The 221430-nt window shown below is 44.2% G+C and overlaps 4 protein-coding genes across 9 annotated transcripts; 1 reads left to right on the forward strand and 3 right to left on the reverse strand.

Annotated features, from left to right (window-relative positions):
• Nucleotides 1–756: 756 nt before the first annotated feature.
• LOC120914081 (caM kinase-like vesicle-associated protein) lies at nt 757–124526 on the reverse strand. 2 transcript variants are annotated; one of them, XM_040324541.1, is made up of 11 exons: nt 124331–124526; nt 61021–61120; nt 60786–60917; nt 22604–22678; nt 20114–20252; nt 16369–16489; nt 14791–14866; nt 9359–9495; nt 6139–6217; nt 2674–2761; nt 757–1635 (listed from the first exon to the last, which is right to left on the reverse strand). In XM_040324541.1, exons 2-11 carry the CDS (start codon nt 61113–61115, stop codon nt 1384–1386), a joined length of 1194 nt encoding a protein of 397 aa, XP_040180475.1. In that variant the 5' UTR covers nt 61116–61120; nt 124331–124526; the 3' UTR covers nt 757–1383. The 2 variants fall into 2 exon arrangements, with proteins under 2 accessions (XP_040180475.1, XP_040180476.1); XM_040324542.1 differs by lacking the exon at nt 124331–124526 and having other exon boundaries at nt 61025–61111.
• A 23387-nt stretch (nt 124527–147913) lies between these two features.
• On the reverse strand, nt 147914–178558 carry LOC120914082 (NADH dehydrogenase [ubiquinone] 1 beta subcomplex subunit 11, mitochondrial-like). Its single transcript, XM_040324543.1, has 3 exons — nt 178308–178558; nt 156979–157109; nt 147914–148097 (listed from the first exon to the last, which is right to left on the reverse strand). Exons 1-3 carry the CDS (start codon nt 178509–178511, stop codon nt 147962–147964), a joined length of 471 nt encoding a protein of 156 aa, XP_040180477.1. The 5' UTR covers nt 178512–178558; the 3' UTR covers nt 147914–147961.
• A 4662-nt stretch (nt 178559–183220) lies between these two features.
• On the reverse strand, nt 183221–191481 carry PQBP1 (polyglutamine binding protein 1). Of its 4 annotated transcripts, none has more exons than XM_040324546.1 (7): nt 191382–191481; nt 189451–189531; nt 189246–189357; nt 186693–186793; nt 185991–186125; nt 185852–185909; nt 183221–183486 (listed from the first exon to the last, which is right to left on the reverse strand). In XM_040324546.1, exons 2-7 carry the CDS (start codon nt 189515–189517, stop codon nt 183330–183332), a joined length of 630 nt encoding a protein of 209 aa, XP_040180480.1. In that variant the 5' UTR covers nt 189518–189531; nt 191382–191481; the 3' UTR covers nt 183221–183329. The 4 variants fall into 4 exon arrangements, with proteins under 4 accessions (XP_040180480.1, XP_040180482.1, XP_040180478.1 ...); XM_040324548.1 differs by having other exon boundaries at nt 189451–189534; nt 191382–191478; XM_040324544.1 differs by having other exon boundaries at nt 191339–191441.
• Nucleotides 191482–191509: 28 nt separating this feature from the next.
• On the forward strand, nt 191510–210569 carry TIMM17B (translocase of inner mitochondrial membrane 17B). 2 transcript variants are annotated; one of them, XM_040324549.1, is made up of 6 exons: nt 191510–191617; nt 195120–195219; nt 195323–195386; nt 199634–199762; nt 205142–205252; nt 210393–210569. In XM_040324549.1, the coding sequence occupies exons 1-6, from the start codon at nt 191592–191594 to the stop codon at nt 210431–210433; spliced, it is 471 nt and encodes a 156-aa protein (XP_040180483.1). In that variant the 5' UTR covers nt 191510–191591; the 3' UTR covers nt 210434–210569. The 2 variants fall into 2 exon arrangements, with proteins under 2 accessions (XP_040180483.1, XP_040180484.1); XM_040324550.1 differs by lacking the exon at nt 191510–191617 and adding an exon at nt 193974–194015.
• The last annotated feature ends 10861 nt before the right edge of the window (nt 210570–221430 follow it).

Genomic DNA, 221430 nt, shown 5'->3' on the forward strand with positions numbered 1-221430 from the left:
GCTGTTCCTGAAGTCCGCACCTCTTTTGCAGCCACCCATCAGGGCTGTCCCTGGAGCCCACAGCCGCCCACTCAGCCTCTTTGCAGCCCCCAATTCAGTTGACAACATGGCTGGGGGGGCAGAGACTCTAGGTCTGCTGACTAGTGAGGGATGTGGTGTGAGACATAGTGAGTAACACTACCTGTGATTATAGTTCCCATTAAAAGTCCCCACTACAGCTCTCAGATCAGCAAATGACCTTGATCAAGAGCACCTATGTTGGCTGATCAGAACTCTCCCACCAGCACTGCCACTCATCCAAACTCTCCCACCCCCAAGGAGTAGGGGAAATAATAAAAATAGAGAATAGATGGAAAGGAAAGGAAAAGAGGGGGAACAACAAATAAAAAGGGAGAGAAAGATTAAGAGAAAGAGCAAGAAAGACGGCTAGATTGAGGGATGGGGGAAAAAAAAAGAAGAAATTAGGATAGAGAGATAAAAGGGAAAGAAAGGAGAACAAAGAGTGGTACATACTAAAGTGTACCATAAGGGGTTTTAATACTTCACAAATGTAAGGGTTAGGGGCGAAATTTTTTACTGTTAGGGGTCCCCACAACTTGGGAAATTTTATCAAAGTGTCACGCACTAGTGCGGTTGAGAACCACTGGTGTATTGTTTGCTTGGAGTTCAGTTTTAAACATATCATGAAGTAATGTAAGCGATTATGAGTAACTTCTACTCCCTTTTCTTCTTATACAGTAAGAAGGAACAAATGTCTGTAGATTGTTAGTTCTCCTTTATTAGTTTTAAATCTCCTTACTGCCAGGGGTACCGGCCTCTGTGGTACAGTAAGGACATACACTCCCAACTAAAACGTGTAAACATGCAGATGACATGCAAAAGGCTACACACCTGGAAACAGTTTGGAAGATGATGCAACCTAGCTTGAAGAACAGGTCTACCAGAGACCTTAAACCTGCTTGCTAGCTTCTGATAAATGTTAAATTATATGTAGATCACCCTCTTTCATTAAGGAATGTCACTGTTTTTTTTTTATGTCAGAGGATCGGTATTTTAATCTATTTATTAAAAAAAAAAAAACTTTTTAGGAAAATGTACACTATAAATAATTTGTCCAGGGACAGTTTTCATGCTCTGAGAATAAGGTTTATCCTATCAAGTCCCATAATCCCTCCTCCTGCATCTAGGCCTTAAATATTGATAGTGACCTTAGGCCTTTCTTTCCCCCCTTTCAACACGTTTATCTGGTAGGTTAGGTCTCCCCCACAATGGGATCACTATTCAGGCCAGTGTTTGTGACCAGATTTATTTGGTCCTGTTTTGCAAGCAGATCATTTGTCCTTCTGTGTGGTCGTTCTTTTGGTTGGAGGAAGAAGCAAGACATTATGGCCCACTCTGTTCTGGTTTCTCAGACGAGTGGTCCTCACTCTCAGAGGTTTGCTGGATTCTGCTCGGATTGCAGTCAGGCTTAGGAATACTGTGTTGGGAAGGGGATTGTTTTGGAGACGAAGGGCAGGCTTCCACAGTGACCTCATGTGACACACTCATGGAAGATCTCGGCGTGACAGGGAGACGCCCAGCAGTGCCTTCTGGAGCTCTCAGTCGTTGCATGAATGTGGTGACCCGTATGGCTTTCTGTGGTGGGAAAAGAAGGAAAATCCCATTAAAAAAACACCCTACATGTACCCAAGACAGGAGCAAGGAAAACCAGAGATTATCCACAGCTATGCCTCGTACACACGACCGGTTTTCCCGTTGGGAAAACTGCCATGAGAGCTTTTGGCCGGGAAAACCGGACGTGTTTATGCTCCATCGCAGGAACTGCTGGAAAAAAAAAGAAAACCAACTTTCTTTTTTCCCCTGTCGGGAAAACCGGTCGTGTGTATGCTTTTCCAAGGGGAAAAAAACGCGCATGCTAAGAATCAAGTTATGAGACGGGAAAACTAGCGCTCATAATGGAGATATCACATTTGTCACGCTGCAAATTATTGCATCATTTAATGCCGTGCATGAAAAGCGCGAATCGTCTCTCACCAAACTTTTACTAACACGAGGATCAGCAAAAGCAGCGCAAAGGGTGGCGCCGTTTGCATGGAACTTCCCTATTCTAGTCCCGTCATACATGTTGTACCTCACCGCGTTTTGGACGGGCGGTATTTGGCCTGAACGTGTGTATGCAAGGCAGGCTTCAGAGGAATCCCGACGGGAAAAACATTGTTTTTTTTTCTGCCGAGAAAAACGGTCGTGTGTACGAGGCATAAACCAGTGAGATTCCTTGCTTCGTTTAAATGATGAAACCTGACCTTGATGTAGTGTATTTGCACCACTTTTTTTTTATAATTCCACAATTCCACCTTCCAGTGTATGCATAGGCGTGCGCACAGGGTGTGCCAGGTGTGCAAAGGGACACCCTAATCACAATGTGCAGCACAAATTCTCCCTACTGCCCTAGCTCCTCCCCTTCCCCCATCACAGCACTTCCAGCCTCTCTCCCACCGGCTCTCCCACCAGAGGTTTTAGAATGAGTGGGGGAAGGGGATGGTAAATATGTCATTTACTGGTCCCTTCCCCTTCTGAATGAAGATCGTGAGTGATCGGTATTGTGTGTTTGAGCTTTGGGGTGCACACCCTAATGCAATAGGCTGCACACACCTATGAGTGTATGTTACTTACCCTCCATTTGGCTTTAGCAAAGTTCTTCTCGATCTGAGCACAAACACCTTCTTTCAGATTCCTTTCAGAAGCATCATTTCCTGAAACCCTTCAAGGGAAAAGATATAGGCAATTGTAGGAAAAGAAGCTCTGAAAATTTACAACAACCAAATAATTCTAGAATTATTATTTTACAAAGAAAATCTCTTTCACAAGTCATTTTTTTTAGGTGTTAAAAAAACATTATTATTATTGATGGAGCCACTAGCTTTCATTCTTACGTCGGTTAAGGTTTTGGTGTTCTTGTAGAAGGGAAAAAAAATCACGGCTGCAAGCCTCAGCCACTTATCTTTTCTAAATCCACCTTTATATCACTAAACTCCAACATTATTGCATACGACTGCTGCAAAGAAGAAGCTGAATGACAGACAGTTGACTCTATAAGCTCAATTCACTAAGACAGGGATGCCCAACCTTTTAAAAGAGCAAGGGCCACTTAAGCGACTTGGTAACCGGTCGCGAGCCACAATGAGTTGAGCAGGCGGATGACAGGTTCGCATCCACTCTATTTTTTGTGCCCTCCAATCCGATTCACCCAATTGGAAGGGGACGGATTCCCTTCTGTTTTTTTAGCGGATCGGATTGAAGATGGGCACAAGTCCATTTACATCTGCTGCTCCATAAGGGTGAATGAAGGATCTGATTGGGTCGAACTTACGTGTGAATGGAGCCTAGGGCTGCTTTCATATGAATGTGATGCAGTTTACCCACGCCATAAGTACAGTACAGTGCACCTGTGACTTTTCTGAGGGTTAGCTGCACTTTGCCATAGACTTCTATTAAATCCTGCAGGTGTGGTGCACTTTCTGAAAGCTCACCAACCTGCAGGTAATAACAGAAGTCTGTGACTCAGGGCAGGTAACCCGCAGGTGTACCTGAGGATCACTTTGAAGGCAGCCCAGTAACCACTGCAGAACAGATATGCCCATATACCGTATATACTCGAGTATAAGCCCAGATTTTCAGCACATTTTTTTGTGCTGAAAATGCCCCCCTCGGCTTATACTCGAGTCACCTTTTTGCGCCTGATCTCCCAGATTTTGGGTGACTTAGGTACCGGCCGGTCATAGGTCCTCTGGACCCGGAACACATGGCACACATGTAGCCCCATTTCTCCTATACAAGTGTGCAAAGTTTGTTGTCTGGGGGACCTACAGCTGGGGAGCACCGATTTTTCAACGCCAGGCACCCCATAAACTCCAATGTTAAACGTCAGTCTAGTCATGGGCGCAGTGAGGCATGGATGAAGTGAGGCATGCACATGGACACAGTGAGGCATAGTGAGGCATGCAGATGGACACCCTAGGCTTATACTCGAGTCAATAGGTTTTCCCAGTTTTTTTGTGGTAAAATCAGGTGCCTCAGCTTATATTCAGGTCGGCTTATACTCGAGTATATACAGTATTTACTGTGATTTTAGTAATAAACTTACCTGAACGTAAGACTGTTATTAAAGGTATCACCAGCTATTGCTGTCCCAGGCAGAGCGCATTTGGTATCACTCCACCTGTGACAGGAGGCAGCGATATACAGTAAGCATCAGTTTATGCGGCCCTGCTCCGCAGCCGCATGTGTCCGCCGGCTTCATTCAAAACACTGATGCTCTGGGATGGTAACCTGTGCTTGCCAACCCGCCATCCCAGAACAGGAGGTTGCGGGCCACATCAGAGGGCTCCGCGGGCCACTGGTTGGGCACCCCTGCACTAAGATGTAACATGCACGTTATCTGCCATAATGATTGTTATTTTCATCTGTCATTTCTAAAAACAGAGTCATTATAGCTTAGTGCATTGAGCTTTACAACACCTAACCCTCTTAAAACATACCCTTGCTGTGTTTCCATAATAGTAGTCAAGCAATAAGTAGGTTCACATGAAGAAGACGAAGTGTTAAATGGAATATTTTATGAATTTTACCATATTCTGTCTTAAAATTATGCAGGCCAAGTTTTTTTTTTTAAAACACTGCTATACACCCACCATTTTTTTTAATGTACGTTTATTTTGGTCTGACCCTTCAGCTTAAGATTTAGGGGTCAAAGGTCATCTGACATCTAAACGTTGCTGCACAGTGAATGGCCTGGCACTCGTTTTGGCAACTTCAATGCATAACTGTGTCAAATAACAGGGACTTATAGTTATAAGAATGGTAAACAACTTGTTGATTGAAAGAGTTATGACAACTCAGAATCTGAAACATTAGGGTCAGGTAGTAAATAGGACAGCAACTATAAAGCCAGCCATAGAAGGTTCGAATCTCGGCCAGTTCAGCAGGAACCAAGATGCGAACCATGTATGGGCAGGCTGATTGTACACAAGTGGATTAATCGATCCACCAACTTGGATGCAGCCAGCCTGTCGGATTGTACATGTGATTATTGTCAGCGGTTGTAATATCCACTTGCAATAGTCACTGTTTTCTCATGGCGGGGACAGCTCCCCCCCGCTGGGAGAACACAATGGCTCTGCGAGAGGGATTCCTCTATCAACACTGACCCATGGTTGCAGGAAAGAAAACCTATGGCTGGCTTAAGACTTCAGCTGACCTCTGAGAATCAGACTCAAAGTAAGTTAAACTAAATTAGGAGGCAAATATATTTAATGCGTAAAGCCAGCAATAGATGGAGCAACAATCGCTTGATTCCCCCATCAACAGTCAGTGAAGCTGTCCCTGCCAGGAGAACACAGTAATTATTGCTAGCGGCTAGCAATAATTGCATGTAAAATCTGACAGGCTGGTTGTACCCAAGTTGTTCGATTGATCAACTTGGGCACAATCAGCCTGTCCAAACATGATTTGCTGAACTGGCTGAGATTTGAAACATCTATGGCAGGCTTTAGCCTTCACGGTTAGCATTTAAGACTAAATACAGGCCCAGTCATGATAGGTTTAAGTGCCCTTTAAAATGTATCAGTCAGAAATCAATACCTTTTTGAAAAACCTATGATGGAAGGTGCTAATTCCTGATTCAGCCACTTGCAGTGAAGATAAAAAGATGGTGGTTCACAGCTCCAGAACTACCGTAATATGTTTCCCAAGATCTAAGGAATGTCTTCTTCCATCAGAGGCATCTGAGAGATGATTTGTGAGGCCCCATACACACGACCGAGGAACTCGACGTGCCAAACACATCGAGTTCCTCGGCGAGTTCAGTGTGGAAGCCGCCGAGGAGCTCGGCGGGCCGACTTTCCTCATTGAACAACGAGGAAATAGAGAACATGTTCTCTTTTCGGCCCGACGAGTTCCTCGACGGGTTCCTCGCTGAAAAGTGTACACACGACCGAGTTTCTTGGCAGAATCCAGCTCCGACCGAGTTTCTGGCTGAATTCTGCCGAGAAACTCTGTCGTGTGTACGAGGCCTGAGAGATGATTTGTGAGAGATTCCCTTTAAAAGATACGAGGCAGAACTGAATTCTGAGAACTTACCATGTATGTCCCAATGCTTCCTGGGCTGTGATTCTCTGCTCCTGGTCCATTTCCATCAAACGGGAAACAAGATCTTTCGCTAGAAGAAAAAACACAATTGTCATGTGAAGAATTAGATGTGGAATCCATTACAGGGAAATTCGTTCTGTTTTTTTCTTCTTTTTTTGGAAATTAAACTTCAACGTGATGTTAGATGTTTTTACATGTTTACTAATCGGGCCATGAACTCATGATTATAGTTCATACAGATTGGGTTCAAATTACAGATTAAATTGTTATTATAGCTCAACCTCACTGATCGTTTGGCCTCCCGGAGGCTGAGCCTGGGTTCACACTGGTCCTACATTGGGAGCTCATGACACATGACGTGTGAAAATCAATGTTTCCCTATGAGAGCCGTCTTAACTGGTCCGACTTTGAAAATGCTCCTGTACAACTTTGGTCCGACTTTGATCCTACTTCAGCCCATTGAATATCACTGAAGTCGGATCAAAGTAGGATCCTTGTCCTAACCATCCGACTTGTGACATCCGACATGGTGATTACAGCAGCAGTAAAAAATAATTTATCTCGCACTGGGATTGTTTTCATTGGTCAAAGGACAAGTCAGACTATCACAAAGTCAGATCAAAGTAGTATCCTATTCATGAAAGTCGGATGGATGTAGGACCAATGTCACAGAGCAAAGTAGGATGAAAGTCGTACTACTGTCGTGTAGTATAGTGTGAACCCAGCCTCAAGCCTCATACACACGATACGATTGTTGGCAGGGGATTGTCTGATGACAGACTGTTCTAAATTCTTACCGTTCGTACGCTCCTTTTGACAATTGTTGTCCAATTTTCGGCCAACAAATGTTGGATGACAGACTAGTAAATTTTCGGCGGACAAAGACTGCACGTCAGATTTTCTGATGGTCAGTACACAAATCCGTCACACAAAAGTTGAAAGTACAAGCATACATGCTCGGAATCAATGCTCACTAAACAAGAGATTAGCAGAGGGGGCCCAAGAGCTGAAATTCCTCGTAGTACGTCACTACGTTCGTGTTTGTGGTACGACAACGTTGGTAATCAAGGGCACACGCCCTTATGACAAAGATCAGATGCTCGGTTGGCAAACAATCGTACCGTGTGTACAAGGCTTTACTATAGGTTAGAATGCAATCCGCATTCTTGCTGCACAATCACTGCGCTATATTATTAAACACATTAGGAAGTACAGTACGAAGAGCAAATAATGTTGTAGGCCCAACTGGCTATTCTGCAATTTGCAAATTAAAGTGGAGGTTCACCCTAAAAACGAATTTTAACATTAGACTAAGCATACTAAGGACATTTACTTTTGGCAGGTTTTTTTTTTTTCTCCGTACATACCTTTATATTCTGATTTGGTCCAGGGCTTCCGCATTTTGATGACTCCGGGACTGGGCGTTCCTATCCCTGCCTCAGGGTTCCGATGACTGCGGGACTGGGCGTTCCTATGCTTCGGTTCGATGATTGACGACTTGTGAAACAGGTCCCCTGTCGCACAACGAGCGTCACCAAATTTCCGGAAATAGCCGAGCTGCGAGTCGGCATTATACGGCTGCTGCACAGTCAGCCCTACACGGCGGGCGCAGGCGCCGTATAGTGCCGACTCGCAGCTCGGCTATTTCCGGAAATCTGGTGACGCGCGTTGTGCGTCAGGGGACCTGTTTCACAAGCCGTCAATCATCGAACCGAAGGATAGGAACGCCCAGTCCCGCAGTCATCGGAACCCGGAAGCCCTGGACAAAATCAGAATATAAAGGTATGTACGGAGAAAAAAAAAAAAAAAGACCTGCCGAAAGTAAATGCCCTTACTATGCTTAGTATGGTAAATGTAATGTTAAAACAAATTTTTTTGGGTGAACCCCCGCTTTAAGTCATTATACAGTGATTGATTCTCTTTGCTTTGCAAATGTCGGCCAAGTTAACACTGGTACTGATATGCCAGGACTTTCTGGTAATTCTAGACATGTCCTGGCCAACAAGACATCATTCACAGCTTCATGCTCAGACCCATATTTATGTTTTTTCAAATAATGATGGTTTGCATATTCGCACACTTGTATCAATGAGTCATATCCAAATAAATTTAGCTATAGTCATTATTATATGTCAGGAAATAAAAAATAAAAATATGAAGGCTTTTTTTTAATCTGTCCCCAAATAATTTCCCTAGAACCAGGACCATAGCCTTGAATTGAGCTTGTCATTAACTAAAGAGATGGCAAGTTCTATAAGCAGTATAGTATCTGGCATTTTAGAGGATCCCGTGTGGCAAGTTCACAGTGTCCAATAATAAGCAGACTTGCCAAGACTGTAGCGCTATATCTAGTGACAGGCTCACTCCAAACCTAACCATATTCAAAACCTTTGTATCATCTCTATCACTAACCTTTAGGCCCCTTTCACACTGGGGCGGGAGGCGCGGTGGCGGTATAGCGCTGCTAAAAATAGCTGCACTATACAGTCAGAATTGCCGCGGGATTTGGCCGCTAGCGGTGCGGTATTAATCCCCGCTAGCGGCCGATAAAGGGTTAATACCACCCGCAATGCGCCTCTACGGTATTACTGCAGTTTCCCATTGTTTTAAATGGGAAGGAGCGGTATACCGCCCCAAAGATGCTGCTGACAGGAGATTTTTTTCTCTCCTGCTAGCGCATCGCCTCAGTGTGAAAGCCCTCGGGCTCCATCGGACATTTGCTGTCGGAATTTCTGACAACAAATGTTTGAGTGCAGGTTCTCGATTTTTCCGACAACAAAAGTTCTTGTCGGAAAATCCGACCGTGTGTACACAATTCAACGCACAAAAATTTGACGCATGCTCGGAATCAATTCGACGCATGCTCGGAAACATTGAACTTCATTTTTCTCGGCTCATCATCATGTTGTACGTCACCGCGTTCTAGACGTTCGGAATTTTCGACAACATTTGTGTGACCGTGTGTATGCAAGACAAGTTTGAGCCAACATTCCATCGAAAGAAAATCCATGGTTTTGATGTCGGAATGTCCGATCGTGTGTACGCGGCATTACTTTCTCTGCAGCAGGAGCCATACTGAATGTCTCTGGAATTTTTCACTGATTAGGACAGCCCAATCACTGGGATACAGGGGGAGACAGGGAAGAGACAGGGAGCAATATAGAGTTAATGATTTTGCAATGCCATTTGTAGTAGCATACAGATAACATACCTGATGCTGAAATTACATCCCAGTAGGGAGAATCAAACTCGTATTCAGCAGCCAGAATTTTACGGAAAATTTTCCTGTTATGGCTTTCGCTGTCCTCTTCCTCATTCTCATCGTAGAATGGAGGGTTCCCAGAAAGGCTACAAGGACAAGATTAAAAGGTATGCTATTATTAAAATATTCAAAACCAATAGAAAGATACACTATATTGTCAAAAGTATTGGGACACCTGCCTTTACACGCATATGAACTTTAATTGAATCCCAGTCTTAGTCCGTAGGAATTAATATTGAGTGGACCCACCCTTTGCAACTATACAGCTTCAACTCTTCTGGGAAGGCTGTCCACAAGTTTTAGGAGTATGTCTATCGGAACGTTTGACCATTCTTCCAGAAACACACTTGTGAGGTCAGGCACTGATGTGGATGAGAAGGCCTGGCTCACAGTCTCTGCACTAATTCATCCCAAAGGTGTTCTATCGGGTTGAGGTCAGGATTCTGTGCCGGCCAGTCAAGTTCCTCCACCCCAAACTCGCTCATCCATGTCTTTATGGACCTTGCTTTGTGCACTGGTGTGCAGTCATGTTGGAACAGGAAGGGGGCCATCCCCAAACTGTTCCTACAAAGTTGGGAGCATGAAATTGTCCAAAATAAATGCTGACCCCTTAAGAGTTCCCTAAGTGGAAATAAGGGGCCAAGCCCAACCCCTGAAAAACAACCATAGAAATGGGTAGTGGCGCTGCTAAATAGTATGAGATTTAATACTTTAATCAATCAATAAGTCCTTGAAGTGGATACTCTTCAGTATATGTGGAGGGGGAGAGATGAAGTGGGGATACCTGTATAGATTACTTTGGGATGAATTAGAGCAGAGACTGTGAGCCAGGCTTTCTCGTCCAGCATTAGTGCCTGACCTCACAAATGCGCTTCTGGAAGAATGGTCAAACATTCCCATAGACACACTCCTATACCTTGTGGACAGTCTTCCCAGAAGAGTTGAAGCTGTTATAGATGCAAAGGGTGGGCCAACTCAATATTTAACCCTACGAACTAAGACTGGGATGCCATTAAAGTTCATGTGCGTGTAAAGGCAGACATCCCAATCGTTTGGCAATATAGTGTGTGTGTGTATATATATATATATATATATATATATATATATATATATATATATATATATATATATGAAATGTGTGAAATTCGTCATTTCACACATTGCCTTTAACACATATATACAGTATAATTGCCCCTTTTCTCTGATGACAGCTATTCGTTAATTAGATGATATTAAAACTGTCACTTAGGTTTCAAATGTAACAGGTGAAGTGAACAAAGTCTCAGCAGCCCAAGTAGCTCCTTCACATCTTTGAGTGCCAGAAACTGAGATTTTTATACAGTAATTTGTAATAGAAGGCTACATATACAGTTGTGCTCATAAGTTTACATACCCTGGCAGAATTTATGATTTCTTGGCCATTTTCAGAGAATATGAATGATAACAAAAAAAAATTATTTCACTCATGGTTAGTGTTTGACTGAAGCCATTTATTATAAATCAACTGTGTTACTCTTTTTAAATCATAATGGCAACAGAAACTACCCAAATGACCCTGATGATTTTGGCCTGATAACATGCACACAAGTTGACACAAAGGGGTTTGAATGGCTATTTAGGCTGGGTTCACACTACTACACTACTTTCATCCTACTTTGCTCTGCTACATTGGTCCTACATTTATCCTACATTGGTCCTACATCCATCCTACTTTCATGAACAGGATACTACTTTGGTCCGACTTCAATGATATTCAATGGGCCTGAAGTAGGATCAATGTAGGACCAAAAGTAGTACAGGGAGCATTTTTAAAGTCGGACCGACTTGTGTAGGACGCTACAAGACGCTCTCATAGGGAAACATTGAACACAGAGCAAAGTAAGATGAAAGTAGTGTAGTAGTGTGAACCCAGCCTGAAGGTAACCATCCTCACCTGTGATCTGTTTGCTTGTAATTAGTGTGTGTGTGTGTGTGTGTGTGTGTGTAAAAGGTCAATGAGTTTCTGGACAGACCCTTGCATCTTCAAAGGATCTGTGGGAAAAGGTAGTTGAACTGGAAAGGGATATAAAAAGATATCCAAGGAATTGAGAATGCCAATCAGCAGAGTTCAAACTCTAATCAAAAAGTGGAAGATGAGGGGTTCTGTTAAAAACCAAACCACGGTCAGGTAGACCAACTAAATGTTCATCCACAACTGCCTAGAAAATTGTTCGGGATGCAAAGAAAAACCCACAAATAACTTCAGGTGAAATACAGAACTCTTTGAAAACATGTGGATGTTTCAAGATGCGCAATAAGGAGGCACTTGAAGAAAGATGGGCTGCATGGTCGAATCACCAGAAGAAAGCCATTGCTATGCAAATGTCACAAAGTATGCCACTTACAATACGCCAAACAGCACAGAGACAAGCCTCAAACCTTCTGGCACAAAGTCATTTGGAGTGATGAGACCAAAATTTTGCTTTTTGGCCACAGGTGAGGAGTCAACAAGGCCTATGATGAAAGGTACGGAGGTGGATCGCTGATGTTTTGGGGATGTGTGGGCTACAAAGGCACAGGCAATTTGGGTTAAAATGGTTGGTAAGATGAATGCAGTGTGATGAATGTTATCAAACAATACTGGAGGAACATTTGCATTCATCAACCAGGAAGCTGCGCATGGGACGTACTTGGACATTCCAATATGATAATGATCCAAATGATCCAAAACAAGGCCAAGTCTACCTTTCATTGGCTACAGCAGAATAAAGTGAAGGTTCTGGAGTGCCCATCTCAGTCTCCTGACCTCAATATCATTGCGCCACTCTGGGGAGATCTCAAACGTGCCGTTCATGCAAGACAGCCCAAGAATTTACAGGAACGGGAGGCTTTTTGCCAAGAGGAATGGGCAGCTTTACCATCTGACAAGCTAAATACCACAAAAGACTTCAAGCTGTCATTGATGTTAAAGAGGGCAATACATGGTATTAAGAACTGGGGTATGTAAACTTTTGATCAGGGTCATTTGGGTAGTTTCTCTTGCCATTATGATTTAAAAAGAGTAAACACAGTTGATTGATAATAAATGGCCTCAGCCAAACACTAACCATGAGTGAAAGAAAAGTTTTTGTGAAATCATTATTATTCTCTGAAAAATGGCCAAGAAATCATAAATTCTGCCATGTTATGTAAACTTATGAGCACAACTGTATATAACATGACAGCCCCCATGAAATGCAAAGGAGGGAAACATTTAGGAGAACTTCACTTTCGCAAAAAAATAAATAAAAAAATAAAAAACATACAGTACCATATAAAATTGCTAGGCAGGCCACATTTTTTTATGTTCCTAAAAATTACCTTTCTTTTCATTCAGTCGCTGTAATTTTCTAAACATGTTAAAAAACTTTAGTGCAATGTGGAACCCCCTCCCCCAGAAAGTAGGTTATATGATTTCCAATGGCATAGTTCACACCAGTACAGTCAGTTCCAGGGCGTTCTAGTTCCAGAAAAAGAAGCAGAACATGTTGCATTTTTCCTGCACTGGACTGTACTGCAACACGGTAAAACGCACTGGAATGCATCAAAAACACATCAAAAAAGCACCAGACCCCAGTATAATGGAAAAAAAATGTATAAAAGAAGAAAAAAAAAGCATCTGGAATACATCCGGAAATGCATAAAAAAAAAATCACCAAAAACATGTTTAAACGCATTTAAAAATGTGCATGCAAAAACGCATCCGGAATAGATCTGGAGTGCGTTTTTGTTGTGTGAACCAGCCCTAAGGGTTAACTACTTCTAAATGGATGAAGCTTTCCTCATTAAAACACTTAAAGCGGTAGAAAACCTGCACAATAAAAAAAAAAAAAGGGAAAACCCCTGCAAGGCAAAGGCATTATGAGCTAGTATTTCATTAATTATCGGAGTCCGGTCCACGCCGAGGAAGCTGACATCTTGCCCTCGGCATGTTTTCCGGGTTCGCGGCTCCGACGCTGTGAGTGGCTGGAGCTGCGATGACGTCACATGCACACAGGAGTTTTCTTCCCGGCAACGTACGGCAGCGTCTGCTGGACCTTCAGCCAGGCATTCAGAGCGCATGCGCCACTAATGTCAGCGGCTGCATGCAAAGGGAATATCTCTTAAACCGTGGAGGTTTAAGAGATATTAATTTTACCTACAGGTAAGCCTTACAGGCTTACTACCTGTAGGTAAAAGTGACAAATTTGGGTATACAACCACTTTAACCACTTAAGCCCCGGACCATTATGCAGCTAAAAGAACCAGGCCCCTTTTTGCGATTCGGCACTGCGTCGCTTTAACTGACAATTGCGCGGTCGTGCGACGTGGCTCCCAAGCAAAATTAACATCCTTTTTTTCCCACAAATAGAACTTTCTTTTGGTGGTATTTGATCTCCTCTGCGTTTTTTTTTTTTTTTTTGTGCTATAAACAAGAATAGAGCGTCAATTTTGAAAAAAATTCAATATTTTTTACTTTTTCCTATAATAAATATTCCCAAAAAATATATATAAAAAATTTCTTCCTCAGTTTAGGCCGATATGTATTCTTCTACATATTTTTGGTAAAAAAATCGAAATAAGCGTTTGAATGCTTTGCGCAAAAGTTATAGCGTCTACAAGATAGGGGATAGTTTTCTAGCATTTTTATTAATATTTTTTTTTTACTAGTAATGGCGGCGATCAGCGATTTTTATCGTGACTGCGACATTATGGGGGACACATTGGACACTTTTGACACTATTTTGGGGCCATTGTAATTTTTACAGCGACCAGTGCTATAAAAATGCACTGATTACTGTGAAAATTACACTGGCAGGTGGCGCTGTAGGGGTTAAGTGTTCCCTAGGGAGTGATTCTTACTGTCAGGGGACGTGACTTGCTGTGACAGGTCATTGATCGTTGTTCCCGATGACAGGGAACACGATCAGTGACAGTGTCACTAGGCAGAACGGGGAGATGTTGTGTTTACACTAACATCCCCCCGTTCTATCTCTCCGTGAGACGATCGCAGGTATGCCTGCGGTGATCGAGTCCGCGGGACCCGCGGTCGGGCTCACAGAGATTGCGGCGGGCGCCTCCACAACAATCGCTTCTTAAAGGGGTGGTATATATGCGTCCTTCTGCCTGCCCGTGCCATTCTGCAGACGTATATTTGCGTGCGCCGGGCGGTAAGTGGTTAAAATGTCTTGTCTATGTTGTAGCATCAATTGTACCCTTCACTGGAAACACCTAAACTCAATATATTTTACCATATAGATAGTGTATCCGTAGTATGTTTAACAGATAATGAAGGTTTAAAGTAGAAGGAACATTTATATTTAAAGGAGAAAGTGGGTATCAGTAAAGAAAACAGAACTGGTGTTAGTAACTCTTCTACTTACAGAATGAACATAACAACGCCGACTGCCCAGCAATCCACAGGTCGACCATATCTGTGTCGTGATACCACCTCTGGAGCTGGTGACATAAAGATGTAGACAATTCTGGCATTAGTGGAAAAATAAATTGATGTATAAAGCTAGCAAGCAACCTTGCTAGAAGGCTTTTCTGAGGGTTACTGCACTTTACCAATATACCTGCCTTGGTAAGAACATAAAAACAATGTAGAAAGAAGGGAGCAGATGTTCCCAATCATTTCTTAAGTGGATTTTTTTTTTATAAAACTGCACATGGCTGTTTTGATGATCATTCCCTACCACAAGTAAGTGATATTTGTTGATTTTCACCATATATCTGCGCTTCCATTCTTCAATGGGAAATTCAAGCTTTAATATTGTAATTCTTATTTATGATATGGCTAGTTACATATATCAGTCATATCAGTACCAGTCATATATATTCATATATCACTTTTTTCTAATACTAAGTTTTCTGTTTAAAAAAATGATCCTCCACCAGGCTTAATTCTGCTCTGACAGCTCTCCCCCTATTACCTGCACATTATATGGAAATATGTATTAAAAAGATAGTAGAATTGGCGCCAACCTAACAAATTCTTAAGTGGAGCGCCAGACGACGAAACCGGTCAAGCAAACAGACGGATGTCACAACACACTTCCGAAAATTGTCTTTTTATATCGCTTGTTTGATTCTGCCTAAATGTGAGTACCGTTTTATTAATAAAAACAAAAGTTTTTAAGATGGTATCACACTATTGGGATTCCCTCTCTCTTACATATGAGCTAACATTGGAAACATCAGCAGGGTTGTATGAATTTCTCACTTCCTGTTCCTCCTCAGTAAGGTGTTCTGGCTGACTAACCCCCAGCCAGAACAGCTAGGATGATCGGGGCAAGTTTACGGATGAGGAACAGGAAGTGAGAAATTCAGACAAAGAAAAAAAAAACATTTAGAAGTTAAATCGATTGAGAAGGTAAGTGAACCAACAATGCACTAGCCTAAAGGAACCTATTTAGAAAATAAAAAACAAACTTTTACAACCCCTTTAAATTAGAAATACCCCTTTGAAAATTGTAGAAGCATAATACTCAGCACCTCTCCCTGCACTGACTAAAACATACTCTAGTGTAATAATTACTTCAAAAGATATTTGTTTAACAGGCTTCACCTATTCACTAAGTCTGGAATATGCCCATCCCCTATCACATGCCAGAGTCTCTTTTAGCTACATAGGCTTTGATATTTGACAGATAATGACAGAGGAGAGGGCAGTACTTAGTGCCAGGAGGTGGCAGGCCTAATCTTGGTAATAGTCAGGTATACTGCCAAGGTCAACTAGTCAAGGACTTTCCAAGGCAAAAAAATGAAATGTACCCGCAGACAAATTCAGGTGCTTGAAAGCATTTCTAGCATCAATGGCAGTTAATACACTTTGGTGGACATGGCAGATTCTCTTTAAGCTAACAAGACATTCAATATGAATTCTATAGTCACTAGAGACCGTCTCATGAGTCGATTTTTATCTTACATTTAAGATATATGTTTTTCCAGATACTTACCAAGATATTCTGGAGTCCCACATGGCTCTGTAATTTCTCCACTCTCAAAACAGGACAAGTAGAAATCCCGCAGGACCACTTTGGAGTGATTATTTTGATTGTAATACATGAGGTTTTCCAGCTGGGGGAGTGAGAAGCACACAAACGCAGTACATTAGATCATCTGCAGGCTCCGCATAGATCTCTCTCTGTTCTCTAAGAATATCTCTGTATGACCGATATTCTACACCTCTACAGCCAGTGCTCCTCCTGCTGCGTGGATATGAAAAATCTGAGGCCTAAACTGGCAACCTAGATTTTATCAAAGAGGGTTGTATGTCTGGGAATTATATTTGTGTTCACTTGTGTTTTGCAGAGTCCCTGTCTTGTTCTAACAACATACAAATTAGTCAATTAATGTATCATTCAAAAATTTGTTTTCCAGTGTAGCCCTTGAAGTTCTATTTTTTAATACATTTAGGTAAAAATTCACTTTCTCATGTTTTTTTAAGGCTATTAGAAGATTAGGTGACAGGGTTATGCCACGTACACACGATCCGAAAATCGGACGACAGATCGTAAGACTTTTTTCATTTTCTAGTCGCAAGCAGAAACGGAATAGGTTACTAAAGTCACAAATTCTTGTACAGCAGAAAAAAAAATGCGATGTCATGTGCTGTAATGTATTTGTGTTGTATTTTCAGACAACAGTACAGACTAAATGAAAATCGTACTATCTGGTATCGTACGAGAAAGATTTTGTGCATGTCCGATAAAATTATATCGGATGAACTGCCATGATTGGCTCACGGAAGCCGATTATCGTACGATTCTTCCTCAGACGTCATTTTTCATACGATATTCGGATCGTGTGTACGGCCATAAATGTAAGAATCTATGAACATAAAGATGACAAATCGTATGGCTCAGAAGAGATTCCTCCTTTTTTTCCCCATCATCCATTGAGGGACAAAGGAATTCAGAAAGTCAGTTTATAGTGCTACCTACAGGAGGTTGGGACATTGGCAAACAGAAAAGTTGCAAGCCAGTCCCTATTTTTTGCTACTGTCCTAGGAAGTTAGAGATTTTTTTTTCAGTCAATTTTGATATTCTTCGATCTTCATGATATGTTTTCCTTAGTGACTTGTGACCAACTGATATTTTTTCCTCTGTGACTTCAATCAAGATTTGCATTTTGTTTCTTGAAGCTAGTGTCCACATAACAACTATTCAAATCAGCACATCCTCAGCAATAGCTTTGGAGGTTGTACCCAGATTCCAATGCACTAGATAATCCTGTAATGTGACCTTCGGACACAGGGCTATGCATTGTGGTACCTTCCAGACCTGAGTGTGCTGGGTGTGTTTGCACTTTCCAAGTCCAGAGTCAAGGCACAACCTCAGGTGTAACCCAGTATGTGAAGGCTCAATATGAGAGTAAGGCAGAAGCATTGGGTGCTACTTAACCTTGGCATTGCTGGATCGATGCTTCAGGGATCACTTGATTTACTTCATCAGCTGGAGTCAAAGCCTTCCATGTCCACTTTGGCCCTTTTATGTTCGTGCCCAATTACTAGAATAGTATCCTCACAGAGGCTCTAGGCATGCTCTTGTGCCAACTCTGGCAGTGTCTATCCCTGACCCTTCTGGGTCCCTAAGACAACCTGTGCCCACTGGCCCTTCAAAGCCTTTCTGTGAGGCCCAATATCAGCAGACCTCATCTGCATACCACTTCCCAGGTGTCTAGGTGTAACTTTGGGACAAAAAGTCCCTGTGGAGCTTCAATCCCTTAAAGTGTATGGAGGCATTAGAACACCTGTCGGTGCTGTCTGTGTGCCCATTGTGGAGATTTAGCCTCTCTAATTGCCCTGTTTACTGTCAACATTGAAATTGAAAGTAAAAGAAAATCCCAAATTTTGGGCTGTCCCCAGAAAAGTAATAGAGGGGAAATCTTCCATTGGGGCAACTAGTTCTGGTGACCTGGGGGGCCCTAAGGTATTCCCGTAATTTGCAGAGATTTCACCTCACTTCCTGTTTTGTCTATGAGACAGGAAATTAAGGTAAACCTCCCCAATGAAACACAGATGACAAACATAAAACTGACAGGGTTATAATCCTCCCTTACTCTATCTGTTTATAGTTCAACTTTAAGTATTTGTCACAAATAAAAATCATGCCTTACCACCTTAGGGCTTGTAGGGTGGTTGGAAGATGTCTATCTGGTATGATTTATTTCTGCTCATATGGACCTTAACAGCCTTTTCCTCTGGGAACCTGAACTTCTGGGTACAATGTTAAGGCCTCTGAAAGAGTATGGGGAAATTCACCCCCCCCCCCACAATGAAAGGAACTTTCTCATGGGTGCCTTGAGGTTTTGCTGGCCTCCTTTTTTTTGTTTTTGGACTTATGTTTGGTTGTCCAAACTTCCCTCTACAGGTCTTTTTTTTTACTGGAACTTGGCCCATTGAAATTTTTTGTTTGCCACATCATTGTTGGTCTAGTTTCCTCACGATTGGGTAGTGTGGTTTTTGCCACCTATTTTTGGTTGATTGTTGCTTGGTCTTCCAGTCTCTTGCTGATTTCCCCTCGCTGGTGACTGTCCTGGTCTGGAGCACCAGGATGATGGTCGGTGTCTTCCCTTTATTAGTGACAGGTCACCAGCCTTGCAAGAGTTTCATCTAGCCTTGATTTCTGGTTCCCAAAACTGTTGGGGTCTGTCAGTGACTGTTGCCGCCCCTCAGATGGACTGGCTTTTGGACTTACTGTAAAATATTTTTCTTTGAGTCCTTTGGACACAGTTATACTGGGACTGGTTTACAACTTTCCTGTTTTCCAGTGTCTCAACCTCCTGTAGGCAGCAGTATAATCTGAATGTTTTTAAATGTCTTTGTCCCTCAGTCGACATTAAGATTTTATCTTATTTTAGCTACCATCCTTCTCCCTTTACATTAGGCTTTGTATTTTCTGCACTAGGCTGCCAGTAATATTCTCATCATGCTGTGATGCCAATTATATAATGAACCTTTACATATAATGATTACCTGTAAAATGTAAATAGTGTTGCATTATATGCCTTGGCTAGGGTTATCAGCTGTCACACATCACATGGGAAATGTAACTCTACATCTGAATTTAATACCTACTGTATTAGTTATGAGTGGACTTGCCATTAAAAGCCCTACTCCACCCAAAACTGATATGCAGTAATTGTTAGAGCATTTCTCCCCCCCCCCCCCCTGGCCTATTCCACAGGGTGCCTGGAATACATACTTATTTTTATCCTTCCTCTTTCACAGGGTGTCTTGCATACCCTTCTTCCCCCTGCCACTTCCATGGGGTACCTGGCATTATCTCAAATTTTCACCCACTCTCTTCCACCTGATTTACCATTTTTCTCCTAAAGGGTTCCTGGAATACCTTCTTTCTTTCTCCTTTCTTCTTCCACTGGGTGCCTGGAATACCATCCTTCTTCCCCAACTCCCTCCCCCCGTTTCTTTCAGATGGAGCCTGAGATTCTATCAACCTTTCTCGCTCTGTCTTCCATAGGGTGCCTGGATGCCATCTTTTTTCCCTCCATCCCTCTTCTACAAAGTTCTTGGGATACACTCCTTTTTTACCCTGCCTCTTATACAGGTATAAACATGCACACTCAGTCAATCACATTTGGCTGCCATCATATGTCTACGAGTCCCTTTAGCCAATGTATCTGTCACTGCTCCCTGTTAATGTCACCACTCTCTCTCTCTCTCATGTCCTGTCATCTTACCTTTAAGTTCCTATGAATAATGTGGAGATTGTGCAGATAAGCCACAGCCTCAAGGACCTGGCGGATCACATTACTGGCATCTTTCTCAGAGTAATATCCTTGCTCCAGGATCCAGTCAAAGACATCACCTCCTGTGGCTCTACAAGATAAAATGTGATACCAGAAGTCACCAAGGCACCAAGTCTGTCTGTTTAGATCACAACTCAGGCACTGAGCAATGCTTCCAGTCACAACACTCGTGGAGGGCTTGACATTTAGACAGAATGGCATATGGAAAAAGTCTCCCTAAATACCTAGAGGAAACCCACACAGATACAAGCCTTTGGCAGATACAGTCCACAGTAGGAAATGAACCCAGTACCTCTGTGTTACAAGACAACAGCAATAGCTGCTGTAAAACATCCTACAATTTTTAGTAGTTTGCCTGTGCATGAGCTAAAAGTTAAAATGTTTGCTCGCACCATACCCAATATTCTCAGCTTTGTGAAAAGAGGGATATCTGTTTGCACAAAGCATGTAGGTAATGGACACACTCCCAGTTACATGACCTGTAAAGAATTAATACAAAAACCATGATTGGTTCAACCAACAAGAGCTTCTTTTAACCGCTACTTTTATATTGGCTTTTAAAAATAATGAATGCACACATTTAGATGTTTTAGTGCAGTATAATACTCTTCTCTGCTAAACATTGTTATAGGTGCCTATACATTAGACCAATGGTCATCAACCCTGTCCTCAGGGCCCACTAACAGGCCAGGTTTTATGTTTTACCTTGGGGAGATGCAGTCTAGAATACTGCAATCAATGAGCAGCAAATGATATCACCTGTCATGTATTTCAGTTATCTTGCAAACCTGGCCTGTTAATGGGCCCTGAGGACAGGGTTGATGACCACTGCATTAGACAACTGAGGTGGAAAAAGATACAAAGGGATTTGGCTCCAAAACCGGGACAAGTCCCTCCAAATATGGCACAGTTGCAGCCTATGCATACTTGTTAAAATGGAAATGTCTTGACTGTCCATTTGCTTCTTGATCCTAAAAATGTATTGTATATGATTAAAAAATACGATTTATGTTTTGATTTTCATAGATTTGATCCAAATATTAACCTCTTGCCAACCAACCACCATCATTATACTGCGACAGGTTGGCTCCCCTGCACGAATCGCTGTAGGTGTACGTCGGCCACCTTAAAACTGATAAGGGAAGTGCGCCCACAGTGCAACACCCAAGCCGATCATGTGGCCAGCGGCCGCTCAGAGAGCCAGGACGGGTATCTGTCAATGTAAACAGACAGGTCCCCGTTCTGACAGGGGAGTAGAAAGAGATCTGCTGTTCCTAGTGATCAGGAACAGCAATCTCTCTCTACTCCCTATCAGTCCACTCAGGGCCGATCCACCCTATAGGCTCACTAGGCAAGTCGCTTAGGGCCCCGCAAAGCTGCAGGGGGCCCTCCAAATTACTAGAGGCCCCGTCTGGTGAGAAGTCATTTTCGGCCCCTCACCCCGCTTCTCAACTCGCTGGCTGCATGGGAGAAGAGGTTTCTCACTTTAATGTAAGATGTCAGTTCTGATAGCAGAACACCCCCTTGGAGCTGTGATAGCTGCAAAAGGTGGCTCTACAAAGTATTGACTTTAGGGGGGGTGAATAGTTATGCAAATGGGCTTTTTCTGTTATTTTGTCCTATTTGTTGCTTGCTTCACAATAAAATAAAAAAAACATCTTAAAAGTTGTGGGTGTTCTATAAATTAAATAATGCAAATCCTCAAACAATCCATGTTAATTCTAGGTTATGAGGCGACAAAACACGAAAAATGCCAAGGGGGGTGAATACTTTTGCAAGGCACTGTATAACCAAAATAGCTTTGGCCATACTTCTTTAAAGCTAACCCATACATGTAGCAACTTTAAGGAAATTTGGATTGACCAGGATTCCAACATACATTTGAAAGTGTTTTCGTAAAAACAAGCAATTTACCACTCACATATTCAATCAATCATTCTGTCAAATGTAATCGAAATTTGCCATAGGGTTCGATCAAGTTAATTTCAATCCCATCCCTTTCCGGTTGATCAAAACCACTAATTAGCTGAAGATTTTTAATTTCAACTCAATCGAAAGTGGTTGAAATTGTGGGAAAATTGCCAGCTGTAGGGTGAGTTTAACAAAAGAGTCTTCTTTACACACAAGCAGGTGAACAAAATACATTTTTGATTGCAGCTTTCTATAATCAATAACTAAGATCGACTCAGTTTTTTTGCAGTGATTGCAAGGTTTTACCAATTGTCCACGATTAATTATGCAGAAGAAAGAACCGCGTTCAGTTTTTAGATAATGACTGTGGAAATCTGCACTCAATCACAGAATATTTTTAGTTGCATAACTGCAAATCTCCCGTGGAGTTTGACCCTAATCTCTATTCTCCTGTTCTTTGTCTACGCACAGCAGCACAGGTCCGGTATATTCTTAGCAACACAAACTTACAGTTCTTGAATAATATAGAATTCCTTCTTGGTTTCAAATGTATCGATTAGCTGCAAGATATTGGGATGATTGACCCTGGAGAAGAAAAGAGAGACATAAAACAAATACAGTGTGAAAGGCTTAGTAAACAAAGGGTTACAAGGAAGCAGAACAGAAAATGCACTTTACAGGGAAATTGAAGGAAACCTGTATGTATAGAAATACAGATTGCACCATGCCTGACCTCATTCAGAAAAAAAATGAGTTGCCCGGCTGCCTTTGGCTTTATTATTTTGAAGTACTTGCCCAAAACAATCATGCAGATCTTGAAATAGTCAAAACTCCTTATCTTCATTTTTTCTGAGCTAGTAACATAGAAAGCACTGAAGCCTTGGGACCTGCATAACAGGCTGCCTCTCTATTTCCTTCGGGGCAGATTTATTTTAAAGTGCTTCTAACAGCAGAAGTTTTTTTTGAGTGCAGCTCCCCCTCACACTTACCTGAGCCCCATTTCTATCCAGGGATGTGCATGAGAGCAGCAGCTCTCCCGGGTCTCTCTCACCTCATTGGCTCACACAGCAATAACAGCCAGTGAGCCAATGAGAGTTGGGGGGAGAGGCCGAGTCATGCTCTGTGTGTAAGTAGACAATGTCTATTCACAGGAGCATGGCTCAGGAGCGAGCCTGCTTGTGTGGCCCCATAGCAAGAGGCGGGGGGGAGGAACCAGGTGGGGGACCCAAAAAGAAAAGGAGGATCAAGGCTGCTCTGTTCAAAATCATTGTACAGAGCAGGTAAATATAATATGTTTTTTTTTAAAACAAAACCAAATAAAACAACCTTTAGAATCACTTTAAAGTGGAGGTCCACACAAATTTATATATTTTTTTAAAGCCAGCAGCTACAAATATACAATGACTTTTAAAAAAAATGAACACCTACCTGTCCAGCATGCCCGTGATGTCGGCAGCCAAGCAATCGCTCGTCTCTCAGCTGCCCCGCCGTCATCCTCGGTGAGGGAATCGGGAAGTGAAGCGTTGCGGCTTCACTGCCTGGTTCCCTAGTGCGCATGCGTAAGCAGCGCGGCCCATCCTCACTGGTCCCCACTCTCTCCTGGGAACATTGGGGGGGGGCAGGTTCTCTATTTTTCTCGGGCAGTTTTCCTGTCGGGAAAACTGCTAGGAAGCATACACACGGCCGGGATTCCCGGTCAAATGCTCTCCTGGAAGTTTTCCTGCCGGGATAACCGGTCGTGTGTACGAGGCTAAAGTGTCATTCTTTTAGCAATTTTACCGAGCATAAAAATTGGCAGATCTACTGCCCTACTTGGAAGATATTGCTGTGGGCACTGCCATCTTTGTTCTTACTATGAAGTGTTGTGCTACAGTTGGGCCATCAGTTGGAGCTAGTCCCTTCCAACATGTGCTGCATGGACCATCCTGCAAGGATGTAGAACTTGACAGCTTGTGGGAACCTACAGAAGCGCTGTGCTATAGGCAGCTGTAGGGGCTGAGCCCATAGGGGTATGGTGACCCGCATGGAAGGTCACAATTTGCATGTGAAATGAGGTGTGGCTTTGGGGATATAGCAGATGCAGGAAGTTGCTAACAGCGTACTTGGCAAACAAGGGGCATACAGTTACCTCTTCTATCCACATACATTCTTTCTAAGTTGACTGCAGAAGGCCCTGTGCTGTGCCTCTGGTGTTATACCAAAATAGACATCTCTGCTTTTCTGGCTAGTTCAAGATTGTCAGACAAGGATCATCTGGGGAAATCATAGCTAAAGTGATTCTGAGGATGTCTTTATTCTGTAGCTACTCTCCACCCCACCGCACCGCTTGATATCTTGACCACCTTATAGGCAGAAGAAATAAAGAAGAAAAGGGAAAACTTGTTCCTGCTTTCTGTTTTACACAAATGTGGTTTTGCTTCAGGTTCACCCAAAAACTTAATTTTTAACATTAGATTGAGGCTCGTTTTGTCAAGGGGAATCGGGTGTTTTTTTTTTAAATCGAAGCAGTACTTACCGTTTTAGAGATAGATCTTCTCCGCCGCTTCCGGGTATGGGCTGTGGGACTGGGTGTTCCTATTTGATTGACAATCTTTCGACAGGCTTCTGACGGTCGCATACATCGCGTCACGATTTTCCGAAAGTAGACGAACGTCGGTGCGCAGGCGCCGTATAGAGCCGCTACCGACGTTCTGCTTCTTTCGGCTACTCGTGACGCGATGTATGCGACCGTCGGAAGCCTGTCAATCAAATAGGAACGCCCAGTCCCGAAGACCATACCCGGAAGCGGCGGAGAAGATCGCTCTATAAAACGGTAAGTACTGCTTCGATTTAAAAAAAACACCCGACTTCCCTTGACAAAACGAGCCTCAATCTAATGTTAAAGCTAAACTCCAGGCAGAAGAAACCATTCAATGATGTGCATTCATGTAAAATATTTCGATTTTTATATACAAATAGCATAAGTAACTTCCTTTGTCTATATATTATGCTCACGCCCTCCTTTGTACTATAGGCCAGGAGACGAGGGAACAGCATGCATGAAGAACCAATCGGATTCTGCTGTATGCACACGTGATGACCGAACCGTGCTCACAGAAGAGAGAAGAATGAGCAGACTTGGCGACTGGAGTGTTCAGGTCTTCTTTCAAGGTCCAGTCAGCAGGCTGAGGGCTAGAGGTGATACCACTGTATTCCTTAAAGGGGTAGTAAAGGTTCGTTTTTTATTTTCTAAATAGGTTCCTTTAAGCTAGTGCATTGTTGGTTCACTTAACTTTTCCTTCAATTTCCCTTCTAAATGTATTTTTTCTTTGTCTGAATTTCTCACTTCCTGTTTCTCCTCAGTAAGCTTTCCACCATCATACGAGCGGTGGAAAGTCATTTAGAACAGCTTACTGAACAGCTTACTGGGGAGAAACAGGAAGTGAGAAATCCAGACAAAGAAAAAAAAGAAAAATAGAAATTTAGAAGGGAAATCGAAGGAAAAGTTTAGGAACCTATTTAGAAAATAAAAAACAAACCTTTACAACCCCTTTAACTCTAGACAAACTCTACACTCTGGGGTCTCACCCTGTTGGATGGCAGAGGTGTATCAATCACAAAAGTGCTGGAACTGAAATATAAATCTTTTGGCAGACAAGATAGTTCACATATGTGTATTCAGGGCTGTCTTAATAGCATCATGGGCCCCTGGGCAAAGTAATGCTCTGGGGCCCCTACAATGGAGGTAAACAGACATCAAGTAGGTAGGAGGCAGACAAGCAGAGCTTCCCCTTTTGGGTGTAGCTCCGCATTAACTACATTAACAATCATTCTGTACAGCAAAGAAACAGTGGGAAAATACTACATACGTAAAGTAACACAGCTGTCCTGTGCATATAATATATCTGCTAGATTTATGCCTCCCCAGCACTATGTCCCGCCTTTACACCCTAGATATCCCCTCCAGCACTCGGACCCCTCTACACCCTAGATATCCCCCCAGTACTCTGACTCCTCTACACCCCAGATATCCCCTCCAGCACTCTGACCACTCTACACCCCAAATATCCCCCCAGCACTGTGACTCCTCTACACACCTGATGTCCCCCCCCAGCACTCTGACCCCTCTACACCCTAGATATCCCCCCCCAGCAATGTAAACATATACCATAAGATACCCCTTGTATTGTGACCCCACTACATCCCTGATACCCCATACACTGTGGCCTCTCTACATCCCTTCCTTCGAGTCCCGAACATTCATGCTGCATGGGGCGGGGTCAGAGCATCACTAGCGCTCCAGCCCTGCTCCTCCCTGCTGGCTATGAAATATTAGGCTTCATTCTACACAGCATGGCGCACCGCCGCCAGCCTGCCTCCCCTGTGTATCTATTACTCTCAGTGCCATCATGGGGCCCCCAATTTCGGGGCAGCGTGGGCTCAAGGACCAGCTGCTTTGGGGAAGTTGCAGGGGCCCCCCATTCAGCTGGGGCCCCTGGGCATTGCCCAGGTGTGCCCTCTCATTAAGACAGCCCTGTGTGTATTTGATCTGTGTATTAGCTGTTTCCCTGGCGTTCAGTAATTTTTTATTTTTTGAAAAGTTGTATTTATTGATTTTGTCATAACAAATACAAACAAGGCCCAATGGGCCGTACACACAAATCAACTATGTACAATTCTTCAGCATTGGCTCCTGCCCCCTCCCACCAGTCCTCACACAGTGATCGGAACAATATGATTAGAAAGGCCACCAACTCTCAGTAATAATCAATATTTTGAACAGACACGTCAAGCAGTTATAGACATATCACACATATAATAACTCCTGTTACAGGTGCACTCTATTAGGTGCCACTTAGTCCGCCACCGTAAGTTCACTGTTCATCCAACTGCCCCATACCTTATCAAATTTCTGTGGTATACCCCTGCTAATGTATGTAGCTTTGTAATAGAGGTGCAGCCCTATTAACCACACCCTTCCACACTGATACAGAAGGAGGATTAGGCTTTTTCCATGATAACACTATCATTTTTCTGGCGTAATAGATGAGAATCGTCAGCAGAGTACGAGTCACTCTCCTTAGGGCTAGATTATCTACCAAACCCTAAAGGCACACCTCTATCATGGGCTGTATGTGAATGGTGGTTACTTCAGCTATGCAGTCTGTAACTCCCTTCCAGAATACTTGAATTGCCGAGCAATTCCAAAAGATATACCTGAAATCGGCCATGGGGGAACTGCACCACCAGCAACCAGGCGACTGGGTAGGGAACATCTTAGCCAGCCTAGCTGGAGTAAGATATACGCAATGTAAAAATTTTAATTGAATAAGATGGTCCCTGGCAGAGACAAATCTAGAAAAATTTATGTCCCAAACATCATCCCAGTCATCCCCGTCCATCTGGGGGAACACCTCACCCCACGCCGCCCTACACTTCGTGAGGAGATCTCCTCCCTCTCCGAACAACTGCTTATAAATGGTAGACAGGGCCTTGTCCAAAGTGTCCTCTCTCAGCAAAGACTCCAGATCACTACTTTTCAGAGTAATACCACCATCCCAAATTGGGCATTGTACGCATGCCTTAGCTGAAGATAACAAAATAAGTGAGTGTTGGGCAAATTAAACTTTGTTTTCAGGGCATCAAACTGTAGGAGTTTCCCACCACACACTATTTCTTTCATAGTCTGAATACCAAACTTAGTCAAGATGATCGGATCAGGTAACTCACTGAAGTGCGCTAACTTGGGATTCTTCCAAAGTGGTGTGTGGGGAGAAATCTCAGAGGCACCTCCCGTCCTGGCTACTGCTACTCATGCCCTACAGGCCGCCCGCATGGATATTGTAAGCCTATATGGAGCCTTGATACCGCAATGCAGGAGATGCGTCAAGGCTTCATAAGAGCCAACAACAGCCGCCTCCAGCGTATTAACAGTGTCATCATCAGGTAGAGTGAACCACCTGTGGATGAATACCAGCTGACCGCCAAAAAATACCGGTGGAAGTCAGGGACTGCCAATCCCCCGTTTCCACGGCAGTTGTAACACCAGGAGTTTTATTCTGGGGTGTCGCCCCTGCAATAGGAAAGTCGTAATGAGCCGATCAATTATTTTAAATATACGTCTCGGTATCCAGACAGGGGAGTTCCGAAATATATATAAAAATAGAGGTAAAAATGTAATCTTCACTAAATTCACCCTACCTATGAGTGTCAAAGGCAGGTTTTGCCATGCCTGTAACCTGGATTTTAGCTTAACCAAAAGTGGATCGACATTCAAGGCGATAAAATCTGATACAGAATTAGAAATGCGTAGCCCCAGATATTTGAGCACCTCTACCCTCTGTAAGGGACATCCCGGGGAAATCACACGACTGAGGGATGGCGTCGTGAGTGGGAGAATCTGGGATTTGCCCCATTTGACTTTCAGGCCCGAAAAACGTGCAAAGAAATTCAAGGTATCTAAAGGCACTGACTGGGAGCTCTCAGAGTCTCGCATAAAAAGAACCATATCGTCCGCATAAAGCGCTGTTTTTTCAATCAAGCCACCCACCGTAATCCCATGTACCGCTTCAGAGGCTCTCAAGGCCGCAGCAAGGGTTCAATCATGATGGAGAAAAGACCCAGGGACAAAGGGCAGCCCTGACGAGTGCCTCTGCACACTGGAAAAAATTTGGACAACAGATTGTTCAGCTTATTGGCCGCTGTGGGGGAATGATATAGAATGTTGATCCACTTCCAGAAATGAGGACCAAAACCGAAGACCTCCAGTACCACCCTCATGTAATTCCAGTCCACGGAATCAAAGGCCTTCTCTAGATCTAAAAAGACCAGTATCCCACCGCTAGAACTGTCCGGGCCCAACTGAGTGTGAGTAAAGACTGCGCAGATTAATATCCGTGGCCTTTTTGGGCATAAAACCCATCTGGTCAGGAGAAATAACATGTTGCAGGACTGACATAAGCCTAGTAGCTAACAGTTTGGTTAGTATTTCGAATACCATATTTAATAAAGAGATGGGCCTATATGAAGAGCATTGCTTTGGGTCCTTATCCGGCTTGGCCAACAGTACAATATGAGGGGGCGTGGCCTGACGCACGGCACGGATGGCAGCATAGAGAGTGAGCTCCGCTCTTCCGCAGCCTTGCAGCCATACACTGACCCTGCTCGGATCCAGATCATGGGCAAAACTAACCTGCCGCATCCCGGTACACCCGCCACTCGTTCTTCCTTGGTCCCGCGATCGCTAAGCATTCTGGACCTGTTTAGGTCCCATCCAGCTGCTCGCAGCACAGGCCTCTCCAAGATGGCGCTGGATGACCACGAGGATAGTGAAGACTCGCAAGCTGCGCTGGAGAATATGGTGAGGCACTGCTCCCCCTTGACCATCCGCTGACTTATGCTGACATGTCAATCTTTGTGGATGACATCAAGCATACCTTCTCCTCTGCTATCACGGAGCTGAAAGCTGATATGCTGGCTCTGAATGAGAGGGCTCACACTGCCGAACGCTTGGGACAAAAAAGAGATAAGGCAATTTCCAGATTGGAGTCAGTTTCCACTGCCCACACTGCACAATTAATAGCTGTGAACCGTCACCTGGAAGATTTGGATAATAGGGGCAGGAGGCACAACATTAGGGTGAGGGGGGTGCCTGAATCAGTTACGCCTGAGCAAATTGTCCCATCGTTGTCCTCCATTTTTAACAACTTATTGGAGAAACTGGCAGATACATTGATTGATTTTGACAGAGCCCATCGGGCACTTCGTCCGCGTCCGAGCAAACCAGCGCCACCTAGGGACATATGCTGCATCCCAAATTACAAGCTTAAGGAGGACATCCTGGCACATGCCCGTTAAAATGAATCGATTTCCTTTAATGAGCAAAAGATTTCTCTATTTCAGGACCTTTCGCCTATCACTTTGGGTAATCGTAGGGCCCTGCGTCCTCTACTTGAAACACTCAGGGAGCATAACCTCACCTACAGATGGAAGTTTCCATTTGCTCTTTCAGTCAACGTGGAGGGGGTCTCTCACACCCTTAAGACCCCCCGGATGAATTGCCATCGTTCTGTGCAGCTCTCGACCTACCGTTGGTGGACCTACCGGATTGGTAAAGGGAATTCATGTTCCCCTTGGACCCCCCTAGCCCATCTGCTTTGCAACAATCAACTCCGACCAAGCAAGTGCCTAAGAAGAGGAAATACCAAAAGCATCAGGGTGCGGGCGGACACCGAAAGATCTTCCCAGGCGACTAGGAGCACAAGGGCGAAAGAATACACCTAGGATGTCCTTGTTTCGAAGACTCTTCATCTTTGCCAACGGTGAGGCCGCAAGTTAATGTTTTGGCCGCTCCCCGTTTTATTTATGTCTCTGTTGAATTTCTCACTGGATGTGGGGTTTCCTTTGTTTGGTTGCTACTCTGGCGGGCACCTGAACGTTGCTCTTTTTTTTTTTTTAACTGCCTCCTTCATTTCCTAGTCTGCCTTTGCCTGGGCCCCAGACTCTGTCAGGCTCTCTGTTTCGGAGAAGAGGGTATCCCTTTTAAGAGAACTGAAAAAGGCTCAACCTGCCTTTGTTTTTATTCAGGAGACTCACTTCCAATCTTGTTCGGTACCCAGATTGTTTGATAGACATTTCCCAGAGGTGTACCACGCGCCAAACCCCAATCATAAGTCCAAGGGCGTGTCTATTTTGTTGCATAAACATGCAAATTTTAAAGTGTCTCAGCACTATGTGGACCCACTGGGACGTTTTCTGTTCGTCAAGGGGATGTGTCATAACAGACAGGTTACCTTGGCGAATGCTTATTTCCCTAATTCAGGCCACCTTGCATTTTGTCGTCACCTAGTGGACGAATTAAAGGGTTTTGCTACTGGCTGTATCATTTTAGGTGGGGATTTTAACATCCCGCTGTTACCCTTACAGGATACCTCCAATGGCAAGTCCAGTATCTCATACTCTATTTTACAGAAAATTAAGTCCCTGCTGAATTCCCTGGCTTTGGTGGATGCTTGGGGTTTGGTGCACCCGACGGGCAGAGATTTTACGTACTATTCTTCTTTGCATAAGAAGCATTCTCGTATTGACTATGTGTTCATTTCGCAGCGTGACTTACCTTTGCTCCAGGCAGCCAACATAGGCATACAATCCTTTTCGGATCATTGCCCGGTATCGATTTCCCTGTCACAATTTGATAAGCCCCCTAGATCATGCAGCTGCCGGTTGAATCCTACCTTACTGAGCGCGAGCTACAGGCCGATTTCTTTGTTGAATTTGGATTTAAAAATATTGGCAAAACTATTGGCCTCTAGACTGACATCTTTCCTTCCAAAACTTATAGGACCAGAACAGGTGGGATTCATGCCGGGAAGGGAAGCTCGGGGACAACGTTATAAAAGCACTTAACTTGGTTCACTACACACATACCCGGGGAATCGAGGGCCTTCTCCTGTCAACCGACGTGGAAAAGGCCTTTGATCGTGTTGCTTGGGACTATTTGTTTGCTACTTACAAACACATAGGGTTAGGACCGCACATGATGGCGTGGATATCGGCCCTATATCACAACCCACGGGCACAGCTTAAAATAAATGGCACTCTTTCGGAAGCAGTGGTTATCAATAATGGCACAAGGCAGAGTTGTCCTCTTTCTCCGTTAATGCAAATCCAGATGTACTAGGTTTTCAGGTAGGCCAGCGCGACTTTAAAATTGCAGCATACGCGGACGACCTTTTATTTTTTTTAACACGGCCACATATCTCAATCCCGAATCTTACCAAAGCCTTCAAACTCTTTGGTTATATTTCCAATATGAAAATCAATTACTCTAAGTCAGAAGCCCTTAATCTTACATTGTCACCTGACTCTCTAGATGCACGCTCTTCCTGCTCGTTCAAGTGGGTAACCTCATCCATCACTTACCTAGGAATGTTTATAATATCAACTTCCTCCCCTTGTTAAACAGCATTCAAGCAGATCTCAAAGGTTGGACTTCTAGACCCTTCTCCTGGTTTGGCAGAACTGCCATATTGAAGATGGTAATATTGCCTAGAATTTTATATCACTTTCATACTTTACCTATACCACTTCCATGTCATTTTTTCAAACGACTCCAGGCCATTTTACGCATCTTCATTTGGAAGGGGCAAAAACCTTGCATAAAGCTTGACACGCTCACGAAACCTAAGGAGGAGGGGGGTATAGGCCTGCCTGATTTTAAACTTTACTATTGTGGGATACATTTAGCCAGAATCCTGGACTGGAACTGCCACAGGGAGCGGAAGGATTGGGTCACCTTGGAGGAAGCCTCCTCCACATTACACCTGAGATTCCTACCATGGATTCCTTGGAGGAAATTGCTGCAGAGTTTCAGCAGCATCCTCTGGTGGGGACCACGCTTAAAGTGTTTCATGCAATGACGAATCACCATAGAGTGTCCTCATCCCCTGGCCCGCTTACTCCTATCACTCGCAATCCGGACTTACTGCCCGGGATGGACCTGCATTTTTCCGCACCGACTGACCAATCGCTGCCCTCTTTTAATAAACACATTGTGTAGACGCTAACACTCTAAAACCCTTTGATTCTTTAAGACGAGACCTGAGCTCTCAGAGCCCCCTCTCATTCTGGACTTACCGCCAGCTGCATAACTATACATAGGTTCTCCAGACTAAAAGACAGCTTCTTAGGCCGACAATTCCTTTTGAACAAATTTGCCTGGCTGGAGCTCCGGTTTCTAGATCTACTTCTCTTATGTACTCCTGGCTCCAAGGAGACAGGGGTGGGACAGCCTCCGGAGCACGAGCACAATGGGAAAAGGCAATCAAAATAAGTTTTACCGATGAGCAATGGAAACGTGCTTCTATTTTTGCACATAAGTGCTTTATCGGCACGAGACTGCAGGAAATGTCTTATAAGCTTCTAACACACTGGTACGCCACTCCGCATAAAATTAAAAAATGGTACCCGTTGTTCTCGAACTCCTGTTGGAGATGTGAGCAAGCCCAGGGCACCATTGTTCACATTTGGTGGGATTGTCCCCTTCTGAGACCCTTCTGGGACAAGGTGTGCAAATTGATCAAAGCCATTATGGATACCACAATCCCTCTCACGCCTGCATGTTGCTTACTGCATATTGCGGATTGCTCCATGCAGCGTTACAAAAAAATCATTGACTAGACATCTGCTGAACGCAGCGAAAGTCCTGATCCCCAGGCACTGGAAATCGAAGGACATTCCCTCCATCCCTGAATGGTTTCGCTCCATAGGGAACATTCACCAAATGGAGGAAACGGTTGCCATTGCCAGGGAATCGTCTGAAAAATTTAATCAGGTATGGTCACCCTGGGTGGTGTTCCGGTACTCTGATCAGTATTTACAACTGGATATGGGATGAAGCTGCTGTTCTGGCTTTGATCTCTTTTTCATACACCCCGGTATATTGAGACCTCAGATAGCTTGTCCTCTACAGTGGTCCTTTTTCTGTGTGTTCTTGCCTGTACCAGAGAGATCTCTTCTTCTCGCTTTTTCAGAAGAAGTAGTCATTTGACCCTCCCCCTGAAGTTTATTCTTACTCTTACTCCTTTCCCGTTTTTCCCTCCCCCTTCCCCCCTCCTCCTCCCTTTTTTTTTTGTCCTAACTAGTATTGGGTAATATTTCAGGTTGGGCTGTTCCCCTTTCCTTTCTTTTGTTATTTGACATAAAAATTGTTTGTTTTCAGAGTATGTATTGATACGTTCTGATTATGTGTTATTGTGCGGTACTCATGTACCCCTGCTGTATTTTGTACTGATTTTTCTTCTTTAATAAAAACTTTTATTGTAAAAAAAAACAAAAACAGTACAATATGAGCCTCATAAAAGGAGAGAGGGAGGCCTCCCCTCCGAAAACAGTCTGCGTATAATCGCAGTAATCTAGGGGCGTTCAGTATTTAAAGACAAAACGTAGTACAACCCCAATTCCAAAAAAGTTGGGACATTGTATAAAATCTACATAAAAAACAGAATGCAATGATTTGCAAATCGCATTACCTCCATATTTTATTCACAATAGAAATATCACATGTTTAATGCATGAGAGCATACACTGCTTTAAAACCTGTATATATCTTTCAGCATTGATGTGGCCTTTCCAGGTGTGCAAGCTGCCCATTCCATACGCTCTAATGCACCCCCATACCATCAGAGATGCAGACTTTTCAACTGGGTGCTGATGCCAAACCAGAAGGTCCCTCTCCTCTTTAATCCTAAGGTTGAGGCACTCATGGTTGCCAAAAAGGTTGTCAAATTTTGATTCTTCTGACCACAGAACAGTTTTCCACTTTGCAACAGACCAATTTAAATAAGCTTTGGTCCAGAGAAGATGGCAGAGTTTATGGATCTTATTCATATATGGCTTCTTCTTTGCATGATAGAGCTTTACCTCACACACAGTGATTTTTTTCTTTAGGATTCCTGAGCATATGCAGTAAAGTCCATCAAAGAACCATCCCTGTTTTTAATGCAGTGCCGTCTGAGGGCCCGAAAATCACGAGCATCTAATATTGCATCTTGGCCTTGTCCCTTGTGCACAGAGATTTCTCCAGATCCTTGGAATCTTTTGATGATATAATGTACTATAGATGATGATATACAGTATTTAATGTCTTTAAAAATTTTAGTTGAGGAACGTTATTCTGAAATAGTTTGACAGTTTTTAGATGCAGCTTTTAGTTTGTATTGGTAATTTTTCAACATTAACACAAAAGTGTAATACATTATGGAAAGCCCACTTTGGTCCAACGTATTAATGAACTGGGTGCATACAAGAAAAAGAGACAAAGTCAAACAGCCCAATAACTCTCGGACCTATGGATGGCTTCCCACTCATTGGTCAGAAGTCAGATAGTTAAGTCACTGAAGATGTAAAAATGTAAAATCCAAACAGTAGACAATGAACCTGAGTATCATTTGCATTGTCCCCAACAGGGGGAACTGTTGAATAATAAAAATAATTAAATGTAAAAAAATAATAAGCACACAGCAAACTATGTTTAACTTTGAACGTATTATTAACTGCTGCCTGTTCCCTTACTTGGATTCTTGTGAGCCCTTCCACTTTATATTTAGTGTCTAGGTCCGGACAAACAATGGGTTAAAAATGTATTCATCTCGTAGGGTGAATAAAAAATGAGTGGAGGAAATAAAGAAAACAGAGGGGAAGGGGAGAAGGATTGGGTAAGATAAGAGAAAACACTTAGAGAAAGATGGGAAAAGACAGGAAGAAAGTGGTATGCCGCGTACACACCATCACTTTATGTGATGAAAAAAAATGACGTTTTTAAAAACGTCACTTTAATTGACTGTGTGTGGGGGAAAACGTCGTTTTATGTCTTGTAAAAAACGACCAAAAAAAATTGAAGCATGCTTCAATTTTATGTGTCGTTTTTCAAAAGTGCACTTTTTACTTCACAGAAATTGACCGTGTGTAGCAAAAAACGTCGTTTTGTAAGACGTTTTTTCATCCACGCATGCCCAGAAGCTACTTCAATGGTAAAACGTGGTGGAACGTAACCTCACTTTGCAAGAACATTGTGAGAAAAACGATGGTGTGTAGGCAACTTCGTCTTTGAAAATTGAAGTTTCAAAAACGTCATTTTTTACTTCACAGAAAGTGTCGTTTTTTTTCATCACATAAAGTGATGGTGTGTACGGGGCAGTAGTGTCTAGGTACCGGGCTATGGCCCTCCTATGTAGGGTACTGTCCATCCAGATCAGGTGGATTCTTACAGGTATTTTATACATGGATTCCATGTTTTTTCAAAGTGGGCTAGCTTGTCCCGGTAGATAGCCACCGTGCGTTCATTGATCATGATCCATGTCAATTTTGCCTTCAGAAGATGAAAAGGGGATTATAGGTGACCTCCAGGATCTCACTATGAATATCCTAGCTGCTGTGAAAATGAATGCAATTAGGCATCTCACATGTCCCAAGATCGCCTCCACCGACTTCCCCAGAAGACCCTGCTGTGGAGAAGTTGTTAGATTCACTTGGGTGAGGGAATAGATAAAATTGTATGTGCGGATCCAAAACTGCCTTACTTTGCTACACGTCCAACAGGTATGGAGGACAGTACCCTCCTGGCCACAACTATGAAAACACCTGGAGGAGGTCCCCTGGACAGCAGATGCCAATCTGACTGGAACTAGATACCATTGCAAGAAAACATTGTAGTTCGCCTCTATCAAGGAGGTATTAATGCCGTCGCATTCTCTTGCGTCGTCTCTAGTCGGCTTTTTCCGGCGTATAGTTAAAGCTGCTATTTTGCGGCGTATAGATAGACTTGCCATGTTAAAGTATGACCGTCGTTCCCTCGTCGAAATTAATTTTTTTTTTTTTTTGCATAAGTCGTCCGTGAATAGGGATGGACGTAAGTCACGTCTAAGTTAAAAAAATGACGTTGTTGCGACGTCATTTCGCGCAAAGCACGGCGGGAAATTTCGAAACGGAGCATGCGCAGTTCAATCGGCACGGGGACACGCTTCATTTAAATGAATCACACCCCCTACCCGCCGATTTGAATTCCGTCGCCAGAATTACACTACGCCGCCGTAACTTACGGCGCAAAATCTTCCTGGATTTGACTTAAAGCCAGGTAAGATACGGCAGTGTAGCGTATCTCTGATACGCTGCGCCTATCCAATTATATGTGGATCTGGCCCAATATGCTCAGTCTGTCTTTAGCTGACATCCACATTAGGTGACTTATTGGAGTTGAGGGAAGGTGAGAAGATTCCAACTGTATCCATATTGGGTTGGCCCGCTTGGAATGAAAGCGTATCAATTGCGCCAATTTTGCTGCATAATAGTATTTGGTTAACTTCGGGACCCCCAGGCCTCCCTTCAATTTGGGGGTAAATAGTGTGTTCACTATTGGTCTCTTGTCCCCCAAATAAATTTCAGGACCTTCTGCTGGAAGAACACAGATCAGAGATATTAATCGTTATCAGTAGGGTACGGAAGAGGTATAAGATTTTAAGTAGAATATTCATTTTTCCTGAGCTCAGCCTGCGGAACCATGATGGGGGACAAGATGTCCACCTGGAGAGGTCTTCTTGTAGTTTCTTATATAGAGGAGGATAGTTTTTGTGATATAAAGATTCAATGGAGGGGGTCAGATTAGACGCAGCTTTTCAAAGATTGATTAACCTCTGCCTCTCTTAACTTCTAAGACATTCTGACTCTCTAAGATGCTCTTTTTTATACCCAATCATGTTAGTGAGGTTTTGCCATTTTAAGTGGTTGTAAAGGCTGGAGGTTTTTTACCTTCATGCATTCTTGAAATATTTGCTTTATTTCAAGAATGTTTTCGCATACAATACAAAATACATAGAAAAAATAAAATTCTAACAAAACATCCTATTTTGCACCCCCCCCCCCCTTAAGATCCGGTATTTTCGCCATTAAAACTTATTTTGGTCATTTCCATTGCTATCATAGCTGCTGCGTAGTTCTCTGTTTGCTTAAATTCATACCATTTCATCCAAATTAATCAATGTCTTTCCTCTGTTCCCTGGTCTCTTCTGCAAAGGTACTCCATCTCAGATATTTAATCTACCCTCTGTATCCATTCTTTTATAGATGGCTTCTCCACTTGAAGCCAGTTTTTTGGAATCAGGGCCTTTGCAGCATTGAGCAGGGGAGGGACCAAAGTTTCTTGATATTGTTTCTTAGTTTTATTGTTCCCATGAAATAACACATTCCAGGGATTTTGAGGGATCTTTTCCCCGGTTATCACTTCAATGTACCCTAAAATACTATACCAGCACTCTTTTATTTTTGGGTATTCCCACCAGATATGTATTGTTGTTCCTGTTTGTTTGCAGTCCCTCCAACACTGGGGAGATCTACTTGGCTGAATTTTATTAATTCTTTCCGGGGTCAGGTGCCATCTTACCAAACACTTATAATTGGCTTCGATAGTAGCAATATCTGTTGCATAGATATAAACTGCTTCTATCATTTGCCTTTCCTCTAACTTTGTTGTTAAATCTTGTTCCCATTTCCTTATATAAGGTAACACCCCACTTCCTTCTAAACAGGGCTTTTTTTCAGGGGGAACTTGGGGGAACTCAGTTCCACCACCTTTGGCTCAGACCCTTTGGTGCCTGCTCACCACAATCACTTGTAAACACAGAAGTCTGGTTTCTGCGTTTACAAGTGACAGCTATGCACTCTGTATGTAATGCAATCCTGGTATTTAATGCCCCATTAAGACCCTTCTACTGTTTGTGAAATCTAAACGGGGTCGTGGTTGAGTTCCTGCACCTATTTTCTGAGAAAAAAATCTCTGCTTCTAAATCTGTTAATATTTCATACATTTGAGAAATTCCATGTTTCATAGGCATTTTAACATTGCAAAGTTTTTCAATTGGATTCAGGGTGTTCTCATCTCTAATTGGTTGAGGGATTGTGCTCACTAAGGCCCAGATTCTTGTACACTGGGCGTATCTCTGCGGCGGCGTAACGTATCCGATTTACGTTACGCCGCCGCAAGTTTTTCAGTCAAGTGCTTTATTCACGAAGCACTTGCCTGTAAAGTTGCGGCGGCTTAGCGTAAATCACCCGGCGGAATTCAAATTCGACGGGTAGGGGGCGTGTATCATTTAAATGAAGCGCGTCCCTGCGCCGAACGAACTGCGCATGCGCCATCCATAAAATATCCCAGTGTGCATTGCTCCAAATGACGTTGCTAGGACGTCATTGGTTTCGACGTGAACGTAAATGACGTCCAGCCCCATTCGCGGACGACTTACGCAAACGACGTAACTTTTTAAAATTTCAACGCGGGAACGACGGCCATACTTAACCACTTGACCACTGGGCACGTAAACCCCCTTAATAACCAGACCAATTTTCAGCTTTCGGTGCTCTCACAATTTGAATGACAATTACTCAGTCATACAACACTGTACCCAAATGAAATTTTCGTCCTTTTTTTCACACAAATAGAGCTTTCTTTTGGTGGTATTTAATCACCGTTGGGTTTTTTATTTTTTGCGCTATAAGAGAAAAAAGACTGAAAATTCTGTAAAAAAAAATAATTTTTCTTTGTTTCTGTTATAAAATTTGGCAAATTTAGTATTTTTTCTTCATTCTTTTGCATAAATGTGAAAGATGAAGTTACGCCGAGTAAATAGATACCCAACATGTCACCCTTCAAAATTGCACACGCTCGTGGAATGGCGCCAAACTTCGCTACTAAAAAATCCCCATAGACGACGTTGCAGGGTATTGTGGAGTATTGTGGGGTATTGCGGAGTATTGTGGGGTATTGCAGGGTATTGCGGGATATTGCAGAGTATTGTGGGGTATTGCAGGGTATTGTGGGGTATTGCGGAGTATTGCGGAGTATTGCGGGGTATTGTGGGGTATTGCGGAGTATTGCGGGGTATTGTGGGGCATTGCGGAGTATTGCGGGTTATTGCGGAGTATTGTGGGGTATTGTGGGGTATTGTGGGGCATTGCAGAGTATTGCGGGGCATTGCGGAGTATTGCGGGGCATTGCGGAGTATTGCGGGGTATTGCAGAGTATGGGGGCATTGCAGAGTATTTTGGGGTATTGCAGAGTGTGGGGGCATTGCAGAGTGTGGGGGCATTGCAGAGTGTGGGGGCATTGCAGAGTATGAGGGCATTGCAGAGTATGGGGGCATTGCAGAGTATGGGGGCATTGCAGAGTATGGGGGCATTGCAGAGTATGGGGGCATTGCAGAGTATAACTTGTATTGCAGAGTATTGCACAGGGAGGGATGGATGGCTGGATCTGTGACTGCATGTGTCACAGATCCAGCCCGCAGCAGCAGCAGGAGACTCCCGTGTGCGCGCCCCATAGGGCGCGCTGGAGCGCGATTCTGGGAGGACGTACATTGACGCCCTCCCAGAGTTAAGCAACCGCCTTGTAGACATATTTCGTCTATAGGGCGGTTGTTAAGTGGTTAACATTGGCTGCGCCTCATATAGCAGGGGCAACTTTACGCCGGGAAAAGCCTAACGTAAACGTCGTAACTTTACTGCGTCGGCTGCGCGCACGTTCGGGAATTTGCATATGTAGCTAATTTGCATACTCGACTCGGAATTCGACGGAAGCGCCACCTAGCGGTCAAAAAAAAATGCAGTTTAGATCCGACGGCGTAAGAGACTTACGCCTGTCGGATCTAATGGATATCTATGCGTAACTGATTCTAAGAATCAGTCGCATAGATACGACGGCTCAGATTAGGACTTACGACGGCGTACATGGCACTGCGCCGTCGTAAGTCCTATGAGAATCTGGGCCTAAGTGCTTAAGTTGTAGGTACTCCCACTTGCTTGCCAGCTGCCACCCGTGCATTGTTAATAATTCTAATCTTGTCCTAATTTGCCCTTATCATTATATCTTTCAATTGTGCCTTTCCCATATATCTTCCCATCCGTGTCAGATTACCTGGGATAAAAAAGTTTGTTCCTGACAGTGGAATTAGTGGGGAGTTGTACTCCCACTTTTCCTGTCGGTATAATCTATCCCATACTTTAAAAATGTTTTAGTTAACTCGTGCATGTCAGAATTAAGTGTCCTAATTTTAGGTGGTATCCAAATATTTCCCCCTAAAGCTCTGTACACACGATCGGTCCATCCGATGAAAATGGTTCCAGTAATTTCTTACGAAACGGACGTAGGGCGGAGCGGCGCGTTGTCGTCACCTAACTAGCTCCAAACGTTTCCCCAGTGGACAGGTGCCTGAGAGTTTGTGTACCGGCCAGCACATCAGATTCAAGGCGATTTTTAATTGCATGATTGTAAGTGCGATTTTACTTTTTGATAAATTATTTTTACCCATTTAATACACTATGTGGAGCTGTTATTGTTTTTTTACATGATAGGCATTGATAACGGTGAAATTGCTTGTGAATGAAACCCATTAGGACCACATATGTCTGAACTGCGAGATTGGGAGTGACTACCTGCTACATGCTGTTCATGATCCCCTGTCATAAGTGATCGTGGAAATCTGGTAAGGAGCCAATCCATAGTCTGGTGGAGGATTCATCACGTTTTTTTGGACACGTTTTTTTAATTCTTAATTTTATTTATATCTATTTAAAACCAATACGATTTTTTTATATGTTTCTTGACCGAAATGTAATTTGGTTTATTTCTTTCTTATTTATCACCATTTTTCATTATTACTGAGGTGTGTTGGGTTTTTTATTCTGCCAGATATATTTCAAAATGATTGTTTTCATAGTTTTAAAAAAACATTGGGGTATCTCTATCGGGAGCATTTGGAATTTATATGGCCGTTTTGGTAGAATCACCATTTTTAATAGATTTATTCTTCCCATCCACGATATAGGTCTCCTCGATAGGTTTTTTATATCTTCTTTCACTTCATTCAATAATGAAACATAATTGGCAAAATATATTTTTCCTATAGTAGGAGTTAATTCAATTCCCAGATATGTTAGTGCTTCTGGTTCCCAGGAGAACAGGAATTCCTGTTGTAAAGCTATTTCCTCTTTCCTTTCTATTCCTAAGTTTAATATTGTTGTTTTTGTGGGGTTTATCTTAAAGTTCGTAAGCTCACCATAATCCTTCAATTCTTTAATTACATTTGGTAGTGGTATCCTTGGCTTAGTTATGTATAGAAGTATGTCGTCCGCAAAAGCAACAACCTTATGTTCTTCTTCTCCAATTCTAACTCCTCCTATATCCGTGTTTTTCCAATTTTTTTCCAACAATGGTTCCAATGCAATCACATATAGGAGTGGTGAAAGCGGACATCCTTGTCTTGTTCCATTAACCACTTCCCTACCGCGTCATTGTGAAATGACGGCGGCAGGAACCCCTCCTCGATCCAGGAGGACGTCATGTGACGTCCTGGGCTTTGCGGGTGGATATCTGAATGATGCCTGCAGCTAGAGGCATCATTCAGATATCCTTCTCTTGTGCCGGCGATTCTGCACAACGTAAGAATGATCATAGCGGCGATTCCGCCGCTAGATCGTTCTTACAGGCGGCGGGAGGGGACATCCCCCCCCTCCCGCCGCCACCCGGTGCTTCTCCGGGCTCTCCCGTGCCATCGGGGGCCCGGAGAACGAATCGTCCGGCGCTGGCAGGAAGCATAGAGATGACTGGTGACCAGATGGTCACCAGTCATCTCTATGACCGTCGGAGGACCCGGGCGCGATGTGATGACGTCACGCCCGGGTCCCCGTAAGTAAACAAAGCCGCATGCTTTCCTGCCTGGAGGAGAGATGTGGGGTCTTATTGACCCTGCATCTCTCCATAAAGAGGACCTGTCACACACATTCCTATTACAAGGGATGTTTACATTCCTTGTAATAGGAATAAAAGTTATAATAAAAAAAATTAAATAAAAAAAAAAAGTGTAAAAAAAGAAATAAATATGTAAAAAAATTAATAAATAAAAAATATATTTTTTAACGCCCCTGTCCCCGAAGTTTGGCACAATTCCATGAGTGTGCGCAATTTTAAAGCGTGACATGTTAGGTATCTATTTACTCGGTGTAACATCATATTTCATATTTTACAAAAAAATTGGGCTAACTTTACTGTTTTGTTATTTTTTTAATTCATGAAACAATTTTTTTCCAAAAAAAAGGCGTTTGAAAAATTATTGCGCAAATAGCGTGCAAGATAAAACGTTTCAATGACCATCGTTTTATTCCCTAGGGTGTCTGCTAAAAAAACATATATAATGTTTGGGGGTTCTGCGTAATTTTCTAGCAAAAAAATTATGATTTGTACATGTAGGAAAGAAGTGCCAGAATAGGCCTGGTATGGATGGGTGTATAACTGCCCTGTATGGAAGTGGTTAAACATTTCAAAAGCGGACGACATACTTCCATTCACTTTGACCCTTGCCATGGGATGTTTGTATAAATTGTCAATCCATCTCATGAATCTTGGGCCCAACCCTATACTTCGTAACGTATCCATCATAAACCCCCAGTCTACTCTGTCGAATGCTTTCTCAGCATCGATCGACATGAGCAAGACTGGGGTTTTTTTCTTTTGATCCCTACGCATTAGTAGCATTGTTCTTATACTATTATCCCTACCCTCCCTACCTGGGACGAATCCTACCTGATCTACATTGATTAATTCAGGCATCAAATTTTTTAGTCTTGCCGCCAGTATTTTTGCGTACAGTTTTACATCAGCGTTTAATAACGCAATAGGCCGATAACTGGAACAGATGGATTTATCTTTCCCTACTTTTGGTATAATTGTAATATCTGCTAAGAGTGATTCTTTTCTAATTTCCTTGTTTTCTCCTGTTTTATTGAAATAGGTGCATAATACTGGTACTAATTGCTCCTGAAATCTTTTATAGTATTTTATCGTGAAGCCATCCGTTCCTGGACTACTCCCCCCCCCCCCCCCCCCGGTATATTTTTTATGGCATTGTTTATTTCTTCATGTGTTATTTGCCTCTCTAGGGACTCTATATTATCTACTGAATATAATGGGCTTTCCGGGCTTATTTCCCCACCTATATCTCTCTTTAGCCACATTTTTAAATACTTGTCTAGTTTCTGCCTCCATTGATTCCCTTAGTTGATTTCTCTTTATCACCAACCTCTGATGTATTCCCCTATCTAAGTGTGTTATATGTAACTGCTCCAAATCGTGTAGTTCACTTATTATCCGTTTCCGTGATATTTCCCTTTCTTTTTTTTCCCTGCTCCTATTGATATTCATTTTCATCAATGATACATCTGGAGTATCATTGATGTTAAAAAATTGTTCTATTTCCACTGTTATTTTTTTACCCACTTCTTCATCTTCTAAGAGTTCTTCGTTAAGCTTCCATGTCCCTTTCCTTTTTTCCTTATGTTGGAATCTAATTTTCACTGTTACAGGGGCATGGTCCGAGATTGTTGTTGTTTCTATTACAGTTTCTCCCACATACTCCAGGATTGCATGGTCAACCAGAATATAGTCCAGTCTCGTGTATGTGTCGTGCACCGACAAGTGGAATGTATAATCCCTTTTACTTGGATGGGCTATTCGCCATATATCAACCAACTGATGCATGTACATTTTTTTTTTAATCAGTTTTAGTTGTTTACCTCTCGTCGGTGCACCAGACGTGCTATCGAGACCGTGATCCATAGAGGTATTAAAGTCTCCGGCCACAATCAAGTATCCTTGTTTGAAGTCCACTAAGGCTTCTAAGATCCCTTTTAGATATTTCTGGGGGTCTTTATTAGGGTAGTATATATTAGCTAATGTATACCTAATTCCCTGTAGGGTCCCTTTCAAAAACAAGAAACGGCCTTCTGGGTCTACTTTTCTATCTTCTAATCTGAAACTAATATTTTTCCCTATGACAATAGAAACTCCTTTTGCCCTTTTATTTGGGGAATCCCCCTAGTACCAGACTGGGTATATATTTATTCGGCGTAACATCATCTTTCATTATATACAAAAAAAATTGCGGTATATACTATGTATTTTTTTTTTAATTCAATACAGTGTATTTTCTCCAAATAAAATCGCTGCGCAAAAAACATGTGACCTAAGACTGCCATTTTATTTTCTAGGGTCTCTACTTAATAATTTTATATATATATATATATATATATATATATATATATATATATATATATATAATGTTTGGGGGTTCTAAGTAATTTCCTATACTTAAAGGGGTTGTAAAGCCTTCTGTTTTTTCACCTTAATGCATCCTATGCGTTGAGGTGAAAAAAAACCTTGCACTGTCCCCCTGAGCCACTGTTTACTTACCTGAGCCCTGAACTTCCATTGGGGACGATCCCGCGTTGTTCTCCCCACGGCTTCACGGCTCTTCTCTGGATAGATTGATAGCAGCCATTGGCTCCTGCTGCTGTCAATCAAATCCAATGACACGGCCGCTGGGGGGTGGGTCCGAATCATACACTCGGCAGCTATGTACGCCGAGTGTATGACACAGGAGCGCGCCCGCAAGGTAACCCCCTCGGGAGAGAGCTTCCTAGAGAGGGTTATCTATTGCGGGGAGGACCCCCGAGAGCCACTGTGGGACCCCAAAAGAGGACAATCGGGGCCACTCTGTGCAAAACGAACTGCACAGTGGAGGTAAGTACGACATGTTTGTTATTTTTTTTTTTTTTATACGTGAACCCATAGTATCAATTTAAGCAAGTGGCTCTATTGCATTCTCATCCAAACATGTTTTAGGTTCTTGGAGCTGGAATGGGATGGTATTTAGGCAGAATATAAGACAGAAAAAAAAGTACAGGAGGTACATCACCAATGTGGCAATGTTTTTTTATAGTCCAACAAGCACGCAGGAGCCGGCGGGCTCTGAAAACCAGTTTCACCCTCTGGCTATATAACATTGCAGGGGTTTGTAAACCACATAAGTGACTGAACAGAATTACAAATATTTTAAAGGCAAAATAATACGCACAATATAAGAATTTGTTTTAGGCTGTTTGCATGGAGTGTTGACCTAATACACGCTGGCAAGCATGTATGCATGTAGGGTACCTGTTATATAACCAGTGTCAGTCATTAATAATTCCTACACCTGCTTCAAAAGTTTCCTCCAGGTAAACTTTATTTAATCTGCTCCACATACACCATTGTTCCACCTTCCTTAACTGCTTCTGTCAGCAGATTTTACAGCGCGCAGAGAGACAATTGGGCACCGTGTCATGAAGTAAACTGGGGCAATGTAGCTGATAAATATGTATGACAGGAAAACTCCCCACTGATCACGGTGGTGTGTCACAGCGATACGCAGAAAACGGTCACAGTGCCGAGAATAGCCTCAGATCGCTCACCGACAAACACAGCTCCACGGCTGAAGACGTAATCATGAAATATACAAAACTCTCTTGTGGCATATAGTCTAATCAATCTCATTCCAAGCCATAAAAGCTGCGTTTTTCAGGTCAGACCTGACAATGATTAGTCACAACGCTATCATAACGTTTCATGGCTTCATTTACCATTCTGTAATTTTAAAGGGAACTTGTCTAGATGATTGTCACCACCGAAGCTTCCATTCAGCAATGAAAGCTGCCTTGGTCCATCCCCTAGTGTTGCTAGTCTTTGAGCAGGATTGTCACTGTGTGTGATATTCTATAGAGGTTTTTTCTCTCTTTTGTTTTTTGCTTTTATGAAGGCTCCATAGCCGAAATGCGTCAGTTTTATAGCTTGTACCAGTGTACCTATGTAAAAAATAAAGTACTTTTATTTAAGAACATCCAAGATGCTAGCCTTCGTGATTCAAGAATTTTACCTATGGGACCTGAAAGCCCTGGCTAGAGCCCCGGATCACATTTCATTGACTTCCACATTAGCAGTAGAGCTGCGGTAGCAATTGGTTTATTCTATAGATGTACTCTAGTTCTATTTCCAGGGGTCAGGCAAGTTGAATCATCTTAGACTGAACAAACTGAAAGTTTTTGGCTTTCTTTAGACAAACAGGCTCCACGTAAGTCTATGAAGCGTCAGATGTCAGCGGTGACCATGTCCGCTGACATCCGATCCGCTAAAATCACACTAATGGCGATACGTCGCCATCCGTCCTGGCGGATCGGATCGGGTGAGATCTGATGAAAACAGACATGCTGTCCGTTTCATCCGATCTCTCCATAGCAAACAGCGGCACTCGACAAGCCCCTCCCTGCTCAGTGAGCAGAGAGGGACCGGTCATCCGCCGACTCAGTGGAAATCAACGGAGAGATCTCCCGCTGAGCTGGCAGACCGCAATGGATCCGCCCCGTGTGGAAGGGGCCTTAGAGCCAACTTGGGACAGACAGCTGCAGCATCACACCAATGCTGAGGCATGGAGGCGAGTATAAATGTTTTTTTTTTGTACCCCAAACTTCTCTTTTAAAGTGTATCTAAACTCAAGAACAAAATATATTACATTGCAGTTTACCAGTCTTTTTTCTAATATTGGCCTTTCTTTACTTTATTTTCACCTAGTGATTCCTCCTGTAACACACTTCGGGGCAGATCCACAAAGAGAGTACGCCGGCGTACTTTCAAATTTCCTGCGCCGTATCTTTGGTTTGAATCCTCAATCCAAGATACAACGGCATCTGGGTTAGATCCGACAGGCGTATGGCTTTGTACGCCTTCGGATCTTAGATGCAATACTTCGGCGTCCGCTGGTTGGAGTTCTTGTTGTTTTCCGCGTCGAGTATGCAAATTAGCTATCTCCGACGATCCACGAACGTACGCTAGGCCGTCGCATTCTCTTACGTCGTCTCTAGTCTGCTTTTTCCGGCGTATAGTTAAAGCTGCTGTTTTGCGGCTTATAGTTAGACTTGCCATGTTAAGTATGGCCGTCGTTCCCGCGTCGAAATTTAAATTATTATTTTTTTCGGGATGGACGTAATTCACGTCCTTGCGACGTCATTTAGCGCAATGCACGGCGGGAAATTTAGGGACGGCGCATGCGCAATTCATTTGAATTACGCTGCCAGAGATAGACTACGCTGCCGTAACTTACGGCACAAAATCTTTAAGGATTCGAACTAAAGCCAGGTAAGGTATGGCGGCATAGCGTATCTCTGATACGCTGCGCGGGTGCAGATCTCTGTGGATCTGCCCCTTCCTGTCCTAGTGTGACAACACTCACTTACTGTACTGTACCCATGGAGAACCAGTGTTGTCAGTAAGTGTGTTAGGACCACAGCGCAACCTCCCCTCTCCTCAATCCCAAAACATAAAGTGGAGGTGTTCTGTAGTTCAAATATGTGAAATGGGCAGGGCTTGATAACGCTTCTTGAGAAAACACTGCAGAGAGGGCAGGCAGCCATCAGCTCACAAGATTTCAGGCAGAATCAGCAGGATTTTTTGTTTTTGTTTTACACTTACCAGACAGATATAGATGAAACACTTTCATCTATATATCTTACAGACCAAAAGAGAGCAAATTAGAGAAGCTCATTGATAGGGATTACATACCTTTTACATACCTTTTAATGTGATAGTAAGGCCCCGTACACACGACCAAACATGTATGCTGAAACTGGTCTGCGGGCCAGTTTCAGCAGACATGTTTGGTCGTGTGTAGGCCCGAGCGGGCCGAATTCCAGCAAACATTTGCCCGCCGGGCCTTTTCCCAGCGGACAAATATTCCTGGACGTGTTTTAAAACCGTCCGCTGGAATCCTGCCCGCTCGGACATGTACGGTCGTCAGTACAGACCTACCGTACATGTCCGAGCGCCCGCCGTCCCTCGCATGCGTCGAATGACTTCGACGCATGCGTGGAAGCCTTTAAATGGCAGGGCCGCCCACGTCTCCGCGTCATCGCCGCGTCATCGTCGCGGCGACGACGCGGACACGCCCCGCGTAATGTTTACGCGCGGACTTCTGTACGATGGTGTGTACAACCATCGTACAGAAGCCCTCTGGCAGACATGTACGGTGAAAACGGTCCGACGGACCGCTTTCACCGTACATGTTTGTTCGTGTGTACCCGGCCTAAGATTTACTGCCTTGCCTTCATTAAATCAGCCAGTTACAGTGTCGGGACAAAGTCATCTAGAGCCCAGGGCGAACGTGCTAAATTGACCAAGATGTATGATTATGTGTCAGCAAAAATCCCCCCCCCACAAGAAAATCGAGCACTTATCTGCATGCTTACCCCCCTTCCTCCCAGTACAAATCCGCCCCCTTGCTGAAATCCCCCTCCTGGTACAAATCTTAGTCCCCCCATTCCCCTAAGCTCAAATCCTCGCTCTCCCCATATATTCCCAGCACAACTCCCCCCCCCCCAAAAAAATGCCCCCATCTGATCCTAGCACAAATCCTTAGCCCCTCAAATTTTCCCTCTGGGCACAAATCCTCCCGCCACTCCAAAATCTCCCCTCCTAGCACAAATACCCCCAATCATCCCATCTAGCACAACCACTCCTCCCCCCTAAAAAAATGTACGATCTTAGGACAAATCCCCCCTACCATATTACCCTTTCTAGCACAAACCCCTGAAATTCCCCCTCCTAGCACAAATCCTCTTCACCCCTCCCAACACAAATCCCCCCCTAAATCATCTCTCCTAGCTCACCTCTTCAAATTTCCCCATCTAGAATCATTCTTATCCCCCTGCTACCGACCCCTAAATTCCCCCTCCCAGCAAAAATCCCTGCCCAATCTCTGCGTCTTTCCCCCTCCCACCTCACCTCTCATGCTACCAGAGTGTACAGGGAAGTCACCTTTACTGCCCACCCCTTGTCCCAGCCATGTTAATATCCCCAAAAACATGTCTACCATCTTGAAGTCCTTTATTTTCACCTGGTGGTTTTCACACTTCCTGTCTTAGGGTGTCACCCCAATGCCTTGTACACACGATCGGTTTTCCTGGCGGTAAAAAGTCAGCCGGGAAAACCGATAACCTGCTTGGTAGCTTTTTCCCCCCACACACGGCCGGGTTTCCCGACAGGAAAACTGCCATGAGAGCTTTGGTCCGGAAACCCCGGCCGTGTGTATGCTCCACCGCAGTGTTTCCCATAGGGAAACTGTCGGCTTAAAAACCGCTGGGATTCCCGGCGGGAAAAAAGAGAACGTATTCTCTTTTTTCCCACCGGGATTCCCGGCGGTTTTCCTGTCGGGAAAACTGCGATGAAGCATACACACGGCCAGGATTCCCAGCCAAAAGCTCTCATGGCAGTTTTCCTGCCAGGAAAACCGGTCGTGTGTACGAGACATAAGACAGGAAGTATGTTAGTACTATAGAGCCCCTTTCTCTCTCTCTCTGCATTTAATCAGCCAGTTACTGTGCTATTCATACACATTCAGTTATAAAGGAATGAGTTGGCAAGCCTAATGGGCAAATTTCCAAAATGATATGTTTACTTTTTTGAAATCCTTCATACCAGAGAAATATGTTATAGTTTGTTCAGGAAAGCTAATCGGCACTATGTACTTATGGGCTGAAGAATAAAATTTGCTTTTAAAAGGCAGTCGTTGCGGGCTAAAAAATGGCCACACGCGCTTTTATCGAAAAGGAAGCAGACTACAGACTACTGAATGTTATGAAATATTCATGCACTTCTACCCACTGTCTATTTGACTGATTAGCACTTTAAGACCATTAGGTATGGATACCTGGGCTGGACCACTTTGAGACATGTACTGAAACTATACTTTCAAGAATGCACACGTAACTGGGCAAAAAACATCTTTGTGGTCAATACATTTTGTCTTTTGTTATATTACATTTATATGTGGATGTTTTGGAACTACAACCATAGATCAGAAACATGAGAAAGAAGCTTCCGTGTTGCTCATGTCACCCAAACAGATTCTCCCTTTCATCCTCTATTACTAACATTTGATGGGTAGGACTTGCGTAATCTCCTGAGGATAGTAACCCTGTGGAGTTTAAAACGATAAAGCATTCTGTACCCAAAAGAAAATAGGTTTCTGTTTATAGTGAGATCAGGATAAAAAGCTGAGAGGACATAGGCTATAGGGCTGTGATGTCTGCTTTATTGTTTCTGCAGTGTGTTCCATACATCTGTATGTTTGGCAATGTCAAAAACTGATGTATATGGCAACTGTTATTTCACTTCTATAGCACCAAAGCCATCTTGAGGTAGCAATCTTAAAGCAAACCTGTGTTTAGTTTTAGGATATTATACTACATCGCAGCACCCAAGGTACAGTGATTCGAAAAAGTATTCATACCCCTTGAAGTTTTCCACATTTATGTTTTGTTACAACCAAAAGCGTCAATGTATTTTCTTTGGATTTTATGTGATAGACCAACACAAAGTGGCACATAATTGTGAAGTGGAAGGAAAATGATGAATGGTTTTCATTTTTTTTTTTTTACACATAAATATGTGAAAAGTGTGGCTGCATTTGTATTCAGCCCCCTTTACTCTGATACCCCTAACTAGAATCTAGTGGAACCAATTGCGTTCAGAAGTCACCTAATTAGTAAATAGAGTCCACCTGTGTGTAATTTAATCTCCGTAAAAATACAGCTGTTCTGTGAAGTTCTCACAGGTTTGTTAGAGAACCTTAGTGAACAAACAGCATCATGAAGGCCAAGGAACACACCAGACAGGTCAGGGATAAGCTGTGGAGAGGCTTAAATCAGGGTTAGGTTATAAAAAAATATCCAAAGCTTTAGACATCTCACAGAGCACTGTTCAATCCATCATCCGAAAATGGAAAGAGTATGGCACAACTGCAAACCTACCAAGACATGGCCGTCCACCTAAACTGACAGGTCAGGCAAGGAGAGCATTAATCAGAGAAGCAGCCAAGAGGCCTGTGGTAACTCTGGAGGAGCTGCAGAGATCCACAGCTCAGGTGGGAGAATCTGTCCACAGGACAACTATTAGTCGTGCTCTCCACACATCTGGCCTTTATGGAGGAGTGGCAAGAAGAAAGACATAAGAAGTCCAGTTTGAAGTTTGTGAGAAGCCATGTGGGGCACACAGCAAACATGTGGAAGAAGATGCTCTGGTCAGATGAGACTAAAATTGAACTTTTTGGTCTAAAAGCAAAACGCTATGTGTGGTGGAAAACTAACACTGTACATCACCCTAAACACATCATCCCCACCGTGAAACATGGTGGTGGCAGCATCATGTTGTTGTGATGCTTTTCTCCAGCAGGGACAGGGTCAGAGTTTATATGAAGATGGATGGAGCCAAATGCAGGGCAATCTTAGAAGAAAACCTGTTAGAGTCTGCAAAAGACTTGAGACTGGGGTGGAGGTTCACCTTCCAGCAGGATAACGACCCTAAACATACAGCCAGAGCTACAATGAAATGGTTTAGATCAAAGCATATTCATGTGTTAGAATGGCCCAGTCAAAGTCCAGACCTAAATCCAATTGAGAATCTGTGGCAAGACTTGAAAATTGCTGTTGAAAGACGCTCTCCATCCAATCTGACAGAGCTTGAGCTATTTTGCAAAGAAAAATGGCAAAAATGTCACTCTCTAGATGTGCAAAGCTGGTAGAGACATCCCCGAAAAGACTTGCAGCTGTAATTGCAGTGAAAGGCGGTTCTACAAAGTATTGACTCAGAGGGACTGAATACAAATGCACGTCACACTTTTCACATATTTATTTGTAAAAAAAAAAATTGAAAACCATTTATCAATTTCTTTTCATTTCAAAATTATGTGCCACTTTGTGTTGTTCTATCACATTAAATCCCCAAAAAATACATTTACGTTATTGGTTTTAACATGACAAAATGTGGAAAATTTCGAGGGGTATGAATAATGTTTCAAGGCACTGTACAATGGTTCAGTTTATTTTCAGAGTGCCCTATTATACAAATTATTATTAGAGCTCAAAATGTTAAGTTAAGTCCTGTCCCTGTTCACCTCCATAATGACTTCTGAGGTGATCAATTTAATAGCCCAAAGGTAAGGCTAGGGATGGGGCACACTTTATTAGTCCAGGCTCTGGTCAGAATATGCATATTAAGTCTAATGGGACACCCAAAAATAAACCAAGATAGTGTGTTTATTTTACTTTTACGTCCCCTGCTGCATTCATGTCCTGGCTAATAGACATTGCATACGGAGGGTTCTAGAAGTGATAATCTTAACCCGCAGCTCTCCTCAGGCTGATATCCACATACCCCTTCTGCCTGGCCTGCCACTCATCCACTCATTATTGAGTGTTTTCACACATGATATATCACTCTAGCATACCTCCCAACTGTCCCTGATTTCGAGGGACTGTCCCTGATTTGGAGCAATGTCCCTCTGTCCCTCATTCTCCTCATTTGTCCCTCATTTTGGTCTGATCTATATAGATGTATATAAAATGCACCTTTTATCTATCAAAAAGTGTTTCCCAGCGCTAAACCTTTCAACTGATTTATAAATTGCTGTATTTGTAAATTCCAAAAGCCAATATAAAGGAATAGTAGTGGTAAAAAAAAGAACTTGTGGGTTTAACCAATCTTATTTTTTTTTGTACAATTCTCCTTTAAGGGGGCGTGGCAAGGGGTGTGTCCTATGCCTGCATACTTTTGCTGATAGGTGTCCCTCATTCCCATCTCAGAAAGTTGGGAGGTATGCTCTAGTTGCAGCTAAAGAGCCATACTGATCACAGGGGCTATTACCTGAAGAGCCACAGCAGACTTACCTACACCTGCCAGCTTTAGTGAGGCTTTCTGACTCCGTGCCTCCTACTTTAGAACATCATCCCAGGATCCATCCATACCCCTACAGCCACTATCTTTCCCAGCAACGGACCTATCAGGATCTTCTGTCACTATATGGATCAAAACTCACATTCCTTTATTATGGGATCCATAATCCATGTGTTAAGCCCCATACACACTATCAGTTTTCCTGCAGGTTTTCTCTTCAGGTTTACCAAAACCATGTAGTGCAAGGGCCTGCCTGATTGCATACAAATTGAAACTCTTGAGGTTTGACCTCATATTAGATGGTTTTGGTAAACCTGAAGAGAAAACCTGCAGGAAAACTGATAGTGTGTATGGGGCTTAAGCTACTGCATGCACACATAGCTAACCCAAATCACCTCTTGGGCTAATTATTCCCTTTCCCCTCTTGTCCCTCCGCAGCTCGAGCCTCCAAGGGGTTGACACATAGATACATCTCCTAGACACACAGGCCCAGATTCACAAAGCACTTACGCTGACGTATAATAAGTTACGCCGACGTAAGTGCAAATGTGCGCTGTCGTATCTGTGCGCCAGACCCACAAACAGATATGCGCCTAAAACCAAGCTACACCCCGCCGATGTATCTTGCTTACGCCGGCGTAGGGTGGGCGTACATTTAGGCTGGGAGCATGGTGCCGCTCTCATTGATTAGCCATTCAAACATGCAAATGAAGGAAATACGGCGATTCACGAACCTGCGTGCGCCGGACGCAGGCTACGCTAGGTGCACGTAAGTTGTATGTCCGGCGTAAAGTTATTCCCCATAAAGGAGGTGCAACCCAGCAGCAGACATGCCGTGGAGCAGGGTCGGACTGACCATTCGGGGGCCCCATCAGGGTTACCAGCCTCAGTTAAACCAAGGACAGTATGTAAAAATCTGTGTTTTAAAAAAAATCCCAAGATTATAGCTGCCCCATCTCTCCAGTACCTTTTCAGTGTGTGTATACTGTGTGTATACTGTGTGTCTGTGTGTGTGTGTGTGTGTGTGTATACTGTGTGGCCCCATAATCTATTGCCTGGGGCCCGATAATCTCTTATTGCCCAGGGGGCCCCATAATATCCTATTGCCCGGGGGCCTCATAATCTCCTATTGCCCGGGGGCCCCATGAGTTGTCAGTCTGCCCCTAACGTGGAGGTGTTTCAATGTGCCAATTGACTTGGTGTCTGGACTTTTTTGTTTTTTGTGTTGCATGTTCCTGTACCCAGTTTGTGGTTGTGTGACACAGCTTGCGTGCATTACCCTACATTGTCTAGCAGTTTCCCCACACTTGTGGCTGTCAAGCAGCAACATGATTTTAGATAATTCATTTTGATTAAACTTTAGTATCATTATTCATTGGGGCTTATTTACTAAAGGCAAATCCACTTTGCACTACAAGTGCAACGTGCACTTGAAATTGCACTAAAAGTGCATTTGGAAGTGCAGTCGCTGTAGATCCGAGGGGAACATGCAAGGAAAATAAAAAATAGCATTTTAGTATGCACATGATTGGATAACAAAATCAGCAGAGCTTCCCCTCCTTTCAGATCTACTCCTCAGATTTACAGCAACTGCACTTCCAAGTGCACTTACTACAATTTCAAGTGGATTTGCCTTTTGTAAATAACCCCCATTGAGTCTCTCAGTCATTACAGACTTTCTTTTCGGTTTTCTTCTCTCCTCGGGGAGAAAATTATTTTTTTTTGCTTTGAGGCTATATTACTGAACCATACTGGTATGAGTAGATAGGATTTATTACTTTGATTCATGCCTTGTTCACCTTTTGCTTTTTTTTGTCCTAGAAGCAGTGGCGGTGCGTCCATAGAGGACGCAGGAGCGCCGCTCCCTCTCGCTCCTGCACCGCCACTAAAAACAGAAAAATAGATTCATGCATTGCATGAATCTATGTATTGTCACCAGCGCTGCTGCCTTCCACTATTCAGATGGCCGGCCCCCCTGGCGAGTGCCGGACATCTGAATAACGGCAGCTGGTTGGCTGTGGAAGTGTCTATCAGAGCCTGTGGGCTGTAATCAGCTTCCAAATAATTAACCAGGGGACGCACGGGGTGTGCGTTCCCTGCATAACACTGACCCGCATCTCAGCCACTCAGGTTCACCGGATCTGGTTACCGGTACCCTGATTGGCTGAAGCGACATCGAGGGCGGGACTACATCGAGGGATCGTGGAGGAGGACGGCTGACCAAGAAAGGTAAGTGCCGAGCAGGGGGGGCAATCTGTCGGCATTTTAAGTGGCAATCTGGCGGCATTTTAGGGGAAAACTGGCGGCAATTGATGGGCACAGTGGTGACAATGGCACAGTGGCTGCATTTGGCATGGCACAGTGGCGACAATTGATGGGCACAGTGGCGACAATGGCATGGCACAGTGGCTGCATTTGCATGGCACAGTGGCGACAATTGATGGGCACAGTGGCGACAATGGCATGGCACAGTGGCTGCGTTTGGCATGGCACAGTGGCGACAATTGATGGGCACAGTGGCTGTGTTTGATGGCATGGCACAGTGGCTGCATTTGATGGCATGGCACAGTGGCGAGAATTTTATGGCACAGTGGCTGCGTTTGATGGGCACAGTGGCTGCGTTTGATGGGCACAGTGGCGGCAATTGATGGGCACAGTAAGGCTGCAATTGATGTTTTATTTATTTAAAGTTTTGAGCACCAGCCGCCACTGTCTAGAAGTGATAAGCCACTGTGAGTAAAGAAAAGGTAAAGAAAAGTTCCAACAAGACTGTGGGGGTTATTTACAAAAGGCAAATCCACTTTGCACTAAAAGTGCAAACTACAAGTTCAAAGTGCACTTGTAATTGCACTGAAAGTGCATTTGGAAGTGCAGTCGCTGTAGATCCGAAGGGAACATGCAAGGAAAATAAAAAACAGCATTTTAGCGTGTACATAATTGGATAATAAAATCAGCAGAGCTTCCCCTCATTTCAGATCTACCCCTCAGATCTACAGCGACTGCACTTCCACTTGTAGTTTGCACTTGTAGTGCAAAGTGGATTTGCCTTTAGTAAATAACCCCCTGTATTTAGGATGTAGATACATACATTCTCTCTGCCCGTATATAGGCACTGTTATATTGCTCCATCTATGGACTGAGTGATAGTGAGCCCTTTTCTCCATACAAAAAATATTTGCATCCATTGTTTATAAAACAAAAACCTACCCTTACGAGCAAGAAGATGGTAGCATTTTATTAAAGCTACCAGGCTTATTAGATCTATAACAGCTAAACTCACGGGACTTCAGAGCACAACACATTATAATGCCGTCTGGTTTTCAACTGACCATAATCCAATCTACTCAAGGGTTGACTTAGAAACACTGAGCCTGTTATTTTCTCAGCTTCAGCTCAGGGCTTATATTGCTACTAAAACAGATAAAAAATGATGTGTTAGTCAATATTATCAACTTTCCAAGCAGAAGGGGTCTCCCTTGGGTTCTTTAAAAGGTTAATCTGTAAAACAAAGAAAATCATTTTCTGGAGGTGGCTTTCGGAATAACTGGCGACAGATACTTCCATCAAACTCATCAAGAGGTTTTTACTATCATGCTAAAAGTTACCATGCCTGTATTTTTTTCAATATGTTTATTGTAGGTTTCTGATAAAATATAACAAGTAAGCCCATGCAGGGGCTGAGCTAAACATTCTCATGCAAATACAGGCATCAGAAATTGTCAAAACATCAGGAATTCAGTCCAAAAGTAAGGAGGACAAGCAGGGAAGTCAGATTATATATTCCAATCATTGGCAGGCTGTCCTCTTTGGGGCAACAGTACCCCCCCCCCCCCATAGGTATAAATAAACTAAGGTCCAGATTCTCAAAAAAACGCCTATCTTTAGGCGGGTCGTAACTTAGAGCGGCAGGTCCCGTATTCAGAAACATTTTCCGCTCTAAGTTACGGCGGCGTAGTGTATCTGATACGGCGTAAGCCCGCGTAATTCCAACTAGGCTAGTGTGGGCGTGTTTTATGTTAATGTATCGTGACCCGACGTGATTGGCCTTTTTTAACGAACGGTGCATGCACGAGCATGCTCAGTATCACGTTGATTTTTCAAATAAATTTCAAATTAAATTGCGCCCGCTCAATGCCTAGTCGACATGAACGTAACTTACGTCCAGCCCCATTCACGTACGACTTACACAAACGACGTAAAACATAAAAAATTTGACGCTGTTCCGACGTCCATACCTAACATTAGTACGCCTCATCTAGGCCTCATAGAGCAGGGGTAACTATACGCCGAAAAAAGCATTACGCAAACGACGTAAAAAAATGTGCCAGCCGCACGTACGTTTGAGAATCGGCGTATCTAGCTCATTACCATATTCGACACGTAAATCGACGGAAGCGCCACCTAGTGGCCAGCGTAAATATCCAACTTAGATACGACGGCGTAAAAGACTTACGCCGGTCGGATCTAAGACAAATCTATGCGTAACTGATTCTAAGAATCAGGCGCATAGATACGACGCCTCAAACTCAGTTACGACGGCGTATCTAGAGATACGCCGGCGTAACTCCTACGAGAATCTAAGAATGTAAAAAGAAAAGGAATGCCTCGTACACAGGGTCAGACTTTTGACTGTGCATAAGTCTGCCGTGAGTCCGTCGGAAGTCGGACGGTGAGAAAGAGAACAGGTTCTCTATCTAAGGTCCGTCGGACTTCTGACAAAAAAAGCCTGATGGAGGCTACACACGGCCGGACTTTCCAAGAAAAAAAGCCTGTCTGACTTTTTTTCTCGGAAAGTCCGGCTGTGTGTACGCGGCAAAAGAGTGCAAAAAAAAGAAAAGAGCATGGAGAGGGACCGAAGAGAAAGGGGACCACAGACTCGGGATCGGCAAAGGAAACAATTATAAATGATCAAAGCTGGCCAAAAGCAGAGAGAAGAAAAAATAACTGTTCCAAGGTCCCCAGACCTTAAGGAATTTGGAATGCGAATCCTTCAGGATACTGAACCAGCAAGGCCACCATATGAGTTTTCACACCCAGGAAGGCAACAGACAGGGTTTTCCAGGTATGCGCAATGCTAAGCTACCTATTTAAATGCATATCGGCCAATCAGCATTTCGTTTCATTGCCTCATCCATGGACAGATCTGCCACTGAGGATAGTAAAAGATCTGCCCTCAATTTTTTGCTCAACTGCAACCTGCTTGGATGTTGTTCTTGACCTGCTGATGAAAACAGACCTTGAACAATCCTCTGTAAAACTTGAAGTCAGTTCCAAAAAGTTGTGTGGGGCCAACAACAATGCCCCAGTTGAAGTACTTTTGTACGAAACGCGTAGGGCTTGGTACACTACTCCACTTATTGCCCCTTTATTTTATCTGTTCATATTGTAATCACTTTTATGCCCTGTTGGTTTTTATTCAATAAAACCTGCAATTGATCTGCGCTATCGGAGCCCTCCTCTCCTTTTTCTTTCCTCCATGTCCTGGCAGATCGATTGTTTTTGGAGTCTTGCTTCATCGTGCCATCTATAGTCCTGTAAGGGATTGATAGATTGGAAGTCTTTTTTCATCCTTTGAGGGCTGCATCGACATCCAGTGCACCCCGAGTTATTCTCTGGTTTGGGATATCTTCAACAAGGGTCGTCTACGGCTGTACGTTGGGTCCATAGTCTTTATCCACGGCTTCCAGCAGTGAGAGTCCTCAGACAAGCCTTTGGGGTTTTCCATTTGGATTTCCCATGCTCTTATGATCTGCTGTCGTTGACAGGTAGATCCATCAGTTCTGGTAAGAGTATTCTACCTCTCTGTATTTCCTTGCCAGAAGGGTTACGTGATGGTCTACTTGGTTCTACATCCAGGTTCACCATTTCTTTTTATTGTCTCTTAAATGGACATTTATTATTATTTTTCACTTTTATGTGAATATAATTTCATTATTATTGTTTGCTCACTTTTTGGGACTCATTCCATTTATGTATGGTCCCTCTGAACACTTAGCGCTACATCTTTATCACAGTCACATTTTGAATTTTAGTCACATTTTATGCAGCAGCTTGTTGTTCTATATTTTTTTAGACTAGTGCACATTTTTTATATTCTTACAACAACAATATATACAGTGCCCTTAGTGGTCAATTTTGGCGGTTTCATTATTGCAAATATTGTGCAGGGTAGCTTAAAGGGGTTGTAAAGGTTTGTTTTTTATTTTCTAAATAGGTTCCTTTAAGCTAGTGCATTGTTGGTTCACTTACCTTTTCCTTCGATTTCCCTTCTAAATGTGTTTTTTCTTTGTCTGAATTTCTCACTTCCTGTTTCTCCTCAGTAAACTTGCCCCCATCATCCGAGCTGTTCTGGTTAGTCAGCGTGCTCGCAGCGTCTCCCCGCAGGGATGTAGTCCCAAGGGAGGGTGCAAGCACACTGACTAACCCCCAGCCAGAACAGCTAGGATGAGCATAGCGTCTCTCTGCAGGGATGTAGTCCCAAGGGAGGGGGTGAGCACACTGACTAACCCCCAGCCAGATCAGCTCGGATGATGGGGGCAAGCTTACTGAGGAGAAACAGGAAGTGAGAAATTTAGACAAAGAAAAAACACATTTAGAAGGGAAATCGAAGGAAAGGATAAGTGAACCAACAATGCACCAGCTCAGGGGTCTCCAAACTTTTCATACAAAGAGCCACTTTATTGCCCTTCAGACTTTAGGAGGGCCGGATTGTGGCCAGCAGGGGCAGAAAATGTCACGGGCCCAGCATCAGTGAGAATAAATATGGCCTCAGGGTTGGTGGTCAATAGGAGGAGGAGCATTCCCCCTATTAGTAGGAGGAATGGTATTTCATCATTGGTATCTGTGGAAGATATAGTGCCCCATTGTTGGTGTCAGTGGGAGGAATAGTGCCTCATATCAGTGGAAGGAATTGTGCCCCTAGGGCCGGATTAAGACTAGAAAAAGGGCCACAACTCGGGCCGCAGTTTGGAGGCCCCTGCACTAGCTTAAAGGAACCTATTTACAAAATAAAAAACAAACCTTTACAACCCCTTTAAGGGCATGATTGTCCAGTCGGTGAAGGACATTTTTAAGTCCACATGGTAACAAGGATTTCCCAGACTTTGGTGAACATATGTGAAGTGTTTGGTAAAGATTTTATACTTTTCTTTCCACAAAAGGGGAAACAATTTGCAATTAGATGAACATTTCTATGTTCAGCAACAAATATTACTCCAAAGCGCTCATCATCAATGATGACCCATACATCACAGTTGATATCTCAGTTGTGTGTTATTACAGTATGTGGTTGGTGCAGATTTGTAACCACCACTTTACGACTTTCATGAAACATGATGGTTACAAATTTTAAATTTTGTTTATACAAATCCAACAGCAAAAAATAATGGACTCCTCGTTTTTGTACACCCTGCTTTTTTTCCTACTTATAACTAGAATACCTGTAGGTGCGGCCTCTAGTAGCTGCAGCGCTGCCACCCTCCTCGCTGTTGTGCGATGAGTTTCCTCCCTCAACCTCATCAGAACTCAGGGTCATCTGCTACGCTGCTACAAAGGATTGCTATTTTGCTATTTACTTACATTTTCAGAATCATGATCTCATTCTTTGCCGCCCTCCTCACTTTTCGGCCATCTTTCTTCAGAAACTTTTTGCAGACAAAGAGACGATCTGTCTGCATCTCCCGGGCCAGGCAGATTTCACAGAACTCTTTCCTGCGCAATGTAAAAAAAATTATTGTGTTACACCTCACAGGCCCATACAAAGTAAAGACAGCAGACCACACTCAATGACAACCGAAGGAAACACAATACTCACGCACAGAGAAGCTGGCCAATCTCATATTTGTCTGTGATGTCAGAGAAACAATTGTAGGTTTTCTCATTGCGGACACTGATGCATCCAAAAGGCATGGCAGCTGCAATAGAAAGAAATTAATAAATCTGAGAGAGGAGGAGCGTAACCCTGGGGGGGGGGGGGGGGTACTTAGTGACAATTGCTATTGGGCCCATGATTCAGGGTTCCCAATGACTGTTTGGCCCCGTACACATGTGATAGATTATAATAAAATTCCTATTTTTGAGTTAAGCCAATTATTTTATTAGATCCACTGAAATGTTTCCTCTTTTTATATTCTTTTGATTTCTTTTTTTTTATATATTCCTTTATATTTTCATATTGTTTTTATATTCATTTTCTATATATGCATGTGTGAAAAGTATGTATCACAATAGTGTTTATTTTCCTTGAGAATTTATATCAGATATGATGTTAAGTTTTAAAGTTATAAACTCAGCATTGGAAATGAAGGACAAAGGATTGAAGTCGAGAGCAGATGCCATTTTTCCCTCATGCTACAGATGTGTTCAACCTTTCCTCCCCCCTTCTCCTCATTTCAATGAAGGAATTTTGTGTCTCGTGACCAGAGAACTGTTTCCAAATATGGACTTCCACCCCTCGCTCCTTGTCCTTCGGCCCCTCCCTTCTACTGCACTCCTAAACAGCTCCTCCCATAGCCCCCACCACCGAATGAATAAGATGGCTCCCAAAGACTTTGGAATGTGTGCCATGTGCTAAGTACAGACGTCACAGGGGGGCGGGTAAATGGGAGTGAATTTTACAAGCTAACCAATCTGAGTGCATATGTTTTGTGATGTCATATTGTTAATAAAGCAGTAGCCCAGACTGAAGCCATTTCTCTTTTACATTGGGAACAAAACAAGCAGGCTGTGTGTCCATTCTTGCTATACAATTTGAGCCAGTGACCAGTACAGGTTTTCCAATTTGGGCCCCCATCCTTATCACACACGATTGGTTTTCCTGTTGGAAAAGTCTGATGAGAGCTTTTGGTCGGGAATCCCAACTGCGTGGATCTATTTTTTCCCGTCAGGAAAAAATCAGATCAGAATTTCCGATCGTATGTACAAATCCCAATGTGCAAAATTCAGACGAAACAAATCCATGCACGCTCAGAAGCATACAACTTAATTTTGTTGTAGTCTTTTACGTCACCGCGTTCTTGGCAGTCAAAAGTTCACCGAACTTTTGTGTGACGTGTGCTTGAGTGGAATTCCGTCAAAAAAAACATCCGTTTTTTTCCGATTTGAAAACCGCTTGTGTGTACAGAGCATTGCAACTCTTTATGCGTCACCTGTACACAATAAACAGCATTTTCCTTTTATTTGTCTCATTTTTTCTTCAGTTGTCTGTCGTTTCATCCCCGACTAAACTTATTAGATTAGAAAAACACATTTTACAGGATTTTTATTAAAAAAAAATTGGGTTCCTGAAAGGCTGAACAGGACAGTGTAAGCCTTATGATATAAAAGGGGCAGTATAAATTTTGTATCTGTGATTTTTTGTTAAGCCTTTGTTACTTTGGCAACGCGTGAAAACAGGTAGAACGTATTTCAGTAGCATCTCGCCTCTAGGCACAACAGAGCCGTCTCGTGTTCTGAAGCAATGCTCATTAAAAAAGAGGCTTACTTAAGGAATTGTTTCCAAGCAAAGATGCAGGTTGGCAGTGGATTGGTGGTGTGGGGGGCACTAGGACATCTGACCACAAGAGTATACGTTTTTTTTCTTTTTTATGAAACACATGAATTGCCTGCGTTTTTTGCTGAATTTTCCATAAAATGCTGCGGTCTGGTGTGGCAATTTTTTTATGTCTTTCTCTGTGGCCTGTAGACCACATGTCTTCTCCCTCCACCTTTCCCTCCTTCTATGGCTTGTCTCTGAACTGACGCTCACTGCATGCACACCTGACTATTACTGACGCACTGCATTGTGGGGTATGCCATATTACAAGGACAGAAACATTAAAGGCTGTCATTTGTGTATAAGGTCAGTTCAAAGGGACATAAAGCTAAACTCCAGGATAAGCAAATACAGTGGAACCTCGGATTGCGAGTAACACGGTTAACAAGCGTTTCGCAATTCGAAGCACTGTATTTTTTAAAATTCTGACTCGGTTCGCGAGTGTTGTCTTGCAAAATGTGCAGTATTCAAGCCACAGCGGTGTGCAGTACCACATTTGGCCTGAGGTGGGGGCGCTGGAGCCGATCAAAGCCTCTAGGAAAAACTCAAAAAAAATACTCAGTTCCCGAGCCTTTCCAAGGTTTTCCAAGTTCAGCCGAGCTGTCCCTTGGCCTTTCCGAGTGTTTCTGAGGCTCTCTGGTGCCCTCCCACCTTTGGCCACATGCGGTATTGCATGCCTTTGAAGTCAATGTGGAACAAATTATTTTCGTTTCCATTGACTTCTATGGAGAAACTCGCTTTCATATGCGAGTACTTTGGATTACGAGCATTCTCCTGGAACGGATTGTGCTCATAATCCGAGGTTCCACTGTTTTTTCTAAATGAAAGAGTCATGTGTATTCTTCCTTAAATTACAATGTGCTTTGTGTTTTCCTTCCAATCCAGTGTGTACTTGTTCCTCTGTGCAGGAGCTTCCTGTAATGATGATCGGTCATTAAAGGTTGTGCAGGGTGACTGGTCTTGTCTCCACCACCTCATGTAGTTTTCTGGAGGCAGCATAGCTCCCAACTGTCCCTGATTTAGAGGGACTGTCCCTGATTTGGAGGGACTGTCCCTGATTTGGAGGGACTGTCCCTGATTTGGAGGGACTGTCCCTGATTTAGAGGGACTGTCCCTGATTTGGAACAAGGTCCCTCTGTCACTCTTTCCTCCTCATTTGTCCCTCATTTTAGCCTGATCTATATAGTTGTATAGAAATGCACTATTTGTCTTTAAAAAGGTGTCTTCTCCCAGTGCTAAACCTTTCATCCAATTTCTAAAGTGCTGCATTTGTAAAAAATTCAAAAAACAATATAAAGGAATATTAGTGGTTAAAAAAAGCACTTGTGGGTTTAACTTATTTTTTGTATTATTCTCCTTTAAGGGGTTGTGGCAGGAGGTGTGCCCTTTGCCTACATACTTTTTTCGATAGGCGTCCCCCGTTCCCATCTCAAAAAGTTGGGAGGTATGCAGGCAGCCTGTATTGGGTGGGGTCTGCTGGGTCCCTCCCACAGCTCTGCTGCCTGCACAGGCTGTGTACAGCACAGTGATGATGTCAATGCTACATGTACATAGTAATAACTGGGTTCGCAAAAGGCATTTGTATCTGTAATCTGTATTTAAATTCTTTGTGGTTATTCAGGAATATGTTTAAAGTATAGTGAGGGGAAAAAATAATTTAATTACCTGCTTAATTTTGTATGTTTGACCGCTGACAAAGGGGTGGGGGATGGGGTGGTGTAAAGGCCCGTGGGGGCAATGGGTGAAGTAGGTGGGTGCTACCTCTGAGTGAAAACAATAGTGGACACAAATTACTAAAAAACAAACTTTAATAAAATACACTCACATGGAGCAGTCTGAGGCGGTCACAAATCCACGAGCTGCGAGCTTGTCTACTGTCCGTCAGGTGCTGCAAAAGGTCCAGTGCTCCAATCCCGATGCGTATTCGTCACACCCCTGATGAAGTCACGTGGTGTGACGAATACGCGTCGGGATTGGAGCACTGTTTGGATTTTTGGCTGCGCCTTTTCACAGACCTGGCTGCTGGATTCTTCACCCTCAGACGTTCTACACATTGATTTATCCACTTCCCAGGCTGCACCTGGATTTTCCCTTTCTTTGATCGTTGGATTTGGACTGTTATGCTATTTTCATGAACTGACTCACTTTTGACATTGTTATTGATGTTTGCATTGTCTTTATTATTTTAGTAATTTGTGTCCACTATTGTTTTCACTCAGAGGTAGCACCCACCTACTTCACCCATTGCCCCCACGGGCCTTTACACCACCCTACCTCCCCATTATTGCTGATGGGGACACCGCTGATGGGCATACCAATGATGGGGACATCACTGATGGGGAGGCCGCTAATGGGGACACTGCTGATGGGGACACCATGACAGCGTGCCTTAGAACTCCTTCAAAATAACATGCGGTCCGTGGAATCATACAGCATGCAAGGAAGAAGAAGGACCATAGCGTAACATGATAAACACTGGTTGCATTTATTAAAAGGTAATGTGCTTACAAACATAAAGATAAAATTTGCATGTAAAATTTTGCCGGCCGGCAATGTAGGAGCCCTTCCTCCTCAAGTCGATGTGTTGACGTCACTGCGCGCCCTTCCAGACGAGTTTCGTCATACACTGACGTTCTCAATGGGAGTAGATTATTTCTTTGTCAGTGGTTAAATGTACAAAATCAGCAGGGGATCAAATTATTTTTTCCCTCATTATAGAACCATAGGCAAAACTTTTTTCATTTTGGAAAGAGTAATGGAGGGTTATAACCCCTGTAAGGTTTATTTTTGCCATCTTTGTTCCATTGGGGGGAATTCCCCTTCACTTACCATCCCTTAGCCGAACAGGAAGTGAGAGGAAATCCCTGAAAATTAAGGGAATTTCTTGGGGATTCTCAGGTCACCAGAATTAGTGTTCCCATTGGAAGATTTCCTCTCTATTACTTTTGTGGGGCCAACCCAAAATTTAAGATTTTCTTGTACTTTCAAAGATAATGGTAAACAGGACAGATAGAGAAGCAGAATGGGGCAGTGTTGCCAACCGCCAGTATTTTTACTGGCAGCCAGTAAAAAACAGGCAATTTTCTCCTGCCAGTAAATGCCAAAATATGGCTGGGACACTTGGTTTGGTCCGGAGCTGGCAGAAACTATCCGAGTGCTTGCCACAGTGTGATTAGGCGGATCTGGCAGAGGCGGTGCCTGTATATGTTGTGTAATGTCAAGGTGCAATGGAGTTAAGCAGAGTGGCCAGAGCCTCATGTGTGGGCCTGCGGTATGGGAGCAAGGCAGGCTGGGACCAGGACCGTCTGTGCTGTTTAGACTGGAGTGGACTTGAGAGACCACTTGGTTTGGAGAGAGACTGTCACTGTGACTCAGGAGGGGACGTGTTGTGTACATGAGGTCTCGTCATCATCTGTGTGGCTGCACACTACTGTCAGTGTCACTGTGAGAGTCAATTTATTGTGTGTGTGCTGCCCATTCTAATTTCTTGCCCTCTTGAGGCCAGTCCCTGAGCTACTTACTATATCAAAAATAAAATAAGAAATATGGGCCCGATTCACAGAAGAGATACGACGGCGTATCTCCTGATACACCGTCGTATCTCTTGTCGTATCTATGCGGCTGATTCATAGAATCAGTTCCGCATAGATAGCCCTAAGATCCGACAGGTGTAATTGACTTACACCGTCGGATCTTAGGATGCAATACTTCGGCCGCCGCTGGGTGGAGTTTGCATCGTTTTCCAGCGTCAGGTATGCAAATGAGGTTTTACGGCGATCCACGAAGGTTTTCGCATTCGTTACATCGTCGCAAGTCTTTTTTTCCCGTCGCAAAGTTAGTCATGTTTTTTCATGCCTTAACTTTAAAACAGCCCATGTTAAAGTATGGCCGACGTTCCCGCGTCGAATTTGAAAAAAAAATTGCCGGCGTAAGTACGTTACGCACGTCGCGATTCACAAACACGTCGGGCCGCCGTAATTTCGCGCAAAGCACGTCGGGAAAATTGCGAAAGGAGCATGTGCAGAACGTCCGGCGCGGGAGCGCGCCTAATTTAAATGGTACACGCCCCATTTGAATTGGGCGGGCTTGCGCCGGACGGCTTTACGTTACACCGCCGCAAGTTTACAGGTAAGTGCTTTGTGAATCAGGCACTTACGCTGAAAACTTGCGGCGGTGTAATGTAAACGGGTTACGTTACGCCGCTGCATTTGTTCGTGAATCTGGCCCTATGTTTTTTGCCTTATTATCTACCTTAAATTATATTGCTAATTTCATATTGTATTTGTTTGTAGCCTAAATACTCTAATTTGCACTTAAAACTGTAATTTTGTTACTTTTGGAAATGCCAGTAAAAACTTGGCTGTGCCAGTAAGATTTGGGTGTTGTGTCAGTAAATTTAAATCTAGTAGGTTGGCAACATTGGAATGGGGACACAGTTTTTCCTTCAGTTATACTTCAAATTAAAGTTTTATGCCTGGAATTCTGCTTTAACACTTGCCTGAGTCTTACTAGAATATGGTTTAAAACTGCAGGTAGGCTTTAAAAAAAAATATGAAAAGTGATGTTTTTCTTTAAGATCCTCAATGACCCTTTCGGACGTGGCTCCGCTGTCTTTTGACATCAGTAATAAATACCACCCAGGATACACAAAGCAGATTTTCAGATGTCTGATGCAATATTGTTATGTCATATCAGATAATATGGCATGACAAATTGCTCATGCTGCTCTTGCCCTGGGGTTTGTGGTGGATATTAGTATACGTATCTGCTGAGCAGGAAGAATGAGCAGCAGTTATCATGATATTTACTGCAGCTTCAGATCTGGTGCTGAAACCAAAAGCTTGATGTGGCACAGTATGAGCAAGTGTGGAACAGATGGGCTAAGTACAGCTCAGTGCACACAGCCTGTTTCATCTAGCCACTGCACAGACACGCATACGGCTTGTACTATACAGTCAGTGCACAAACACACAAACTCTTCTATCCAGCCCATACACACATACATTAAAGCATGTTGCCCTCCGTCTTTAAAATGGCCCTCCCACAAATAATATTTAGGCAACCCCCTTCTACTTGTAAAATAAGTCTGTAAATACTCACCTTTCCTTATTCTTGCATTACCAAACACCACTCCATTAAAGAGTTTCCCATCCCCTGAATTCTATTTGAAAACTGACACTTCCTGGTGTGTCAATTTTCCTGGGTCCCCGGCAGCTCTCGTCGATTCCTCCCGCTAACCTCCAGAGGGCACAGTATCAAGGAGAGGGTCAGAAGGGAACCAGTGAGGCCCCGTACACACGACAGAGAAACTCGACGTGCTTGGCACGTCGAGTTCCTCGTCTCGTTTTGGGATGAAGCCGCCGAAGAGCTCGGCGGGCCGCCTTCTCCTATAGAACAACGCGGCCAACGAGAAAATAGAGAACATGTTCTCTATTTTCTCGTCGAGCTCCTCGGCGGCTCCATCGAGCCAAAACTGTACAGACGACAGAGATTCTCGGCAGAATCCGGGTTTTGACCGAGTTTCTCGGCGAATTCTGCCGAGAATCTCTGTCGTGTGTACGAGGCCTAAGAGTTGGTAAACCCCCCACAGAGTAGTACAATATTACTTTGATGATAGTATTACAAAAAAAAAGTAAACAAATGTTTAAAAAAAAACATATGGCCCGGATTCACAAAGCACTTACGCCGACGTATCTTGATATACGCCGCGTAAGTGTAACTATGCGCCGTCGTATCTGTGCGCCGTGCCCACAGAACTAGATACGCCTGAAAATAGGCTTCATCCGACCGACGTAACTTTCCTACGCTGGCGTATCGTGGGCGCATATTTACGCTGGCCGCCTCATTGCAAATATGCAAATGAGGGAGATACGTCGATTCACGAACGTAGTTGCGCCCGGCGCATAATATACGCGGTTTGCGTAAGGCTTACGTTCGGCGTATAGTTATTCCCCATCTATGAGGCGCAACTCAAGCAAAGGTATGGACCAGGGAGCAGCCGTCGTATATTACGTCGTTTACGTAGTAGTACGTGAATAGGGTTGGGCGTAGGTTACGTTCACGTCGTAGGCAGTGAACCGTCCTATCTTAGGGAGTAGTTCCGACGTGATTCTGCGCATGGGCACTGGGTTGCGTCCACGGGACGGCGCATGCGCCGTACGTTATTTGTATCTTTATGACGCTCAGTCAGTCATTTACATGGGGTCACGCTTCATTAGCATGGCTCACGCCCGCTTCCACCTACGCTGGCTTACGCCGAGGAAACCCAGCATAGATTTGGGGGCAAATGCTTTGTGAATCCAGTGCTTGCATCTGTGCGCTGCGTCGGCGTAGCGTATATTAGATACGCTACGCCCGCATAAATATGCGCCGATGTATGTGAATCCGGGCCAATGAAAGTATTGAATAAAAAATGATTACATTTTTTTTTTTTTAACATGCTGTAACCACACAGTGTCCCTAATCACTGCCACACCAGTCATATCATGAAAATTGTTTGGCTCTTGGAACGCTGTGGTGTAAACAAGGTGTATCCTTCTACCTATTCTTTGTATGCTAGAGGTGTGTCTATCTTGGTAAACAATGCTAGTGGCTTCTCCTGTGAATTGGCAAAAATAGATAGACATGGGAGATACGTGTTTCTGCATAGTATACTCATACTAGTCCTGAATTTTTAGATGATATTCATCTTCCTACTGTATCTCCACCAGATAGCCATCTGTTGGATGCTCCTAGCTTGAGGCTGCTGTGGCATCCCTTTCTAAAGGGAAAGCTCCTTGGAGGGATGGTCTCCCAAATTAAGTTTATACACAATACGGCAATATACTTCTTCCTCTTCTGTTACAGGTCTTTAATGAAGCCTTGGTGACTGGCACCCTCTCTTTGTCCATAAAGGAAGCTGTTATTGTATTACTAACTAAGTAAGGAAAGGATCTATTACATATCTCCCAACATTTTGAGAAGGGAACGAGGGACACCTACTAGCAAATATATGTAGGCATAGGACACACCCCCTGTCACACCCCCTTAAAGGAGAATTAACCAAAAAAATGTTTCATTAACCACTTGACAACTGGGCACTTAAACCCCCTTAATAACCAGACCAATTTTCAGCTTTCGGTGCTCTTACATTTTGAATGACAATTAATTTTCGTCCTTTTTTTCACACAAATAGAGCTTTCTTTTGGTGGTATTTAATCATCGTTGGGTTTTTTATTTTTTGCGCTATAAAGAGAAAAAAGACTGGAAATTCTGTAAAAAATAAATAATTTTTCTTGGTTTCTGTTATAAAATTTAGCAAATTTGTATTTTTTCTTCATAAATTTTGGCCAAATTTTATACTGCTACATATCTTTGGTAAACAATAAGTACAAATTGGTGTATATTATTTGTTCTTTGTGAAAGTTATAGAGTCCACAAGCTATGGTGCCAATATCTGAAAATTGATCACACCTGAAGTACTGACGACCTATCTCATTTCTTGAGACCCTAACATGCCAGAAAAGTACAAATACCCCCCAAATGACCCCTTTTTGGAAAGAAGACATTCCAAGGTATTTAGAAAGAGGCATGGAGAGTTTTTTGAAGTTGTAATTTTTTTCCACAATTCTTTGCAAAATCAAGATTATTTTTTTCTTTTCTTTTTTTTCACAACATTTTCATATTCGCAGGTTATTTCTCACACACAGCATATGCATTCCACAAATTACACCCCAAAACACATTCTGCTATTCCTCCTGAGTATGGTGATACCACATGTGTGAGACTTTTACACGGCGTGGCCACATACAGAGGCCCAACATGCAGTGAGCACCATCAGGCGTTCTGGAGAACACAGGCCAATTCTGACATTCCTCTCCTACATTTAAAAATCATCATTTATTTGCTAGAAAATTACATAGAACCCCAAAATATTATATATGTTTTTTTAACAAAGACCTTAGAGAATACAATAGCAGTTGTTGATACTTTTTATCTCGCACTATATTTGCACAGCAATTTTTCTAACGTGTTTTTTATAAAAAAAACAAATCAGTAAAGTTAGCCCAATGTTTTCACATAATGTGAAAGATGAATTTACGCCGAGTAAATAGATACCCAACATGTCACCCTTTAAAATTGCACACACTCGTGGAATGGCGCCAAACTTTGCTACTTAAAAATTCCCATAGGCGACGCTTTAAATATTTTTACTGGTTACATCTTTTTAGTTACAGAGGAAGGTCTAGGGCCAAAATTATTGCTCTCGCTCTAACATTCGCAGACATACCTCACATGTGTGGTTTGAACACCGCTTTCATATGTGGGCGGGACTTGCGTATGCATGCAATCTCAAGGGGACAGGGGCGCTTTAAAAAATATATATATATTTTATTGTTCATTTTACTTTATTTATTTTAGTTTGACACGTTTTTCCTGCAAAAAAAAAAAAAAATTTGATCACTTTTATTCCTATTACGAGGAATGTAAACATCCCTTGTAATAGGAATCTATCGTGACAGGTCCTCTTTACAGTGAGATGAGATGTGGGGTCAATAAGACCCCATATCTCACCTCTAGACTGGGAAGCCTCAAATAACATTTTTTTTTAAAAAACAATCCTGGTTTTGATCGTAGCGTTGTCGGTAGAAGCAGGAGGGGGGCGTATTGCAGAGTATTGCACACAGTATTGCGCACAGTATTGCAGAGTATTGCGCACAGTATTGCAGAGTATTGCGCACAGTATTGCGCACAGTATGCCCAGAGTATTGCGCACAGTATGCCCAGAGTATTGCAGAGTATTGCGCATGGCTGAGCATGCAGAGATGGATGGATGGCTGGATCTGTGAATGAAATTGTCACAGATCCAGCCCACAGCACTGCCGCTGACATCCGCTCTCTCCCCTCTCCTCTCACACTGTACCGATCGGTACAGAGAAGGGAGGGAAGAACCGGCGTCATCACATGACGCTGGTTTGTTTACAAGTGATCATTCCGTCATTGGACAGAGCGATCACGTGGTAAACCGCTGCTATCAGCGGCGATTTACCGTGATCCGTAATGCGCCTGGTCCTCTGGACCCGGCGGTCACGGACACTCCCGTGTGCGCGCCCCAGGGGGCGCACGGGAGCACGGTCTCCCAGAGTTAAGCAACCGCCCTGTAACCGTACTTTGGCTATGGGGCGGTTTTCAAGTGGTTAAATCCACAAGGCCTTTTTTTTTACCATTACTATTCTTTTATATTGGCTTTTAAAATTTACAAATGCAACAATTTAGAAATTGGATGAAAGGTTTAGCACCAGGAAACACTTTATGAAAGATAAAAGGTGCATTTTATATACATCTATATAGATCAGACCAAAATGAGGGACAAATGAGGGGGAAAGAGGGACAGAGGGAAATTGCTCCAAATCAGGGACAGTGCTATTATCTCCCAAATCTTACAGACTAATTATACTGCTTACTTCAGATATTAAAATTTAAAGCCAATAGGCTGAATAAAATCATTACATCTATTATTCATCCAGACCAAGCCAGATTTATGCCCAATTCTTCAACTGCTGTGAATATGACACGTACTTTAAGTATCAAAACCTTGGTTCATAACTCAGTAAACAGAGCATTATGCCCTGTACACACGATCGGTTCGTCTGATGAAAACGAACCGATGGATTTTTTCATCAGATATCCGATGAAGCTGACTTTCATCAGTCTTGCCTACACACCATCGGTTAAAAATCCGAACGTGTCCAACGCGGTGATGTAAAACACAACAACGTGCAGAGTAAAATTAATTTCAATGCTTCCGAGCATGCGTCGACTTGATTCTGAGCATGCATGGATTTTTGACCGATCGTTTTTTCCTATCGTTTTTTTAACCATACGAAAATTTTAAAACAGGTTCTATTTTTTTCACCGATGGGAAAAAAACTGATGGGGCCCATACACCATACGATGAAAACGGCCCAATGGTCCAAAAGCGTTTGACAGCATAGAATGCAGGGAGGTGCTCAGGTGCTTTGGTGTTCATAACGCCTTTTGCAACTGGGTTAAGCTTTTATATACATGTCCTAGAGCTTTTGTTCGAGCCAACAGGAGAGTGTTGTTTTTTTTTTTGTTATTTCGTGGAACCAGACAAGGATGTCCACTATCACCTCTTTTGTTTTCATTAGCATTTGCCATGTAGCCCTTTGTAGTCTCTGCTCTAATTCAACCCAAAGGTGTTCTATCTGTCTTTGCTGAGTAAGCACGCGGGGACGCTTTAAATATTTATTTTTTCTTATTTCATTTTTTTACATGGTCCCTTTAAAAAATGTCCCTTTAAAAAAAGATGACTTTTATTGCTGTCACAGGGAATGTAAACATCCCTTGTGACAGTAATAGACAGTGACAGGCACACTTTATGGAGGGATCGGGTGTCTAAAAGACCCCGAACCCCTTCTTTGCACTTAAAAGTATTCAGATCGCCAAAAACTGTGATTCTGAATACTGTCATTTTTAAAAAAAAATCTGCGTCATTGGCAGCCGAGTAAACCGAAGGTGACATTGCGATGTTGCTTCCGGGATTTTACATCGGAAACCCGATTGGAGCCGAATCCGGCTTCGTACAGGTCTCAGCCTAGTTAGCGGAAGTTCCGGCTGGTGGTTTGAGTCCCCAGGTTGAACGGGAGGCCCGGGAAGAGCAGCGGGGGGCGTTCCCTACCGTTCCTTTAGGACAACAGCTGAGCGGCTTTTAGCCACATTGCTAAAGAGCCAAGCGCCCTGTGACGGGAGGGCCCGTGAAACCCAGAATCCCCTGGAAAGTATGGGGTACCCTTGTTTCAGCTCCCCATGCACCTCTTATGTCTAAGTCACCCTGTGCTATCCTGGCACAGGGTGACTGAGAAAATATATCTTGGATTACTTAAAATGGGACAGTAATATTTATCCACAATATCTCCCAGGATAAATGTAAAGACTATTCTTGGTTTGTTTGATTCTGAACTCAACATGTTAATTGAAAGAACTGATCACATTGGCCTTTGTACAATGTAGGAGACGGGCCGACTCCTACTGGAGCTCCTGCTATTGTGAGAATATGTCCTGTATTAAAACTTATGATAATGTATCACCTACTGTGTGAAGCTCGTGACAAGTCTGACCTGTAGTGAAATCCTGATTTATCATAACAATGACCAGGCTGCTTAAAGGGATTAGTTAATTAGCTCATGTTAATTAGGTTTCTGGTCACAGGTGTAATATGAGCAGGAGGTATGCACCTCCACTTCTACTGTATTTAAGACTTGTAGTCTGGTGCTAATAAAAGTCTGATTCCTGTTTGACCCTCAACACAGAGCCTTGTCTTGTACTTGGAGGAGAATTATTTGTATGGGTTTCTTGTTCGGCTGATTGGAGTGTTCGGTAGCTGCCTTTGTGTTCGGGAATGGAATGTCCTAAACGACTTTAACACCTTTCATACTCGGGGTGTCGTTACACACTCGCTCTAAAAAACAGTACCGGGGTAGGGGTTAAGATACATTAATAATTTAGTTTATTCTGCATGAAATGGAGCTTAGTTATGGAGCATGAGGCTGTATACTCTGCAATAATTACATTTTTGGTAAACTCATGGAATTAATTCAAGCTCTGCAAGCTGAGATAACATGCACTGCATTGATGCATTCACACAATTTCACAGTAACCATGAGATAAAACAAAGTTCAGGAATATTCATATTATATTGTTTTGCAAATCTATGTACACTACAAACTGTATGATTGAATCGGTTCTGATATCGCCGTTTTACTAACCTGACAGCTTATTATTCTAAATAGGAAACCTTCACTTTGAAAATATTAAAGATTTTAACTACCAGCAAGAATAAGTTTTTACATTTAAAGAACACCTGTCATTTCAGATCCATCATGGCAGCGCCTGTTAGCGGGCATCCACTCCCCTGCCTGTCGCCTTGTTGTGTCACTGCCACATCACCAGTCGTCTCATTAAAGTGAATGGGACGGTCAGTGGGTCAGATGAGGAATGGGACTATCAGCGAGTCTGAGGAGGATCTGCTGAGGGACAGAGAGGACAGTAGCTCTTTAACCACTTCCCGCCCGTGGGGGCGCGCAGCGCGGCGATCAGTGATGCGGGGTGCCAGTCTGACACCCTGCATTTCCGATCTTGGTAAAGAGCCTCCGGCGGAGGCTCTTTGCAAAGTGATCAGCCGTGTCCAATCACGGCTGATTACGATGTAAACAGGAAGAGCCGTCATACTGTAGATCACTTTTCCTTGATGGATGCTATAGCACAGCTTCTATGAACCAAGGAAGGGGTCTGAAAGGGTGGGCATAGGTCGCACTTTTGATGAATGCATACGACAGGTCTTTCAGCTGTATTAACTCCCTCAGCACCAGAAGATTACGACAGCAGGGGTGGGGGGTTGGAAGACAGAAATTTTCAACCAAATCTGCAGCCATTAGCACAAGGAACACTTCTCATATAGAGTAAGTACAGTCCAGTGGCGGCTGGTGGGTTTTTCTTTTGGGGGGGCGGCAAACAACACCCCCCCCCCCCTTGGGTGGTACTGACAACCCCCAAACCCCACCCTCGGGCTGCCGGCGATCAGGCACCTATCTGAGGCTGTGGTGTCATCTCCTCCTCTCCTCGGGTGCAGGCAGCGTCTCCAGTGTTGGCTCCTCTCGCAGCCTCTTCCGTTGTGTGTCTTCTCCGTGTTCCTCCAAAGCGCCAGGCATCCAATAGGATCGCCTGACGATTTGGCTAATCGGGAAACATGTCTTATGACCTGCCTCCTAATTGGCTGGGAGGAACTTTAGTGTGAAAATAGCAAAAATTCCTTTACTACCTTCACACAATTTGGTGGGCTCGGGTCCTCTGGTTCTAATCACGTGCTTCAAAAAAGCACCCCCCCACAGAATCCATAGTCCGGCGCCCCGAAATGTAAATCAGAGGGCCGGATGCATGGAAAGGGATGAGGCGCCTGTGCACCCTCTATAGACGAGACACCACTGCTGATTTTTTCTAAAAATTTGTTTTGACTGAATGTGAACTTTAATATGATATTATCTTCCCTGCATGGCAGAAATACAACAGAAAATGCTTACAATGTGACAATACATCTTATTAAGGGAAGGTGTGGAATAACTGTATAGCAGGATAAATGAAGTCTCCTTTGTTCCATGCTGAACACAGTCGCTCATGTCTTCCATATGATGGTTTACAGCCCTTAGAACAATCGGGGAAACATGAAATCTGCCTCAGTGACCACTGTACTGCTAATTACATCAGGAAATGCTCAGCTGAAGGAAAACAAGATATATAATGATATTTACCGCAAACCAGCAATCTACCTCTCGCGGTTTATTCAATAAAAGGGGGCAGAGATCAATGCAAATGGCAGAGTGCAGTAACTTGCAACCCAAGAACATACTGTGAGGTTAAAAGAAACGACCCTATATGAGGCTGCAGTTCTGACATTACACTGCAAGCTCTTCTCTCTCTGCAGCTGACGGGGAGGAATATATAAAGTAAACAAATAATTACCAATCAGAAATGGGCTTTTGCAGACTCTCATAGTGATGTTTGGTTTCTATGGATTAAGTGCATTGTTGTGTAGCGCCTGTGTACTTTCAGTTCAGGTGCTATCTTAAATTTAGAGGGGGATGAGAGAGTTAGTTTACTCTCATCCAGCTAATTCATGTAAATTAGGCCTCTACTCAGTTCATTCTGAAGTACCTCTTGCCAGCAGCCAATCAGAGGAGTTTCTCCCTCGCGGGGCATGCTGGGGGAGGGTACTTCTAGGGCAGACGCCATTTTGTGGGGTTCGTCTTCTGGTGTCTGGTTCCGGGTGCGGCACCCACCTTCAGGGTGTGCGCACATCACGGGCCCCGGCGATATGGCCTACCAGGCCGGGGCGCCTGTGCTACGCAGTGTTCTTGGTTCCGGGACCATGATGGCCCGGAGCAACTGAAGCTGTGGCGGGGCCCCAGTCATCTACTGGGTCCCCACATTTCTGAAGAAGACCCCAAGCGAGTTGTGCTGTTCGGTGGGGAGTCAGTCTGAGGAGAGCCTGGAGGCAGGCAATCCAATAGGGCCTAGACAATCCATCGGGGATCGAGGTGACCGGACATTGACAGTTTGTTTGATGGCAACCTGTCAGTCGGTGACCATTTGAGAGACTATCTGAGGGAGATTCAGGCAAATTACATTACTGAGAAGGATTCGCTGTATTATCTACATTCCAGAGAAAAGGACCTGTGGCAGAGGTTCCACTTCTATCCTCATTTCAGCCAAGTCTGTGGCAGAGACTTGTTCCTTCTCAGGGTTCCGAGTGATACTCTGGCTGCCAGGTCGGCGTGAGAGGCCTGTCCAGGTACACTATACCCCCTCAGCTGAGGGGGCGACGAAAGTGAGAGTGTTATCTGAAGCAGGACTGCTTCTGTTCTATCCAAGCCTGAATCTGCAACTTCTCCTCTTCACCCATCTTTCTCTATCTACCCCAAGTTCACTGTTTGCTGTGTTGGGCAAGAATAAAAGCACAGAAAACGACACCCTGCTGTTTGGACATTCCATTACTGCTCTTATCATTATTATTATACCCCTAGACGCTCACAAAGGTAACACGCCATCCCTGTTCTATCCAGCGGCTCCTGCGGGGGTAGCGCTACAGTAAATTATCTGTTTGCTATTTATTTCACACCTTCCCATGTCAATTTCCAGGTTCTACAAATGTCCTTGATGACTTTACTTTGTGCCAGACCCTCCCGGGCAACATTATCGGGTCTCAACATTATTAGATCTTGTACTCTTTGCTCAGATTTATTGTTCCTTGCATGGATTGTGCTTGCGTATGATTTTGGCGTATGCTGCTAGCCAAAGCATTTTTAGCCTTTTGGCCTCCTGAGGCAGTACTTAAAAAGCTATCTTAAGGAACATTGCTTAAATTTAACGAGATAGTAATGCTACACAAGAAACGCTGCAGCTGGGCTAAAGTCATAAAGTCCACTCAGTTCACCATAGTCTGAGTTTTAGGTACTTCAATGCAGCCAACTTCCAGAGAGCTGTTCACATGTGCAGGGCCGGTGCTAGGCAATTTGGCGCCCTAGGCAAGACCAGCTATGTGCGAGGGGTGGGAGGGTAGGGAGATGACAGGGAGGATGGAGATGACAGGGGTGGGTGGTAGGGAGGTGACAGGGAGGATGGAGATGACAGGGGTGGGTGGTAGGGAGGTGACAGGGAGGATGGAGATGACAGGGGTGGGTGGTAGGGAGGTGACAGGGAGGATGGAGATGACAGGGGCGGGTGGTAGGGAGGCGACAGGGAGGATGGAGATGACAGGGGTGGGTGGTAGGGAGGTGACAGGGAGGATGGAGATGACAGGGGGGTGATAAAATATATGACAGGCCTTGGAGGTAGGGTGGTGGGATGCCAGGAACAGGGGGATGACGTATTTGAGCCAGAAAAAAATGCGAAGTGGGCATGCACCCGAAACTGAATAAATATTCCCTCTGCTCCAACCAGCACATGATCATCAGAAAGGGGCACAAATAATGGAAAATATACACCCCCTAAGCTGTAGGAGTGGAGCAGTGGGGATGTGTAATTCAGAATTCTTTTTTTTTTTATTCTGCGCTGACTGTCTTTGAAATTGCCCCAGCTCCTGTTCAAATCCAACAGTGTCCTCAATCCGGGGACTGTGCCCGGAAACCGGGGATGTCTGGTCATTCTACCTTTCCCGCCTCAGCTAGGCTTAGCTGAAGCCATCTTGAAAGACAAAGTCAGGACCTGTTCTGAATCACCGCATTTATACAAAGGTCGACCTTTGTATAAATGCGGTGATTCAGAACGCTGCCTGTATCCCACGACCACGTCCCCTTTGAGACGAAACGTAGGGAGGCGACATTCTGACGTCTTTTTTCCCCACAAATAGAGCTTTCTTTTGGTGGTATTTGATCACCTCTGCGGTTTTTATTTTTTGCGCTATAAACAAAAATAGAGCGACAATTTTGAAAAAAATTCTATATTTTTTACTTTTTGCTATAATAAATATCCCCCAAAAACATATATAAAAAATTTTTTTTCCTCAGTTTAGGCCGATACGTATTCTTCTACCTATTTTTGGAAAAAAAAATCGCAATAAGCGATTGGTTTGCGCAAAATTTATAGCGTTTACAAAATAGAGGATAGTTTTATTGCATTTTTATTATTTTTTTATTTTTTACTACTAATGGCGGCGATCAGCGATTTTTTTCGTGACTGCGACATTATGGCGGACACTTCGGACAATTTTGACACATTTTTGGGACCATTGTCATTTTCACAGCAAAAAATGCATTTAAATTGCATTGTTTATTGTGAAAATGACAGTTGCAGTTTGGGAGTTAACCACAGGGGGCGCTGAAGGAGTTATGTTTCACCTAGTGTGTGTTTACAACTGTAGGGGGGTGTGGCTGTAGGTCTGATGTCATTGATCGTGTCTCCCTATAAAAGGGATCACACGATCGATGCAGCCGCCACAGTGAAGCACGGGGAAGCCGTGTTTACATACGGCTCTCCCCGTTCTTCAGCTCCAGGGAGCGATCGCGAGGGGGTGGCTAGAAACGAATAGCCGCGCCATCGTCCCGGATCGCTCCCCGGCAATTTCCAAAGGCCGCATGTACCGGGGGGGGGGTCCCGATCTGACCCCCGACCCGCGGAAAGGGAGGGACGTACATGTACACCCATATGCCTGTACGTGCCATTCTGTGGACGTACATATACATCGTTAATCGGTTAAACAGAGATCAATAGGATTCGGTAAGAGGCAGTGTTTGACTTTGGTGGAAGTGCCTTTCTCATCACCTCTTCCTGGAGTGTTTCATTGACCTTGCACTTGGGACTTATATACTATGAACTTTCCTTTATGGTGGACTTTGCTTCACTCCATTTATCACCATTCACTGATATATATGTATTATTATTAAGACATTATTACTATTGAGTAATTATCTATTTGTATTTTATTATTTGTTCCATTCAATTGGGGTTAGCTGCTTTAGCACACAGCATATCACGTTTATTAGCGCGACCTTCTCTCTGTTTTTATATGTGAGAAAAAATCCAGTGGCCTGAGGGTAGCGCTACACAGTACATGGTATTTGTATACCATGTCCGAACCAAAATGGGCACTGCAATCTCATTGGGTCGCAGTGTCTAATGGCAGACCTCTTAAAGATGGCAACCGGTGCCCACAGCAGAGGACACATTTGTTCTGTGCTGGACTTCCAATAAAAAAAATTGCTACACAAATGAATTGTGGACATTTGGGAAAATCTAGAGGTGCCTATGAGCAAATTCATTGGGGCCCTAAAACCCTGCTACACAAGTCTGCTGAAAGTCACAAAGGAACAACTCACTCCCTCACAGATTTGCTCTGCAGTTCCTCCCATGCTGGCAAGCAGGATTTACCAACGTTTCAGCCAGAATCAGATGAGCTTTCTATTAAGCAACACAGTTGCTAGTTTCAAATTGGCTTTAGTCCTGACATTTTGATACATTAGGTTTTCTGTATGTGAGAGAAAGCAACAAGGATGCTTCTGGTTTTGCAAGAAGTACATTGCGTATCCACTTCACGTACCCTGGAGTATAGTGAGTAGCAGCTAGTTAATGCACAATTAATGTAGATAAACAGACAGACATGTGCATACATAAACACATTGAAACATTTACAAACACTCAGCTTCGCATATGCTGGCATCGCTTCCATGCCATCTGCCCTGACTGCTATAGGAAAGCTGACTGAGAGGGGGAAGAGGGTGCTGAGCACTCATCTGATGTGTTCACTCTGCATGAAGGATGCTGGAAGTGACCCTGAGGGGGTAGATGACTTCCACAGGTGAGCCCAGATCAGCAGGACAGCTGCGTGCTACAGGCCAGTGCAGGGGCCTTCCTCCTCTGTTATATAAATGCTTCATGTTCTGTCGAGGTAGAGGAGAGCTCAGTGGTATATAGAGATAGAGGAATTTTCAGTGTTATATACAGGTAGAGGACAGCCCAGCGTTATATACAGGTGGAGGAGTAGAGCAGTGACCTCCAAACTGAGGCCCTGGCACTGTGGCACTTAGCTTGCCTTTACTTGGGCACCATTCCATCCACTGACACCTATGACAGGGCATTATTCCTTCCAGTGATACCAACAATGGGGCACTATTCCTTCTGCTAAAACCAAAATGGGTCATTATTTACTCCCACTGACGCCAGGTAATTTTCTACTTCTGCTGGCCATTGGTCTGTCCCCACTAAAGCCTGAAGAACAGTAAACTGGCCCTATGTTTAGAAAGTTTGGAGACCCCTGAAACAGATGTAGCACCCTCCAAAGTAGGTGCTAGGAATTAGAGATTCAGCTTCCAGCAGGACACCGACCCTAAACATCCAGCCAGAGCTACAGTGGAATGGTTTAGATCAAAGCATATTCATGTGTTAAAATGGCCCAGTCCAAGTCCAGACCTAAATCTAATTGAAAATCTGCGACAAGACTTGAAAATTGCTGTTCACAGACGATCTCAATCCAATCTTTCACATAAAATCCCAATAAAATACATTTCCGTTTTTGGTTGTAACATGACAAAATGTGGAAAATTTCAAGGGGCGTGAATACTTTTTCAAGGCACTGTACATAGTTGTTATGGTTTAATAAAGACACCAGTCCATCCAGTTCAACCTGTGGGGTGTGTGCATTTATGTCAATATTAAATCCCTTATCCGTGTAGGTTGCAATCATTAGGATGCCCATCTAAAAAATGTTTTAAACTAGCGACACTCCCTGCTTAAGCCACTGCTTGTGGAAAGGAGTTCCAAAACCTTAGTGCTCTGACAATAGAGAACCCTCTATGCAGTTTAAGGTTAAGCCGCTTCCTATCCAGTTTCAATGAATGGCCGTGTGTCTTGGCACACTTTGTATATTGCTATCATATCTCTTAAGCGTATCTTCTCAAGAGAGAATAAGTTCAATGCTTGTGGTCTTTCCAAATAAATGATATCCTCCAGTCCCTTTATTAGCTTTGTTGCCCTTTTCTGGACTCTCTCCAGTTCCAGCAAATCCCTCCTGAGGACTGGTGCCCAGAACTGGATGGAATACTCAAGATGTGTCCGAACCGAGTCTTGTAGAGTGGCAGAATTATCATTTTATTTTTGGAGTAAATTTCCTTTTTAATGCATGCCAATATTCTGCTGGTTTTGCTTGCAGCAGTTTGGCATTGCATGCCATTGCTTAGCCTGTCATCTACTAGGACCCCCAGGTCCTTTTCCATCCTGGATTCCCCCAGAGATCCTTCCCCTAACGAGTAACTTGCATTCGTATTTTTTAGCACCCAAATTGCATTACTTTACATTTTTCAACAATAAACCTCATTTGCCATGTAGTTGCCCAATCCATTATTTTATTGAGGTCCTCCTGTAAGCTTTTCACATCCTGTTGTGAGGTTATCGCCCTGCTGAGCTTTGTATCTTTATCAAATACAAAAATCTAACTATTTATACCAACCTCTATATCATTTATAAATAAATTAAACAGACAGATCCTTGGGGGACCCTACTTACCACCTCAGCCTATTCAGAGTGCTCACTATTTATCACCACTCTTTGAACACGCCCCTGTAACCAGTTTTTAATCCAGGTACATACCCTGTGGTCCATGCCGACAGACCTCAGTTTGTAAACATTTATGGGGAACTGTATCAAGTGCAAAATTCAGATATACCACATCCATCTACCTTTATCTAGATGGCAGATGGCAGCTAAATTTCTCAGAGAATGTTAACAAATTGGTCTGGCAAGAACGATCCTTCATTAATCCATGCTGGTTACTACTAATCATACTGTTTTCATTGGCAAATTCATTGATATAGTCCCTTATCACCCCCTCCAATAAGTTACAAACTATTGATGTTAGACTGACTGGCCTGTAATTTCCAGGTATATGTCTCTGCCCCTTTTTAAATATTGGTACCACATTGGCTTTTCTCCAATTACCTGGTACCATTCCAGTCCGTAAACTGTCCATAAAAATTAAGAACAACGGTCCTGGTGATTTATTTATGTTACGTTTTTCAAGTCTATTGTTGACATTGATTTCTGTAAGCCACAAAGGTACATTATGTGGCATTTTATTAGCATTACAGTCTTGGTTACTATATTCCCCCTTTTTCCTTTCTAAAAACTGAGGAGAACAATGCATTTAAAACCTTTGCCTTTTGCTTGTCTTTTGTAACCAAATTTATTTCATCATCCTTTATGGGGCCAATATGCTCTGGCCTCAGTTTCTTACTGTTAATATATTTAAAACATGTTTTTATACTCCGCTGCTATGTGCCTTTCGTGGTCTATTTGAGCAGCCCTAAATGCGCTCTTACAGTTCTTATTGCATTTCTTGTAGTGTTGGAATGCCAACAATGACACCTCAGCTGTATATTTTTTGAAGTCCCCTTTTTTCTCTTTTATATGCATGTTTACAAGTTTAGCCACCCATGTTTAATCTTAGCTCTTTTATATTTATTACCCATTGGAACGTACTGTATAATACTTTTGTTTACTATGTTCTTAAACCACTCCAATTTTTCCTCAGTGTTCCATATTCCAAGGATTTCCACATCTGTGATCAGATCAGTGTTGTTTGTAATCAGTAATGCTCTATCTCTTGTTGGTGCATTGGAACCATTGAACTGACCTTTGGAATTGTCCTGCAAGATATTTAGGAAATGGCATGCCTTAGGTGAATGTGTTTTGACAGGTAAATTTAGTTGCGCACAGTCAGTGTGGCTGTAATGTTTGTTAGGAAAAAGCATAGTTTGCTCACTGTGCTCATTGAAGCTGTGATTAGTTAGGTCTGCCCAGTGTGCTCATCTTCTGCCAGTCTGGTCTAATAGCTCCCTCTGCAGCTAGAGAACTTGATGAGTTTCTGGATGATAGGTGTGGAGTTATGCAGATGGCAGTATGAATATTGATACAGCCTATCCCAGATGACATGCTGGGAGACTGTATATATTCTGTGAGCACACTGAGCTCAGGGTCTTTTTCCAAAGTGGATTGGTCCAGCCTGGAGGGGGCACGCTGCTCTCCTAGGCACTGCTGTTATGTCTGCTTCTGTTGTGAGGCCCTAGGTGGGTAACCTGAAGGCATGGATGCCGAGACCCTGGAGGTAAAGAAAGCTGACTGAGGGGAGGCTGTCCACAGAGATCTAGTCTGGTATATAGTTACATAGTATACAGTTAGTCAGGCTGAAAAAAAAAACATAGGTCCATCTAGTTCAACCAAAAAAAATAAAAATAAAGTCATACAATCCCATATACACAATCCTTCACCCACAGTAAATCCAGAGAAAGGCAAAACACCTCAGCAAAGCATGCTCCAAATTGCTACAAAAAATCCTTCCTGATCCCCCGAGAGGCAATCAGATTTTCCCTGGATCAACTTTACCTATAAATGTCAGTACTCAGGTATATTATATACATTTAGGAAAGTATCCAGGCCTTTTTTAAAGCAATCTACTGAGCTGGCCAGAACCACCTCTGGATGGAATCTATTCCAGATTTTCACAGCTTTTACTGTGAAGAAACCTTTCCGTATGTGGAGATTAAATCTTTTTTTCCTCTAGACGTAGAGTGCCCCCTCTGTGATGACCTTGAAGTGAATAACTCAATATTGGGGTAAGGTGTCACTTGGAAGGAGGCAACCAGCTGTTCCTTGAGCCTTGTGTGAGTACAGACATTCTGAAAGATCTTGTGCTTTTGGAAACTGTCTGGTGTTGGGGAAAGTCAGCTGTGGGTCTATTTAAAGGGGATGCTGGCTGGCGTCCTGAAGAGCTTTGTCCATATCTTCTTCTTTAAGGGACTCTGCTCTTTTGGCTCCAACTACTACTTTGAATCTGAAGTATACATTATAGCTTGCTCAGAAAGAATACCAAAGTCCTCAAGTTGTATATAGTTCTTATTTTTGGAGTATCCCACCACTACCCTCAGCCCTATCCAAGTTCTCCAAAAATAAAAACAAGGAAAACACACCTAGACTGGTTACTAAAGAAACACGTGAATGAACCTGTGTGCCTGGCTGCGGGACAAAGCCTGTGGGGAAGACCTGGACAGTAATTTTGCAGCTCCTATGGGAATAGCGCTACATAGCAGTGTTGCCAACCGCCCGTTTTTACTAGCCATATATTTTAACCATCTCCTGTGAAATGTCCATATCTTTTAACCATCTCCTTTGCCATGTCCGTATCCTCTAACCATCTCCTGTGCCATGTCCATATCCTCTAACCATCTCCTGTGCCATGTCCAGATTCCTCTAACCATCTCCTTTGCCATGTCCGTATCCTCTAACCATCTCCTGTGCCATGTCCATATCCTCTAACCATCTCCTGTGCCATGTCCAGATTCCTCTAACCATCTCCTTTGTCATATCCGTATCCTCTAACCATCTCATGTGCCATGTCTGTATCCTCTAACCATCTCCTGTGCCATGTCCGTATTCTCTAACCATCTCCTGTGCCATATCCGTATTCCCCTAACCATCTCCTGTGCCATATACGTATCCTCTAACCATCACCTGTGCCATGTCCTTATCCTCTAACCATCTCCTGTGCCATGTCTGTATCCTCTAACCATCTCCTGTGCCATGTCCATATCCTCTAACCATCTCCTTTGTCATATCCGTATCCTCTAACCATCTCATGTGCCATGTCTGTATCCTCTAACCATCTCCTGTGCCATGTCCGTATTCTCTAACCATCTCCTGTGCCATATCCGTATTCCCCTAACTATCTCCTGTGCCATATCCGTATCCTCTAACCATCACCTGTGCCATGTCCTTATCCTCTAACCATCTCCTGTGCCATGTCTGTATCCTCTAACCATCTCCTGTGCCATGTCTGTATCCTCTAACCATCTCATGTGCCATGTCCATATCCTCTAACCATCTCCTGTGCCATGTTCTTATCCTTTAACCATCTCCTATGCCATGTCCATATGCTATAACCATCTCCTGTGCCATGTCCATATGCTATAACCATCTCCTGTGCCATGTCTGTATCCTCTAACCATCTCCTGTGCCATGTCCGTATCCTCTAATCATCTCCTGTGCCATGTCCGTATTCTCTAACCATTTCCTGTGCCATGTCCATATCCTCTAACCATCTCCTGTGCCACGTCCATATCCTCTAACCATCTCCTGTGCCATGTCCGTATCCTCTATCTCCTATGCCACATTCTTATCCTCTAACCATCTCCTGTGCCATGTCCATATCCTCTAACCATCTCCTGTGCCTTGTCCGTATCCTCTGACTATCTCCTGTCCTTTATCATTTTTGCAGTCTCTGAGGGGGAGCTCAAAAGACTCTGAGTGACTCAGAAACTTAGAAAATTTCATGACCCAGCAAAAAAAAAAAAAAAAATGGTGCCATTAGTAAATTTTAGCTTCCTGACAGTAAATTTCACTTGGGGGGGGGCATGGCAACACTGCTTCGTAGAGATGAGTAATCAGGTTAGGGAAAGGCTCTTGTCTGGCTAGTTTTGGGGCTTTTTGGGGAGTTTGGCACTGGACATACTTTCGTATGTTGTCTCATGTCGTGAAGTGGAGTATTACAGGTGTCTGTGTGCAGGAGAGGTGTGCAGAGGGTATGATAGCTGTCAATATTTATAGAAGAGGAGTGCAGATAGTATGACAATTAGTAATATATGAGTAAAGGAGGGTGGGGGGTATGATAGGGCTAGTACTGTATGTACAGGAGAGGAGTGTGTTAGATATAAGAGTGGGCATTATGTAGAGGAGAGGTGTGGGGAAGGTATGAGGGTGGGCAGTATGTACAGGAGAGGTGTGTGGAAGGTATGGGGGTAGGCAGTATGTATAGGAAAGGTGTGTGGAAGGTGTGTGGGCGGGCAGTGTGTACAGGAGAAGAGTGGGGAAGGTATGAGGGTGGGCAGTATGTACAGTACAGGAGAGGAGAAAAAGTATGTATAGGCAGTATGTATAGGAAAGGTATGAGGGTGGGCCATATGTACAGGAGAGGAGTGCAGATAGTATGACAATTAGTAATATATGAGTAAAGAAGGGTGGAGGGTATGATAGGGCTAGTGCTGTATGTACAGGAGAGGAGTGTGTTAGATATAAGGGTGAGCAATATGTAGAGGAGAGGTGTGGGGAAGGTATGAGGGTGGGCAGTATATACAGGTGAGGTGTGTGGAAGGTATGGGGGTGGGCAGTATGTATAGGAAAGGTGTGTGGAAGGTGTGTGGGTGGGCAGTATGTACAGGAGAGGAGTGGGCATTATGTATAGAAAAGGTGTGTGGAAGGTGTGTGGCAGGCAGTATGTACAGGAGAAGAGTGGGAAAAGTATGAGGGCGGGCAGTATGTACAGGAGAGGAATGGGGAAGGTATGATGGTGGGCAGTATGTACAGGAGAGGAGTAGGCATTATGTATAGGAAAGGTGTGTGGAAGGTATGTGGGCAGGCAGTATGTACAGGAGAGGAGCGGGGAGGCTATGTGGATGGACAGTATGTATATAACAGGTTTGGGGAAGGTATGTGGGAGGATAGTATGTACAGGAGAGGAGTGGGGAAGGTATGGTGGTGGGGAGTATGTACAGGAGAGGAGTGGGGAAGGTATGAGGGTGGGCAGTATGTACAGGAGAGGAGTGGGGAAGGTATGAGGGTGGGCAGTATGTACAGGAGAGGAATGGGGAAGGTATGATGGTGGGCAGTATGTACAGGAGAGTAGTGGCTACGGTATGAGGGTGGGCAGTATGTACAGGAGAGGAGTGGGGAAGGTATGAGGGTGGGCAATATGTATAGGAGAGGAGTGGGGAAGGTATGATGGTGGGCAGTATGTATAGGAGAGGAGTGGGGAAGGTATGAGGGTGGACAGTATGTACAGGAGAGGAGTGGGGAAGGTATGAGGGTGGGCAGTATGTACAGGAGAGGAATGGGGAAGGTATGATGGTGGGCAGTATGTACAGGAGAGGAGTAGGGAAAGTATGAGGGTGGACAGTATGTATAGGAGAGGAGTAGGGAAGGTATGAGGGTGGGCAGTATGTACAAGAGAGGAGTGGGGAAGGTATGAGGGTGGACAGTATGTACAGGAGAGGAGTAGGGAAGGTATGAGGGTGGGCAGTATGTACAGGAAAGGAGTGGGGAAAGTATGAGGGTGGGTAGTACAGGCAGAATAGAAGTGTGAAGGGCCCAACATGGGGGAGTATGTGCAGTGAAGGAATATGAAGGATCCGAAAAAGAGAGTAATATTTTTTAATATATTTTTTTTTAGTTTGATGAAGGGTCTATTAGATCCCTGATGCCTCCTCTGTGACAAACAGATACAACTGGGGAAAAGAGAATCTCTGATCTGTATCTAATCTGGCTCAGTGCACATTTGTTGTTTCCAGGGCAAATAGAGAGGGTGAATCTCTCTAACTCGGACACAAATAACAATAAAAACCTGACGGCTCTAATCCCTCTCCACTCTATCTAAACCTAAAAAATAGTTTTGCCTGTAGTTACACTTTAAGTTGTCTTTCCTGGTGGAATGGAGGAAATAGGTGGTCCAATGATTATAGAAAATGTCTCTGATTACAATCATCACTTGTGAATACTGCACCGTCTCTGCACTCTGAAGAATGATAACGAGTGCTTGCGATTGGGAACAGAGGAAAGGAACGCAGTAGGACACGTGCTTTTGTCACCACTGCTGGGTTCCGATGCTCATGCATCTCTTTGGAAGATATATTCCTGCCTGTCATTCTCAGGGAGATGTCTTTTAAAGACATGCTAACGGGAACCATATCCATTGCAGCTTTCATTTATCAGAGCCACGTTTTATGTAGCACGATGGTTCCCACTCCATTCCCTCACACAGCTCCATCATTATTCACACTCAGATTTGCGATCCTGGCTCGTTAGGCGCAGTGCTAGCAGCAGGCTCAGCCAGCAAGTGTAAAACTGTTTGTACACGATACCTGATTATTTCAATCAATTTCTAAAAATCCGCTATTAAAACTCTGTCCAGCTGTGCAACGTTTCCAATTAGCAATGAAAGTCTCTCTGCGCCCAGGATATGACAGCTTAGCCGTGACGCCCACAATAAATTGCCTTTTCCCATCATTCCTATAAATATCTACCTAAAAGGCCGCTAAGCTGGCGACTGATGGCGAGACCTGTAAACGTTTAGTGACGCTGCTTTTTATAAGGCTTAAAGGGTTTGTAAAGGATTTTTTTTTTATCTTAATAGCTTCCTTTACCTTAATGCAGTGCTGTTTTCATGTCCTCATTGTTCGTTTTTGCTCTCAAGTTGCTGTAATTCTTCTCTGATCTCCACACTTCCTGGTTGTCTGTTTCCTGATGACCACAGTACTGGGAGCTTTCTCTCTGTGGTCACTAACTTCAAGGAGGTGTAATTACCGTGGGCTAGATTCAGATAGGTTAGCGGATCTTTAGATCCGCGTAACCTATCTGATTTACGATCCGCCGGCGCAAGTTTTTGAGGCAAGTGCTGTATTCAGAAAGCACTTGCCTCTAAAGTTGCGCCAGCGGATCGTAAATCCCCCGGCGGAATTCAAATTCCGCAGCTAGGGGACATGTAGAATTTAAATCAGGCGCGTCCCCGCGCCGAACGAACTGCGCATGCGCCGTCCCCTAAATTTCCCAGCGTGCATTGCTCCAAATGACGTCGCTAGGACGTCATTGGTTTTGACGTGAACGTAAATTACGTCCATCCGTATTCGCGAGCGACTTACGCAAACAACGTAAAAAATTCAGAATTCGACCCAGGAACGACGGCCATACTTAACATAGGATACGCCGCATATAGCAGGGGTAACTATCCGCCGGAAAAAGCCGAACGCAAACGACGTAAAAAAAAAAGCGCCAGGCGGGCGTTCGTTTCTGAATCGGCAGAACTCCTCATTTGCATATTCGTTGCGTACAAAAAACGAAACGCCACCTAGCAGCCGGCCTGGAATTGCAGCCTAAGATCCGACGGTGTAAGTCACTTACACCTGTCGGATCTTAGGGAGATCAATGCGGAACCTGATTCTATGAATCAGGCGCATAGATACGACGGACGGAACTCAGAGATACGACGGCGTATCAGGAGATACGCCGTCGTATCTCTATCTGAATTCGGGCCCTTGTGTCTAAAACCCCACAGCACCACACCGCAGGGACTTCCCCCCTGACAGCTGAATAAAAAAAAACATTGCAGAATTAGCCAGCAATAGAATAAAAAAAAAGGCATGGGGGTCCTGCCCCCTGTGACGTCACCAACCCCCCCAAAAAAAGCTTCGCCCGCGATGAAGGCTATACGCAGATTACCTGCTCCTCGTTGTGACAATTCTTAAACAGGCAAGGGGTGGGCCACTTGGTGTCATTTTTTTTACATGGTGCATACATGTTGCAAATGCGCCACTTTACAGACTAAGGGGACCCCCCAGGCACTATATTTAAAGGGTTTTTTCATTTTTATTGTTTCACATTTAAGCATCATTAAAATCACCTTTACAAACTATATATATATATATATATATATATATATATATATTGATTACAGTATAGCAATTAAGTGTCACCAATCAGTGCCCACCATTGCCCACCAGTTACAGCAATTAGTGCCCACCAGTGCCACAAATCAGTGCCCATTAGCGATGCCAGTCAGTGCTGGCTATCAGTGCTGCCTATTAGTGCTGCCCAACAATGCCCAGAGGCGATTCAGTTCGCATGTGTTGCGCTATATAAGTTTCTCACTCACTCACTCAATGCCCATCACTGCTGTTGATCAATGCCCATCAGTGACACCCATCAATGCCCATCAGTACTGCCTATTAGTGCCCACCAGTGCCGCCTATTAGTGCCCACCAGTGGCACCTAACAGTGCCGCCTATCAGCGCTCATCAGTGCCACATATCAGTGCCACCTATCAGTCCCATAAGTGCGACATATTAGTGCCTCCTCATCAGTGCCACCTAATCAGTGCCCATAAGTGCCACCTCATCAGTGCCCGTAAGTGCCACCTCATCAATGCCCACCACTTCAGCCTATTAGTGCCCATCAGTGCCGCCTCATCAGCGCACATCAGTGAAGGCAAAAAATTACTTAGTTACAAAGTAAAAAAAAAAAAAAATCTAAATGTTTGGTCTTTTCTTTAAATAAAAAACCCAGCAGTGATAAAATACCACCAAAAGAAATCTCTATTTGTGTGAAGAAAATAATAAAAAATTAGTTTGGGTACAGTGTAGCATGACCGCGCAATTGTCATTCAAAGTGCGACAGTTGAAAAATGGCTTGGGCAGGAAGTGTAAGAGCAGGGGTGTAAGTGCCCTGTAGGCAAGTGGTTAAAAACAGTATTGAAAAAAAATAATAATTTGCATTGATACATGTCCTTCAGGGCAGTACCCTTTTTATGGCCCATAACTTGCATATAACTTGCACATAACCCTTGGGGACTTTTGCTTTTGCATGTTTGGGTCCCATAGCCTTTAATAGAGTTCGCAGCTTGGTTACAAACTTTTTCTATGTTCGGTAGCTCTGGTGAGAACCGAACCAGAGGGTGTTCGGCCCATCACTAATTATTTATTGGTATTTTCTGCCCTTATTAAACAGCTATACCCTTTCAATTGTCTATACAGATTTACAGTATAAAGGAGATCTACTATTGTTCAAATCTTATTTTTACATTTCGGATGGAGTTTAGAAGTTTTAGAAGTTTTTAAACCAATATTTTTTTTTTATTTGTGTCTCACTGGGGAGATTTCAAATCAGTTTCTGTCATGAAGATGCTATTGGAAAAGAGAAGATATCTTTCAAATGTGATGGAAGTCCTTTCTTAGACAGTTGTCATGGCAACGAATCCCCCATTGGAAGATCCCCCGCCATTCCTGTTCTGGTATCAACTTAAAATTTTGGATTTACCATTTTTATTCCTGGTAACATTGGTAATAAGGGCAATTAGGGAGAGTGAATCTCCCCTTACGAGGGCACAGACAGCAACAAAAAGTTGTCAGGGGTTCTAACCCCTCACCATTTTATCCAAATATTTAAATTTAGTTTTATTTTAAACGTTCAGTAACAACATTCAACATTGGCCTGTTAATATCCAGTGTAGATCTAATATATACAATATATGTAGCAGCTTGCTGTGTTGATACATTATTCCCATTATAAGGAAGCAACCAGTGAATGGAGTTTGGCAGCCCCCTCTTCCCCGATCCCTGTCTCCGGCAATGTACCGTGTTAGGGTGGAGCAGCTGCAGCCTCTCTGAGTGGAAGAAGTGTTTTGCTTCAGGCAATTTCCACTCTCCCGGGAGGACTGAACAATGTCAGACAGGAGAGAGGGGAGACACACAGGAACAATAAAGGATATGGGAAAAGATCGGAGAAAATAAATTCTTACTGAAGAATAAATAAAATCAAGGTCAGCAGAGGTAATGGGTGTAAAATAAATGAGACAGATAAAAGTTTTCGGTTTCTGGGTTTACAGCTTGTCCCCACTGATCATAACATGCCCCACTGATCTAGAGTACCATATATCTCCCACTGATCCAGAGGGCACAACAAGTCCCACTGACCTAGGGTACGCAATACGACCCACTAATCCAGAGTACTGTACATCTTCCGCTGGTCCAGAGTACCGTACATCTCCCACTGATCCAGAGTACCGTACATCTCCCACTGATCCAGAGTACCGTACATCTCCCACTGATCCAGAGTACCTTACATCTCCCACTGATCCAGAGTACCGTACATCTCCCACTGATCCAGAGCACCGTACATCTCCCACTGATCCAGAGTACCGTACATCTCCCACTGATCCAGAGTACCGTACATCTCCCACTGATCCAGAGTACCGTACATCTCCCACTGATCCAGAGTACCGTACATCTCCCACTGATCCAGAGTAGCGTACATCTCCCACTGATCCAGAGTACCGTACATCTCCCACTGATCCAGAGTACCGTACATCTCCCACTGATCCAGAGTACCGTACATCTCCCACTGATCCAGAGTACCGTACATCTCCCGCTGATCCAGAGTACCGTACATCTCCCGCTGGTCCAGAGTACCGTACATCTCCCGCTGATCCAGAGTACCGTACATCTCCCACTGATCCAGAGCACCGTACATCTCCCACTGATCCAGAGCACCGTACATCTCCCACTGATCCACAGTACCGTACATCTCCCACTGATCCAGAGTACCGTACATCTCCCACTGATCCAGAGCACCGTACATCTCCCACTGATCCAGAGCACTGTACATCTCCCACTGATCCAGAGTACCGTACATCTCCCACTGATCCAGAGCACCGTACATCTCCCATTGATCCAGAGTACCGTACATCTCCCACTGATCCAGAGTACCGTACATCTCCCACTGATCCAGAGTACCGTACATCTCCCACTGATCCAGAGTACCGTACATCTCCCACTGATCCAGAGTACCGTACATCTCCCACTGATCCAGAGTACCGTACATCTCCCACTGATCCAGAGTACCGTACATCTCCCACTGATCCAGAGTAGCGTACATCTCCCACTGATCCAGAGTACCGTACATCTCCCACTGATCCAGAGTACCGTACATCTCCCACTGATCCAGAGTACCGTACATCTCCCACTGATCCAGAGTACCGTACATCTCCCGCTGATCCAGAGTACCGTACATCTCCCGCTGGTCCAGAGTACCGTACATCTCCCGCTGATCCAGAGTACCGTACATCTCCCACTGATCCAGAGCACCGTACATCTCCCACTGATCCAGAGCACCGTACATCTCCCACTGATCCACAGTACCGTACATCTCCCACTGATCCAGAGTACCGTACATCTCCCACTGATCCAGAGCACCGTACATCTCCCACTGATCCAGAGCACTGTACATCTCCCACTGATCCAGAGTACCGTACATCTCCCACTGATCCAGAGCACCGTACATCTCCCATTGATCCAGAGTACCGTACATCTCCCACTGATCCAGAGTACCGTACATCTCCCACTGATCCAGAGTACCGTACATCTCCCACTGATCCAGAGCACCGTACATCTCCCACTGATCCAGAGCACTGTACATCTCCCACTGATCCAGAGTACCGTACATCTCCCACTGATCCAAAATACACAGTACATCTCACTGATCTAGAATACACAGCACATCCAACAGATCCAAAGTACACATCACATCCCATGGATGCATAGAACACTTCTTGTAATGCTCTTTCTTCTGGTGTGTTAAAGAAGAATTCCAGGTATGGATAGTATTACATAGTTACATTGGTCCAGCTGTGACCAATGTAACAATGTACTGTATACCATACCTGTGGGATCCTCCAGAAAGCTGGAAATCACTATAGCAGGCACTGCTACTCCAGTGATCTTCACAAGTTTCACTTTCCTAAACCAAGCAGCTTCTCTTCTGCATTGGTAACACAGGAGAATGCCCACTTGGCACAGGTGCCATTCAGCATCTCAGCATTTTTCCAATGAATGCAAAGCATTCTCTGATTGGATGAGGTCAGAGAGCACTTTGCATTCATTGACAAAATGCTAATCTCTGAATGGCGCTGGTACCGAGCGAGTGATTTCTGTGTACAGTAAGCAGCAGGACCGCAGGACAATAGCGGTGTCTACTTCAGTGATTTGCAGCTTCTAGATGCATCTTCCAGGTATGGTCCTATATACATAGTTACATTGATCCAAGCTGGACCAATGTAACTATTTAAAAATATTCATAAATGGAAATCATCTTTCATTTTTTAGGTTTCTTTCTCTCACCTAAAGTGTAATGCATCTTTTCTACTTCTCATAAGTTCTAAAGCAGTCTTAGTAATTAATAGCAGGTCCCATAAATGAAATGTCCCATCCCTCCTACCTGCCCTCCAAACCAACTTGTCGGTGTGTTCAGTCAAATTTCACGAAAACAGTAGGAGGGCCTTAAAGGGGCATTAAATACCAGGATTGCAGTACATACAGAGTGCAGAGTTCAGGGGGGTTACACAGGCCCCATAAATGAAATGTCCCATCCCTCCTACCTGCCCTCCAAACCAACTTGTCAAGTATTTATTTTGTCTTACCTGGCAAAGTCCACCATCTGTGTCCCTTACCACCACTATTTCCTGCTGCTAAGAACGCCGTTTCAGATGTGCAGATTATCCCTCGACGTCCGGTCCCCTACCATCCCCTCTCCTTCTCCTGAGAGGACCTTGCCAATGGACAACCAATAGGAAGTTTCCACATCATGTAGGCCAGGACTCCTGTGCTCAGGGCCCACTAACAGGCAAGGTTTGCAAGATAACTGAAATACATCACAGGCAGGGCTTTTTTTCTCAAACAATAGGTGCTGGAACTTAACCACGGCCCCACAAAACCCCTCCCCCTACACACCCTCCAAATCACATAGTCGGTGTGTTCAGTCAAATTTCACGAAAACAGTAGGAGGGCCTTAAAGGGGCATTAAATACCAGGATTGCAGTACATACAGAGTGCAGAGTTCAGGGGGGTTACACACAGAGTGCAGAGCTGTCACTTGTAAACACAGAGACCAGACTTCTGTGTTTACAAGTGATTGTGGTGAGCAGGCACCAAAGGGTCTGAGCCAGAGGTGGTGGAACGGGTTCCCCCTGAAAAAAAAACCTGATCACAGATGATATTATTTGCTGGTTAGTGATTGCAGTTTTCTAGTCTGCATCTCCCCAAGGTAATAGAGTAAAACCATAGCTTCCAACTGTCCCTGATTTCAAGGAACTGTCCCTGATTTCGAACAAAGTCCCTCTGTCCCTCTTTCCTCCTCATTTGTCCCTAATTTTGGTCTGATTTATACAGTTGTATATAAAATGCACTTTTCATCTTTCCCAGTGCTAAACCTTTCATCCAATTTCTAAATTGCTGCATGTGTACATTTTAAAAGCCAATATAAAGGAATAGTAATGGTAATAAAAAGTCCTTGTGGATTTAATTAAAGAGGAGTTCCACCCAAATTTGGAACTTCCTCTTAACCCACTCCTCTCCCCCTTACATGCCACATTTGGCATGTAATTTTTTTGGGGGGGGAGTGGGGGCTTCAGCACGAGTGGGACTTCCTGTCCTACTTCCTCCTTCCTGTAGGCGACTAAGCTTAATCGCCTTCAGGAAGTGGCTGCTGTAGGCGATCGCCTAGGACACGTCACAGGTCCTAGGCAATCTCCTGGCCAATTACACGGCGCGGCGCCGGGCCGCGCATGCGCAGTGCCGCTCGCGCATGCGCAGTGGGTGCCCGGCCGTGAAGCCGAAAGCTGTCACGGCCGGGTGCCCACACTGAAAATGAAGACGCCTGCCGGGGAGGGGGGGAGAGGAGCGGAGCCCCGGCCGGCGCGTCGCTGGAGCAGGTAAGTGCCTGTTTATTAAAAGCCAGCAGCTACACTTTTTGTTGCTGCTGACTTTTTATAAACATACAAATGGCTGGAACTCCCCTTTAACCTTTTTGTTGGGGGTTAATTCTCCTGTAAGGGGGTGTGGCAGGGGGCATGTTCTATGCCTACATACATTTGTTAGTAGGTGTCCCTCATTCACATCTCAAAATGTTGGTTACATTTAATGAAGGTACCACGTTTAGCGATTCACATGGTTAATGATTAAAAGAGGCATATCTAAGTATGCAGGCATCCGGGGTAAAGCTGTCCACATAGACCATCCTCCGCACCACCATCGACATCATCCCTTCCACGATGCACTCCACAAGCTCTTCAAGCCTCGCTTTCAGATCGCTCTACTGCATGGAAGTCCTCCCGGTCACGATTGCAGACTGACAGCAGTGTAGAGGATGGTCTATGTGGACAGCTTTACCCCGGATGCCTGAATACTTAGTGCCTCTTTTAATCATCAACCATGTGAATGTTGTACCTTCATTAATTGTATTCATATTGCTACACTAATGCCACGTACAGACGATCGGACATTCTGACAACAAAACCGTGGATACATTTCAGACGGATGTTGGCTCAAACTTGTCTTGCATACACAGAATTACACAAATATTGGCGGAAAATCCCAACGTCAAAAAAAAAAAAAAAAATCCCAACGTACACGTCGTACGCGGTGACGTATGACATGTACGACTGCACTAGGAAAGGGAAGTTCAATACCGGTTGTGTTAGTAGAAGTTTGGTTGATTCAGAGCATGCGTGGAATTTTGTGCGTCGGAATTGTCCACACACACAAACGGAATTTACGAGAATGGATTTTGTTGTCGGAAAATTTGAGAACCAGCTCTCAAATTTTTGTTGGCGGAAATTCCGACAACAAATGTCCGATGGGGCCTACACACGGTCAGAATTTACATCCAAAAGCTCCCATCGAACATTTGTTGTTGGAAATTCCGAGCGTGTGTAAGCGGCATTAGAGGCGCTACGTTTCTCTTTTATACTCTGTAGCTCCTGCTGGTATTTGCTTCTAATCCCCTTGTGGAGACTTCCATTTGTGGATGGACATTTTATGGTTCACATTGCTATAATCTTTTTATACGGACTATAAAATGAAGGACTTATGAATAAATGGTTGTGGAACGAATCATTTGAGTTTCCATTCTTTCTTATAGGAAAATTTGCTTTGATATAAGAGTGCTTTGGATTACAAGCATGTTTCTGGAACAAATTACCTAAAATCTGGCCTGTTAGTGGGTCCTGAGGACAGGAGAACCACTGATGTAGGCAGTGATGTGTACACCGAAAAGAATCACCCCGCTGGAAGAAAACAGAAAAAGAGTGTAGGATCAAGACCCAAAAGTCACTTGACCACAGGTTTGGGTAGATAGCAAGTGTTTTTTTTTTTGTATTGCAGTGTTCAGCTAGAAAGTAGTAGGATGGATAGATGTGAGGGGGTTCGTTTTCTGCCCAAAGTTGGGCTTTAAAAAAAAAAAAAGACATAAACCATCATTGAAAATACTGGGCCAGATTCACAGAAAAAGTACGCCGGAGTATCTGCTGATACTCCGACGTACTTTCAAATTTGCCGCGTCGTATCTTTATTTGTAATTCACAAACAAAGATACAACGGCTTTTGGCTAAGATCAGACAGGCATACGGCTTCGTACGCCTTAGGATCTTAGGTGTAATTTTTCGGCGACCGTTGGGTGGAGTTTGCGTCGTTTTCCAGCGTCGGTCGGGTATGCAAATTAGCTGATTACGGCGATCCACGAAGATACGCGCGTTCTTCGCAATCTCTTACGTCGACGCTAGTCGGTTTTCCCCGTCGCAAACATAAGCCTGCTTTTTCATGGCTTACATTTAGAACAGCCATGTTAAAGTATGGCCGTCGGTCCCGCGTCGAATTTCAATTTTTTTTTTCCGTAAGACATCCGGGAATACGAAACGACGTAACGCACGTCGCCGTTCAAAAAATACGTCAGGGTGCTGTAATTTCGCGCAAAGCACGTCAGGAAATTTTCACACGGAGCATGCGCAGAACGTTCGGCGTGGGAACGCGCCTAATTTAAATGGTACACGCCCCATTTGAATTAGTCAGGCTTGCGCCGGACGGCTTTACGTTACACCGCCGTAAGTTTACACGCAAGTGCTTGGTGAATCAGGCACTTGCGCTGAAAACTTGCGGCGGTCTAACGTAAAGACGATACGTTACGCCGCCGCAGATATCTGTGAATCTGGCCCTTTGTGATGAGGCTATAAGATACCTTTAAGACCCAGATAGATAAAACATAAGTTCCAGTTCCATCCTCTACATTTCTATAATTACCCCCGGAACAGAGAAGACGGTTAGATGTAGGATCATAATTTGAAATGAAAAGCACATCGCAGAATGTAAAAAAGCCAAATGTCATTAGACTGGATGGGCAGAACGCTGTGTCCTTCTCCCGCATATAGTAACATATAAACTACAGTGACTTTCAATTCCCACTTGCTCTAATTAGAGAAATGTTTTCAGCTCCAGTTGAAAGAAGCTTCGATCTCACTCTCATGATTTACCTACGGCCACCGGGGAGCAATTAGTATGTGCAGGACTGTCTCTTCTGCCGCCACAAAATTCCTTGTCTCCTTTCTAACATATCACATTCTATAATTAGATCATTGCAGATAAGAGACACCAAGACCTTTGGGGGGACAGCAACAGGTGGAAAATAATCTAGCCCAATCTGAAACAATAATCTGGAAATCAGAGCCCAAATGCCAAGGGACGGGCACCAACACAGAGCGCGAGAACAGAACGCGTCAGGCCAGCTGTGTAATCTACGCATTGTTGTACAACTTCCTTTTATTAAAGGGGAATAAATAGGAGAGAAGCTTTCCTCTGCTGGCCTTGAAGCTTTTTTTTAAAGCAACACGTTCACTTTAGAGCTGGCAACTTTATACTGAATGGGAACGACACATGTGGTGAGAGGTGCTGCACACCCCGAGAAATGCAATATGGGATGGTTTCCCCAATGGGGTTTTTTAGCAGCAGAGTTTAATAATTTCCAAAAATTATATAGGTTAAAAGTATTGGCTTTATTAATTGTGGATGTATATTATGGTCATAACAGTTAAAAGCTTTGGCAGAGAAAATTGTTAAAATAATACAGATACAAAAAATGCAAACACAAAATTGCTACACAGCATTACATGACAAAATGCATCTGTATGTATACAATTACTGACACGTTTCGACCCATATAAGCGGGGTCTTCTTCAGAGGATTGGTTTTCTGTAAAAAAGTTATATAATGAATTCAAATTCTTTACCAAAATTGGATATTAGTGGCAAAAAATACATAGTATGTAGTTACCAGCGATAGGGGGTATTAGAGAAAAATCTCTTTGGCCAGAGTTCTTCCAAAAGCCTCCAAGAGGTCCCATGGGCTCCCCGGCCATTCGAGACCCTGGATGACTCCGGCTTGCAAGGAGTCACGCTATAAGAATTATAGGCAATTTTATACTTACCTGTTCCATCAGGAGAGGCCCTGTATAAAGTACAAGCCAATCCTAGTCACAAGGTTGAGGACTCTCAGCCTGTCACAATGCTGGAACTTGAGCAGACAATTGCCAAGGGGAGGAAGTGTAGAGTGTAACATGCCACTACATACCCAAAATGACCAGGTGTTACCCTTCACGCCTAGCAGGAAATAGAGAAATGGGGGAGCCATGGGAACTGAAGGCAAAAAATGTACAGGTTGTTTAACCTCTTCTGCTCCTATAGGTTTACCCCACCCAGCCCCCCCCCCCCCCATCATGACCAGGCCATTTTTTGCAATTTTTTTAACTGCCAATTGCGCCGTCGTGAGGTGCGATGCTGTACCCAAACAAAATGTATGTATTTTTTTCCCCCCACAAATAGAGCTTTCTTTTGGTGGTATATGATCACTTCTGCGGTTTTTATTTTTTGCGCTATAAACAAAAAAAAATACGTAAATTTTGAAAAAAAAAAAATTATTTTTTACTTTTTGCTATAATATATATCCAAAAAATAAAAATAAAAAAAATGATTGTATTCATCAGTTTAGGCCGATATGTATTCTTCTACATATTTTTGGTAAAAAAAAACCAATAAGCATATATTGATTGATTTGCGCAAAGGTTATAGCGTCTACAAAATAGGGGATAGATTTATGGCATTTTTATTATTAAGTAATGGTGGCGATCAGCGATTTTTAGCAGGACTGCGACATTGCGGCGGACAGATCGGACACCTAATGTCAGGGCACTGCCCTTTACGGTCACATTCCCCGGTTGGCTCTGGGTGGAATTGAACCTAGGACCTATCCATTACAAGTCCAGCTCTTTGCATCTGAGCCACTGCTCAAGTGTTAGTTTGCTTGCTGTCCGTTGGAACCTGGTCCTGAACCTGTACTTCTGTGGACCAATCAGTGGCCAGTGCGGCCTATTTAAGCCAGCCCCTTCCCCTTTGCTAATTGCTGGTTCGTTGTCAGCTTTACCTGAAGTACCTTTGAAGATTACCTGTATTCTGACCTGTTTTGACCTGGATTTGGACTTGACTACTCTTTGCCTTCTCCTACGCTTTGACCTCCTGGCTTGTTTACTGGACCCGCTTCCGTCTCCATTCCTTTGATCCCTGGCTTTCCGTTTTGGACTCTCTACCTTCTGGAACCCCTGACCATTTTGCTTGTTTCCTGGACTTCCTGCTTGACCCGATCAGGCTCTCTAACCCGTGGACTCTGACTTGCACCGGCATCTTCACCTCATCTGCTACAGCTCCCTTGGTGTCTCCGAATCATAGCTTCAGTGACTTCCAGCTAATCATCTCCCGCTGCCGGCAGCCGGTGCCTCTTTGTGCCCCTCCTCGCTGTCTCCATCCCCAGAGGGTGAGGTGCACAGAGTCGCAAAGGTAGCCACCCTCGGCATCTCGGTCTCGGTGAGTACTGACCTTAACGGTCCTGACAGTACGAACCAGCCAAAATGTCCGAGACCGACAGGGTGCGCTCACCTTTTGAAACCCTGTGCCAACAGGTGTCTGTTTTGTCTAGTGCCGTTCAAAACCTCCAAGAAGGTAAGCCCTTACATAATGGACTGACCGATAACATGGAGTCCGCAGACTTGTTCAAAATGCTCACTTCCTTGGCTCTGCAAGTCTCCAGCCTGAACCATACCATTCTGGAACTTAAACAAGAAGTTCAAATATTTAAAGGGACAGCACGCCCAGCCCCGGAACCAGCATGTTATGAACCATTTGTCGTCATGCCAGAAAAATTTGATGGTAGCCGTGCATCCTTCTTGTGCTTTAAAACCGACTGTGAGCTATTGTTCACCCTTAAACCTAGGACCTATGCCACGGACTATATTAAGGTTAGAGCCTCCGTCAACTTGCTAACAGGGCAGGTCAAATCGTGGGCTCACCTGCTGCTGTGGGAAAAAAGTCCAGTCTTGGACAGCTGGGAGACGTTCATGTCTGCTCTGGACTCATATATTCCTGCTTCCAAGAGGACCAGGTCTGCTCTTACTCCACGGGGCCTACGGGTACCCAGGGACAGGAAGCCCCAGTACAGTTATGACATCCAGCCAGCCCAGTGTGTGCCAAATTATGAAACTCTGTATGTGCCCAGCCATGAAGCTCCCACACCACCAAGCCTTGACGCTCCTGTGGATGCACACACGCCTACCTTGGAGGAGGAGGAACCCATGCAGATCGGGGCCATCCGGTCCAGCCTATCTGAGGAAGAAAGAGAGCGGAGGAGAGGCTATGGACTTTGCTTTTATTGTGGTGCTAGCGGGCACCTTATATCGCTCTGCCCAACTCGCCCACCTCGGCCAAGGGTTCTTCAGGTGGGTACTGTTGGGAGTTTTTTCTGCGCCTCAGAGTCTATGCCTACCTTCCCAGTGTCCCCGGTTCCGACTCCGGTGTCCACAGTCCCTGTGTCCTCAGTTCCTGTGTCCCCAGTTCCTGTATCTCCATTTGAAGTTCCTGTGTCTCCAGTTCCGGTGTCTCCAGTTCCTGTGTCTTCAGTTTCTGTGTCCCCAGTTCCAGTTCCTGTGTCTTCAGTTTCTGTGTCCCCAGTTCCAGTTCTTATGTCTTCAGTTTCTGTGTCCCCAGTTCCAGTTCCTATGTCTTCAGTTCCTGTGTCCCCAGTTGAAGTTCCAGATCATATTCCCCCAAGTGAAGTTCTCCCTCCAGACTGTACATATGCCTCGAATGGTACTATGGTCCGTAAACAGGATCTGGCGACTTTTGAACAGGCCTTACAAGCAAGGAGGGCGCCCCCTACCAGAACTTCAGGATCAAAAAAGTCCAAAAAGTAAAGATCCACATGCTCCCCGTTTGATCCATCAGGAGCATCCAGAACTAGTGGACAGTTTGGGCGTCCGGAGTCCGCCCCTAGGGGGGGGGCACTGTCAGGGCACTGCCCTTTACAGTCACATTCCCCAGTTGGCTCTGGGTGGAATTGAACCTAGGACCTATCCATTACAAGTCCAGCTCTTTGCATCTGAGCCACTGCTCAAGTGTTAGTTTGCTTGCTGTCCGTTGGAACCTGGTCCTGAACCTGTACTTCTGTGGACCAATCAGTGGCCAGTGCGGCCTATTTAAGCCAGCCCCTTCCCCTTTGCTAATTGCTGGTTCGTTGTCAGCTTTACCTGAAGTAACTTTGAAGATTACCTGTATTCTGACCTCTTTTGACCTGGATTTGGACTTGACTACTCTTTGCCTTCTCCTACGCTTTGACCTCCTGGCTTGTTTACTGGACCCGCTTCCGTCTCCATTCCTTTGATCCCTGGCTTCCCGTTTTGGACTCTCTACCTTCTGGAACCCCTGACCATTTGGCTTGTTTCCTGGACTTCCTGCTTGACCTGATCAGGCTCTCTAACCCGTGGACTCTGACTTGCACCGGCATCTTCACCTCATCTGCTACAGCTCCCTTGGTGTCTCCGAATCATAGCTTCAGTGACTTCCAGCTAATCATCTCCCGCTGCCGGCAGCCGGTGCCTCTTTGTGCCCCTCCTCGCTGTCTCCATCCCCAGAGGGTGAGGTGCACAGAGTCGCAAAGGTAGCCACCCTCGGCATCTCGGTCTCGGTGAGTACTGACCTTAACGGTCCTGACACCTAACTGACATTTTTGACACTTTTTGGGGAACCAGTGACACTAATACAGTGATCAGTGCTAAAAATATGCACTGACGTTGTTATAATGACACTGGCATGGAAGGGGTTAATATCAGGGGCGATCAAAGGGGTAAAATGTGTTCCTTCAGTGTGATAACTAACTGTATGGGGGACTGTGTGACCGGGGAAACGCACAGCTTAGCAGGAAGACAGATCTCAGTGTCATCCCCTGACAGAACAGAGATCTGCCTTGTTTACTTTGGCAGATCCCCGTTCTGTCTCTGCAGGGAACGATCGCCAGCGGACATTGAGGTAGCCAAACTTATTGATTAGCGCCAAAAGAAAGCTCTATGTGTGGGAAAAAGGAACATGCATTTGGTTACAGCGTTGCATGACAGTTAACTACTTGCCGACTACCCGCCGCATATGTACTGAGGCAAGGTGGCTGACAGGGTGGAAGGAATCGATTTTGTGTTCCTGCAAAGCAGGGAATAAAATACATTACTTCTCTGAGTAAAAGCACCACACATAGTACACTAAAACACTGGATAGGCACACACAGTTAACCCTTTGATCGCCCTAGATGTTTAATTCCTTCCCAGCCAGTGTCACTGTATTAGTGTCACTGGTCTCCACAAAGTGTCAAAAGCGCCAGTTAGTGTCCAACTGTCCGCCGCAATATCGCAGATTCGCTATAGATCACTGATCGCCGCCACTACTAGTATTAAAAATAAAATAAATATGTATAACTGTAATAGCTAAGGGAAAAGGGAGGAAAAAGTGACCGTAATTGGGGCTGATTAGGGTTTACTTGGGGTTAAAAGAGAAATGTGGGAAACTAAAATAATAAATATACATACTCACCTAGATAGCTGTAGCATCAGTGGCGGTGTGTCCATGGTGGGCGCAAGAGCATTTGGGGGCACAAACTGGCTGCATTTGGGGGCACAAACTGGCTGCATTTGGGGGCACAAACTGGCTGCATTTGGGAGCACAAACTGGCTGCATTTGGGAGCACAAACTGGCTGCATTTGGGAGCACAAACTGGCTGCATTTGGGGGCACAAACTGGCTACATTTGAGGGGACAAACTGGCGGCATTTGATGGGCACAGTGGCGACAATTGATGTTTTCAGTTTGTTTGCACCCCCCCCCAAAAATTTGAACACCAGCCACCACTGTGTAGCAAAGCCTGCTGTCAGTTGAATCTAGGTCACTGGAGGGCAATTACAGTAGTGCTGCACAGGAGAGGTATGGTCAAAAGAGCTTTGGCCATACTTCTTTTTTAAATTAGGAGGGGTAAATTAAATGATGACATATGCAGATTAAAGGTCACACCTTTGATTTACTACAAATGTAAAAAATGCAATGTAGCAATACACCTAGGCTGGGTTCACACCGTTCCCGCGTGTGGCTCACAGCAGGGGTCCGGTGCGTGCTGATTCACCGTTTCAGATCCGATTTCAGCCCGAATTTTTGTCTAAATCAGAACCTGTGACGCACCAAAAAAGGCACGCCTTTTTCCGGCACACTTGCACTGGACCCGCTGCGGAGATATGTGAACCGGCTCCATAGAGAGCCAGTCACATTATCCTGCTATGCAAATTGAATGTGGGGAAATGTGCATTCAATTTGCATAGGTGTGAACCCGGCCTTAACGTTTTTTATACTTACCTGCTCTGTGCAGCAGTTTTGCAGAGAGCAGCTCTGATCCTCCTCTTCTCGGGTCGCTCGCTGGTGTTCCTGGTCCCTCCCTCCTACCAAGTGCCCCCACAGCAAGCAGCTAGCAATGGGGGCACCCAAGCAGGCTTGCTCGGGACCCGTGGCTCTGCACGTCCATTCACACACAGAGCTGCTGCTTGGCCTCGTCCCCTCTCCTCATTGGCTCACTGACTGTCTCAGCCAATGAAGAGGGAAACTCCCCAGAGAGCCGAGGCTCTTGTGCACATTGCTGGATCGCGATGGAGCTTAGGGATTTGAGGGGCTGCTGCACACAGAATGCACGAAGGTAAAAAAACTTTAGGCTTTACAACCATTTTAATCTGTATTACCCAATGACACTTGCAGACTATATGCAGGAGTCATTTTACACAGAAGCTGCCGCACTTTGATAGCCAATTCTGCATGTAATACTGTACATAGCAATTTTGGCTGTGCTGATATTTGCAGCAGGAGAAGCGGGAGTAGAGAGCAAGGTGTAGAAGATATGCCCTAGAAACGTTGTTAATGTTTTTTAGAGTGTATCCCCTACGGCTTACACCTAAGGTTTTTAAAGGATAAGTACAGCCAAAGCTCATTTGGCTGTATTTCTCCTGTGGATCACAGGAGTGCAGTTCGTTCTGCACTCCTGTGACCAGTGGCGGCCCGTCCATAAGGGGCTCATGGGCGCCTCTCCCCCATCCATGCTTTCGATCACTGAATCTACATGCATGGTGCCGGATGCATGGAGTCCAAAAGGGGGTTTGAAGCTTTAATAGGCTTCAAATAGGGTTGGCTCTGGGCACAGAGCACTGCGCTCTGAGCCCACCCAGTTGTGTGACACTAGCGAATGAATATTCGCTAGTGTCACACTAATTCTCCTCCCGTTTCCCGATTGGCCGAAAGGAGAAGCTATGCTGGCAGGAGGCGGGAGGAGACGTGAGGAGAGGAGACACACAGGAAGCTAGCCGGTCGCCCGTCTATCGCCCAGAGGGAAGCTACGCTGGCCGCCGGGAGGAGACAAGAAGAAAGGAGACACGCGGGAAGCTAGCCGGCCACCCGTCCATTGCCTGGGGGGAAGCTACGCTGGCTGCCGGGAGGAGGAGGGAGGAGACACTAGGAGAGGAGACACACGGGAAGCTAGCTGGCTGCCCGTCCATTGCCTGGTGGGAAGCTACGATGGCCGCCAGGAGAAGGGGGGAGGAGACACATGGGAATCTAGCTGGCCGCCCATCCGTCATCCAGACAGCTGACAGCTGAGAGGAGGAGGGAGGGGACGCGAGGAAAGAAGAAACAGGGGAAGCCGGTCGCCCGGAGGGGGGCCCGGGGTAAGTTTGCTGCCATTCCCCTCCACAGCCCAGTGCTTCAGTGAGTGCGTGGGGGAGGGGGGCCAGAGCAGAGAGTCGGTGACTGACAGTCACCGCCTCTCTGATCGGTTTTCAGAGCTCGCTGAGCAATCCGCGGTGTTTAATCAGTCAGTTCGAGTTAGAGCCAGTGGGGAACAGAAACAGATGCATCATTGAAGCGACACCACATCCACCACCTAGGTGAATATTATTCAAGAAAAAAATCTTTCCCATACTTCTAAGTGGTTAAACAATCCAATAGTAGCAGTTTGGTTGTGCCATTGGTACCATGGCCTGCTTCCATAGGTGGGTCATCAGAGGGATGGCAAATAATTCCACAGTGGCTTATGATAAGTGGTGCCTATTTTGAAGGTCTTGGAGATTCAACCTGCATTGTGGGACACGGCTAACATCAGTGGATAACAATTTGTACTTAGAAACATTTTATTTTAATTATGTTTCTTTATGATAATTTGTATACCAAACCAATTTATTTTTTTTAGTTTTGGATAGAGTGGAGAAGGCTTAAAAAATCCTATTGCAGAAAGATTTCCCCTCATTTTCTGTTCTGGGAACACCAATTACACAAAAAATAAGGTAAAATCTGCAACACAGATAGCAATACAAATTCTGATGATTAGCCGAGTAGGGGAAAACTTATGAATGAGCCCTGGGGCCATTCTAAAAAATTGTAAATACAATGCTGAGTTTCAATTTCAGAAATCTGACTTTGAAATTTAGAGTTGTGTTTAAAAACTATTAGGATGGCCCCAGGGCCCTTCCATACCATGATCATTAATACATCCGTAGAGGAGAAGTAGGGACAAAGCTCTTTTAGATATACCGTATTTATTGGGGTATAGCGCGCACCCCTAAAGTTGCCCCGAATTCCTGTGGAAAAAAGATTTTTTGTACTTACAGTTTTGGTGTCTTGCGCGGCGTCCATCGGCGGCCTCGTCGGGTCCGGCGTCCGTCTGCGGCTTCGGGTGTCCTCTTCGTTGGGTCCGGGGTCCTTCTGCGGCGTCCTCCCCGCTTGTTTCCCACGCCAAGTTTGAATACTGCGCCGATATATACAGAGCGCAGTACACTCGTGTATTGTCGGGCAGGCTCGGCTACTCTCGCGCTGACGTCCTGTACGTCCACGACGTCAGCGCGAGAGGAGCTGAGACTGCCCGACAATACACGAGTGTACTGCACTTGGTATATGTCCGCGCAGTATTCAAACTCGGCGCGGAAAAGCGGGTATCGGCATATATCGCGCACCCACGATTTTGCCCAGGGCAAAAAAGTGCGCGGTATATGCCGATAAATACGGTACTTCTACTGTGGGTCATAGGAGTGCACTTGGTTCTGTACTCTTGTGACCCACTTTCAGCCTACAGCAGGCGGAAGTCTGCTGTCGGCTGATGTCACTCAGCCAGTCCAGGTTCTGGATCGATTCTGACTTTACATTTGGGATCCACCCAGATGCCTGGACCAGCAGCTGGCTTAGCTTTTCAGGGAGCTGCTGGGAGAATGAGCCAGCCGCTCCTGCCCCTCCACAGCTCAGCTTTCCAATGAGCGCTGGAGGGGCAAAGCAGAGAGCTGGTGATTGACAGCCACTGGCTCTCTGCAGACTGAACACCAAGAATTGAGCAATCAATGGTTTTTGATCACTCAGTTCTTGGCATAAAGGCAGCGGGGGACAGCTCCAGCTGGGATCCGTGCTGCAGCCATCCAGGTGAGTATGACTGTTTATTTTTGATTCCCGCATTTCTCTATTAAAGGGGTGGTTCCCCCGAAATTCATTTTTAAAAAAAAAATCCTTTCTCCCGCTTAGTACATGTACAATAATGTACTCACCCGTCCCAGGAATCTAGGCGCCAGCATTCTTAATTCATCAGAAGGTAAACTTTATAAAATACAGCGATGGACGTTTCCATCTTGGCTCCTGGCATTCTGAAGCAGGCGCGCCGTCAGCACTGCACAGTACTGTGACAACGGCGCAGCGTCCTGAAAAGGACTCACCCGCCCCCTTCAATGTACACACATCGTGACGCTGCGTAACGCTGCATTCCCAAGAAGCATAGCGGCTATGCTGGAAAGAAATAGACACGCCCAGCCCCACTCAGACAGACCAGGAAGTGCCTGCTTCACAGACCATACAGACAGGTAAACAAACGTTTTAAAAATTTTTTGTTTGGAGAACGTTTTTTAGGCTAACTGTGCCCTTGTGTTTAAGGTTAAGTTGTTAGATAGGTGGAACCTCCACTTTAAGCATCCTTTTTAATTGCAAGCAGTGTATTTGACCTAGTATAACGTTTTATGAAAGAGCACGACACCTGCAGGATATAATAGAAGTCTATGGCAAAGCGCAGTAACCCAGGAAGGTCACAGATGCACTGCGGTGCAGGTAAACCGCAGCACATCAGTGTGAAAGCAGCCTTATAGGGGGCTCAGAACAGTAAGGGTTCATTTACATTTGTAGTTTGGGGGTGGTAAAACCTTATAGTTAAGATGTGTTTTTACCACCCATGTCCCAACTGCACCCCCTTTAGCTGCAGTGGCCAGGGGTGTACACATCTCGCAGTATGGCTTCCTCACCACCTGATTTAAACCCATGATTGCCATGCATTGCACACGATTGCGACACAGTAGTACAGCAATTAGAGGTTTAAACCAGGTGAGAGGAGGTGCCGCTGTGCCCGGTGATCTTTGACTTCTCCCATGTTGTTCAGGTAGATCTTCACCTCTTTAAATTGGCCTACCCCGGGCATAGAGGATCTACATGACTTTTTGGAGTGCTAGGACCCTGGCCCATGAGTTAAAGAGTTCTGCCTAAAAAACTGCAGCTGCTGACTCTTAAAATAAGAACACTTACCTGTCCAGGGAGCCCACAATGTTTTCACCTGAAGCCGGAATTGCTCGTAATAGCCTGGTTCCCTACTGCACATGCGCGATGTGCGCTGCACGTTCAGCGTGGTCCCTGCTGTCTTCTGGGACCTGTGTGTCTCCTAGAAGACAGCGGGGGGATGGAGGAGGGGCCGGACATGGCATAGATCGCCGCGAATACTGCGGCGATCTTTCACAAGAAGTGGGAGCAAATACTTGTATTAGATGGGTATCTGCCTCCCCCTGAAAAGTGCCAAATGTGACACCGGAGGGGGGGGGGGGGCTAACCAGATAAGCAGAATTTCCATTTTTGGGTGGAACTCTGCTTTAAGAATATCGAAACATACATACGGAAAAGTGACAGTTGTGTATTACATTTGATATCTTTTCCTAATTTTTGAAAAGTGTCTTTATGAAGACAATCCATGGCAGATTACACTGGAACCATATTACTGAAATTGCTCTGATAACTAAGGCACAGATAGTTAAAAATTCAAAAGGACCGTTATTGTCAGAATGGTGTTTTATTTATATTTTTATCTAAATGCCACTATAACGAAGGCACAGAGCGAGTCAATTATTGCTGTTTAAGTCTTTCAGCTAAAGCAGTTACCACGTAGCTCGTCTCCCAGTGTCTTAATGGCCTGTCACTTTCCAGTGCGCTACAAATATCAGGTAGCTGTAGTGCCACTAATTAGCTGATAGTATCGTCTATAACGCGGGTTGCTTAAGTCAGGTTAATTGAGTGAATAGAGCAAGAGATGTCACCGAGCGAGACCCGACTGCTGTGCAAGACTCGTAAAGAGGCACAATGACACCTGAGCATGCAGTGATTTCAGATCACTAACGAAGATGGACTGATGCTAATTAAGGAGTAACTCCAGGTGACAATTAGTCTTTTGGTGAATTCCTCTTTTGTATGTGACGTGATACTTCCCAAAGCTTTTCTGTATCTTAATGTTATGGATACCTTTGCATTGCAGCACCCTGCTTAACCTCTTGACGACCGAGGACGTCCCTGGGACGTCGGATTTGTGCAGTGATATCTGAATGATGCCTGCAGCTACAGGCATCATTCAGATATCGCCGTCTTGGCCGTCTTCAGCCGCCAATTCTGTTCACGATAAGAATAATCAAAGCCGCTTGATCGTTCTTATAGGCAGCGGGAGGGGACGTCCCCCCCTCCCACCGCCATCCGGTGCTTCTCCGGGCTCTCCCGTGCCATCGGGGGCCCGGAGAGCAAATCGGTCGGCGGTGCTGGAAAGCATAGAGATGACTGGTGACCAGATGGTCACCAGTCATCTCTATGACCGTCTGAGGCCCGGGCGTGACGTTATAATGTCACGCCCGATACCCAGAAGTAAACAAAGCCGCAATCGCGGCTGTCGGCATGTGATCGGTGATTTTTTTTCCACCGATTTAATGCTTGTAAGCCTGGAGGAGAGATGTGGGGTCTTATTGACCCCACATCTAGGGTTGCCAACTCATCCCTTTGAAACAGAACACATATTAATTACACAGGTTCTGAGGCTAATTTAATGCAAATAAGGCACCAAGTGAGTTTAATTACCTCCTTAATCAGCCACAGAACCTGTGTAATTAATATGTGTTCTGTTTTAAAGGGATGAGTTGGCAACCCTACCCACATCCCTTCATAACCGCTTAACGACCACCGCATGTATATGTACGTCCACAGAATGGCACGTACAGGCATATGGGCGTACATGTAAAAAAATCGCTGATCGCCGCTGATTAGTCGTAAAAAAAAAAAAAATAATAATAAAACTATCCCCTATTTTGTAAACGCTATAAATTTTGCGCAAACCAATCGATAAAAGCTTATTGCGATTTTTTTACCAAAAATAGGTAGAAGAATACATATCGGCCTAAACTAAGGAAAAAAATATTTTTATATATCTTTTTGGGGGATATTTATTATAGCAAAAAGTAAAAAATATTGATTTTTTTTCAAAATTGTCGCTCTATTTTTGTTTATAGCGCAAAAAAATAAAAACTGCAGAGATGATCAAATACCACCAAAAGAAAGCTCTATTTGTGGGGAAAAAAAGGACGTCAATTTTGTTTGGGAGCCACGTCGCACGACCGCGCAATTGTCTGTTAAAGCGACGCAGTGCCGAATTGTAAAAACGCCTTTGGGCATTTAGCAGCATATTGGTCTGGGGCTTAAGTGGATAAAGAGGACCTGTCACACTGATTCCTATTACAAGGGATGTTTACATTCATTTGTAATAGGAATAAAAGTGATTAAAAAAAAAATGTAAAAAAAAGTGTAAAAATAAAAAGAATTAAGTAAAATAAAAATAAAATTTTATTTATTTTTTTTTCAAAATGCCCCTGTCCCCGTTATCTCGCGCGCAGAAGCGAATACGCATGCAGGTCCAGCCCACATATGTAAACGCAGTTTAAACACCACATGTGAGGTATCGTTGCACGCGTTAGAGCGAGAGCAAAATTCTAGCACTAGACCTCCTCTGTAACTCGAAAATAGTAACCTGTAAAAAATGTTAAAGCGTCACCTATGGAAATTTTTAAGTACCGAAGTTTGGCGCCATTCCATGAGTGTGCACAATTTTAAAGCATGACATGTTGGGTATCTATTTACTCCGCGTAACATCATCTTTCACATTATACAAAAAAATTGGGCTAACTTTACGGTTTTGTTATTTTTTAATTCATGAAACAGTTTTTTTTCCCAAAAAAAAGGCAATTGAAAAATTATTGCGCAAATACCGTGCGAGAAAAAAAGTTGCAATGACCGCCATTTTATTCCCTAGGGTGTCTGCTAAAAAAAATTTATAATGTTTGGGGGTTCTGATTAATTTTCTAGCAAAAACATTTTGATTTTTACATGAAGGAGAGAAGTGCCAAAATTGGCCCGGTTGTAAAGTGGTTAAACTGACTTGCACCGAAATGCATGGCCCATAAAGAGAGCCAGTCACAAATGATCGTTGTAGGATTTTGAATGTCTAGCTTGAAGGTAAATCCGTCACAAACCTGGTCAATTCAAACTGAGCATATGATGAAAAAAATACATAAGCAGAGGTGACCTTCAGTGAAAACCGCTTTTCAGAACGATTAGCAGATCCAGAGATATAAACAGCTAAAGTCACATGCTTATCCTGAATATTCCTGGAAAAGTTGAACCTGGCCCTGATTCCTCTTCTCTGGGTCAACCTTTTGGCCCTCCAGTGTGATTGTTAGACTACATGACCAATAAGGAAGGATAACACCTAATACGATTATTAGAACACATGATCAATAAGGAAGGATAACACCTAATAAGATTGTTAGACTACATGATCAATAAGGAAGGGTAACACCTAATACGATAATTAGACTACATGATCAATAAGGAAGGTTAACACCTAATACGATTATTAGACTACATGATCAATAAGAAGGGTAACACCTAATACGATTATTAGACTACATGATCAATATGGAAGGGTAACACCAGGGCTCGAGTCCTGCGGGAACGACGTCCCTGCACTTTTTTCACAGCAGGAACGCCGTTCCCTTTGCAGGACTAGCGCAGCCTCGAGCAGCCGAGCCGGTCAAGCCGATCCTTCACTAAGCGGCGATGCTGGGAGGACTCGAGTCACTGTCAGGGGCAGGCGAACTGAGCAGACTCGGAGCTCCTTCTCCAGGCTCCGACCTCACCTGCCACCTGTCCTTAAGTACGCGGCCGGTTGCGTGTGAAAATACAATACAAATACATTACATCACTTCCAAATTTTTATTTTGTCATACTAGAACTTCCGTACTTTAATAACCTATTTATTTGTGATATGAAGATTAGCGTGCAAAAAACAAAAGAGACGATCATTTGTATTGTGTGTACTAGGCTTAAGACTACATGTCCAATAAGGAGGGGTAATACCTAATAGGATGGTTTTTCTACATGACCCATAAGGAAGGGTAACACATAACATGATGATTAGACTACATGATGAATAAAGTGGGATAACATCTAATGTAAGGATTACTCTACTAGATTTATAACGAGGAGGAACACCTAATATAAGGATTACTCTACTAGCTCTATAAGGAGGAGGAACACCTAATATAAGGATTACTCTACTAGATCTATAAGGAGGGGGAACACCTAATATAAGGATTACTCTACTAGATCTATAAGGAGGGGGGACATCTAATATGATGATTACACTACATGATCAATAAAGAAGGGGAATGCCTAATGTGAGGATTAGACTACGTGATCAATAAGGAGGGGTAACACCTAATAGTTAGACTACTTGATCAATAAACAGGGGTGACACCTAATGTGAGGATTAGGCCGGGTTCACACTGGTACGACGCGACAGTCGTACTACTTTGGAACCCGACTTTGCCGTGCGACTTGAAGTCCGAAATGCTTTCGACTTCAATGAACAGGGATCCGACTCCGATCCCCGACAATACCAGGCACTGTGTCTGGTATGAATCTTTAGGGGGAACTCCACACCAAATAAAAAAAAGGCATGGGGGTCCCCCCAAAGTCCATACCAGACCCTTATCCGAGCACACAGCCTGGCCGGTCAAGAAAGGGGGTGGGGACATGCGAGTGCCCCCCCCTCCTGAACCGTACCAGGCCGCATGCCCTCAACATGGGGGGTGGGTGCTTTAAAGTGGGGGCGCACTGCGCCCCCCCCCCCACTCCAAAGTGCCTTGCCCCCATGTTGATGGGGACAAGGGCCTCATCCCCACAACCCTTGCCCGGTGGTTGTGGGGGTCTGCGGGCAGGAGGCTTATCGGAATCTGTGAGCCCCTGTAAATAAGGGGGCCCCCAGATCCCGGCCCCCCCCCACCCTATGTGAATTAGTATGGGGTAACACCTAATACAATGACTGGACTGTATGACCAATAAGGAGACACCTGATGTCTTTTTTTTTAAAGAAGACCAGTAAGTATCTCTCCATAAGAGAAGCTCTTTGGATTAGCGTTAGCATAATGAATAAGTTGTGCAGGTGTACTCAACCAGGGCCGATCCTAGGCAGGGTGCACAGGGTGCACTGCACCCAGGCGCCTGCAGAGGTGGGGGGGCGCCGAACATCTAACAGACCCTCTAACAGAAGCCCTCTCTGTGTCCATCAGAGAGGCCCCCTCCAGGTCCCAATAAAGTACTCTGCTTCTCTTCCTGTATTTTGGTTATTGTTAAGAGATCATGTAAGGATCCCAGTTTAAGGAAGACTTCGTGGGGGAGCATCTCTGTGGTTGAGTCATTGCCATAGAAACATTTGTAATGGGGAGGAGTTAGTAAAATGACCATGCCCATGTGGGGGCAGCAGAAATATTTCTGCACCCAGGCGCCTGTGACCCGACGATCGGCCCTGTACTCAACCTAACATAAATATAATTTCTAGGTGGAGTGACCCTTTAATAATACAATCAGATGGTTTACAGGAATGAGACCTGGCTGCTGTTCGCGGAATGCAGATATTCTGCCCGCTTATCATATGACACTGATAAATTCTTGCCTGAGATGCCCTCCAGGAAAGTGATTATTAAAGCTCTGTTTGATATCCGTTAAGATAAATTAGGCGCTGAGTATAATCTTACTCATCCAGTCTCTCTTATTAGTCTCGCAATCAATCATAAGTTGCTAAAGAAACCTTTTAGAGGCAATTTGTATTGATCAGAAGAGAAGCTTAAGCCGACCACTCTAGAAGGGAGATGGTTCAGTCTCTTTCGGAGAATAAAGTGCATATAACCAAACATTACACATTTTCTAAAAGCAGACACCCTGGTGAATAAAATGGTGATAGTTTCCATTTTTTAAGTCACACAATATTAATACAAGAGGTTTATCAAGCACAAACATTTCAGTAAAAAAAAGTTAAAACGTAATACATTTCCCAATTTTTTTGTAAAATATAAAAGAAGAAAAAGTTGTGGTAAGGACATAGATTTCCAAAATGCCAAGCTTTAGATTGCGTGTGCCAGTAAAAAGGTGACACACTTCAGTACTTCAGTCATTTTTCATAGGAGATGATTTAAAAGCCCCTACAGGTTATCAGTTTAGACCAGGGGTGCCCAACCTTTTGAAGAGCAAGGGCCACTTAACCACTTAAGACTCGGACCAAAATACAAGTAAAGGACCCGGACAGTTTTTGCGATTCGGCACTGCGTCGCTTTAACTGACAATTGCGCGGTCGTGCGACGTGGCTCCCAAACAGAATTGGCGTCCTTTTTTTCCCACAAATAGAGCTTTCTTTTGGTGGTATTTGGTCACCTCTGCGTTTTTTATTTTTTGCGCTATAAGCAAAAATAGAGCGACAATTTTGAAAAAAAATCAATATGTTTTACTTTTTGCTATAATAAATATCCCCAAAAATACTGTATATAAACTAAAAAACTTTTTTTCCCCTCAGTTTAGACCGATACGTATTATTCTACATATTTTTGGTAAAAAAAAAAAATCGCAATAAGCGTTTATTTATTGGTTTGCGCAAAATTTATAGCGTTTACAAAATAGGGGAAAGTTTTATGGCATTTTTTTTTTTTTACTAGTAATGGCGGCGATCAGCGTTTTTTTTTCGTGACTGCGACATTATGACGGACACATTTGACACATTTTTGGGACTACTGTCATTTTCACAGTGAAAAGTGCTATAAAAATGCACTGATTACTGTGAAAATGACAATGGCAGTAAATGGGTTAACCACTAGGGGGCGTTAACGGGTTACGTGTGTACTAATGTGTTTTTTCTAACTGTAGGGGGGCGTGCCTGGACGTGTGACGTCACTGATCGTCGTTCACTATATCAGGGAACAGACAATCAGTGACAGGCCACAGAGAAGAACAGGGAAGGTTCCCATCCGGGTCCGTCCGGGTCTGGCGGGCGCGGTCACGGAGCTTCGGACCGGGTCGTGAGCGCGCTGGCGGCGGCGCGCTTGCGACCCATGGCTGGGCTCTTAAAGGGGACGTATATATATATGTCCATGTGCCCAGCCGTGCCATTCTGTCTACGTATATTGCCGTGCGGCGGTCCTTAAGAGGTTAAACGGCCAAATGGGCTCTTTATCCCCTTTATATGTCACGCCCGGGCCCCGGATGCAAACAAAGATGGAATCGCGGCTGTCAGCATGAGATCGTGAATTTTGTTTTCCCGATCTCATGCTTTCCAGCCTGGAGGAGAGATGTGGGGTCTTATTCACCCCGCATCTCTCCATAAAGAGGAAGTGTCACTAACAATTCCTATTACAAATGTTTACATCCCTTGTAATAGGAATAAAAGTGGTAAAAAAAAAAAGTAAAATAATATATATTTTTTAAAACGCCCCTGTCCCCGGTAGCTCGCGCTCAGAAGCAAACACACACGTAACTCCCGCCCACATATGTAAACGCTGTGAAAACCACACATGCGAGGTATCGCCGTGTGCGTTAGAGCGCAAGCAACATTTCTAGCACTAGATCTCCTCTGTAACTCTAAACTGGTAACCTGTAAAAAAAAAAAAAAAAGCGTCGCCTATGGAGATTTTTAAGTACCAAAGTTTGGCGCCATTCCCTGAGTGTGTGCAATTTTAAAGCGAGACATGTTAGGTATCTATTTACTCAGCGTAACATCATCCTCCACATTATACAAAAAATTGGGCTAACTTTGCTTTTTTGTTATTTTTTAATTTGTGAAACAGTTTTTTTTCCCAAAAAAAGGCGTTTGAAAAATGATTGCGCAAATATCAAAAAAAAATCCTGTGCAGTGTAACAGTGCCTGCACTGCACGAGTTAACCAATGGTTTTGTTCTAGGAGAGAGGACAGCGGAGATATAATTACTTGATCCGCCAATTCTCTGAAGACTGGTCCGGCACCACCGCGTTCCAGTGGTCTTAAAAATAGACTGTTCCTGATGTCAGCACGCTCCATAGACAAGAACAGTCCACCGCTAGACCATGGGGGAGTGCGATTTTCTGGAGGATCGGCGGATTAGGTGAGTATAAACTTTGGCTTACCCCTAGAAAAAACAAGCATTTGACCCCCATGCAGTGTGAGCCCAGCTTCGTAAGTCGGTCGTTCGTAAGTCGGGGACCCCCAGTATTTGGAAAACTTCCTTTAATGACCGTTGTTCTTTGATCCCTTGTTGTCTTAATATGCTCCTCCCCTTCAGCGACACCACTTCCACCCATTACCAGACCCTACCCTCCCTTTTTAGTTGCCCACCCTATCATGTGCCTGACCTGCCTTGTTATTGCATTGGAATACTTAAAGCTAAACTCTAGGCTTCGAGACCCCCCCCTCCCACTTGTCCATGGATTAATGCCGCGTACACAGGATCGGAATTTCCGATGAAAAAAGTCAGATGGACTTTTTCATCGGAAATTCCCATCGTGTGTGGGCCCCATCGGACTTTATTCCATCGGTGTTTAGAAAAAGAACATGTTTTATTTTTTTCCGATGGAAAAAAAAAACGATAGGAAAATCGTCTGTGTGCAACTCCAACGGAGAAAAAACCCACGCATGCTCAGAATCAAGTCGACGCATGCTCGGAAGCATTAAACTTAATTTTTCTTGGCTCGTCGTAGTGTTTTACGTCACCTCGTTTTGGACGTTCGGAATTTGGTCTGACAGTGTGTGCGGAATTCCGACAAAAAATTCCATCGGATTTTAGGCTATCGGAAATTCCAATTGTGTGTACAGGGCATAAGGTGACCAGACTTTTCAAATATTTTTTTTTTTTACTAGTAATGGCGGCAATCAGCGACTCCTAGCGGGACTGCTATTATGCGGTGGACAAATGAGACACTTTGTGGGAACCAGTGACACTAATACAGTGGTCAGTGCTAAAAATATGCACTGTCACTGTACTAATGACGCTGGCTGGGAAGGGGATAACATCTAGGGCAATCAAAGGGTTAAATGTGTGCCTAACGAGTGTTTTCTCACTGTGGGGGGGGGGGGGGTGCTTTTAATAAGAGAAGGCATAGATCCCTGTACCTGCTTTGCAGGAACACAGGATCAATGTCTTCCATACTGACAGAACGTCAAACTGCCTTGTTTACATAGGCAGACCACCGTTCTGCCTGTGTACATAATGAACAGAGGGTACCGGTGGTCATCAATTCCGCTGGACCCGCTGATTGGCTCCCATACCCAGAAATGCAGGATCACGTATATACGTGATCCTACGCAGCACGACTGCCCCGTAGCAGTAAATCTGCTATGATAATGATAACTCACAAGGATTTAAGCCAAGGCAGAAGAACATGCGAGCGGAGCTGAATGGGCATGCACCTGAAACTGAAAAAATAGTCATTCCTCCCCGACCAGCACATGATCATCAGAAAGGGGGACAGATAATGGAAAAAAATACACCTCCCTAAGCTAGTAGGAGCGGCGTAGCGGGGATATGCAATTCAGATTTTTTTTTTTATTCTGCACTGAGTCTGACTGTCTTTGACATTGCCCCAGCTTCTGTTGAAATCCAATCCGGGGACAGACTTGGTCCGGGGACGGAGTCCTCAATCCGGGGACTGTCCCCGGAAACCAGGGACATCTGGTCACCCTACCATGGATGCCACACCCCATGTAAGTAACGTTTTTTTCTGAATGATTACCTATTCCATATAGGGTAGATTCACATAGAAGATACGACGGCGTATCTCCAGATACGCCGTCGTATCTCTGAGTGTGCGGGGTCGTACCTATGCGCCTGATTCAGTGTCTTAGGCTGCATATTTACGCTGGCCGCTAGGTGGCGCTTCCGTATATTTACGCGAGGATGCGCACTGGATTTTTTTCACGAACGGCGCATGCAAATACGCAGGGTCACAGTTAATACACATAAAACACGCCCACATCATCCACATTTGAATTAGGCGAGCTTACGCCGACACAGATACGTTACGCTGCCGTAACTAAGGGCGCAAGTTGTTTCTGAATACAGAACTTGCGCCCTAAATTACAGCGGCGTAACGTATCTGAGATACATTATGCCGGGCGGAAAGATAGACCATTCTATCTGAATCTAGCCCTTTGTGTTCAAGTTAGTCATGTGATGAGCTGGGTCATATTTTTCTTTAGATCTTCTACACTGTGAGTGCAGGATGCCATCCATGGTGACACCGCCTCCAGGGTAGGAACCATGATGCCCTGTACTCACAGTATTTCCTCAGTTTTCTGGGCAGTGTCACTGGGCTTTATTCAACCTGGAAGACTGAGGACATCTTGTGGCAAAATAGCATCACAGCAGGAGAGAGCACCAGGTGGGATGGTGACTACTGTAGTCTGAGCTGCTTTTTTTTTATTACTCATGGGGCAGCATTAAAAAAATATTTGGCCCAGAGATGGGTTTTATATTTTTAAAAATAACTTTGCCAATAGTGCAGTTATAATTATTTAATACTTGTGGATCTGTAAGGAACAGGGCTTATAAATCAGTACTTCTGCCTTGCAGCACTCAGGTACTTGGTTCAAATCCCTGCCAGGACACTATCTGCATGGAGTTTGCATGCTCTTCCTGTTCTTGTGTGGGTTTCCTCTGGGTACTACAGTTTCCTCCAACACGCCACAGACATGCTGGTAGGTTATTTAGCTGCTGTCTAACGTGACGCTAGTATGTGTATGAAGGCATGTGATTTAGGGTCCTTAGATTGTAAGCTTCTTGAGGCAGGAACTCTGGTGTCAATGTACAATGTGTAAATGGTTGGCATTATATAAATACCTGTAATAATAATATTAATATGAACAGTGTCACAGAACTCCTTCTTCCAGGGAAGATTATGGAAACAAATATGCAAGTATTTGACCTATTTTACGGAATCGCAGGAATGGAAACACAAACAAGAAGAGCTTTTCTGTATCCTGAGTAGAAAACTGATCACACGCTATCTCTTCTTACAATTATCGTGGAGTATTTTCATGCACAATTTTCATACAAGGCCCTACAAATAAAGATACAATTCAGTGGAAACTACACATAAATGAATGTAAGATTGTCCCACACACGTGAAGGTTCTGAATGCACAACCCTAATGAATTTTGTGGTACAATTACACCATACACAATACAATCTACTTAGAGCAAATGAAAAGGTCCCCAGATTTTCCTGTCTCGGCCCCATAACCTCATTCAGTTTTTAGGATGAGATTGGATGTGAGGTGGCGCCACACAAATGGAGATTTTTGTATCATTTTTCCTGAATTTGTGGTTTGTGTGGCCAGAGTATTATCTAATCCACACGATTCCAGAATCGGCTGTACAGTGTCCACCAAGGCTGGATAGACAAACTGCAGAGCATTGTCTACAAACTGCAGAACATTGTGGGCCAGATTCACGTAGAATCGCGGCGGCGTAACGTATCCTAGATACGTTACACCGCCGCAATTTTTCATCGCAAACGCCTGATTCACCAAGCACTTGCGATGAAAACTACGTCGGCGGCCTCCGGCGCAAGCCGGGCCAATTTAAATGGGTGTGTACCATTTAAATTAGGCACGCTCCCGCGCCGGACCTACTGCGCATGCTCCGTTTCTTAACTCCCGCCGTGCTTTGCGCGCCGTGACGTAATTTTTTTGAACGGCAACGCGCGTAGCGTACTTCCGTATTCCCGGACGGCTTACGCAAACGACGTTAAATTTTGAATTTCGACGCGGGAACGACGGCCATACTTTAGACAGCAATACACTTGCTGACTAAAGTTAGGGCACCAAAAAAAAACGACTAACTTTGCGGCGGGAAACTAGACTAGCGGCGACGTAGCGAACGCGAAAATCCATCGTGGATCCGCCGTAACTCCTAATTTGCATACCCGACGCTGGTTTACGACGCAAACTCCCCCCAGCGGCGGCCGCGGTACTGCATCCTAAGATCCGACAGTGTAAAACAATTACACATGTCGGATCTTATGGATATCTATGCGTAACTGATTCTATGAATCAGTCGCATAGATAGAAACAGAGATACGACGGCGCATCAGGAGAAACGCCGTTGTATCTCATTTGTGAATCTGGCCCTTTATTTCTATCATGGTTTGGCTTCAGAACAGGCAATTATTACAGATCCAGAACCCGCAAAACAATATCATCTGTGCTGGAGGCCAGCACAGCATCATTCGTCTATTGGGAATGCACAAGCTATTATGTTATGAGTAGGTACAAGGTTTGTAGAGCATTACCTAACAGATGCAGAACATTACCCAACATTTGGGGGCTCATAGACCTGTCACATATTTCTCCACTATTGTGAATCAATACTGAGATCCAATATTCACCCAGGTGCGGCAGAGCATTACCATGAAGTCTGGATCCAGTCCTGGATTCAGGGACTCCAGAGTCTTTCACAGCTGGTCTATATTTAACATTAGCATCTTCTCACTAATGTGAAGGCAGCTAGCCAAGAGGGGTGAAAGTCTGAAAAGCATTATTCAGTGAATGGATCCCTGGCATGTAGAGTGTTATATACCTAGATTGGAAGCAGAACATCATCTACCCAGACTAGAACCTGCAGAGTATTATCTGTCTAGACTTGGAGCAGATCCTTTAGAGAATTATCTAGAGGACTGAAACATTAGTCTGGAACCAGAACATTTAAAGCATTCTCTACCTAGTCTGGGACCAGAACCTGCAGAGCATCATCTATCTAGACTGTAAACCAGATCCTGCAGAGCTTCATCTACTTAGTCTGGAGCAGAACATGCAAAGCTTCATCTGGAAGCAGATCCTTCAGAGCATTATCTAGCTGGACAAGAACCATAACCTGCAGAGCATTATCTACATAGTCTGGAACCAGAACATTTAAAGACTGATCGGTATAGAATGGAGCTATAACCCGCACAGCATCATCTATCTAAACAAACCAGACCTGTAAGCACCATCTATCAAAACCTGTCATGATCTTCTTAGTCTGTAGCAGAACCTGCAGAGCTTTATCTACCTAGACTGAAAGCAGAAACTGTAGAGTATCATCTGTCTTGAATAGAACCAGAACATGTGGATCATCTACCCTACACAAAAACAAGAACCTGCAGATAATCTTTCACCTGGACTGCAACCATAACCTTCAGAACTTCATATACCTAATTTAGGACTAGACCCTGCAGAGTATTATCTATCTATCCTGGACCAGAACCTGCACAGTACCATGTAATGTGACTAAACTGGAACAGAACCTGTAGAGCATCATCTAATCAGACTGGAGGAAAACATGCAGAACATTTTCTACTTAGACTGGAACAGAACCTGTAGAGCATGGGTACTCAATCTGTGGCACTCCAGCTGTTGCGGAACTACAAGGACCATGAGGCCTTGCAAACCACTGACTGTTACAAGCATGACTCCCAAATGTAGAGGCATGATGGGACTTATAGTGCTGGAGGGCCACAGGTTGAGCACCCATTCTGTAGAGCATTCATCTACTATACTAAAAAAGAACCTGCAGAGTATTATCTATATAGACTGGAACCAAATCTACAGAGCATCCTCTGTCTAGACTGAAACAGAACCTGCATAGCATTATCTACATAGACTGGAACAGAACCTGCAGAGCATCATATAACTAGACTGAAACAGAACCTGCAGAGCATTATCTACTTAGACTGGAACAGAACCTGAAAATAATCATCTACATAGACTGGAACAGAACCTGCAGAGGATTATCTACTTAGACTGGAACAGAACCTGCAAATAATCATCTACATAGACTGGAACAGAACCTGCAGAGCATTTTCTACTTAGACTGGAACAGAACCTGAAAATAATCATCTACATAGACTGGAACAGAACCTGCAGAGCATTATCTACTTAGACTGGAACAGAACCTGCAGAGCATTATCTACTTAGACTGGAACAGAACCTGCAGAGCATTAGCTACTTAGACTGGAACAAAACAGGCAGAGCATCATCTACCTAGCTTGGAACCAGTGCCTGCAGAGCAGCATACACCTGCACAAAGCAGAACATTAGCCAACTAGACTGGGATAGAACCTGCAAACATCATCTAACTAGACTGGGATAGAACCTGCAAACATCATCTAACTAGACTGGGATAGAACCTGCAAACATCATCTAACTAGACCGGAGCAGAGCCTAGAATATCACCTAACTAGACTGGAGCAGAGCCTAGAATATCACCAAACTAGACTGGAGCAGAGCCTAGAATATCACCTAACTAGACTGGAGCAGATCCTACAAAGCATTATCTACTTAGACTGGAACAGAACCTAAAACAAATCATCTACATAGACTGGAACAGAACCTGGAAAGAATCATCTACATAGACTGGAACAGAACCTGCAGAGCATTATGTACTTGGTCTGGAGCAAAACTGGCAGAGCATCATCTACCTAGCTTGGAACCAGTACATGCAGAGCGGCATCCACCTGCACAGAAGCAGAACCTACAGAACATTAGCCAACTAGACTGGGATAGAACCTACAAATATCATCTAACTAGACTGGAGCAAAGCCTGCAGAACATTAGCCACCTAGACTGGGATAGAACCTACAAACATCATCTTACTAGACTGGAGCAGAGTCTGCAGAGCATTTTCTATTTAGACTGGAACAGAACATGCAAAGTGTCAGCTTCTTGGACTGAACCTGCAGAGCAGCATCTGTTTAGACCTTGCAGATCATTTCCCCATAGTAAGTACAGAGCAGTTATCTAGCTTCTAGCAAAGATCAGAACCCGCTACTCACTCACAGAGGATCCAGAACTTTCAGATCCAAAAGCAGTTTCCACCTAGGATGTGCGTACAGAGTCTGAATGATCTGCAGCTGCACATCATCTCCTGCATGTGTTAGCAGCTGACACCATCCACCTACTTCGCATTGCAAACTTGTGGCTGATCTAGGACATTAGAACACAATTCTCCTGCTGTTCCTGATCTAGGACATTAGAACACAATTATGTTGCTGTGGCTGATCTAGGACATTAGAACACCTTTCCTCTATTCAGGCTGAGAACATGAAGAACATTCCTACAGATCCAGAGGCTTCATTTACAGATTCCAGACCCAGCAGAGCCTCAGTCACCAGTGTTGGCTCCACCACCTGTAGGGCATGATCTGGGCACGTTGACATACAACCTGCTGGGGACTGTGCAGGACATAAAGTAAGTGGACCCAGAACCCATCCCTGCTGGTCCCATGGACCCAAGTCATCACTTGTGAGTGGATCAGAGCCAACCCTCCAGGTAGGAAAGAGTTTGGAGTGACAGTCTGACCTACCTGAGCCCGGGTCCTGGCAGCTGAAGATGCCAGCCTGGTGGGTGGTAGAGGGTGAGGCAAAGGTCAGGGTGGGCACAGGTGTCAGAGAAGAAGATGAGGGCACAGCTACATCTTAGGAAGGAAGAGGAGAATCCAGGAGGTGCTGAAAAGTGTGATACTGAATGGAAGGGAGAGGGAGAGGTGAGGGGCAGGCAGGAGGGAGGAGAGTGAGAGAATGCGTATACTCGGCTGCCCCCCCACCCGATACAGCGCCTGCTGTACCCTCCTCTCCCCACAGAGCGGCAGCACTGAGCCGCCACGGATGCCAAGCAGAGCGCTGCCACATGTCTATGCTGGGCAGTGTATGTTCCGCAATGGGGTGATCATCATGGTTATGTGATGGGCTCTGGAAGCGAAGGGGTTAATCAGCTGTGCAGCGGAGTAAAGGGATTCCACCCTGGGCTGAGCTGGGATTGGGGAGGAGAGATGTTCTGCTGGATTCTGCCAGGAGAGGAGTCTGTAAGATCTAGAGCTGGGCTGCAAAGAGTTAAGGTGTGCTGGGCACTGGGGAGGAAACATTGCTGTCCTGGATTCTTGTAGAAGAGAGTTAGGTATTAATGTCACAGTCCTGGCAGGTGAGGGGTTAAAGTAGTGCTGAATCCTGGGAGATTTGAGGAGTTTAGCAGTGCTGTGTTGGATCTGGCAAAGGAAGGGTAACTATGCTGTACTGGATCCTGGCAGAGGAAGGGTTAAATCCTGCTAAACTGGATCCTGGCAGGTGAGGGGTTAAAGTATGCTATAATGGATCCTGACAGGTAAGGGGCTAAATCATGCTGGGATGGATCCTGGTAGGTGAGGGGTTAAATCATGCTGGGATAGATCTTGGCAGATGAGGGGTTAAAATCGTGCTGTGATGGATCCTGGCAGGTGAGAGGTTAAAGTATGCTATAATGGATCCTGACAGTTAAGTGGTTAAATCATGCTGGGATGAATCCTGGCAGGTGAGGGGTTTAATCATGCTGGGCTGGATCCCAGCAGGTGAGGGGTTAAATCATGCTGTGCTGGATCCTGGCAGGTGAGGGGTTAAAGTATGCTATAATGGATCCTGGCAGGCGAGGGGTTAAATCATGCTGTGCTGGATCCTGGCAGGTGAGGGGTTAAAGTATGCTATAATGGATCCTGGCAGGTGAGGGGTTAAATCGTGCTGTGCTGGATCCTGGCAGGCGAGGGGTTAAAGTATGCTATAATGGATCCTGGCAGGTGAGGGGTTAAATCGTGCTGTGCTGGATCCTGGCAGGCGAGGGGTTAAATTGTGCTGGGATGGATCCTGGCAGGTGAGGGGTTAAATCGTGCTGGGATGGATCCTGGCAGGTGAGGGGTTAAATCGTGCTGGGATGGATCCTGGCAGGTGAGGGGTTAAATCGTGCTGGGATGGATCCTGGCAGGTGAGGGGTTAAATCATGCTGCGCTGGATCCTGGCAGGTGAGGGGTTAAATCGTGCTGCGCTGTATCCTGGCAGGCGAGGGGTTACATGGTACTGTGATGGGATTTGGCAGAATACAGGAGACGAGAGCTGGCGGTGATCTTGATTCTGGTTATATTTGTGATTATGTTCTGGATTGTGACAGGAGAGGGATTAGGAGATGAAGTGCTGCTCTCCAGCAGGGGGAGTTGCTGTGCTGGATTAGGACAGGTGAGGGTTAAAGTAATATTAAACCCTCAGTGTTCTCACTATAACACATTGAGTACAAAGTGATACAATTCTTACCCCAGCACTTCAATCCTTCTGGCTCCTCCTCCCTCAGTGCTGCTTCCCTTAAATTCTGCTCTTTACAAGAAAGAGTTAACAGTGGACAGTGCAGTCGCTAGGCGCACACTGCCGCCATCGGATTTTCAGTGTGATTCTGTAGTGCGACTTGGATGTGGTTACACATTCTATAGAGCCCAAATCACTCTGGAATCACCCCAGAGTAGTACAGGAACCGTTTCCAAAATTGCGCACACAAGTCTGACATTGCACGTGTGCGCAGAGCGCTGTTAGCTTGGAGAAGGGAGGAGCAGCAATGTACAAACAAATGGCCGCGGCCCCCACCTATAACTGGCAGGTAATGGGTTAAGCATCACCACCCCTCCTGCACTGGACAACCAGCATAACGCACAATGACAGCAAAGGTGTCCGAATAGTGCAAACAAATGGCCGCTGCCCCACCTATAACTGGTCTTTACCGCAAGGAGCGCATAGAAGGGCGACACGTCAAACAAAGCCAAAGAAAATTCCCAGCTCAACTCACTAACCAGCCTGCAACCAACCAAACGCTTACGCATGTATTTTTATCACAAACTGTCAGGATAATTTGGTTGGTTGCAGGCTGGTCGGTGAGTTGAGCTGGGAATTTTCTTTGGTTTTGTTTGCCATGCGTCGCCCTTCCATGTGCACCTAACTGCAAAGGCCAGTTATAGGAGGGGGCAGGGCCATTTGTTTGTACTGTTGGGATATTGGTGAGGGGGCACACTGAACACCTTTCCTGCCATTGTGCTATATGCTGGGTGTTCAGTGTGCCCCTGTGCCTTTAGGGAGGGGTGGGCTTCCCTGCCCTCTATCTATCCATTATTATGCATGTGCTTCCACTGTGGAGGCTTTCCAAATCTAGGGCTGGCTCACATCACAAAAACACACTCCAGATCCGCTCCAGATGCGTTTAACGCGTTTTAGTGAGTTATTGATGCATTCCAGATGTTTTTGTCCTGTTTCTTTTTTGTTTACTGTACTGGGATCCAGTGTGTTTTTGATGCGTTTTTCTGCATTCCGGTGCATTATTGATGCGTTTTTCTGCAGTCCAGTGCAGGAAAAATGCAGTGTTTTCGCCTTTTCTTCTGGAACTGACCACACTGGTGAGAAGTATGCCATTGAAAACGATATAACCTACTTTCTATGCGTTTATGAAGCAGGAAAAAAAAAAACCCGCACTGGATTACATGTGGTGTGAACTGGCCCCAGAGTTAGGACTGCAGATAATACTGGGGGGCCGTGATGGGGCCTTGCAACTTACGCATATATTTGCAAATGTGTGCAAACTAAACCCCTTGTACACACGACCGTTTTTCATGACGAGAAAAGTGCCATTTTTTTAATTGGTCATTAAAAACGATCGTGCGTAGGCTCCAGAGCATTCTTCTCGACGAGAAAAATGGGCATTAAAAAAATTTGTCTCGTCGTTTTTCTCATCATGAAAAAACGGTCACGTGTAGGCTTTAACGACGGGGGAAAAAACGCGCATGCTCAGAAGCAAGTTATGAGAAGGGAAATTTGCATAATCAGCCCAAAGGGTGGCGCCATTCGAATGGAACCTCCCCTTTTTAGTGCCGTTGTACGTCACCGCGCTTTGCTCGAGCAGTTTTTTTCCACGATCGTGTGTATGCAAGGCAAGCTTGACAAGAATCATGTCGAGAAAAACTTCGTTTTTTTTCCATGACATGAAAAACGGTCGTGTGTACGCGGCATTACACAGGATCATTTGGTTGGCTGCAGGCTGGTTGGTGAGTTGAGCTGGGAATTTTCCTTGGTTTTGTTTGACAGGGGCCTTGCTATCCTAGGCTATGGGGCTGTGTGCTTCTATTGATGCACACAGTGTAGGAAGACACAACTCTAGGTCCTGGGTGACTCCATAGGATTCTGTAAAAAGAAAGGGGCCACTATATAACAGGAAACCTGTCACAGTGGTCATGGCACGGCCTTAAACTGGAAACATAGGCAAGGATTATGAAATGAATAAGGCGCCTAATGAGTAAGTGATTGGGGGTGTAGTCACACCAGGTGCGGTAGAACTTGCGTTCAATGGCTATTCTGCAAATCAGCTGTTGTAAGTGATAAAGACAATAAACATTAATTATCACATTGTAGTATAGAAGAGGAGAGTGTGTTAAGGAGGAACTCCGTTGTGTGAGAAACAAAATTAACAAATGAAAAAAAAAAATATATATATATATAAAATCATTTATTTATGTTTAAATAGTGTAAACTATTGTGACACAAGTCCTATTCTAATTGAATGTTGTTTTTCTTTTTTAGTTTGTTTTTTTTAATCAAGAAAGGTATGTTTATTGAAGATACATTTCAGTAAATACACATCAGAGAATAAGGTACATTAAAAACAATGCCAAACACAAGTATGTAAATACAAAAAGCATAACAAACATTTTATTTATTTTTATAAACTGAGACAGTATTGACGTAAATACATGTATATGAAACTGACATACAAAATAGTAATATACACAAAATGACAAAAAGTAACCTGTACTAAAGAAGAACAAAAGAGAAGCATATTCCTCAGAGCCCTGAGCTGAGCGCTAGGAAAAAAACGGTGAAAAAAAAAAAAAAGAATGAAAAAACAAAGTGCGACCCATTTGGACAATTGTAGTATGGGGGCTTCAATACCTGGATCAGAACCATCATCTAAAGTCTCGTGGTCCATGTCTGGAACCTATCTCTGAAGAAGTCCATGTCTAACCAGTTGGGGGGGAGGGGGGTGTAAGGCCAGGGACATCTAACCACGACTGCCACATAGAGTTGAATTTACGGGAGACATTTGTATGTTGATAGATTTTCACGTATTAACTAATTATTTTCTTGTTCCACCCATTGCCGCTTGGTAAGTACCCAGGAGACAAACCAATATTGGACAATCAATTTACGAGCAGTGTACAGCAGTAAAAAAAAACGAAACAGTGAAGTTAACTCATTTATTTTTTTGTATAATCTGAAAGATGATGTTACGCTTGAGCAAATAGATACCTAACATTTCATGCTTTGACCTTGTGGAATGGTGACAAACTGCGGTACCTAAAAATCTCCATAGGTGACACTTCAAAGTATTCCAATTGCCAAAAACAGCGATTCTGAATACTGTCAATTTATTTTTAAATCAAAGTCATTGGCAGCCGAGTAAACTGGAAGTGACGTTGTGACGTCGCTTTCGTATTCTTACATAGGAGACTGGAACAAAGCCGTTTCCATCTTTGTTCCAGTCTCAGCCTAGCCGGTGGAATAGCGGATCATGGTATCGGATCTCCCGGTAGGACGGGAGGCCCAGGAAGATCGGCGGGAGAAGGGCAAGTCCCCTCCCGCTCCTTTAGCATAACAGCCGAGCGGCTTTTAGCCACATTGGTTGTTATCCTTAAAGAGCTGACCGCCCACTCTAAAAAAACGGCCTCCAGCCAAAGCTGAATATGTGTGTATGGTCGCCGCTAAAGGGTTAAACATATATACTTGTGATATTGTGTCCAAAATCTCTGTCCAGTAGCGGATTCATTTAGGGCCCCTCCATTTCATTGTGTTGGAATGTTATTAAAAGTCACCTTTCCTTTTCAGTGCTGTAATTTTCTAAAGATACAAAATGGCAACCTGAAGGTGTTCCGTACACAGATGGCATACAGAACGCCCCCCAGAAATGTAATTTCCTGCTTGTGTGATTGGCTCACTGATTTTCCAGAAGGATTGACTAAGATACAAGTCATATTTCAGGCATCCCTTGCAACAAAAATTTCAATTTTGGTGAGATACTTCTAAAGGGAAATCACGTCTAAAGGGATGCAGACCCTCTCCAATTCTTCATGAAAGCCCAGCAGGTACGTGATTCTGGCAGGTAGGAGGTAAAGTAGTACTGTGCTGGGCTCTGGCTGATGAGGGGTTAAATGTTTTGTGCTGGGTTCTAGCAGGTGAGTGGTTACATTGTGCTTTGCTGGATTCTGGTAGTTGGGCATAGCTGTGCTGGGCTTTGGCGGATGGGGGATTTTGGTAGGAGAAAGGCTTAGACCCCTTTCCCACTGGGGCTGCGGCTGCATTTGTGGTAAAGCGACGCTCGGTTTAGCGGTGTTTTACCAATGTTTAAGCGCTGCTTTTTCGAACGCTAGCGGGGCGCTTTTAACCCCAAAAAAGGGGTTAAAAACTCCTGTGTTGCGGCGCTTCCGAATCGCTGCCCATTCATTCCAATGGGCGGGGCGTTTTCAGAGCAGTAAATACAATGCTCCCAACCCACCCCAACGATCCTGCTTGCAGGAATTTTCATAACGTCCCGCAAGCACACTGCCCCGGTGTAAAAAGTCACACTTTGAATGAATGGGAGCCGGTTTTCAGGTGCTTAGCAGAGGCTATTCCAGCGCTAAAGCACCTGAAAAGCGTCCCAGTGTGAAAGGGGTCTAAGTAATGCCTGGTTGATATTGACAGATAAGGATGACCATGAATCTCCACTGATGTGCTTTTGTGCATCTGAGATTTTCCACCACACTACAGAGCCTTGCAAAAGTATTCACCCCCCTTGGCATTTTTCGTGTTTTGTCGCCTCACAACCTGGAATAACATGGATTGTTTGAGGATTTGCATAATTTTATTTGCAGAACATGCCCACAACTTTTAAGATGTGTTTTTTTTTTTTTTTTTTTTTTTATTGTGAGGCAAACAACAAATAGGACAAAATAACAGAAAGTCAATGTGCATAACTATTCACCCCCCTAAAGTCAATACTTTGTAGAGCCACCTTTTGTGGCTATCACAGCTCCAAGTCGCTTTGAATAAGTTTCTATGAGCTTGCCACATCTTACCACTGGGATTTGTGCCCATTCCTCCTTGCAAAACTGCTCCAGCTCCTTCAAGTTGGATGGTTTGCACTCGTAAACAGCAATCTTTAATTTTGACCACAGATTTTCTATTGGATTGAGGTCTGGGCTTTGACTTGGCCATTCCAACACATTTACATGTTTCCCCTTAAACCACTCAAGTGTTGCTTTAGCAGTGTGTTTGGGGTCATTGTCCTGCTGGAAGGTGAACCTCCATCCTAGCCTCAAATCACACACACAGTGGTACAGGTTTTACTCAAGAATATCCCTGTATTTAGCACCATCCATCTTTCCCTCAACTCTGACCAGTTTCCCAGTCCTGACTGCTGAAAAACATCCCCACAGCATGATGCTGCCACCACCATGTTTCACTGTGGGGATGGTGTTCTTTAGGTGATGTGGTGTGTTGGGTTTGCGCCAGACATAGCGTTTTCTTTGGCCAAAAAGTTAAATTTTAGTCTCATCAGACCAGAACATCTTCCTCTATACATGTTGGGAGTCTCCCTCATGCCTTTTCACAAACTCAAAACGTGCCATTTTGTTTTTTTGAAAGTAATGGCTTTCTTCTGGCCACTCTGCCATAAAGCCCAACTCTCCGGAGCATATGGCTTATTGTCGTCCTATATACAGATACTCCAGTCTCTGCTCCTCCAGGGTTACCTTGGGTCTCTGTGCTGCCTCTCTGATTATTGCCCTCCTTGCCTGGTCTGAGTTTTGGTGTGCGGCCGTCTCTTGGCAGGTTTGCTGTTGTGCCATATTCTTTCCATTTGGTTATGATAGATGTGATGGTGCTCCTAGGGATCATTAAAGATTTGGATATTTTTTTATAACCTAACCCTGACTTGTACTTATCAACAACATTGTCCCTTACTTGTTTGGAGAGTTCCTTGGTCTTCATTGCAGTGTTTGGTTAGTGGTGCCTCTTGCTTAGGTGTTGCAGCCTCTGGGGCCTTTTTAAAAAAGGTGTGTATATGTAATGACAGATCATGTGACACTTAGATTGCACACAGGTGGACATCATTTCACTAATTATGTGACTTCTGAAGGTAATTGGTTGCACCAAAGCTTTTTATGGGCTTCATAACAAAGGGGGTGAATACTTACACACATGCCAATTATCAGTTTATTTCTGAAACATGGTTTTATGTATATATTTTTCTAATTTTACTTCACCAACTTAGACTATTGTGTTTTGATCCATCACATATACCATATTTATTGCCGTAAAGCGCACCAGGGCTGGACTGGGACAAAAATTTGTCCCTGGACTTCACCCAGACTGGCCCACTTTGACATGTGTCTCCCATGGCAGCTGGACAACTCCCCCCCCCCCCCCCGGCCACCCAAGCCCCCTCTCCCCCTTCACTAGCCGTTCTACTTTATTAGAGTAGAACGGCTGGTACTGGTACTCTTATAGGTAGTACCAGTGGAGAAGCTAGACATTATTTCACCCGGGGGCAAAGAATCAGTTCGGTGCCCCCCCATGGGACAAGATTAGGCAGAAGTGCGAAACTCCCAGGCCATAGCTGTTAAGTCAGCTGTCTATCCCCTCCCCCGTGCTCCTTCTGGTCCCCCCCCCATGCTCCTCTGTCATCCCCCCTGCTCCTCTGGGCCTCCCCCTGCTGAGGGAGAGAAGGTGAGCCCTGCGGGGAGGGAGAGACAAAGGAGCGGAGGGGGGCGGTGGTCCGCTGTCACTGAAGCCGGCCCACTGAGCCATCGGCCCACCGGGAAACTCCCTGTAGTCCCAATGGCCAGTCCATCCCTGGCGCACACCCCAAACCTAGAAGGGAAACCTAAGGAAAAAAAATACAGTTACAGTTGCCCTGCGTCCGTCTGCGGCATTCGTGGTGTCCTCGTGCTGTCCTCCCAGCTTCTCCCTGCTTCTCCTGCGCTGTTTTTTAACTCCGCCACCGACATATACCGAGTGCAGTACACTCGGCTGGGCTCGGCCATGCTCGACTCCTCTCGCATAAAGGCTAGGAGGTGGCACAGGGCGTGACCGCAAGCGGAGTCGAGCGTGGCCGAGCCCAGCCGAGTGTACTGCACTCGGTATATGGCGGCGGCGCTCAGAAAGCAGGGATCGGCGTATAATGCGCAGCCACAATTTAAACCCTGATTTTAAGGGGAAAAAAGTGCGCGTTATACGTTGATAAATACGGTAATTCAGATTTAAAAAACATTGAACTAAAGGCTGTAATGTAACAAAATGGGTAAAAAGCCAAGGGGGTGAATACTTTTGCAGGAGACTGTATGTAATGCAGAAGCCATCTTGGTTTGATACACAAATTATGGATTCTTTAGGTTTGTCCTCATATTACTTCATTTTGGCTGCACTCACACCTGAATGACTTGGAAACATGCAAAAATGTGACTCGTGCAACACCATTTATTCTTATTGGCACCCCAAATGCAGGTAGCAGTGGGCAGTTTGTCCTACGTTTTCCACACAACAAAGCAATAGATATGCGTTGCCAAATGCTTTTGTCTCCGTGCCATACATTTGTACTTGAGCATCTTTAGCATGACAGGCAATGCAAAAAGGAACATGTCATGTCGCCGAGGTGTGAATATGGCCTAAGGCTTGGTTCACATTATTATGATATGCCTACTGTGTGTAGGACAGACCATTGATTTCAGTGGGCTGCCCTATCTACAGAGGCACAGAAAAAGAAGTCCCGGACCCTCTTTTAAATAAAATCAATCTGCACAGAACCTCATGGTGCTGCGGCACCTTGTGGTTTCACCCGTGAAAACGTGGGCGTTTTGTTGGTGCATGGGGGTGCAATTAAGAATTAATAGCACCTCGACAAGTCTGCTAAAGAGCATCAGATTTCTCTTGGGTGTCAGGAGCATGTGCGATTCTGCACACGTTCCCAAAAAACGCAATATTGTAAACCTAGCCTAGCTCTGTTCACATTTGTGCGATGCAGGAACACAAGCAACATTTTACAAATTCCCTTGGCGTACATAGGTGTAAATAGAGATTAAATGAGATTGTGCAATCAGATTGTATAGGCGCAAGGGTCTCCAAACTATGGCCCTCCAGCTGTTCAGGAACTACAATTCCCATCATGCCTAGTAATGTCTGTGAATGGCAGATTTTTACAATGCCTCATAGGAAGTGTAGTTCTGCAACAGCTGGAGGGCCGTAGTTTAGAGATCCCTGGATAGGGTATGGCCAGCATAAGGGGTTAAGTGGTGCTTTTAATAGATGTGGCGACAGATCCCGGCCACCTTCATCAACGTGTGATAAAAGGCTGGTCAAACGCATGCCCACGCTGTCACTGGTACGTGACAATGACACTTTCAGCCTCACCCTGCAGAAAGATTTTCTAGCTTGTAGGGCCACAATCACTGCCACCAAATGTTTTGATCATAAAATATCAAACGTTCACAATAATAGCAATTATAACTTTACATAAAGGTCTGTAACACACAATGGGGTAGATTCAGGTAGGGGCGTGCACTGATACGGCAGCGCAGCGTATCGTCTTTACGCTACGCCGCCGTAAATTACAGGAGCAAGCGCTGTATTCACGAAGCACTTGCTCCGTAATTTGCGGCGGCGTAGCGTAAAAGGGGCCGGCGTAAGCGCGTGTAATTCAAATGATCCGGTAGGGGGCGTGGATCATTTAAATTAGGCGCGTGCGCCGTCCCTAAAATTTCCCGACGTGCATTGCGGTAAATGACGTCGCAAGGACGTCATTGGTTTCGACGTGAACGTAAATGGCGCCCAGCGCCATTCACGGACGACTTACGCAAACAACGTACAATTTTCAAATCGCGATGCGGGAACGACGTCCATACTTAACATTGGCTGCGCCTCCTAATAGCAGGAGCAGCCTTACGCCGAAAAAGCCTTAACGCAAACGACGTAAAAAACGAACGCCGGGTGCACGTACGTTTGTGAATCGGCGTAAGTATGTAATTTGCATACTCTATGCTGACAACTACGGAAGCGCCACCTAGCGGCCAGCGTGAGAATGCACCCTAAGATACGCGGCGTAAGAGACTTATGCCAGTCGTATCTTAGGCTAATGTTGGCGTATCTAGCTTTCTGAATACAGAAAATAGATACGCCGGCGCAGCTTTGGAATTACGCAGCGTAATTCTTTCCTGAATCTACCCCAATGTCACCAAGGACAGGCATATCCAGAGATTTACCATATAGCAGCACTCTTCAAGACACCGAGATTCTTTAAGTTCCGCGTTAGTGCATCAGAGATAACTTTATGGAAAAAAATATTGTAAGCAGGTAAAATGGGGCAAACAAAAATATTTACAGAATGAAGTTACTACAAATGGAAGAAGAGTCAATAATGCAACCGAAAACAAAAAGGGTTTAAAAGTGAAAATAAAAGTCTGTTCGGCAAAGTCCAGTCAATGGGCAACATGGATCAATAGCTCTGATCTTGGCTGATGTTCCTTGGCCAATGGGATGTCACAGTGTTGATGACCATGCAGCTGACCTCCTACAGATACAGTTTTCTGTAGGTATTAATATCTTTAAATATTTATGGGCTACAGTCTGGTAACTTGTATATTATTGTCCAGAATGAAACTACCTTTTAATGTAATCTGAATATGAGTATCAGATGGCTATTTCACCTAGGAGATGTAATGGGTCCAATTGGTCTTCAGTACCGTCTAATATAGTGGTGTTTGGGCTTAAATGTTTCTAATTGATTGATGGGGGTAAATGCAGTATGTCCTTATCCCGGTTGTACTGCTATTATCTCAGGAGTTATGAGATATCCCTAAGTTTTGATTTTACCAGAAAAGATAGACAGAAGTATGTATTTGTCACCTACTCCAGCAAACTATGACAGGGGATAAATATGATACCATTAGGGAAGAGGGATGCCTAGGGTTGCCACCAGTCTGGTTTTTGCATCATGTGTCCGGGTTTCCAACTGCCAGACACTCAAATACATTATTCTGACAGCATAATTGCCAGTGAGATGTCCCCAGTGCCTGCCACCAATGTGTCTTCCCCTCATCTCCGTCCCCATTCCAATGACAACACGCATTTCTCTGTTTACTACTGCTGACTTCTGTCCCCCTCACTGACATTTAGAGTTTACACTTCAAGGCTTTAAGTGCCCAAAAACAGGCGGCACCTCTCAGGACAGACCGCCTGCTAAAGGACCCCTCTTCTCCCTATCTGTGTGTCTCCTTGTGCTGACAGGATCGTCCAGCTTCACAGGAGCCCAGTAGGAGCAGCAAATGCAGCCGATCACTCACTGCTTGTAATGGCAGCTCCTCTCAACTTACAGAATGGGACAGCAGGAGACAGGTATACAGTCCACCACTGTCTACTCACTGTACACCCCATTGTCCACCTGACTACTGCCTCCCTGTCCACTCCGCTGCCCCCTGTCCATCCCACTACCCCCCAGTCCACCCCACTGCTTACCAGTCCACTCCACTGTCCCCCAGTCTATCCCGCTACTCCCCTATCCATCCCACTGCCCCCAGTCCACTCCATTGCCCCACAGTTCATCCTGTTGCCTCCCACTCCACTCTACTGCCTCCCAGTCCAATCCTCTGCCCCCGCCCACCCAGATGCCCCTCTGTCCACTTCACTGTCCCCCAGTCTATCCCGCTACTCCCCTATCCACCCCACTGCCCCCCAGTCCACTCCACTCTACTGCCTACCAGTCCATGCGCTTTGCCCCTTTGTCCACTCCGCTGCCCCTTTGTCAACTCCGCTGCCCCCTGTCCATCCCGCTAACCCCAGTCCACTCCATTGCCCTCTTGTCCATCCCGCTGCTAAACAGTCCACTCTGCTGCCTCCAGTCTTTCCTGCTGCTCCCCTATCCACCCCACTGCCCCCAGTCCACTCCAATACCCCACAGTCCATCCTGTTGCCTCCCACTCTACTCTACTGCCCCCCAGTCCACCCCTTTGCCCCGGTCCACCCCGCTGTCCCCATCCATCTCATTAGTCACCAGTCCAATCCACTACCCCCTGTCCATTCTGCTGTCACTTTAATTTTGCCTTTTGGTATTTATTCTGGACAGTCAGAGTGTAGGTAGAGCGCAGAACCCAAAACAAGAAGGATCAGACTTCAAATGTAAATTTTCAAGCAGCTCACTATCAGCTGGGGGTATTCCTTGGGGTTCCCCTGGGTAGTCTGAGGCCCCATGCACATTGGGCATTTAGCTGTGGGTAGATGTGCCAACAAACCCCACTGCAGACTTCCTGTCAAACTCTATGAGAGGTTGAGAACTGCTGGGACTGGGTGGTGCACTGTGCAGTACTTATATGTGTCTAGGGAGGAATTCCTGGAACAGATACTTCCTAAGGGGCACCAAGAAGGCTAGAGAGAGTGAGGGCCAGGGATGGACTAGCCATTGGGCCTACAGGGAGTTTCCCGGTGGGCTGATGGCTCAGTGGGCCGGCTTCAGTGACAGCGGACTGCCGCCCCCCTCCGCTCCTCTGTCTCTCCCTTCCCGCAGCACTCACCTGGGGGGAACAAAGAAGCAGGGGGAGGACCAGAGGAGCAGGGGGGACGACAGAGGAGCATGGGGGGAGGGGACAGACAGCTGACTCAACAGCTATGGCCTGGGAGTTTCTCACTTCTGCCTAATTGTATGTCTGGCCGCCATGGGAGAGACCTCTCAAATTGGGCCAGTCTGGATGAAGTCCAGGGCCAAATTTCTGTCCCAGTCCAGCCCTGGTGAGAGCACCACTATTATAATCAGTCACTTTGGTATATATTGCTTTTACATGACAGTTCATTGACCAACACATTTCAGGGACTCAACATAACTGAACAACATGGAGGCTTTGCCTTTTCACACAGCCTATTGAGGTGCCCAGTCTGCATTGTCATCACAGTGCTGTACTGGAGTTTAGCAGGGGGTGCAGTGCTTAATTACGGTAGATGAGGGGTTAAATTGTGTTTTGCTGGATTCTGATGGCAGAGAGGACCAGGATGCTTGGCTTCAGCAGGTGAGAGGGGTAAAGGTTGCGGTGCTGGGCTCTAGCAGAGGCAGTTTTAGTGATGCCGTGTTGGATTCCGGCAAGGAAGGGGTTATGGATTGGATAACAATGGGTGAGTGCTTAGTCTAGGGGCAGCCATGTATACACAGGTAAAAGGTGAGATTGTTCTTTGCTCCAGCACAGGAATGGTTTAGTCTAGCTATGCCAGATTATGTCAGGTAAAGGGTAAATAAAAAGGGTTAGGTGGTCCATTGCACTCTGCAGATGAAGGTGTTTTTGTGGCTCTGGTAAGAACCCAGTATAGCGATATACAGGCAGATTATAGCACACATGCTGGGCTCCCACAATAAGAAAGTGTCTTGACATGAATTATCATAGAAAATATTATTTTGCTCTATCAGATAAATGGTGTCTCTGTGCAGCTTGTCACACTGTTTGGGTGCAGGGGGGGCTCTGTGGATGTCTGGCAGGGAAGGGGTTAACAGATGTTGAGATGCTGAATGGTTAGGTGTTACCATGGAAACTTCACCCCCCACAGTCCAGCACCTCTGGCTGAGTTTGTCCTTGGGAATATGATAAAGCATGTGCTGAGCCCTCTCACCACCCCCTGTGGGCTCTGGTCAGGGGCAAGCAAAGATCAGGGATATGCACAGATCATGAATGGGCAAAGTTATGAGATGGGCATAGAACATGGATGGTCATAGATGTGTTCAGGTCAGGGAAGTGAACAGGTCAGAGATAAGTACAGTTCAGGGATAGAAACAGGTCAGAGATGTGTTCAGGTCAGAGATAGGCACAGAGAAGAGATGAGTACAGGTAAGGGATCAGAACAGGTGAAGAGAGGAGTACAGATCAAGGATAGGAACAGGTCAGAGAGGAGTACACATTAGGGATGGGTACAGGTCAGAGATGAGTTCAGGATAGGAATGGGAACAGGTAAGGCCAGGCACAGGCACAGGTCAGAGAGGAGTACACATTAGGAATGGGTACAGGTCAGAGATGAGTTCAGGACAGGGATGGGTACAGGCCATGGATGGGAACAGGTCAGATATAAGTTCAGGTCAGGCACGGGCACAGGTCAAAGATGGGCATAGAACAGAGATGAGGTCAGAGGTGAGTTCAGGACAGGGATGGGTACAGGTCAGATATAAGTTCAGGTCAGGCACAGGCACAGGTCAAAGATGGGCAGAATGTCAGTATGCATAGTGAATGGGTCTTGTTCAGGTCAAGGCCAGGTGTACAGGACACATAGGATGTGACTAGTTGTGAGACTCAGCCTGCCCCTGCCCCCCATGGATTACAGCGGCTCTTAGCCTCAGCTTTAAACTCAAATCCTTACAGCTCAGGCAGATCATTAACCCTTTCTCCTGCCAGGAACACATGGGCAAAGCCGATCTACCACCGAGTCAGGATTTTATAACAACCATTGTAAACTAATTACCTGCCTGGCTATGATAAAATTCCTGCATGAAACAAACAGCAGCTTTCTAAAACACACACAAAGCTGCTGCCATCAGCCTCTGAGAGAACATGTTCAGCTTCCCTCATAGGGGGGGGGGGGGGGGGGGTACCAAGTGCTGAAGAACATATTTCCAGCAGTGGCAAAACAAAAAATCTCAGGGTGACCTTTCTTGCCTGATCTCCTAACAGTTACCCATGTTACCATAGGACAGTGTCACTGACAACAGTTAATGAAAAAATGACCAAATGATGGCTACAGCAGGCATGTCACACTTACAGGACAGAGTGGGCCTGGCTGGCAGGACTAACGCTTCAAGGGGCGCATTATGTCCACTGAGAGCACTGACTTCATTCCAGATAAAGATTAGGGCACTTCGGAACATCGCGTTATAGCAGGGCCGTAGATACATCTTTTCCTTGGGGGGGAGGGGGACCAAGAGGACTATAATTATCAGGGCAGAAGACGGGTCATCTGGGTGGAAAGCAGGGGTTATCAGGGCAGAAGATGGATTAGCTAGGTGGAGAGCAGGGGTTTTCAGGGCAGAAGACTGGGGTAAACATGGCAAAGGAGAAGGGTCTGCAGGGCAGTGTACGAGGGTCATCAGGGCAGAGAAGAGGGGTCACAAGGACAGAAGACAGGGATCTGCACGAGAGAGGATAGGTGGTCAGTACGGCAGTGTAAAGGAGTTAGCAGGATGGAAGTCAGGGGGTCAGTAGGGCAGGGTACAGGGGTCAGCAGGACAGAAGACAGAGGGTCAGGGTACAGGGGGTCAGCATTATGGAAGACAGGGTCAGTAGGGCAGGGTACAGCATTATGGAAGACGGGGTCAGTAGGGCAGGGTACAGGGGTCAGCATTATGGAAGACGGGGTCAGTAGGGCAGGGTACAGGGGTCAGCATTATGGAAGACGGGGTCAGTAGGGCAGGGTACAGGGGTCAGTAGGGCAGGGTACAGGGGTCAGCATTATGGAAGATGGGATCAGTAGGGCAGGGTACAGGGGTCAGCATTATGGAAGACGGGGTCAGTAGGGCAGGGTACAGGGATCAGCATTATGGAAGACAGGGTCAGTAGGGCAGGGTACAGGGGTCAGCATTATGGAAGACGGGGTCAGTAGGGCAGGGTACAGGGGTCAGCATTATGGAAGACAGGGTCAGTAGGGCAGGGTACAGGGGTCAGCATTATGGAAGACGGGGTCAGTAGGGCATTGTAAAGGGGTCAGCATTATGGAAGACGGGGTCAGTAGGGCAGGGTACAGGGGTCAGCAGGACAGAAGACAGAGGGTCAGTAGGGCAGGGTACGGGGGTCAGCATTATGGAGGACGGGGTCAGTAGGGCAGGGTACAGTAGGACCATTCTCATATATACAGTATCTCACAAAAGTGTGTACACCCCTCACATTTTTGTAAATATTTTCTTGTATCTTTTCATGTGACAACACTGAAGAAATGACACTTTGCTACAATGTAAAGTAGTGAGTGTACAGCTTGTATAACAGTGTAAATTTGCTTTACCTTTAAAATAACTCAACACACAGCTAATAATGTCTAAACCACTAGCAGCGAAAGCAAGTACACCCCTAAGTAAAAATGTCCAAATTGGGCCCAAAGTGTCAATACTTTGTGTGGCCACCATTATTTTCCAGCACTGCCTTAACCCTTTTGGGCATGGAGATCACCAGAGCTTCCCAGGTTGCCACTTGGGTCCTCTTCCATTCCTCCATGACGACATCACGGAGCTGGTGGATGTTGGAGACCTTGCGCTCCTCCACCTTCCGTTTGAGGATGTCCCACAGATGCTCAATAGGGTTTAGATCTGGAGACATGCTTGGCCAGTCCATCACCTTTACCCTCAGCTTCTTTAGCAAGGCAGTGGTTATCTTGGAGATGTGTTTGGGGTTCTTATTTTGTTGGAATACTGTCCTGCGGCCCAGTCTCTGAAGGGAGGCGATCCTGCTCTGCTTCAGTACATCACAGTACATGTTGGCATTCATGGTTCCCTCAATGAACTGTAGCTCCCCAGTGTCGGCAGCACTCATGCAGCCCTAGGCCATGACACTCCCACCACCATGCTTGACTGTAGACAAGACACACTTGTCTTTGTACTCCTCACCTGGTTGCCGCCACACACGCTTGACATCATCTGAATCAAATACGTTTATCTTGGTCTCATCAGACCACAGGACATTGTTCCAATAATCCATCGCCTTAGTCGGCTTGTCTTCAGCGAACTGTTTGCGGGTTTTCTTGTGCATCATCTTTAGAAGTGGCTTCCTTCTGGGACGACAATCATGCAGACCAATTTGATGAAGTGTGCGGCGTATGGTCTGAGCACTGACACCCCCACCCCTCAACAATGCTGGCAGCACTCATACATATATTTAATAAAGAAAACCTCTGGATATGACGCTGAGCACGTGCGCTCAACTTTTGTGGAAAAGGAGTGTAAACGAAGGCACAAGAGCTCATTCATTTGAATGGGCTGCCGTGCCCGCGCAAATGCGGCCCGCAAAAACGCATTGGTGTGAACCTAGCATAACACATTTCTCTAACTATGTAGGGGCAAAATGATGTAAAGAATAAAAAAACATAAAAATGTTTTTTTACCCCTCTCCAACCATGGAGGGCCAACAGTGAAAGAAAGATGGGTGCATGGGGCCCATATTTGACATGCCCTTTCTAGTGTGTTTTAAAGGAAATCCATCACCCATGTGAAAAGTCACATATTGGCTCCAGGGATTGGGTGCTAAACCTCATCAGCATCACAGCAAGTGAAGTCAGCTGGTGCTGGAAACTTCCAAAGGATGCATTTGATGATATCACAGGCTCCCTCTAAAACGACTTTCCATTAATGGCTCTGCGTTTTCAGTTGATAAATTTTATGCAATGCAGAGCATCAGGTGGATGCTTGTTCATTGTTAAAAAAAAACACACAGCAGGTTGCTTGGAAACTAATATACCTTTGGAACGTGCCGTCAATAAATTCACACACAATAGAGGTACTTGAGGTGAAAAGAAACCCGTGCTGGGAGAAATTTGCAGCGAAAGCCATTGAGGACATGGCCATTGGAAAACACTGTCTGTCTCTATTGGGCTGATTCAGTGATTTCTGGAAACACAAAGTATTAACTTCTCCCTTTCCTGCCGGGCTGTAAAGGAAATGTTGCCAAACATGTCATACTTACCTTCTCTATGCAGCGGTTTTGCACAGAGCAGCCCCAATCCTCCTCTTCTGGGGTCCTTCGGAAGCACTCCCGGCTCCTTCCCCTTGCCGAGTGCCCCCTTAAGAAGCTGCTTGCTATGGGGCACTCATTCATGCTTGCTCCTGAGCCGACTTCATGTGTCCACTGACACATAGAACTGACTGATTGGCTCAGACAGAGCAGCAGGAGCCATTGTGTCAATGTGGAGGGAGAGCGGCTGCTTTTGTGCACATCGGTTGATCGAGATTCTAGTATTGGGGGGGGGGGGGGGGGGGGGGGTAAATGCATTTTTTTTTTTTTTACCTTCATGCATATTAAAAAACCTTTCGCCTCTAGAACCACATTAAAGTAGTATTAAACCCTCAATGTTTTTCAGTTTCGCACGAAACAATCCCCAGTAAACAAAGGGGTTGATTTACTAAAGGCAAATCCACTTTGCACTACAATTGCACTCGCTGTAGATCTAGGGGAAAGATCTGAAATGAGGGGAAGCTCTGCTGATTTTATCATCCAATCATTATTTTCCTTGCATGTCCCCCTCAAACCTACAGTGACTGCACTTCCAGTGCACTTGCCTTTTGTAAATAACCCCCTATGTGTTCAAGTTATTACCGCAGCACGTGCAGGTTTCAACTTTGAGGCTGTGTTTACACCGCAGCTCACAGCAGGGGTCCGGCGTGTCCTCGCTCCTGGCCCAATTCCAGCCCAAATTTTTGGCTGAATTGGGACCTGAAACAAACCAGAAGACGCACAGGACTCATGTGCAATTCGCACCAAAACCGCCCCAGAGATTTGTGTCATAATCTCCTGACATGCGAATTGGATGCCGGCATTTCACAATAGTGTGAACCCAGCTGGTGCTTTCTGTTCTCTGATGCCTCGTTTCCACTGAGCGGATCGGTACGATATTTTGGGTGTTTCCTTTATGAAAGTGTGCCATAAAACCGTACCGGACCATTCTGGGTCCTGCTTCAGATGTGGGGCCATAGAAAATGGAACGGTTCCATTAGGGCGGAGATGCAATACATTCCACCGATTGGTGGACGTGCTAGGCATTTTTTCTAAATCCTGTATGGTCCCGACGGTCCGATTTGCAGTGGAAACGCTCCCGAGAATAGACCGGTCCGTTCTAAACCGTTCCAAATCTACTGATCCAAACCGTTCCGTGGAAACAAGGCATTAGTGCTGCTTCCCTGAACTTCCAGTCTTCACATCCTGTGAACAGTGTTCCTCCCTTTTTCAAGCTTGGGCTTGGAAAAGGGAATGCCGAGCCACTATAGGGGTTGTGCAATTCTTTTCGTGTAGGGGGAGAAATGCAAGGGTGACGCCATAGGACACTGCAAGAGAAAGGGGCCACCCTGAAAATGGGAAATCTGGGGCAGCAGTTTAAATTGGAATATGAGCAAGGATTAAAATATATGTGAAGAAAAAGGGAGCGCTAAAAATAATTATTATTGATTAATCACCTAAATATACATAAAGATAATCAACAATAAATAAACAGCAATAATTTGTTATAAATGGTGAAATAACACAAAGTGAATAAAATCACAGCAAAAAAATGATATTGATAAAGTCCATTGGAACGCACGCTTCCTGGAGCGTGGGACCATCTCTCTCCATACAATACCAGACGCCGACCAGCCTCAGTGCCGGGTTAAGGCACTTCTCAAGTAAGGGGCCATTTGGCGCTGCTTGTCTTACATATTTATTTTAATAAACAATATTATTCTATGGCGATTTTTTTCTCTTTTCTTATTTACTCCATGTGATGGTGATTATGGGAATCGAGACATCAAAAGCCTTTTCTGGAATCTGTGGTTATTCCAAAAGCGTATTCGACCTCTTTTTAATTAAAGTGGTCAACATTTTGCGTAAGGTGCCATCCATGAGCACTTGTTTGTGGTGATTTTCTTCTATTTACGGTGGAGGTGTGAACCTTTATTAAGTGAAACCATCTCTCAAGCACTTGTTGTTTCATTCACTGGTTGGACTCCTTTTTTCCTGCACATTGTTGGACTAAGACATCTCCCCTTTGGGAGTTTGCATTTATATGGACTTTATCAATATCATTTTTTTGCTGTGATTTTATTCACTTTGTGTTATTTCACCATTTATAACGAATTATTGCTGTTTATTTATTGTTGATTATATTTAGGTGATTAATCAATAATTATTTTTAGTGCTCCCTTTTTCTTCACATTGTTACATACCACTAATTTTGGGGTAGCAGCTTATATATATATATATATATATATATATATATATATATATATATATATATATATATATATATATATATATTAAAGCGCTGCGCAAACTGTTGGCGCTATATAAATCTTGTATAATATATATATATTTTTTTTCTTTATTTATATTGGCGCGAGATTTTCCCTCCCAAGGATTAAAATATAAAAGAAGATGCATACTCAGCCAGTGATTAAATCAGCTGATGAAAGTGCTTAAAAAAAAAAAAAAAAAAAACACACGTGAAGGGTTTAATATTACTTTAGATCACAAATGGCTACATCAAGGGTGGCTTGTAGGCCACTAAAGCGTCAGGGTCATGTAGTTCTGGTTTAATCTCCCTTTAAGATTAGTGACTGGCATGATGGCAACACTCCTACTTCACCCTTCAGGAGGGGGGGAATAAAAAAAAAAAAAAAAGGCAGCAGAGCCGTGATAAAACGGGATTTATGGCATTAAACAGTATCATGTAAATCTCTAATGATGCTGAAGTGACGAGCGTCACGTTTCGCCTTGTGGACGTAGATGGCTCCGAGCCGCCTCCTGACACATCAAATAAAATAGCTTTATCAATTGTTTGTCTTTCAGAGAAGAATTTTTCCTTGACCACTGGGCTACACCATCTCCATTAGTGAGATTTCCGGATTGCAGTTCACCAATACGCAGTTGTTTAATACCATTAAACCCAAAATGAAAATCACTTTTCCTTAAAGGGAATATGGCATGAATGATTACAACCTTTAGGCTGGGTTCACACTGGAGAACATAGCGGGTCACAGCGGGAGTCCGGTGCGTCTCCATTCACCACTTCAGCCCAAAAGACGCGCAGAACTCCATTGCAGTTCGCACCGGAGATGTGTGAACTGGCTCCATAGAGAGCCAATCACAATCTCCCGCTCCCTGCGAGTTGGATGCAGAGGAACACATCCAATTCGCAATTGTGTGAACTCAGCCAGAAACTAGTGGTTTTATCAGAGCGAGTTCTGTAGAATGACAGGAGTTTGAGAATAATAAAGCAGACCTGGCTACATAGATTTCAGTTTTAAGGCAGTTTTCCCCACACCAAGCATGTCTACACTTCTCCCTGAATGCATCTGTAGGAGAGCAACTTAGAATGAACAGGCTGCATGAAAGACGAATCTGAATAAGCTCACTTCCATTTAGTTAGTACACAGTTGGGTTTATTTACTAAAGGCAAATCCACTTTGCACTACAAGTGCACTTAAAAGTGCACTTGGAAGTGCAGTTGCTGTAGATCTGAGAGGTAGATCTGAAATGAGGGGAAGCTCTGCTGATTTTATCATCCAATCATGTGCAAGCTAAAATGCTTTTTTTCATTTTCCTTGCATGTTCCCCTCGGATCTAAAGCAACTGCACTTCCAAGTGTACTGTCACTGCACTTTTGAGTGCACTGACAGTGCACTTGTAGTGCAAAGTGGATTTGCCTTTTGTAAATAACCCCCAGTGTTTCTAACATTCTCTCTTCCCTCTTATTACTTCTACAAAGTATTATAGATATAAGGCGTCTCGTCATTGACAGATTTGGGCAGCCATTGAACATTATCAATCTCCTGGGATGCTTTTGTTTGCCAATACAGCCTCTGTGTTCCTGAAATGTAAAGAGCCCATAACTGCTGTGGACCCAAGTAGTGTAGTTCTACCGCTTTCTGTAATCAGCCAATCCAGGCTCAGGAAGAGATGGAGGGGGACTGAGGGGAAATCAGGAGGAAACAACGTTTTGGGCCAATTACAGAAAGAGTGGAGATCTGCTGCCTGGATTTCAGGATCATATTCCCCGTGTATGCCATTCTTCATGTGCTCACCAACAATTATTCACATTTGCAAAAGGTTTATTTTAAAAGCCATTTGGCAGGGAAAGATCCCTTTTAAAGTAGAACCCGTCAGCACTGGCCTAATCAGCATTTTACAAAACACCCAGGTCACTGTTTAATTGGCAAGAAATAAGGAAGTTTCCTAAGCCCTCCTCTTCAAAGCTTACATGAGCTCCCGTTCTGTGTGCAAAGATTACACCTCACCATTCTTATTCCAGCTACACACAGTGGTGATGTCAGACATTTACTGAGAGCAGCCCTGCAATGAGCATGCTCAACATGCGCCACAACTCTCAGCAATCTGATAATGGGAGACTTTCTAGGGATGGTGGTACATTTATTGTGCCTCATTTACCACCTCAATACTGGGCACTTTCACCCCCTTCCTGCCCAAGCCAGCTTTCAGCGCTGTCACATTTTAAATGACAATTGCGCGGTCATGCAACACTGTACCCAAATGCATTTGATCACCTCTGCGTTTTTTTGTGCTATAAACAAACAAAAGAGTGACAAGTTATTTTCTTACCAAAAATAAGAAATCGCAATAAGCGTATATTGATTGGTTTGCGCAAAAGTTATAGTGGCTACAAAATAGGGGATAGATTTATAGCATTTTTTTTTTTTTTTTACTAGTAATGGTGGCGATCTGCTATTTTTTATCGTGACTGCGATATTGTGGCGGACATATCGGACACCATTCACATTTATACAGCAAACGGTGCTATAAATATGCACTGATTACTATATAAATGTGACTGGCAGGGAAGGGGATAACACTAGGGGGGGCGATCAAGGGGTTAAATGTGTACCCTAGTGAGTGATTCCAACTGTAGGGGGAGGGGACTGACTGGGGGAGGTGACCGATCGGTGTCCCTATGTACAAGGGACACACCATCGGTCTCCTCTCGCTGACAGGACGTGGATCTGTGTTTACAAAGAGATCCACTGTCCTGCTCAGTTACTGGGCAATGGCGGGTGCCCGGCGGCCACCCGGCACGCGCATTGGGTTCCCGGTGACGCGGCCCCCTAGTGGCTAGGGAAGGCGAGGACGTCCTCCCAGAACGAGAGGCTTATCGTCCCACCATCATTTGACGGCGGGCGTTAGCCTAGTGGTTAAAGTCCCAAACTACCCCCCTCTTGATTATTAGCTGGGGGTGTGTTAGGGCTGGTGTTCTCCACACTGGGGGGGGGGGGGGGGGGGTTCAGGGCTCACTAAACGTCTGCCTTGCTGTCCATGTAGCACAGTATGACTGGGCAGGGAGTAGTCTTCAGCACACACTCTTCCCAATAAGTCATCCACATAAACAGGTCCAACATATAATTTATTGCACTACAAGAACAAAGTAGGAGGTTACTCTTCATCATCAACATCATCTGGCAATACCAGGCTGTCGGGGTCGTAGTAGTTTTCAGGCATGAGGGGAAGCCCCTGTGCTTCTCTCAGTTTCACCAAACGCTCTGCCTCTTTTCGGGCCCAACGATTCATCCTGTCGAAAGAGGAGAGACAGCAAAAATGTTTAAAGGAGCTTGGAGAAGGTACAGAAAAAAGAAAAGCAGCTTATAGTTCATCTATGTCAGGAGCTCCTAACCCTTCCCAGATTATAGGTCTCAATGGATCGCCCAATATGTCCACCATCACAGTCTAACCTGCCAAAAAACATATCAATTGTTTGATTTTACTTCACATACAGACAGCTAGAAACAGAACATCTGAAAGAAAAGAATAATTTATATAAAGCAGCAAATTACAAATACAAACTAGCTACAAATAGTCAGACTTTTATGCAGTCCAAAATGGACCGGAGATCCGGTCACTGCCAATGTTACTCACACGTCATGTGACATGCCAAGCTGGTTTCTATGCAATGAATAGGATTGCAATGTTCACCTTTAGTTGTACTCGTACTGTAGGTTGTTCTAGCCTCCTCCCCCATCTATACTTACCCCTACCAGATCACAGATTTCTAAAGGCCCAGAACAGATAAGAAGCTGCTGTTGATTTTGTTCATCCAACAACAGCGCAAATCTGCAGCAATTTTTGTTTGGTTTCTAACCGCTTGCCAGCCGACCGCACCGACAGTGGCAGAATGGCACTCCTGTACCTGTACGGCGGGCGCTTTGAGTATAGGGCGTGCCCCCCCGCGGTGTGATGTAGGAGCTCGTGCGTGTGACCGGCGACCCCTAATGGCTGGTGGCTACTTGCGATTGATCCAGAGAAGGAGAGAACGGAGATCTGTCAATGTAAACAGACAGATCTCTGTTCTGTCAGTGGTGAGGAGAGCGAACTCCTAATGCTTAGGAACAACGATCGCTCTCCTCACCCAGGCAGTTCTTGTTGAAAGCCTGCTGAGCAGCTTGCTTAAACAAGCTTCAAGAACTGCTGAAGCCTGCTAGCAGCTTGCTTAAGGCTAGATTCAACACCTATGTATTTTTGGTGCATTTTGCAGATTTGCACTACAGAGCGTGTTCCATAGGAAACCATGGTAAATGGGCTGCAGTGGAAATCGGCATGATGCAAAAAGCATTAAAACTGCACAGGTGTGAATCCAGCCTAAAATAGCAATCAGCTCTCCCAGAAGGATGCGTGTTCCACATTGACAAACCAGAGCTGAATGGTACTTTAACAAAGCTTGCTGTTTACACTGCTCTTCTACAAGCTGAAGCCCATATGAAACATGCCTTTCTCTAGGGCAAAAGCCAATAGCTGAGCTCTACACAGATATAAAAAAGACAAATGAATGCAGCTATATACTTATTACATAATGGTGTATAATATTTGTGTAAGGGCCAGTTCCCACCACATGCAGTCCAGTGTGTTTTTTTCTGCATAAAAAACAAAAAAAAAAAAAAACAAACGCATGGAATGTAGGTTAGATGGTTTTCAATAGCATAGTTCACACCAGCGCTTGCGGTTCCAAAAAAAAAAAAAAAAAAAAAAAATTATACATACATATAATAAAAAAAGTAGAACATGCTGCATTTTTCCTGCACTGGAAGACATGTCCTTATTTAAGGGTAAGAAAAAAAGAAGGGGGAAAAGAAAATGAACTGCACCAAAAACCACACTGGAACTCATCAAAAACACACATGCATCTGGACTGCGTTTCTATGGTGTGAACTGGCCTTTAATGCAAGTAGATATTTAATGTAGTAGGTATACAAATTTGATGTTGGCATCAGCCTCCTGCAATTCATGTACAGCAGAGCTCAGACTGGGAAAGGGAGAAACACACCAGGGAGCCAGATTAGTTGTGCTACAGTGCTCATGTGCCTACAAGAAGCATGTTGGTAGGAGGAGAGTGCAGAGTGACATGGAATAATCAGTCTACCGCTTCTTTCACTGTCCAATCAGGGTGGGGGAAGCATCACTGGCATTGCTGTGTGGATACTGATGTAAAGGATCTGGTTCTCATGCACATTCTACACCCTGGAGAACCTTCACGATCTCATTGGTTTCCCATGGAAATTGAAGCGTCACACTACTGATAAGAGGTCCAGATACAACTTTATTCCAATAAACGCAAGCAGGACAATACAAAAAGTATCCAACCCATCTCAGGGATCCAATCGCGCTCCCTTCATCAGGGCTTGACTGACAACTATGCAAATAAAATAAAAGGACCTTTACTGTCATTTCTTCCAGTGGGATTGCAGCACAGGCCCAGTAAGTAGCCGTTTGGCTGCCAATTCCCTATAGAAGCCCTGATGAAGGGGGTGCTCTTGGACCCCCAAACTGTGTTGGCTACTTTTTGGATTCTCTCTTTGACCTCTTGTCACTGATATGGCGCTTCAATTACCATTACATTCAGCGAACACATCAGAAATATCAGCTTTTTTTAATAGATTTAAAAATCCTGCTAGTACCCGCTTCATGTCCATCATCTTCCCGCAGCCCTCTGACCTGCAGAATTACAAATCATTTGGCAGATAAACTACTGATAGATGTGTATACGGAGTTCTCCTTTAAGCTGTGCTAAAGAGGCTATAATGTGGATGAATGATAATGAGAGAGAACGTGGGACTAATAGGAATGAAAGAGGAGCGGCAGGAAACGTCTTGTTTCTCCATGCGTGGTTGCGTTCCACTTTGAGTGAGAAAAATCACTAAACAGGTCTGCTATTTCTGGCAGATGCTGACACTCATTAAACGTATTAACAGCTTCCTCACCTCCCATCCGAGCCTCAGCCATAACATGTCAAACTCCCACCGAGAAATAGAAAGGAAAAAGAAAAGCCACAGAAACAACACCACCCCCCACCCAGCGTCACCAATCCCTGGAACCCAGACGCTGCCTGGGCAGAGAATACAGCGCAGTGTGTGCGGATGGAGAGAAATGCCTGCCTGTTCAGGAGGCATGTTGGGGGTTAACCACTTAAGACCCAGTCCAATATGCAGGTTAAGGACCTGGCCCCTTTTTGCGATTCGGCATCGCGTCGTTTTAACCGACAATTGCAATCGCGGGACACCGGCGGCGATCGGGTCCGGTCACGGATGTTCGGACCAGGTCGCGAGTGCACCGGTGCACACGCGACCAACGGTTGGGCTCTTAAAGGGCAACGTACCTGTACGTGTCTGTGCCCAGCCGTGCCATTCTGCCGACGTATATCGGCGTTAAGCGGTCCTTAAGTGGTTAAAGTGTATTCCCACTTTTGCAGCCAATTTGGGATAACGCCTAGTTTAGATTTGTCACATAGCAAAACTTTAAATAGCTGCTTACCTTTTTACTTTCTTAAAAAAAAAATCCTACCAAGCTTTCCCTAGTAATGTTAGAGAGGGGGATGGGGAGTGATATTTGGCACAATGAACCTTGTATGTTCTGTGGTGGTGGGGGATCATTATTATTTGTACACTAGATTTGCACAGTGTCCTAACAAAGGGTTAAAGATAACAAGGACCTGGGTGGTACACAGTAGGTTAATGCCCTTGCCAGTGGTTCTAAGGGCTCAAGGTTTCTTACCTTCATGCATTCAGCAAAAAAAAAAAAAAAAAAACACAACACACACACCTTCTGCGTGCAGCAGCTCCCCTAAAACTTACCTGAGCCCCCTCTCGATCCAGCAATGTGAATAAGAACTTCAGCTCCCCTGGCTCTTTCCCTCCTCATTGGCTGAGACCGGAGCAGTAGCCATTGGCTCCTGCTACTGTCAGTCGAGTGAGAATGGACACAGAGCAGTGGCTCAGGAGCGAGCCCGATAGCAAGCATGAGGGCACTAAACAGGAGGGAGGGGCCAGGAAGAGGAGAATTGGGGGTGCTCTGTGTAAAACTACTGCAAGAGCAGGCAAGTATAACCCGTGTCACTTCATAGGATTCTGGTCATTAAATCTGCCCCTGACTGCACACTGCAAGCTATTCTGAATAATGCACACTGCCCAATGGCTCCAAGTATAAACCTGTAATAAGGCAAGATTTTATTTTATTTTCCAGTACAGCAAGTGAATAGTCATAGTGATGGCTTTTCAAATTTGACTGCAAACACAACATAAATGTAAAGTGATAAAGTTTTCAATGCGCTACTGCGAGTATACAGCGATGATAATAAAGCAGGTGATCATAAATAAAAATCTGATGCAGCTATATCTAAGAGTGTTCACATAACACAAAAAAATCAAATATCTATAAACAAGTGATAAGCGCTTCAAATGGGTGATCGTGACCATAACAGAGGATGATTCCAAAAATACGTGCACAAATATAATAAATGACTGCACTGTGGTATGTGAAAAATTATCAACTGGGAAAAGGTAAACCCAAAATTAAACACAAGGATGTGAACATGAAATGGTGTAAATAAATAAATAAATAAATCTCTGTGCATTCAAAAGTGTCCAGAAGTATTAAAGTGCAAATGCTGAAGCTTCAAAAAATAAATAAATAAATAAGTGAATAAATAAAGAAGGTCCAAGATGACAGACAGTCTCTAATGCCAGGTGAGTCTGGACAGGTGAACTTCTGCAACTCTATTTTCTTCCCTCTAGCAGTTAGTGGACTATCCTCATAGGTAATGTAGTACCCTTACCTGCAGGGTGCTATATATAAGCATATAGTTAGGACTCCACAATGGATATTCTTGCGTCCCCGACTGTGGATCACTCCTACTGCTCCGGCTGTTGGATCTCTCCAGGCTCCATGGTCCTCAGTGCGGGTGGAATGGGGACAGAGGGAGAGGAAAAAATGCCTCCGATAGTGTAATAGGTTTAAGCTTGCGCGTGTTTATTATAGCAAAAAAATTGTGATAAATAGAGCAAAGCAAGCAAAGCAGGGATGCGCGCATGCAGTGTTGTATTTTTAAAACTCCCGGGGACGCGGCGTTCTATATACCGCCTGACGTCCGGTGGCCTCCGGCTTGTGTGGATATAAATCTCGGTCTGACTCCCTACGGCGTTACGTCACGCACCTCGTGACTTCATCAGGTTCCCCTGATGAAGTCACGAGGTGCGTGACGTAACGCCGTAGGGAGTCAGACCGAGATTTATATCCACACAAGCCGGAGGCCACCGGACGTCAGGCGGTATATAGAACGCCGCGTCCCCGGGAGTTTTAAAAATACAACACTGCATGCGCGCATCCCTGCTTTGCTTGCTTTGCTCTATTTATCACAATTTTTTTGCTATAATAAACACGCGCAAGCTTAAACCTATTACACTATCGGAGGCATTTTTTCCTCTCCCTCTGTCCCCATTCCACCCGCACTGAGGACCATGGAGCCTGGAGAGATCCAACAGCCGGAGCAGTAGGAGTGATCCACAGTCGGGGACGCAAGAATATCCATTGTGGAGTCCTAACTATATGCTTATATATAGCACCCTGCAGGTAAGGGTACTACATTACCTATGAGGATAGTCCACTAACTGCTAGAGGGAAGAAAATAGAGTTGCAGAAGTTCACCTGTCCAGACTCACCTGGCATTAGAGACTGTCTGTCATCTTGGACCTTCTTTATTTATTCACTTATTTATTTATTTATTTTTTGAAGCTTCAGCATTTGCACTTTAATACTTCTGGACACTTTTGAATGCACAGAGATTTATTTATTTATTTATTTACACCATTTCATGTTCACATCCTTGTGTTTAATTTTGGGTTTACCTTTTCCCAGTTGATAATTTTTCACATACCACAGTGCAGTCATTTATTATATTTGTGCACGTATTTTTGGAATCATCCTCTGTTATGGTCACGATCACCCATTTGAAGCGCTTATCACTTGTTTATAGATACAACATAAATGTAAAACATTGCAGCCCATCAGTGCTTAGATGCAGCGGTGGCTGCATTAGTTTCCGGCTTTTTTCATTTTCACCTGGTGATCACTGTACTGCATCTATGAAGGAGCAGCATTGTCACCCTAAAGCCTCGTACACACGATCCGATTTCCATCGGACAAATCCGTGAACTTGTTCTGCATACAGACGGCAGAACTTTTTCAGCCAACATACACAAAACTATGTGTTGTTTTTCAGCTCTTTACCGCCACCGTTAACTTCTGCTAATGTTGTGCTATGTTTAGCATTGGTTCGGAGCATGCGTGTTTGTACTTTGGATTTTTTTGCGACTTGTGTACACACGATCGGATAATCCGACGGCACACATTTGTTGTCGGAAAATTTAAGCACGCTAGAAAACCATTGAAATTCTGACAACTGCCCGATGGAGCGTACAAACGGTCGGATTATCCGTCAAAAAACGTGCAATCACACAATGGTTGTCAGAAAATCCGATCGTGTGTATGAGCCTTAAGACAGGAAGAGTTTAGTGACTATAGGCAAATTATAGTTTAGGGGAACATAAGCAGGAAAAATATATATATATATAGCCGTTTAAGATTACAGAGGACATAAAAAGCACTGGATTTTCAGCAGATTCAAAGAAAAGTCTTATTTTGCACTTACCATATACAACAAAATGCTTTAAAATCGTTTATTTATGGACCAATAGGTATACATAAGGGGTTATTTACAAAAGGAAAATCCACTTTGCACTTGGAAGTGCAGTCGCTGTAAATCTGAGGGGTAGATCTGAAATGAGGGGAAGCTCTGCTGATTTTATCATCCAATCATTTGCAAGCTAAAATGCTGTTTATTATTTTCCTTGTATGTCCCCCTCGGATCTACAGCAACTGCACTTGTAGTGCAAAGTGGATTTGCCTTTAGTAAATAACCCCCATGGTCTCCCATAAGAACTTTAGTTAGTTGCCCAGTGAATTCATCCTGGCCATAGCTAACCACAGCAGGCTGGTTAATCTGAGCTTGCAGGGAACACACCCTTCTGAAATAACTGATATATACAAGTGTTTTTCCCCCCGGACAGCAAATAAGTACCGCAGCTGACCTGCTTTTTCAGATCTGTGGCTGTCAACCTCATCCATGCAGTTAGTGAACCACTGACCTGAAACTAGTATGCACATCAGGTGTCCTGGTACTATACCAGCTACACACTTCTTTCAGGTCACTGACTCGCCAAGTACAGAAGCAGTGGTAAGGATGACAATCTGGAGAATGCACCTGCAAAAATAAGTCATTGGCAACTCTCATTTAGCCCACGTTCAAACGGAAGGCGGGTTTGAAATTGTGCGAGTTCAGCACAATTCAGGAAGACGCCAATCATGGCGAAACCTGTCTGAGCGAAGGATCCGCCAATTCCGGGTCCTAACTTGATACTAGACTTTGCCCTCCAGAGCGAGACGTGGAACGCTTGCCATCCCCAAGGGATTTGCCGCCTCACACACGCGGATTACACCTAGTGCCAGGCACTTCAACATGCAAGTGTAACTGCTATTGTTGTTTTGAGACTTATCTGTGTCTCCTATGAAATCATTTTTACATCCTAGTTCCATCGTGAGCGGCCAGTGGAGTGGATTTATGCCATTAGTGGACCAAAATTGGTGTTCCAAAAGCATTTTTTGACTGTCCTGTAAAAAGGGGTCAAACATCTCTGGTGAGTGGCCACCTTCATACTGAGCACTCGTGGTGGAAATTCTAGAACTTTTATCTCAGAGCACTTCGATTTGGTGTTGGGATTTATCATCTATGGGACTTTTTGCTTGCGATTATGACCATTTATTTTACCAGTGTACACATTTTATGTATTGTACATTTACTCTTTTTATGAACATGTATAGCGCCATATGTTTTATCCTCATTTCAATATTTTACACAGTGATTTGTTCACTTTTAAAGGGGCAGCTTGCTTGTTATATGTTCTTATCCCCACGGGGCGCCATTATTGGTATACATTTTTCATTTATGTCAAATCGCATGTCAAGACGGCCCGATATGAACGTCGGCTAAATGTTAATGTGTAACGACTTTCTATATTTTTATTATGGTCGTGCAAATTAAAAAAATTGCAGTTAGGCAAGCAAGAAATAAATCTGATCATTAACAATGTAATTTTCTTGCCAGCCAGAAGGTGGATCTTCAGGTTTCTTTCCACATCTTGGACCCTTTTCTACCTGTTCTAAAATTCTGTTAAAACAACTCAATTGCTAAGAGGTCATCTGCCAAACAATGATGGTCACTACTACAGACGGTAGGTAGAAAGATAAACTGAGTTAGAATCAGAATTGGTACGTGTTGCGGGCGTGGCACTACCCCAGGATGCCTGTTGTTGGAGGATAGGTGTGTGCAATGGAGAAGAGGGGTATTTGTACATCGGTGAATGTGTGCAGGAGGGCCGTAACAAAGACAAGTCTGCAGGTTTGAGACTTCTGATGTCAGAACAGAGCTGCAGCTGATGCCAAGCTACACTGCTGTTTTCTTCCAGCCCAGCATGAAAATAAATAATTGATCTCTCCTCATTAGAACTCTCCCACAGGAAAGAGCATAGCCTGGCTGCAATGAGAACGCACTCAGTCCTCACCTGCGCTAATCACATAATACTGCTCCCTAGACCAGGCAGAGCCGTGGACATCGATTCCAATCGAGAGGTGACAGTGACAGCAAGGACATGTGACCCTACATCCCATTTAACAGACCCCGCTTCAGTACAGTTTCCAGAAATAAGCAATTAGAGGCTATATATAGTCACGCCTCAGCCGTGCTGGTCCACGGGGGTTTGCTCCAAATCTACTCGCTCCCCCAACCCAATGTTGAGGAGAGAAGAAGGAGGGGGGCTACTGGTTCTGTCACTCGAACAGCGACAGGCTACGTGAAGCGTTATGTGCAAGTTTCTGTCAGGAGAAGACTTATAGCTGTAATATATTCTCCCCCTCAGAGATGACTAAGTGATGGCAATATGAGTGTTGAGGGAACAGAGATGCCACACTGGCAGTTTATTGTATTAAGAGGACAGGGGGGGGGGGGGGGGGGGGATGGGAAGAGTTTACACACAACACAGAGGGGAAGAGAACAGAAGCACAGAACGCCTTACCTTGGATCTGGGATGTAATATACAAACGCGGTTCCCAACACCAGGCAGAGTGTTACACTAGTGAAGAAGGCAAAGCGTGCGTTCCACAAGTCAGCTTCGGGGTCATCACTGAAGCCAAATGAATCTGGGTTCTAGAATAGGAAAAACAGAAGTCAAACAGACGGAAGTCACAAGCATATAATGTAGCAAGAGTGTAATAAAGAGTTAAAAAGGAACGCAATTGTGAAAAATGGCTTTATAAAAAATTCTGGTATTCTTAGGAGCAGCGTAGGAAATAAAGCTAGATGGGGAAAGAGATTGAAGGGACAGAGAAAGACATTATAAAAAAGCTGAATAAAAAAATATTATGTATGTACATAAACAATATTATATCTACACACAAACATGGCTATTAATCTGACAAATGGCTGTTAAGTTTCGGGCTTCACAATTAGTGGCATGTTTGACGAAGACATAAAGTAAGCTCTTGGGGTCGGCGGTGCCTCTGCCTCATTCCATGGATGGGTAGAGATGGCACATGAAAGCAGCAAACGCAGGGGAGATGTGCACATCACACAAGCACCGTGCACAGAGGTGAAAGAAGACTGAGCGGCCCAGGAACAAAGAAGAGCTGCTAATGAGGAGGAAGCAGACAATAGAGACTGGTGGGAGAGAAATTGAATGTGAGGCTTAAAGAACCCACTGATGAAAAAAGGATAGGGTAACAAAGAATCAGAAGATGTGGGTGGGGGTGAGGGGGGTTTATCAATCCAGCAAAAGATTCTATGGACACAATATATATATATAAAAAAAGAAGGTGAATGATGTACACATGCTGCTCTCTGCTGGTGAAACTGAAAAGTGCACCCTGTACACAAGCAAGAAAACTCATGAACCTTGTGTGTCAGAATGTGTGAAATATGAACAGTCTGTGCTGCACAGAAGCAACTTTAACTTTTCACTTTCCTGTCTTTCTCCAATGCATATCCAACACAGAGCTCTTCTGCAGAAAAACTGATATGGGCAACGGCAACATAAAACCCTTTTCCTTCCAGATAAACAAGGCCAAAAATGTAATTGGATCCGAATTTGAGACTGGCAAAAATTTGCAACATACCATTAATGATTATTATATTTCTACTGTATTAAAGAGCCCTCCACTGTGATACTTCATTTACTAGTGGAGTCCAGCCGGGTCATTTGCTGGTTTCATACATCCTTGGAGAGTTCAGTGGTACTCTCTCTCTACCATAGTTGCCGCCTCAGATTCCCAGTATTCTGCGTGTTCTTGTGTTTCTCCATTAGAAAATGTAAAAGTCAATGAGGATAGAGGAAGCCCCTGGTAACGGCTGGCACAGCTGTGCAGACAAGCCACATTTAGGTGCCCAAATGGCAGACAATTGGTTAAACTCTAGTTTCTACCAAAACCTGAAATAATCCATTTGGGTAAACTGTTACTTTACCAATTCCTGTTACTCCCTGTAATACAAGAAAATTGGCACACAGAGTCCCTGCACAAACCAAAGTGAACCTGACACGGCTTCAAACATAGTAACATACCCAAAGTAACAAAGTGACTATGTCTTCTGTGTCCCTGCGCAACCCCCCTGGATCCCATTCCCAGCCTATACAAGGGCTTTCATTTATGGTGAGAGAATGAACCCCCATCCCTTGTCACTTATGCATGATGCCAAAACTTCTACTGTCCACTAAAACTCTAGTACTTTACAGCTGGATGACAGGAGGAGGGGCTTAAAGTTCTTCTAAAGACTTAACTATGCATTCAGGAAAAAAAAAAAAACACACACACACACACACACACACACACACACACACACTTCTCAGCTGTAAGGCCCCCCCCCCCCTCTCATTCTTACCTGAGCCCGATCCAATCCAGTGATGTTGAATGAGAGCAGTGGTCGCCACTGTCTCCTACCTCATTGGGCAGATTGATAGCAGCAGGAGCCATTGGTTCCTTTCCCCATCAATCAACTCCAGTGGCGAGGGAGCCGGTCAACAGACCATTTTTGGGTCACAGTACAAACAGGCCGAATGTCGGCCAGTTTCTATTGAACCGTCTGATGCCATCCGACATTCGGCCCGCGTGTATGAGGATTTACCAAGCAGTTCAACCATAAAAGCAGATTGCACAAGGTGGGCCCCATTATCAAAATAAGAACTTTCTGACTTGCTCCCTATGCCACCAACTCAAGCCTAACTTTAATTCTGATTGGCTGGTGTGAACCAATACAGCAAATGCTAATTTGCAATATATTGTAAAAAGAGGTCATTTACAAAAAAAAAAAAAAAAAAAAAAAAAAGAGGAGAAGGGGGGGGGGGGTCAGTTGTCATCCCATATTTTAGAAGATACTGACCACCAACAGACATAATAGCAATATATATGTGAACACCCATAATCTGAAACTATCTCCTTCATACACAGGTTGCCTTGTTCTCATGCTGCGTGTGCATCTCCAGGTAAAACTCTATTTCTGAGTTTGGAGATGGAGTCGGGGCCTCATGCACACCGGACCTCATAAAAACATCAGTAGCGTTAGCTGTAGAATGAGTTTTGAGGCGTCTTTGCAGTAGCGTTTGAGCAAAACTATACTCCCGCAGAAGCCAATGGCTCAAAAAAGCTCATAAAAGGCAGAATAGCTGAGTCTTTCAGAGTGAACACATTTTTCCAGCTGAAAAACTCCTCTTCAAACCCACTAGTTCTGGGTTTTTCTTCAAGCCAGAAAACGCTGATAACAGCCTATGTGTGCATGGACTTATAGGAGAACATGCTGGCGAGTTTACTGGCTGCAGAAAATAAAAACACCTGAAGCCAAAAACAGCAGCTGTACAAACGTCCAGTGTGCATGAGGCCCAAGATCAAATCCTCTCATGTTTTTGTGACTTAAGGTCCCCTCTGGGTGGATTTCCCCAACTTCCTGTCGCAGAGACCACTGCCTTTGGGAAAGGAAGCCTAAACAAAGACAGCAATAAAAGCTTAACAGAGGTTCTACCCCTTACCTACTCCAAAACAAAGAAATGGGGTTTATTACTACTAAAGTGGGACTTCTCCTTTCCCTGCAGAGAGATGCTGCCTACCTCCTCTTCATACAGTGTAACTATAGTAACAATCTTACAGAGCGTCGTTCTGGGACTAAATAACAAAAACAAAGCAAAGAAAACTAGTTCAATCCAACACAGTACTGCGTGTAGGCAAAGAATTTCTGCGCTAGGTCACATAAAAGAGAAAAGTCAGCCACGTAAAAACCACGATACCAGTCAACCAAATAGTGCACATATAGCGCCAATTCCAGAATAGTAATTAATATGTGAAAACACACACAGCTTATAAATCTTCTTACATTAAAATATTGCCACTATATACACCCTTTTGGCTGATCTGTAAACCACGGTCTGTGATGCACTGCAGTTTCTCCAGTGCTGAGAGTTCAGGTAGGAGGAGATTTACACGTCAGCCTGTATACACGCCCACATGTGTGATGTCAATATCATGTGACCTGGCTATCTCTGATCAACAAGTAAATATTCTCCCCAGCCATTTTAAATAAGGGCAAACAGGTTTGTTTTGCCATTGCTATTCCCTACACTACACTGACCGTTTCACACACTGAGCGGCTCCGTGCTCAATGTGTGAAACTGATCTGCAACTGAATGCATTGCAGAAAGAGGAATCAGCGCGATGTCGGGGATGGGCGGGACCCAGCCCAGCAGCTAAAAACACCAGCCAATGGTATGGGAACTGGGCGGGCCGCTACGTGTTTGTGGCCCCGCCCACTTTCTTAGGCAGCCCAATCATTGGCTGGTGTTTGATATCTGCATGGCCCCGCCCACCCCAGGTCCCACCCACCCCCCGGACATCACGCTGACAGCTGGTCTCTGCATTTAGTTACATATAGTGTAACTGAAGCATACAAATCGGCTCAGTGTGAAACTGCCAGTGCCACCTGCCACTGTGCCAATGTCAACCGGTCAGATACCACTTGATCCGTGTTGTCACCGTGTTCTTCTGGTGTTGCTGTGTACCAGCTGTACTATGTTTCAAAGCGTGTTATACAACTTATTTTGTGAGTATAACCATTGTTTTAATACATTTAATAAAACCCTTTTATACAGTATTACACTAGGTCGTGCGCCCTCCTTTCTTTTCTCTTTTTTAGCCGTATGAATTCCCATGATTCTGAGAAGGGCTGCAAGACCGTTGAATATACCCTGTAATTGGACTGCGTTACCCTAGAGCAGGAGAATTTTCTATCTACCAGTGCCAACCAGTGCAACCAGCCAGTACACACACACACACACAATATATATATATATAATATACATATATATAATATACATACACACACGAGATATAGCTATATATCCACATGTATGCACAGAAACAAATGATTTAGTATATTTACTGGTTCCTGGAGGGAGGAGAGGTTTGCCTAGATAAGGGGCGGCAACTTCCTCTGACACTCCTGTTGCTATGGAAACCTATTACATTGCTTGTGCAGCACTGAGCATGTGCGAGATCTGCATGGCTGAAATCCAGGAAGTAATACAGTCTGGCTTCAGATGCCCACACTTAGGATGGCCACGGTCTACCGGTAATGCTAGTTTATAAACTTTCAAAATGCTGTAATAACAAAACGGAACTTAGTTTACAGACTAACTTTACTAGAATACATTAAGCTTGTGTATTCTAGGGGTATTTTTATTTGAAAAAGTGTAATTTTGGCCGGACCACCACTTTAACTTCAATGATACGAAAATGCAAACAGTCAGAAAAACAGATCCAAAATAAATAAAGAAAGTGTATATAAAAAGAAGTCCTTTTTTCAGACTCTCCACTCAAAAGCAATCCAATCCCTGAACTGTGCAAAAATACTTTCTTACCAGCTTCGTTGGACCATTAAAGTGGATGTAAACCCTCACATATACCCAGTGAAGTGAGCAGCATCAGATGATACACGGAGATGAAACAAATACATACGTTTTACATGTATATCTGCCTTCTTCAGCTTTTTATACTGTTTAGAAAGGTCAGATCATGTTAGGAGATTTTCTCTTCCTGGTTAGCACTGCAGTGAAGCCTGGACATACAGCCAAGACAGCCGATTGGACAAAAGGCACACACACTCCTTATAGGTAGAGACTTTCAGAGCTGTTTGTTGAATAGTTCAGGGATAATTTATAGCATCCTCCCCAACACAAAACTTTGGCTGCTTTTAGCATATGTGACCGAGAACATGTCAGGAGTTATCAGGCTGATAACAGAAGAATGGAGAAGGAGACAGCTACTGGACTCAGGGCTTTGAAGAGAGATACAAATAAAACACTGCAGATATAGGTGCCCAGCTCAAATTTTATGAAATCTGGTTTACTTCCACTTAAAGTTATAAATAGTCAAAGCACTCAATGAATCAGGGTTGGCAACGATTCCACCGCACCATACCGGCACCACCAACAGAAAAATTAAGTAGGAACTCCCTTGTGAAGTATTTAATAAAAACTTTAACCACTTGCCAACCGCAAAATATATATATATCGATTTTGCAAGTGGTTTACTGGGGTTATAACTGAAGATATATGCCATAACCCTGGTATTTATAATTTTTTTCCAGTCGGTGGCTGGCTTTCCCAGGAAAGCGATCCAAGCAGCTCATTAGCCACTGGGTCACTTTCGGAAGTGGCGGGAGGGGACACCCCCTCGTCATTTGCCAGTGTTTCTCGAGCTTGCGGTTTTCACCGTTGCGCCTGACAATACGATTAGAAGGTGCGGCCGGCTGGTTACAGAGGTGAACAAAGACCAAATTAGCCTTTGATCGCCTCTATGGCCATGGAGGACTAGAGCAATGTCATGATGTCACTTCCAGTTCAGGCTGGAAGTAACCCATATTTTTTTAAAGCTAAAGATCAGAACAAAAAAAAAAAAAAAAAGGGGGGGGGGGGTGGTGTAACAATAAATGAAAAGCACCCCATCCCTCTGTGCTTGTGGGCAGAAGCAAATGCATACGCAAGCATAAGTAAACTGTGTTTTGACAACATGTGAGGTATCGCTGTGAACGACAGAGCAAGAGAAATAATTCTAGCATTAGACCTGTAAAAGAAAACAAAATTTGAGGCCTATGGAGTTTTTTTTATTTATTTTTTATTGTCTTTATTGAAAGCCAATGGAGATTAAATACCATATTTTGTTGCCATTCCACAAGTGTGCGCAATTTGAGAGCATGACATTTTAGATATTTACTCGACAAAGCATTTTTCATATTTTACAAAAAAAAAAAAAAAACATTTTTTCTGGGAATATATTGTGTTTTATAGCATTTGAAAAACCGCTGCACAAACACAGTGAGACATAAAAAATTGCAAATGATTGCTTTTTCCCCCCCTTAGGGTATCTGCGTGCGTGTATATATATATATATATATATATATATATATACACATATACACACACACACATATACACACACACGTATGGGGATTCGAATTAATTTTCTAGTAAAAAACAAAGATTTAAACTTGAAAAGTGGCAGAAATAGCTTGGTCTCCAAGTGGTTAAACCACAACGTCCATGTGACAATAAAAAGAAGGGACCATTTATTCCATGGCTAAATTATATTACGTATATTATTTTTATATTGGTGGCCTTGATGCCGGGAGCTGCCTGGACGGTGCAGTGGAATTATTTCCAACACTGATACATTCAGCGCTTCATGACCATTTATAACCTAATGGTCCAACAAAGCTGGTAAGAGACGCCTTTGATCATATTTCACGGTGGTGAATTCTTTTTCTAGAGTGGATGAGAGTATTTTTTGCACAGTCCATGGATTGGATTTCTTTTGAGTGGAGATTCTTTGAAAAAAAAAAAAAAAATTCTTTTTTTATGGACACTGTTCTTTTTTCCCCCCCATTTATTTTGCATCTGTTTTTCCCTGATTGTTTGCATTTTCATATCATTGAAGTTTAAAGGGGTTGTAAAGGTTAATTTTTTATTTTCTAAATAGGTTACTTCTTTGACTGAATTTCTCACTTCCTGTTCTTCCTCAGTAAGTTGTTCTAAATGACTAACCACCGCTAGGATGATGGTGGAAAGCTTACTGAGGAAAAACAGGAAGTGAGAAATTCAAACAAAGAAAAAAAAACATTTAGAAGGGAAATCGAAGAACAAGGTAAGCGAACCAACAATGCACTAGCTTAAAGGAACCCATTTAGAAAAAAAAAAAAGACGAACCTTTACAACATGTTAATTACTACACACAAAAAAAAAAAGTGAATTTTTTTCCCCCTCATTAACCACTTAAGGACCGCCTAACGCGATATACGTTGGCAGAATGGCACGGCTGGGCACAATCACGTACCTGTATGCGATTGTTAAACGCCCAGCCGTGGATCGTGGGCGCGCGCCACGCACCCGCGACCCGGTCCGAAGCTCCGTGACACCCGGTCGCCGCCGGTGTCCCGCAATCGGTCACAGGAGCTGAAGAATGGGGAGAGCTGTGTGTTAACACACCTTCCCCGTTCTTCACTGTGGCGCTGTCATTGATCGTCTGTTCCCTAATATAGGGAAAAGCGATCAATGACGTCACACGTCCAGCCCCGCCCCCTACAGTTAGAAACACATATGAGGTCACACTTAACCCCCTTTAGCGCCCCCTAGTGGTTAACTCCCAAACTGCAATGGTCATTTTCACAGTAAACAATGCATTTTTATAGCACTTTTTGCTGTGAAAACGACAATGGTTCCAAAAAAAAAAAAAAAAAGCTGATCGCCGAAATTAGTAGTAAAAAAATAAATAAAAAATATGCAATAAAACTATCCCCTATTTTGTAAACGCTATAAATTTTGCACAAACCAAATCGATAAACGCGTATTGCGATATTTTTCTTTTACAAAAATAGGTAATAGAATACGTATCGGCCTAAACTGAGAAAAAAAAAAAAAGAAGTTGTTTTATATATTTTTGGGGGGATATTTATTATAGCAAAAAATATTGAATTTTTTTCAAAATTTTCTCCATTTTTGTTTACAGCACAAAAAATAAAAACCAGAGGTGATCAAATACCATCAAAAGAAAGCTCTATTTGTGGGAAAAAAAGGACGGCAAATTTGCTTGGGAGCCACATCCCCCGACCGCGCAATTGTCAGTTAAAGACGACGCAGTGCTGAATCGCAAAAAGGGGCCTGGTTCTTTACCTGCATATTGGTCCGGGTCTTAAGTGGTTAATGAACACACATCACCCCATATTGACAGAGAAACAGAATTGTTGACATTTTTGTAGATTTATTACAAAAGGAAAACCTAAATATCATATGGTCCCAAGTATTCAGACCCTTTGCTCAGTATTTAGTAGAAGCACCCTTTTGATCTTATACAGCCATGAGTGTTTTTGGAAAAGATGCAACAAGTTTTCACACCTGGATTTGGGGATCCTCGGCCATTCCTCCTTGCAGATCCTCTCCAGTTCTGTCAGGTTGGATGGCAAACGTTGGTGGACAGCCATTTTTAGGTCTCTCCAGAGATGCTCAATTGGGTTTAAGTCAGGGCTGTGGCTGGGCCATTCAAGAACAGTCACATCGTTTTTGTGAAGCCACTCCATTATTTTAGCTTTGTGCTTGGGGGTCATTGTCTTGTTGGAAGACAAACCTTTGGCCCAGTCTGAGGTCCTAAGCACTCTGGGGAAGGTTTTCGTCCAGGATATCCCTCTACTTGGCCGCATTCATCTTTCCCTCGATTGCAACCAGTCGTCCTGTCCCTGCAGCTGAAAAAACTCCCCCACAACATGATGCTGCCACCACCATGCTTCACTGTTGGGATTATATTGGACAGGTGATGCGCAGTGCCTGGTTTTCTCTACACATACCGCTTAGAATTAAGGCCAAAAAGTTTTATCTTGGTCTCATCAGACCAGAGAATCTTATTTCTCACCATCTTGGAGTCCTTCAGGTGTTTTTTTTTTAGCAAACTCCATGCAGGCTTTCATGTGTCTTGCACTGAGGAGAGGCTTCCGTCGGGCCACTATGCCATAATGGCCCGACTGGTGGAAGGCTGCAGTGATGGTTGACTTTCTACACCTTTCTCCCATCTCCATCTCTGGGTTCTTCTTTACCTCTCTCACCAAGGCTCTTCTCCCCCGATAGCTCAGTTTGGCCAGACGGCCAGCTTTAGGAAGGGTTCTGGTCGTCCCAAAGGTCTTCCATTTAACCACTTCCATACCGGGCACTTACGCCCCTTCCTGCCCAAGCCAATTTTCAGCTTTCAGCACTGTCGCACTTTGAATGACAATTGCTCGGTCGTGCTACACTGTACCCAAACAATTTTTTTATCATTTTGTTCCCACAAATAGAGCTTTCTTTTGGTGGTATTTGATCACCTCTGCGGTTTTTATTTTTTGCGCTATAAACAAAAGAAGAGTGACAATTTAAAAAAAAAAAACACTATTTTTTACTTTTTTTATTTAATAAATATCACAATTTTTTTTAAAAAAAAACGTTTTTTCCCCCTCAGTTTAGGCCGATACGTATTCTTCTACATATTTTTGGTAAAAAAAAAAAAAAAAAAAAAAAAAAAAAAATCGCAATGATCATATATTGATTGGTTTGCGCAAAAGTTATAGCGTTTACAAAATAGCTGATAGATTTATGGCATTTTTATTTTATTAATTTTTTTACTAGTATTGGCGGCGATTTGCGATTTTTTTACTGTCACCGTGACATTGCGGCCAACACATCGGACACTTTTGACACGTTTTTGGAGCCATTCACATTTATACAGCGATTAATGCGATAAAAATGCACTAATTACTGTATAAATGTGACTGGCATTCAAGGGGTTAACACTAGGGGGTGAGGGAGGGGTTAATATATATACCTGTCTTGTGTTCCAACTGTGGGGGAAGGGGGGTGACTGGGGGAGGTGACCGATCTATGTCCCTATGTACAAGGGACACAGATCGGTCTCCTGACAGGACGTGGAGCTCTGTGTTTACACACAGAGCTCCACATCCCTGCTCTGTCGTTACCGATCGCGGGTACCTGGCGGACATCGCGACCGCCAGGCACGCGCATCGGCATCTCGGGGACGCGCCGCCGCTCGCGCGCCCCCCAGTGGCCGCAGGAATACAGGACGTCATATGACGTCCTGTTGAATATTCAGAGTCACCGTGGAGCCGTCATTTGACGATGGCCCGGTGCTCTAGTGGAGAAGGATTATGGAGGCCACTGTGCTCCTAGGAACCTTAAGTACAGCATCATTTTTTTGAAACCTTGGCCAGATCTGTGCCTTGCCACAATTCTCTGAGCTCTTCAGGCAGTTCCTTTGACCTCAGGATTCTCATTTGCTCCGACATGCACTGTGGGGGAGGTGTATAGCCAGGTGTGTGGCTTTCCTAATCAAGTCCAATCAGTATGATCAAACACAGCTGGACTCAAATGAAGGTCTCAGGAAATCTCAAGGATGATCAGAAGAAATGGACAGCACCTGAGTGTCACAGCAAAGGGTCTGAATACAATTCTGTGTTTTTCTGTCAATATGGGGTGCTGTGTGCACATTGAGGAAAAAATGAACTTAAATGATTTTAGCAAATGGCTGCAATTTAACAAAGTGAAAAATTTAAGGGGTCCGAATACTTTGCGTACCCACTGTATAAAATATAGAGGTGTATCTTACAAATGTGTAACTGTGCTCCACCTGGTAGGAAAAATAAAAAATAGTAACAAGGGCCCAGTCCCATAACCCCTTAACCACTTCCTTACTGGGCACTTAAACCCCTTCCTGACCAGAGGACTTTTTGCGATTCGGCACTGCGTCGCTTTAACTGACAATTGCGCGGTCGTGCGACGTGGCTCCCAAACAAAATTAACGTCCTTTTTTCCCCACAAATAGAGCTTTCTTTTGGTGGTATTTGATCACCTCTGCGGTTTTTATTTTTTGCGCTATAAACAAAAATAGAGCGACAATTTTGAAAAAAAATAAAATATTTTTACTTTGTTGCTATAATAAATAGCTCAATTTTTTTTTTTACGTTTTTTTTATCCTCAGTCTAGGCCGATACGTATTCTACATATTTTTAGTAAAAAAAAAAAAAAAAAAATCGCGATAAGCGACTGGTTTGCGCAAAAGTTAAATACGCCTACAAAATAAGGGACAGAATTATTATTTTTTTTTTTTTTTTTTTTTTACTAGAAATGGCGGCGATCTGCGATTTTAATTGGGACTGCGACGTTATGGCGGACACATCGGACACTTTTGACACATTTTTGGCGCCATTCACATTTATACTGCAATCAGTGCTATAAATATGCACTAATTACTGTATAAATGTGACTGGCAGGGAAGGGGTTAAGACTAGGGGGTGAGGAAGGGGTTAAATGTGTACCCTAATTAGTGTTCTAACTGTGGGGGAGGGGGGGTGACCGATCTGTGTCTCTATGTACAAGAGTCACAGATCCGTCTCCTCTCTCCCCTGACAGCACCGCTGTCTGTGAGAGCCGGCAATGAGAGATGATCTCATATGTAAACATAGGAGATCATCTCTCATTGGCCGCACAGATCGCCTAGGAAACGGCCGCTCCGATTGGCCGTTCACGGCGATCTGTGACTGGCTGTGTCCAAGGGACACGGCCAGCACAGCAGTTCCCCGCTGCGCGCTCGGGAGCGCGCGCGGGCAACGCGAAAAGGGGAGGCCGTAAAAAGACGGCCTGTTAGAGATTGGGAGCCGCGCTGAGGCCGTACAAAGTCGTACGGCCGTCAGCAAGTGGTTAAACTCATGTACCCAGCTCTCCTCCAATCAGAGTTCTCCCTGCAAATGTATGTAGTGCTGAGAAACACTGCAGCGTATAACAGAGCAGAAAGGTATATCCACTGTCTTTTATAGGAACATTAACCACTTGCTTACTGGGCACATAAACCCCCTTCGTTCCCAGGCGAAATCTCAGCGTCCGGCACTGCGTCGCTTTAACTGACAATTGCGCGGTCGTGCGACGTGGCTCCCAAACAAAATTGGCGTCCTTTTTTCCCCACAAATAGAGCTTTCTTTTGGTGGTATTTGATCACCTCTGCGGTTTTTATTTTTTGCGCTATAAACAAAAAAAGAGCAACAATTTAAAAAATATATATATTTTTTTTACTTGTTGCTATAATAAATATCCCAATTTTTTTTTTAAAAAACAATTTTTTTTCTCAGTTAAGGCCGATACGTATTTTTCGACGTATTTTTGTAAAAGAAAAAAAAAAAAAAATCGCAATAAGCGACTGGTTTGCGCAAAAGTTATAGCGCCTACAAAATGGGGAACAGAATTATGATTTTTTTTATTATTTTTTTTTTTACTAGTAATGGCGGCGATCTGCGATTTTTATTGGGACTGGGATATTGCGGCGGACGTATCGGACACTTTTGACACAAATTTGGCGCCATTCACATTTATACAGCAATCAATGCTATAAAAATGCACGAATTACTGTATAAATGTGACTGGCAGTGAAGGGGTTAACACTAGGGGGTGAGGAAGGGGTTAACTGTGTAGCCTGAGTGTGTTATAACTGTGTGGGGGGAGGGGGGTGACTGGGGGAGGGGACCGATGCTGTGTCTCTATGTACAAGAGACACAGATCGGTCTCCTCTCTCCCTGACAGGACGTGGAGCTCTGTGTTTACACACAGAGCTCCACGTCCCTGCTGTCACCTGCCGTGTCACCGACGATCGCGTGTACCCGGCGGACATCGCGGCCGCCAGGTACACGCATCGGGTCTTCGGCGATGCGCCGGGACAGTTTTTACCCGCCGCGCGCCACCCAGTGGCGCGCGCGGGTAATGCACATACAAGGCCGTGTTTAAACGGCCACTTGGCACTTGAGAGCCGCGCTGCGGACGTATTTCGTCTATAGCGCGGATCTCAAGTGGTTAAGGCCTCATGCACACTGGACGTTTTTACAGCAGCTGTTTTTGGCAGTAGACGTTTTTTTCTACAGTCAATAAACTCTCCATCATGTTATCCTATATGTCTATGTACACATAGGCTGTTATCAGCAGTTTTGGGCAGTGACGTTTTTCAGCTGTAAAAACGCTCCAACGCTGATAAACGCTCAAAAAACGTAACATTTTTGATCCATTAAAAAAAATATATATATTTCTTCAACCAAAAAACGCTAACGCGGAAAAACGCTAAAAAACGCTACTGCATTAACGTTGGAAAAAGCTGAAAAACTCACTGCAAAGCTACTGGCGTTTTTAGAACGTTATTCTAACGTCCATTGTGCATGAGGCCTAAAGCTTTGTTTTTTCCCTGTAAAATAACAAACATGTTATACTTACCTGCTCTGTGCAATGGCTTTGCACAGAGCAGCCCTGCTTTTCTTCTGGGGTCCTCCGCTTTGGCGAGTGCCCCCATAAGAAGCCGCTTCCTATGGGGGCACTCGTGCAGGCTCGCTCTTGAGCACCTCGTCCAGCGGCAAAGACAGTGCAGCGCAGCCTTGGCCCCTCGTCATAGAACCCAAGGCTTTAGAACCGCTTTAGCACTTTACTTGCTTGCGCTGCATGGCAACAATGTGCTTGTACAGCTCTCCCCTCCAGTATTGTCTGCCCAGAGCTTTGCAGTGTAAAGTATGTGTACATACAGAGTGCTTTTCCTTCACTTACTTGTCTCTGGCAAGAAACGCCTGTGAGGGGCAGTAAAAATAAAATGATAGACCGTGGCTCCAACTGGAAGCTTCACGGTTATCCTCAGCCACCCTGAAGGGTGTCATTACAAAGCTCAGTATTCACAATACTGGAGACAGCATTCACGTGACCACCAACAATGCAAAAAAAAAAAAAAAGGATACACTAAATATACATATTATATATACTTATAAATAAATATTTCCAAAGCTGAGCTTCTCCTTTGTTAGTAAGAGGACACTGAGCCTCCACTAACCCTGTTGGGACAGACAATGCAGCTTGGACTGAAAAAAATAAAACCCTTGTTCAGAAACCTTTGCAGTCAGCCATGACTCCTTTTCTGGAGTTTGACTGAAAAAGTGTAAATATACTTTAAACAGGGTCTGTAAATGTAGTGTGTTAATATATTGAAAGTGGGTTGGTTTACAGATTTATTTATTTTCATCATGTGTGCTCTGCAAAAGAGTCGCAGAAGCTTCTGCGTTGTCTAATGCAAGCACTGCATTGCTTTTGCAGAAACTGTCCCCCCTTTGGGGCTACGGATAAAGCCGGAAAGGGTCTACTGTTGTGCTAGGGTTTACAGTTGCTATTAAAATCCAAGTGGTCTTTCAGGATAGCCCTTGAGAGTGTGTAGCTCCACGCACAAATTCCCAGGAAACACGGCAGCTGAATTGTGTAAACCAGGGATCCTCAAACTACAGCCCTCCAGCTGTTGTAGAACTACACATCCCATGAGGAATTGTAACACACTGACATTCACAGACATGACTAGGGATGATGGGAATTGTAGTTCCTAAACAACTGGTGGGCCGTAGTTTGAAGACCCATGGTGTAAACTGAAGATCCTGCATAGAGCTCTTAGTTTCAGAGTTTGCTACAGCATGGCAGGGAGCTGTGGGGAGCTAGGATTTCTCAGGTGCTGTGGCTCCTTTTACCTTTTGACTACCTGACACCTCTAGCTATTTTATGGGCATGGCAGATCACATCTCCTTACAACTCTCAGGGAACCCCACTGACATGCAGGGACAGCTCCAGGGCCACTTTCCCCTTTTTCCTGTGTTCATGGAGAGCCCTAGAGTATACCCAGTTCCTCCTGTCCCCTTAGAGATCTTTTAGGGCACTTCCCACACTCATAGTGAGCAGGAAGGACTCAACATGCCTCCTCCTTTTATCAATGCTTACTCCCCCTTCCCTCAGCAAGAACTCCCATGTGCTGGTCTCAGGACTCGAAACCTCCATGTCTTAAGGCGGGCAATGCCACATCCGAGTCGGGGGGCAGGATTTCTGGGTGAAAATTGCTGCCCTACAATCCTGGCCTGCTGGAATGCAGAAGGGAGGGGGTTAGTCCGCACTGGTACTGCCAGTTTTGGCCCAGCACAGTGGCGTTCAAGAGCTGGAACCATGTTAAAAGGTCATATGTCGCTCTGCTACACCCTCTACATAGATGAGCGGCTCAGAGACTGTAGTGGTGGTGGCGACAGCTGCCTTTGGCTTATGCTTGGTATTATACCTGTTGGTCTGGAACACTTGAATGCGTTATTTTTGCGCACCCCTTTTTTTGTGGCATCCTGGGGGGTATGTAATTGATACACTTGGTGTCCTTTTTTGGAGGGATCACATTTCTAAAGCGGCTTGGTTTCTGTATGTTTATAGCCACATCAAAATCCAAACCTCCCCTTGTTGTCAAAAAGAGGCGCCTTTTGTAATGCCAAGTTGGGGGGTCTTTGGGAGCAAGTGGTTGTGCCAATCGTGTATCTCCAGTTTAGTGAAGGAAGAGCCATGAGCAGCATGCAATGATGTTCTTGCCTTTCACTTCAGAGCCTTTTGGCCTCATTTTTCACCAAGGTGATGGAAGAAGCTTGGTTCCTTTACGTTTAACCACTTTAGAACCAGGCTTTTTCGGGTCAGTATTTTTTGCTTGAAAATTACTTAAAGAGAGAGGCATTTTTCTTTTAGCAGACAATGGCAATTTTTTATTTCACACAGTATTTGCGCAGAAGCTTTGCAAACACAATCTTTTGGGAATTCACATTAATGAAAAAAAAAAAAAAAAAAAAACCCACACACAATATATACCCCAATTTTTAAATAACAATATTTAAGGTGATGTTACACCAAGTAAATACATAACCAACATGTAATGCTGTAAAATTGTGCATGCTCGTGGAATGGCGACAAAGTACTGTACTTAAAATTTTCCATAGGCGTCTACATTTTTTTTTACAGGTTACCAGTTCAGAGTTGCTGACTTTTAATATTAGGACACTTACCTATCCAGGGTGCCCGCGCTGTCCTCACCCGAAGCTGATCTGTCCCTCGGCTCTCGGGTGGAGGTGCCGCCATCTTCAGTAATGGAATCGGGAAGCAAAGCCTTGCATCTTTACTTCCTGGTTCCCTACTGCGCATTCGCAAGTCGCTCTGCATGCTCCCACTGGTCCCTGCTGTCTTGCGATGCATACTAGCTCATTATGTTTGTGTCTAAGGGACACAGGGTTTTGAAGAGAGATAAAAACACTGCAGCTCAAATTTCAGGAATCGGGTTTACATCCCCTTTAAAAGAGGTTGTAGACCTACGTGTTTTTTCACCTTAATTCCATTGGCTCCCTCTGCCGTCAATCAAAGCCAATGAAGGGTGCGGGGCCGTGCCATACACTCAGCGTCTATGGATGCCAAGTGTATGACACACCCAGAGATCCACATGCCTGGCTCTATGACTGCCGATCGCGGGTACTTGGCGGACATCGCGGCCGCCAGGCAGCGTACCGGCACCTGCTTGCTATGGGGCACCCGAGACATAGCTCCTTGTGTCATTTAGACACAGAGCCCTGACCCGGCCCCACCATCTCTCTGCCAATTAGCTAGCTGACTGTGATTGACAGCAGCAGCCAATGGTGCCAGCTGCTGAGACTCAGCAATCTTGGACGGCTGAGGCACTCATGGACATTTCTGGACAGAGAGACTTCAGGTAAGTGTAAGGGGGCTGCTGCACACAGAAAGCTTTTTATTTTAAAGCGATTGTAAAGTCTTTTATTTTCCTCTTAAAACATTTGCACAGGGAAGCCTGGATCCTCCTCTTCTTGGGTCTCTCTTCAGCTCTCCTGGCCCCTCCCTCCTGTTGAGTGCCCCCACAGCAAGCAGTTTGCTACGGGGGCACCCGGGCTCAGTCACAGCTCCCTGTGTCAATTCAGACATGAAGTCCCAGCCCTGCCCCCTCTCTATCCTGACTGACTGAATTTTAATGACAGCAACGGGAGCCAATGCTGTATGTCAGCCAATTAGGAGGAGGAACTTGTGGAAATCGCTGGAGGAAGATTGGGCTAAGGTAAGTATTACGAGTGCTGGAGGGCGGCTGATGCACACAGGTTTTTGTATCTTAATGCAAAGAATGCATCAAGTTAAAAAAAAAAAACTTCAACCTTTCTAACCACTTCAGGGCCGGTGTTTTTCTCACTCCAGAACTTATCTCCACTCCTGAGTAAGCGCCCAATAAATGAAGCCAGAGCTGCACACCAGCAGTGGAGCTTAGGTATTGTATGTAATGGCTTCATTGGAGTGAGCAGCTTTTATCTGAAAGGGGTAGTTGAACAGAAGACAATTAGTAGATGGACCTCTGTTCCACTGAAGTGGCAATAGATTGATCGAAATTCAGCTGATCCCTGCTGAACAAGCCGGGTTTTGATCCATCTGTGGCCACCTTTTCTTTGTGAAGATCCCCACACATTTACTTCCTTGTATTTTGTGACCCGTAGTCACTATGTCCTGTGAGTAGCACTGCTGTGTCACACATTTCACTGAGCCTGCCTACTGAACTACAGAGAGATGCTGGGAGGAGGAATTTCAGGAGGTGGAGTCAGTACAGGAAGCACTGCTTGCAGGCAGCAAGGTACTATGGGATGTGTTAGGGCTTGACAAATTTGCTTGGAATCTAAGAGCCAGCTAAAAGTTTTTTACTAACAAAGCTTATGGGTGGAACACGCAACATGTTCCCGAAGGTGAACTTATCCTTTAACCCTTTCACAGCCAGAGCCGTTTTTTTGCACACGTTTAAAAAAGGATTTTAGGCCTAAAGATTACATAAAACCCCCCAAACATTTTCTGAAAGCAGACACTCTAGAGAATAAAATAGTGGTAGCTCCAATTTTTCTCAGGACAGACATGTGAGGTATAGCTGCGAATGTTACAGCGAGAGCAATAATTCTAGACCTCCTCAGATGATTTTTAAATTAAATTTGTGGCCAGTCCACAAGCGTGCGCAATTTTGAAGTATGACATGTTAGGTACCTATTTACTCGTCGCAACATTTCTCACATTATACTATACAACATTTTAGGGGTAAATAGTGTTTATTTTTTTATTAAAGTGTATTCCCCCCCCCCCCAAAAAGTGTTTGAAAGACCGCTGCCCAAATACTGTGTGACATAAAATACTGCAACGATCGCTACTTTATTCATATAGTTCCATAGCAGTGGTTCTCAACTCAACAACTTGGGGAGATGCAGACTAGAATACTGCAATCACTGAGAAGCAAATGATATATTTCAGTTATCTTGCAAACCTGGCATTTAGGGGGTTCTAAAGTGAATTGCACAGAAGTCCTGTGCATCTTCTGGCCCATTTCAGCCAAAAATTTGGATCGAAATCAGACCTGAAATGGTGAACGGGGCCCCCTGCTGTTACTTCATCCACACAGAGACTTGAACCCAGCCTTAAACAAAAAGTTCCAGAAAAGGCCTGGTCTTCAAGTAGTTAAATTTACACCCATGAAATTGTGACAAGCTTCAGTACCCTATATTTTCCATTGCTGACCCTTTAAAAGCCCCTATAGGTCATCCGGTCAGCGTTACAAAGGTCTGGTGCTAGAATTATTGCTCTCATTCCAGCGTGCGCGGCGATATGCAATGTGTATCGCAATCAATGGTTTCAGGTGTAGGCCTTCTGCATTAACATTTGTGGGGGAACTCAAATTGTTTTATTTTTTATGACGTCCTGGGATTTGTGGGGCTATATCTGAAGGATGCCTGCAGGTACAGGCATCATTTAGATATCAGCATTTTCAGCCGGCGATTTCCTACACCATAATAATGATCATAGCAGCTGTTCCACTGTTTGATCATTCCTACCAGGCGGTGAAAGGGGATGTCCCCCTTCTCGCTGCCCTCCGGTGATTCTACCGACTCACCGCTGCGATAGGTGAGCCGGAGAACAGATCTGCCGGCCCTGGATGCTGATCATAGAGATTTTCGGGGGACCAGATGGTTGCTGGAGTCTCTATGATCGTCGGAGGCCGGGCGTGATTTTATGACGTCATGCCCGGCCTCTGCATTTAAAAAAAAAAAAAAAAAAAAAAAGGCTCCGCCTCGGCTGGGAAGCGGTGATCGATAATTTTTATCATTTATTTTAGGCTTCCCAGCCTAGAGGTCTTATGGACCCCATATCTCACTGTAAAGAGGTCCTATCATGTCATATTCCTATTACAAAGGATGTTTACATTCCTTGTAATAGGAATAAAAGTGCAAAAAAAAAAAAAAATGTAAGTGCCCCTGTCCTCGCACGCTGAGGCGAACGCATAAATAAGTCCCGCCCACATATGAAAACGATGTTCAAACTACACATGTGAGGTGTCGCAAACATTAGCGCGAGAGCAATAATTCTAGCCCTAGACCTCCTCTAACTCAAAACATGCAACCTGAAAAAAAGGTTGGCGCCATTCCACGAGCGTGTGCAATTTTGAAGCGTGACATATTAGGCATCCATTTACTCAGCGTAACTTCATCTTTCACATTATGCAAAAAAAATTGGGCTAACTTTACTGGTTTTGTTTTTAAAGCATGAAACTTCCCCCCCCCCCCCCAAAAAAAAGTTATTGTTCACTAGCTACGAGTAAGCATCACATGATGTGAAACATGTCAGCCACCTTTTTCCTGTTCACTTCATTTAGGCACAGCATGTCTGGATAGGGACAGGAGACGTTGCAGGGATGGAGGGCCGAGGTAACAAACAGGTGATTGGCTGCTAGGATGAAGGACAGTCCTAGCAGCCAATCGCCCGTTTGATAACCTGGGGCAGCTCCGCCCTCCACCCAGAATTGTTCCGCCTCCCGCTGTCGGCTCTGTGAGGATTACAGAGTGACGGCGGGAGGAAGAAAAGTCACCTATATCGCGGTCCGAATGGCAGGGGCCGCATGTGGGGCTCTCTCATGCCGCCTGCTCGCACCCGTGGCCCGGTAGTGGGCCGCAGACCGGGGGTTGACGACCCCACCTCCCATGTCTTCCCTGCGCTCCACTGAATGTAATTCAATGCACATCACACTGCATTACATTCTTTCCTGACCTCGATGGCCAGAGAAACCGTCAATGGGGATCCAGAAATGATGTCACTTCCGTGTCAACGACTAGACTTGAAGAAGGACAGCGGACATCTGCTCATTCTCCTCCCTTCCCTCTACCCGGTGGCTCCCGCTATGCTGGTCCCGGGCCTGCAGATGGGCATGCGTGCAACAGGTGTAGGGAGCATTTGGGTGGCAGCCCAGGCACCAGGTCAAAACGTCCACTCACCATGGCAACCTGGCGCCTAGGGTTTGCCTTCTGATCTACAGAGGGGTTGAGGGGAGGAGTTTCAGGAGGAGGAATCACTGCTTGTAAGCAGCAAGGTACCATGGGATATGTAGTCCTTAGAAACGAAAAGTAAACAGCAGAGAAGCTGCAAAGCATGCTGGGAATAACGGAAGTTGTGGGAAGAGACATCAGCAGACCAACAGAACTCGCAACCTGGTATTTTTCATGTAATCTCATATTGGATCAAATATAACTATTGTGTGTATTATTACAATAAAAGAGAGAACTCATTTAACCATTTCCTGCTCGGCCTATAGCAGATTGAAGGCCAGGAAATGGTTCAGTTATCCCGATAACATGCCGTCGCGTGCCCACGGCGATCGCAAGTGTTGCTTGTCAGTCTGACACGCCGCATCTCCGTTGGGAGCAATCACAGCTGATCACGTGAACCAGAAAGTGCCAGTAAACGTCATTCCGCGGTTTGTACTGTCAGGGAGAGCCAATTGGTGGCACTCCCTGTCGGGAGGGGGGTCTGTGCTGATAATCAGCACATTAATTATCAGCACAGCCCCATCAGATGTGCCACCACAGTTACTAAAAAGTGCCCATAAGCTGCCAGTCAGTGCCCCATAAAAAAAAAAACAGACAGTGCCCAGCAGTAAAAACTGCCAGTACCTCATATCAGTGCCCATGAATTCTACATATCAGTGCGTCTTCATCGGTGCCCATTAGTGCCACCTTATCAGTGAAGGAGAAAACAACATTTTATAACCGAAACAAAGAAAAACTTTTTTTTTTTTTCAAAAGTTTTTGTATTTTTTAGTTTGTTTAGCAAATAAAAAAAAAAAAAAAAAAAAAAAAAAAAAAAACACAGAGGTGATCAAATATCACCCAAAAAAACTTTTTGGGGGGGGGGGGGGAAATGATAACAATTTATTTTGGGTACAGAGTAGCATGACCGCGCAATTGTCATTCAAAGTGTGACAGTCAGCACTGAAAACTGAAAATTGTCCTGGAAGGGGAGAAAGTTGCCGGTATTGAGGTGGTTAATAATTCTTCCTCTTCATACAGAAATATAGACTCCCCCATACAGAATAATAATAATATATATCCCTTTCTCCCCCGACTCACCTTCAGGAACATGTTGTTCACCTCCTCCTCATGCTCCTCCTCGGGTCCCCCTGTGTGTTGGTGTTCGGCGGTGACGGAGGAGGAGGCAGCGGGCTGTTGGGGCGCGGTGTGCACGGAGCGGGTGAGGGCGGCGGGTCTCCTCAGCAGCAGCGGCCGGGCGGCCCGGGTGAGGCGCAGCGCCCTCACACACAAGGACATCGCCATGTTTTCCGCTGCCTGAGCGTACTCACGTTAGACACTGCAGAAGGCCGCCTTCTTCCCACCTCTTAGCCAGTCAGGAAGAGGGAAAACTGAGAACTCAACTCACATTGGCTGCATGAAAAGTCCTTCCGACCGCTCCACCAATAGAAATAATTACGTCGTTCTGAGGGGAACGCCATCTTTTCTGTGGGCAAATAGCCCTTATTATTTGTAACCAGCATAAACTGAATCCTGTAGTAGGAGAGAGAAGTTTATGTGCTGCTATTATTATCCAATCAGGGCACACCTGTTGTGTCTGAATGACAATTCAAACTATGGGCAAGTCTTTTCTTCTAGTCAGTTAACATTACCAAAAATAACTTTCAGCATTCAGCAACCTCAGGCTTCATTTTCTTACCTCAGCAGGAATAGGGAAGGGAAGACTGGAGAATGGTTGCCGGGGGTGACGGTTCTCTGTTCAGTCACATCCACGCAGGAGCCTCTTTAAAGCACAACTTTACACATAACAACTTGATAAAAAATAATGTTCTTTAGCAAGGAAAATACATTCCAAATGAATCATTTTGCTACCAAAATTAGTGTGTGCTGTAACTTGCCTCCAGCATTGCTTGTGTTTCTTCTTGCAGGAGGCGGCCATTTTGCTGAAGCCCAGAGCCCCTGAACAGCAGTAAATTATAAAGTGGAACTAAACCCATCGATTTGAGGTCCACTCAAAAGTGGAAGCTCCACTTATCTGCCTCTTCTCCCGCCCCCGTGCCATTTGGCACCTTTTGGGAGGTAGGGGGGAGCAGGTAGCTGCTCCCACTTTCGGGTGATCTCGCCGTGGCGAGATCACCGGGAAGTTCACCCCCCTCCTCCTCCTTCCCTTGCCGCTGGGCCATTCAGAAAGCGCACTGCGCAGTAGGGAACCAGCTGTGAAGTGGCAAGGCTACATTGCTGGTTTCCCTAAAAGCCCTGTACACACGATCAGATTTTCTGCAGACAAAGCGTAGGACTTTTGTCCGAAGGGCATTGGCCAGGAACTTGTATTGCATACAAATGACAAAGAATTGTCGGCCAACAAACACAAAACTACGTGTTTTTTCAGCTCTTTAGCGCCACCCTTTGGGCAAGTTCTGCTAATGTTGTGTTATGGTGAGCATTGCTTCTGAGCATGCGTGTTTGTACTTTGGAGTTTTGTCCGACAGACTGTACACACGATCGCATAATCCGACAACACACATTTGTCCAACAACAGCCTGTCATCATACAATTCCCGTTGGAAAATCCGATTGTGTTTTTTTTTTTTTTTTTAATGGAAGTAAAATAGGGCTTTCATCTGTTCCAAAAAATGGATGTTGACAGAAGTGGATGATCATCCATTTTTCCATAGACATTCATTGATGCGTTTTTCATCCGTCAACGGATGGATGAAAAACGGTCCGCATGTACGAAAGGGGCGTTCCTATCAGAAGATCTATGCAGCCCTATGAACAGGCAGACAAACAAAATTGTGTCCATTTAGACCCCCCTACCTCTAGGTCCCTGCAGGTCCAGCAGACCTAAATGTGACGGATAGGAGGTAGCCAGATGTAAACGTACAGCAGAGTCCATTTACATCTGGCCACCCATGGAGCTGTCACGGGTCTGTTGGGCACAAACATAAAAAACACCACCATTCGTCCCGTTCTGCTCCAATTTAGCAGATCTGCTCACGGATCCCTTGCTGATCACAGCGGACTCTACTCCACGTGACAGAAGCCTTTTTTGCAGCTTGGTACTGCTGATCTCCTCCAGCGTTGGCTTCATTTAACTGGTGACAACAGTGAAGCACGGCGGCCCAACACATTACCAAAGATGCTTGTGGTCTCTATGGCTGGGGCATGCCAGCACAATGCTTCAGCACAGCTGCTTGTAGTGCCATTAGGGGAGCACACCTGCCCAATGTGTCAGTACAGCCTGCTTGTCGTCTCTATAAGGCAGGGGTGTCAAACTCAATTTCATTGTGGACCGCATCCAGGGGTGCATTTATGTTTTGTACCGCCCTAGGCCTGGTGAAACTTGCGCACCCCCTACTTTATATATGACGCACCCCTTCCTTTTTAAGACCCGCCCTATCATTTTCATGGGAGGAGGACAGGGGGACAGGATGGGATGAGGACAGGGGGACAGGATAGGATGAGGACAGAGGGATGGGATGAGGACAGAGGGATGGGATGAGGACAGGGGGACAGGATGGGATGAGGACAGGGGGACAGGATGGGATGAGGACTGGGGACAGGATGGGATGAGGACTGGGGACAGGATGGGATGAGGACAGGGGGACAGGATGGGATGAGGACTGGGGGACAGGATGGGATGAGGACAGAGGGACAGGATGGGATGAGGACAGAGGGACAGGATGGGATGAGGACAGGGGGATGGGATGAGGACAGGATGGGATGAGGACAGAGGGACAGGATGGGATGAGGACAGGATGGGATGAGGACAGGGGGACAGGATGGGATGAGGACAGGGTGGGATGGGCACAGGGGGACAGAGCATCTTTTAATTTGGGGGGAGAGGGTGTGGGGGATATGTGCTGGGGAGTGATTTGATTTTTCGCCGCCCTAGGCCATAATACATCACTGGCCGCATCAACATTATGATTGTCCTCAAAAGGGCCGGTTGTATCTGTAAGATTAGCTATCTAGTGCATCCCCATCAGAAGTCGAGACCCCCACCCTCCCTTACATCACAGTGCACCCCCTTTCCTTATGCTGTTGCTGGGAAGAAGATGAATGCATTGCTTTAAAGCAGAAGTCTGGAGGAGGACCAGAGGGGGGCTGGAGCTCTCCTGCAGCTGCAGGAAAGGTGCAAGGGCCACATGAAATGGCCTGGGAGGGCCGGATTCGGCCCGCGGGCCTTGTGTTTGACACCTGTGCCCAATGTTTGGTACAGCTGCTTGTAGTCCACATATGGGAGTACACCAGCTCACTGTGTCCACACTGACACTTGTAGCCCCCATGAGGGGTTCACACCTGCAACTTGGGGGACCCCTGCTTTCAGGGTGTGCAGATTTAGTCACCACCCTTCACAGCTTCCTCTTGGACACTCAAAATCCATTGAGAAATATTTCCTGCAATGGGGCCAGGTTTTTTTTTAGTGCCTGCGGCTCCTGGAAGCAGGGGCCAAGGTATTCATTAATTCTCCTGGTTAAATCTTTATTTTAAAAGACGCTTTTCTTACTGCTTTAGTTTGCACATATGGCTGGCAGGGAAGCGGACCTTCTATGGAAGGTCTACTTTAAAATGTAAAAACTTTATCAAAGTGTTAGCAATTGGGTTTAAACACTTTAAAATCTTGTTTCGTTTTATTAACCACTTCCTATCCGGGCCAATTCTGGCACTTCACTCCTACATGTAAAAATCATAATTTTTTTTCTAGAAAATTACTCGGAACACCCAAACAATATCGTTTTTTTTTTTTTTTAAGCAGAGACTCTAGTAAATAAAATGGTGGTCGTTGCAACTTTTTATGTCTCATGGTATATGCAAGGCGATTTTTCAAACGCTTTATTTTTTTAAAACAGTAAAGTTAGCCCAACTTTTTTATATAAATGTGAAAGATGATGTTACGCCGATAGATACCTAGCATGTCACACTTTAAAATTGCGCACACTTGTGGAATGGCGCTAAACTTTGGTACTTAAAAATCCCCATAGGCGACGCTTTAAAAAAACAATGTATTCTTTGACTTTTATACTTTCTCTTAAAAAAAAATATATATATATTTTCTGGATCACTTTTATTCCTATTACAAGGAATGTAAACATCCCTTGTAATAGGAATGGTGCATGCCAGGTCATTTTTATGGAGAGATGAGACCCCACATCTCTCCTTCAGGCTGAGATGAAGAAAAGAAACCCAGACCACCGAGGGTCATAGAGATGACTGGGGACCATCTGGTCACCGGAAATCTCTATGCTCAACTTCCAGCAGCGACCGATTCGTTCTCCAGCTCGCTGATCGCAGGGAGAAGCACCGGAGGGCAGCTGGGGGAATGGACGTCTCCTCCCGCTGCCTGTAAGAACTGCCGCTACGATTCTTTTTATAGTGCACAGAATCGCCAGCTGAAAAAGATGATATCTGGAGGATGCCTGCAGCTGCAGGCATCATTCACATATCCCCACTCAAATTGGGGATATCTGAAGACTTCGAACTGAAGTATGTGCTAGAGACCATATACTGTTGGTTAGCAAGAGAAGATTTATATTTGCAAATCCCAATAGAATATTAAATATAATTTGCCCTGCTGCTTCTCTCTGCTGGATGGTTGGGATATCTGGCACCCTGCTGCATACTGGACGCGACTACCACAACCACTGGACTCCTTTTAATATGATGAGCCTTTTTACTTCAGATTTGTAGTAAGTGTTTTTAATCCTTTGGCAATAAAGTTGTGGTGTTTTTGCACTTGGAGGCGCAAGTTGGCCGTTTCTTCAGTGCACATGCGCCGTTTCGGCAGCAGCGCATATAGTGAATATCTCCTAAAGTTTAGGAGATATTTACAGTACCTACAGGTAAGCCTGACTATGGACTTACCTGTAGGTACAAGTGGTGTAACAGAGTTTACTTTAACTTATTTGACTTCTTGCCTGAAGTTGCTCTTAAATCCTGTGGTTGACCTTTCAATAAGTCACCTAGAATTGAGCTGCCATTGGAAACAGTTACTTTCTTAATATACACTGCGTGTCCAATAAATAATAAAAAGACAGTTTATTTTGCACGCACAAACATAAAACATCCAAGCAGAAAACTGTACAGGGTAGGAAAACACAGAACGTCACTCAAGCGGATATTCTTATTCCACTGGTTTAGCGCGGGATGCCTCGGCATTGGCTCTAAGCACGGCTCCTGGGCTGGGATATGGCCGCTGTTGAAACAGGGGTCCTGCAGCTGTGGTGTCTGCTCCAGTTTTAGCCTCATTTCTTTTAGGAAGTCCCGTGGACCAGGTACCCCTAAAGTGCAGAGAACAGAGTTAGGCAAGCTCACAATGCAAAGCATGAATGACAGAACAGCAGGTATCACATATGAGAGGCATTAAAATGGCCCAGGTGTCAGATATATTTATCATGCTCAATGCATGCAGGCTTAGTAACGTGTAAATTTAGCACTTGCATTATACTTGATGAATCCATGAAAAAAAACTGTCAGAACTATATAAAGAACTTTTTCCTGTCTCTCCTACCTCGGTAACCAGGTGCAGGGAGCAATAGGTGGCAGGGGTTCTGGATTTGGGAGGAGAGGAGTGGGATGATATGTGGAGTGTCCCTTTCACACACTTGGTGTCAGCTAAAGACCGCTTAATTCAACTTGAGTTCCTACACAGGATATATTACACGCTAGCAAAGTTGTCCCAGGAACATCAGCAGAATGTTGGCGTTGCTCACAATCTCCAGCCAACTTTAGACACATTTTTGGGGATTGCCAGGTAGCCAAGGAGTTTTGGTCTGACGTCGGGTACTGTGTGACGGAGATTACCTCTGTGCCTTTGATGGTGGCAACATGCTTGCTTGGCTGTTACTGTTATATGCGTGCAAGGCACTGATCCTCTATTGGAAATAACCCAAGATGCCCTCACTGTCATACTGGAAAGGGCATGTGAAAACGGCGATTCTGTTCTATAAAGCAATGTACCTGAACAGGGGATGCCCAATTTCCGGTAGCCTAATGACTACAAGGATCATACTACTGGGGTGGAGGAGTTCTGGGTGCGTATAGATATGTAATTTGTAATTTATATATATATTAATATAAAAAAAAAAAAAATGATATTTATACAAAAAAAAAAAAAAAGGTAGCAAGCACTTGCAGGTATACATTTATCTTTCATAGAGATAACAGCCCTCCACCTGACACTTCCTTCACCCTCCCAGAAGGCCTGCACTGCACCATCTTTACTCAGGCATCACCTATAGCGTCATATAGTCTAATATGATTTGAGCTTTGCCCACCCATGTTGTCTCACAAAGATCAGCCCTCCTCTGCCGTCTCTAACCTTGTGACGTGCTACAAACGTAAAAATATACAGGCTTGGGGGGGGGGGGGGGGGATGCTTCCTGCAGCCTCTAGCAAAATGATAACATTCTTGAAAATAAATCACTTCCCTAAATATGAAGAAGACTTTTTATTTTAAAAAAGGTACTTTTGTTTTGGTAAAATTATACTGTTGCTATCAAATGGAAGATGACAGAAAATTAGTAGAATTAAAAGCAGAGTTCGACCCAAAAGTGGAACATCCACTCATCAGATTACCCCCCCCCCCTCCAGTGCCACAATTGGCACCTTTCAGGGGGAGGGGGGACAGGATACCCGTCTGACAGGTATCCTTTCCCACTTGCGAGAGACCGGGCCGTGACGTCACCCTTCTCCTCCCTCCCCTGGCCGTCAGGCCAGTAGGAGAGAGGAACGGGCCTCGCACATGCGCACTAGGGTTCCCGGCGTGAAGCCAAAAGACTACACTGCCAGGTACCCTTACCCGCAATGGCGGCGACAGCACCCGACAGCTGATGGAAACATCATCCTATGCATTAAGGTGAAAAAAAACTTCTTGCAATCACCAGCCCCCCATTTTACTTACCTGAGCCCTGAAACTTCACCTGGCGGAGACGTGCCGTTCCTCTTCCCGGGGTTCTCGGCTCTGGATTGGATAGATTGATAGCAGCACAGCCATTGGCTCCTGCCGCTGTCAATCAAATCCAATGATGTGGGTGTCAGGGCAGAGTCATACATTCGCCATCTATGAATGCTGAATGAATGACTCTGGAGCATGCCCGCAAGGTAACCCCCCCGGGAAAGCACTTCTCCTGGGGGTTATCTGATGCGGGTGGGGGGGAGCCACGAGAGCCGCCGGGGGGACCCCATAAGTCGGGATTGGGGCCACTCTGTGCAAAACGAGCCGCACAGTGGAGGCATGTATGACATGTTTGTTATTGAAAAAGCTTTACAACCACTTTAAGAGCCCTTTCACACTGACAGCGTGGGGGCGTTGGCAGAAAAGTGCTGCTAGTTTTAGCTTCGTTTTTGTGGCGCTAGCTGGGGGGGTTTAACCACTGCTAAAATAAAGGGTTAAAAGTGCCCACAAAGCACCGCTGCCCATGGATTTCAATGGGCAGGGGCGCTCAAAGGAGCTGCTTGCAGGACTTTTATTAGCATCCTGCCAGCGCAGCGCCCCAGTGTGAAAGCACTCGGGCTCACACGGACTGCAGATGAGGCTTTTTTCAGGCGCTAATTTTAGCGCTAAAGCACCTGAAAAATGCCAGTGTGAAAGGGGTCTAAAAGAAAATCATCATAATGATGAGGATATGTACAGTTCATAGTTACCTTGGAGCATCAGAGTAAGCACTGGGGTCCATGGGATCAATTTCTTCCTCTTTCCTCCCTGGGAAAAGTATAGACATCAGTTAATCTCAAGGAAGCTGGTTTTACACCCAAACTGGAAAATATTCCTCAGCTGTGTCACCTTTTTTAGATTTAGGATAAGGAGCCACTTCATCCCTTCGGCTGTGTCTTCTCTCTTTTACCTCTTCCCTCTCAACCCGTTCCAACCGCTCAGGCCTCTCTAGTCTATCAGACCGCTCCAACTTTTCCTCGGGTTCTGGAGATGGAAAGGCAGGAAGATGAACATATTTATCCATGAGAGATATATGCCGACAGAAAGAAAATATGAAACCGTTTTATACAAAAAAAAAAAAGAGAAGCATGTCAAACTGAGTTGAGTTGATATCCACATCCTGTAAGGCTGGATTTACACCTATGCATTTTTAGTGCCGTTTGCAAGATGTATTCGGTCAAATGAGAATTTTTTGTACTATATACGGCACTCTATTTTTCGAGATGGGACTAGCATGCAAAAAAAGAAAAAAGGGATCATTCTTCCAATTTTCTTATAGCGTGTACAAAGGCTAAACACAATAGGACAAGACGATAATAATACACGTTTACACACTAAATGCAAATCTCTTTTATCCAGAGAAATTGAGAAGAGGATTTAAAGAAAAGAAAAAAAAAAGTTGGGAAAGGGTGTAGAGGTGGGTAGGAAATGACGAAGAGGAAAAAATTGAGTATGATGAAAGGAGAGGACGTAGAAGAAAAATAAAGAATCCTCATGTCACACATTTCTATACGCGATACCTCACAAACAGCGACATAGAGACAGCATCACCTTTGTGTTTGAATGTGCTTTTGCTGATAATAGCAGTGGGATCATTCGGAGACAACCATGACACCATATCCGTCTCCACATTCCAGTAATAAGGGAGGCCCCTAAATTAAGGAGAGTTGGGAAAAGGCAAAAAAAAAAAAAAAAAAAAACACAAATCTGAATACAAATATTTCTCTGATCATCTGTGATACCAGCCTAGGGTACATCATCAACTGTCCTATCTAGTATACTAACAGTTTGGGAAGATGCCAGCCCTAAAACAAACCTGCCACAATATAAAACATATTTAAAAGGCAGTGTACACGTTTTTTTAACTAGGTATTAGGAGTAGCTATATTTCCTATGTTATGTGTTTGCCTTAGCTTGTAATGGTTGTAGTATATGTGCATCTACTGCAATAATAACTGAAAAGATGGGAGGATGATGTATTTTCAGTTTACAAAGTTCTCCAGGGCATCATCCCATATAGTCAATAGAAAATTCCTAAATTAAAGGGGACTTTTAGTTGTATGCCACTGTTGATCCATACATAACATAGCAACAATAATTTAAAACAGAGTCCCTTTTATCATACAAAGCCTTAAAATAATGTATAGATGTCATAAGAAAAACAATCAAGTACATGATGAGCATCCAGAACACGTATTAACTTAAAGAAGTCCAGCCTGAGCTTTTTAGGCTGGGCTTCTGCTAAGGGCCACAGGAGTGCAATTCGTTTTGCACTCCTGTGACCCGTTTTCAGCGGAGAGCGGTCTGAAGTCCGCTCCCTGCTGACGTCACTGCCATCAGTTGGAGCAGTGCGTCATCACGACTTCCAAGTCGGGATCCACCAGCTGCCCTGATTGATGACAGTCTCAGGGAGCCACTGAGACAGCCTCTCCCCACCCCTTCACTGCTCAGCACTCCAATGAGCGTGGAGGAGCAGAGAGGAAAGACGCTAACTGACAGTCAGCAGCTTTCCTCTCTGGGATCTGCAAGAACCGAGCCATCGGCGGTGTTCGGTGGCTCGGTTCTCAGTGCAGGGATGGCAGGGGACAGATGGAGCATCAATCTGATGCTCCAGCCACCAAGGTAAGTATGAATCAAAATAAATAAATAAAACCAATATTTCCCTTTTAAAATTGTCTACACGTTTTATGGTTGCCAACGCTTTCTAAGGACCCGTGACGTTATAGTAGTCTTCTACGCAGGTCACTGCAAGTGGTCATTCCAAAACGTGTTCTGTGTGGCAGTTTACACTACAACTCCGGCCTGATGTATGGTGTTGTGCAGAAATATGCGGAGGTGGTTCTGGTCAGCTCAGTAAATTGCTTTAAAAAAAAAAAAAAGAAAGAAATCTTTCCCGAGACCCCTTTCACGATGAGGCAGTTTTCAGGCGTTTTAGCGCTAGAAATAGCCTCTAAAAAGTGCTTAAAAAACCGCCTCTCATTCATTGCAATGTGTGCTTTCACCCTCGGGTGGTGCGGTTCAATGAACGTTGGAAAAAGTCCCGCAAGCAGCATTTTTTGGGGCAGGTTGGGAGCACTCTCAAATCGCCCCTGCGCATTAAAATGAATGGGCAGCGCTTCCAAAGCACCTTAAAAGAGCAGCAAAACTTGTCTTTATCTTTTTTTTAAGTCACATTGTCATGCGACCTTAAAAAACCTTCACCTCTAGCGCCCAAAAAGCACCTCTAAAACACAGCTAAAGCACTGCAAAAACAACCAGCGCTTTAGCGACGTTTCAGTGTGAAAAGGGGTCTAAATGTAAATAATATAACTGGGTACTAACATTTATAGGTAAAGTTGATCCAGGGAAAATCCCATTGTTTCTCGTGGATCAGGAAGGATTTTTTTCCCCTGCTGTAGCAAACTGGATCATACTTTATTGGGGATCAACTATGGGTATGGGATTGTATGATTTTTTTTTTATTGGTTGAACTAGACTGACTTGTGTCTTTTTTCAACCTAACTATGTAACTGTATATGTTGCATTTTCCCACAGAGCACCGGATGACACCACTGGTCACCGCACTACTGTGCAGGGACATTTGTAAAGTGTCACTATGTAACACTTAAAAAAGAAAAAAAGAAAAAAGGGAACAGTGCAATGGGCACCTCTCCCTGCCCGGCCTCACTCTGACAGTTACCTGGACAGTTAGGCACCTTTCACACGGGCGCCTCTGTGAAGCGGGATCCGCCTGCTCAGCAGGGGATCTCTCCGCTAATCCCTGGTTGACAGGTCCGACACAGCCCGCTCTCGTCTATGGGGCAATCAGATGGAAACGGACTGCCTGTCCTTTTGCATTCCATCCGATCTAATCCGTCTGTCTGTTTTTTGGCGGACAAGATCAGATGGCAGCGGGTGTCAGCGGACATGTGTTCGATGATATCTGCTGCTCCATAGAAGTGACTGGAGGGTCCGATCAGGTCCGCCTGAAGCACTGACAGGCGGAACTGATCAAATCGCCCATGTGAAAAGGTCTTAAAACTCTGTATTTATCATGCAGGCTAATGTGAACCGGCCTTTACTTGTTACACAAGTCAGCCAGAATAAGCAGTAGCTGGGACTCACCATTCTGGATCAAACACTTTGTACCAGTTTGGAGGAAGATTCTCTATCCGGGTTGCCTCATAATCAACATTATCGTCGTCATAATCCTCTGCGATGACCTCTTCTGCGGGTTCTAAGTGGATATGGCAGACAAGAATTGAGTGAGAAGAGTCTATATAGTGTCAGGAGTAGATAATAAAAAGGATACAAGCAGACATCCACTCACCTGATTCCACATGCTTCAGAATCCCTCTCTTGGCTAAACGAGCCTGAAGAGTCAATGGAAGGGGCATTCTGGACCACTAACCTGCAGAAGAAAGAAACATTCGCTGAGAGATTTCTCTTTTTAGACCAGTGAGCAAAGCTCAGTGTTAGCTAAAGTCTTACATTGCTTTTGGGAAAATATAACTCGGGTCTTATTCTCTTCCAAGGTCTTTCAAATAGAGAACAATATTTTGTATTGGTATGTTTCAGCCAGAGAACGGAATGAAATAAAATTGAGAGTCTTGCTGCAGTACAAATCCTGTGATTTCACATATAAATGACGATCATCATAACTATATTAAAGTAGATCCAAGTCCTGCAGCAGGTTGGCACAGCTGAGCAAATCGCCATAGCAGACCACGTGTCCCCGGAGCTGATGCGTGTGCCCAGCAGGCGCGATGTCCGCCGGACACCCGCGATCTCTTGTGACAGAATGAGAACAGGGATGTGTGTGTGTGTAAACACACAAATCCGGTTCTCTCAGGGGGAGAGGAGACAGATCGGGTGTTCATACTAAGTAGAAACACAGATCGGTCTCCTCCCCCAGTCAGTCCCTTCCCCCCTACAGTTAGAACACACCTAGGGAACACAGTTAACCCCTTAAAGTGGAGGTTCACCTGCAAAAAAAAATTAAGATTAGATTCATGCTCATTTTGTCTAGGGGAATCGGCTATTTTTTTTAAAAAAGAAGCAGTACTTACCGTTTTAGAGAGCGACCTTCCCCCGCCGCTTCCGGGTATGGTCTTCGGGACTGGGCGTTCCTTCTTGATTGACAGTCTTCCGACAGGCTCCCGACGGTCGCATCTATAGCGTCACGATTTTCCGAAAGTAGCCGAACGTCGGTGCGCAGGCGCCGTATAGAGCCGCACCGGCGTTCGGCTTCTCGTGACGCGATGTATGCTTTCTGTTGGAAGCCTGTCAATCAAGAAGGAACGCCCAGACCCAAAGACCATACCCGGAAGCGGCGGAGAATATCGCTCTCTAAAACGGTAAGTACTGCTTCATTTTTAAAAAAAAACTAGCTGATTCCCCTAGACAAAATGAGCATGAATCTAATCTTAAAATTTTTTTTGCGGGTGAACTCCCGCTTTAATCGCCTCCTAGTGTCAACCTCTTCTCTGCCAGTGGCATTTATACAGTAATCAGTGGCTATTTTTAGCTCTGATCGCAGTATAAATGACAATGGTCCCAAAATAGTGTCAAAAGTGTCCAATCTGTCCACCATAATGTCGCAGTCCTGATAAAAATTGCAGATCACCGCCATTACTAGTAAAGAAAAAATATATATTTTAATAATAAAAATGCCATAAATCTATCCCCTATATTGAAGACGCTATAAACTTTTGGGCAAACCAATCAATATACGCTTATTGCGTTTTTTTTTACCAATAATACGTAGAAGATCATATCGGCCTAAACTGATGAAGACATTTTTTGGGGATATTTATTATAGCAAAAAGTACAAATTTTTTTTTTTTCCCCAAAATTGTTGCTTTTTTTTGTTTATAAGCTCTATTTATATAGGGGGGGGAAAAGGGACATCAAATTTTGTTTGGATACAGGGTCGCACGACTGCGCAATTGTCAGTTAATGCAACGCAGTGCCGTATCACACAAAATGGCCTGGTCAGGAAGGGGGTAAATCCTTCCCTGGCTGAATGATTAAAGGATCAGGAGACCTCCAATAGGAAGAAATACATTGAACAACACAGAAGGAGCTATTAGAGCGCCTCTAAGGACTCTCTATATAAATGCATGCAGCTGAATTATTTCACATTGTATTAGAGTTTACCACCATAGGCAGAAAACCCCTTCCTCTACTAATGGAGAACTACAAGTAGTAGCACTGACCTCCCTCCGTGTGTACCCGGCGGGCGGACTATGGACGACTCACCAGCTCCCACTCTGCAACTTCCAGGACCTGAAAACCCGGAGACGCAGCTTGATGACATCATAACCCAACACAGCGTTCCACGCCTCGCTCCAACATCTCGCCCCCCTCAGTGATTGGTAGCTGGTTCGCCAAACAGAGTAAACCTTCCACGTCACGTGAGCCGCTTTCTTAAAAGGGCAATGACCGCAGCTTTACTCCTGTCCTGACAGAATGGAGGAATATGTTCGGGAACCATGGTAACGTGGGCATTATGGGAGGTTATTCTCTATTTTGTACTAATTCTGGGTGCTGAGAGATGACTACCCAGCTGAGCTCTGCGGGAGGTTGTGTGTCAACATGGCGCACAGCATGCTGGGAGGTTGGCTACACAAGCAGAGGATTCTGGGAGTCAATGCATTCTATAGGTTAGGGGCAGGGCATGCTGGGGGATGCTATTATGCTGGCCAGGTGTGGACAACATGGTTGGTGACCCCTCCAGGAATCCCCCACCCACTGGTTAATAGAAGGCTGCTGGGATGAAATAATGGGAGCCGCCATTGCTGGCTTGTTTTTATGGTGCGGTCGCCCTCTTCCTTGCTTGGTGGATAGATAAACCATTGTGAGGCCCGGGCAATTTTTGTTAGAGGGCTGCCCTTTTTTTCATTTTGCATATTTATTTTGCTTTCTACCTGTGTCGCCTTGCGATTATACTTTTTTATCCATACCTACTTTGTAGGGCGGGGGTAGGGTTGCCACCTCATCCCTTTAAACCCGAACCCGTATGAATTACACAGGTTCTGAGGGTAATTTCATGCAGATAAGGCACCAATTTTTTTTTTTTTTTTAACAATCAAAGGTGCTTTTATTGTTGTCAAATGGGCAAAACAGAGTATGCAGATTAACAAAGAACAAAACCATACGATATGCTTGGAGTATACACAAGAGCAGGGAAGAAAATGCAACCATAATTGTATAAGCAGATACATATAGATAAACACTATTTGCCATGTGAAAAGGCGAAGGGGGGAAAACCTATAGCCAGTGCATATCTCCCCTCCCTCTAGAGGCTCCTAGGCACTAGTCCTGGGGGCCCAAACCTTGTCGTATTTCCATTGGCAAGCCCTATTATTTTGGTTATTCTGTACGTGGGCAGGGCCGTGTCTATCAAGGCTTCCCAGGAGGAAATAGAAAGGGGAGATCCACTTCAATAGAATCTCTTAGCAAAAGGTAGGACACCCACAGTTTGAGATGGTACGGTCGCTGTGCATCATCATGAACCCCTAATTAAAGGGAATGTGGGAGGGGCAGCTGCAGCCTAAGATTCATTTCACTGAAGACCTCTGACCAAAACAGTGTTACAATTGGGCATTCCCAGAACATGTTAAAAAACTTACACCTGGGGCACAGGGGGTCTGGGAAAATGCGGTGCAGTTTCTGGGGAGTATAGTAAATCCTGTGCAGGAATTTTACCTGAATAATCTTATCCCTAGAGGAGATAACTAACTTTGGGCCCTGCTCTAAACAGTCATCCCAGTCCTCCTTGTCAAGTGACGGTATGTCAGTCTGCCATATCCTCCACAAACCATCCATCTTGGGAAAGTCAGTGCCCAGTAGGGCAGCATATAGAGTACTCAGGGGATAGAAGGTCCTCAATAGGGTCGGCCTGAAGGATTGGTGGTTGGGAGAACTGCACCAGCAGCATGTCGCAGCTGCAGGTACCTAAATTTCATCCATTGGGGGTGGTAGCGTGGCTTACCTGGCTCAGGTGCCTGATGAAACTGTAAAATTTCATCCATTGGGGCAACGGGAATTTGTGAAGTAGGTCAGTCATTGGAAGTAAGACACCATGACGCATAACATCACCCAGGGTGAGAAATCACGTCTGGCCCAGACACTTGCGGAATTGCGACCTTCAGGTATGCCTTCGGGCCTCTATATACAAAATTCGGTAAATCCGCCAGGGAGCCCTAGCTAACTGCCTCCAAACAGGTGTCTGCATTTGACTTTGAGCCACCACTGGACTGTCACCAACACCACAGCCCAGTAGTAAACTCCGGAATTTAGAAGAGCCAGGCCTCCCAGGTGAGCTGGAAGCCACCCCGCCAAAGAAAGGATCCCACACATTGCTCGATATCTTTAAAGAATGAGACCGGAATCCAAATTGGGCAATTACAGAAAGATAGGAGGTTAATCCGTCCCAGTAGATTAAGGGGAAGATTGGCCCAGGAGGTACATTTGGCTTTCAAGGTCATTAGTAAGGGGAGAAGCTTCTTTTCCATAAAATTAGCAGCATTCCGTGTCGCAACACCCAAGTAGCGAAATTCCTCCACCCAGCGTAGTGGGGATGGGGCAGCAGTTTTCGCAGCATCCGTATCCAAAGGGAACAGAACTGACTTGGACCAGTTTTATTTTGATACCCGAGAAGGTGCCAAAGTTGTCAAAGAGGAGTTGACGGCCACTAACACACAGTTCTTTTCTCTATCTGCAACATAGTAAGTGTCCTGACTCTCCTGTAGTCCAAGGGAGGGGGCGAGCACGACACTCCACACCAGGGAGAAAGCCTCACATTACTGTGTGGAGTTACAGACAGAAGAACAGGAAGTGAGGATTTCTCAGAAGAAATAAGGACATTTAAAAGCAAAATGTAAGGATGAGGTAAGTGAAGGAGGACTGTACTAAAGTAAAGGAAGCTATTTAGGGAAAACAAAATTGTACCTTTACAACCCCTTTAAGGCGTCAGTATACCAAAACATTTTGGACAAGTTCATGCTCCCAACTTTGTGGGAACAATTTGGGAGTGGCCCCTTCCTGTTCCAACATGACTGTGCACCAGTGCACAAAGCAAAGTCCAAAAGACATGGATGAGCAAGTTTGGGGTGGAGGAACTTGACTGGCCTGCACAGAGTCCTGACCTCAACCTGCTAGAACACCTTTGGGATGAATTGGAGTGGATACTGCGAGCCAGACCTGATCTCCCAAATCTGGTTCTGGAAGAATGGTCAAATATTCCCATAGACACACTGCTAAACATTGTGGACAGCCTTCCCAGAATGTGTGTTGGCGTGTAATTTGTGGTATGCATATGCTGTGTGTGAGAAATAACCTGCTAATATGACAATTTAGTGAACAAATAAAAAATAAAGAAAAAAATCTTGATTTTGCAAAGAATTGTGGGAATAAATGACAACTTCAAAAAACTCACCATGCCTCTTTCTTAATACCTTGGAATGTCTTCTTTCCAAAAAGGGGTCATTTGGGGGGTATTTGTACTTTTCTGGCATGTTAGGGTCTCAAGAAATGAGAGGCTGTCAGTACTTCAGGTGTGATAATTTTTCAGATATTGGCACCATAGCTTGTGGACTCTATAACTTTCACAAAGACCAAATAATATACACCAATTTGGCCAAAATTTATGAAGAAAAATTCATTTTTTTACAGAATTTTCAGTCTTTTTTTTTCTTTTATAGCGTAAAAAATTTAAAACCCAACAGTGATTAAATACCACCAAAAAAAAGCTCTATTTGTGTGAAAATAAGGATAAAAATGTCATTTGGGTACAGTGTTGTATGACTGAGTAATTGTCATTCAAAATGTGAGAGCACCGAAAGCTGAAAATTGGTCTGGTTATTAAGGGGGTTTAAGTGCTCAGTTGTCAGTTGGTTAAGCACTGAACCTTATAGTGCTACAATTTGTTTTTATTTTTATTATTCATGAAAGTAAAACCACATTCTTTATTATTATTTCTCTTCTCTTCTGCAGCCCATGGAGGATTGTGGATGATTGTGGCGGGGCTTTTACTATGGGCATCATTGGTGGAGGCGTGTTCCAGGCAATTAAAGGTTTTAGGAATGCCCCAGTGGTATGTATTTTTTATTAATTCTTTTTATCAGTGATGTTTATTCAAATTGAAATGGGTGGGGAACCACAGATATTCCATGTTCAGCATGTTCTTTGCTTGTTAGGGAATGAGACATCGGTTTCGGGGCAGTGTTAGCGCTGTGAAGATTCGCGCCCCTCAGATCGGAGGTGAGAGACACGATTTGTGTAAAACTGAAATGCTAATCCTTATAAACTGTAGACTGAAATGACTGTTTATTACAGGTATTTATATAGTGCAGATAATTTATGCAGGAATTTACATACTATGGGCCAGATCCACAAAGAAGTTACGTCGGCGTATCTATTGATATGCCGCGTAACTTCTAGGATGCGCCAGCGTATCTTTTTTCTGTATCCAGAAAGCAAGATACGCCAAATTTTTGCTTAGATACGACTGACGTAAGTCTCTTATGCTGTCGTATCTTAGTTGCATATTTACGCTGGCCGCTAGGAGGCGCTTCTGTAGAATATGCAAATTAGGCCGATTCACGAACATACGTGCGCCCGGCATATCTATATGCGTCGTTTGCGTAAGGCGTCGGACCGGCGTAAAGTTACCCCTGCTATAGTGAGGCGTACGCAATGTTAAGTATGGACGTCGGGACAGCGTCGAATTTTCCGTAAAACGTTCGCGAATAGGGCTTTGCTTAAGTTACATTCACGTCGAAAGCATTGACTATTTGCGACGTGATTTCGCGCATGCGCACTGGAAAACGTCCACGGACGGCGCATTCGCCGTTTGTAAAAAGTGTCAATTACGTGGGGTCGTGCTAGATTAACATACAACACGCCCACTCCAAGCCTACTTTGAATTACGTGGGCTTACGCCGGCAGATTTACGTTACGCCGGCGCACATATGGGAGCAAGTGCTTTGTGGATACCCTACGAGCCACTCTGAGTTACGGCGGCGTAGCGCATATGAGATGCGCTACGCCCGCCTAAATATACGCCCGTTTTTGTGGTATGACCCTATACATTCACATTCATCTCTGCTCTCAAGGAGCTTACAATCTATGGTCTCTATCTCGCATTCATACTGTAGGAAGTATTGGGAGGCCTGCCTTTGCACGCACATCCCAGTCTTAGTCCATAGGGTTCAATATTGAGTTGGCCCACCCTTTGCAGCTATAACCGCTTCAACTCTTCTGGGAAGGCCGACCACAATGTTTAGGAGTGTGTCTATGGGAATGTTTGACCATTCTTCCAGAAGCTCATTTATGAGGTCAGGCACTGATGAACGAGAAGGCCTGGCTTTCAGTCTTCACTCCAATTCATCCCAAAGGTGTTCGATCAGGTTGCAGGCCAGTCATGTTCTTCCACCCCAAACTCGCTCATCCATGTCTTCATGGATGGACCTTTTGCTTTTGTGAACTAGTCTAAATAATTTAGTGGAGGGGGGTTATGGTGTGGGTTTTTTTTTTTTTTTTAATGGGTTGGGCTTGGCACCTTAGTTCCAGTGAATTGGACAATTTCATGCTCCCAACTTTGTGGGAACAGTTTGGGAATGGCCCCTTCCTGTTCCAACATGACTGCACACCTGTGCACAAAGCAAGGTCCATAAAGACATGATGAGTGAGTTTGGGGTGGAGGAACTTGACTGACTCGCACAGAGTCCTGACCTCAACCCAGTAGAACACATTTGGGATGAATTGGAGTGGAGGCTGCAAGTCAGGCCCTTTCGTCCAACATCAGTACCTGACCTCACAAATGTGCTTTTAGAACAATGGTCAAACATTCCCATAGACACTCCTAAACCTTGTGGACAGCCTTCCCAGAAGAGTTGAAGCTGTTCTAGCTGCAAAGGATGGGCCAACTCAATATTGAACCCTATGGACTAAGACGCGATTAAAGTTCATGTGCATGTAAAGGCAGGTGTCCCAATACTTTTGACAATATAGTGTATTTACAACTTTGCTATCCAAAGGTAACTTTGTCCTAGAGTGCTGCCAAGTCTTTGCACCATGAGAGGCTGTTGCACCTAAATTGGTTTCTGAGGATGGCCTGTGTTTGTACACCCCAGCCTGCTGCCAACTGGTAGTAGCCCTGTAGATGCTGGGAGCATTGTTAAAGGACAACTTCACTTAGACAAAGCTGTCCTTTGTAGCCCCAAGTGGGGCATGGGCAAACACGTACAAGGGGGCCTAAAGCTCCACCTGGTGACTTGAAGTAAGTATCAACACTTTTGCAAAATTTTTCAGCAAGGACAGGGAGAATGACATGCAGTTCAGTGTCTCCTGCATTTTGTGCCTGTGACAAACCCTTGTCCTCAACAGGACTATGTCCGCCGTAAATGCTTCCTCTGTCCAGAACCAGCACTATCCAAGGCCCCTTAGCTCACCCAATCGCCAGCCTTAACACAGTGTAGGGTGAACAACAACATCAAAACTGCTTTAATATCACACATGTACACAACAGATATCCAACTCGGGACCATCACCCCCTCCCCTTTGGAATTCAGGACAGGGTAAACTGTCCAATCAGAAATAGACACACAGGTCAGGTGTATTCAAACTTCTCATCAGTAAACAGTCTTATCAGCAGGGGGGCTGCTGGAGGAGTCGCCCTCCCTCTTTCCTCACAGCAAACACACTTGCACATTCCAATAATATTTGAGGCAGACAGCCACAATAGAATACAGTCGCACCCCAAACTATCACAGCAAAGAGTACACAACAAAATGAGACTATATATATATTAGGGGTGCAACGGATCGTCATTGATCCGTGATCCGAACGGGTCAACGTCCGTGGAATGGCACACCACGCGATTCGGGGATTGAGCCCATAGGAAAGGCCGCGGCTTCGGCCTAGCTCCAGAGCAACGGCCATCTTGGTACACCCGGCGGGAGCCTAGGTGAGCTCCCCAGAGCGGCACACTGACGGGGGAGATGTGGACATTACAGTGGGGGGAGAAGTGCGCTGCGTAGCGTATATTCGATGCGCTACGCCGGCATATATATGCGCCGATGTATGTGAATCCGGGCCAAAGTTTCCAGAGCTCTCCAAGGTAAGCTGAGTTGCACAAACCCCCCACCCAAAGTGACTCCTGTCACAGTGCCTAATACTGTGATGCCATTAAAGTTAAAGGGGTTGTAAAGGAAAAATGTTTTTTCCCTAAATAGCTTCCTTTACCTTAGTGCAGTCCTCCTTCACTTACCTCATCTTTCCATTTTGCTTTTAAATGTTCTTATTTCTTCTGAGAAATCCTCACTTCCTGTTCTTCTGTCTGTAACTACACACAGTAATGCAAGGCTTTCTCCCTGGTGTGGAGTGTCATGCTCGCCCCCTCCCTTGGACTACAGGAGAGTCAGGACACCCACTAACACACAGCTCCTTTCTCTATCTGCAACGTAGAGAGCGTCCTGACTCTCCTGTAGTCCAAGGGAGGGCGCGAGCACGACACTCCACACCAGGGAGAAAGCCTCGCATTACGGTGTGTAGTTACAGGCAGAAGAACAGGAAGTGAGGATTTCTCAGAAGAAATAAGGACATTTAAAAGCAAAATGGAAGGATGAGGTAAGTGAAGGAGGACTGCACAAAGGTAAAGGAAGCTATTTAGGGGGGAAAAACATTTTCCTTTACAAACCCTTTAATGTACGTGTAAAGGCAGCCGCCCCAATACTTTTGATAATGTACAGTACATACGCACACATACTAGGGCCAATTAACCTACCAGCATGTGTTTTGGAGTGTAGGAGGATTGCCATAGTAGCACAGGAAGAACATGCAAACCCTATGCAGATTGTGTCCTGATTGGGATTTGTTGCACATTTGCAGTTCTGTAATTTACTACTCCCAGTGTCTGCACCAACCCGACGAGGCATCAATGGAAATTTTAAAGCAGTCCTGAGCCCCTGTCCTTGGGCTTGATAGAACCACATGTATCTTTTCACAAAAAAAAGTCATTCTGATCCTTTGGCTTCCAAACTTTGAGTTTCTGCCCCAGAGCATGTATGTAAATCAGGAGTTCTGATTTTAAAATGTAGTGTTTTTTTTTATTTATTTTTTTATCCCCCTTCTGGATAACAGATGGCAGCTTTTAACATCCCTTTGTGTTTTGTTATAAATAATGGGCTACTTATAAAGCAATTGTGCAAGTTGAACAAAACCTCACTTTATATTTTTTCTAATAGATTTGTATTTGTATCATTTAGTTCCTTCTTGTGGACAAAATAGGGCATAGTTTTCTGAAATGTCTCAATGAGAAAAATACCTAATTTTGGCCACTAGTTGGCTTGTGATGCAGGAATTCATCTATTTGAAAAAGTATAAGAAAATTTCATTCAGCTTGTGTGAATGCTTTTGACATTTGGCCAATGAATTCAATGCTTTTTTCATTAAAATTTCCTTTCACGTGGTTTCCTTACTAACTAGCATTTTGTGTTCTCTAACAGGCAGCTTTGCGGTTTGGGGGGGCCTGTTTTCCACCATTGATTGCAGCTTGGTGAAGGTACGAGGGAAGGAGGATCCATGGAACTCCATCACCAGCGGAGCACTTACAGGAGCCATACTGGCCTCTCGAAGTAAGAAAACCAAACTTATGGGACATTTCTAAAACTTGTACGGCCAAAACCTTTTTTATTTTGAAATCTACTTTTTTACTTTATAGCAGGCATGTCCAAGCCACAAAGATGTATATGCCTTGGAGGACAGGGAGGAGGCGGGAAGACCCGTCTCCGGCGCTGCATTTGGACAACTGTTCTGTCCATCAAAGAAAGCGGGACTTTCTATTAAAGAGGCCGTATGTAAACAGGAGATTCTCCTGTAGGTAAACTTTGGCGCTCGTGGGTGCATTCCTGGCAATGGTGGGTCTGCCGATGGGCACCTGTGAGGCTGCAGATGGGCACTGACCCTTATTTTGCTTCACAGCTCTTTATTTAAAAATTAAATACATTTTCTGAAACTTCGCTCTTAGGCCCCGTACACACGACCAAACATGTATGCTGAAACTGGTCCGCGGGCCAGTTTCAGCATACATGTTCGGTCGTGTGTAGGCACGAGCGGGCCGAATTCCAGCAAACATTTGCCCGCCGGGCCTTTTCCCAGCAGACAAATATTCCTGGACGTGTTTTAAAACCGTCCGCTGGAATCCTGCCCGCTCGGACATGTACGGTCGTCAGTACAGACCTACCGTACATGTCTGAGCGCCCGCCGTCCCTCGCATGCGTCGAATGACTTTGACGCATGCGTGGAAGCCTTTAAATGGCAGGCCCGCCCACGTCATCGGTGCGGCGACGACGCGGACACGCCCCGCGTAGTGTTTACGCGCGGACTTCTGTACGATGGTTCGTACAACCATCGTACAGAAGCCCTCTGGCAGGCATGTACGGTGAAAACGGTCCGACGGACCACTTTCATCGTACATGTTTGCTCGTGTGTACCGGGCCTTAAAGTGAAGGTGTGTGTTATACGCCAATAAATACGGTATATCCAAATAACACGCCCGAGCTTATCTCTTTACTCACACAGCCACAAGGGCAAGAGACTTCTTGTTGGGCAGTGTGTTAGTGCTTGAACGAATACTCTTAGACCAAATTTTTATGGTTCAAAGAATGTCAGGCAAAATGGTCAGCCCTTGTGCATGTTCACTTCATCAAATCTGGTCCTCTTTGAAAAAAGTTTGGACACCCCTGCCTTATAGAATAGTAAAATCTTGAAATGAGCAAAGCCTTCAACCATTTGGTTCTTTACGGACACCTGAATTATGTCAGTATTATCTCATAGCTGCTCTCCAGTAGCTCATGGCTGCCATAAGGAAGCTGAATTCCAGAGCACAAGATCATTTTCCGGCATCCTGATGATGTCAATCCACGTACTTCTCACTAAGTTTGCTTGTTCACTGGCTTGTGGCTGGTGCAGAATGATACATCTGCACCACAAAAATTAAAAAAAAACATGAAAACTGTTCCGGCCCGCAGGGAAGAATGAGCGTTCCTAAAACCCCAGTTAATGATCTTTATAGGAGCTGGCCAAAACTCTTTGTAGCTTTGTATAGAGAATACAGTAAATCCTGTGTCACCTTTTAATTTGTCTGTGACCCCATCAGCTAGAATTTTTTTTCTTCGTTTCATCTACCTGTGATATTCATACAAGAAATGGGTAGATTTGTATGTCCACTCTCAGGCATTAAATATATTCTAAAGAAAAGGCGCACGCACAATATCCTGATATCAGTTAAATGGTAAACTTTTGAGTGTTGTGGTATTTCATTGTCAGTGCATGTCGCCATAAATGTGCATATAAATATACCTTTATATCTGTGCATCATCCTACATGTGATACGTAAAAAAAACGGGTGCAAACAGTACTGTAAACATGAACGTGGGAGATCAAAGGAATAGCAAGTTAGTGTAAATGCGAATGGACGATTTGGCCCGGTGAGAATGACCGCTGCAATGGGCACCTGTGAGTGGCTAGGTGTGGCTGCCAAGCCTGTACACTTTAATGACAGGTCAGCGGATTACCTGCGGTGATCACTGCTAGGCTCACTTTGTGGAATGATATTTTTCACAGCCATTTTCATTGAGGAATAGACTTTTGTTTGCTATATCTTTTAATCTTTCATGTTAACAGTATTTTTTGCACTTGTTTTTTGCTTTTTTATTTTTGAGGTATGATAATGCACTAATCTAAAGGTATATTTATATGCACATTTAAGATGACATACACTTTTAAAGGGACAGTGAAGGCATAGCGCTAAAGCTTTTCATACATATCGTACACATCCCGTGAGCATCTCCAGGACAGGAAAGCAAAAATCTCTGTCAGAAGTTCTAAAGCTTCCCAACTCTACTAAAAAAAAAAAATATATATATATATATATATATATATATATATATATATATATATTTTGTATGAGTCTGTGTCCCCATTGGAAGTATTTCCTGTGTGTGTGTGTGTGTGTGTGTGTGTGTACATATATATATAACGCTATCTAAAATGAAATAAAGGGTTTTTGCTGGAGCTGGGCTTGAAATAATCTTGGCTCATGTAGGCTTTATTACTGTATAAACAATAGTTCTCTCCGTCCCCTTATTTAGCTGTACCTATGCCCCCAATCTGAAGGTCGGACTAGATAACAGAATCAGAGGTCGCCGGGGGTTTGACAACTGCTGCCTTGTGAGTTGCCTGACTCCACAACGGGGGGGGGTGGGGTTAGTCTCCCAGCTTCTAAGGGCTCATGCACACTGCAGCTGAAAAATGGGCCATACTGTGCATGGACACATTGGCTAACATGGGGGGGCATTTCTTGGCAGAAAAAATCAAAAAAGCTCAATAGAAGCCCGTAGAAGCTGCAGTATGCATGAGCCCTAAAGTACCATACACACCAAATGTCGGGAGACATCAGCCATTTTTTTTTTAGCAGCCAATGTCTCCCAACATTCGGCTCAGGTGTATGCCACCCTGTTCGACAGAAGCTAACTGGCTTCTGTCGAACGAGCATGCTGGAAAACTGTCAGCCAACCGACTCCCGATCAGTACTCTCGGCCAATGGTAGAGATCCCTGATAAGAGTGTTCTGGTGGGGGGGGGGCATTGTCAGAACACAATAGCTTAGCAAGGGAGATGGATGTACTAACTTCACATAGTTAGTACAGTAGATAGGCTTAGTACAGTGTACTAGGCTTAAGGCTGCATTCGCATGGGCGTTTAACTATGCTGTGAATCCAAACGACAAGAGTCTACTGATTTTTGCGGCTGGGATTGCCAGCTTGGTGCAGAGAGCTGCAGCCTGCACATTTAAATAACAGGCTGTTGGCAGCAATAGCGCCTTGAAAATGTCCCAAATTTGGTCATGTTACAACCAAAAACATAAATGTATTTTATTGGGAATTTATGTAATAGCCCAACACAAAGTGGCACATAATTGTGAAGTGGAAGGAAAATGATAAATGGTTTTCAATTTTTTTTTACAAATCATTTTGTGTAAAGTGTAGTGTGCATTTGTATTCAGTCGATTCTTTGTAGAACCGCCTTTCACTGCAATTACAGCTGCAAGTCTTTTTGGCTATGTCTCTACCAGCTTTGCACATCTAGAGAGTAAGGCCCCGTACGCACGTCCGAGGAACTCGACGGGCAAAACACATCGTTTTGCTCGTCGAGTTCCTTGTGAAGCCGCCGAGGATCTCGGTGAGCCAAGTTTCCCCATTGACTAACGAGGAAATAGAGAACATGTTCTCTCTTTGGCTCGACGAGTTCCTCGTCGGCTTCCTCGGCCAAAAGTGTACACACGACCGGGTTTCTCGGCAGAATACGGCTCTGATCGAGTTTCTAGCTGAATTCTGCCAAGGATTGGGGCCTCAGATTTTTGCCCATTTTTCTTTGCAAAATAGCTCAAGCTCTGTCAGATGGAGAGAGTCTGTGAACAGCAATTTCTTGCAACAGATTCTCGATTTGGATTTAGGTCTGAACTTTGACTGGGCCATTCTAACACATGAATATTCTTTGATCTAAACCATTCCATTGTAGCTCTGGCTGTATGTCTAGGGTTGTTGTTCTGCTGGAAGGTGAACCTCCACCCCAGTCTCAAGTCTTTTGCAGACTCTAAAAGGTTTTCTTCTAAGATTGTCCTGTATTTGGCTCCATTCATCTTCCTATAAACTCTGACCAGCTTCCCTGTCCCTGCTGAAAAAAGCATCCCACAACATGATGCTACCACCACCATGTTTCACGGTGGGGATTGTGTATTCAGGGTGATGTGCGGTGTTAGTTTTCCACCACACATAGACTTTTGGTTTTAGGCCAAAAAGTTCAATTTTGGTCTCATCTGACCAGAGCACCTTCCACATGTTTGCTGTTTCCCCCACATGGCTTCTACCAAACTGCAAACGGGACTTCTTATGGCTTTCTTTCAACAATGGCTTTCTTCTTGCCTCTCTTCCATAAAGGTCAGATTTGTAAAGTGCACAACTAATAGTTGTCCTGTGGACAGATTCTCCCACCTGAGCTGTGGATCTCTGCAGCTCCTCCAGAGTTACCATGGGCCTCTTGGCTACTTCTCTGATTAAAGCTCTCCTTGTCCGGCTTGTCAGTTTAGGTGGACGGCCATGTCTTGGTAGGTTTTCAGTTGTGCCGTACTCTTACCATTTTCGGATGATGGATTGAACAGTGGTCTTAGGGATTTTCAAAGCTTGGGATATTTTTTTATAATCCAACCCTGATTTAAACTTCTCCACAACTTGGTGTGTTCCTTGGCCTTCGTGATGCTGTATGTTTACTAAGGTTTTCTAACAAACCTCTGAGGGCTTCACAGAACAGCTGTATTTATACTGAGATTAAATTGCACACAGGTGGACTCTGTTTGCTAATTAGGTGACTTCTGAAGGCAATTGGTTCCCTTAGATTTTGGTTAGGGCTATCCGAGTAAAGGGTGCTGAATAAAAATGCACGCCACACTTTTCACATATTTATTTGTAAAAAAAAAATTAAAAACCATTTATAATTTTCCTTCCCCTTCACATATATGTGCCACTTTGTAGTACCTGTTCATGACAGATATCCGCTCCCACTTCGGATCAGATGCGCCGCGGCGATATGGGACTGAGGTCCCCCCCACTCCTCCTTCCATCGCCGCCTTCTGGGACACATCACACATTTCACAAGACTATGGGACCGTAAGGCTTCACTGCATGTTGCCCTTACTTGAGATGCCAGTGCCTGGACCCAAAACCAATTGAAGAATCGGCTCGGGTGCTGGATTCGTGGACAGGTAAGTGTCCTTAAATTTTTTTTTGGGGGGGGGGGAGACTGGAGCTTCTCTTTAACTTCAATATATTGAAGAAAAGTTTACCTTCAAAATAGGGTAAAGTGTGTTGAAACAAAAAGCAGTTTTGTGACCTTTTTTATAGGTCAGTTAAGCTTTATTTATTTATTTATATATCGGGTTTTTTTTTTTTTTTTTAGGTGGCCCTCTGGCAATGGTGGGCTCAGCCCTAATGGGAGGTATTTTGTTGGCTCTTATTGAAGGTGTTGGGATCCTCCTCACTCGATACACAGCGGCACAGTTTCAAAACCGTGAGTATACTACAAATATGCATTTGAAAACATTAGCCAAGACCTTTAATATTACAGGTATGCAGGTAGTAAACATTTTTGACAAATAAGATCCTATAAATGTAGTTTGTAAAGTGAGCCCAAACTGCCACCCTGTATGTGCTGTTAAAATAGGGAACATTTGATCACCTGCCCCCCCCTAGCATTTGGGATCTTGGCAGGGAGGTTTACATCTTGCTCCTAGCAAAGCTCTGACGAAATCAACTTGGCTTTTTTATTAAGCTACTACAGTCATTAGGTAAAGTAAGTTCTTTATATACTCCTGTATCCACTAGATGGCAGATGATGCATGTGTTTTTTAAACTCTCTAATGGATTTTCAGTAGGGATACAGTACAGTAAAATCTTGGTTTGCGAGCATAATTCCTTCCAGAAACATGCTTGTAATCCAAAGCACTTGTATATCAAAACATCTTTTTTACAGGGTATAAAAGAGAAGAAAGGCACCCCTAAGTGTAGCAATAAGTTGGTAAATGTTGTACCTTCATTAAATGGAACCATATTGCTACACTTAGAGGCTCCTCTCTTCTCTTTTATACTCGGTTGTGACATGACGCTACTCTTATATCAAGACATCACTTGTATATGAAGGAAAAATGTATTAAAATATTTAGCTTTTCTTGCAAAACGCTCTCAAACCAAGTTACTCTCAAACCAAGGTTTTACTGTATATGGGAGAACTAGAAGATTAAAGGGGTTGTAAAGGATTATTATATTTTTTTTAAATAACAAACATGTTATACTTCCACTGTGCAGTTAGTTTTGCACATAGTGGCCCCGATCCTGCTGTTCTCAGGTCCCTTGGCGGCTGTCTTGGCTCCTCCCCGCAATAGCTAACCCCCCTCTGGGAAGCGCTCTCCCGAGGGGGTTAGCTTGCGGGTGCGCTCCTGTGTCATACACGCTGCGTCCATAGACACCGAGTGTTTGACTCTGTCCTGCCCCCCGGGGGGCGCATCATTGGATTTGATTGACAGCAGCCAATTGCTGCGCTGCAATAAATCTATCCAATCGACGCTGAGAAGCAGTGGCGAAGAGGATGCCGGGGGATGCGCACAGCAGGTAAACGGGCTCAGGTAAGTAAAATGGGGGGTTGGGGGGCCTGTGACAGCGAGGTGTTTTTTCACCTTAATGCATAGGATGCATTAAGGTGAAAAAACATGAACCTTTATAACCCCTTTACTATCACTCCCACTTTTGTGAGAATTATATATATTTATAAAAATATAGCATAGACAATTGCTACACAAACAATATCGTAATTTGATGATGTTAAATAAAAAAAAAAATCTATTTTAATCTGCAGTTCTGTGGTTTTCTGTAAAACTTGAAGCAATATGCTAACCTGGAGGTGTTCTGTACACTATTGGTGCACAGAATGCCTCCAAAAAGTATTTTCCTGCTTGTGTGAAGATCTCTGCAGGTCAGACTTTAGGCATCCTCTACAACAATGTCTTTAGTGAGATATTTCCTACGTGTTATTTACTTCTAAAGGGGTGCAGTGCAGACACTACCACTTTTAGAACAAAAAGTGCATCAGCTGATTTTTATGAACCATACGCTTCCATTCAGAATTACTCTGCGCAGGACTTGGTCATACAAGTAGTAATCTGCAACAAAATTGTAGATATTCTTTAAAGTCTAGTGCCGCAATTGGCTTAGCTGGAAAGCCTGTCTCAGGCTGCCATGGCTGTGCTGAAGATGGGAAGGATATCCAAGCCAGGGTTCAGAGTTGTGCTAGCCATAGAGAGTTGAAAGAGCTGACTGATGAAAATGTATCCTACAAAATATTTTTCCATAAAAATGCACAGCCCATACAGGTGGCTATAGATGGATCGAAATTTGGCCTGTCTGGCAGGGACTATATCGATCCATGTGTGGCTGCTGCGATTTAACAGAAGTTGATCTACTGATCGACTTCTGTTCAACTGCCCTGTCCGATCAAAGCCACTCGATCAGCAGGTGTAACCAATGGCTTCAGCGCTGATCTGTGTATTAGGAAATTGAGGGGGGGCAGTGGAGTTGGGAGTCTCCACGCTGCCAGAATACAATAGTGCAGTGGGGAGGACTCCCTTATCCACCGCAAATGTGTGATTGGGGGAATCCATTTTTATTTTTTGGACAAAAAAAACTGAACCAAGTCTGGCCAGCTTTTGTGTACTGGGCAGATTCCTTTTGGTGTCAGCCTTTTCTGAGTGGAAAACAATGTTGGTCAATGTTGGGCAACATTCCTGATTGGTTTCCAGTCTGATTTTTATTTTTGCATGGACAGAGCCCAATCTTCTGATGTGTGGATAAGGTCATACTGTATATATTACAATCTATGTGCAATATCTGTTGGCTTTACCAAAACGACTGTTATTAAAGTTCCAGCCTACCAATATACTCTATTAAATTTGTATCGGGTCCTTCATTATACATAATTGTACATAGTTCTAAGGCAGGGGTGCCCAACCTTTTGAAGAGCAAGGGCCACTTGAGCGACTTGGTAACGGGTCGCGGGCCACAATGAGCAGAGCAGGTGGATGGCAGCCCACTCGGCTCTATAGAGCCCACTCTTCTCTCAGCACACGAAACTGTCAGGTAATCAAAGTCTATGGCTCAGTGCAGGTAACCTGCAGGTGCACTTCTCTTCACCTGTGGATCAGTTTGAACGCAGCCCAGTAACCACTGCAGAACACATATGTCCATATATACTGTGATTTTAGTAATAAACTTACCTTTAATAACCGTATTCTATTCTATTTTATTCCATCCCAGAGCAGGAGGTCGTGGGCCACATCAGAGGGCTCCGTGGGCCACATGTGGCCCTCAGGCCACTGGTTGGGCACCCCTGTTCTAAGGGAATGTACATGTAGCTTGTGAGGGGTATGGTCAACATTCGATCTACTACCAACATTTCTAAAAATTGTATCTAAACATTCAATTTAGTTTATATTCCATCAGGCAGGTCCTCAGATTACATATCCGTTGGTAAATCTTACCATTTATGTTGCATTCTGTACAATCTTTTAGATTTGCTAATGACTATGCAATATGAGGACCTACCTTACCATACATCCAATCTGTGTTCAGTCAGGCAAGTCTTTTCACTACATAGTTGGTAAGTGATGGTGAACACAATTGTACTGCCTGGTTGTATATATGGCCAAAACATTGCTGAGCTTTCCACCTACTGTATGTTACAATTTGAATGTGCAATCTTTTTTAGATGTACTAATCAGGGGCAGACTGACCATTTGGGCCCTGTATATATGTGTGTGTGTGTGTGTGTGTGTGTGTGTGTGTGTGTGTGTGTGTATATATGTATATGTATATATATATATATATATATATATATATATATATATATATATATATATATATATATATATATTAGTGCTGTCAGTTAAACCCGCTGTTAACGCAAACCCATGTTAACGCCGTCAATTTTTTTATCGCGCGATTAACGAGGCGTTGTTCGGGGGTTATACCGGGATGATGCCTGCAGCCGCAGGCATCATCCCGGTACCGTTGTTTAGAGCGGGCGATCGGCTATCCAAACATAACAACCGATGCGGCTAAAAGCCGCTCGGTTGTTATGCCGGAGGAGCGGGAGGGGACATCCCCCCCCCCCCCTCCCGCCGTCTTTCACCGCTCTGACCGGGCCTCCCGTCCCACCGGGAGACCCGATCCTAGATCCGCCGCCTTCTGTGTCCAAGTTGGAGACTGACACTAAGCCGTAAGCAGCTTTGATTCACTCTCCGCATTGAAACCACGGAAGCGGCGTCATGACGTCACTTCCGGGTTTCTCGGCTGCCAATGGCGCCGGATTTAAAAAAGTACACAGTATTCAGAATCGCCGTTTTCGGCGATCTGAATACTTTGAAGTGCAAAGGAGGGCTCGGAGGTCTTTTAGACCCCCGATCCCTCCATAAAGAGTACCTGTCACCACCTATTGCTGTCACAAGGGATGTTTACATTCCTTGTGACAGCAATAAAAGTGATCAAAATGTAAAAAAATAAAAAAACACAATTTAATATTATAAAAAAAATAAAAATAAATAAGAAAACAAAAAAAAAAATGTTTTAAAGGGTGAACCTCCTTAATCGCGCGATTAATCGTGAGTTAACTATGACATTAATGCGATTAATCGCGATTAGAAATTTTAATCGCTTGACAGCACTAATATATATATATATATATATATATGTGTATATATACTGTGTGGCCCCATAATCTCCTATTTCTCGGGGCCCTATGAGTTGTCAGCTCACCCCCGGTAATATTAGTTATGTAATGTGGGCGCCTACCTGATTAGCTATAACTGGAATGGAACGTTTGAGACGACCTATCAAAACATTGTTGTTGGCAAATTTTATAGGAAGTTTCACAGTAATTGTACATTCATATAACGTGTCGCATGCCATAAGCCTGGTACACATTATCAGTTTTCTTAGTTTTTGCCAACAGATTGAACGAAAAAAAAAGACGGCTCAAGTCGGAGCCGCTGTAATAACTATGCAATGTTAGTACAGCAATCTCCCCGCTGAACTATCGGCAGAGAACGCTGATCTGGAGTCGGTCAGCTGCTGGTTTTCCAGCATGCTTGTCTAACAGAAAGGCCAGCTTCTGTCGGACCGGCTGCCATACACAGGGGCCGATTGTCGGACATTTTTTAATTGAACTGGCATTTGGCCCAGGTGTACTAGGCTTTAGAGCAGGGGTCTCTAACTGTTGAACTACAATTCCCATGAGGCATTGCAAGGCTGACAGTTAAAAGCATGACTCCCATAGGCAAAGGCATTCTGGGACTTGTAGTTCCGCAACAGCTGGAGGGCCGCCAGTTTGAGACCCCTGGTTTAGAGACAGAATCCATTTCCAAAAGCACAGTTTTAAAGCCGTTACTGAAATAACATGAAACCGGGAACAATGGGAAAAGGTAAATACTATCTTTAAATTCCAACTGTCATTTTAAAATCTAATTTCACCAAATAGGTGGACATGCGTGTTTGTTCCCAGTGTATTCTTTTAAATAGATTTGTATCTGCTGTTCATCGTACAGACATCCTGCATGTGAAATATGGCGCTTTTCCCTTCATGTGTCACTCTCTCTGTTCTGCAGCCAACCCTTTTGGAGAGGAGCCAGGCAATGTACCACACTGATTGTGACAGCATGTACAGCGGCTGCTGAAGACCTTACCGCGGCACTTCACCATCCCTGCTGCTGGCGGAAGTATGGAGAGGGTGCTCACCAAATGTTCCTGTTCTTTGTTAGAAATAAACAATCTTCCTCGTAAAACTGTGAGCTTTGTACTATGTACTGCTAGAGGCTGTAACACTACATAGCTGCACATACACAGACAGGCGTCTCCAGAATGTCAACAACCAGGCTTCTGCTTTGATGTCAGTTTGATGCTTTTTTATTGCATTGCTCACAGCCCAATTTCTGAAATATATATATATAATATATATATATATATATATATATATATATATATATATATATATATATATATATATATATATATATATATATATATATATATATATATATAATATTTTTTTTTTTTTTTTCTTCCATTATAACGTGAAAGATATAAGCCGCTGTCTGGTTTTTATTATGGTCTGGTTCCTATTTGGAGAGATCTCCTTGATTTCCTGTCTTGCTGACCAAACAGGTTCTCAGCCTTCCTTACTCTTTATGTTCTACTACTCTCTGGGGGTTGATGTACTAAAACTGGAGAGTGCAAAATCTGGTGCAGCTCTGCATAGAGACCAATCAGCTTCCAGGATGTTTGTCAAAGCTTATTGACCAAGTTTTAGTTAGAAACCGATTGGCCACCATGCACAGCTACACCAGATTTTGCACTGTCCAGTTTTAGTAAATCAACCCCAATGTGTCTATTTTGGAGACCTTTTGGTTACTTCCTGTCTTGATGACCTCACAGGAAGTTAGGGAAAATATCTTCAAATGGCAAAACCATTTTTTACCCTTTTTTTTTTTTTTTTTTTTGGCTTTGTCCAAAAAAAAATTGGCTGAAGTTTAAAGTAGTAATAAACGGCTCAGCGCTTAGTATCTTAACCCCCTTGGCGGTAAACCCGAGCGTGACTCGGGGTTGGTTTTTCATGTTAAGATCGGTATCCCCGAGTCACGCTCGGGGTGGACATGCAGAGTGTGCAGCGGCGCGGCTTACCTTCTCGCTGGATCCACAGGCAAGTTACTTGCCTTGTCCCTGGATCCAGCGATGCCACCCCGCTGTGTGAGCGAGCGGGTCCTCCTCGCTCGATTCACAGTGTCCCCGTGTGCCGCCGATCTCCGTTCCCTGCGACGTTACGACGCACGGGAGCGGAGAACGGCGCCAAATTCAAAAAAGTAAACAAACACTTTACTTACAGTATACTGTAATCTTATAGATTACAGTACTGTATGTAAAAAATACACCCCCCCCTTGTCCCTAGTGGTCTGCCCAGTGCCCTACATGTTCTTTTATATAATAAAAACTGTTCTTTCTGCCTAAAAAAGATTGTCCAAAAGTGTCCCTTTATGTCAAAAATGGTTTTAGATCAGCTAGAAAACAGTGATAATAAATTATAATCACTTGCAGAATTGTGCGATAGCGATTTGTGGGGAAATTCATCATAAAAAATAAATAATGACAGCGACAATTCTGCAACTGAGAAAATGTCAGTGATTTTGAGTTGATTACGTTATTGAATAATTTTTATTATAATTATATTATTATTTGTTATAATTTATTTATAATTATTTATTATATTATAATTTTATAATTTTGTTTTAAAAAAAAAAATCATACCCGGGATGCCTACAAGACTCAAGTTATTTCTAAAAATTACAGGCCTACAGTATAAAACTCCAAATTTCCATGCAAAATAATTGTACTGCTTTTGGTACGTAATTCCAGACAGAATCATACCGCCAGGGAGGTAATGCTTTCCAGGAAAGCAGTAAAACATTACCTAGAAAAGTTTTTGCTTGTATTTTGGCCCAACACCTTATGCTATGATGTTCATTTCCACAGCTCCAGGTGGCACGGAGCTGCTTCCCTGAATTTTGAGTAGGGGAGAGTAGCCTTGTGTACTTTTTTTTTTTTTTTTTCCATTAAGATTTAAATTAACAAGAAAAAAAATTGTTAAGTAACACAAAATAGACCTGATTGCCACAGTTATGTAACACTTGCAGGCCTTGGGGCAGATTCACGTACAAATCTGTTACGCTGCGGCGGCGTAACGTATCCCATTTACGTTACACCGCCGCAAGTTTACAGCGTAAGTGCCTGATTCACAAAGCACTTACCTGTAAACTTGGGGCGGCGTAGCGTAAATCTGCTTGGCGCAAGCCCGCCTAATTCAAATGGGGCGGGCACCATTTAAATTAGGCGCGTTCCCGCGCCGAACGTACTGCGCATGCTCCGTTCGTAAAATTACCCGACGTGCATTGCGCTAAATGACGTCATTGGTTTCGACGTTAACGTAAATGGCGTCCAGCGCCATTCACGGACGACTTACGCAAACGACGTGAAATTTAAAATTTTGACGCGGGAACGACGGCCATACTTAACATTGGTTACACCACCTAGAGGGCATGCTTAGTTTTACGCGACGCATCTCTACGGAAACTACGTAAATTTAGAGCGACGGGCAAAGCGGACGTTTGTGAATCGGCGTAACTAGTCATTTGCATATTCTACGCCGACCGCAATGGAATCGCCACCTAGCGGTCGGCCTAGAATTGCAGCCTAAGATCCGACGGTGTAACACAGTTAGACCTGTCGGATCTTAGGGCTATCTATGCGTAACTGATTCTATGAATCAGGCGCATAGTTACGACAATCGTATCTCAGAGATACGGCGGCGTATCTCTTTTGTGAATCTTGCCCCTTGTCCTTTTCCCAGCCTGTGACTGGACAGTGAAAAGAGAAGTGGCAGACTGAAGAGCTCATCTGTTACTTTGCCCTCTTTTCCTAGCAGCATGCTCCTTGCAACTGATTGGCTGAATCTCCCTTTTCTGCTCTAAGCTGGTGCCATACAGGAACTGCTGGAGACTAATACCAACACAGATTGGAGAACTTGCACTGCTTGCATTTAAGAAACAAAAACAAATTTAATGATGTATTCATAATACAGAGTTGCGTTATTTTGTGTGTGTGTGTGTGTATATAATTTTTTTTTGTTGTTGTGAAGATTTGTGCATGTACCGGCTGCCACTTTGTTTAGGTGCACCTGCCCTCCGGACACGATAATAAAACAACCCTTCCCAGCATTCAACATGGATTGACTGAAGTGTGAATGCATGACAGGAGAGAGGAGGCGTATCCCAGACAGATGGCACATAACGAGGAGGCTTGCATCGCCATGTATGCTCGTAGTTTGAACGGATATCCCGTTATCCAATGAAAAGTACAAAAATTCATTGGTAAGACATCTACTTACGGCAGCAAAAGCATGCATTCCGAGTCGCTGGAAAAGTACAGTAGCTCCATCAAAAATGCAATGGATGGGGAGAATAACGGAGATTCAACAAATGGAAAACCTGACCATGATATTAAAAGAACAGGAAGGGAAATATCAAGAAGTATGGTCACCATACGAGGAGTATAAAAAACAGAATCCATAAGGGGGAGGAGTGGGGACCGGACCTCGGGGGGAGGGGTGTCTGTTTTTTTTTTTTTTTTTTTTTTTTGTTTTTTTTTTTTTTTTTTTTTTGTTTTAGTTTTGTTTTTGTCTGTTTTTATTTGTAGTTAACAGCTCAGGATAAGAAGGGTGCGGCTGAGAACAGGGGGGCTCAGTCGGAATGGAGGAAAAAGGTTTTGTGTTGATAATATAGAGTGATAGTTGAGGACAACTAATGGTAAAAAGGTTAGGGTTAATATAAAGAATGTATTAAGCCAGAGAAGTAGATGAAAATTGTAAATTGAAATACTGAGATGTGATTGTATATGAATGCAGAAGGTTGTTATGATTGCTGTTAACAAAATAAAGAATAAAAAAAAAAAAAAAAGAAACAAAAACAAATTTAATGATGTATTCATAATACAGAGTTGCGTTATTTTGTGTGTGTGTATATATAATTTTTTTTTGTTGTTGTGAAGATTTGTGCATGTACCGGCTGCCACTTTGTTTAGGTGCACCTGCCCTCCGGACACGATAATAAAACAACCCTTCCCAGCATTCAACATGGATTGACTGAAGTGTGAATGCATGACAGGAGAGAGGAGGCGTATCCCAGACAGATGGCACATAACGAGGAGGCTTGCATCGCCATGTATGCTCGTAGTTTGAAGCAGGAATGTCCCCTCCTGGGTGACACTGCTGCTCCTTTAAACAGACTGATGTCACCCAGCAACAGAAGGAGGGATAAGCTTACTGCACAATGAGAGAAGAGGTGGCATCGCTGCAAAGAACATCACAGGCAGTTTACCACGCATTCACCGAATTTGGAGACAATATAGTAGGCAATAAATTGTAGGTTTGAATAAAAATAAACTGGAGCTAAAAGGTGCACTAAAGACTTCAAGGGAGCGATTCAAAGCCTGATAAAGGTGCTTCAGCGAAGATTCAACATGTAGGGGTTTATTTATTAAAGGCAAATAGACTGTTTACTTTTCAATATTTTTTAATACTTATTCATAATAAAAATGTGTGTGTTTGTGTGTGTGTGTGTATATGTATGTGTGTGTGTGTATATATATATATATATATATATATATACACCGTATTTATCGGCGTATAACACGCACCCTAACCTTAACGCAGGCACAGTTTACCCTCTATTTTCAGGGTAAAAAAGTGAGTGTTATACGCCAATAAATACAGTACCTTGTTATTGGGTACTCTTTGCAAAGTGACACTTCACCACGAACCCTAAGCTCTGGGGAAATTTCCCTTGCAAAGTGCACAGCCTATTTGCACTTGGTAAATCAACCCCTTAGCTTTTAGCTATTTAGAGGACTACTTGTCCACCACTCCAGATGGTCATCTTGGTGTTGGCCACCCTTCACCCTTTGGTTGGTAATGTGATGATCTTGGAACCTACCTTCTGGTGCAATAGGCCACCCTGCCTGCTGATTCTCACATACAGCAATCGGATCCAAACCTGTTTTGAAGAGTTCAATGTGATTGGTAATGCAGAGAGAGAGAGGGGCTAAGTCGCACAGCAGAGGCTTCTGAAGTGCACTCCCACTGGCCCTGTGAGGTGATCTGTGTTTGGTTTGGATTACAGAGAATTTCCAGTAGCTTTTCTATCTATGAGCAAACTTTTATGCCCTGTACACACGATCGGTTCGTCTGATGAAAACGGATCGTTTTCATCGGACGAACCGATCGTGTGTGGGCCCCATCAGTTGTTTTTCCCATCGGTGAAAAAAAAAATAGAACCCGTTTTAAAATTTTCGTATTGGTTAAAAAAACGATCGTCTGTGGGGAAATCCATCGGTCAAAAATCCACGCATTCTCAGAATCAAGTCGACGCTCGGAAGCATTGAACTTAATTTTTCTCGTTGTGTTTTACGTCACCGCGTTGGACACGATCGGATTTTTAACCGATAGTGTGTAGGCACGACTGATGAAAGTCAGCTTCATCGGATATCTGATGAAAAAATCCATCGGTTCGTTTTCATCAGACGAACCGATCGTGTGTACGTGGCATTAGGCTTTTCTTCTCACATGGTAGACTTGAATTGCAGATTCTGTGTGCTGCACTTTTAGTAAACCCCCCGCTATATGTTCATCAGCCAATGGAGTTGGCTGATGAACAGAATTTAATTTGCTCAGATAAGAAACTCCTTGATTTTTTTTTTCTCCTTTAACCAATAAAAAGTCAAACACACGTAAAGACAATCAAGTCCCGAAAGTACTTTGGAATAATGCAATAGAAATAATGTAATGATCACATTGTGCTGACAACCATCCCCTTTTCCTAATGCCGCATACACACCATCACTTTATGTGATGAAAAAAAAACGACACTTTCTGTGAAGTAAAAAATGACGTTTTTGAAACTTCAATTTTCAAAGACGAAGTTGCCTACACACCATCGTTTTTCTCACAATGTTCTTGCAAAGTGAGGTTACGTTCCACCACGTTTTACCATTGAAGTAGCTTCTGGGCATGCGTGGATGAAAAAACGTCTTACAAAACGACGTTTTTTGCTACACACGGTCAATTTCTGTGAAGTAAAAAGTGCACTTTTGAAAAACGACACATAAAATTGAAGCATGCTTCAATTTTTTTTGGTCGTTTTTTACAAGACATAAAACGACGTTTTCCCCCACACACAGTCAATTAAAGTGACGTTTTTAAAAACGTCATTTTTTTTCATCACATAAAGTGATGGTGTGTACGGGGCATTAGTCTGAGCAATAAGAGTCTGAAAATGTGTCCAGATTAGTCAGCTGCTGTCATTTAAAGTGTTACTAAACCCACAGCAGTAAAATCAGTGGGCCAGATTCACATATAACTGCGGCGGCGTAACGTATCGTCTATACGTTACATCGCCGCAAGTTTTCAGCTCAAGTGCCTGATTCACCAAGCACTTGCGCGTAAAATTACGGCGGTGTAACGTAAAGGCGTCCAGCGCAAGCCCGCCTAATTCAAACGGGGCATGTACCATTTAAATTAGGTGTGCTCCCACGCCGGACGTACTGCGCATGCTCCATTTTAAAATTCCCACCGTGCTTTGCGCGAAGTGACGTCATTTTTTTGAACGGCGACGTGCGTAACGTACTTTCGCATTTCCGGACGTCTTACGCAAAAAAAAAATTGAAATTCGACGCGGGAACGATGCCCATACTACTCGTCTAAATTTAAGCCATGTTAAAGTAGGCCTAACTTTGCAACGGAAAAAAACGACTAGCGACGACGTAACGAACGCGAAAACCTTTGTGGATCGCCGTAAAAGCTCATTTGCATACCCGACGCTGGAAAACGACGCAAACTCCACCCAGCGGCGGCCGAAGTATTGCATCCTAAGATCCGACAGTGTAAGTCAATTACACCTGTCGGATCTTAGGGCTTAGCCGCATAGATACTCTCAGAGATACGACGGCGTTTCTCCTGATACGCCGTTGTATCTCTTTTGTGAATCTGGCCCAGTATGTATATGCAGTAAATCATGCTTGTTATACTCACTGTGGAATCTAATGGGTTATTCCTCTGCATTGTGTAAAAATTATGTTTGATCCTGTCTTCTCTGACCCTCCCCTTTTTCCACTGTCTCCAATCCATCTCCTGATAGAACAGAGCCTTGGGGGCACTCTGCACATGCTCAGATGGGTGTGTTTTTGCTCGAATTTTTTGTTTTTGTTGGGAGGATGCATGTGATCCGCACTGTCCAGACAGAGCGTTGGGTCATGCAGCCTCGTAGGACAATCAAAGCAGATTGAAAACTCCTCCTTCAAGCTTTAACCAGACTCTGATAGAAGTGACAAGACTGCTATATACTGCTGATTAGAAAAGGTATTTAGCAGTTTATATTTACTAAAACTATTGCATTTCCATGTTCTGTGGGAGACCAGATATAGTAAATGCAGGGTCCTGGGTTTAGTAACACTTTAAAGTCAAAGTCCAGTAAAATGTCTCAATTAGGGAAAACCCAATTAATTTGTTTAAATAAATGAAAAAAAAAAAACAGGCATTCGGGAAGCAGAAATATCGCCTCCTGAATGATTTACAGCTGAAAAGCAATCTATCCTGGACCACTCTTCAGAGACCAACACAGGTTTAATGAACGATTAGGGATTACGAGAGATCATATAAAAACAGATTCAGGTACTCTTTAAATGTTTTTAATGAATACATAACTTGGTAAAAAATAATTATTTTATTTCTTTATTATGACCTTGTATATAATACTGTTAGTGGAGTACCCTGCAATCTACTCATTTTCTATCCATTCCCCTTAAATTTTACGTATAACCAAAATGTTTTTTTTTTTGTTTTTTTTTTTTGTTTTTTTTTAAAGCAGGGAACTATTACTATTATGTTTTTCTGTCTGTGTCCCAGTGGGGAGATTTTCCTGTAATGAAATTTAAGTGTAATGAAATCTCCCCAAATTGAAGAGAACTTCAATCTTGGTTATAGAAAAACGTTGTCAGATTTACCCTCAATACCTAGTCCGGTGACAACTCCACACTGTTGGATTTCCCTTCATTTATTATCTCAGTGACAGTGACCACCAGGACAAAAAGAAAATTGAATCTCCCCAGCAAGGGCAAAGACAGCAATACAAACTTGATACAAAATAAATAAATAATGATTTAGGTATCGCAACCATATATGTAAAAAGAATTGTACTTACAAAATATATTCATCGACTATTGACCAAAAAAAGACAACCAATAATTTAAAAACACACAAAAAAAAAACAAAAACATAACAATCCAAATAAACTTGCATGTAGGACGTTATATCTTTGTCTGTCGCAGACGATCGCAGGTAGGTAAGCATAATGCATAAATCATACTTTCAGGATTCCCAAAGGAATTTCCGTCATTCCCAGTTATAATATCAAGAGGCAAATATGCAAAGACAGCACATAATTAGTTCCAATGCTGCATTTTTTTCCCTATCAAATGGCAAATCTTCACCTCTTGCGTGTAATACCAATTACCGTATTTATTCGAGTATAACGTGCAAAATTTTATACCCAAAAAAAAAATCAAAGTTTGGGTGCGCGTTATACACGAGGACTGGGGTGGGGTGGCAGTGGCGTTCCACTTTAAACCTAGCCTTTTGTATCACCTTGCCCCCCCCCCCCGCCGCTACCGGGGGGGGGGGGGTGTGTGGGAGTTGTCCGGCCACTGTGGGATAGACCTGTCATAGTGGGCCAGTCTGGATGAAGTCCAGGGCCAAATTTTTGTCCCATTCCAGCCCTGGCTGGACATACAGGGACATGGCTGGTTATACAGGGGACATGGCTGGACATACAGGGGACATGGCTGGACATACAGGGGACATGGCTGGATATACAGGGGACATGGCTGGATATACAGGGGTCAATACATTGTCAATAAATTATTTTATACCGATTTTTAATCGAAAATTAGGGGTGCGCGTTATACTCTAATAAATACGGTATATAACACAATTACAGTGGAACCTCGGATTGCGTTTACAAGCTTTTCGCACTACGAGCTATTTAAAAAAAAAAAAAATCTGACTTGCTTTGCGACCGTTGTCACGCAAGACGAGCAGAATTCAAGCCGCTGGGGTGTGCAGTACTGCATTTGGCCAGAGGTGCGGGGCACAGGTGGTGCTTGGAGACACTCCGTTCCTGAGTGGTCTCCAAGTGTTTCCGAGTGTCTCTGGCCACATGTGGTACTGCATAGACAAGAAATGGCTGTGGAACAGATTATCTGAGCTTCCATTATTTCCTATGGATTACAAGCATTCTTCTGGAATGAGTTATGCTCTTAATCCAAGGTTTTACTGTATGTTAATTATTATTAAATTATAAAAGTATGTCTAAGTTTTGTACAATTTTTCAATTCACATCACTCTTCATCACCCAACTGCAGTTCTTTTGAAATAAGGTATTACGTGTCCCAGTGCTAAGGTCTAGATATGCATCATCCAAATGTGGTGCCTAAAAGAGCAGAGATTGCCGCTTCTGTAATCCCTGGCGCATTCAAAAGGCTAAAGTAAGGCAAAAGAAGCACTATGTGTATAATGGTTGTCGCTGCAATGGAAACTTTTTCGAATAACGGTGACTGTTGTGTTCCCAAATTACCTTACGAACCATGAACGGAAGATTTATACGTTAAACGTATCTACTTATCAACTAAGGAGGTATACAGTCATCCACAGTCATTTCTCCAAAGAGTTTAGTATCAGGGGTGAATCTGAATTAATTTAATATTGTACAGAACATTAAATGGTAACTCCACTTTTTGTGGAGGGAAAAAAATGGCAAATAATAAAAAAAAATCTAGCATATAAAATTGCTACATAAGTCATAACATTGTAATGGAATGTTATTAAAAAAAATCTCTTTCCTATTCAAACTGTAGCTCTGTGATTATTTTTATTTTTTTATACAATGGAAAGCAATATGGCAAACCTGGAGGTGTTCTGTGCACAGATGGTATACAGAACGCCCCCAGAAATGTCATTTCCTACATGTGATTAATGTGCTGATTTTCCAAGAAGTCTGCACTAAGGCCTTATTCTCACCTTGGCGTTTTGAAGCTCAAATGCTGGAGAGGAAAGAAAAAAAAATCTTTATGGAGTTGGTTCACATCTCCACCCAAGTCGCCTAAAGCCATACGCCTGAAGCTCAAAAAAGTTCTGGAGCTTTTTTTTTTGTAGCTTGAATCGGGCAGATTTGAGCGTTTTTGGCGCATTTTTTTTTTATTATTATTCTCATCAAAATGAATGGAAACGTGCCATTCGCTATTTTTTTGCACGATTTTCTGCTCAAATGTAAAAAAAGTAAAAAATTGAATAGTAATAATATATCAATAAATAAATGTAAAATAAATACACAAATAGCTAAAAATTATTATAAATAAATGAATATGTAATAATACACAAATAATAATTAGCCCCTAAACTTAAAAAAATATAAAATATTAAATTGTTATTATTATTAATAATACTACTAAAATAACAAATACCCAAACCCAAAAAATATATTCATAATTATTATTTAGTTATTGTGTTTTGTTTTTTGTTTTTAAGGGGTAGGGGTTAATTATTGTTACTTAGTATTAATGTATTAAATACATTTTTTGTTTATGACTTTTATTTATTTGTGTATATATTTTACATTTATTTAGTAGTAGTAATAAATGACCCTAATTCTAACCTAAACTGAACTCTAACCCCTTACTCTAATAAAAAAAAAGCATTTTAATAAATGAATAATAATTATAAAAGAAGAGATGAAAGCTAATGGAAAAGCTAAAAACTCAAAGATCCAGCAACAAATGATGCAACAGATAATAGTTTTCTCTATTGACTAATAAAAAAAATGAAAGTCAAGTGGTTAAATCATTATTAAACCCCAAAACAAAAATGTAATTGTGTATATTGCAGAGCATTTATTCTTAGATGTGGTGTTGTGTTAGTTTTTTTTTCCTTCTTCTTCTTTGTTTAGCTGTTGATCCTGACCATCTGTTTACACACACAGATCCCAGGTTCTC

The sequence above is a fragment of the Rana temporaria genome, chromosome 9, assembly GCF_905171775.1.
Source record: "Rana temporaria chromosome 9, aRanTem1.1, whole genome shotgun sequence".
Taxonomy (NCBI): domain Eukaryota; kingdom Metazoa; phylum Chordata; class Amphibia; order Anura; family Ranidae; genus Rana; species Rana temporaria.

Excerpts from the sequence above, each read along its gene's own strand:
- LOC120914082 (XM_040324543.1), bottom strand. The coding sequence starts at position 178,511 with ATGGCGATGTCCTTGTGTGTGAGGGCGCTGCGCCTCACCCGGGCCGCC. Across the intron at positions 157,110-178,307 it reads TGAACAACATGTTCCTGAAG|AACCCAGATTCATTTGGCTT; the intron begins GTGAGTCGGGGG and ends TTCCTATTCTAG. Across the intron at positions 148,098-156,978 it reads TATTACATCCCAGATCCAAG|GATGAATCGTTGGGCCCGAA; the intron begins GTAAGGCGTTCT and ends CTCTTTCGACAG.
- LOC120914081 (XM_040324541.1), bottom strand. The coding sequence starts at position 61,115 with ATGCCTTTTGGATGCATCAGTGTCCGCAATGAGAAAACCTACAATTGT. Across the intron at positions 14,867-16,368 it reads TGGGACTCCAGAATATCTTG|CTCCAGAGGTGGTATCACGA; the intron begins GTAAGTATCTGG and ends TTATGTCACCAG. Across the intron at positions 1,636-2,673 it reads TTGCTAAAGCCAAATGGAGG|AAAGCCATACGGGTCACCAC; the intron begins GTAAGTAACATA and ends TTCCCACCACAG.
- PQBP1 (XM_040324546.1), bottom strand. The coding sequence starts at position 189,517 with ATGCCCCTTCCATTGACTCTTCAGGCTCGTTTAGCCAAGAGAGGGATT. Across the intron at positions 185,910-185,990 it reads TTATCCTAAATCTAAAAAAG|GGAGGAAAGAGGAAGAAATT; the intron begins GTGACACAGCTG and ends TACTTTTCCCAG. Across the intron at positions 183,487-185,851 it reads GCTTACTCTGATGCTCCAAG|GGGTACCTGGTCCACGGGAC; the intron begins GTAACTATGAAC and ends TCTGCACTTTAG.
- TIMM17B (XM_040324549.1), top strand. The coding sequence starts at position 191,592 with ATGGAGGAATATGTTCGGGAACCATG. Across the intron at positions 195,220-195,322 it reads GTTTTAGGAATGCCCCAGTG|GGAATGAGACATCGGTTTCG; the intron begins GTATGTATTTTT and ends TTTGCTTGTTAG. Across the intron at positions 195,387-199,633 it reads TCGCGCCCCTCAGATCGGAG|GCAGCTTTGCGGTTTGGGGG; the intron begins GTGAGAGACACG and ends GTTCTCTAACAG.